Genomic DNA, 288,358 nt, shown 5'->3' with positions numbered 1-288,358 from the left:
AGTATCAATCATTTTAAAAGTGCAGTTGGTTGCAAAAGCTGTAATCCGGGCAAATTGGTCAGTTTTAGGTAACTTTTTACCTAAAAGTATGTCTTTGCTATGTTTTCTCCCCAAGCACAAAGAAAATGTTTTGCTGTGGTCCCTTAAGTAGTCATCACTAAAATATGATTCAGGGAACGTTTGCTGGCTTGCTGTGGTGAGCCAGCCAGTTATATGGGAGTAACTCTTCCTCTGTGGCTGCACATGCCACTACTGTCTCCTTTTTGTGCTGTAGAGCCTCTCTTAAAAATGCTGCTGAGGGCTGTGGGCTAGAGCAGGCAAGAGGTGGGCATGCCTGGGAGCAGGAGACTAGGAGAAAGGGACACGTATACTGGGCATGTCAGTAATCCTGATTGACCACAGCGATAATGTTTCTTAGGGAAACTGGTAAAAACCCAAAACATTGGGTAGTCCTGCTTTAGTCTCACCGTACAGCTGACAGTTCCTAATCATGCTGTTTTGATTAGTGAGTCTGACATTGTCTCTTGTGCAAACTTGCTCTATACCTGGTGAGCTGAGGTGAGGTTCATTGATCTGGGTTCCCTGGATCTTTCTGGGAAGATGGGTATAACATTTACCTTTTCACAGTGACCTTTCAAGGATGATAAAGGGTGACCTTGCAGTGATAACAACCAGCTTCCTCAGCAAACTCAAATCCCATCTGGTCCCACCTGCCCCCTCAGTTCCACATTTCCCCTCACATAGCATGTGTTTTGATGGTGCTGGTGATGGACATGCAAATATCTCAACAGGTATACTAGGAAGTGCAGTCTGAATTAATTGATAGCTAAAGCTTTCATGTCTGCCTGGATGACCCTAAAGAGGTATTGTCTCTGCTTCTGTTGTATGCTTAAAAATGACAGCAGGCAAAAACTTGCAATCAAAAAACCCCCCAGAAACAAAAAAACCTCAAAATTTCCATTGAGGAAATACTTCCAACCAACTGACCAAGGTTGTGGCTGTTCTTAATCTCTGCCCTATCTGATGAAGATGACTTGTGTCACTGCCTGGCTTAATCTGTTCCTGCTGGATTTCTCTTCTGTTCTATATCTGTTCTACTTGTTCCTGCAGTGTGGATGCAATACACGCTTGCTGCTTTCCTTCATCTGAAAGACTATGTTCTAAGAAAACTTTTCCTTTCCTTGAAAATCATCCAGTATGCTTAGCGTGTGCATCTCTTCATTCCTACTGATCTCAAAACTATATAAATTATACTTAGCCCTAGAAGTAGAGTATAAGCCAATGCCAGCCTCTTTGACATGTTATGTTATGGTATGTTTTGCTTCTAAAGAGAAGACATTCTCTTTTTTCAATCAACATTTCTCAGAAGGCAAGGTTCTTTAACAGTCTGTTTTTTCTCTCATCCATACTAGTTAAAAGCAAAATCTTTGTTTTCAAGATGTACTTCTCCAGGAATACATTGGCATAATATTTCATTTTGATTTTCCTATTTTTCTCTTTTCTATGTGTATGTGGTTTAAACAACTGTGTCATTGTACAGAGTAGGAGAGCTGGAGAAGCTATCTGCTTTGTTTCAACTTAAGAATATAGCAAGGCTTGCTGCCATTATTGCGAGCAGGAAGCATTGACTTGAGTAAATCTAGCCTAGTTAGTTTATCATTATACAGACTGTATTTACATATACTTTACTGGTCCCCTAAAATTAATAACTTTCCCCCATCAATTGCTTTGTAATTGAACAACTAAACAGCAGTGATCTATGTCTGCCCTAGAAAGTTTGGAGCTTCTCTTTCTTTTAGTAATTACAATTGAAACCTGTCTGAAGGCATACGTATCTGTATTTTCTGCCTGTTGCCCTCCCTTGGCTCATGTGGGACCCCGTTAGATTCGGTGGAACATGCAGCTGAGTAGAGCATGACAGAGGGAAACCTGGATCCATGAAGAGTTTTACTGCCAAAGCATCTGTACGATTGCTGGGAAGCTGATGGGGGGTAGGAGGTGGTCAGCCTTTACTTAAAGATAACTTTGCTACGTAGGCAGCAACCACAGTCTTAAAAGTCCAAAAACTTTGCAATAAGTCCTGTGGCTTGGGCTACACAAAGCATTGTTCTGTTTAGTTTCACACTTACAAGATCTGGCAGATCTCTTTCAGTTTTGCTTTCTATGCAGCGATGCTTCTGTAGCCTTTGAGAACTAACACGGGAGTTACTGAGGCTGTAACGAGATGTTGGTTAAAAGGAGCTGCTGTTGTGCCAGTATGATTTATAAGGTCTGTAGAAGAGCTGTTAGTTCTGTCTCCTGAGATTATTGGTACTAGCGCACTGTGTAGTCCAAAGACCGAAGTACTAGTGCATAACAAGCCCTGAAAGAGAAATTGTTACAATTAAGTTTCTTGCTTAACATCTTTAGCGTGGACCTCGCTATTTTCTTTTTCCCCAGGCCTTTCAAATCTGCAAGAGAGTGAAGAAAGCTATCCTCAGGACCATGCAAGGGGAAAGGGTGGTTAATATAAGAGGGCATGGGTCTTCTGCACGTTAAATCTGACATGGGGAAAGCATTCAGTCCAAGTAGGAAGCCTTATTTGTAATCCAGGGCAGCCTTTTCCCTCAGTAAAGTCTATAACCAGTCACTTTCCACCCTAGCTTTATAAATGGCACTGCTAAGAAATGCTGGAATGGAATTGGCAATGCTTTTGTTAATAGGAGATGTTTTTAAAAATACCATCCATCTTTTTTATAAAATGTATACTCATTCACATTTGCAAGTATCTCATGATATTCTCTCTGTGTCCTTTTTTGTTTCAGCGCCTTGCTCGTACTGGAATTATAGTTACTACTAGCGAAGCTATACTGCTGCAGCTGGTCGCTGATAAAGAACATCCAAAATTCAAAGAAATCCAAAATCTCATTAAGGCGAGTGCCCCTGAGTCAGGGCTCCTTTCCAAAGTTTAAAGAGGATGTGGACGAAGCGAATCTCATTGTCATCTTTAGGGAGGAAGGAAAGCTGTAAGCGCACATGTACACCTTCTTTTACTCAAAGTTTGGTAGAAGTGTAAAATTAAAAATTGACATACTCGTGCTTGCCTTAGCAAAATTGTCTGGTTATACATCTGGGTGCCAGTATGTTCTGTTTAGTTACAGCTGTCAGAGGCTTTGGGTACCATAGGACCCTTTTGTTGTCAGATTTCCTTATTTATTTAAAAAACAAAAATTAACAGAGGTGCCTGCTAGTCTGTACTATACACTGATTGTAACAGCTCCAAAAAGTGCATATTTCTGTGACACCTCTTGATTGTGCACTTTGTAAAAGCGTTCTGTGACATTCTGTTTTACTTTTGTATTAATACAAAATAATTACGTGTTGGATAAATGTCATGTGATAAGCTTTAATGTTCTATGTAAATGAAGTATTTTAATAGGGCATAAGTTAAAACCGAGTAACATATATGGACTACATGTGTGCTCTTGTTCTCTAGGATAAAATTAATCGCTTTGCTTCGTAGACAAGACACATAGATCAAGCAGCAGCTGATGTTTGATTGCTCTAGGTAGCTGAAGCCTGCATCATGACTTTTGATTATTCTGAATTTGACTTCCCAACCCTATACTTCACTTAAGTGTACACAAACACAAAACTATCATTTAATGAGTTCTTTATAAACAACTGGTGTAAAGTCCTTCAGAATTAGCATATTACCAACACTTTAAATAAATTGGCAATGCTAAGGATGTTAAAGAACAAAAGCTTTTCAGCTTCAAATGCTGAATCTGCTACTGTATTTAGATTTATTTGGGGGTTTTTTACCCCATTTTAGTTAGATTGAATAATTCCATCTGATTTACTCATTTGGCCAAGCGAGCTCTGAAAGAAGCATCAGCTTCTCTGGGTTTTTGCACTTTTTTTGTGGGCTGCAGTTGGGTGGAGTTTGAATGGAATCTGGCCTAAAAGCATTCTTCAGAAAAACAGCATCTTAAATTACTGGTATATATATTTTCTATCTAGAACCAGTCATTTAACACATGATTGTTCACAAAGGCACTTCCTTCATGTTCCAGTGGTTTAAACAATGTACTATAAAGTTTACAGTGTAACAAAGACATTTTTTTTTTTTAAAAGAGTACTAGAAGATGTCATGCTGAACACTGATCTTTTTGGTAGAAAACCAATTAGAGTACATGTATTGTTTTAAATTGCTTATTTTCCCCACAAGATGGCTCTAAAAGAATTGTTTCAGAGAGTTATAACCTTTATATGTTCAAAACAAATAAAAAGTTAACATTTGCTGTCTCTCTTACGCTTGTGATATTTACTGAAGAGCAAATCCTGAAAGCTGTTTGCCATGGACCTTATTCTGTTTTGTGCAGCTGTGGAATTTCTATAGATGTCATGGGAATTTTGTGTAAAGATCAAGGGTGCATAATGTCTAATAATTCTTGTCTTCTGTGTCTACTTACAGTGTTATTTAGTGCTCCAAAATATGAGGAATGAAAATTATGCTTCAAGTTGCAGGCAGGGAGGCGAGTTGAGTTGAAGAACCATTGTCCTATATCACTGACCTACTTTTTACCTTCTTTTCTGGTATATTAATCACGTTGCCTAGCAGTATAAAGTTCACTTATATAAATCAACAGCTGTGTACAAAAATACTATAAATTTCTTATGAAATAATGGTTTTATTGCTTTCTTACCTTTATGTGTTGATGGTACCTAGAGTTAGTAATTGAATGAAAAAATGATAACAGGTTTTTTTACACGTTTATTTTTGGAACAATATCAATTTGCTTAATAACAAATACATGGGTTGTTAAGAGATAATTATATGTTACTAAAAACTTAAAGTTGGAGGACAGATGTCACAAGTTCCTTTGCACACAGTCCTTTCCTAACTAAGGTTTTTACCACAAGGGGAATCATCATCTTGGTAGCAAGATGGCACTAGAGAAGAATCTATAAAATACATTGATATTCTCTGTGATGATGATTTTTTTTTTTGGTATTTGCATAGCCTTCTGTGGTAAGCTAGATTTTTGTCAAGGTCCTTAATTTGTGTTTCTTTTCCATAAGCTTAAAAAATAAGAATGCAGAAATATGCAGTGTTATGCTATAAAACTGAGCTCTTAGGTGTGAATTTAGGGGCAGAATGATTGAAGTCTTTCTCCTTCATTAGACGGGTGTGTTAATCAGCATCACATGGATCATTCAGATGAGATTCTAATAGTGTTTATTTAAAAAGAATAGAAAAAGTGTTGCCATATTTCTCTTAAAGTAAGTTTATTCACAGGAGAGAATTTCCTTTGCTTTTTCATGCTCTAACTCATCTGTATTTTCTGTTCTCTGACAAGCGGGTGTTCCCATGCAGTAGAACAGCAGAACTGAGCCGTGTGGGAAGAGGTCTGCAGGCTGTTGCATTATCTAGTGTAAGTACTGTTTTGCCCTGCAAGGATATGAAATAAATTAGTGAAATAACACGGAAGAGAATTGCTTAGGGGTATACTCAGGTGATTGTGAAGAAGCCTAATTCATCGCTGTCTAAGTGCCAAGCTGTCCTTTATTTGAAGGCTTCGCCACAGCTATGGCTAAGCAACACAACTGCCACCTGCTGTAGGTGGCTTCAGTGTAATTTCTCTTTCCTTGGGGAAGCAGAAAGACAGTCCTTGATAGAGAAGGCTGGTTTATTTTCCTCGGTAGGTGTTCTGCTTCTGTGCAAAGTTGCTGATGTGGTGTTAGCCTCACTGGAGTAGCTGGTGTATAAATTCTACACTATAATAATAGGCATGTGTGTGATTAGTTTTTCTCTGCTAAACTCTTACAAAGATGAGTGCTTTTTTTTTTATTGGGACAGTTTAGGTTTTGAGTTTAAAATATGATCCTGTCTATTCACAGAACCATGGTCCTTTTATTATTTTTCTACTTGTATGATGATTTTGCATGAATTAAAACAAGTAGGGTCTCTAGTGCCCTTTGCAAAACCTGAAAACAGAGAATGACTAAAAAATCAGCTATTGCTAGCCAATATTTTCTATTATGGTCATCACAAATGGCTGGAGAAATGATGCTGTGGGACTGCTCCATCATCATTGCTGCAGTTTCCTGACAGTAGTTCTCAGGTAAATGTGCACTTAAATAAATCATGCTGCTTATTGAGTATGTTTCCTATTAGACATCAGGGTGGTGCCCTCTCCCTCCTGTCCCCCCCCCCCCCCCATATTTATTACATTACCTAAACAATGACATTAATCTTTCAGGAGAGAGGAATTAAGATCAGTCTTCTCTTTTTGATGTGAGCACTCTTGTTTTTAATTTTAGAAGCCTCATAGATATTTTTTTTTCAAGATTTTTTCAATTTTTTCAAGATTTTTGTTGAACTGAAACTCTACTGCTACAGATTTCTTCTCTTATGTAAGAGATGAATGTTCAATGCTTTGTTGCTTTAAAAACTTTGTTTCAGTTAAACATGAAGTAATAGCTGGAGCTGTGGAGCCCTGAAGAAAGGCAAATGATATTAAAGAGGATAAAGGCTTTACTTCAATAAGTAGTGATGCCAACTAGTACTGTTACGTAGTTCCCTTGTTATTCTTCAGAGCATTTTCTACCATATTAAGTGCTATGGCAGTGACAGAAGATGTCAGTGATTTGTAGAATTTGGGGGGTTTTTGACCTCTGGTTAAATTAGAGATAAACTATACTAAATGGGTATAACAGATGTTCTTCAGATAGGCTTAGAACATCTGCTCTGCAAACGGGCTACAGCAGGAAATCCTTGGAAAAAAACGTTCTGTTTTGATTGTCCAGTGCTGGTTTCTTCTTAATAATCTCTGAAACGGAATACTTTCATGAAGCTGTTGTTAGACCTTTCTGTAATCTCAAGAAGTGCTTCTGGTATGGCAGAGGTTACGATTGATAGTATGCTGCTGCTTCTCTTAGGACACAACTGTGTGTGTGTGTGTATATATATATAGTTTATATCTATAAAAAAAGATAAGGTAGAGTGTGGGGTCTGGTCTTTTATTACTCATTTGAGTTGCATAACTTAGTTTTTCATGAGATGAAGGAATATTTGCAAAGGACTGCTGTGAATAGAAGGAATTTATTTAAGTATTAGCATGCTTAGGTCAGCTTAATAGACTTAATAAAACCGCCAGGGTTGGCAGCTCTCCTGCCACTGACAGCATTAGGCTTTGCTTTAATGAAACCCTTTTATCTGCTCAAGAGAGAAGATTGAGCAAACAAATGAAGAGAGCAGTTAATAGAGAATAGATGGTGAAGTGCAAAGGCAAAATGGGAAAGAAAACTTGTTTTCTAATTATTACTGATTTTTCTTTTCTATGGGGGTGTTAAGAAGCTGGAACACTTATTAACATAGAATTACATACCTTAAGTTTGCAAAAACTGAGTAGATCACAGCAGTCCTTGCCTCTGTCTTGCTGTGCACTTTATTCCCTTCCTGGACTTTTTTTTACCTTGTTTTCATTACCTTGTAACTGTCCAAAAAGCAGACTCTGCTAAGCTTTTTGCCTCTGAGTATCACAAAAATTACCAACTGGAGTGGTAAATATTCTGCTATCAAAATAAAAAAGAAGGGGGAGGTGTTGGAGCAAAGACTGAAGATCACCACATGCTCGGCACTGACATCCCTGAGGCAGGTATGAGCTGTTACCTGCGATGTGGTTTCAAGAGCAGCAATATGTACAACTGAGACTTGGACAAACTAAAAGCTTTCTGAAAACAAAGATAGCTCATCATAATTGGAATTATTTTACCTGTCTAGGACATGGATTTTTACAGCTAGAAGATCTTTGTACACCTGAAATGAAGCGAGTTAGAACTAAGTTGGTGCCACTCATCTCGCACCATAGGGAGGGGGCTAGATGGTTAGATTGAGCCAAATCCGTTAGAGGTGGCCTCTTGCTGTGCTACCACAGGGAAGCAGACATTTGCAATTAATCCAAATGAGAATATTTGAACTATTTTTTCAGAAACCACATTTTTCCATAGTTCATAGAAGCTTATTAAAATTAAGTGTAATGCTGCCATTATTTTGAAGTTCCAATATGTACCTGTTTGTGTTATTTGTGTCCCAATAAAACACATTAGACATTCTGGCCTTCAGGTTTTAATCCAGAATTTAAAGATTTCATTGAGTATTTTAGTAATTTCAATGGGATTTGAACCGAGGCATTGCAGACAGGTGCTGCATCCAGATTTCCTCCCAAGTCACAAAGCAGGAAACATTGCTGATGGGAAGAACCAGGGAATAAGCTGTCTAACTGTTCACCAGAGTGTTTAACCAACTCATGGCATCAGTATTTCCACTTTATGTCTCTGGATAACTTAAAGACAAACTTAGAGTCCTTTCAGATGTTATCATTGTGTGTGTGTGTGTATGTATAGTGGCATTGTTTAGTTTTGGTGTATTTGTACTGAGGCACTGAAAATCTTGGAGTGTTTATCATGTGGGCTAACCCTGCTGGGTCTTCCTAGTCAAAATTGTGTTATCCAAGGAATCAAAGAATTACCATGTCATCTGCTTGCAACTTCAAGGCTATTTGAAGACCCTTACAGGAGAAAGACAATCTAAAATTGGGTGAACAATGCTATACAGGAAATTGTTATCACTGAAACATGGTAAGCATAGATTTGTGCTCTTGGTGCCCACTGACTCAATACTGAAGGTGCCATCACTTGCAAATCCCGTGCCCTGAATACCATAAAGTACCCACACTGTTCTATTAGTGTTTAGTAGATGTGTCCGGGCTGGTAAGTATGATTAAGATGAGCAGTTTCACTAAAATCACCAGAAACAACACATCACAGGAGATGTACTACTCATTATCTAATAAGACCGTGCTAACCAGGTAGACTATACTATTATGTTGCTGTATAAAGTTTCCTTATGCAAAAGAGAACCCGTTGTAAAGATTGTAACTTGTATTTCTGCAACTTCCAGTGCAAAGATTAGTATATTAAAAATTCCAAGGGGATTAGTATATTAAAAATTCCAAGGTAAGTAAATAGTTAAACGGATAAAATCTCACTCCCAGGTACTATATGGGAGTTTTACTGTTTAATTCAGTGGGCCAGGCTGTTGGTCTCTGTGCTTGATTGGAAATGAGCGCTTACTGAGCTCTGGCATACCAGCATGGAGCTGAAGCCCAGGACAGGGTTCTGTGCTCTGCTGGGACTGATGCAGCTGGCTCTGATGGTACTGCTAATTCCTCCCTGCTCTGGTTTCTCTGGCAAGTCCTGACACACTCATTAACTGTGAATAATGACGAGGTGGGTTCTGAGTAGCCTGCTGCAAATAGGTATTACATGGAATAAGTTTTAAGTTTTCATACAATTAAAAGGAAATCAGTGTCCTGCCATGTCAAGGAGCTGACAGGTAGTGTCTGCTATTACTAAACTAAGTGGGATGTACTTCAGATACAAGCTGAGAATGAAAAGTATATCTCTAAAGTCAAGGATTTTCCTTCCCCCTGCCCCCTCCTCCCCCTTTGACAATCCCCTTTCCTCTCCCAAAGTAAGAACAGGAAGTTTTGCTTAAAGCACGTCAGGAGAGGAAGAAGAATCTGATTTAATCTGCATCATGGTTGGATTCAGGACATGAATCCATTACATTGCTGTTACCATTGAATAGTATATTATCGTAAACCTGCTCCAGTACAGTGAGCTACTCATGTACGGCATCCATGGGTGGCTGTAACAGGAGGTGACGAGAAGTATCAGTGCCGGGACCATCCAAAGGCTCAGAGCAGGCTTTGCCAGCTCTAGGAGACAGACCTTTGCAATGCACAGTATCAGTCACTAGGGAAAAATTGCAAGAAGCCTGTGAGACCAAAATAGCAGATTTTCTCCTTGGAAGCAGAAGTAGTTGAATACTTAGATGCATATCTCTCTACTGGGGCAACATTAAAGGGAAGAGAGGCTAAAGTCTGCTAAGGAACCACTCTTCCCTCCTCAGTGATAAACATCTCTCACAATTACATGGAGGTCATGCAAAAGGCTGAAACTGAAAAGCTAAAGAAGAGCAGTTTTATTGTTTCAGACAGTTGTTTTATTTTAATGAGTACCCAGGAGGCTACTCAAGCAATCTGCAGGAGGGGTTGAGACCAGCAGTGCATGACAATTCAAAGTCCCACACTAGAGAAATGTTGAAGATTTACCAAGCTCCAGTCTGTAAAATGAGATAGGTTAGACAATTCTCCTGAAAAGCCATGATTTGCAAGGGTGACTGTATTCTATTAGATGCTTGTCCTTAATCATATATCCATGAAACATGATTTCTCCTATAAATAGTGTAATTTCTTTCAGAATGGCATATTTTAGTATTTTTTTTAATTTCTGAATATAAAAATGATGTTCCTATTATCATTAGTTTAAAACAATTGGGTAGCATATAGCAGGTTTACATAGTGGATTTTCTGGTGAGGATAGCTAATGTGGTCTCCTTATAAAAATATATTCTCATATTAGAAAACCTCTGTATTTCATAGTTTGCATATGGTAAGAAGAGTAGCAGTAGCTGTGTTCCATATTATTCATTAACTAAAATCCATGCATTCCCAGTGGAAAACTGACTAACAGAAGCTGAAGTGCTGTGCTGAAGTAATTTCCTCTGTGAAAAACCTGTTCTAAGCATGCAAAGAGTGATGACAAAAAATATGTCTTGTAAAGCATTGCAGTAGAAGCAGTTTAGGGTGTGCAACAAAACAAAACACAGCACCCTGCAGGGGTATGCATTGTAGCAATGAAGGTACAATATTTTGAAAGTGGTTTAAATTAGCCTTTGAAGGTGACTGTTTTTTCTCCACGCATGGTTAGCTCAAGTAGATCATCTATATTTCCATTGCTCATCAATAATTTCCATTATTCAGGAAATAATTTCTGCATCTTTTATAACTTGTGCTCCCGATAAAATTTAGATCGTGTCTTTTAACATCACCAGTCTTGAATAGAAGCTTCAAATTTCCTCAACATGTGCCTTCAGTACACTTTTATACTGGCGTACTGTGGAGAGTCACAAAGATCAGCTGTGATTTGAGACAGACAGATTGCCCAGTCCCTGGGTGCTTGGGTCTGGGCTGTCACAGGCTATCGCAGCTTTACATGATTTACGTACTTCCTGAGAGGCAGGCGGTCCCGCACCAGCGCTGCACAGCTGAGCCCGGGAGCTCTGAGGCAGCTCTAGTCCAGCTGCTGGCACAGAAGCATGTGTGTGACAGATGCCACGTAAAATGGACCAAGCTGTGACATCTGAGCAGGTTCTGAAATGGCACAGCTCATATCCTGCTGACTGAGAAGAGACAGCAGTCGGGCCTCTCTGAATTACCTGCCTATAGAAAAAGATGGTTAGGGACTGAATTTCTGCCTTGTGTTGTTCTAAAAGTTCTTGTCTGTTGTCCCAAGCTAATACACCGGAGACAACTGCTAAACACATTGCTTACATCTTGACATGATGCATTTGAAAAAACATGTCCAGTTCCCAAATAGGATCTGCTGGTAAAGTGGAATTTGGGGGGTCAAGTGAGGCACGGCACCAGATTTTTTTTGTATTGCACTACTTTAAGATGCTTCTTCAAAACTTCAGTGATATACAGAAGAGGAAATTGCTGTCATTTCTGGTCATGTGGAACAAGTATAAACAGTGGAAATTGTTGTAGCCAAAACTTAAAAGTGTGTATCAGCATAGAAATTGTAAGAATTTCTGGTATTATATACTTATTTATTTCACATGTTAAATCTTAAATGGAATTTTGTCATTGAGTGTCGGAAATCCAGGATAGGCAAATACACATCAAATCAAGTAGAACAGGGGCAGTGCAGGATTCAAGGCCAAGTACCAGTGGTGTCTTACAGCCATTAGCAGTATAATGCACTGCTTACATACTTGACTGATTTGTCCGCAGAAAGTAATTGACGTGAAGTGAGAAAAGGTATGAAGTAAAGGTGACTTTACAGGGACATTCACACAAAATAAAGATTCTTAATGAAATTCCACTGTAATATTGTTGGTGCCTGATGTAACCCCCTGCTCCCACAAATAGTTTCTGTGAATGTGTCTCCTCTTGTCTTTGTGTGTATAGGGAACAATAAGAGATTACTCTTTCCTGGAATAAAAACAAACAAACAAAATTTTCAGAGTGCGTGAAAAGGTATTTTAGAAACAAAATGTGAACGTGCACAGAGACTTCTTCCCAGCAGGGTTTTTGCAGGCATTCAGGTAAAGTATGGGACAGCATCCTATTGCTTTACTGCACACCACAAGCTATTTCTGAATACCAATAGAATAAATGCAGTGAAAGATACTTAGGATAGTATTTTCAAATGTGACTTGAGTCCAAATGCGTACTAGTACTTATTGAAAATCTCCACTTTACACATGAGGAAACTCACTTCATTTAGATGCTTTAAAGAAATCAATCAGTTTAAAAAACATGGGATATTTCAAACTATTCAATTTTGGACTGATCCTGTCTAGGTCATTAGTATTATAAGTCTGTTACCAGCATATGCACACAATTAACTGTTTCTGATAATCTTTGCCCTTTCACAAGTGTACGTCTGTATTATTAAAGCAGACTTCATGTCATCTTTTGTTCTGCAACTAAGAGGCAATTAAGATGTCTCCCTGTTGGCCATTTACCTCCCATTGAAACTGCTGGAAATAGCTAGGCTGATACTTAGTTTCTTTGCAGATTGTATTCTGGAGTCCAGATTATGATCCCAGTTTATTTAGGTTAATGAGATTAATTTATTTAGGTTATTTAGGTTAGGAAAAGGGAACCCAGGAAGTTGGTGGACTGGCATGATTTGCTTCCTATCTGCAGCAGTATAGTAAAGGGTCCAGTCTGGCTAGGTTTACCTGTTAAAATGGAGAGCTCAGTCAGTCACAGCTAAGAGGCAGCTTAGAAAGCTGTTCCTTACTGCTTCCCAGTTGTTAGCTGTTATTTTCAAACTGAGAGGCTGATGCCTGGCTGTGTGTTATTTTGGATGCAGTAAAAATTTAGGAGTCTCAGGCACAGGCCAAATATGCAATGTGAACATAATTTTTAAATGGTTGGCTTATTTAAACTATGAAAGGATATATTTACTCTCTAGATGGATATATTTACTCTCCATATCCATATTTACATATATGGATATAGATGGATATATTTATTCTCTAAAGGATATATTTACTCTATATAAGCATCGGGAGATAAATGCTGGGGAAGAAAAAGAGTATAACTCAAGATATAGTTGCTTCCAATAGTAGGGAGCTGGCTAAAATTTAAATGGTGAGCTAAACTGAGTATTTGCCACTTCACGGAGGCCTCCTCACAGTTGCACTGAGATCATTGGTGGGTCAAGACTGTAGCCCTCAGGCAGCACTGTTTCAGACAAAACTGCCAACAAGCTATAAGCCTTTTATGAGAAAAAAATCAGTCCGGGAGCTGAATCCAAGTCCCCTAATAGGCTCAAAATTTATCCTTAAAAAAATATTAAAGTTATAAATAAACTTTTGTTTCTGTATGGATAGATAAGTCATTAATCTGTTTACACAGAAATAATTCTATTATCACTTTTTAAAAATATATGTTTAGGTTGCAGGACAGTATATCCTGCCGGATCCAAGAGCCTGGGAGAGGCGAGGCTGCTCAGCTCCACGTCCTCAGGTCCAACCAGCAGCAAGGCTGGAGACGCGTTCCCAGCAGGCAGACGCACACAGAGCACACGTATACACCACATACGTACCTACCTATACACGTGTCCGGACACACGCATCAAACAGACACCCAGAGCACTCACACGGACACAGGCAGCACCGAGGGCCTCATCCTGCTCCTCTCTCCAGCGGAGCAGGATGGGGGTCCACAAGTGACAAAATACACACACATATGGACGAGGTGAGTCCCTCTGGCAGCCGGCTCAGACACTCAGCCTGACCAGCAGCTGCCCCTCGATCCCAGTCTTCCCAGTTGCTGACATCAGGACATACAACCCCTGAGGCTGCAGCCCCACACCAGCTGCTGCAACAGACTGTTGCACACGCATACACCCATACACGTGCGCACACGCACACGTGCGCACAGAGCTGGCTGGGACTCCCCTCTCACCATAGCCAAACTCCTTGTGTTCTCGCCCCTGGAGACCCCCATGCCCACGTACTCCCGGGCACTTCACCAGCCCAGCACCCCATCCAGCGTGATCCTTGCTGGCACTTGCACACTCACTTGCATACGCACACCCGCTGTGGTCACTGCACCACAGACACGGGGCTCCCACCCACCCCTGACCCCAGCCACTGCACTCAGCCGCCATATGTGCGCACACACACGTCCACACACATGTGTGCACACAAACACACACCACACGTGCGCACATACACACATACACAGAGCTGTCAGTGGCAGAGTGAGGAAGGACTCTGGTGAGCAACTGGGACAGGCTGCGCTGGCTAGGCACAGGGCATGGCTGACAAGTGTACCCACCAGCCAACTACTTACCTGCCACCAGCCCTTTTTGCCCCCTTGCCCCTCATTTTCCGATTCCTGGTCCTCCCTGGATCACCTCAACCTCCAAACCTCCAAACCTTGTTTGGCCCCTCCCCAAACATCCCCTAATAAATCCTGTGGGATCGCATGCTGCTCTTCCCCTGCACCCACACTGTGTCCCCCAGCCCTGGGCAGCAACCCCCCTCAGTCAGAAGCGTGACCTGGGGGTGCTCCTGGTGGCTGCTGGTGGTGGGTTTCACACTGGGCGTGGGCTGGGGCTCTCCTGGGACAGCCCTGGGAGGGCCATGGCAAGGTGGCTCATTCCCCAAGAGCCTTTAATTTGGGTTCCTGCCTGCTGTCCTGCCCATTGGCTCCACGGGGCTTGTGCGATGTGCCTTTGATGGGCTGGTGGCCCTGGGGTGGGCCTGGGAGCAGCCAGGGCAGGGTATTATTTGGGGTCCCCCTCCTGCCATTGTCACTCTGTGCTCCTTGGTGGGTGTGCAGATGAGCTTTATCACATAACCTAACAGAATGAGTTCAGTAATCAGACATTTACATCATACCATACGTAAAGAAAGCAAGTACCAAATGCAAGGAATTTGATGACAAATTGTGTTTTTATCTTCCAACTCACATGCCCTTGAACACCCATGTAGTAGCACAGGCAAATGACTTGCATTGTGATCTCTCAACGTCACTCGTGAGAAAGCAAGTAACAATGGCAAAAGAAGGAGGCAATGCTGTCCTTTTCCCAGGGTGATGAGCTCTAGTAAGTCTACCATTAGTTCCTCTATACTGTCCCATTACTGATTATTAATGATTGAGTCTCTTGGCATCATTTACTATTGTCTGAAAATAAGAGAATGGAAATTAATAACTATTCAACCTGGGTAAAAAATGTCTGCATGACAGGAAATTATAGACTGGAAAAACTGGCAAGGCTGCTAAAAAGCTGAAGCGTATCGTTAAAGTACAATGACATTTGACAAATTCAGTCACATTGGTACCTATAGGCTCATGCAGGAAACAGAAACCAGTTCTGTTCCATTCAATTTTTCTTCTATTTTATAAGTACCTGAGATAAAAGGAGGAGAGAGTTTGCTTGCTGGCTTGGTGCTTGCTTTATAATGAAGACTTTTAATTAATATTTAAATTATGACCTTTAAACTACATTAAACAATGTTATCTTTGAAAGTAAAGCTGTATTTCAACAAGAGTAACAATGAATTATATTGAATACATTCTCTCCCATGACTTTACAATGATACTGTCTCTGGGGTATTTTTTGTAGGGTTATATATCTTTGAATTTTTCATATGTAAATAGAAACATCTTAGATGTAATCATAAAATCAAGGTATCACATTGTGAGGTCTTAGACAAAAGTGTTCATTTCCAGCACAATGTGGCTTCAGTCATATTAAGGCAAGCCAATTAAATTTCAGGTATTCTGCTTTGCAGTGCTTTTTTTTTTTCATATTCCAAAATTACATGTACTCCTGAACACTTCCAGTAAGTACAAGAGTTTCTTTGGGACATCTCATGACAAGCATAGTTTACCACATAGGAAAGTGTAAACTTAATTTATTCTTTCCACTCATTCTTAATGTGCTTGCATACTTGGCATAGGTAAGGCCTGCTTTAGTGCTAAAACTATTTGCTGTGGCAGTCCTGAATTGAAACCTCTGAGTGTTCAAGATTAAATATAAAACTTCTATGCCTTCTATTTTTAAATCCCCCTAGCCACACACACAAGCGCACACATACACGTACCTTAACTGTGGGGTTTTGCCGACATTTCACAGCATTTTATTACTTCTAGAACATCTCAGCAATGGAAGCCAGTGTCCCTCCACAAGTATGCCAACAGCTTATAGATTATTCCTTTAACTTCATAGCTTTTTGCACAAAGACCTCGATGCTGCAAACCCCTGGCATAGTTTGCCCTTAACTTGCATGATTGATGGTCCCATCAGCATTGCTTAGCTTTCAATTACAGTATCTTGAGAGTGATAACAATTATTTCTTAACAACTTAATGATACGGCCTTTAGTACCTTTTACAAACCTCAATGTCTATTATAACTCTTTATGTCTAAATGCACACACATTCTGTTTTCCGTATCCTGTTCAAGTTCACGACATCTTTGTTCTGTTCTAACGTGGCATTACCCTACATGTATCACTATGGCAGCAGACATTCAGGGGACAATTTACAGCTCGGTGCTTCTCAGTGGTTCACCAGTGTGTGCACTTCTAGCCTGCAGCCTCCAAGCTAATGCATCTTTTGTGGTCTTGCAGAGGATGACAGTGTTTTCCACTGACTTTACAGAAGCACAACTGATTGGAAAATGTGACAGCAAGGAAAACGTGAGGCCACATAGTCTGATTTTAACAATAGCTCATTCTGACTCTTTTCACTAGGGAGCAACACAGGGGAGATACTTGTGAGTCAGATGCGTAGCAGCTGGAAGACGTAGATATGCACCAGGCTGCCTGAGGTCTGCTTTGGGGTTACCCTGAAGAAAACATGATCTTTTAAGGGCATTGGATAGCAGAAGCAAACCAAGGAATGCACAGTTGCCCCTATTGCCAGCTTCCACAGCACGCTGTGCTGGAAACTCAGTAGCTAGCCAGAGGGAGTGTGTGACGAGTTAATGCGGGAGAGATGGCTGTTGTGCCCAAGTCGCAGTTTACCAGACCAGTAACCCACGGGGTTACCACTTCACAAAATACAGATAAATACAATAATGGAGAGGGGACTCGTGATCACAATTTGGTTATTTTGCTCATTACTTTGTAAACAGTCACTTAAGCTCACTACCAAACAATTGTGTAACTCTCCAGTTAGTCATTGCAACTCACTTAGAATGACTTCTTGAATTTAAGGGTGATATTTTTTTTTATCAATATATCTGGGGGCATATATTTTATCAATGTGCCTTGGGGATTTCGAAACCAGTCATTAGCAGATGCTCAACAAGTTGTTAAGTAATGTTATGCCTCCAAATTCAGATGGAGTGGTCATGAAAAACAATTTAAGGAACGTTCTTTAATTGTAAGGATTGTACATGCTGTGTCCGTAATGCACAGGGTTTGACGTTAAGATTTATGTTCTCTTCATCAAGAAAATCTAGGCTGCCCACACATCTAAAAAGCAGGTGTTATGTGCTTAAAAATAAGATAACAGAAGTTACTTCCACAAATAGTTGCTGTGATACAGTGAAATCTATATATATACTGGACAATCAGAAAGCCATTCCTCACATACTTACTGAAGTAAAAAAAAACATGCTCAGAACTGCCTAATTAACTGCAGTTGGATTGTGATGCTCAAAGGCTGCAGTTGGTTAATAAAACCACAAGTGCTTTGAAAGTGTCTTGTCAGGATAATCCTTTAACTCCACTCATAGGTTAAGCAGTAACCACGTGAATGGTAGAGCAATCACTGTGGAAACAGATACATGCAGTAGTTTGGAAAATATTAAATGCTGAAAAGGTGAGGAGGTGGAGCAAAGTACTAGACAGTTAAATTGGTCAATGCTTCAGAGTTAAATTTTGATTCAGAAGACAATGCTTTTACAGGATATATTTAACCCTCAGAAGCAGAACCAGCCCAGGCTTACAAAGCATCTGTATTTACACATGAACCAGTGTGATTTCTGGATGTTCTCATTAGGAGCTCAGTTTGGGCATCTTTATAGGTCAGCTATAAGCCAGATTGGGAGCTCTGATGTGAGGTACAGCAATCAAAACACAAGTGTTTTTGATGTAATAGTATGATTTCTGATATTCTATGGTTAAGGACTAGTGGATCCGCAATCAAACAGTGACTACATGTAGAGAAGACCAGTCCTTAAATACTGCCCTGTAATGTTAGAATTTTTTAGTATTTTTCCCCTGAGAAAAGGTGAAGAATCTGGTAGCATATCTTAATTTGAAAAAATAGGATTTCATTAATCTTTGGAGAAAATCTTACTTTTAGATTTTTTAACAGCTCTGTCTATAATCTTGTGCTGATTTGGTCTTCTGCAACTTTTTTTTTTTTTTTAAAAAAAAGATACTCTTTTTCCTATTGTATATTGGAAATAAAAAAAGTCAGAAAAAAATTACTTTTTATTACCTCTATGCTTGGCCTTCACTAGAAAATTGCTGAGGTTCTCTCTGCGAAATTAGTTACAAGGAAATATAGCTGAGAAGCATTTAACTTTTAACCTAGCAGAGAAATACTGGTAGAAAACAACATATTCATTGCTAAGATGAAGTCAGTCTACAGTGTGTTGGTAAACACAGGCTGGAGAAATGTGAAGCACCTTGATTTCTCTCTGTATGTCAGAGACCATAAAACCTTGGTAACAATTTAAAATAAGTATTCTACTTGTGTACCATGACTTATCGACCCTTTAGAGACATCCCCTAAACAAAAAGCTAGCATATAAAAACAAGCTACTCATAAAACTGTCTTGATGATTACTTCCTCCGTGTTTTCAGAACGAGTATCAAAGGTCTCTAAATTAAAGTTTTTCCATTTGAATAGTGCCTGAATTGATACACTGGTGCCAACTATGCTTGGGTTCTTGTGAGAATAATAAAGGTATGTGGGAAACAATCAGATACCACAAATCCTTTAAGGCCCGACATTTTTAATGTGTGTTGTGCAATGTGTATTTATGTTTCTGGTCCTTGTTGAACGAGAGACCTGACTAGCAGTCTACCTTGTGCTGCAGGCGCCTGTCTGCCACGGCTTTGACTTTTGGACATTAGGTCCCAGAGTACCTATCTCCTTTGCAATCACTGCTAAGAGTCAGGCCACCCACACTGCGATAGCAGCCCCTCTTTTAATGTTGTCTAGGAAAAAAAGAAATAAAAGCCTTATCCATACTTTCATGGTGACACATGTGAACCAGACAGAAGCCTAAGAAGGATTTTCTAGCAGAGAGAGGGAAATGGTGCAAAAAGGAGCCTGGGGGATGTTTTCTCCAAGGGTTGCTCAAAGGGGAGTGTTCTACCCATTCCTCTACCAGTTTTGGTAAAAAAGTGATTGAGGTAAAATTTTGTCTGCAAACTTTGCTGCAAAAAATTAACTTTTACATTTAAAGAGGCTTAAGTTATCCTGCAAATTTAGCTAGAGATCCTGTGTACACTTAAATTTTGCATTTGCAGAGCTCCTGTTGGGTGAGAAGCTATTTCACTCAGATATATCTGACTGCATTAAGAGCTTTGTCTTGCCCCTTCTCTGGTATGACTTCTTAACATAGGTTAAGTCAAATACCTGAATGTTTTCAGCAAGAGAGATCTGGGGATCTGTTTAAACCAAAGGCACATCTGACAAAGAGGCAGCGTTATGAGGGACTGATGCAAATCACATGACATTCAACAGCTAAAGAATGGAATCTGTAAATTAGAAGTATATTTTTGCTAATATGAGATAACAGAACATAGAAACATTTGAGCATCAGTTACTGCTGCTTTGTATTATTGATAGTTTTCTAATGGTAACTACCAAAGACTAATTGGCACAAAGTTAACCAAATTTCCCATGGCTTTAGTTTTTCAGTAATTTCTAGTAAACTTGATGCATGTGATTCTAGTAATAGTCTGATACTTCTTTTGTTTCATGATAAATATATCCAGAAGGTGGATTTTTTTTTAGTATTCAGTAACTGGCTATATGTTACACTGAAATAAGAACTGCATTTTTTCAGGGGGGTTTCAAGGGTCTGCTAAGGAATGCAGTTAAAGGAGTGGGAAGTCTTAGGGGTATTTCAGAAGTTTATCTGGAGTTCTGCTACTTTTCAGTTTCTTTCTATCTCCTTTAGAGAGCTATTTGTTCTTCATTTGTAAGACAAGATCCAGTTTAATACCTGCATAATTACTGTAACCTGTCAGACAAAGAGGTTCTCTAATAGAATCTGATAATAAATTTCATTTAAATTGGGAAGTGGAAGATGGGTGCTGCTCTTCAGGAAAAGTAGGTCACCTACCTGTGAGGGCTTCTGGCAAAAGAGTGTGCTGGTGCTTGCAAGAACATAAGAATAAATCCATTTAATCTTGTACAAATCACGAAACTGGTATGAGGAATATTTACCTACTTTCTAAAGAAGGTTCGACATTAAGGCAGATCTTACCATATGCTGTGAATGATCTCTCTTAAGAGTGAAAATGTAACCTCTACCCAAGTTCTGAGAGGAAGAAATCCCTACCAGACTCTTCTACCACACTAAAAAAGAAACAGAAAACCTACAAAATGCCTTCTTTCATTATTCTGTTGGACTGCGTATGAGCAGTATACAGATTTACATTCTCAGTCTTTATTAAGATCTTTCACTTTTGTTGATTTATCAGGAAGAATCAATCACCAGAAAAGACTAGGAAGGCTTCTTAATCCATAGACTTCATACACAGCATCAAAGGTTTGGCGATTTAGTACCCTGAGAATTATATACATCTCTCCTTCCCTCATGAGATGACTCTTTCTACATTTAATTATATTAAATATTGAAAACTGCAAAAAATGTAAGCAAACCCATCTGCTTGATGACAGTATAAAATAAGCTACTTTCCCATCTTAATACATGCCTCAGTATGACCTGCTTCTGCTAAGTTTAAGAAATGTTATTTCCATATCCCCAAGCCCCCTGAACTGGATGATGAAACTTGTATTCCAGCTTCTAAAACTCTCTTTTAATCTTGAATTCAAATCCTTTCCAGGTTCTTTCTGTCACTTTTTAGAAACCTGTAGTTTTTCAGTTTTTCATTTTACATCTTACAAAAGCTTACAAACTTTTCATTTGTAAGCCAAAATGCAATGTACCAGCTATAATATGTAAGACAGTAGCACACTTGCCAATGCACCAGATAATATCCTTGCTTGAAAGTGAAAACAGGAAGGTATGTTAATTTCTTAACAAAAAACCCCCATGTGTTGCCTTTGTGTGCGGTTAAGTGGGGTGAGAAAGTGTTCAGATCGGAAAGTATCTCCTGGCTTATGAGGGGAGGGAAACCTTCAGTTTGAATTCTCTCTTCTGCATGTATACCCTAAAGGCATGGTGGAGCAGTAGGATATTGGTAGTAGCACCCACTGCCCATAGACAGAATATAAACATATTCTGTACAAAGCCAGACCACAGGCCTATCTAGGCAGGTAGGTAGTCACCAACAGTGGCCATAAACAGATGCTTAGGAGGCCAAGAAAAGAATAAGAACAAGGCATGTATTTGTCATACTTTCCCAGTCTTCAACTTTCCTCAGCTTAATGGATTTCCTGAGATGGATGTGATTTTATGCGTTTACTAAAGCTTCAGTAGATTTTCCTCCAAGCATTTGTCCAGATTTCCTTTCACCCTGTATAAATTATAGCACCCAAAAAGTCCTTTTCTTGTTTCCTTCTGTACCAGCAAGAACACCTCCTTGCGTGGTTTTGAACTTTCCTCTTACTGTTTTATTTGCTGCCAGACACTGCCTGATACACTTCTTGTATCAGGAAGGACAGTAAACAGCTGGTCCCTAGACCTACTTTCTAGGTTACCTTGATTTTTGGACAGAAGTCCAGAAGTTGGGGCAGAAAGCTTGTAGATGCTGACAAAAAGGTTCAAAAATTAAAAAATAGCATGAGAGAAAAAATATTTTAAAGGTATCTGGTAAGATTAGAGTTAGGAAGGACAGGATGGGATATGATTTGCTAGTAAAGATGAGAAGTGATGAACAAATTAACATACTTCATCAAAACAGTCCTGTTTTGCCCAGGTAAACATGAGAAATATTTCAAAACTGCTTTGTAATGGTAGCATGAATTCTTAAGAAATGCATGTTTTCGCTTTTTTTTTGCTTTACAGACTGTCATATCTTTAAAAAAAAAAAAAATTGTGTTCTCCTGAAGATGTGCAGTTATTGAGTTGGATTAATATAAGCTGCTTTCCCATTCCGTGCACTGACAAGGAACCACTTGCTAATTATCACAGGCAACCGGTTTGCTCAGATGCATTTAAGAAGCTCATCTTTTCATTTTATACTAATTTCTTGAGAAAGGTAAGAAATTCTTTCCCATAAAAATTATGCAGTTAATGGAGTAGAAATCCTGATTTGCCAGAAAGCCCATGGAATATCAAGCACCTTTTCAAGAATAAGCAGAAGGGGCAGGAACGGGCATCCATGTTGCCTTTTTTTCTTCCTCACTGTGCGTCACTCTCTCCTCATAGGTCTGTAATTGGGAAGATTTATTTTCTGGAGGAAAAGCAAAAATAGCATGACAGATGTGTGCTTCTGTGTATAACATTTTCCAAGAAGAACAGAATTTCAGTCAGCTAGAAACAGCTCCCCACCTCATCTCAAATTTTTTGGCATTTTTTTTTTATTAGTTCCATGAAGTGGAGGAGGTGGCAGAGCTTTTCATGCTGAATCCCACTGTCTTTGGCGCAATTCCCTTTCCTGCATGTCTCTGTTAGGGCTTGAATCCGTATTTCCAAAGGTTCAAGAGAGATACTGCTCCCTAATTCTACATGGCTTAGGGTGGGCTAATCGTAGCCTCTCCACTGGAGTACTAGTAGAGAATACTAGTAGTAGGCATGTAATATAGAGAATACGTCCATTTTCATGCAATCCAAACCAATTTGGCTTTCTGTCTTCTTAAGTACAAACACAACCGAACAAAATTTAAACACTTCGTTCAGCTTTTCCAGGTGAATGCTACACTTCCAGGCTCATCCACCTGGCCTTCAGAGGAATTCTCATCTTTCAAGGACACGCAACACCCCCCCGCGAAACACAACTGCAAACGCAAGCGTCACAGGACCGAAACCAAACCACGGCCCAGAGCATCTGCGAGGGGTGTGGAGTCCTGGGACCAGCAGCGTGGCTGTCCTGGCGCAGGATTTGCAGGGGCACACGCCCCGGTGCGAGGCAGGGCTGACAGCGGCCCGGGGGGGTCCGGCCACCGCGGCTGCCGCGGGGAGCGGCCGGGCGGCCCCAGCCGCTGCCGGGGCGAGGGAGGCCCCGTTGCCGCTGCGGGCACCGCCCGGGGCCGCCTCCCCCGGTCCCGCCTCCTCGGCAGCCTGCGGAGCCGCCGCGGAACCGCCGGCGGAGGGGTTTTATCTCCCGGCCCTTCGCCTCCCCTCTTCGAAACCGCTCTCTTAAAACGCCCCGTAATGCCGCCATCGGCCACGGTGTCAAAGTGAAGATTCAGGAGTCACAGCAGAAGGTAACAATAACCAAATTACAGTGCACCCGTGAGGAGTTTCTTTCCCGCTATTTGGAATAGTGCAGAATATTTTAATAAAATCAACGAACTAGTATAAAATGAATTAATATTAAATAACACCTGGAATATTGCCTATCTTTTTTTGCCTCTGATTATTGTAAAACAGTTGAGCCACGTTTTCTGGAGAACCAAACTGCAGCAAACTCCGTATGACGTTCGGGGTGCAATTTAGAGAATAAAAATACTCTTACTACCACCGCAGTGCTACTTCTCCCGACGGCCGTCACGTCTGTCCAGCCGCGCACTGCCGACAGGTGGTGCTGCGACACTGACGTGCGGATTGTTTCACTTCCTCCCACTTCCTTTTTTGCGCTTTCCTGGGGAATAAGCAAGTTAGGGCCAACCGACTGGATCGCAGCAATATTTTTCCTCAAATTGGAAACTGAAGTTATTCGGCAGAACTTTTAATCGTTTGTAGAATTTAAATGGCTGTGGGCTCCCTCGCCCCCCTCCCTCCCCCCTCCCCCCCCGCATACCAAGGTAATAAAAACACACGAGATTTTTTTTTCCCCCCAATAGAGATCGGATTTGTTTTACACCTTGCAAGCTTTTGCTGGACATAACTTCAGCAATGACTGCGTGATAGGACTTCATTCAGATAGGCTGTGATGACTGCCCAAGCAAAATGTCAAACGCCTTAATCTGCTAAATGCTAGTATTGACTGCTTCGGAAAAAACCCCACTTTTACAGTTCTATATTCTGGAGCTTACAATTCTGAAAAGGTCTTCTAGGAAATGGATAATTATAATTCTTAAGTGAGCTTGAGGTAGGGAGGGACAAAAGACCTCTGAGTGGAGTGAGAAAGGCTTAGATACATACATACGTATTTTTCCTGCATGAATTCAGTGCTCCTGAAAGTGAGAAACTAAAGCAATGGCTTGGATCAGACATGGTGCGGGCAACCACTGTGAAATCCTCCCCATGTAACTCTTTTAACGCACCTCAGTGCTGGCTTGTGGTATCCCTCTTGGTTCCAGTCTGGACCTTTCTTGACTGGAGGCTGCCAACTGTATCACATTGTGCCAAATTACATGGTGGTTTTCAGATATGTGCAAAATGTGCCAAAGAGAGATTTATTTAAAGAAACTAATCAGGTGTTGAGATGTTGTTATAAATAAAATAGCACCATTTATATGCTGAACTGATTTCTAAAGTCTCTTTTGATTCTCAAATCTAAACAATCCAACTCTTGTTAAAATGTTGGGTTAGGGTTTTTTCCAGTTATAAAATAAGAAGGCCACACTGACCAGGCTCAGCTGAGAAAGGGTTGGTTAGTTGGTATGCATAGTAGCAACCCCAAGAATTAAGTTGAGAAGAGCCAAATGTGGAACAACAGATTCAGTAGAACAACCTCTTCCAAAGTTTTAAGGGTTCCCTTCTCGGAGCTTGTTCTGTTCGGCCCACAAAGTGACAGAGTCATTCACGTTCCCATGCAGCCCACATGCTGCTGGATCCCTCAGTAGTACAGATGTGTGGATGTAAGACAGGAAACTTCCAGTTTTAGATTCAGCCACTGCCAGATGAAAAAAAGCCACAGAGCATAAAATCATAACAAAAATATTTTTATCATGGTAACTGCTTACCTCGACTTGTTTCTTGATTCCATTGTTTTGGAACTAGCATTGATGAAAGAGAAAACAAAAGGCCTGGTTACTATGGTAAAAGTGTATTTGAACCCTTAGGGTATGATTTTTGAAAGTGCTTAGTGCTGGCCTTTCTTTGCCTCCTCTGAAATCAACAGGAGGAGAAATAAGTCAATGCTGACAAAGCTATCCATAACATGTTCTATAGTAGAACTTACACCTCATGTGACCCCACATTATTGCTCTTTCTCTCATCTAATTAATACTTTGTTTTAATTCATTTACTCTTCAGATTGGTTAGCCAGGAATATTCAATGGCTAAAGTAACTTTTGATACTTCATCCTTAAAAACACTTGCTGCTTTTAGGGAACGTAGGACAAATGTATGCATTTCAGAAGCTATCCAAGTGTCATGGCAACATACTGACTAATGCAACAAAAATCTGGAGTTCTGTTAAGATAAGCATAAAAAAATGGGTGATTGGTCAGAGCTTGCTAGTCTACAAAATGGTCTAGAAATCTTGCAAATGCAGTAAGGCATTTCTGTGAGGTTGCAAGCGTATCTTGGTTTTAGCCCAACTGGAAGGACCACAGCAACAACCTTTTTTTTGGTTGGCTGATAGTTTATCCTCTCACCAAAACTAAAAGGTAAAGAGGTAAAATAAAACATGTACTTAAATGGTTTGAACATGTGAAATTTAAGTCCACCTTTGTCTTTAAGCTCAGGTCTGGGCTTTTTAAATGGGATCATAAATTTAGAAAGAATGTAATGGCACAATTTTCCCCATTTAAATCTGATCTAAAATTGAAGGCTCAAATTCTGTTCTTGGTTACACCACAGCAAGACTGGCCTAGTAGTAATCAGTGAATTTTCACTAGTATCTTACAGAAGCACTAAACAAATTAAAATTTAGCACACAGATTTATTTTTTTTTTTTTTTGTCCCAAATACTACCATTAAATACATAGAGAATAACAACTCAAAACTGTTCTTTCCTGGTAACTCTACTTTAGAACTAGCCTAATGTCTCTGTAAGCATCTAATTTCTACCTGATGAAAATGCCAAAATCAAGAAGTTTTTACAGAATTCTGGGAAAAGTTACAGAAGAATTAATGTTACCAATGAATTACTATATGCAGTGATACAGTTCTTCAGTGATGAACAAGACAAACACGCATCACCATCGTTGGTCATTACTAGTATTTGACCAACTACCCCATTTAGAGGTGGTTAGAATCAGCAAAGAGCACCAGAACTTCAGACATACTGATCTGAACCTGAAATCTGGGTTGGATCATAATCCTAGATTTGAAAATGGAGGAAATGTGAAGGAGTGTAGATCCTCATCAAAACAGCCTGGTTTAGACTCATCATTGTTCTTTTGCCCATGGATTTCACTGCCAGACACTACTGCCTGATTTTGTTCCAAGCAGATAGTTTAAGAGGGACTTCTGTTGCTTTTGTGTGGTTATTTAATGGAACTGCTCAATACCACAGCTTTGTTAGAAATCTTTTTAGGAATAGTATCCTCTCATTTTCCTCAGTTTTGTAGTCAAACTGTACTTTTCAGTGATGGTAGTGTTTTCCTTTATGTATGAAATGATAATCGCTAAGGTAGATGCAATCAGTTTTTAAACATGGAATTAAATGATTAGCATTAGTTTTAATTAACATTAAGGGGTAAAAACTTTTCCTGCTATAACCCTGCAAGCTTCAGTTGTCATGATGACTACTGCATGTGTAACTTTTTAATACAGAGAAATTTTTGCTGCTGCTTAATACAACTTTCCAAGAGACTTTTTTTTTTTTCTTTTCTGAACCACAGACACCATAAAAGTGAATTCAACACCAACTTGGCTGCTAAAACAGTAATATGGAGCACTGGCATATTTCCCTCTTTCAACATGGAAGATTCTACACAGCAGACAATGGTGACCTAGTTACAAGAGGTACTATAGGAAACAAAAATGAAAATGGAGGAAAGTAATATCACAGGCCACTCTTTCTTACTGTCAGTGGCTCCTCCTGTGAATAATTCAGAAATAAAAGGATTCTTCATCTTGTGACACTAAGATTGTACATCTACGACAATAGAAAGAGCTGGATTAAAATATATTGATGGGATACTAAAGCTAAATTATTTTTGAAAAGCATTTTAGAGTATGCTTTTCCTCCTTTTTCCCTTTCTTACTTTGCTGAGGAACTAGTAGATTCAAGTGTAAATTAACCAGCAGGTGGTAGCAGTGTTTAAGATTTCTGGAACTGGTATATAAATCATGCAAGTTACTAATACATAGACAGAGAAAATATTTCAGAGAGTACAGACCACACAGTCAATGCCTCTGCAAGTTTACCTTCATGGCCAGGTTCTTCCATCTTTATTGATGATGGATGGACATTTACTTGACACCTTTAAGACATTTCAAAGATTATTTCTTGTGCAGGGTAATGGTAAAATAAGACTAATAGGGCTTTTTTTTTTTTTTTGGCAAGAGGTGAAGTATTAGCCTAACGGTTCATCTTCACTGTAGTCCTCATTTCACCACTGTTTCCTCTGCAGCTGCAAAACACAGAAACAGTTTGAAAGAATTCACATCAGAGGGTTTGGTTTTTTTTCATATCCACTTCAATTCTAGTACATTTCAGCTCTATCCTTTTATTCTGTTTGGCTTCCTTTATTGTAGTCATTAAAGTGAGTGGAAAAAAATGCACTCCATGCTATCATCTCTTTGTAATTACTTTTGTTACCTAGGATAAATAATTGCAAACAATATGAGAGCTTTGGATGTTGTAGCACAAACAAAATTTGATTTTAACAGGAGATGTTTTGTGTTAATAAGATAATTCAGGGGCATGATTCATACAGTCTCTGTTAATGGCTAGTTCATTTCTGAAAAATGCCTGAGGCAGATGCCTGTTAATGAAAATGTGCAAGTGTGATATCAACACTGTAGCAAGGTAGCTGTACTTTAATAGGTGACGCTGTTTGAATAAGAAATTTTGATCCATACTAGAGAATCACTAAGAACAGCATAATTATGTTGAAGTTACTGATCCATATAGCCACAGAGTTTCCCAGCTGATAAGTAGAAGAAAAGAAGTATATCTCCCCAGACCTCAGTTTTAAGAGGTTACGATTAATGCATTCAAATTATATTTAAGATCCTTTCAATGACTGCCCACATTAATGTGAATACTAGCAAGAAGACGCTGGCAACAAAATATACTGGGCATTGCACAACATTCAACTTTGTGTTCATATTGGGCCTTGTCTTTTGCATTTAAGGGATATTAATTGCTCTGCTCCATATTAGGCAACCCAAAATCTCACAAAATGGGAAGGAAAAGCATGACTTTTAGACTATAATTATGACAGAAATAGAAAACAACTTACAGTATACTGCAAAATAGTTCCAGTAACTTATTTTTGTAGTCTGTACCCTCTCTAATTGGGGGGGGGGGGGGGGGTGAAAAGAGAGGTAAGCAGTGGGATGCAAGAAGAAAACAGTAGATCTGAGTCACAAGTTAGAAACAGAGAATGCTTTAGTCATAACATAATACCATCCAAATATAGCCACGGTAAACTAATGCAAATGATCAGCAGAGAAATAAAAGGGTATTGAAACAATTTATTTGGCTGAGGTAATTTTGTCTGCTGTGGTGTTCCTAGTGACTTCATTTGTCAGTTAATAAGGTCTATCTGTATGACAAGATGTATTCACTTATTTATACAAATAGACTCTGCTTCAGCTGAATTGATACAGCTGACCTGCACAGACTTTGCGTCCAGAATACTTCATTATAAACTATCTGCAGTTATTCTGGCATTAAAATGAATTCATCATATGATTTTAGGGTGATTCTTTAAATATTCCAGAACAGAATGCACACATAATGTGTATTTAGCATCATAACTATCATAAATCTATGCTGGTATAGCAGCATATTGCAATTCCCAGCCAGGGATGTATAGCTTCTCTCAGTGCCTTAACATGCTACATCTTTTAAGAAACAGAGATCTTGTGTCCTTCTTGGTACTTCAGAGGTAGTTGCAATGTATAAACCTAATACAGCTGCCAAGAGCTGTTCCTCTTGGCAGAGTGAACCACATTTTTGGGAACCCAACTTCCTCTCTTCCATTTACTGCTGGTAATTTATGGAAATTATTTTATTTCTCCAGGTTGTTTTCTTATATATTTCTCTTTGATGAATGCTTTGTAATTAATTGAGCTTTGATTCAATGAACTCCCTAGATATTGTCAATAACATTTTCTGTTTCTTGTGTGAATTTGAGTGTGAGTACTGCTACTAAAATGTCATTTACTGTCTTGCATCTGTTAACAGTATGAAGAATAGATACATGCAGTTGTTTGAAAAAAGAAAAAAGATTATTTTAAATAATCTATTAATATTAAAAAAGATAATTTAAAAAAAAATATAGTGTAGAATTTAGTTAAATATTTGGCTGCACATACAACTGCACAGGGTGTCCTTAAAATTGTAAATGTAGGCAGTTGCTGAACTAAGTAATTAATGAATTACCATGTGTTAACCCTTGCTAACTTGTTAATAATTCAGTGGCAAGTAGACTAGAAAAGCTTTGCTGATTCTCCTCAGTAGCTGGGTGCAATTCAGCAGTTTTCCTCGAAGTTATAGAGATGTGTCAGCACATCATGTCTGACATTAAATGGGTTGAACCACAGCTGTACAGCTTCCAGACCAGACCTGGCTTCTTGGGGCCAGCTTGGGCTACAGGAACTGAGCTCACATCTCCCTGCAGCTGCCTATATAGGTTTGCCTCGAGAACTGGGGTATCTCGTTACAGTCTGCTGTTCACTTTCTTTCTTCTCCCTGTGTTTGCTACAAATTCTTCGCACTGATATTCTCTATAGCAAAGGTTGCCAAGTTAGCATGAATGGGATACCTCAGGTTGTGACCCCATTGTTTCAGACATTCTGGTGCTTGTTCAGAATTTCTGACCTCCTACTACATGTTAGTTTCAGAAAATAAATAATACTTATGGTAACACGTATAAACTCCATCCATGGTCCTGGATTAGGGATAGGGTTAGGCTTGGGAGAGAGACAAAGCCTAGAGATCCCATTGGTTTGGGGCTGTAGAGAGGCTGCCAAAGGAAGGGGTGGGCTGCAAAAAGGTTTCTTCCCTACGACCATTTTCCCCTGGGCCATGGCGTGTGTTAAGGCTAGCCAGGATGTGCTTAAACTGGCGTTGTCCTACTCATTATGGAGAATTATCTGAGTCATGTGTCATTTTATATATGTATTATATGGCTCTCAGCCGCGTGAGCAAATCTATGGCTTGCAGCATGGAGAAGGTTGGACATGCCTACAGTGGGTAAATAAGACATATAAGCGATTTTTAAAGGATAGGTTGAGCACAAACTATCAATGTTAATTATTGTAAAATTAATCACCATTTATGGTTTTTCCACTTCTCAACATATCTATTAATTTGTTCATGATCCACTGAAGGTCTCATCTGAATCCCACTCAATAGGTGGAAAGACTTCTTTTGTCTTTAAATAGAATTGAATGTGGACCTGAAATATTGTTTTGTACACTGGCTTCATGAATATCAAAAGTTTGCTCTTTTGTGTGGAAATCAACTTCATTTCTTCATAAGGAGGGCATAGCCTCATTCTCTGAATTGCTGCTGAAAAAAGTGACTGTAATTTTATCCCACTGTGTGATGAATCACACTTGTTCCCTGTTAATTTCTGAATGTATTTAATCAGCTTTTCCATACCAGTGCACAAACAAACATAGCTTAAATTTGTTTATGGGCTGTATTCTTAACAAGGTCTTAATCCAGTCCTTGGGTGCGCTTTTTCTTGTTTATTACTTGAAAGGTTTGATCATTTGGTGCTTTTTGGTTGTCAGGTTGCAAATTTCTGGAATGACAAGTAGGCTTTGACATGTGGTCTTTCATTTGCTTTTATTTCAGCTATCCTTCTTTCATAATTTATAGATGCCTTTCATATCTATACTTGCTTTATGAAACTCTTTACCTTGCCTGTATTAGACATTTAATGAGTAATGTATTACGTATTTAGTAAGTCATTTTCATATTCACTTTGCAAAAAGAATCATAGTAATGATTAGAACTCTGCAGTACTTGAATATGAAGGTTTATTATCTGTTTTGGTTGTGCCTCATACGTACTCATAAATATGTTACACTGGCAGCCAGTAAGCAACTCCAAGCACTCTTTTTTCAGTCAAGCAGAACATTCTTGTACTTAAGGTAGTGTTGAGAAAACATCTTCCAGAAGGACAGACATCTGCAACAGCTGAGCTCTTAAGTGTTTGGCTAATTCACAATATTTCCATACTTCTGTGAAAATACTTAATCCCTCCCTACATTTTTTACCTGTCAGTAGCCCCCACTGTGAGCATTCCTCTCAGTACCATGTTCTACTGTGACTAAATAAAAATTGGTAATGCTATACTGACATTCCCTATCGATTGAGCATAATAAGGCCATCTTGTTTGAGGTTTTCTTTTAATTTCCTGCCATAGCTTTTTCCTCTTGAAAGGCTGAGTGAACTTTTATCCAGTAGGCATGCCAGGTATTGCTAAACCATTTAGTCTGTATGATAGCTGTCTTACTAAGGTAAAAGTTAGGACTCGCTTGTGGTTTTGAATGTTGGAAAATACTCTTCCATATTTTTTTTAATAATTTTCATCTATGTAAGAGATGATTACCCTCCTGGGTGAAAGGGATATTGAGATGCTAAGAAGCAAGGAAGATAACGTGACCTGCTTATTGTACTGATTAATGGGAAAGGAATCCAAGGACATACAGTAACACAAAGAAATTGCAGCATTTGTCCAACTGACCTGCCTTCTCACCACACATTGATTTTTAGCATAGTCCTAAAAAATATGCTGTGAATAATCAAGTACCTTGTTTCTGTGATGTAGCACCTGGACTTGTTTAAGGAAAGGATGTCACGTTCACAAACATCCTAAGGAAGCTTATCAGATGCTGCAGGTGGTGCAATCAGTCTGTGCATGTCATTTTGCTTTTATAGGATTGACTCGTGGACAAATCAGCCATGAAAAATGATTTCATATATTTCATAATTTAGGGCAGTAGAAGTTACTGAGGAAAACTGAAGCAGTTGAAACACATTTAAAATTAATCTCACAAGTTGTTTATTTATTTTTCAGAGTATAAACTGAGAACTCTGGAAAAGGATCAATCTCCTCTCCAGTAACCACCCACACTGTCCCTCTCCTCTCCAGTAACCACCCACACTGTCCCTCAAGCTCTGTGCTATCATGATCTGTTACTTCACTTCCCTTTGCTAGTGTCACCATCTAAATATCATTTAAATGTGTAAATTGGCAAAACTTTATTCAATAATTTAACTCTGCCATTCTGGATAACCTCTCCAGTTTCCTGGTTAGATTACTTAGAGTGACTGTAACATGAACAGCTAATCAGCTGTAATCAGCTAGCAAGCTTGCCCTGTGGTTGCACATGTCTGCTGCTGTTTATTTTTGCCCTTCAAAAATGCACACACTCTTTTCTCCAATGAAGAATTAAACTGCTAATTACAAAGCAATGGATAACAGTGATGAACAAAGTTCTGAAAGCTAGAAACAAGAACTGAGGAACACAGACTATATTTTGGTTTAGTAATATTTTGGTTTAATCCCAGGTTTTTGTTTTGGTATTGTTTTTTTTCTGACAGACCTTAATTCTAGGGAATGGCTATGCACTTTGTTGCAAGAGCATGGCCTGGGGGGATAACTGTGCTGGAATTTGTGTTTAGAATGAAAATTAGGAAAAGGTATTTGGAAGTATCAATATCAAGATATGTAGCTGGTAAACTATTTAAATATATTATTTTATAAATGCTTTTTATTTACCTAGTTTATGTCTAGGAAAATGATGCACACATGTTCAGAAGTGCTTCCTTCTATTCTTCTCTTTTGGTGGGGGGGGGAGTCAGGTTTGTTCTGCATTACTGTTTCCAGCATATTTTTGTTTCCAACAGTAAATCAATTCCTGCAGCATATGATCTTGGATATTTACCCCAGTGTGCTTAAGCTTTAGGTCAGACTAGAACAGGAAACCACTCTTAATCTTACTTGATAGTAATGATCTGTTCAGCAGAAAAGGTCAAATGCCTACTAGATCTATCACAATCTTTCCTCCTTCAATGAGACATTGCTAGTAACTCAATTAAGGAACCTTGCAGAGTTGACCAAAACTTCCTAAAGTGTTGATTCAACTCTTGTTTAGAAGATCACATGGCACTGAATAATTGTTCTTTCTCTCTGGGGGACCTTGTCCATGACATCTCTGTTTTCAAATCAATCACCTATCTCAGCTGATATATAAGTATACATACATAGATACACACACACACGTATATGCATATAAATATGTATTTACACACACACACACACGTATATGTATATAAATATGTATTTACACACACACACATATGCATATATACACACATGGGTATCTGTATATATGTATATCTACACACAGATATATAAAAATAAATGTAAATACATCTGTATCTGAATACATATGAAACTGCTCTAGCTATAAGAAATAATGAGTTACAAGGGTGATAGACTCATATAACCAAGTAGGACCTTTCAGACAATGACTCCAAATTTGTAAATTTGTTTTCAGATATTGTCCTCTAGTATGCTTACTGTTTCTTCCATTTTGGTGTGAATCTAATTTATTATTTAGCCATTATTAAGATTATGAGGGAAATAACTGGGGAAAAAAAAAACAAAGGCAAACCATATGTGAAACTGTGTTCAAGACAGCTATGTTGGTAGTGTGCTGATAATGACTACTGGCACTTTGGCTTTACCCTGTACTGTTTTCTGCTGGCTCATGCTTCTGGAGTTGCATACAATGTCATGTGCAGCATCATCAAAAGCTTTTTGAGGCAAACCCGATACATGTGATTAGTGCTTTCCTTTGCTCAGGAAGCTATTAACCTGTTATAGGAAGAAAAGAGATTATTTTGACATTATTCGTTTTTTGATGGTGTCTGCAATTTGGCTTGTTCTCATCTTGTTTTATTCAAAGAACTGGCATTAATTTGTTTACTTACTCTTTCCCCTTGGCCCCATGAACACTAAACTCAGGGATGTGTTCATACCTCACAGAATCACAGAATGGTTGATGTTGGAAGGCACCTGTGGTGGTCATCTGGTCCAACCCCCCTGCTCCAGCAAGGCCACCTACAGCCAGTTGCTGAGGACCATGTCTAGACAGTTCTTGAATATCTCTAAGGAGGGAGACTCCACAGCCTCCCTGGGCAACTTATTCCAGTGCTCAGGCAACCTGTTCCAGTGGTCCTTCCCCTATTCCTGTTCTTTTGCAGATGACCATCACTCTTGCTTTCTTCCAGTTCTTATCTGTCATTGCCACTAAACAGGTGAACGTTCCTGACTTTTTCAACTTGAAATCAGAGGGACTAAAGTTGAATTACCTTGAAGGTGACTGTAGTCTAACCTGATTGCACAGAAATGGACTAAGTGGCTGTTACTGTGGCGTAAGATAGTAACAAATAACTGTTGGGAAGGCAATGATTAATTTCTTCTTACCCCAGAAAGATAATGTGGTTATGCTCAGTTGCAAACCTTGTGTTTACCTACTTCAGATCCTTGACATTTACCTTCTTCTTTGCAATTTTTAAGCCTGTTGTAGGAAATATTGACTTGGTAATAATAAACTGAATGAGAATGATGTACTCTTCACCTTGCAAACAAGGACTGTAAGAGATAACACATCTACCTGTTCTTCTCAGTCTTTTTTTTTTTTCCGATTTAGTTTGTGATTGGAAATTGACAAATATGAAAAGTTGAGTTAAATTCATGAAGCTGAGTTAAATTCAGTACATAATTTTAGCTGGAAGAAAACATGTTGGGATCAGATCTAGAATCCCCAAACTGATGTTACTGCTGCTTCCAACATTGCCGCTGTTTTATCTGATGGTTGACTGAGTGCACAGAGGACAACATTCATATCTTTCCCCCTCTTTTAGGTAGAAAATAGGCCTTATCATATATCCTCAGGAAAAGTGTTCTGATCATCAGGCTATAGGATGTTTTGAAACAGGCTGTTTTCTATCTAATTCAATATTCATTAGATCAATTTCAGATATCCCATCATGAATGAATGCCCTAAATGACCTCCATTCTGAACTCTTTACTCAGCTATTATTTATATTAAACATCTGATAAAATGTTCAGTGTCATCAAACTAACTCAGAGAGTGTCATAATACCCTATAGCCCACGAGTGAAGTTCCCTGGGAGGAAAGGCATCCCAAGCCGTGCTTTCCCCCCTCTGTCTCTGCTGGAGAGCACAGATTTGTGCTCAGGGCTCCCTAACCCTGGTGAAGATGCTCTCCTGAAGATCAGGTGTTTTGTGCCATGAGAGGGAAGCACTGGACTTAGTAGAGGTCACAAGATACTAGCGTAAAATAAAAATAACTTGCCCTCTGAATTTTTGTGGTGTGGCATTTAAGGCTTACTCCTTTAAGCATAACATTATAAAAAGTAATTTTAGAACCAAGAGAGTGCTATGAAAACGGATTTCTTTGAAAAGAGACATGAATTGTCCTAGCATTTTTGGTCACTGAAGTCTACTTCGTCAGTTTAAGTGTATGAAATACGCAACACACATACTAGCAGTGCATAATTTAGGATTCTGTCATCTGTGTCTAAATGTCTAGACCAGGTATCCTGTTCAGTTCAGCAGTAGGCCAGCTGTTACAGTTTACCAACTACTATATAAACACTTGGAGCTTGGATAGATTTCAAAAATACTAATGCCATTTGCTTTTCTAGTCTGGAAAATGACCCATTAGCTCTTCATCTACTGTATGTAAACTACAAACTAGACTATTTCAGCTATAAACTTGAAGACGTTTAGTTATTTCTGTAAACTGATTTATTTCAGTATAAAAGCATAATTATCAGACATGTTATAAATAGTAATGGACTTTTTTCCATTAGAAAGCAGCATTACATTGGCAGACTACAGGATTAACAATCAGGATTGTTAACTTCTGTCCCTGGTTCTTTCAATGATTTGTTGTATTATTCCATGTAAATCACTTTCTCATCTTTCCAGATGCATTCCATATCTTTGACTACTTTTCAGGTTATAATACTGATATTTGTAAAACCATTTGATATCTTTGAATAAGCAGTATTGTAAGTAACAAAAGCTCTTTCTAGATATGAGAAAGTTCCGATGCAAATACGAATATAAGTGTATTGGATTCACCTGTCCTATATTAATAATATTGTATTCTTCCATTTTCTTAGATCTGGCACAACAATAATAAAAAACCCCATTAATTACTTTACTTTGAGTAGACAGTCTTGATGACTTCTTCGCTTTGTCTTCAGCTTGTAACTTTTATTGGTGTCAGTGGGAATTCCATATGTAGATCAAAGATTAAGGAGCAAAAGTTGCCTTTTAAAGTACATTACCTGGCAAAGGTGCATACTACTTAGAGTGTTGGGTAGCCCTCCCTGCTCCTTCCACTAGTTCTGGACCTGCTGATATTTGCATTCCATTTATAGGAGTTCAAAATCATTCCAGCTGTAAAAATTAAGAAACACAGCATTGTTTAAGTATCAGTTCTGTCAGGAAGCGTCAGGTGAGTATTGCTTCTTTGCTTATATGCTTTGCAATATAGGAATATAGCACAATATCTTGCTTTTTCAATGATACTAGGTCTTATATAGTGTTACAGAAGGACACACTCTACTTAGCTTGTTTGTATTAAAGACAACATGTGTAAATATTGAGAAAAAAGCATAATAAATAAAAAAGAAATAGTATCAATAAGTAACTTCATAGTGGATAAGATAGACATAATGTCAATGTCCAATTTTTAATATCTATTTACAGATAAATATAGTCCAATTTGCTTGAACTCTGAGAATAATCGCCCCTATAAAGTTCCTTTATATGCTTGCAGAAATATTTTTTTTCAAAGGTAATAAGGTTAACAGCCCTTGTCTTTGAATTACTTCAAAGGGAATTTAGTGCTATCAGTCTTCAAAGTGCTGAGACAAAAACATTTAGTCTCTAATGCAGCCCTGGAGGCCACACAGCTCTGCACTGCCTGAAGAGATTGTTTTCCTGAAATATAGCAGTTTAAATGAGGGAAAGAAATTTGCAACACGATTTTTAAGACTCATCAGAGTGATCACTGTGCTGAAGTAACAGACCCATTTGATTACAAGTGTTGCAAAGCTGCAAGGCTTAAATATATGGTCTGTTGAGCTATGAGGCTGGGCCAACATTCTAGATGAAGGTGACACAATTTATACAAGCAGTAATTTGGTTTATTTTACCTGACCCAGAGTAGAAATGGGGTCTTCATCTCACTACAGAGGTGATGAACTTCCAATCTCAAACTCTCTGTAGAGTCCCAGCATCCTTCAGTCTTCTTATCAGATGAGATCAGCACCTCAGATGTTCCTGTGGCTCTGTGTCTTCTCCTCAGAGGCATGTGGAAAGCACAGCTAGTCAAATTTGACATGTTGATGAAAAACAGAAACTAACATTCTGAATTGTTTTCATTTTTGTTTTTCATCATAAATTTCACTTTTAGCCAGGAAGAAGAGCTGGCAGAACTGGAAAACAGAAGTAGATGATTAATCTGAGTAGTCCCACCAGGAAATCTTGGCAAAATGCAATTAGGTTACAAGGAATGATCAACTTCTTATGTGATTAATTTTAAAACTTCAAAATTGGCCTAGGCAGGAGATGCTATCACAGTTTTTGGAGCTGGTAGGAGCTGAAATTGTTTATGTAGGGAAAGCTACATAAATCTTAGGAAAACTGGAAGAAATTATCCAATGAAATAATTTTTAATATTTTCTTTATAAGAGATAGGAAGCATAACACTAAAGCTGTCATAAGGAGTTCTATGTTCTGTGAAAAGACACTGTCTGTTCAGCAAAGTTTTAGCCTCCAAACTAAGCAGCAGGACTCTTTTTCTGCCTTACCTGCAAATTTCAGCAGACTTAAAAATAGAGCTGTTAGTAACAGAATCTTTACCAGGTAATTAGCTCAGAACATTAACTGAAATGCGGGACAAATTAATTTCCTTTACAATAATTAATTACTGGTATTTGAAAGGTGAAAATATTGTAATGTCATTTTTTGTATTAACAAATTATTTAATTTGTTAATTAAAAGGTCAAAAATGTTTAATTTGTTTTGCACTAACTGATTACTTCCATGTGACAGCTAAATATAGTTTAATGATGAATATAACAACACAATATTTAATTTGTTAATTAATCATAAATGAATTATTTAATTTGTTTTGCTGTAATCAAATATGGATATGTAAGAGCTATTCTGTTCTAATAACGACATCCCATACCAAAGCAAAAATCATTCGAGCTATAGTGTCATTTCAGGCTGACCATAATAATGCTTGTTATAGTGTCAAAGTAGTTATGCACCTGGGATTAAATTAAACCTTAGTGCAAAAGGGACAAACTTCAGTGATTTCAAGGGAATTATTCCTGCATATCTTGGGTCAACTTCTACTGTCCTTTGCTCATTATGCAATACCTGTTAAATCCCTGTAACACCCATCTTGCTTCCTTCCTTGTTTTTGCTGAAAGCACTTTGGCCTGGTATATTGAATTATGAGACTAAAAGTATTTTGGTATTTAAAATACTTTATTGAATTGGTTTGACAGATGTGAAAGCTCACTTCACCAATCTGTTGGATAGATATAAGAAATATTATTGCCCTGTATTCTTCATTGGTATCTAGTCTCTGTGATGTTCCCACCTCCTATCAGAATATCTGAATGTCATATACTGAACCTGAGTCTTGCAATGCCTTGGCAATAGATACCCAGATAACTTCATATTAAATACAGGACAATTTAGATAGATGGATAGTGATACCTCTGAAACTGTAGTCTCTCTGACTGTGTAATACTTCCATTCTATTTTGTGCATTTGATTCTTTATTCTTTATCTGTAGGTACCATAAAAGAATTATGGTACCTAAGACACAAGATAGTCTTCTAGGTTTCTAGAGTTAAGGTTCCTTGACTATAAAAGTATGCAGGAACTACCTTCATTAATTGCTTTGTGCCATAAAAACATCAAAACAAACTACAATACTAGATAAAGGCCTTTATTTTGGAAAATAATCAAAGAAGTCTTTTCCAAATATTTGTCTCAGCCTAAGGAAGGTAAGTATAAGGGAAAAAAAAAAAAAAAACCCAAAGATTTGGCCCCAGAGTTACACCTGCCAGACAGCTTTATGAGCATGTGAACCACACATAAAAACTTATGTGAGAGAGAGCCTGCAGGAGGCTCAGTCCTGTACATGAATTTGCTCTGTTGGACCCATGCAGGATCCCACTGATACCATCAGGACTCAGGGAGGCATAAAGCCAACCAGCTCTGCATAGATTTATTTGCAAGGATCAGAGTCTTAGATGGTGAACATGTGAATTTTGTTGAATGGTTCATTAATTTTTAACAGCTTTGGGGGAAACACAATGAATGACAAAACTATTAGTTTCACAGCTCATAGATCATAACTCACAGAGAAGGAGAGAGCTAGCAGGCCAGGGTACTGCAATTCCCCACTAAGGGCTCCCATCATCAGGAGCACAAACTTCCTGTTACATAGTGGGGAGGCATCTGGCTGCATTTGGCAGCAGACATCAATTATTTCGGAAGTTTAGTTTGCTACAGTGTAAGGGTGTAGGTTTTTCAAGAATGATTCACAGGAATGCTAAGGGTTTCTTTTGCCAGTATTTTATCAATGTTGGGATATATCCTTAACTATTGAAAACTTATCCATAGATTTAAGTGGATTTGAGCATTTAAAAGGGAATGATCTTGAGAGCGGGTGATCTTTTCCTCTAACTACAATGGTTTTGAATTGGAAGGTGCAGTATTGATCGCTGTACTTTTCAATTATCGGGCTCATTTCAAATGCTTCAGGTTTTAATTGTTTCTCCTAATGGTGCCAAAATAAAGGCAAAGGTAACCAACACTACAAAAGTAGAATGCTCTTTTCTTCTATACCCAGGAAAATTGTCATTGCCTACTGGCAGGCTCCCTCAATAGCTGGAGGAAAGAACAGCAAACCCTTTTTTTCCCTAGGAGATATTTCCAGCAGTAGCACACCTGGAAAGCTTTGACCTACACTGCAACCCCTGCTAGACAGGGCAAGACTTCCAGGACCGTGGCAGAGAAGGTGGTGCATAAAATGGTTGTTCAGAAAGGAGATTCAATAAATGGGATTATCTTTAATGGGATCACTCAGTAGGGGACCAAACTGTGAATTAATACTCTTATGAGAAAGAAAAAAAAGACTCCAAATTAACAACAGGTTGATGTAACAGGGCTAAGGGGAGTAGAAATTAAGTTCATAAGTGGTCTGAGATATTTGCCTTTCTGGAGTTAAAAGTTTAATGGAGGCAATTGACTGAAGTTTGCCTTTAACTCTTTAAATATTATATGTAATATGAAGAAGTGGGTTTCTTTAAGCTTAAAGAATACTTTTTACTAAATATGCTTAATATGCAAGACTTGGTAAAACGTGTATTCTTGCTGATTTGCCCAAACCTAGAACTGGCGTAAAACTTGAAATTTTTGTTTCATCTGAAACTTCTGAAGTACCGTAGTTTTGTTCTGATGCTGAGCAAAGTTGAAAAATTGAACTTTCAGAATGCTAATCCCAGAAAAAGTGTCAGAAGTTTTCAGTTCATTAAAGGATTATACATTTCCTGATGGACTTCCTATTTAAATAAAAATGTGTAACATCTCCAAATGTTTTTGTTTGGCTTGCTGAACTGCCTTTCCTCCTTTATAGAGATTCAATGGACAAATGTTTCTCGATTCTTCAGGTACCTGGCAGATGATACCTCCTAGGTGAGGCCCATGATAAGGCTTGGTAGGAGGGAAGGATGCACTGCACTGCAGGAGAGGAAATCTTCAATGGATCTGGGCTCAGAAAAAAGAATAGTACCTTGAATTACATGTTTTATGGGGCAGGGGGCTAAGAAAATGTTGAACTTATTAAGTTCAACAAACAAAACGATTCTGATGATAGATTAAATATTTTATATCAGTTCCATTGATAAAGAAGAATTTTTAAGCCTAAATGATATATCTTTTCAAATAGGATTTTGTTTAGGTGGAAAATGTTGACCAGTTACATTTTAATTTTTTAATAAATCTTCATATTAAACTATCTGTTGCTGGATACTGCTGTTACATTTAATGCCATTTCTTTTGACAAGCAGTAGAGACTCTTGAGTATGAATTAGGTTCATTAAAAGAATGTGTTCAGAAACTGCTGTCCCTAACACACTAATTTTAACGCATCCAACATCTGCATTACATTAGATTTAATTCATACAGAATAATTCCAGTCATTTACAGTAAGTATTGAAAGCAATTTAAAACATATGTCTCATAAACTGTCTGCCATAATCTATGTACATTCATTGCCACAGCACAGATGCTTATGCCCAGGATGCTAAAGAACAGGTTTAAACATATTTTTGCATTTACTGAAAATCTTTAAAATTTTCTGTCAGTTCTTGACTTGTGTGTATCATACACAACTATCAGCCAGAGCCTTTCTTTTTACAGTCCCTAAATAGGTTTTTTGTGATTTTGAGAGTAGGCATGAACTGATTTTTCTTGTGATAAGCTGCCACGATGACATGCCACTAGCTGAGCTGGACACATTCACTCAGCTAAATTTACAAGAACAGGAAAAATTTGTTTATGGGTGAATCCATCCTTTCATGGGTTTGTCATGCATTCCAATAGCCATGACAGATACTTTATAGTTCTGTATATATATGTCTATTCCTATGACATTTGTCTGTGGTAATTCTACAGAATGTGTCATATAAAATATAATGACTGTCTCTGATTGCATCTTAGAATATACACCTTGTGTCTTTGCTAGCACATAGGACGTGCTATCTGCCTTCACCTGGTATAATTTTTAATCTAATAAAACTCATTAAAAACTCTGTTTTAATTGTGAGAAATAGGATACTTCCCATGTTTGTAGTAAAAGCTACTATCACAAAGTATTCACTGTGACTGTGACTGCCTTTTTTTTTTAGGAAAAAGAAATCTGAGGAAAGACACTGGATATAAACTAATTTAAAAAGTAGAAGTAGAGGGATGATGCATGGGATATGATGATCTTTATTCACTTTCTGGTACTAAGTTGTTTTAATCCTTTACTTAAATGGGCAGTGGAAAACCTGATCTCAGTACTCAAGTCTGTAAAAGAACACGACACAATTATGTTCTTGAAGACTTTGTCCTGGAAATGCAAGAAAAAGAGCTGAATTATTGAAAAAAGCAATTTAATTTCTTAGGGCTTCAGGGAGCATGCACACACAAACGTATGTGTGTACGTGCATATTTATATATATGCATACATACACATATATTTTTATGCATACATATGTATATAAATATAAAGATAACTACAGACTTGAACAGTGGGCCAGCTCCCACTGAGGTGTTTTGACTTCCAGTTGCATCAGATAGGGATTCTCCAGCTGCATCTGGGTAACAACCATGGGACTTAATTTTATTTCCACAAAGTGGTAATAAGGTTAATCTGCAGCAGTTTTAGAGGTACAAGGGAACTTATGGTGCGACAAACCTCACACTGTTTTAATCAGTAAGTCTACTTCTTCTCCTAAGCTACAACAGGACATCCACTCTGAGATCTCCAGACCTTCTCTTTCAATGTTTGTACTTGCCCACTTTTCATGAAGTGATTTTAAACGTATGAGGTAAACAAAATAACTGTGTGGAAATAATATTTTTTTATACCTTGTATGCACATTCAACATAGGTTAGGGTTCCAATGTATTAGCAAACCTTAAATAAAGTAAAAGTAAACTTTGTCCAATGGCATTTTCTTACGAAGTGTTACAAGGAGGCTACACATCCAGCAATCCTTGTCCCTCTGATTGAACTTCTTGGGTAAAATTTTGGCACCACTGCAATCAGCTGCGGTTTTGCTATTCTATCCACTGGGACAGGATACCCCCTCCTGTTTCTCACCACCTAGTAAAATTAAAATAGAGGAAACATTAGCTCTATGACTTTCACAATGTCAGTGTCAGAAACATTGTTTGTTTTCTATAATTTTTAGCTGCAGATAAGATGCTATCTCTTAGATGCCGCTGATAGACCATTAATAATAAGTTATTTGATAACTAATTTGCTAATTAGTTGTATTCCTGAAAAAAAAAAAAAATTGTTTCCTTTCATTACAGTGAAGAGAGGATGGGAGTCACAGACATTTAATGCCCACATGTCTGAAAAAGCCACATGCAAGTTCATGACCATCTTCCTGACCTTTCAGAAACATCTATCCAAAACCTACAAGAAACCTACCAGGAAACAGGAATCTTAGTCAGTAGTCCCTAAGGTAGTTAAGCATTGGTTGCTAAAGTAAAGAGCTCTTTGTCGCCCGAACACTTCCTTTGATTTAACTTGGAAAGGTTGCTGGAAAATTGTTTGAGTTGGCCTTTTCCCATCCAGTGATTTCTGTGTAGTCCAAATCTAAGTAAACATGTAATCACAACAGCATAGAATTATGTTAAAATCTGACTCTAGTATAGTAAAGGATTTAGTGTCTTTGTCCAGTGACGGAGTAAAGTGACCAGAAATATTTTTTGGCATAATGCTAATTGGCACTTTAATTTTCAAATGTGTTATTATGTAGCTTAGCTTGTTAAAGCTGGATAAAGGTAAAAGGGAAAACAAAATCAAAATTGGCTTTCTTCTGAGCCTTTCTGGCTCAGAAAAATATAAATAATTTAATTGGATTAATCATTGACTTCACGGCTCATGTGTGGCTTTCACACGTATTTGGGGGTTAATAGAATAAACGGACTATTTTTCTTCTATGAAACATCCTTATTGTTCAGCATTGTTTGATATGGAAAAAACTAATTTCATTTTTCCCTGCCTTACTGTCAGAATATTCTAGACTAGAACTATTGAGCTCAGTATGAGGAAAAATTTTCTGTAGGCAATAACTCCTCTGTGTGCTCAGAGATTAGACCGGACAACCTGAGCTAGAAATATCACTGTCGAGAATTGCCTTCAGTAAGGGTAAACACAATAATTTCTGAGGATTCCTGCTCAATAGCCTTGGCTTTTCACAGTTGAGAGATATTTGAGGGGGGCAAAGAAGAGAAGACAAGTCATTTATGGCCCATTAGAAGGAGTGCTGGTTCATTCAGGTTCTCAGAATCTGATTCTCGCAAAAAAGGACAAATCAGAGTAGAACACTGTATTGAATAATTTGCAGGACAAACGACTATGAGGAATACAGTAAAATAAAATTTCAAAGGAAATGCACAGTGGAATTGGTGTAATTTGTGGTGTACTGCTGTACTAGCAAATACAGAAAATCTAATTCTCCATGAAATGCTGACATTCAGCATTGAATTTCCTAAGAATCTAATCAATATATTATGAAGTAACCTACAAAATTACTGTCTATTAAGTTGAAACAAGTGAGTTTATTTCAACCTTGGTGATGATTCATTACATTTCACTCAGAAGAATAGCTCCCCCCCCCCCCAATTCAATTTTTTCTTTCACTGCCAGACAGATTATATATTAAATTCTGTAGAAATCTGACTTTTTTATTAGCTTGCTTTTGGCCCCACTTACAGTGGGAGTGAGATGCAGTATGTTACCTGATTGAATTCCTGTTACACATCATAAAGGATACTTAGATGGCAGTTTGTTGTCTCTCCTCTCCTCTCCTCTCCTCTCCTCTCCTCTCCTCTCCTCTCCTCTCCTCTCCTCTCCTCTCCTCTCCTCTCCTCTCCTCTCCTCTCCTCTCCTCTCCTCTCCTCTCCTCTCCTCTCCTCTCCTCTCCCTCTCCTCTCCTCTCCTCTCCCTCTCCTCTCCTCTCCTCTCTCCTCTCCTCTCCTCTCCTCTTCTCTCCTCTCCTCTCCTCCCCTCCCCTCCCCTCCCCTCTCTCCTCTCCTCCCCTCCTCCTCCTCCCTCCCTCCCCTCCTCCCTCTCCTCTCCTCTCCTCTCCTCTCCTCTCCTCTCCTCTCCTCTCCTCTCCTCTCCTCTCCTCTCCTCTCCTCTCCTCTCCTCTCCTCTCCTCTCCTCTCCTCTCTTCTCCTCTCCTCTCCTCTCCTCTCCTCTCTCCCTTCATTTTTCTGCCTCTCTTTCTTTTCTCTCTCTTTCTTTCTATCAAAACTTGCAATGAATTTCTGAAGTACTAGAAAGCTGATAATGAATGCACAGAGATTTGAATCATCAGTCAGTTCCAAGAAAAATACTGGAACAAGTAATCATTGTACTGCAACACAGCGTTATCTAAATTCTCCTTTCCAATTTCTAAGAACAATTTTATCTTTTAAAATAAACATGTTTAAATACTCTAATGGGCTACAGAGACCATGTAAGTCTATATAAATTTGTCTTTTGCACATATATTTTCACAAATATCCAGTGTTATATCACAAATACATAGATGCAGTTCTTCAGCTGAGCAAGGAATACATGAAGGTCAGGATATCTCATATTTCTCTTCACTCCTTTTTATTGAAAATTATTTCCAGTCTTCAGGTTCCATCTTGATTTGCCAGTGTCAAAGATCTTATGGCTTGGAGAAATCACCAAGGTGACCTATTTATGGACGAATAATATGCAAATAGTAAAAGTCAGAATAACAGGGAACGTGAGCAGAATTTGATGCAGAATACTTGAATTCTGAGACTTCATATAACAATATTTCTATCTTTATTTGGGAATGATAATGAAATTTCTTATCTTTTTTTACTTCACAGTTTTACTTCACAAAGGCAAAAATATTTCTGAATCCACTCCCATTTACTGCCATGAGAGGTTTCTTTTGCCATTGATTTCCATGAGCTTGAGTTGAGATCAAGATGAATAGTACTTCGAAGCATTTGTTAATTGGGAAAAAAAAAAAGTATCTGATGATTTTTTGTTTGCTCATCTCCTTAAAAGGCTGATAGGGGGCTTTCTACAGGGGTTTGAGTGTCTCTGATTTTTGTAATTTTCACTTTGCAATGTTCAGGTAAGCTTTTCTGCAGTCTCTTTGTCACAAAACGTGTGACTGACACTGATACAGCAGCCCACTCATATCTACAGATAACTGAAAAGCTGACAGCCTGTTAAGACAGATTTCTTATAAAGGAACTATGTAAAAGTCTTAATCCTGCTTCCTATAGAGGTCAGTGAGAGTTTTGCATTTGACTTTGTGGAAGCCAAATTGGTCCCCGGTTGAACAGAAAACAATCACTCACTGTATAGTGAGAATTTATATCCTGCAAAAAAGAGTGTCTATTATTAAAAGGGACTGACATAGGGGACACTGGACAATTTTAGTAGCCTACAGATCATTACATTTAGTACGCAGGTTTTTTTCCTTTTATGCGAGAAAAACTCACAGTGACTTCAGTAAGAGTTTTTCTTACTTAAGGAGTACAGGATTGGGTACTTAGTTGAGAACTAAAGCAGCATTAATGACTTCCATATGTCATTGCATAAACCTCACTCATGTGTTTTTGATTGAATGGATTATAAAACAGAAAACAAAAATATTCTGTGTAACTTTCTGTGAGAAGCAGAAATGCTTTAAAGATCACGGATGAGAACAATTGAGTTTTAGTTAGATGTGCAGTAATTGTTTGAACCCTGGAAATCACTTCTACAAAACAGTCTCTTGTTCTTTTTGTTCAGTCTATCTGTCTTACATACTATTTCCATTCTCTTGTCTTCACCTTTTTTATTTCCAAAAGCCCTGTGGGGATATTATGTCAGCACTTCTTGACCTCATGTGGTGAAGTTGTCAATGTTGAATTAAGTATTTTTTTAATATAACCATACCAATCCCGTGCACAGATCTTCCATGCAATGTCCTTGATTGTACAGTGAGGTGAAAATGCATAGGGTAACACTGTAACTGAACTAAAGTAAGAATGTGGAAGCTAGCAAAATAATATGAATTTGTTGCATAATGATTGACTCAACATATGAATAGTGTTCACCTCTTAGTTTTATGCAGAAATACTTAAGCACAGACACAATCCCCTGCCCTAGCATACAGGATTGCAAGGAGAGCAAGACCAAAAACGAAAACAGAAATAAAACCCTTTGCCACTGAATCTGTAAATAATATTAGCAGCATCCTTAGGTATTGAAAATAATTAATCTTTTTTTTTGTTCTAAAGATCATACCAAAATATCACATAACCCAGTCCTGTAAGGACAGCTGTCCAAAGTGGACTCTACTTTCAGCTCAGGATCTGGGATTTGCAATTATTTGTATTTTCTAACTCAGTTTTACCCCCATGGCCATTATTTGGCTTCCTCTGCCAGATAGCTGTAAGCAGACAGCATGAAAACAGCTGCTATTTTTGCATTTACTGTATTCAAGCTTTAGCTTGTAATTTACCTGGATGTGAACCATGTAGAATAGTGTAAGCCTTAGATCATGGTACAAGGAGTTGATCTTTTTCTTCATATTTATTTAATGAACTGTGCTGTTTTCTTCTCTTACTGATGAAGTGAGGAAGAAAACATGAATATGGTAGTCTTTTAATGAACTGAGTGGTCATACCAGACTAGCAGTTTTCAAGCAAACTTGCTGTGGCTGGAGATTCAGGTCAGTAGGTCAGGAATTAGAGAAAAAAAGTTGACACTGACCAACAGGGCTGTAAAATTGAGAGGCACGTGTTGAAACAGACATATGTAAAACCAGCAAATAATGCAAGCTGAAATGAAATAAAAGGATCAAGGCACTGGAAACATCTCCAGGCCTCTTCCTGTGGATTACTACATTTTTAAGGGCTTTACTGAGCGCATTGTCAACTCTTGAGGAAGGAAGACGAGTCAATAGAAAGAAATGAATAAGCAGTCATCATTTCATACATGCAAAATGTAGTTTTCCCACTGTCTACGATCTAAATATTTTCCCCAGTAGTTCACGTATCTCTTTCCCTGCAAAGTAAAGTTAGAGCTTCCTCCATTGTACATTTCCAGGCCTTTGACCCCCTCCACTGTTTGAAGCAGTTTCTCTCTTATCTCTCCTCATTCTTTGAGTGGTGCCTGGTGTCTCCCCTCAGTGGGCTCGTTCTCTGCAGTATTGCCTGCATGGGGCACTCTGGAGCACTGTCGTTTGAAGCTAGCAGAGAGAAAGGAGGGAATTAGTGGAAAACAGGTTGTGGAGAAGGAATGAGTAGGTGGTTATTATCTCAGAGCATTTCCCATTTCTCACCATTCCTCTGAAATCCTGATGGAGCTTTCCAGCTGAATGATATGGCCACTGAAGTATTACTCATCTAATCCTAAACTGTTTATGTGTCATTGATGAGGAATTCCGCTTCTCCATTTTGATTTTAAAGAAATTGTTTGATCAATGTAAGCAAACAACTGAACAATGCCCCACTTCTTTACTCTCAGAGGTTGCTAAAATTTCTGTCTCCCCTGTTTTGGATTGCTAACAGAGGAGCTGATTGCTAATACAGGTAAGAGATTGTTTATCAGGATGTAGGCAATGCCTCCTGGGTGGTAGCCATATTAATGGTTATGTTTTAGCTATGTAAGCAATAGTTTGAATTGTATTTTGCTTGATTTTAGACAGATAGGACCTCACAGAATAAATTAGAAACAGTAAACTGTTATATAAACTTGATAGAAGAAAGAATCTTTTTAGAGTGAGAACAATCAATCACTGGAACAACCTCTCCAGGGACATGGTGGCGTCCCCATCACTGGAGATTTTCAAGATGTGATTGGACAGAATGCTGGATAATCTCATCTAGGTTCCTTTTCCCACAAAAGGTTAGACCAGATGATCTTTTGAGGTCCCTTCCAACCTGAGCTGTTCTACGATTCTATCATTCTATGATTAAATTGAAAATAGCAAAGAAGCCACATGAAGGATGTAGCTCAGTAAAAGGAATCTCTGTCCTTAAAAAGTTTTTGTCTTAATGGTAACAGTAAGTTTTCAAGGCATTTAAAATTAGAGGAGGGGGGTCATCTTGGACATCTCTCTTCATTGCCCTGCACACTTGGTACATCTAAAGTTCCCAGCAAAACAGACCAGGAGCTTGTGTCCCAGCCAGAAGCAGGAAGTCCTTACAGTCCCTAGAGGTACACTATTCTTGCTGGCTTTCTAGACAAGTTTTTGATGTCTAGGTAGGCATCCAAATTAAATGCAAACCCTCTGAGTCTTACTGGAATTTAGTAGTGTTTCCTCCACCTAAAAGTAGTAGTAGTTGCTCACTATACAAATAGCTGAAAAAATGTGTATACTCATCCTCTCTACAATGATGTAATTAGAAAATTAAAGGGAAACATTGTATACAATTTATTTCCTGGGGTACACTGCAGGGAAGTTTTAGATACATAGTATGTTACTGTATTATTAGTGACAAATTACTGTGAGGCTTTTTTCAGTATGTAGATAAAATGATAACACAAGATCAACTAAAAAGTGGATAACTTGGATCAACATTTAAATAAAAATTACTCTCCAACCACCATCCCCCAAACCCTCAGCATTTGTTTTTCATTTATAAACTTTGGTGGCAGAACATTGATCACATTGTGTCAAAGGCTTAAAGAAATATCACTTTGAGAAGAAGGATTTAGTTAAAGAATGTACTTTGTTAACAGAGATGGTAGCAATAATGTATGGAGTGTAACATATACAGACGACATGGCTTCCAGCTGTTTGGCTTCAAGGTTATTATGTGCACTGTGAAAGAATAAACGAATCTTTCGATAATGCAGCAAAACATTTTGGAGTCCATCAGTTACTCTTTCTGAAGACATAAGGAAAGTTTCCTTTCACTATTAATTATGAGGTACATTATAACCTCTACTGGGTAGATCCTAAAAAATTAGAATTTTGAGAGTGAACGTAGAAGTTAGTTCAAGAAAATCCATTACCTTTTCCTAGATATAAACATATTCTCTGTCTTAAAATTATTAGCTTTCCAGAAGGAAATACAATTTCAAGTCAGTAGTACAGTTAATATTATTTCAGAGTCTTCTATTCTGATACTGATTTAAATCTAGGCAAGTATAAGTGAAAATTTTGGCAAATTCAGCTTTTAGGGGAAATACATATTTGGGAGAATTGTCTCAGGTCAGCGTGTACTAAAAAGGTGGCTGTATTTTTCCAATTTCTGCCCTTCTGAGTTTTTTCCTTTTTTATGCCAGATATTCTCCAAACTGCATTTGAGGGAAGTTCTTTAAGGCAGCTTTGTCTTTTTTACAATACTTTTGAGGGATCACATTTTCAATGGGAAAGCATTTCTGCTTCTTGAGCTATTTCTTGTACATGTGTCTAAACTCTTGACAATATAACCTGAATCCGTATTTACACCTACAAATAAGTATGGATGTCCAGAAAAAGAACAGAAACTGAAAATGGGGGTAAATGCAACATAACATTTGACTTCTAATGCTTGGGTTGAAGAAGACCTTGTTCTGGTGTCACCATATCCCACTGGCTACAATTTTCTTCTTAATGAGAAACTAGAAAGTTGAGTTTTAAATCAAATATAAGGACCTTCTGAAGTCAGTTATTCCTTAAGACGCAGCATTTAATGAACAACACTGAGATGTAAATATGAAATGTACAAATTGTGCAACGTGTTGAAAGAGCTTGGAATTGACTGAACAAGACCTGATACGCTTAGGCAGATAGGAATCCTATTTGTGAACCTGCATTAAAAGGCTGTTATTTTGGCCATAAACACAAGTACAATTTACAAACAAGAACTTCTCTCGTTAACGTCCTGATACTTTTGCCAAGAAATTTTAGAATTGTAAGATAACGGAAAATAAGAGACATGATTTAAGAGGTTAAGTATCTCTTCAGTCTGCTCTGTGGGCTCCGGCCTGAGATATGAAGGTGGCTGCCAACCCACCAAAATATAACAAAAGTTAAGCAATGAAATGAATTACAGTCTTTCTCCTAGGTGTTTCATTTCAGCAAATGGCCTGTGTGTTGGAACAAGATACAAACACAGTAATTATGCCTGTATATAATGCAGGGCTATATGTGTATATATATATGCCTTATTATACAATAAAGTGAACTTTTTGTTAAGCCATTATTTTTTTCCATCTTTCCATCCAGATTTCACTTAGAGGAAAAATGACAGGATTTAGCTCTCTTATTGTCATTTCAGGAAAACGTTTGTGTTGGGAGAATGGCCGCTGGGTAATTTGGGTTTACCCAGTGAGCCAGAGCATAGACAATAACTGCTTTCGTTTCTTTGTGTTATTCCGTCCAGCTCACTGGTATTTCTGCTTTCATCTTACAGCACTACACTTGACCCCATCCTCCTATCTGAGGTGAAGCTATTCACCACTACTATCTTCTTTTCATCACTACCATCATTTTTCATCCTGTCTTGCTGTTAATAGTGTTCTTGGCTGGCGTTCTGCGTTAGTCTTCACTGTTACACTATCAAAAGTTATTTTCTCAGTCCATGTAATTTAGTCTATGATTTATCTGTTTATTTGCATTGCTTTTGTAAGAAAAAAAAAGTGCATTGATTGTCCTGATTCTGAGTCTGGAACAGCATGGGCGGAGACCCAAGCTTCTCAGTAGCTGCTTTAAAGATAAATAACAAAAAAAGAAGACAATAAAAGTCCATAAAAGCTCATAGGTTTGTTCATATGGGTCTAGTTATGAGATTGGGGTCCAAAAGTTATGTCACGTTTGCATGTCCTTACAGAGGATCTGTAAATAGCTTCCCTTTAGCCAGGTGCTCCTTTTTTATTTTGGTTACTTGTGTAAGTCGCTTCACTACCACAACACATGTGGGGGTTCCAAAGGCATAATTATATTTCAGAACTGGGCACACTTGTACAAAGTGCTAAAATGACTTGTCAAGGACCGCAGAGGAAGTTTGGGGCAGAAAAAGAATGGAATTTGCTTTTCCCATAACCTTGCCCAGTCCTTGAACCACTGGAACATCCTTCTGTTTCACTGTTACTGTCAACACTGTGACTCATAAGTTATCCAATCTGCAGTCAGGCTTGGAAGCTTTAGTTATTAGAGCTGGGTAATTTGTAAAAGAAGAGAAACTTGAAGTATTCAAATAAACTTGCAAAAAAGGGGGCTTTGGTCAACCGTGAACACCATTTGTATTCACAATGCATTGCTAATTATGCAGCTGAACCTCCTTAGAATTAATTTATTCTGAGAAAGAAAGGTAAATGGTGGATATTTTTCATACATAACTTTTCTATAACATACAACATCCAGCAATGTGTGCTCAGTTACAGAAAACTGGGCTCAGAAAAATAGAAGAATTGCACATCTAGGATAAAACATAAAATCAGTGGGAAAAAACATCACTGATATTACCAAGGGCATGATTTCACTTTCAAATTTTTAACTCTGAGTGGACCATTTCACCCATTTTTCATGGGTAAAAATGGATAAACAGTTTTAGATATTAAGAAATATGAAAAGATTGTGTTCCTCTGTAAGGAATTCTGAGGAAAAAAACCAAAATGACAATGTTTAATAAATAATTACATAAAGACTGATTTGCCCCTCTAAGGAATTAACTTCTTTCTGTCTTTTTAGCTAGATAAATGCAAATTAAACCATTAAATTTAGTTTATGCTGAAGAAATCTCTCCTGATCTTCATGAGTTAAGAGCTTCTGCTGTGAACAGAAGGATGTTTGTCATATATTTCAAAGCTATTTAACATTGTTTTCTTAAAAGAATAATTTTCTTAAAAAAATATTTTATATGTCTTAAAGTTGCTGTATTTTAATTGGTTTTTTTGCTCATCACTAAATCTTACCTCGCTCATTGGCACTTTTCTTCTCCCTGGAAAACTTTGACATACAATTTATTTATTGTAGTTTCACAGTTGTTTCTGCTTCATCTGTCACTAAGTTCTCCTTACACAAGTGCAGAAGTATGCAACAATGAAAAATAATGGCAGGAAAACACTTAAACAAACATTTCCAAGGCTGCAAAAGAGTTTGGTCTGGCATGAGAGAAAAGAATGAAGGTTCAGGTCATGGGGGTAAAATGGGTTCCTTATTTTCTTCTAAACTGTTTTCCCCTCCTCTCAGTGATACCATAAAACAAAAGCTACCAGTAACATAAAACATTAAGCCACTGCTTCAGTGAATTTATGTAGACCTGTATTCCAGGAACTGCTGCAACTAAGAGAGAAGCCACTCTTACTTTGTGAGGCCAAACTTCATCAAATTTTTAAGGAATAATACAACTAAGGTAACAAGTAATAAAAATAATTCTGCAATTTTCAGTTTACTAAAATGCAACTTGGGCCTCTGGCCAAGACAGATCTGTTAGATTTTGCTTTTGAAGTGTCTACAAGTGATAGTCATTTATCACATCCCCACTGAAAGCTCTCAGGTCTGAGAGGAAAAAAATTGCTACTCCACTGAGTGTGAAGACAGATGAGACTGCCTTAGCAGTTCGGTGCTTTGGGGGAAAAATCAAGGTCACTCACTTTAATCAGCTGTAGGAAATAGTTTGGGCGTTGATTTCAGCTGCAGGTTGCATGCTTGCAGCTAGTGCAGGCGTCACCTGGCACGCAGGTGAAATGAGTTTCTGTCTGCACTTATCTCCTCTTCCACTTCTTTCTAGTACAAAGCCAAACAAAGTATCTTAAAACTGCTTAACCTCATCTGCTTGAATAGAAAGAAACAGAAGTATTAAAAGTTAGAAAGATTTGAAAAACTGTTTTAGAAGCAACATCTCATGCTTATCATTTAATGTCTTTTATTTCAGCTCAGAAACGAACTGTACTTTTGTGAATGGGCTTAGGTACATGTTAGCAAGTCAAAAATGGATGAAAAAGCGATTTATGAACAAATCTGGACTGAAAGTTCACAGGCACACCTCTGTTGCAACATCTCCTAAGACAGCACTTCAGCAGTGCATGGATCCCCTTAGTTCTGAGAGATGGTTCTGCATAGGGCTCTGCTGCCTTCCACATTCTCCTGACTCACCAGAAAGCTCCCAGTTATTGCCTTCCTCTCTTTCCTCTTTAAGAAAAAGATAATGAGCTTCCCATGGTAAGATACGCAAGTGTGGAGGACAAGGCAAAGTGGTATGTGGATGACTGAGGAGGTGAAAAGCGAAGTGAAATAGCCTTTTAATATTTTAAACAATAGATATATATAAAGATTCATTTGTCATCAGCCAAAAGCAAACTATATTGATTTTTTGTGATTTTTAGCACTGTTCCTGTTTTTACATGGTTCCTCTTTGTGCAAAAGCCTGTTCTAAAAAGAAATTTGGGTCCAAAAATTGGCACAAATATCTAGGCAGCTAGACACCCAGAGACATACAGCACTGACTCCAGTGGGACGTGTGTGCATAAATACTGTTGTAGAGCTGAGCTGTAGTACTTAGCACTGGAATGGTTAAGGACATATTGGGGATGTCTTGCAGTTGAAGCTGCCTAAATATGTTTGAATTATTAGTGGGTTAGCACTGAAAGCGGGAGAGGCTACTTAAGCATTTCTTACCCTGTTCAAGTTGTTTATCAAGTTCAGCCAAAGTTAAATGTTATGTTCAATGCACTTCAAGTTTTATAGGTGGTATGGGGATAAATACATGAAGGGCTGTGCTACTTCTGCTTGTATTCAGCAAATGCTAACCTTCTTTTGCTCATTATCTAAAGCTGGTCTCCATGGGCCTCAACTATTTGGGACACATACATTTAGCAACACCCTTATGTTAATATAGCTCTCCTGAGATCACAGCTGGGACACAGAGTTTCTGTAGCTGCTTGTGATTAGACTAAGACTTTTCTCTTTCCAGCTTTTACTTCTAATGTCACTGTAGAATCACAGAACCTGGTTTTGCAACTTTTGCCCACTTAAATTCTGGATACATCTCAGGGAGATGATGGTTTATTGATATTATTTATTTATTTTTAATTTGTCCTGCTGTCATTGAAAGGGTTTTTATTGTAAAGACTTTTAAACCACTGTTATTCCTGAAGGAATAACAAAGCAATATGTTCACATCCACCTTCTCTTGTTCTCTTATTGTGAAAAAGGAAAGTATGTTCATCATTGCATTCATACCAGAGGGTACCATTTGCTTAAAGCTGCCATCTAAGTTGCTCATACAACAGCTTCTTAACCTGCTTCAGCTGAAATCTGCTGTGTTACTGTAAACTAAGTACTGGATGCTGTAAACTAAGTACTGGATGTGCCCTGAATCCACTTATTTTAACTGAAAAAAAGGATAAGGCATACCAGATGAGTATCTCTACCACCAGTTCCAAAGGGATGTGCTGCCTGAGGGAGTCTGCAGTGGGGGACTGTAATTTCCTGCATTGACATGGCTAGATTTCAAAAAGGGTGCCCAATGCCTGAAAGTAGGCTCCTAGGCTAGTACAGATACAACTGGGAGTCTTGAAAACCTCAGATTCCTTTCACAGGAGAGAGTCTACCCCAAGTTTTGTTTCTTGACTTGCTGTGTCTAGGTTTTGACTTTTCTGCATCCAACATGCATAGTTGTATATATATGCACAGTCTTTCAAACCGGTGGTATTTCTCTGCTGCTGTAAGTGGTGCACTATTTTCTCTCTTCCATATGACAGGAGGTTGTTCTACTGTTCTTTGATTCGTTTTGCAGCATTCATCATGGCTGCCCCAAAAAGGCAAAGCCCTTATCTTGTGCCTGCTTTAGTGCAGCCAGTTTTCTGTCTCCTTGTTAGACAGGGTACACCTATACATCTGCAAAGGTGTATAGATGTTGTGTACTGAGTGAAGAGACATACTGAGTGTTTTCACGTGGGGGTCATCTGTACATCCTGGCAGAGGACAAATCAGGAGAGGTCTAAGGCTATCAGGAAGTTCTCTGGTGCTAAGTGAATCGATGATGTTTCCTATTTAGTAAAGAAGAAAATCTGCAATTAATATTGTTTAAACGTATTTATTGCTTGCAAGGATTTTTCTTAGGTGAAGCTTTTAGTTTCATGCTGTTTAGTGCCGTCCTTGCTAAGATCCTCCAAAAATTAGTTGATCCACATTCTTCTGGTTTTGCTTTTCTGGAAAAATCTGGAGAAATGCAGTGAAGTTTTGATGTCTCTTGTATCGTGAAAGACTATCAGAACATCGTGTGAAACATGAAGGAAATTAACTACACATCTGTAACATCTGTTTCATTACCTTTTCAAATTTACATGTGTGTTGGAAGAACAAGCAATTCAGATACTGCTTATTTCTGTAGTGTCCCTGACTTCAGGGCTGTGAGTGGGGGGATAGCAGTGATGTTATCAACCTCCAACAATTCTATGAAAAAAAAATTACCAAAATACATAAATAATGAGGCAATGTTTTTTTGTCTCCACTCTCCTTTCACTATAAACTTTAGAACTAGTTAGACCATCTGTGGTTTGACAACCAGACATTAATTTATTAATTATGTCACAAAAGTGCTGTGGTCATACCTTCTGTCCCTGAAATTCAGCTCAGTGGGAGGGGAGAGAGACACTGAAATGGCGTCAATGAAACACACGAATGCTAGAGTAAAACCAGCTGTTCGGGGTGCAGTGCTCTTTGCACGGAGAGCAGTCTGACATACTGCACCCATACGATACATACTGGATCAATTCCCCCATTGTTGCATTAGATGCATAAACAACTGAAGACAGGCTGAGCTGCTCTCCAGCTCCTCTCCTCCTTCTCTTTTTATCACCCAGTGTGAGCATTCATGCAGACAGTTTTACTTATGTAGAGTTAGTCCTGTTTTGCAGGATAAAGCTCTTAGCATGTCACAGCCTCCTAATGGGTGATACTTTGCAGTGAGGGAATTTGGTCAAAATTCCATTCTGTCTTCCTCCCTCCTTTCCCTTCCCCCTTGTCTGTCTTTAACTTTATAATAGACATACCTGAAAAAAACTGTGAAATAATTGCTGAAAACTTGCTTACTCTTAAGGTTTAGCATAGTCATTGCAAGCGTGTCATGTATATAGAGATTTAGTTTTTAATATATTGCATATATTTTATAACTTTTGCATGATGTTGATATTTCCTATGTAATGGATGGCCACATGTGGTGCATATGCACTATGATGGCACTATGCTGAGGGCTTATTGACACTTGGATATGTAGCTGGTAGCTGATACTTCAAGAAATAAACACAGATACTCTTCATCCTACCCATTCTTCTATTTACTGGCACTGCAAATATGCAAATAGTCATAAGTATTAAATGACTAATTAAATGACATTAAAGGACTAAATGACTAAACTGGTGTAGAACGTATTTCTCTGGAGAAGTACATGATGGTTTTCAAAATTCACTGCAAAAATTATCGTTAAAAAGGAGTGGCAATTTCATGTAAGACAGGGCTAGTCTCACAGCTGAGCTTTCTAGGTGTTGAATTTATTAATGATTTTTATTGATTTTGCATTGGACTGCTTTTTAAATTAAATTTTAATTGTTATTTTTATTTCCTTCTGTCTTCAGTATCAGTGAGCACTTTCTCAGCTGGCTTACTGCTGAGCAGGGCTCTAAGGAGGGACCTGGACACAGTGACAGCAGCCAGAGCTGATAGTTGCTCCTGCCACTTCATATGGTGGTCACAGCCTGCGATGAAGGATTCAAGGAGATGCAGAGAAAGCTCTGTATCTGTAACAGATCAAAAGACAAATCTTGAACACATAGTAGTGCTACCAGTTCACATGATTCTTATTGTTAATGCTGCAGCATTTGTTCGTTTTTCCTAAAATCCTAGCTACTGAATACTTGTGATTTAATGAAAATTTTGACTCAGAATATAAATGTCTAACCCTCATTTTAACTCCATATCTTCTCTCCAATCTCCTAAAATTCACTCCTAGATTTGAAACTCTATAAGGTGTAAGAAAAGTAATTTAAAAGCAATTTTTTCAAATCCAGGTATTAGCTGACAGTAAAATATTAACTATATTGAAGGTCGTATCTTTAGACCCTTCTCAAGAATGTTTTCTATCACAGGGGTCTTAGATTTTAAATATATTATAGCACTGAAAAATTATGTTTGTGTTGCACATGTGTGGTTAATCTAGTTGATGTTTAGACCATGAAAGAAAGAAGGACACAAATCAGTGGGGGTTGTAAATGATATAGTGTATGTCAGTACTATTAGTTCAGCTTTTTAAAACTGGTAGAAGATTAGGTGAACAACAGTCTATCATAATGACATTTTCTATCATTAACAGAGAGCTGAGAATTTTAACAAGTGCAAGTTTACTCAATTTAATTTATTAAGTTTAATAAATTCCTTTAAAATTGTCATAATTGTCATGATTTGATACAGATTGGGAAAACAATTGGAGTTCCTCCAGCCTCAGAGTTTGCATAATTGTTGTACTCCATACCGAGTTTCACTCCATAGGTAGTTTCACTAAAATCACAGGCTTTAGAGGACTTTTTTCCTATCAAGCTCTTAATTTCTTCACTATTCAAGCTGCAGATGCAGAACTTCAGAACTCCAAAAGGTATAGTGACAGTGAATTTGCAAAAAAATGTAAGGGCTTCAGTACAACCTAAAAGCATCAAGTCAATCTTTGATAATTTAGAAATACATTGACTTGAGTTTGGTTTTAGACTCTGCCAATTTCAAAGGAATATATTTCTATTAGATGTGACTTATCTTTGTTTACTTTCTATTCAGTCTCTCTTTTCATTTTGTGCATAGTTCATTTGTGGTTTTCTATCAGATCAGAGAAGCTCTCTAATGTCTAGAATTTACAGACTGTGCACCTGGTCATTGCAGAGCAAGTCTTGAAAGTGGTTAAAAAACTGCAAAACATAAGGCTTGGTTTTGCTTCTGTATGCTTTCTTGGGGGGGAGGTGGGACACACACCGAGGAATGAGGAATGAAGGGCTTTTGCCAAGTTCAGAACAATTGGTTGAATTTGATTGTTGAATGCTAAATTACTAATTGTTGAATGCTAATTACTGTAGGACTTGACTTAATTGCCACATCCTGGAATAACTCTTGAGTATACAGTAGAATAAAGATTTTCAATCTTATGGTTTGTTAGTTGAGGGTTTTTTGGTTGTTTTTTTTCTTCTTGTCTTCTTTTCTTTTTGGCAGAGTTCACCTTGATAAATTCTCTTGTCTCCTTACAACTAAGAACAAAAATATTTCAGAAGTGAACACTGAACTCCTTCGCCTAGCCAGTGTCTTGCAAAGGAGCTAATAAAGTAGTCCACTATTTCCTTCCAGTTTTTCAGCTGGTGTCTGGCAAGTCTGTAATCCAGTAATAACCTAAAAATCCCAGTGAAATGAGAGGTCAGTACCTAGAAAAGGATAGAACTCGGCTGCCACTTCTTAAATGACCCTGTAGGCTCCAGAACATCTGGGAAATGCCAAAATAAAGGGTTCTGCCATCCCCCAAAATACTCGTTAAGTGTGGGGCTTGGGAAGATTAAAACAGTAAAAGCCACGGGACATAGAAAGAATACGCCTGATTCCTTTTCTTTTTCTTCCTTTCTTTCTTTGTGTGTCTTCCTTTCTCTCTGTCTGTCTGTCCCTGTAGTAGAAATGTAGTAATGTGATCAGAAAACCTAAGTAAATAGTACTTCAAAAAGATTTTAGTTCTACGGTTGAGTGAAGATTTAGTAAAGAGGCTACGATATTTTGTGTTATGAGTTCACCCCATTAGCATCATGTAACGCTGTGGAATCTGCAATAAACCAGCATTCTAATCCATAAGATAAATATTTTTTAGTTCTGTAAGCAATATTGTGAATGAGAACATGTGGCTAAAACAAGTGGCGATAGACTCTTTTTTTCACCAGGACATATCAGCATGAAATATGTGTTCTGTCATTTATAACAATGAAGGGATTTATTATTAAAGAGTTGTTTATCCATGCACATTACAATTTTATATAAAAATCACAAAAAGTTGGCTTAAAAGAACAAATAACATTTGCAAACACTATGCAGCTGTTAATGTCAGTTTATCATTGTGATTTTGTTTTGTTCATTACGTGGCAGCTGGAGATTTGCTCTCCGTGGGCTTTGCACAGTTCAACAAAAGTCTTTCTTGTGATTTCAAAGGCTCTATTCCTGTTCTTAAAAAGAGCTTGACATCTTTCAGGCCATAGTCCAATTTGCTAATACCAAACTATTCTGTATGGATATATATTTCAGGTATGTTTTCAGGCGAGGTATTATATATATATATATGAGTGTTTATATATAATGCTAAAGATGGAGATTCTTATCCATTTTTGGTTCTGATTTGCTGTGGACTCTTAAAAATCTGTCTCCCTTATCAATCACCATTTCAGAGTTCGGCCTTTATTTTAATGATTCATTAGAATGGTATAGTAAAGCAGTGGGATCAACTAATTATATGGCTAAGCAACTTCATTTGTATTTCATACTTGGTTCTTCCTTACAGATTTGAACTGTAACTAACTGACTGAAACTCACAAAAAATTTAAATGTTTCTATTTCTTTCAGAAAAGATCTAGTATGGTGGAATGACTACGTGTAATCTCAGTTCCTTTCAAAACTGGAGAAATAATAATGTGGTGAAGGTTTTAGCTAGCTATAATAGAAAATGACAATGAAACAACTGATTTTATTCTCCAGATTTCTTTGACAAGAGTCTGTGAATGTGCTTGCGTGTATATGCAAAGTAAACACTATCATTTTTAGAAGTTAATTGCAAATGAGAGAGGGTTTTTTTTTACTCTTCACATTTAGAAATTTCAGGTTATATTAACATTTTTCTTTCTTATTTTGCCTTGAGGGCAGGAAGAACTGGAGTGAGATGTTTCACAGTTTGTTTTTTTCCAGACAGAAAAAAACATGTAATCTGAAGGTGCTCATTTAAGTGTAACTTATAATTTCAGTGGAGAAAAGAGTGAATTTCCCATTTAGTTATTAAGTAAGGATTGTTTTCTTCAGAGGGACTCAAAAGCTGGTGGGGTCAGTTGTTTGCATGAAAATAAAGGTTACGCGTCTTTGAAAACCTCACACTGAGTATGTGTAAGTCTGCCTGAATTGTTTTGAGAAAAGTTCTGGTATAAACTGGTTAGCATTTTCACAGAATTAAAGCAACCCAGGGGAAAGAAGAGGCTTTTCTCTTGTGTAATCCTAGATCATGTTCTCTGTCTTCTTGACCTTTGTTCATTCAGCCTATCAGGGCCCAAACTCTTACATACTATAATAATTTGCAGCATTTTCCATCTCTTCTATTTTGAGTTGTTGTTTCATTTTGTCAAGTTCAGCTGTAAGTCCTGGAGAGAGTTTTAGAGATGACCTTTATATTTAAACTGCTATAAGGAATACCTCCCCAAGGAATTACACACATACATTTCAGTCTAACACTGTTGTTTGAGACAGTCTTCATCAACTTAGGGACATGGTATAGTGGTGGTCTTCGTAGTGTTAGGTTTACGGTTGGACTCGATGATCTTAAAGGTCTTTTCCAACCTATATGATTCTGTGATTCTGTGAACTTCTACAATTTCTATCTGTGCCACTATTAACTTTTGAAGTGACTTGGCTTATTTGTTTGACTACTAGTGAGTGAATTAACATGGTAATGACCTAATTTAGTAATAAACATTTGGATACTGTGACATACAACAGCAAGACTGTCTTAAAGCCAAAAAAAGGTTCCTTGAAATAAAGATTATAATGTCAAAAGCAGTTAGGTTTCCAAGATGTACTTCTAATTATCATTGTTACTGGAAATCTAGGGAATAAAATAATAGATATACTATTTTATATAGCAGAATGAAAATAGACCTAAAATATTAATGTCCTTCAACTTTCAAGAGTACAGAATAAAAACTTGATTTGTTAGATTTAATTCATTTTTTTCAAAAATCATTAAACAGTTCAACCTTAATTTGTCTTCCAGCTTTAACAGTGTGAGAAAACTAGCTTATCTTTTTATCTGATTGTTATTCTTCTTTTTTAAGAAATAATCTACTTTTCTACTTGAGACACAAAGTTTGTATGAGGACAAGCATAACTTCTGTTCCAGATGGACTTTTATTCCAAGTATGTGACTACAATGATGTAAAGCACATAGGAATACATAATTTGGATTAACATTTACAGATCCTTTTTAACAATACACATATCTTATATTTCCATACTCCACATTTTTCAGATGTTTACATGCATTATTCAGTATTTCTTCAATAAGGCAATGGAGGGAACAATCAGTTTCTTCATTGAACACCATTTCATCTGGAATTCCCAGTATACATTTTTTTAACATTGTGTTAGAGTGTGTTGTAACAGATGGCTCTAAAAATACTTGAAGAACATATAGTTAGAGTAAAACTGTTCTTCAAAGAATACACAAATACTATATTTTGCTGGGCAAAGCAAATCAATTTACTATTTTAAAAATATGTACATACTAACATTCATGACAATGATTAATCAAGTTTACATAAGAGTTTTAGTGTAACTATAGAAGATCAGTCATGTTTATCTATCTCGTGCTAATAGCATTCCTTAGTATTTCAGTTCTTTTATGTCCCTGTCTTGAAGTCTTTATTCTTGTAAACTTCTCACTCATTCTGGTTTGTATTCATGAGCAAAAGATTAGCAATGAACCAGAATAAATACACTCAAGTTCTGTCCCCCTTTTGCTGATTGTTTTTTTTTTTTTTAAATTGCTATTCAGTTTTAGTTCTTCTTGAGACTCTGATGAACTGCAACAGTTTTGAGATTATATTTCTCGTTTCTTTTTGAAGGAGAAGGGACTTAACATCTTATTCTACTGTTTATGAAATACCATTATATTCTGAAATGAGGTATCTCACCTTATATATGTGTTTATATATTATATTTTGGCTTTACAGTCAAGAGGTCTCCCACTATATTGCCAGATGTCTGTGTGCTCTGGAAGATCCAAGCCCTGTACATGCTTGGCTCTGCAACCCTAATGATGTTCTTAGTGACATGATAGTGTATATGCACAATTTTAAATTTTGTGATACTGAAATGTAATGCTGAAAAAATGCTCATGCTTTATTATTCTACTTGCTTGTTGATAGGCTCACATAAACTAGACAGACAAAAAAGCCAATAAGCTATTTTCACTGTTTCTTTCATGATGCATCTAATAAATCTCAAACTATTCATCAATGTAAACAATAATTTTTAAATCAGTCTTTTAACAGATCTGCAAAAAACTTCATCAGATGTATACAGCCTTTCTTGAATTTAATAGGACAATGCTAAAAAAATGATGTTGCTATCAAAGACACTGTACCCATAATAACAGGGGATTTCAAAGGAATACTGCTGCTTCTATCTCTGATTCAGTGGAGTACATTATATAGTATTGCAGATTTATACCTAACAGTTCTTAAATCTTTTAACTAGGTTCATTGTAACTTGAGTAATTTCCAGTGTCACTGAAATGAAGCAAAGAGTATCCAGTAAGTACTCAGTACCAATTTTAGAAAATGTCCTCAGGAAGTGACTATTAATAATATTTTTGTTCTTACAACTCTTAGCTATTAGTATGTGGTATCAAATAATTTCCTATGGATTAAAAGTTTTAAATGTAAATGCACTTGCTTGTTACCTGGCTCCTACAAGTCCATCTTGTAATTTACATTTTAAAAATCCCCTTTTGTTGTGAAAGAAACTGTAAATTGTGGTATCATTAATACATATACAAGTTATGTGAAATTCATTGTCTTCAGAAGTATTTCTTTATCAAGGAAAAATGACTTTGTAAATAACTAGGTAAGCACTGTACTAGTAGTCAAACAAACAGATGGAAATAAAAATATGTTTCTAATAACCATGTCTTCACAGTGTGGTTAAAGCAAGACACAAAACATTGTAAACAATTTTTTAATCTGCCAAAACATGAGTTTGGAGTGATGCTTTTCTTTTATAACAGATGATCCCGCAAACATCCAAAGCAGCAATACAAATTTGCTACTCATATTTGCTTTGCATATTAGAGATGCCATCAACTACAACTGGAAAGGAAAAAAAAAAAGACCAACCAGCAAAACGGAGAACCACAAATAGCCTTCATTACCCCAGATTTTGGTATTTAAATGAAGAAAGGAATAATTTTAAACAGCTTGGTTTTAAAATGTATTTAAAAAGCATTTATTATTGATTCTAAATTTGGCTAAAACTTGAAGATCTTTTGCATTTTAGAACAAAAATACTTTAGTTTACCTTGAAATTAAATTTAATAGTATTTTGTGCCAGAAGATCCAAAACCACTTTAAAAGCACAGGAATATGAAACATTGTGCGGCTTTCCAGATAGGTAGGGCAGCAGCTGTCCGTGGCAATAGTAGCACAGGGTGGGGAACTCAAATAAATATGCCTTGCCTTCAACTGGCTCTAGTGTCCATGTTGTCTATCCCCTACACCAGGAGCTCAGTATGAGCTCCCCCAGGTGTAAGCAGTATAAGCAACCCCAGGGCCCAGTTTAATTTATTAGTGTGCTCTCTGCACCAGCTGCACCGTATCGCTGAATAAATGGATGAGGATGAGAAAGACATGGTGGCCACAGCAAGGAGAAGGGAGGAAAAAAACCCAAGAAGTGGCAGATGCCCATAATCGGCTATAGAACGTTGCTTATTTTCTCAGATTACAAAAACAGCTGGAAAACAGTGCTGTAAGGCTGCTTGCATTTATCCTTGTTTTGCATATAAGGGAGATCTGAATGCTATCACTTGGGAAGTACTGAGTGTGCAAACTATTTGATTCGATAGATAGGCAGACTGCTATTTCAAAGGACCATAAGCATAGTGATCATAAGCATATCCTCTGAGGGTGTAATTCCTGAGTACATTAACAAATTTTCATATTTCTTTTTAATTTCAGTTATTCAAAGTGTAATAACAAATAAACAGGGTATATGAGCCTTGGACATTTAATATTAGCATATAGTTTAAATATATTTAAAAATTACAAATTTAAACATTGTTTGTGGTCTATTTATGCTGCCAAATGCAATAAAAACTTTCAGCAGTGCTTTATACAAGACAAAAATCACAGTAGGAAGTTGATTCTGTCTGAAAATTATTTATTATTTCTTATTCTTCATTTTTACTCCTGATTTTCAAAATCTGCAGTTACAAATAAATCAGTTGCTCACAGTAGGGAAGTGTTGCTTGCCAATGTTTTCTGAATTCCTTTTAATAGCATATTTCTGCACATATGTATTTTCAAATGATTGGGATTTCAGCTGTGTGAAAATTGGCACACTTGTGGAAAAAAAGAAAAAAAAATTCAAAGTGTTTTGTTTTGGTATATAGAATGAATGTAAAAGAACTGCTGAAATGGTGCATTATGGTTCTAGTCTCCTAGTAACCTAGAGGCAATATGTATGTTAAAATCACATGGGAATTAGACTATGGAGATCTAATATAAAGTAACAGATAAAAAATACACAGGAGAGAACTTAAATGTTCCTCATTTGTACCCACAAAAGGCACAGTGGAGTCTCAGATAAATCCATGATTCTATATCCTAACAGACCAGCTAACTAAATAATTGAAAGTATTTTCATCTCTTTGCTTATACATTCTCCTGCATATACATGAGAATTCATATCAAAGAATCTATACCAAAGTAAATGCATTTCAAAGTAAAATGAAATGACTCATGAAAGTGAATCTTCTCATCAAATGTAAATACTGTAACATAATAAAGGAAATAAAAATTTCCATGAATTTCTTTACAAGGCTACTTGGGATGGGACACAATTTCCAAAGAGTTCTACCACCTTTCCTCGTAATACAATATAATACAGTTTTCACTGCAAATTTGAGTGAACTCCTGTCTGCTTTGCTCAAGCAGAGCTGTGAAATAGCCAAAGGCACAGCTACTAGCTCCAAAATAAGGTGGCCAGTTTTTACCCTGCAGGCTGAATCTACAGATTCAGTGCCTGCAGCACACTTGGTGTTGTGGTCTATCCATGGAGCCTGCAGACCAGGGCAGGACATTTACGGGGGCCAGGGGAATTGCTGGGTTGTACTGCAAGCTCTTATCTGCTCCTTCAAATTTTTCTGAGCTATGTGATTATATTTCTACATGTCCTTATTGCCTTTATATATGAAATTGTCTCTCTTTGAAGAAAAACTGCTTTTTGCTATGCCAGCTTGTCCACAGCAGGCTTGAGCACTATCATGCACTATGAAGTGCCCAAGTGTAGACACTGAGGCTTTGTCTGTATTGCTAAATAAAATAAACCAGGGCCCATATTCTGGCTCCACAGCCAAGTAGCAAAGCCTGGATAGAGTCCACATATCTAAACTTTCTTTTTCCTGTCCACAGCTAGATCTCCTAAAAGAGGACAGTCACACTGGAGTCTTCCTAATCAGAATAGTTCCTGGAGTTTGCTATCCCCCAAATTATGCTTGGGAAAGGACAAGCTGTCCTCAGCCAAAACAGCACCAGGGAGCATCCTAATGGCAAAGCAGAGCAGGCAGGCACAGGAGAGAGTTCACACTATCTCTATATTAGCACACAGACCCATCTTTTTGCCTTTGGGGTTCTTACAAGTTTGCGAGATCCTGGTACAGGACTCACTCAAGGCTGGCCCCTACTGAAATTGAAACCTTGTGGAAAAGGTAGGACCTGCTAATTTACTCCTCTCTTGCAATGCGTTGTTGTAGTGCTGCTTGGACCTTATTCTGAAAGATCATCTTGTTAGAAAGAAAAGTCATTTGTGCCTACTGAAATGCAGAAATATAATGGAAGAGAATAAATTCTTTTCCAGTGGTAAAGCAGATTGACTTATTTCTACACCTTATAATTCAGTTCCAGAAGGAGTGATCTAGTTACTAATTCATGGTAGGAATGGTTTCCCAGGTAAGGATGATCAAACAGGCCTCAATTCTGTTCCTTTAGCAGGTCTGTAACTTTAAATTTGTAGATTATTTCATTAATGTCAATGGGACTGTTCACATTTTTAAAGTTATGAAGATACAAGGCACTATCTTCAGTAGATGCTTAAGCTCTACCCCCTCCCCATCTTTTGATAGTTTTCAGTCATACTTTGATAACAGGTGCATATTTGCATTAATGCTTCTTGAGACAGTATGTCTAGATAGTCACTCTCATACAAAAAAGAATATTCTTTCCTTCCTGCTTGCTAATTTTTGTTTCATATTCAAGATACATTAGCCTGCTCTTCAATTAAAAACATAGCATGCGGTCTGGAAGTCATGAGCAAAACCCACAAAATATCAGAAAAATTATAGAGTGAGTACTGTAGAGATACTTTTGTAGAAATGGGAGGCATCTGTAAATATTTCTGGAAGAGAATGAAAACACAACATGTGACAGAGAACTTATATGGGACAACATTCTGAGCGGGTCTATTAAGAAATACCTCTCTTCAACAAGAGACATGCTATTGCCATGAACTGGTTTATAAGAATTTATAATTAATAGCCATTTATAATTGTTGTAGTTTTTGGTGCTGATTTCTTTCAAATATAAGTTTTGGAAAGCACTGGCTTTCCTTTTCAATCCAAAATCATTGGTTTAGATAGCATTGAAAGGATTTTTGCTTTTCTTCTCATTTTGCGCATTGAAATCTTCTTCCAAACAATACGTAGTGTAGGTGTTTCTTTTCCTCATCTTGAGGACCGCTTAACAGTTTGGGATGTTAAAAATATCTCTAGGCACATTTTTAGCCTGGTTTCCTGAGGAAACAAGGCTTAGGCAGTCATGCTGTCTGTGTGTCTGTTTCTCTCTCGCTAGTACCCTGGAGTCCCTTGGACAGTTTCAACAAAATTTGACAAAGACATCGAGTTTTCAAAGATATTAAGCTCTTTCAACCAGCCTGCACTAAATATTGCCCAGGGGCCTCATTCAGGCTCCAGAGCTGTTTGTTTGATCCATCAAAGTTGAGTTGTTCTGTTTAGGCTCACGCAGCAGCCAAGAAACGGCAACCAGCCGGGCAGTCAACTCATGGAGAGCTGCCGGTCAGTCGGCATGGCTGTGATTTTTACCAAGCCACAGTGAGTGCTGTTTCTTGCTGGGCTGTCAGGCCATGAAAAGATAGATAGGGGCCTGAGGGGTTGCGGGCAGGCTCATGCAGGAGTAAGGATATGGCTGTGTAGGACTGCAGGGCACTGGCAATCAACCATTCTATAAAATAAACATTTAAAAAAAATCAAGAACAAAACCTCTACAGCTTTATTTTTCTCTTGTCACAAAACTACTTAAATGATGAAACAAAACACAGAGTTCAACGCTCACTTGCTAGCATCCAAATAACAGTTCTCGAAACTATGTGCACAATACATCTGCTAGGCAATATCTAAAAGCTACAGGAACAGATACATCCAAAACATATGTGAGCATGTGTGTGCGTGTAGATACATATGCATACTTGCATATGAATGCACTAATCCTGGAACCTTCATAATCTGGTGTCCATATAGTCCATATAAAGTCCATATATAGTCCATATAAAGAACCTCAAATTCTGTGCTCTTGTTATTTCCAGTGAATTTTGACAACAGGACACTCATTTGTTAATTCACTCCTAGATGGTGGAGCGGAGTATTTGACCACTAAGATTAGGGTCAAGCCCACCAATTTTACTGTAAAGCTTACTGATTTGGTTTGTATAAATAAGATTTTTGGATAAACTATGTTGTTTGTCACCAGCAGGGCTCGTATTACTTAATTACATTGTGAGCTGCAAATAAGCTTCACAAGGGCAATGGTGTCACAGAAACATTCTAGTAGTTCTAGTAAGCAGCTTTGTTTCAGAAAAAAAATCAGAAACTATTTCACAAATTTCTTTCATTGCCAAAAATCTATCTTAAAATGTGTTAACCATTTGCCTTTACTCTTTACCGTGAACTCCTGTCTGTCTTTGTTTAAGAACTAAGTGATTGGAGCCAAATGTTTAAGGCAACAATTTAATATTTTTGTTTCATTTCATGAAAAGTCCATATTAAAAATGAAGAAAAAATTGAAGGGAAGAAAAAATGAAAAAGCATTCAGAGGGCACAGCAGAGTGGACAGCAAATGTCCTGTAAGTAATGCCAGCAGGCAGGAAATAATATATATTAAATTCAAAGCAGCCATTCGTGTCTTCAGTCTCTCCAAGAATGCTAGTACAAATCCAGCTGGCACCTCAGGTAGGTTCTCCAGCCACATCTGCCTGACGCATTTGGCTATGTCTGTTGCTTTTTTTTTTCTTAAGGAAAGGTCTAAATGCTAAGAAAAGTATAATTCATTTATTTCAGGATTTCAAGGAACAGATAATCCACCACGTGGCAACATTTCTCCTCATCAGCTTTTTCCTGCTGTTGTATGCTGAGCAGGAACAACTGAACAGCTATGACTGCCATGCTTCATACTAGTTAGAGAGGCATGGCTGTATTTCCATCATGTGTTTGCACCGTGGTTTTCCTTATCTAGCAAGATGTCCAGTTATTAGCTTGAAGAAATGCTAACTTCTTGCTGTTGCACCTAAAAAGCCCTGAAGCAAAGATAGTACTACATCAGCAAGCAAATAGGTGACCATATAAAGTACTAGCTGGTTAGCATTGAATTTGTCCAAAATGTTTTAATAAGATACTAGAAATCATTTTACATCACTAATTATTTGGCCAGATCCCTCCTTCATTTAATTCTGTTGACTTTTGTCTTAAAATCAGGAAGGATTTGGCTAACTCTGGCTAGAAATGGTCTGTAGCCTCAAAATGCAAATCTAAATTTTCAGATGCCTCTAACTTGGAAGTGGGGTCTTGTTACAAGCTGTCTTACTTTGTAACAGCAGGACAACATGGGATTATGGAATTTAAATACTTTGTATTTTGGCTATATGTTTTTCAGCTCATGAAACTACAAGCTATTTGTCTACTAGCAATAAACACCTTTTGTGTATCTGCCTGCATGCAGTCACCCTGGAAAATTCTATATAAATTCCCAGTTCGGTTTGAGTTACAAGTGTCTATGTGAAACCTCAAAATGACAATATTCTATTGCACAAAAAAGAAACATTAGAAATAAAGATGTGCATTATTCAGTCTATTTCTTTGTGTCTGCACAGCATCAGGCAAACAACTAGCTCTCAATAAACCATTAGAAATAACAAATAAGCACAAGAGAGTGCAAATGAAATAATCCCAAAGAATTAAGGCCAAATAATTACAGCTTTTTAGATACATTGACTATAAAGTAGTGTTTTCCTTGAGGTAACTTGAGGTTAACCATATGGCATACTGACCTAATCTTCAGAAGTACAAGAATGGCTTTTGATGAAGCATGGCATTGCTATCTACATCTGTGACACAGGAGAACAAATTATGTAGCTCTGTAGATAATTTGGTAGTCTTTATTAATAATTCTAGTTATGCAAGTTAATGTTATGGCAAACATTCAAGTATAATGTTTTAAGATATAAACTGATCAGTGATGGAGCCAGAAAATCAAGTCCCCTATGTAGAACAGTGACTCATTGCATGAATCATTTATGTCTAAAAGCAGAACTGGTCCTATTGTGTTTTGCGTTGTGTCAATATTTCCATGGTAAATCATAGTTTTCAGAGCTAATATCCATGGAAAATGGATTTTTTATTAAAACTGGTACGCAAAACACCAGGCCAACAGCACAAACGTTAATTACTGTAAGTAATAGGTGTTTTCCTATGCAAAAGCAATTTGGGTCATTTGTATAGAAGTTCAAGACAAATTTGATTTTCAAATGAATATTTGAACCATATTTCAATTTTGTGAACTTGAGAGGAAAAAAATCTGTATATTTGAATGTATCTCATTATTTAGCTTTTATATTTTTGTTCGTTCTTTCTACCATCTTTTCTCCCAATCTTTTCTACTTTGTACCACAGACATGTTTGTTTCAGGATTTGTTTAGCTACAGATGTAAACCCAGTGGACTTCTGAGGGCCTGATTCTTTAGTCAAAAGTCAGCAGACTTTTAGCTCCCTGTGTGTTCCTTGTAATTGGATTTATACTTATGGTTGATTTCCTAAACGCTTCATAACAGGTATAATGGAAATCTGGGCTACAAGTATAAATGTGTTTAGTCCACAGTTTTTAATCATAATCAGAGAAAAATCTTTCTCAGTAATGACAGTACATGAATAGCCCTAGATTTGCCAGACAGACAGTTGGAACCCAGGTTTCATTGGTTTCACATTGGCATGTGACTGGGATAACTAAAAATTCAGGTTTGGCAAACTCCTACTCCTTAGCAAAATTATAGAGATGGAGGTGGAGGAGATTTTTCTGTCCAGTTTCAGAGATAGATAAACTGGACATTTCTATGTAAGCCAGTTACCCATGTATTAAACATCAGTAATACATCTGCATAATTTGAAGATTTTCCACCATGAAAATGATTTTTTTTCTTAACCCCTTTTCTCCAGATTTCAGTGGCTTTGGGCTATTGTATGCATGCATTTCACTACTAGGCACCTACCCTGAAATAAGTAGGGGCTGCCTGACACAGTTTAGTGAAGGTAGGGGGAATTTAATAAATGTTGAAAAAGATTAATAGTAGTAGGGTATCATTATGCATTCTGAGTCCTGTGAAACTTCTTTATTATAGTACAGTCTATCCTGTGAATATTTGAAATGTTCTGGTCTAATTCAATGGGGGTTTGCCTCTGGGGTTCTATTTTGATTCTTTTTCTTTTTGGCATGATGCAAAACAACTAGGTCAAGTTTATGCAAAAAAAAATCTACCTTATACAAATTTTTGCTAAGATGAACTTTCACCTCTGAAGATATTACGGGTTTTAGACACTTTTTGCTTTCTCAGATACGCTGTTTCATTCTTACACAGTCTGCTTGTTGTAGCCTTCACCTGTCCCAAAACTTTAGAAGCAGTGTTGTTTTGCCAAAATGAAGAATTATCTTTTCATCCATGACTATATCTATTGCTAGGTTAAAGAAAATTACCACCTTACAATTATGACAATAACTATTGAAATTAATAACACCACTCAAATTATCATTAAAATGTGTTTGAGACAGCAAATCTAAACTCTAATAAGTATTAAATAAAGCAGCAAATAAGAAACATGACGCTGCTTAATAAATACTGAGGAATAATAATAATAATAATAGCAACAACAACAACAAACTGGTATTCTAACACTTCCTATACACTATGAGAAAGTCAGGTCCAGAGTTAGAATAAAAGTACAGAAATCTAAGAGCAGTCAGCAGGGTTTAATTTTGCAGTCCTCAGATAAAACCCACACATAAAAGAAAAAGAACTTGCTTGGGACTAGATGTTTCAGTGTTTCCAAGTAATTAAAATAAGACTGAAAAGAATCCAAGAAGTATGATCTGTAATCTGACATTTTTCTCTGACTCTAATGTCATCTTGGAGTGCTGAGAATGGGGACAATCATTCTTTTCTTATTATTATCTGATTTCTCAGCATGAAATGATGCGACATTTTTTCTTTTCTTTTTAACATGGACATTTATAGTTGAGGTCTGCCTAGATCCTCTTCTTTGTGCCATCTGGCATAGCTTGACTTTCTTTTCAAGCTCTTCTCATCCCTTCTTTCAAGAAGTCTTACAAATTTCTTCCAATGAGGTCAATACTAAAACATTCACTGTCTTCAATATTAAGAGCTTTAAAAAAAAAAAATTGAAGTTTTGGTAAATTAAAAGAACAACTCAGAATGACTATGTAACTGTGGTGACTTCACCTTTGTCATCACCTGTTACCCATGCAGTCATCTTCTATCACTTGTCTCATGATAGTTCCTTCTTTTGCAAAGAGATGTGCAAAATCCCATGGAAAATAATGAGGTTTAAAGGTATGTGGTACAGCTTTTTTATGTAGGGTGCAGAGACTCTGTTCCTGGTTCGTAATCTTCAGCACAGACTAGGGAATGATGACAGTTACAGCTTCTTTCAGCTAAGAATCAGATCCAGTGTGGATGACCAGATATTTTCCTTGTACATCCATACTTGTGTAAAGAACAGGATGAGAATTCCATAACTGCAAATTAGGAATTATATATTTACTGTACTTAATACTTAAAAATAATCTGATTACTTATTTGCTAAATGAATATATTATTGAGTGGCTGTTTGAGTGAGGGATGGGAAAGATTACTAACCTAAGTTTACTCTGACCATTTTATAGTACACGTGTATCTTACAAGTATTCGCAGGGAGGTTAGAGGGCCCTCAATTCAGAACCATTACTAGTAAAGCTTTCTTCTGGAAATTGCTGGTGCAATTTTGATCACCCAGATAATTAAGACCAAGAATTGCAAAGGACTTCGATTCGGATATTCAGAATCACCTGCATCCCCCATGAATTGGCAGCCAATTATGAAAACTTTTATGCATCCAGCTACAACTGGGTGCAATTAGCAGTTGAGGTGCAAACAGTTTGTGGTGCAAATATGTACTAATTTTTCCACAAGCAATTGAATCCACATTTTTAAAAACTATTTCTGTTCCTTAGAAGAGAATTCCATTACCTCTGGAACCAATACGTATGATAGTAGGATAGTCTAAAATTTACCATACTTTATTAATTTGAAGTTGTAGATTTTTCCAAACTTTCCTTTTTCCCTGTACTTTTTTGAAAGTTATTATGAAATAAACTAGCTTCAGCAACAAAAAAAAGGGAAATATAGAAAGAAAACAACTACCAACTAATCACCACTGAATAATTGTTTTTAAAGTGTCAAGAAAAATATTATTTTTACTACTACAAGGTATTCACATCTAAAATTAAGAAAGAAGATTAAGCATTTTTTCTAAAATTGCCTTTTTCTGCAAAAAGTTAACATGTTGAACTCATACTGCCACTTCTTTTTTTTGTGGGAGAAATCTCGTCTTTCTGGATTTTTGTTTTTCTTTTCCTATTCTAGCCTAAATGTAATAGCATGAGTTCAGGTTTTAACCTGAAAGTACTCAGGGGAGAAGGTGGGAGAAATCATCATCCTTCCACTTCTTGGAGTGAAAGATTACTGACAACAGTACACCAGCCTTCACAAAACATGCAGGAGAAACAGATGGGAGTAAAGATCATAGTCTTGTTTTCTTCTCCATATGAGTCAGAAGAGCAATTCCTTGCGTGGGTGGTATGTACTTCATTTGAAAGGATGTGACATTTCCATTTTGCCCTTGCAGCCCAGGAGACAAGAGAGGTACATAAGTCACAAATCTTCTGACTCCAAGCAAGGAGGAGGTGGTCAGGATGAAGGGGAACAGTTAAAGGTCTTCTTGGGTTTCCTGTGGTATACTCACTGTGGATACTATGAGAAAATATTTCACACCTGCTATAGTCTTTACTTTTCCAAAAGGAGAAAATTTTCTCTGAAGTATTAGTCAGTGTCCCGTGGCTACATTATCTCTGGCACAGATTATCTAAGTGCATCTGCAGGAGGAGGTTGCTCTGTAACCTTTTAGCAAAGGTCTCACAAGAGACACTGGGAGCTCCCTCCAACACTTTACTGTCTCATTCGATTATTTCATCCTCGAAGCTGCCAAGTGGAACTTTAGCTAATGCCTACAGATAATTTAGCTATAATACTTTGCCCACTGCACTCCATGGCAAGGCAAGCCTGCATAAGCTTTCAGTATGCTTGCAATGTAGTAGGATTTCTTTGGAATAACTGTTTATTTTGGAAGCTTGTTGCCATTAATAGGAAACACTTTCCTACCCTCAAAGGTATGCATGATTCTTGCCATCCCTAGGTGTTGCATTCAGAACTCTGTCTGGAGTTAGCAAGTGACTCCATAGTCAAAATTAGAAGTGTTTTATACCATATTCATAAAGACCTGAGTTTTCTTAAGTGAAGATTAACAAAGCTATTATGGATGCCAAAGAGTGGCAGCTGCCTACTCGGGTGGAAACTAGGTATTCAATAACAGGAGTCCCTGTGATGCAGCTTGCTGTGCATAAAAGGATGTAGGTGAAAAAGGATTTATAATGTCAGCATAACAGGCTCTTGAATCAGGTGAGATAAATGAAAGAGTAAGTACCTACTGCTTGTATACCTCAAGGGAAGGTCCGTTATATAAACATACATCTATTAAAGTTATTTAATAAAATAGATATTAAAATAAATTATAAAAAATAGTAAATATTAAAAAAACAGATAATAAAAGATATTTAGTAATATCTCCACCCTTGGAGATATCCAAAGCCTGTCTGGACACAGCCCTGAGAAACCTGCTCCAGCTGCCCCTACTTTGAGCAGAGGGGTTGGACTAGCTCATATCCACAGGTCCCTTCCAGCCTCAACCACTCTGTGATTCTGCACATCTATGTGATAAATTTGCAAAGCCCAGTGGACTATTAGTTTACTTGGATGTCTTTCCTTCCTCACCCATATTCCAACTGCTAATTAATGTCATTTGGGATGCTTGCAAAAGAAAACAAATTAAACTGTTTAATTCTAGCTTTTTCCCATTTTTTAAAGTTCTAACTCCAGATGAAAACAACTTGGAAATTGTTGTTCTCTCAAAGAAGTTAAAATGCGCCTTTTTTTTTTTTTTTACCTTTTTATGTAATTTTCTTTCATTTCAATAAGATAATAATTTTATTAGTTGTAATTCGAATATCTCCTCTGTATGCCATGCCTTCACATACAGAACTCAGTAGCAGAATGAGCTGATTTGTGGTTCATAGTAAGCAGTATTTGCCCTTGAGCTACTCAGAGTTGTACTTATATCCTTGTCAATCTAGAAATAGGGGATGAAAAATGATAACTCCTTTTCATCCTTGAAGCATCAGTACTAAAAGCCCAACACTAAAAGCTCCTGAGACATGAGATTTTATAGTTGTGGTTTTTCTGGATGAAAAATATAGTGAAAGTCATTCTGGCTTTTTAATAACTATCTAATTTTGAGCCCAGTGGAGCTGGTTTCATAGTAGTTAAAGTGCCGGTGGTTACAAATTCAATACAGAAACTGTACACTAAATTAAATTGAACTTCACACTCAATTGCAGTAAGTTTTTGGTATATTATTGTTCCAGAAATTTGTTTTTCCTTGTTTGTTCTGATCCAAATGGCATGCAGGCTCCTCTTTAAAGATTATTGTTTCAAGTTGTGGGTTTGGGGGTTTGCATGTTTGTACTTAGCTTATTAAAAGCATTGCATTGTGGAAAGATACTGATATAATATTGTAGGCAATGGGGCTGGATAAGCTATCTTAGAAAAGGAGCCAAATGGCCAGTTTCATAAGTGTATCATCTGGGGTTTTTTTTACATTTTAGTTGTTGCTGTTTTGGTGGGGTTTTAAAAATTACTTTATTTTATTTAGTTCATGCAGATCTTTTGCCTTTCAAGGGTTAAACCAGATACCACACAGACTTTTATTGACTAAGGAGTCTCCCCCACCCTGCTTCCATTAGAAGCCTTTGAACTCAATTCATGCGTGCAATCCTCCTTCCATTACAAAGTAATATCAAGATCTCTGCAAAGACTGTGGCCTGTTTAATGTCTTATTTGTCACCTAGTTAAATCCTACTGTTTGACATTTAGAATTATCTTTAATAGCTTTATCACTTTCCTAGGATCTTCGTCCCCATTCAGCATAGCCTTTGTATAATCTTTGCTAAAATAGTATGCCTAAAAACAAGCAACATGTATGTTATATAGATTTTAAAACTGTAAAAGGCTATATAAACATCAAGTCCATGGAGATTCAGTTATGTGATTTCAACTGTAAAGAAAAGAAAATAGATGCTATACACTAAACTTAAGCTACCTTAATCATAAACAGAAAAGATTTTAAAAAGGGAGAAACTAGTTGTTGCTGTTACTATTACTACAATCAACTTCAAGATCACTTCCCCCAGTTATCCTCTTTTTAAAATGGAATTTAAAAAAGAGCTGGGCAGGTTACTTCTAATGAAGAATTTATGCAGTTACTTTTCTTAATATATACATTCTTTAGTAAAAATACTATTCCCTAATATTTCATTATCAGTATGAATTAAGTGAATATTTGCCATTACAGTGCAGATTGTAGAGTAGTTGCATTAATCTGATATTCAAACTAAACTTCTTTCTTTGAGATTAGTCATTTAAATTACACAATGTTTTACTCTGCAATCTAGATCATTATATCTCTTAGGCTCAAACTTCACTATTTAGATGTAGAGTCAACTTTTTTTTTGTCAATTTATTTTTCAGAAGCATTTGGCACACAAATCCATGAATAATTTCTTCAGGGAGCAAGGCTGAATGAAGATTTACCCTTCTCTTCCCCTAGCCTCCAAATGGTGCTTTTGCTTCTGTGCCCCAGCATACCAAATCCTTGGTTGATCCTCTGCCATTCTTTGTGGGATAATGTTGAAAATAAAGTAAATGAAATTATCTGTGTTTAAAGTGCAACAGGTAAACTTGAAAGACTCATCCATTAGCAAGTATTAAAACAGTGGTGGTGAGGGACTTAGCATCAGGGACATTCTGTCTTGGTGTTGTTTTGACTAGGAAAAGCTCTCTACCTAGGTGTTGTAAGTAGTGACAATGCAACATACAGAGATGGTGGTAAAGCATTCACTGTGATACAGTGACTCAGTCTAAAATGCAATGGAGAATTACTTTTTCCAGTGTTTACAGAAACGGGAAGAGAACAAAAGAAGCCAGAGAAGAGAACAAAAGTATACATCATATACATCCAATTGATTGTTCTGACATGGATAAGGAAACCCATGTCAATAAAGCTTGTTGTGACTTCTGTGGGTGCACTATCTGCAATCAGCATGACAAAAATGCCTTCTGAATTGCACATATTGCCCCCTGAATCATAGTAAGATGCTGACTTACACCAAAATAACTAGAAAAAGCACAATGCATGTCTGTGGTTGGCTGTTTTCAAATAACCCTGTCATTTCTTTGCCTAGCAGAAAACTCCTGTTGGCTAACTTCCCTACCAAGGTAGGGTGTTGTCCTGGTTTCGGCTGGGTTAGAGTTAATTTTCTTCCTAGTAGCTGGTATAGTGCTGTGTTTTGGATTTAGCATGAGAATAATGTGATAACACACTGATGTTTTAGTTGTTGCTAAGCAGTGTTTATACTAAGTCAAGGAGTTTTCAGCTTCCCATCTCTGCCAGCAAGGAGGTGCACAAGAACCTGGGAGGGAGCATAGCCAGGACAGCTGACCCAAACTGGCCAAAGGGCTATTCCATACCATATGACGTCATGGTCAGTATATAAACTGGGGGGGAGTTGGCTGGGGGGCAGGCACCGCTGCTCAGGGACTGCCTGGGCATTGGTCAGTGGGTGGTGAGCTGCATTACTTGTTTGGTTTTTTCCTGGGTTTTGTTTCTCTCTCTGTCTCACTGTTTTCCTTTTAATTACTGTAATTCCTTTTAATTACTGTAATTCCTTTTAATTAAAAAATAAATATTATTATTATTATTACTATTATTAATTATATTTCAATTATTCAACTGTTCTTATTTCAACCCATGAGTTTTCTTACTTTTGCTCTTCAGATTCTCTCCCCCATCCCACTGGGTGGGTAGGGTGAGCAAGCGGCTGTGTGGTGCTTAGTCGCCAGCTGGGGTTAAACCATGACAATACTTTTTGGCGCCCAATGTTGGGCACAAAGGGTTTGAGATAATAACAGATTAACCAGAGCTTATTAAGGAATTTATGTCTGCTAACAGTTGCCAGTCACACTATTTATTCATCTGTTCTCAGTATTAGTTTATCTGATCCACACCATGCTTTTTTTTTGCTGTACATGTTGAAGATTGGTGTTGTTTTTTGCAGTTTGCTGTGCTCTGCGGTGATTAGTGGTGCTTTGCCTGGGAGATTTGTTATTAAAACACTGGCCTTGAGCTTAATCTGGTATCTGAGTTTTGTACTGAAGTCATTACGGTACTTCGGGTACCACCTCATGGAGACAATTAGCAATTAAACCTCTTCCTCTGAGAGGTTTTTTTATGGAGGAAGTACAGAATGGCACCTTCACTGCCTTCTTCTGTGATGTTTCGTCCTTCATTATTACCATAACTATTCAGTATCTTGAACATCCTTGAGTAGTTAAGATACTTCTATTGGCATTTCTTGGGAATATTGTTTTGGTTTTGTCTAAAGTTAATAAGCAATTAAGAATATAATCCAGGGATCTGCCCCAAGGCTGGATAGTTATGAGTGGCAGGGTGTGTGGGATAGCATGGGCAAATACCTAGGAAAGTGGGCACCTCCAGTGTTTTGGAACTTCACCCCTGAACAAGTGCAGAATCCTGAAAAACTAGTAAAGTATTTGGAAAAAGTATCTTGTCTTTTGTATGTCTGGCAACTCCAAAGAGAAACAAATCACTGCAACATGCTGGGGCCTGGCCCATGCCTACTGAGCCCTGTTCAACACTATTCAGAACCCAACACAATTCAGAAGGTCTCTGGATCTGATGACAAAATGACAGGCACTGCGGCTATTCCAACCCTGGTGACAGGCACTGAGGCTACTCCAACCTCAGCAGCAGGCACTGCGGATACTGCAACCCCCCCAACAGGTACTGCAGCTGAACCAGAGAACCAACCCGTGCTGGTATCAGTCGCCCCTAGACACAAGAAGAAATACTCAAGAAAATCAGCTCATTTAGTAAGGGATGAAGATGAACCAGGGCTATCAGGAGAATAGGAGGAGGAAGAGGCAGAACCCATAAATGATATGGTAACCACCTGATCCCTATCCCTGAGTGAGCTGCAAGATATGCAAAAAGATTTCAGTCATTGTCTAGGTGAGCACTTTGTCACCTGGCTGCTCCGATGCTGCAATAACAGGGCCAGTAGCCTGGAATTAGAGGGTAGGGAATCCAAACAGCTGGGATCCCTTTCTAGGGAAAGGGGTGTTGACAAAGCAATTGGAAAAGGGACACAAGTCCTCAGCCTCTTGAGGCGGCTCCTGTCAGGCATGAAGGAAAGGTATCTCTTCAAGGAAGATGTTATATGTCACCGAGGCAAGTGGACCACCATGGAGAGAGGCATCCACTACCTGAGGGAATTAGCCATGCTGGAGGTGACTTATGATGACCTGAACAACGAGCAGTTATCCAAAGATCCAGATGAAGTCAGGTGCAACCCATGTGGCGGAAGTTTGTACAGACCACACCGTTGTCACATGCAAACTCATTGGCAGTAATGACCTGGAAAGATGGAGAGGAGCCAACGGTGGATGAATTGGCTGGCCAACTCCGACAGTACGAAGAAAGTCTCTCTTCCTCCCTACAGGCATGTGTCTCAGCTGTGGAGAAACTGCCAGACGTGCTAGCCAAGAAACTGTCCTGGGGGTTCCAGCAATTCAAAGAGGATATGTCCTACTCCCCACCTGTATGAACCAGTATCTCAGCCATTAGGAGTAAGTGTCCCTGTGCTCGAGAGAGAGGATATAGAGGGTACACAAGACAGGTCACCCTGTGGTTTTACCTGCATGACCATGGAGAGGACATGAGGAGGTGGGATGGAAAATCTATCTCGACCTTAGAGGCACAGGTATGTGAGTTGCAAGGAAAAACAATCACAAAAGGGTGTTCTTCCAGGAAAATTGCTGCTCCCGGTTCCAGTTCCCCAGACAGATTAGAAGGGCTGATTTTACTTCTGATCTTGATCTTAATAAAGGGACTTTTGACTCACATTTCCAAGAAGTGAGTAACGACTCCTATGACCAGGACTAGAGGGGCCCTTCCTCCAGCCAGCTGGAGGAAAGGGACAAGAAGGTTTACTGGACTGTGTGGATTCGATGGGCTGGCACATCAGACCCACAGGAGTATAAGGCTCTAGCAGACACTGGTGTACAGTGTACCCCACAGACAGAGACACAGCGTACCCTCATGCCATCAAGCTATACAGAGGCAGAACCCATCTGCATTTCTGGAGTGACAGCGGATCCCAACAGCTAACTGTATTGGAGGCCGGAGTGAGCCTAACTGGGAATGAGTGGCAAAAGCACCCCATTGTGACTGGCCCAGAGGCTCCGTGCATCCTTGGCACAAACTACCTCAGGAAAGGGTATTTCAAGGACCCAAAAGCGTACCAGTGGGCTTTTGATATAGCTGCCTTGGAGATGGAGGAAATTAAACAGCTGTCTACCTTGCCTGGTCTCTCAGAGGACCCTTCTGTTGTGGGGTTGCTGAGGGTTGAAGAACAACAGGCGCTGATCACTACCACAACGGTGCACCTGCGGCACTGTCGCATCAACTGAGACTCCCTGATTCCCATCCATAAGCTGATTCATTAACTGGAGAACCAAGGAGTGATAAGCAAGACTCACTCACCCTTTAACAGTCCCATATGGCCAGTGCGAAAGTCCAATGGAGAGTGAAGACTAACAGTAGACTATCGTGGCCTGAATGAAGTCACGCCGCCGCTGAGTGCTGCCGTGCCGGACATGCTGGAACTTCAATACAAACTGGAGTCAAAGGCAGCCAAATGGTATGCTACAGTTGATATCGCTAATGCACTTTTCTCAATCCCTTTGGCAGCAGAGTGCAAGCCACAGTTTGCTTTCACTTCGAGGGGTGTCCAGTACACCAGGAATTGACTGCTCCAGGGGTGGAAACGCAGCCCTACCATTTGCCATGGACTGATCCAGATGGCACTGGAACAGGGTGGGGCTCTGGAACACCTGCAATACACTGATGACATCACTGTATGGGGCAACACAGCAGAAGAAGTTTTTGAGAAAGGGAAGAAAATAGTCCAAATCCTCCTGAAAGCCGGTTTTGCCATAAAACAAAGTAAGGTCAAGGGACCTGCACAGGAGATCCAGCTTTTAGGAATAAAATGGCAAGATGGACGTCGTCAGGTCCCACTGGATGTGATTAACAAAATAACAGCCACGTCTCCACCAACTAGCAAAAAGGAAATACAAGCTTTCTTAGGCATTGTGGGTTTTTGCAGAATGCATATTCCAAATTACAGTCCAATTGTAAGCCCTCTCTATCAAGTGACCCAGAAGAAGAATGATTTTCAAATGGGGCCCTGAGCAACGACAAGCCTTTGAACAAATTAAACGGGAGATAGTTCATGCAGTAGCCCTTGGGCCAGTCCGGGCAGGGCAAGATGTAAAAAATGTGCTCTACACCGCATCCCAGGAGAATGGCCCTACCTGGAGCCTATGGCAGAAAGCACCAGGGAAGACTCGAGGTCAGCCCCTAGGGTTTTGGAGTTGGGGATATAGAGGATCCGAGGCCCGCTATACTCCAACTAAAAAAGAGACATTGGCAGCATATGAAGGGGTCCGAGCTGCTTTGGAAGTGGTTGGTACTGAAGCACAGCTCCTCCTGGCACCCTGGCTGCTGGTGCTGGGTTGGATGTTCAAAGGGAGGGTCCCCTCTACAAATCATGAAACTGATGCTACATGGAGTAAGTGGGTCACACTGATCACACAACGGGCTTGGATAGGAAACCCCAATTGCCCAGGAATCTTGGAAGTGATCATGGACTGGCCAGAAGTCAAAGATTTCGGAACATCACCAGAGGAGGAGGTGACGCGTGCTGAAGAGGCCCCACTGTATAATGAACTACCAGAAAATGAGAAGCAATATGTCCTGTTCACTGATGGATCCTGTCGTCTTGTGGGAAAGCATCGGAGGTGGAAGGCTGCTGTATGGAGTCCTATACAACAAGTGGTAGAAACTGCTGAAGGAGAAGGTGAATTGAGTCAGTTTGCAGACGTGAAGGCCATCCAGCTGGCTTTAGACATTGCTGAACGAGAAAAATGGCCAGTGCTCTATCGCTATACTGACTCATGGATGGTGGCAAATGCCCTGTGTGGGTGGTTGCAGCAATGGAAGCAGAGCAACTGGCAGCGCAGAGGCAAACCCATCTGGGCTGCAGCACTGTGGCAAGATATTGCTGCCTTGGTAGAGAACCTGGTTGTAAAAGTACGTCACGTAGATGCTCACGTACCCGAGTTGGGCCACTGAAGAACATCAAAACAACCAGCAGGTGTATCAGGCTGCTAAGACTGAAGTGCCTCAGGTAGATCTGGACTGGCAACATAAGGGTGAATTATTTATAGCTTGGTGGGCCCATGACACCTCAGGCCATCAAGGAAGAGATGCAACATATAGATGGGCTCATGATCGAGGGGTGGACTTGACGATGGACGCTATTGCACAGGTTATCCATGAATGTGAAACATGTGCTGCAATCAAACAAGCCAAACCGTTAAAGCCTCTATGGTATGGAGGACAATGGCTGAAATATACATATGGGGAGGCCTGACAGATTGATTATATCATACTCCCACAAACCCACCAGGGCAAGCGCTATGTGGTTACAAAGGTGGAGGCAGCCACCAGATGGCTGGAAACATATCCCATGTCCCATGCCACCTCCTGGGAACACTATCCTGGGTCTTGAAAAGCAATGGTGACATGGCACCCCAGAAAGAACTGAGTCAAACAATGGGACTCATTTCCAAAACAACCTCATAGACACCTGGGCAAAAGAGCATGGCATTGAGTGGCTATATCACATCCCTTGTCATGCACCAGCCTCTGGGAAAATTGAACGATACAATGGACTGTTAAAGACTATGCTGAGAATGGGTGGTGGGACGTTCAAACATTGAGATACACATTTAGCAAAGGCCACCTGGTTAGTAAACTCTAGGGGATCTGCCAATCGAGCTGGCCCTGCCCAATCAAAACTTTTACATATTGTAGGGGGGGGATAAAGTTCACATAGTGCACATAAAAAACATGCTAGGGAAGACAGCCTGGGCTACTCCTGCCTCAGGCAAAGGCAAACCCATTCGTGGGATAGCTTTTGCTCAAGGACCTGGGTGCACTTGGTGGGTAATGTGGAAGGATAGGGAAGTCTGATGTGTACCTCAAGAGAATTTGATTTTGGGTAAGAATAGCCAATGACTCAAACTGTATGATACTAATTACTATGTAATACTGTACATCAGTACTACTATAGTTGTTATATGCCATATCAATGGTATTACAGTAAGAAGCACCCAGATTAATGAAGAATGAACTTTGATGAAACCAAACAAAATGCAGCAGTGATGGAACCGGAATTGACTTCAGCATGCAACAATCCAACACCACACACCATCCCTCCTGCCCTGAAAGACTGTTACGACAGATGGAACCCAAATGGAATATGCTGAGAACAGCCCAGATGGACTAAATGAACCTGACAGACATTTTAGATGGATAGCCCATAGACCAAGGGAATGATACCATGTATATACAATAAAAGACAAGAAAAGCGGTGGTGATTAATTGAAATGCATTGGAAAGTATGGGACCTGGGCATGACGTAGCTGGTACAGAATACAGGGTGGATGCTGTCTTGGTTTTGGCTGGGATGGATAGAGTTAATTTTCTTCCTAGTAGCTGGTATAGTGCTGTGTTTTGGATTTAGCATGGAATAATGTGATAACACACTGATGTTTTAGTTGTTGCTAAGCAGTGTTTATACTAAGTCAAGGAGTTTTCAGCTTCCCATCTCTGCCAGCAAGGAGGTGCACAAGAACCTGGGAGGGAGCATAGCCAGGACAGCTGACCCAAACTGGCCAAAGGGCTATTCCATACCATATGACGTCATGGTCAGTATATAAACTGGGGGGGAGTTGGCTGGGGGGCAGGGACCACGGCTTGGGGACTGGCTGGGCATTGGTCAGTGGGTGGTGAGCAGTTGCATCACTTGTTTTTTTCCTGTGGGTTTTGTTTCTCTCTTGCTCTCTGTCATTGTTCTCCTTTTCATTACAATTTATTTATTATTATCATTATCATTATCATCATTATAATTATCATTGTTATATTTCAGTTATTAAACTCTTCTTATCTCAACCCATTAGTTTTCTTACTTCTACCTTTCTGATTCTCTCCCCCATGCTACTGGGGGTGTAGGGTGAGAAAGTGTCTGTGTAGTGCTTAATTGCCAGCTGGGGCTTAACCGTGACAACTGTAAACACTGATATCCATGAAAACAAGTTTCCTCAACCTCACATTTTCCCCAAACTCTGAGATTTGTGGCACAGTCCTCTGCCACCCATCCTGGTATAGAGATTTGTCATTTTATTTGAGCTTTTGCTGACAGCAGTGTCTGACCTTAAAAACAAAGTCAGTTCCTAGGATAGCCACTGGAAACTAAGCCCAGTCATCAAGTCATGAGGGTAGCCATACTGATGGTGATAGACTCAGCATCACAGACATGTATAGGGTGAGACCCCACCACTACCATGCAAGAAGAGAACACAAACAATCAGGGCCGTAGGTGACAATTTTGTGGCAAATACTACATAAACACCTAGTTATATGCTCCAGCTAATTAATTCAAAATACACCTATTCCAGATCCGGTTTATATTATCCAGTGATCAAGTATCAAGTGCAAATACCTGATATCTGAGATCATCAGATCTTGTCAGGGGTGGGAGGGAGTACGCTATAAGAAGCAAGTTTGCTTGCATAGGGGGGGTGAATTGTGCTTAAGTAAGTAATGCATTTTCCATATCTTAGCCTCAATGTTTAAATCAATTTTCAGCAAACTTTTTAAAATTTATGAAGAAAATAAATGAAGAAAATTACATTAAATGGCCAGCTAAGCTGTGGCTGGCTTCAGCATTGTAGAAGTCTGGGTATGACTGCAAATACTCTGGAGAATCTATTTTTGGTGGTTCTGTGGTGTGGAAGCTGGACATGTTTCTTTGCTTTGAATCAAACACTATATATGGAGCTTAAGAGCGGTAAAAGAATAGAAATTGAAATCTTCAAAGTGCCTGAGAACTGATCAAAAAGCTAAAGGAGAAAAGAGCATTATAAACTGAGAAACAAAAGATGAATTAACACATTCTCTCCATTAGAACTAAGAATGCTGCAATTGTGTTGGGGTTCAATCCAGGACATGTGGTGTTAGTTACAGAGAAGTATCCATAGTATGTAGCAAAGAAGCAAATGTAGCTGCTGCTGCTCAGCGTTTTTCAAAGTGGGATTTCTATTCCCGCTCACTATGCAACACAGTAGGGAAAGTACCACAAAAAATGTAGAGAAGTTGTTCCTAGGGAACTGCCTTTGGGCAAGGTGACACAACTGATTGTACAAGCGTATACATTTATTACTGGAAAGGTATTGAAAGAGTACATTTACTACTCAGAACTCATGTTAATCTCTGACAAACACATACCCGGTGCAATCAAATTTCTATTCTATTCTATATGGAATACCAGAAACTATATGGAAATATGTTGTTTCCTATATAGATAACTACAAAACACAACTTGTAAAATAACAAAGCCATGCAGCACAATCTACTCAATTGCCTTCACTGCCTCTGCCTTAAAACATGAGTTTGAGAGACTTAACAAACTCTGCTTTAAATTGTGTTTGGCTCAGAAAAAGGGAAGCGCATTGTAAAGTTGAGATTTTTTTTTTTTTTAAAGAAAAACTCCCTGCTGCAGTTCCCTTCTGAAAAAAAATTAAATTCCAGCCTGAGACCACTACATGATTGCAGCTGTAGTGGTACGAGCTGGGTGGCAAGGCAGCTTACGGCAGACCTGGGCTGAGTGCCCCATACCTTGAGCTCCGTCCAGATGCACAACAGAGCCAGGGCATGTCCTGGGAACTGCAGTCCTTAAAGCTTCCAGTGGAAATGCAACCTACCAGTGAGACCTTTGCATTCTCGTCTGCATTGGAGTAAAACTACAGTAACCTCCTAGTGACTCATATGTGTCTACCTCATTGTCACAGAACTAGGAAATCTGCCTAAAATTTCCCAGTGTTGGGAATTTTTTGATGAAAGGTACACCAACCCTGTATCAAATGAAGAGTAATCAAACCCAAGCAATGCTTTATGTAGCCTTTTTCTTAAACAGATGATAAACTGCCATCTCTGAAGTGATGCTGACAACTTCAGTCCAGCATGGCACCAATTTACCATTACATTTAGCATGAGTCCAAACCAAACTGAGCAAAAAGGGACTAACAGCAGCTCTCCTCAACCTGGTGGGGACATGTGATTTCATCAGATACACTCACTCTTGAGTTAATCCAAGCCCTGCTCTGTTATCACAAGTGTTCAGCCACCCTTCTTGACTGCATGTCTGGTTGCCTTCTTCCCATCAGCTCAGTAACCAGAATAATGAAATACCTTTGGTTTACAGTGTATGGGTAGGTATAGGACTCCCCTGTGGGGCTTTCTGTTAATTCCTGTTGTCTTCCTGGAAGCAACTTGGTTTATCATGGTCTGCTGTGACACAGCCTGCCAGGAGACGGCAGCAGACTTATGCTCCTAATTACCCTTCCAGCCCTAGGGAGAGCTGGCATTTTGGTTGTAAGAAGAATTTTATGAACCACAAAAGGAATTTGCCATCTGTAATACCAGTTAAGCACAACACTGCAAGCATTCTACTTTGTTAAGTTAGTGGGCAGTGTTAGGTATAATGTAAGAGCAAGCAATTATGAGTAGCTAGAAATGGAGACCTTATTGCAGAGCTCTGGCCCTGTATGTTAGATTTACTCATTTAGAAAGCGTATGTCAAATCATCACAAATATTTTCCATGCCCCTGTTCAGACCATCTGCATATAGTGTATGTATATAATAATTCTGTTTTCTGAAAACTTACTAATAAATTATATGTATAAAATATCAGTAAAATGATGATAGTTTTTAAAAAAGAATTTTTAAAGCACGTGCTTTTGTCTGTTTCTGGCATGGATTTTACCCATCTCTAACCTTTAATCTCTTTAATATCTCAGACTTTCCTACTAAAAATGCCCTACAAATCTCACACAATTCAGTCTTTCCCTACTTTTAAGTCCTTCTACTCCCCCCTATTCCAAAGCAATGTGACTTCTCAGATTTTCTTGCCTTTCTACATCACCCTCTTTTAATGGTACACTATTGCTAAATAGCAAACCTCAGTCTGCTTTCAAAATCTATTTCTGCTTTCCTGTTAAAGACAGTTTTGTTGACTGTAGAGACAAGCCAAGCCATAAACAAGCTTCCCCTGAAGCACTGTACTTATGTCTAATACTTTTATGGCTATTACACATATCCAACACAAGGCCACTCTGCTATCTATAACTTCGAATGAGAGAGACTTAGAGCATAGGACCCAGGCTTATTTCTGCGTGAGAAAACTCTCAAATATTTGCGGATTATCATAAACACAAACTGCTCCATATTATTTGCAAAACTGCCAGTGTGTCAAGCCTGCCCGGTTACCTGGCTCACCAACTTTGCATACCTTCAGTCAGATTATCCACTTTCTGCTGAAATCTCCCCCTTCTTCAGCCATCAGTGTAAAGTGCTTAGAAAATCATTTCAGTATAGGTTGTCTGATGTCCCACATGTCTCTTAATTGTTAGTTCTCTTCATACAAAGTATTTCAGTCAAACAAGTATTAGAAAAAGCTGTACTATTTTTAAACATTTGCAGATGGAGAAGGGAACGGCTGATTGTTTCTTTTTCCTTTAAAAGTGCCTTAATTAATTTCCATAGAGGCAGGACACAGAATTGTTTCTTTTTCCTTTAAAAGTGCCTTAATTAATTTCCATAGAGGCAGGACACAGAATCATGTTTTCATTCCAATTCATGACCTGAACAAGCAGTATTCTTGTAAGATTTTTTTTTCCAACATCTACTGTCTGACAATATTAATAACAATCAATGAAATCATTAAGTGATGACTTCTTTTGCAAATAGTTCTTAAAATTTCTGTGATGAAGAGGTAAATTTGCTCTGAACAGTTTGGTCTGTTTCTTTTCCCCAGTCTGTGTGAGACTGTGAGATGCACAAGTGATTGTGATGATTCTTGAAGCACTTTTAGTTCCAATAGAGAGGGTTATAGAATTGACATGGCATGGCCATATCATATTTTACTGACAGAATGGATGGGTACATTTTTTTGGGGGAAAAAAAAGGCTTTCCTATGAAAAAGGAAAATACAAAAAAATTAATCAAATTTTCTCTAGCTGTGTGCTCCCAGGATTTAGAAAATAGGAAAGGCAATCCATTCCCAGATTTTTTGTAGACCTGGGATTTTTCCCTAGAGACTTGTTGGAAGCCATTCTTTCAGCCAATCACTGACAGAAACCAAAAAAATTCTATATTTTTAAGATGGTATAGGATAAAACTCTGGTTTTGCAAAAAGAGAAAAATAAGATTCTAATGTATTCATAGTCTCAGAGTACAAATTGAGTTTTGTAATTAAATGAAAACAGTAAAGGAGCTGTGGGAGGAATTCTGGATGTGTGTGCAGAAAAAAGAGCAGAATCCAGAAAACACGCATATTTGTAGACAACAGGTTAATGAAGAAGTAACTCAATGAAGACAAGTTTGCTCCAAATCACAGAATCTAGCAATAACTTATAAAATAAACAAAACGACAACTCTTTGAAAACCTCTGAAAAACTTGCCCTCTTGAATTTTTTAGATTAAAAGGATTAATCAGAGTGATCTACTCAGTGATTCAGCAGAGAAATCTCATCTTTTTTTGCCTGCAGTTGCAAACTGATGTTGATTCTAATTAAGCAAGGTTCATAAAGCCAAAACTAAAGTAGTTTTCAGAGTTTCAGTATCTGCAATAGTTGGCCTTTAAACACCTTTCTAAAGTTTAACATCATTCTAAAGATGTTTCTAAAACATCTTTCACACATCCAATGTGACTTAGAAAAACCCAGCTATTGACCTCTATCAATATATCAGGAACTGATGACAGGAAGGGATACATGCAGGAAAACAAAATGAGTGCAAACCATGCAAATTTGTTATGAGTAAACAGACTGGAAATTAGATTTCTAAGAATTCAAGGAATAAGATTTTGGAGGAACTTTCCTAGAGGGATAAAAAGGGACGAGTTAATTTTAAGTGGAAGTTTACATGTTTATGGAAGAGAGCACATAAGAAGATTATTTGCAGTAAAAAGGGACTAGACTTAATATTCCAAGAGGATCTTTCTAGTTTTACATTCTTACACCACATTAGAGAAAACTGCAAGTTAATGGGGTGCATGATTTTTATTATGCCATTGCTTAAGCTCCACACATGAAAAAGTGTTAGGTATTTAACCCAAGAGGGTCTGAGTTTGTTTTCGAAAGGGATAGTACTCAGCACATTACACAGTTGGAACTACTGTCTAAAATGTTGAAAAGTATTGAAATGAAATGCCCATTTTCAAGAAATTACTAATTAGGAACATATATCCCACTCTTTTAGGTAAGTAAGTCGCTACTAGAAAATAGGATTTATTTTCTTAAATAATCTGGGTTGCTTTTTAAATCTATACTCATTTGTTCCTGTAAGTGTATGATCAGAGAAACATTCTTTTTCAAAAAATTATTTTATGAAAAGCTCAACAGAAAATGATAGATCTCTTCTTGAAGTATTTCTAGGATTTACTTTCTGGGTTTTATGATTCAGCATATGACTTGATGTGAGGTACCAGCTTCTTTTTATACATCTAAGAAATTGGATAGTTCTGAAATCTCATCGTTATCTATCTTGCCACAGTACAAGTTGGTACCTACGAATGAGAAGCACTATAGATCTGTAAAATATTAAGCAATTTTACTATTTCTATGTTTATTCAATTCATCAAAACAACATATCAAAGTTTGTTACTGCTTTAATGTTGCCAGTTACTATCTGTTATTTTTTAGGGGTTTTTTTAATTGTCAGTTTAAGCAAATTATTGGTTTTGCTGACAATACTTCATAAGTTGCGGCTCAGCAGACATTTACCACATTTATATGCTTAAATAGCACAGCTTGTGATTCTTAACTGAATGTATGGTTAGGCAAGGTATGCTTTCTAAAAAGGAAGCTGTGGAAAAACACAAGCAATTAAGCCAGGTTGCAACCTTGCATAAACCCTTAATTGAGAATAGCCACAATGAGGGAGCAAATAAATAGTGTATCAATATTGAGCTCTTTTTTTCCTGTGAAAAGATCTATTTCTGCTTGTGAGTTTCACTGTGTTCCTTCCCTCCCCAGTACATCTGAAGGCAAGCAGTGGAGGCCCCAAGGAACACTTTCTCCTGGTTTCATGGCGTAGTTCTATCTCCTACGAACAACAGCTGGCAATTAATCACAAAAATCCTGGTCGTATCCAGACACATTTATATTCCAGGTGTCCTTCTGCAAATTTAGGCTGTGAATGAGATTATGTCTGCCTTTTTTATGTTGCTTGCTCTGTTGGCTTTACAGCACAGTACCCCCAAGTGGCCTGTTTAAGTCAGAATTCAAACACAATAGTTCACTGATGGTTTTTTAATGAACAAAGCTGAAACTGAACTAAGATTACAAAAATAGGGAGAGTAGCAGGGAGCACTTCAAAGAATCCTGTGTAAACAAAACTGCAGCTCAGCGACCACGTCAGAGGAAATTAATGTTTTACTTAAAATCATGCAGAAGACAATCACCCAAATTTTTACTTTGCAATGCCTTTCAGTGGCCTGTGGGTCCTGGCTTGTGGTTTTGCTCAAAGTGTCTGTAAAGTGGTAACGTTAATCTTTGGAAGTCATTTTTTCCTCCCTTCATGGAGGTTTTCCATGATCATGAGCCAAGAAGGACTGGGTAGAGCTCAAACTTGTTATCACATGGCATATAAAACAGAAGGGCAAAGAGTAGACTGATGGCATTGACACTGAGAGGATGGCAGGAAGGAGGGGCAAGGGGAGAGGGAGCTTCACTAGGACTTTTCTTTTAACTGGCAGTTCCTCCTGAAGTTTATTCATGAACTAAAATGTAGTACATTTTGTACTGGCAACTTCAGGTAGTCAGTCAGCCTGTTGAAGTAAAAATTCTTGGACAGATGTCATCGAGTGTGTTGATTGAAACCATGTTGTTTTAAAGAGATGCAGGGCCATATTCTGCAGGGAGCTGAGTGCTTAATAGCTCCACTGAATTTACTAGGAGGTAAAGTCATACTGGTATCAGTCAGGGAGCGTGCAGTACCTTCTTCAACGTGTAGCCAAAGTCAGAGGTACTGGCTCCATAATTGGCTGGGGACTGCCGAGGATGCTGAAAACACTTCTTGCTATAACCTTTACTCACAGCCTAGTGAGAGTTAGTCTGGAGCTGAATGCTGAGGCAGAGGGCGAGGGAACATTTGTTATGAGGTCTGCCTGGCTTACGTACGATGATAAGGACATCTGCATCCGATTTGTTCCTACCATTGGCATAATCACTACATAAAAGCTACTAGATACTGCAGTCATTCTGTCTTTTGCTGCAGTATGGTAGGATATCATGCCCTGAACTGAGGTTTCTGGGATATAACCCTCTCTGAACAGTGTCAGTCAATTCAGCTGACAGAAGGGCAAGATGATAATGTGATAGCAAACAAAGAGTTTCATGTAACATGATACCTTTAGGATTTTTCCTCTTGGTTTAAAATACACAATATAACTACTGTGTGTGATTAGGATTTAGTGTCAAAGGCAAATTTTATATCATTGAACACAAGGGTTGAATAACACTGCCTATTAAAATAACCAAGTTAAAATAAACCACATATTGTCAGAGTCCACATGGTGGTTTACGCAAGAACTGATATGCTGGGTTAATATTGCTGTTTCAAAGCTGATGCCAAAAATGGCTGGATGAAATTATAGAAGCAGCAGTTAGAAGTTACCAGCAATTTACGTTTTAGATTCTGTTTCTTTTTCACCAAATAATTATTTCATTAAATAAAAAGAAAAGAAATTGTGAGCTGAAAATAAAATGGAAGACCTAGGATTTGATACACTATTATACACAACTCTGAGTGCTCAGGAGTCTTCCATTAAGGACCACATTCAAGAAACTCTGTCCAGCTTCCCCATCGTGGCAGCCCACCCACAGCCAAGGCAGCATGGCTTGCACGGGCTCCTGCCAGCAGAACTAGTGAATATGCATCTTCATTTTTAGAAAGGTACACTAGTCTCATTACTCTCTGACAATGATCATAATAATGATAACAAAATGTCATATGGCAGATTAAAGAGCAAAATATTGAAAACTGTATGGGGAAGCTATAATCTACCCTCTCCATTTCTTTTATTACTAATGGCGTTATCAGTTAGATGCTGCCAACACACACAGGAAAATAAGTTCTCTGCCCCAAAGGACTTACAGTCCAAGGACCTGATCCTGCATACTGCTGTATATGACTGTACACAGGCATATATGTGCTAGCATATATTTTCTGTTTGCCTGTTGACTAAGATGCTTAAAATTGCAGTTTATTCAAGAAAAGCTCCCACCTATATCAAAGGTAATTCTGATAGAATAATTGAGGTGTGCATTTTTTGAGTGCTAGCTAGTACTCGTATCTATTTTAAAAATCCATATAAACTGACTGGCAAGTATATTGATGTATATCAGATTGTAGGTTTGTACATCTGTCTAATAAAACAAGCATTTCCAAGTAGTCTTACAAGTACTTATTTCAACTATTTAGATAATGTAGTTTGTCTTAGTTCTAAGTCACTTGGTTTTGCTGGTTTGTTAACTTCCTGAATTTAGATTTCATTATATGATGTGTAGAGTTTTCTAGTGTTACCTCCCTGCCACTGGATACTTTTCCTTCTGGAGTCCTATCAAAAAAAGGGATTAACCTTATAGCCACTCAGTTGTTGGCTATTCATCTTCACCTCGTTATTCCAAACTGTGGGGATTACACAATTTTGATTATGTTATTTGTTTGGCATTTTTTTCTTATTGCTGTATGGGCTAACCAGGCCTGCATAAAAGATATTTATTCATCAGAACTGAAAAAGTATAGCATTTCAGCATTTTTAAATCATTCCCATTCCTGTCATTTTTGTACAATTTCAGACAAGTCCAGCGTAGTTCTGTAAGTGGAATTTGGCTTAAATAATGTTATTCCTTCCTCAATACTCTGTTACACAGGTATGTATGAGACTGGCAGAATATTTTCTTGCATTTTGTAAAGAAAATCTAAAACTAAATGTTAGCTGGTACAGCAGTCAAACCTTACATTTCTGAATAAGGGTTTTGAGGTTGAAGATTCAGAGTTTCTGCAAACCATAAAAACTTGCTTATCACAATTTGAGACTGAATGCTGTGTATTCTGTCCTTTAAACAAAAACTCATTAAGAGAAGAGTAGTTGTGTAGAAGCAATATTTTCTCACTTTGTAGTTTTTGTTCATGGACAATCAGACACGGTTGTGTTCTTTAAGGAAAGCTTAATAAGCATTTCATATGAGGTAGGAGTGTAAAAGCAGAGAAAAGTAGCTCTGTCATACAAGAAACTTGAGTATTCCATAATGATTTTCTTTCAAGATGTCCTGCTTAAACAACATAGTCCTAAAATACATAACTGTCTTCATTCTTCTTGGTTTTCATACTTAGATGAAAGAAAGCCCTGCGAATAATCTTGGTCTTTCAATAAACTTTTTTATCTTTTTTTTTCTGTAAGTTTTCCACCTATGGAACATTGCCTGCATTTGTTCTTATAATGACCTTTCTTTTGCTGAAATCCTCAGTCACGCATTAATCACTCCTTATCTGGACTATTGCTATTCCCTCTTTATAGTTTTTATAAATCCTTATTATCTCAACTTCAGGGGGACTGAATTATCATAGCTAGACAGTTCTGTCTATCCAGTAAATATCACTATATCAGATTCATCTTCCAGACCATTCCCTAGCTTTCTACTTAGAGTGACCTTCTAATCAACCTCAAAATGCTGTCTTTCAAAATGTTTCATAAATTATTCTAATTCACTGTATTAACTTGTCGTCCAACTCCACCTAACTTTGTTCTTCCATCTTCATGTCTTCTCTGTCTCTGCTCCATAATTTGAGCTGATTACTAAGGTCTCATTCGAGCCAAATGAGATTCCCCATCTTTGCAGTATCTCTGTGACCGAGTAATTTTAAATCTCACATTACATTTTTTAGCATAGGTTGCTTGATTTTGTGCAAATCCTTGTATGATATTGCTTTATACAGAATTGTATTTCAGAATTTGCCGATATGAGACTGCAGAATAAAATAAGAAGATAATCCTGTGTAATTCAGTAGTTTCTTTAATTTCATACCGCATGACTTAAGCTGACATATGTGATTTCAGTATAGATTTTGTTTACATGAGTCTCCCCAAAATGATCCATAATACTTGTTCTTTTTAATCTCCAAAATTGAAAAGGGAGCGTACATTAAAAATACATATATAAAAATATAAAGTCTATAGCTGCACGATGAATTTGAAGGTTTTCAATTTTATAAACCAAAGCATTTTAAATGTATTTCCTGCATTTATTTTCTGAGCCTTAGGCACAAAACTAAAAGATGATTTGAGCAAACAATATTTTTTTAAATTTTTGCAAGAATGTTTAAAAATCTTTAAGATATGAAACAAATTTGATGAAAATTCTCTGGTATGAAGCATGATATATGTTGTGAGAAATGCTTTAATGAAGGAGAAGCAAATTCAAAGAAATAAATTAAATAATAATTCTTAATCCCAATGCTAAAATCTGCATTAGCTTTTTCTAATACAGAGGGTTTTGTGACTAATTCCCCTCCAAGATGAGCAAATGACCACTTCTGTGTTCATAAAAGCAACAAAACTTTGTAAGGCTATGAGAATGTGACATTTTAGTACAGCGCAAAAGAACAGACTTAGAACTGTCAAAAACACCTCATACTGATGGCAAGCCTTACATTTATCCCAGTACCCACTTTTAGGCGATCTTACACTGGGAAGCTCCCTTTCTAATAAATGGAAAGAGATATCTCTGCTTTGAATCATCCTTTGAAGGATTTCATTTCATTCTTTCTACTGGCCACATTTTGAATGCTATATAAAAAAATACAAAAATTCAAGTATAGTTATTTTGTTTGATGAATTCTCATCTGTGTCACAATGAGGCTAATTTAAAACGTGTGAGCTCTGCTTTCTTTCATTTTGTAAAATGTTGACTTGCAAACTGAAGTAGGAAGTAATTGCACTACTGCAGGCACTTCCCACAGTTTTACTGCCCTGGTTATACATAGTTTTACAGGAGAATCCTTCCTTTTACCAGAATAATTGAAGGGATTCTTTTTTTTTAAACTTGGGTTATGAATTACTGTATGATTTAACTTGAAGAGCTGCTCTGTAAGGTCTAATTTAAAGTAATAAGGATGCTACAATCCAGGAAACGGTACTTATGAAACACCCTGACTTTTCAATGAGGTACAAAACATCACGTGGTATATGAAAGTTGCCAGTAGAAAAGTAATAAACAGAAACAGAAAACAGGGACAAGGTCAAGTCTGGAATATTTCAGAGTCTTAGCAAATGACAGATGAGTGTGATAAAGGCATGAAGGAATAGATTCCTGGAAACTTGTTTTATAATTAGAATATGAGTCCTGAGTATCTGGTGGACACTCTTCAACTACAGCTAGGTTGACAGCTTAAATAACTTTGTGTATTCTTTTCATAAAATGGGAAGGTCACCACAATGTTCTCATGTTCAAATCGCAACATGGCATACTGAGAGTAGTTGGCTGTTCACCATTTCTTTTGTAATTCATACTCTCCTGACTAGAAGGCAGAAAATTGGACACGAAGTATCTCAACAAAAGGAAAAAATTATTAAAAATCAGAATTATGTAATTTCTCCAGAGGTTGCACTGTATACACTTAAATTACAAGCCAGTGCAGAGGCTTGGGTGATCACATTTTGCACCATTTAAGCACATCTTCTGTCAGATTTAGAAAGGATTTAAATAAGGTTCTATGAATGCAGGTTAATTTAATCTGTAATTACCAGTTCATAATTTTAGAACTACCAACATGGAAACATGCCAGTGTTTTCCATAAAACAATCTGATTTAGAAACTTATTATTTTTTCCCTCTCTTTCAGTACAAAACTACCACGATTTCTAGATAAAGCCATGTGATGTGAAGAAACATACCCAAACATGGAAACAAAGAGAATTTTTTAATAATGAAGATAGAGAAAAAAAGATAAATTGGAAAACTAATTAATAGAAAGGATAAGATTTTCTGATATACCTAAAAAACAGCTTGAAAGAGACTTGTGAATGTGATGACAGTACAACTCAGGGAAAGGCTCAGGAACCATTAGCTTAATGAAGTTTATTAACTATTGCTTAGTTGCTGAGCTATGTCTGTAAGCTTTCCACCTACCATGAAATAATCAATTTTATGAGCACTCCTTCAGTGCAGAGTTAAACACATTGGTTTCCTTGGACTGTTTCAGCTTGGACCCCCCAAGGAAGCCAATCTTAGAGGCAGCAACAGTGAGGACCTCCAGGGACAACTACATGAGGTATTACTAAATGGTATGCTACAACAGACATGAGCAAGCTCTTCCCAGAGCCTAAGCCAACAAGAGCCATTTAACTGCCATTAGAATATCACAGAGCCCAAGCTAGTAAACCCTGCTGTGAAGCACTGTATATTATTTTAGGAATTATGCCATGCTAATGTGGCATGGCTTGTATTAGTTGAGAGTGCAAAAGAACAAGATTATTTGGTAGCTAAAACACGTGTAAACGCAGTCATAATTACGGCAAAGAGTTTAGGTTGCTCAGGCAGCTTAGTTGTGTATCTCTAAAATAAATATTATCTGCAAGTATAGCCAGAGCCCCATCTAAGAACAAGATAGGTTACTGCCTCATTTCCATACAGAAGTCACGATATCTGCTACCTAAGTGATTTAGAATTAACCTAAGTAAATCCTAAGTTTTTTAATGGTAGGCTACAAAATTCCATTGGTTTTTAACTATTGTTAGACATGATGTTGGAAATTTGAGGGAAATGAGACTGCAGAAAAGTTTACCTGATATTTCTCTCTCTTTTGAAATAATTGAGATCCCCCCAAAATTACTATAAATGCTACTTTCTAAAATTATGTTTTAAATTGATTCACAAATAATGGATATATATCTTAGAAAATATATTCTATACTCAGAGACATTGCTATGAGTTTTTAAAAACTCTTCAGAGGATAATATTACTTGCTGTGGAGGCTTCCCATATGTAGATGCAAGGCCACTGGACCTGAGATACTGGCAGATGCAGATCTGCAAAACCAGATTGCTGAGGAGTACCTCATTCTGTACTTACAAATAAATGGGTACCAGTACAGACAAAGATTTTCAGACAGTGGCTTTATTTTTTAAACTGCTTGGTACTAAAACATTTACTGTGTTTAGTAGTTCTCCGGTGCAACAGCAAGATGTAGGTAGGTATTTACATTATGTGCTAACACTGCCTTCTATAGGAAAGGAAGAAGATGTGTGCAAAAATACAAAAGACAAGTAAAATTATGTGAGAATCTGATTCGTCACCTGCAATTCAGTTACAGACTGTCATTTTGGTCTGGCCTGGGCCTTTGTAAGGCCGAGATAGATTAGTCAAAAACAGGAACAGAGAGAGATTTCTACAATATCCATAAATAATATTTTGCAAAATATTTAGGATAAACTGTCATAGTTTCCTGCATATGCCATAAATGAAGGGAAAATCAAACAAAATAATCTGGTTTTGCAGTCTGAGTAAAAACTGACAAGCCCCAAAGCTAAGCAGACAGAAATTCGTACATTGACTGGGGGTAGGTGGGAGCCATACCCAAAGCAAATCTACAGTCCACACCTACAGTAAATCTACAGTCCCAAGGGCTTCCCCAAAAGCCCATAAATCTCATTTTCCAAAGGTAAGTTTGCTAGAAAACAGACATTATTTTGCACTCCATTTTTCAAGATGTGGTATATCTAACATAGCACCAATGTATAATGCCCAGACCAATGAGAGTGACTTCAGGTACTGAATTTTGGGGTTAGGTGTAAAATCACTCATCCCAATCCAACAGGAAAACTATCTCAGAGTAGCAAAGTGCCTTTAGAAAAATCATGTGGAGTCATTCATACTTTGTGCTATCAAATTATATTTTGGCATCAACCAAATACAGCTGTCATATTTAATAGAAAACTGGATGTGGTGAGCCTGTAATATTTAAAACGGATGCCAGAGGAAATGAGGAATTGCAGAAGTACAAAGAAACAAAAAAGGCCGAACAGAATAATCAATATAGTATAGTATCTGAAGGTCTTTCCCATACAGAAAAAGATACTGTATATCTTACAGGGGAAGTCAACAGTAATAGCTTGTAGTGGAGTCCCCAAAATTTGGCAGACAGAAACTGAGGAGAGGTGGGTCCTATGATCCCAGCAACCTGCAGAAACAAAGAGAAGCGGCAATGGGAACCTGCCAATTTATACAAGAACATCTTAAATAACAGTGATAGCAGGTTAGGAGTAATGCCTCTACCAAAGCAAAGAGATCCCTTAAAGATCTGTAGCAAAAGGTGTGTCTGTGCCTGAGGGGAAATCCACAGGTCCAAGCCACCGAGACACATCACAGACACATCAAAAGTATCTGATATGCTTTATGCGCTACTCTGCATTCAAACACCTTTCCTTAACTACACATAATATGCCATATTATTTGTGTTTAGCAGAGTCTGAAAGTCCATGACATTAGCACGATATTACCAACAGAGCTGTGTCCATAATAGTCTTCATAAACAGTTGGTAAATGCTGCTGCTCAGAGTAGCTTTCCTGCAACTATCAGCAATGTTGTGCCTCATAAAAATCTAACTTAAAAAATTCAATTGTGCTTCTACTGGGTTTTGGTATTCCTCTGTCTTGGACTGTCCGGACTGAATTGGTTTGTTCTGCTTCTGCACTCATCTTCCCTGACAGCTGGGGAACCACAATATGTGCTCATGTTTTTTCCTCGTGAGATGCGGCTATTCCCAGAATGAGAGCTTCTTTATTAAGAAATTTTGTCTTGCTTCCCAGTTACCAGTTGTCTTCTCAGTTGTTCCCACTCTGCATGGCTCTTTTATGAAATGCAACCAGCTTATAAATACTGCAGTAATGACGTTTCACTTGTTGCATTCATGATAAGCATTGATGCTGCATGTTCCCCTTGATGATAGTGTGGAAACTTTTCCTAAAAAAAAACCCCAAAACCTTCACAAAATCCTTAGAGGACAAATAGATCACTATTAAAGACCAAGTAAACTTTTGCAGGCATAACATAGCAAATTAATGTGTTTTTATGTAAGGTTTTTATTATATCTATAAACACAAAGATTTTTGGAATATACTGACCACACTGTCACTTTTTTAGATTATGTTTAAGTTTGTGAAACAGGTTTACTTCATTTCCTCAGGAGTAACTGAATAGTTGAGAACATGAGCATTAACTTTTGAGTGTTTTTGCTTTTCATATGTCACTTGACCTTGTTGCTCCTCTGCAGCTGGGTGAACATCAATCCTGCAATTTGGGGAAAAAAAATTTGAAGACCTACCAAGGGACTGAATTTCTTAGGAAAATAAAATTCAGGGCTTTTAAAAAGAGGGAACAGATAATCATGATTCAATTGTTTTTTGTTCAGGATTGTGCAGGCTTTACCTAAAGCATCATATGTAAAAATAAAATACAGCTACTGTCACATTTAATTAAATTTGAAGATAATTTCTCTAGCCAGACTTGCACAAAAAGGAAACATATGTATATATTGTCCAGCTCAAAAACAATATGGCCACTTCTTCGTCTGGTTAATTTAATTGCTTTCCTGCCAGGGATTGTGGGAAGTCTCTCTCTTTCCTGAATGAGTGTCCCACGCCATTCAAAATACACCAAATGTTTTGAATTTACTGATCTGTAAATGTCTGTCCGACCCACAGCTATTGACACTAAAGAGTTACATGTGCTGTCTCCTTCATGGCAGGCTCATGCTGCAGTCTGTTTAAAGTTTGTGTTCCGTGAGCGTCCGCTGAGGGCTGTTTGTAATAGCCTCCTCATGCATGTTCATGCTGTTAGACACCAGGCTATCCCTCACACCGAGCTGAAGTAAAGAACCATAAGTGCGGCTAGCGCTAATTTGTTTTTAAATCTATACATCTCACAGAAAGTCCCAGATCTGGTTTTGTACCTAAAGCATGAAGAGGGTAAGAGTTCTTCTTAAGAGCTGAGATTGGGTATAACATGGGTCAGGATTTTTAGACATCTCTGAAAAGCTGACAAAGGAGCAGCTAATTGGAGCATGATGCAGCACTGTGAAGCAGGCTGATGCACAGAAAGACAACAGAAGATGATGAGAAAGGCACAAAGACGGAGGAGGGCATGTGAAGGACCATGTGCCAGGTTCGTCACATACCCCAGCACAGGGGTGGGGCTCAGCATTCTCCACTTCATTCTTGTGGCACTCTAGAACAGATAGCTGGTAGGTAAGTAAGGCTTGCCATTCTTCTGGGAAGGTCCCTGAAGTCACCTTTCACAAGGATTTCTAGTAGCTTGAACTTGGCTTGGGTTCATCCTGTTGCAAGGGAAATGGGACTGCAAGGTGGCTGGGCTAGGAGCTTCGGGATCTTCAGGGGCACTCCGGGACCTGAAGACCCAAATGCAATGTAAATGTAAACAGCTTCAATCTGATGCTTCTGAAAGAGAGATGTCCATGGAGGAATGCACCTCCTGCAGATAAGGTGAAGCTTAATCAGTCAATATTTGTACTATTGAAAATGTACAAAGCAATAAAATCATCATGAAGATAACATACAGGACAAGTAAACTAAAAGATTCTTGTTACCTTCACTGGACTTGGTCCCATAAATAAACCCATTTGCTGTTGTTGCAAGCTAGCCCTTTCTGAACTTTAGGCTGACAGATACCTACTTGCTTGAAAGTCTTGAGGCTTATTACAGAGCTGTGTACTCTTCACATTTCCCCAGCATGCTCTGTGCTGTGTTGCAACTCTAAACAATTAGTTTACAATTTCTTTACCCCAAGCATATGCCAAATCCCATTCTTATTTATGACATGGCGTGATTCAGCACAATGAAATCAGCTGATAGACCAGGACTCATCGTATGAGTTTTCTAAGAGAAGCCTAAGCAAAAAGTGAAGATTTATTAAGAAGGAAATCGTTTGTGGTTTAGCATGGCGTCTAGCATTGCAAGTGATAATTCTATTTCATTTCGAGTAAAGCAGAAATAAGATGTTTAGCATATAGTAAATGCTCAAATGGACGTATTATGCTATGCTGGTGTTTATTTTGTTCATGTCAGAAAAATTAGATTAGCTTGTCTGGTAAATCATACTTAACAATAAAGCTACAGAATGACTGTCATTAATCATTTCCATGTTATACACACATCTTGTAAAAAGTTTATATATGCTTGAAATTAACCTTGCATGTCTTGTTTTGGTTTCATAGCAGCATGTTTTACGTGTTTTTTTCATTTCCAAATGGAGAAAAAAACAAGAGGTTGTTTTGCAGCAGGGCTGCTCTTTCTTTTTTTTTTTTTTTAACATCTCTTCATACTCTTATGGTCTGCTTGGCTGCTAAGAATGACAAATCCCTGTTTTTTGGCAAGTACGAAAAAGAGCACAACCCTGTTGAACAACTTCATACAAATGTCTGTACATATAAGGATCTTTTCAGTATACATATCAAGTGGTTTTGCGGTTCATGCTATCTCTTCACCACAGCCTCACTTTTCCAGTGCAATACATACAAGAGTTTTCCTTCCTATTCTGACCCCCTTACAGCTGCCTATGAATAATAAGGACAAGGGAGCTGAGGAAGATATAGGGGTGAGGACAGGACCAGGGACAGGACATGAACTGGGAGGGGAAAATGGCTGCGAGGGAATGATTTCTTGGTTAAAAGAAACTGTGGGAGATAAACCAGTCCTGTAGGGCAATAATGTGGAGGAGGGGAAAGGCTGCTGTAATGGCGAGAGCCAGAAGGAAGTTGGAAGAACTCAGGAGCTGACAAGAGAGTACTGACATCTGTCTAGGCAGTGCTTAAAAGGTTAAAATGTCAATAGTTGGCTGCATCTTAACCATTCTGGGAGATGCTTGTGTTTTGCTGAGACTGTGGTCAGAAGAACCCAAAGATGAAGAAAAAAAGATGAAGATGTTACATCAGGGACAGTACTTGTGGTGGCATCTTCAAAGATCAGTAACTATTTCACCGAAGTAACTATGCAGCAAATGATCCCACCTACGAAGTGTGACTTTGCTACAACTGGAGAATGAATTCAGGAGGTAAAGTCTGCAACAGGGAGGCAGCCCTACTTCTAGAGTTACATCCCAGTGCAGTCTGAAAGGCAGAATGGCTAGTGACCTTCCTTAGTTTTAGGGCAGAAAAATGCACTTCTGTCTATATCTTGGTACAATAAAAATGGAAGGCGAGTCAGTGGAAGAACCATAACTAACTGCTACTATTAGAGTTGCAAGCTTTGAACAATTAAGATCCAAAGTAAACATTCAAATCATTAAGGCTTTAGGATGGGCTTAACTGTCCTCAGCGTGTTTCTGTGTCAGTAGGAAACAGAGTATTGCCCCGTGCACCAATATGTATTTAAGAGGAAGATGGTGTATGGGGTGAAGCAGTGCTTGTGAGAGTGTGTTCTGCAGTGCGCAGGTGCTGAAGCTGGCTTAGCAAATATTGAAAGTAATGGCTGTGTCCTGCACAGCCATGCTTACTGTGAGCTCAGCCTCCTCTGCAGTGTGCTCCCTGGGGTGACAACTCTGAAAAAAGGGGTGCCATCAATGCAGTTCTGGCTCGGGTGAAAAAGGCAGATGTTGGGCTGCTCAGCCTTGTAGACAGCAGCTGTGTTTTGGGTTATGACTATTTGCTGAACAGGGTAGAGGAAGTCGGCAGCCTTGCAATGTGTGAAGGAACAGTTTGTCTAACATGTAGCTTGTTTTTCATGGACGTGATGTAGTGGGAGCATTTTCCTTATTCCCAATGGAAGTGAAGGAGCCGTCAGCAGACTAGCAGCTGCAGAGCTTAATTACTATTAGACTCAATCTCAAATGAGGTCATAATAATAAATATCATAAACATTGTAAAGTACATTTGATGGTCTCCTTCAACATCTGTAGTTTGCTTAGTATTTGTGGCAGCCATCACTTCATGGAACAAAAAAAGATAAATATTTTTGCTAATAAAAACGGGTCTAGATTTTCTCTGTTTCTATCTTTCCCCTTCTCTATTCATACATTAACTCTCTTAATCTTTTTTGAAGTAATCTGCTATTCAGATCCTTTTTGCTAAGGCCCAGTTTCCTGCTAAGAAATTCTTATAGAGGGAGAGTGAGTAAGAGACCACGATACAAGGCAGACACTGTTTTGCAGTAGAATTTCTTAGATTCTGGCATAAATATTTCTCTGCAGTAAATGTATGTTTTCCATCAGACTTTGCTCTACCATGTGGCCTAATCTTCTTGATATTTTGCCCAACATATTATGAGCTCAAGCTACTATTTCTTTCCTTTGTACAAGCCAGTAATATAAATGCTAGAGCAAATGGTATAAACCCCAATGGAAAACACATATCTATTTCATTGGGGTTATTAGTTGCCAATGGGAATAAACAGATTTTTGTCTTTGAAGAGCTCATTAGCTTCTAAGAAAAAAAAAGCAATACAAAAAACCTTTCTAACCTTGTAAATCTCTTGGGACCCAAAAACAAAATTTCATTTAGTATTTTTGGGAGCGTCTGCTGACCTTGGCTTCAACAAACCTTGTGAGCTGTACTTTAGCCCACACAGCTTTAGATGCTCACAGTTAACTTAGAAGATATCTATTACTGGTTGTGTCCAAACTGAAAAAGGGTGTTGGTTTAGAAAACAACTGCCTGAGCTTCCATGATGAACACCTCTATTAGACCATCCCTATTGCTAGCTTTTCCCTACTATTTGAATACTTACCTTTTCCTCAAGGTTCACCAAGGGAGTATCTTTCTTGGGCAGTGTAAGGCACCCATCAATATTCCCTGAAAATCCTATCCCCACACAGAAGTGCAGTGTATGCAGGAGGTGCATATCCCCCGCTACCTGTCTCACTCTCTGTTCCCATTTAAAAAAAAAAAAAAGGAAACTAGCAGGATATATTGGGTCAAATATTGTGATTCTTACTTGATCTAAATTGCTATCAATGTTGAAAGGAGGATTGTTCAAGAAAATACCAGGAAGTCTACTGTTTTTGTTTTCCCAGAAGGTAGTCACATCCTGCTGGTGGTCTTGTCTCCAGACTGAATCTCTAGAGGGAATTCTAAAGAACCACTTTTAATCATATGTACTTCAGAATACAAATCATTTTACAAACTGGAAAAAGGAGCCTGTGGATAAACAGCACATGTCAGAAAAAGGTGGGAAAATTATTTTTTAATGGGGATCAATTTTACTGATTTCGTATCACTTAAAGTAATGGTTTTATTATGAAGAATACTATGTAGAAAGAATCAAGTAGTTAAACTTAAATTGAATTATTTTCATCCAGAATGTATGCATGTGAGCTTGGAAATGCTGGCAAATTAATTAAAATTTCCAGACTTGTAAATACAAATCCATGAATAAACTTTGTAAAATTTAATAAATAAATTTAATTGTACTGCTCAATCTAATAAATCACATTTTCAAATGGATTTTAAAAGCCATCAAGGGTGACTGACAATGTACTTGAATCTAAATTCAACTTTCATAGTCTAGGCTAAGTAGTAATTACAGTACCTGAGTTGTTCACAGTTATATATATAAATGACTTAATCAGTCTAAGGGAATAGTACCAAAATATTAATAACGAGTTGTAAACTCTTAAATAATATTTTTTTTCTGTATCGGTAGAACTGGTCAGTGAATATAACTTCAGGTTTTATTGAGATATGAAACGGCTATAGGTAGCATGACTATTAGTGCTCCAAGAATGAAGCCACGGTAACTTCAGGATTCAGATTTCTATCACTACTATCTCTATGTTGTCTGTCTTCTGGCTGCCTTACACTCCCACACACTTGACTCTCTCCTTAAAAATAATTGTTAACATTAAAATTTCTATTACTGAAGATCATGAACAGGGTCCTTCTTTCACTTCACCTACTATTCATGAGTTTGTTTGAATTTCATGCCCAGCCCTTCTCCTAGTACTGGGCTGGGAGTAAAAGCGTTGGATGCTTTTTATATATGTAGTCTCATCCTCACTGTAAAAATGACCTGTAGCTGGCAATATGTCAGCAGCTGTTTCTTTTTTAATGTGATGCCATTGGCTGTTATTGAGAGGATCTCAGTAGAGAGCACTAGAGGAACAAGATCACTTTCATGAATTGTAGAGAAAAAACATGAGGAAGAATTTGCCTACCATGTTTGAACCACATTTTCTTCAGTAATGCTGATATTTTTTCCTGTCCCTTTCAGGATAGTGACATGATTGTTCAGATTTAGTGACGCAGCTCACTGTCAACTCTGGGTCATCATGAAGCAGAACCCTTGATTCTTTTATGTGTTTGCACAATGAATAGTAATAGTCAAAGATACTGTTTGTAGACCAAGCAACCTTATCTCTCAACTTCCACCTATGTTAAAGAAAGTGTTTACCCTTCAGAAAAATATTCAGCATTTTGTAGTATGCCTCTCTATGTAAATAAAGTAACTCTACATTTTAAACATCTTAATAAATTACAAGAAATATAATCATAAATTAGTATTCACATGCAACCCCTTATCAAGGCTATTTGCTTCTGAACAAATACAGTGGTTTCATGTGTACCATAGTCGCAGAATTTACATCTTTGTACAGAGCCAAAAACAGAATCAGAAGATCTTGTACAGAAATTTGAATCCAATGATGTAGTTTCTTTAGTCATGTAAACAAAAAGAGCATAAAGGTGGTGGCACTATGCAGTGAAGACGGAGTTGAAAGAGAGGACCATAGAGGCATAAACCAAAATTAAATTAGTATTCTACCTTTCCAGAACAATGCTAAAATTGAATTGAAGGGCCAAGGCAGGATAGCTACAAGGCATGAGAGTATGAAACTAGAAATTATTATATTAAAGATGGAAACAGAATTTCACTAATTTACTGTCCCCAGGTCAGGGGAACTTCATAATCTTCACTGCAGAATCCTGCAAAGCCCTCCCCAATGGTATAGTAGGGCTCAGAGGAAGGTCTTTAATATAGAGTGAAAATCTAACCTGATGTTTTGTGTGCATGTGATTCATGTGCTACAGGTTTGTGAATTATAAAACAAGTTTTCCTTTCTAAACGGGAGGCTAACCTTTTGGAAGCAGGAAAAAAAAAAGGCATAAAGCTCATTCGATTATTAATCATAGGAATGTGATGGGATACTGTTGTGATTGCAGCAGATGCTATCCCAAGCTTTACTAAGTAAAGTTGTTTCCAGCAGAGATCAAGAAATACTATTGCTTTTCTACTATGCAGAGTGAGATCCCACCTGCAAGGAAGATGGATGCAAAGTGAAGTTTCACAAGAGAATAATAAATAAGAATTCTGTTTTGTCAGAATTCTTCCAAATGAGAAGGCCTTATAGATACATCAACTATTAAGGCCAATAATGGTAATGACACAAAAGCAAATAGATATAAATCATCAGTACTTATAAGCTAAATATTTCTAACCATCAGTGGTGCTATAGACAACTTTCCAACAGGAATAGTGATGGGAAAATAGACTACTGAAATGAGTGATGGTTCTTAATCCATTTGTGGATAAGATTACTTGGCATGCTGAGCAGATGGCAGGATTCAATGCTGCATTAGGACCCTCCTAGTCCTGTGCTTTTCAGGGTGTAGAGACCTGTTCTTGCCTGTTATAAACAGTGTAGTCAGTAAATTTGTATTTCCTCCTTGCAAATAATCTTGTAAAGTTTCTTCCTCGTAGTACGAGATACTTCAAAAAGATGAGAAATAATTTCTAGTCTGAAAGTCTCTGTGTAAAAATATATAATCTAAAAGAGAAAAATCAGTAAGGTTGAGTGAGGAATTTTCACCAGAATCTTGCTGAGTTGATGATATCTTAGTGTCTGAAGGAAGAACCACAGGTAGACTTCCAGGGATGTGCAATGACACCTGTAATCAGCTTAGTTTTTTGAAAGTGTGCGTTAAAGAAGGACAAAATGTGAAAGGTACCAGTTTTGGAGGTATAGAAATCTCAATCAGGGGACTTGTACTAGCATATCCCTAAAAACTGTATATTTAAGGATATCTTAAGGTGCTTGCATCTTTCCTGGCCCTGTGTCATGGTTTAACCCCAGTAGGCAGTATGTGACGCACTATTTTTGTATCAAAAATAGTGTGGCCAGCAGGACTAGGGAAGTGATCTTGCCCCTGTACTCGGCACTGGTGAGGCCGCACCTCGAATACTGTGTTCAGGTTTGGGCCCCCTACTACAAGAGAGACATTGAGGTGCTGGAGCATGTCCAGAGAAGGGCAACGAAGCTGGTGAAGGGTCTAGAGCACAAGTCTGATGAGGAGCGGCTGAGGGAACTGGGATGGCTTAGTCTGGAGAAAAGGAGGCTGAGGGGAGACCTTATCGCTCTCTACAACTACCCGAAAGGAGGTTGTAGAGAGGTGGGGGTCGGTCTCTTCTCCCAGGTAACAAGTGATAGGACGAGAGGAAATGGCTTCAAGTTGCGCGAGGGGGCAAAGGGTTATCAAGCATTGGAACAGGCTGCCCAGGGAAGTGGTTGAGTTGCCATCCCTGGGAGTATTTAAAAGACGTTTGGATGAGGTGCTTGTGGACATGGTATAGTGGTGGTCTTGGTAGTGTTAGGTTTACGGTTGGACTCGATGATCTTAAAGGTCTTTTCCAACCTATACGATTCTGTGATTCTGTGATTCTGTGATATCCCTTTGGTCAGTTGGGGTCAGTTGTCCTAGCTGTGCCCCCCAAAAAATTCTTGCACGCCCCCAGCCTACCTGCTGGCAGGGCAGTGTGAGGAGCAGGAAAGGCCTTGACACTGCATAAGCACTGTTCAGCAATAACTAAAGCATTGGTGTGTTATCAACACTGGTTTCATCACAAATCCAAAACATAGCACCATACTATGAAGAAAATTAACTCTACTCCAGCCAAAACCAGTACAGTCTGTCCGTAATTTCTGTAACACTTGCAGTATTTATTAAAAAGAGTTTTCTTTTAAGACATAGCTGTCAAAGTGTAAACAAAGACGAGTGCTGCCATTTTGGGCATGGAAACCCAGTTTGGAATGGTTTCCAGCTTAAAAAAAAAAAGAAAAAAATAGAAGCAGCAGATGCCTCACATTTCTCTGTCACATTCTGAGGCTCCAGCCCTGCAGGCAGACCCCACGGGCAATTCCTGTTGAAGTCTGAAGTACTTTTATAATCCATGCGTGAATTGCTTATATATAAGCCTAATCAGCTTTTATAGCATGGTAAGAAATTCTCACCTTCTTTGTGGAATGAAGAATTAATTTCTTCAGTCATGTGCATTTTCACTGAGTTTATATAAGCTTGACAACATGATCCAACAGAAGGTTGTAGATTCTGTAGATATTCTGTAGGTTCTGCAATTATTGCACTGTGACATCTTTTTTGCACATGGTAGAAGTAATGTACCTCAGTTGCACTCTTACAACAACAAAATTAAAATTTGAACACATTCATGTCCAACTGGGTCACCTTCTCCTGCTTATTAGGCTGACTGTGTCAACATTCATCAAACATAGGTTGCATTACAATCTCTGCCACTTTTTGAGCATCTGCTGCCTATTTTCTTGCTGGGCTTCTCCAGCAATTCTGATGCCAAGCCCAAACTGCTAAGCCCAATGGAGTCTATTAATTCTGGTTCCTCTCCACACACACTATCTCATTTAATATTAAGGTGTTTGGTTCGCTGGAAGTAGTGGTCCAGTGGTTTAATACAACATTATAGTTTCAGGCACAGTTTTTGAACGTTAACATTCACTTTAATGTTAGACACAGACACCACTTGTTAACCAGTGGTACATTGTACCACTGGTACACTAACTTCACTACCCCAATCGCATACTTTACCGACATTATTAACCATAAGATATCTTCAGCCTTTCTGATCACCATCAAATATTCATAGCATTTTGCTGTTAATTTATGGTGCCATTTTTAGAACTACTTACAACTCTGTTTGCATGGGATATACCATGGGTGAAATTCTGGCCAAATGAAATGACTGATGAACGTCCCTTGCTCCAGTAGGTTACTGAAGGTATTTATTTTAGAGTTTTTCAATTCCCTATTTAAATAAATAGCAATATTTATTTTAAATTAAATATTTAAATAATGTCATTTAGCTGAGTAAAATACTTCTACTTGAGCTGATCAAGCGTGAAGAAACTTACTGCTCTGGACAATTGTAGTACCCATGTGAATACCAAATCCTCAGAACAACTTCAAAAATTCATAGTTTCTGTAAGTAGCAATGAAAGGAATAACTAAGGTCGTTACGGACCCTGCATATTTACTGTGTCTTTCTCTGGAACTTGCTTTTGATACAGGACTGGAGGTAGCAACAATGCAGTATACAGAGTCCATATTATATATAAACCCCAGTTAGAAATCACCCTAATACATTATGATTAAGGATTTCCTTGTTATAGTCTGGACCATTTGCTGATCCAGACTGGCTATAAATAGCTCTGAAGAAGATCTGTTTTGCTGCTTATTAAGTCATTGTTGAACCAATGTGCTCACAGCTATAGGTGCAATGCTGTCTAATAATCCTTTTCAAGACTTAGCATAGCAATGTCCTAAAGCATCACAAGAGATAACGAGAGTGTCAGTGACAAAGATGCTGGTAAAGACTGTGTTTTATGCCACGACTGTTCAAGAAAAAATATATGAGCTTTCTTTTCCATGACATCTGTAACATCTCAGTCAGTGACTAGTTCCAAGTAATTGTCTACTCTTGGGGTTGGTTGAGTGTTTCATGATGAGGAATTTTTGTTATACTTGGATAAACTCACTAAAACTCAGACTTGACTTTTGGCTTGCAAAGAAAAAGGCTGGCTTCAGAAAGGACAAATGTTTTTTTGGCTTGAGTTTTGGTCAACAGTATCTCTTGGTGAGACTCTAGAAGCACTGGGGGAGTTTCAAACTGATAAATAAGCCAAACACACAAGTTGCTTTTGATCAATGAAATTACTGGGAGAAAGCAAGATACCACTTCATTTGTAGTTAAAACTGGGGAAAACTTGCTTTAGTTCTCATTTCTTTGTGCACTGACAAATTCCCTAATTACCAATTTGCTATCAAACATTCCTTCTATGACAGCACATGTAGTCAGAGCAAAAAAATCTAAATCCTTGTTTTTCTCATGCTTTACGTTTTGTGGCACAATACTGTGCTGATCTTTAATGCTTGTTTGCCACCTCACAATAAATGAGAATAAAGAGTGTAAAATCTAGCCATTGATGCTAATTAACAAAAGGGGTTATAACCATAGTCCAACATGTCAGAGATAAATCAAACTTGGAGTATGTATGTATTTATTTATTTATAGGCTAAGAATAATATTCTGGGTTTTCTACTCCTGTTTTCAAGACAATTTGTGATGGTGATAAAATAGGAGTGTTTATATCTATTACTCACCTTTCATTGTAATTTACTAGGTACAAATCCAGTAGTCATCTTGTCTCTTTTGTTCAGGGCATGTATACAGGTAAGTTCACAGGGAATGAAAAATGAGCAGAATAACCCTTGTAAAAACTCGTCAGAAAAGCTAATGGCATTGTCCTACCTCCTGTTAGGGGAGGTTGTAACTGAGGACTCTGTCCCAGATCTTTCAGCTGTGAGGATTACAGAGACTGTTAGCAAGACTTTCTCAGAAAGCAAACTTCTGCAATGTTCAGTTTTCACTTCATTTCTGGATGTAATACAAAGTTTGGGTTTGTATTTGGTTTTTGGTTTTGTTTTAAAACTTCTATCTCCTTAATTTCATTGGTTCCTATGTGACTAAATGACAGCTGCTCTCAGAAGAGGGCTACCACGGCAGATGAAAATGTTTTCAGTAATCAAGCTAAGGCTGACTGCTTATTCATGAGAAATTGGAAGCAAAGCCTTTTTGAATGAAGGGTTTTTCATAGCTAAAAATCCCAGATGTGGTTATTGTACTCTTTTGTGAAGATGCTCATCAGTGTATGTGAAATCCTTACAAAATTTCTGTTTTTCACAACAGGAACTCCAATTCGACTATGCTAAACTGTAATCATTACTAGAATAATCCTGGCAGAACTGATAAAGATAAGTGATATATTTCTTGCCCTCTGATCCCCAATGTGCCTCGTTTGGCTTACAAATGATCAATGTCCTGTCTTTCCTGTGCCTATAGTGAGACCAAAGGCCCTAGTCCTTTGACATAAATTTTCAAGTATAATACTCGGGCACTCTCCAGTCTTTTCCATATGGGATTAGACAGGCCTGCCTGCATGCAGTCCTACTGCTGCATAAGCAGGTTTGCCACTTAAGCATACTTTCCAGCATCTGTCTTTGTTGTTGTATATATCCCCTTTTGGAGCAAATCCTGTTGTTCCAGTGCATTTTACTTGACTTTCATTTATTTGACATCTTCTAGTATTAGGTCTGCTTTCCTCAGTCGTTATTAGAGTTTTTATCTTCTTTACTATAATGAGTGTTTGTTTTTCTTCCTGTTCCCTTATTCAGTCTTCATACTGTCCAGGGAGCCCTCTTCTCTTTGCCAAAGAAGATACATCTCCACCTGACTCCTCTTCCTTACAGCCTTCTGTTTCAATTTCTTGCCTGATATTCCTCTGATTTTTCCTCCCTGGGAACCTTAAGTCATCCTCATTAATTTTAATTATCCAACACATTCATCAGTTGAGGAAGGGGAACCCAGACACTGTGTTTGTGTGCAGGTGTATCCACATGCAGTATGGACACTCCTTTTACTGACAAGCCTGTGGGTTTGTCCATATGCTTGGGCAGTATTCCCAAATTCCTGAATGAACCAGAGGAACACAGAGCAGGACTCTGCACCTGGTAACCTCCCAAGCACTGCATTTCAAGCCTATGACCTAGGCTGTCTTTGGTGTCCCTGTCTATGAGTCCAGTAAGACATGGATCCTCTCAACCTATTACAAATTCCCCTACACGCTCAAAGGTAAAGATCCCACTTCTTCCTCTCGACTGAATAGTAGGATGCTATTTTACTTTGTGTGTGTGTGTGTGTGTATCTTTCTGGTCCAGATGACTTTCACAATCACTCACTAAAACCTACTGAAAGTATTGTATTTGGGGGTGTGCCTGGGGGGAAATATTCATGATCTCAGTGGATTTTCAATTGTTCCTGGTATCCTTGTTTTTGTTGAACATGATCTAAGGCAAGATTCAAATATATGTCCAGAACAAAACTGGACGTTGAGTTCACTCTAACTTTCATGGCACAAATTCAAAAACTTGTTATGATTGAAGGGGAAAAATGGCAATTCACACAGATATCTTTATGTGCAATTAAGCCATACCTCACGATTGTTCCTGGCACCCCACAGCTGGAATCCTCAGTTAATACTCAGAAAAATACAAACTTCTTGGTATGCCTCTCCTCAGACTGTGAACAAACACATTATGTTCACTGCTGATTCTATATTGTTGTTGATTAAATGAAAACTGAATCTTTCTAATCAGTTCACATCACCTAAAGTTGAAAAATGTCAGCATTTATTGTTACCAAACAAAAAGCAAAACCACTGCATAAAGCAAAACACCTTTGGTATGAGAAATTGAGATAATAAATCTGGAAGGGAAAATAACTTAATTTCTGATTTAAGAACTCATTTGAAACAAATAACATGTTAAAAAAAAAAAAAGCAAAAGCCCAAACCCATGTTTCTCCTACATAGATTGATTTTGAAAAGACACCAGCAAGTGCCAGAATTCACATATATATTGATGTATGAAAGTGGCTGATCTAGGAGCACATTCTAACCCATCCTGGTCACTTGCTGTTGTAAAATTTTAATTTAAGACAACTGTGGTGAAATATAATGCAATATTAGTTCCCAGGTGGTAACAGTGAATGAAAAGAATGATACCCTCATGGGAAGGGATAGAGAAAGATCTTCCAGAACAGAAATGCAATTAATTGGCCACTGAGATAAAATATATGGTCTACCTGACTGTAGTTGACCCACTGTAAATAAATAAATAAATAAATAAATAGCTCTGAGGCCATCAGATACCCTCGTAGTCTTAGTAGATGTCCAAGTATGTAGAAATATGAAACTACGATGTGGGCATAAAAATAATCTTGTTCATAATCTTGATCTCAGCCTTTTTTTTGTTGTTGTTTATTTTGTTTAGTAAAACAAAAGGATGATGATGAGGAGAAGGTTTATAACTACCTTTACAGAGCTTGAGAACCTGACCTCTCCAGCAAATGTCTCACTTCCCTCCAGAGAGTGGCTCGTGAAAATATGCTTGCACTGTGTTAGCACATTTATTCTCTGTTCTTGATTGCATAACCCTGAGGTTGGGAAAACCAGAATAATAGTTGCCAATTAAATTCAGTTTGGGTTCCTTTCACATGAGCATCATGTAGTATTTCCAAAAAAGGTAATGCTAGTAGTAACCACAGTGTTTTTGGAGGCAGACATTTGGTGAGATCATTGTATTTGCTTTCAGTTAGATTAGATTAGGTTCTAGAGATCATTATAGAAACAGGTGAGTATTTTTTTTGGTAGTAAATTTTGTGCTGTCTGTGGAACTACTATGCTCTGCTTGTTTATTTAAAAATTGTAGTCTACAGTCTCATATATTTAGAAGTTCTTTCTGTTTGTTTGTTGGCTATTAAATTGAGAGAGAGGTTTACTAAAAAGATTCTACCTACCATTTCTACAAGCAATTGAAACTGAAGGCCATTTGGAAAAACCAGGTCTTATAGCTGTCACAGGTTAATAAAATGCCCATGTGGATACGCATAACTCTTTGGCTTATGACTACAGAATCTGGTAAGGAGAATAACAAATCACCATAATGTTTCCTAATCCTGAATCTGAAAGATATGAGAAATCATAGGGAGGCAGAGAACACCCTATAAAATACACCTTGAGGAAGTTTATATACAGTTTATTCCAGCTAATACCTGGAATATACCTCACTCAGAGGTACTAGGAATCCCTTGTTACCATTCTTAATCTCACTCTAACAGCAAAATTAGGGAAATCAAAGAGTGCTCTGTGTGCCAAATGCCGTGCCCCCCGCCCCCCCTGTTTTCACTAGTCTTTTGAATATAGCAAAATCTATCATATTTCTATGCGTCTTTGCTTTTGCATAACATTTATTCTAGAAGAAGAAATGGTATATTGTCCTGGAATACAATGTACTGATACTGACTTACATCACTTAGTCATTTTGGAATGCATTTCCTGTGAAATAACACAAGATAAGTATGTTACATAGTTAGCTCTTATGCTTACAAAAGATTTAAAGTCATGGGAGTTTTCTTGTCTGGGATCAGGACCAAACTCTATGTCAACAAATTTCCATAAGGGTTGCTGGATGCCTTCTTGTAAGTCCTAAATAGTTGTGCTTTTTTAAAGGCAAGGAAACAAAATATTTTTAAGCACTTATTCTTCAAATGTGCTGTTGATGAAGAAAACCATGAGGAAACACTGAAAAGAAAGTGAACTGTGGTGAAAGAGCCTCCTGTTGAACAGAATCGTTCATCAAGTCTAACAGTAGCAGAAAGTAAATGAAAACGTGACCTGAATCAGCAGCTGAAAAAAAGAGTAAAGTTAAGCCCGTTAGAAATGCTTCTGTCAGATTTTTGGCATAGTTTTGCCCTTATATTATATGTCTAAAATACTGTAGGTATGTTCTCAAAATAATAATAATAATAAAACTGTAGTAGACATTAAAGCAATTCTTCTTGAAGAAGCAATAGAAGTTTAATAGAAACCATCTGTTAAGATGCTTGGACTCAAGAGGCCATTGTTTTAGCTGGTTATTTTGATCTTTTTCCGTGATATTTTTAACAACAAATTCTTTGCAAAAATACCCTACTTAAATAATTTCTAAATTAGAATGTCTGTATTTTCCCATTTTAAGGGGGAAAAGATTCAATCACGCTGTACTTTTATTTACTTTATAACAGCTTATATGCTCTCTTATTCATGGCAATAAGCTCCTCCTGGAACCATTTGCTACCTTGTATTTAATGAAGTCTTACACTAAAGCTTTCTTGTAAGCATAGCATAGGAAGTTGAAGCATGTCACTAATATCTTGTAATAGTCAGCTTTTCTTCCCCCAGCTTTTTTAAACACTGAGCTGTACCTTCTGCTCCGTAAGATGTATATGGGAGGGAGATACAGCCAGAAGTCGCTAATGAGATAAACTCTGTCTCTGCAATGATTAATAAGTAAAACGTTTTTATTAAAGCAAAAGCACTAATAAAGAAACTCTTGTTTTTTCTCTCACCACACACATATTAACTTTGTACTTTTCTTTTGGAAGCCATCTCTGTGCATAGCACTGCAGTGTGCTATGTGTACAGTCCTCTAAAATAGGCCTTAACTAGTAGGTTTCAGTTCTGCTAGCAACACAGTTACAGTGGCTAGAACATTTAGCACAGGTAAAATGTCAGAATATTTTCTTGCTCAACACAGGTTTTGCACTGTGGCCATTTCACACAAGGGAATTTCGTGCTGCCTTGACTACTAGCAATGCCAGGACACACTAATGCAAAGCAGACGCTGCGAGGTCGTGGCAGCACAGCTGTATGGAGGTAGCAAATTGAACAGCGGATAAGAAGGTAGACTTACCTACTGAGGAACGAGCAGATGAAGTGAACTGAGATAATTTAATTTAAGGGCCTAATTGAGAAATGGAGTTGAATTCTTAATCATCTTAAAGCACATGAGTAGAAATTGTAACTTCTTCAGAACTTGTATGCTTTGTCTGGTTGTACCCTAAAAGCAATGGGTGTTTTGCCTAACACAGGATTGGGCTTTTCACTGCATTTCTTGTACAACAGCATGTTCTCTGTCCACATTTAGGTTTGAAAATAGGAAAGAAATTTTATTCCTTATCTTGTAACATTATTCATGCTCTTGCATCCCTAACAGACCTACCATTTAAAGATACTGCTGTTAAAAGCAGACTCGAATTTGATAACAAAAATAATGTTCAAAGCAAAAACTAATGTTTTACAGATCATCAGTAACCTAGATGTTATGCTTGGGATGACATACAAGATATGTATGCCATTTCAAGTGCATGTTAATTTATCACAATTCTGTGTAGCGTTATGGAAATTATGCATGCCAGCCACCATAACAGGGTTCGACTCTAGGTTTCTGCTGAATCAATAAGCCGAAAAGAGATTAAGTCCTTCTTATTAATAGTGCTACAGCTCGAGCTGGCTGCCTCCGAAGCGGGACCTCAAACAAAGAAATCCCGGAGCAATTATACCCTTACAATCCAAGTTTCCCACCCCTCACGCGATAGTTTGGACCAATAGTAATATTAAGGTCTGGGGTCTTCTTGCTTTTTTATTGGTTTGATTTGTTTGCTGTTTTGTTACTAAGTGGTTGCTAAGTGGTCATCTTCTTATACAATATCATATCCTCTTGGGTCAGTTTCAGACGATTCTGTAGTTAGCTATTTGGTATGTTGTAATATGGTTGTTACAGTTCATATGCCACAATCTATAGGCTTTGTCTACTCTAGCTACTCATGTTTAAGCTGCTAGCTTTGTCTACTCTAGCTATTATTAATGTTTACACTGCTAGCTCCAAGTTTCGACTAACTTTGTCTACAACAGTAGGTAGATTGCAAATTCTTGTAAAGTTCACTTGGTTGAGTAAATATGTAGCTGCAGAGCTCCCTCTAGCAGAGTTTAGTTATTCCCAGTCATTTTATCCAGTGCGTCCTCTGAAGTGGTTCTACAACTGCAACTTTGCTCTTTGTTTGCTTAAAATAAACTGCTTCATATACATCCTTTTTCAGAAGTTAAGGCTAGATATTCTGGGAATCAAACTTACTTTGAAAGAGATCTAGACAATTCAGAAATATTATTTTCATCACAGACCTAAGAGAGGAGGAAAAAACATCTTTCTCTTGAAGAGATATGAAAAGATACCTGAAAAAGTGCTTTGAAATTTGCAGTCACCTGTACCCTCTTGTGAACATGTCAAACGTGCTTAAAAAAGACAATGACAACTACATTACCACCAAAAAACCCAGATCATTCTTTTTCACTGTGTATAAAATTGGGAGTGGTTCTAAGAAGTTTGTAAGTGGTGAATTGGGAAGGTACATTGACTAAAGAAAAGCGAGTTCAGTCTTTCTATAAAAGTTGTTTTTATAGAAAATAGATTTAATTGAACTTTCATTTTTTACTAAGTTGAAAATGCATTAATCTCATGATGAAACTCGACTGCAACACTCTTTAATTGATAGCATTTGCTTTCTTAATAATTTTTTTTAACTTGTGTTCATTATACATATCCCCTTTATGATTTGTATTGATTAAAATATATGTGATATGATGCAGCATGTTTTCTTACAATCACCATTTGCTTGCTGTTTTACTTTATGTACTACAGAAATACATTTATTTTTCTTAATTAAATAAATCAAATACATTTCTAACAAAATCTTCTATTGAGGTGTAGGAAGAAATCAAGCAAAAAATAAAAGGGTCATAAGTTATCGTGACAACTTTCAACCAATGTCACCTGAAGCTTTGAGGAACCGAAACTGAGCAGTCTCATTAATATATGACTGTCTCCACTGAACTATTAAAACACACAACTTATATTTGAATACTCAGTAAAATAGAAAGGAGGTTTTTTTCAAGATCAAGCCCCAAGAACCCTAAAACTTTAATATCTACTGCTGATCTACTATGACTGGCATATTCATTTGTCTAAAAACAATGACAGCATTTGTTTTTCTTAAACAATATAAACTATTGATGGATATTAGGAAAACAAGTGATGTAACGTACTGATAGATGCTAGGGATTTTAAATTAATCATTTGAAAGATGGAACTGAGATTAATTTTGTTTGGATGGGTGTTTCTCTTTTAATAGAAGCTCTGCTTTAGAAGAGAGAGTGCAAAAGTTTGACATAATGCCTTAAATGCCTTAAAATAGTATGCCTTTTGCAAAGCTCTGTAGGTTACTAAAGCAGGAGCAAAACTTCAGCAGGCTTCAAGCTGAGAGCTGGTATGTCAGAGAGCCACTGCAGGAACCTTGCAGTATTCATAACCACTAAAGGGAAAAGGATGTTCTCTCTCTCTTCTTCTCCCCACCCCCCCCACCCCGCCCTTTTTAGTTGTCTCCTCATTCATTCATCGGTTTTGCTTGTATTTATGAATCACACTTCTTAACAGAAGAGACACTTGATTTTGCATACTTGCAAGTATTTAAGAAGGGAAGAAGAGTAAGTAGAGAAAAATTATGATGTGTTAATATGGGTAGGATGACACTCCACTGCCAGCTAGATCTGAACTGCACATTCATGCTGGTTCAACAAATGCAGCTGATCTCCTGTGTACCAAGGAGTGAACAGTTTACTACCATATGTTTTGCAGTGCCTGAAAGGGGAGGAAGATTTTGACCTCTAAGGACATTTTTTTGAATGAGGCAGTGGTCCTTCTCACTAGCTTCTTCATAGGCCAAAAGGGAGAAGAGGAGGAACAATTTGCTCATTTGGTGCATTTCCACCACTCAGATGGCCATTTCATAAGTCAGGAGGGACAGTCAGAGGAAGAGCTTGCTTATTTGGCCAATTTCCACATAATTTCCTGCAATCAAACCATATCCTTGTTTGCTTTCACTGTGTCTTCATCTCTTTTTTCTCTAGAAGCCATACTAAAGGAGAATATAAAATATATTCCTCCTAGCATGTAAAAACACGTATGTTTCTTAAAGGACTCTAACCTTCATGACCTCAGGTCAAAAAGGAATCAAAATTTATCTACCTTTACATAAATGTCAAGTGGAAAACAGATAATATCAATTATGCTTTTACACAGACTGTGAAATATCAGTGATAGTTACCATGGTGCGTATGTACTATAAACAACCATATTTACCTTCCTTGCCAGCACTAAGCCAAGCTAAGCTAAGCTTCCTTGCCAGCACTAAGCTAAGCCTGAATGCAGGTTTCTGGATTCAGGTTTCTTCTGAGCAACCAATGGTTTAAAGCTGAATTTAAGATTTTTATTAAATGGTAAGAGTCCTACCTGTGTAGGTTTTTGCCTTCACAACCCCCACAGCTGTAGCTGAAGTCATAAGAGGCCATTTGTGCTGGAACACCTGGCTACAAAGAATGAAGTTATTTAACCAGGCAAGACACCCCACTCTTCCCTTTAATCTGTAATAACTTGAATTTATTAACTCGCAGGTTGTATTATAAAACTTCCATCTCCCCACCCAGGTTTCTTCATTGCTTTGCAAAAATTATTTCTTTGGCTCCTTTTAACATTTGAGAAACTTTTCCAGAAGAGATGTCTTTATTTCCAAAGATCAAAGGAAGTCTTTCTCCTAATACCTGCAGACTGATGAATGAGGGGATAAGTAATGTGCAAAGAAATCTTGCTATGTTATGAAGGAAACTGGAGGTGCTGCTTTGGCACCAATGTGCAGATACCAAACACAGGTTTCTTGAAGCAAAAAAACTCCAACATACTCTGATCTGTGTTCTGCAAATACTTACCTTTCCTAGGTAATTGCAAGATGAAAAAGTATATTCCATTTTTTAAAAAAGAGCACAAGCCAGATAGGCATAATACTTACATTTAGAATACGATATTCTCCCTTTAAAGCCATCTTCTGAGTATATTTATGAACAACTTAGTTTGTACAACAGGTTAAGCCAGTTTCAAGTCAGATTTAATTCACACTTGCACAAAGGTCCTGCATTCTTTGCTCAGCAGCTATAATTCTGTCTGATTTTATTACTACATGTCTCTGCTTCTAAGGATAAAATATGTAATTGAGTTCAGGTTCTATTGCACCATTATTTTGGTGTGAGAAGCTTGAAAAGTCTAACTGGGATGCTTAAAAAACACTATGTTATCTGTAATCCCAAGACCTTATTAGTTCTTACTCCATAAACAGAAACCCCTTATTCTGATTTCAAACACAAATGGAAGTCCAAAACATCTCTAGAGGCATTACAGGCTGGACTAAGGCTTTCAGAACTCTAATTTTTGCTCTTACTTACTGAGAAGTGGTAAGGCTTCAGCAAGAACCCGTGTTGGGTAATTGCATTTCCAGAAAGATGTGGGCCTGTTTGAGAGTCCAGAAGAAAGCAACAGTGCCCATCAGAGGTCTAGAACACATGAATCTGAAAACATGACCAGTGGGAAAATACTGAAAAAATGTGTTGGGTCTAGAGCACAAAGACCCCAAAAAACAGTGATAAATGTTTGGTAGGCTGCTGTTAAAAAGAGAAAGGGAAACAAATTTTCTTCCTATCTAGAGCTAGCAAAGTAACAGGTTGAAAGTGGAACAAAAAAAATTAGATCAGACCTAAGGAAAAATAGGCTTTCTAACAGTTATGATAGTTTAACGCTAGAATTGATATCAACTGCAGAGCAGGGATTTTTCACCACTGAGGTTTTCAATCTCCTGATTGATTTGATGAACAACTGTTCAGACGGGACACTGGCATTACAAATGTTTCTTGGGCAGGAAGGTGGATAAAGGGCCTGCTCAACCATATGTTTCAGAATTATATGATGTGGAGAGGTGAGGGGAAGGGAAGCTCTCTGGTGTGCTTACCCTATTGCTCCCTACCATCATGATGAATAGCTGTGTAATTGGGTTTACTTGAGGTCAGCTTCCTTAGGAAAGAAAAAGGGAAACACATCTAAGCCTTTCTTTGAGCATCTTCCCACATTTTTACACTTCCTTCAATGTGTGAGCTACTGGAAAATAAACTAATAGACAGAATTGACTGTATTGGTTGCAAGGCTTCATTCTTCTTGTAGGCATGTTCAAAAGCTCTGGCTGGTAAGAAGACTTATGGAAGGTAAACAGAGTGAGGAAACACTGTATAGAAACCAGGTCTGTGTGAGTCGGAATTGTGATTGCTATAGGGGTGACTTTATTTCCACTTCATGGATGCAACCCTCACAAAAATTCTTCCATGGAGGAAGAACTGGACACCTTCATGGAGAGACATCCCTGGTGAGGGGAAAGTGGGACTCTAAATTTTGGGATGATAGTATTTCACTGAAAAAATGTGTGGCTGGATAGCTTAAAAAGTTGTTGGTTGTCCTGGTTTTGGCTGGGTTTCATTCTGGGTTTTGTTCCCCTCTTGCTCTCATTTTCTTTTTTACCACAATTTTTTCTTTTCCAATTATTAAACTGTTCTTATCTCAACCCATGAGCTTTCTTACTTTTGCTCTTCCGATTCTCTCCCCCATCCCACCGTGGGGGAGGGTGTGCAAGCGGCTGTGTGGTGCTTACTTGCCAACTGGGGCTAAACCACAACATTGGTGATATGCAGCTGAGAATCCAAACCAAGACCTAAATCAGTACTGCTCAAAGTGAGCAGCAGTGAAATGAACACCAGAAATACATGACAGTACCTTCTGTCATTAGACATTATCTCTGAAAAACTGTCACACTGACACCGGCTTTGTCAAGTCAGCCACCCCTACTGAGATGCTTCTAGAGCCTGGTCCTCTCCTTTTCTTCACATCAAAATTAAGGTAAAAGATGGGAGGGGGAAAGTGCAGATAATCTTACTTGTTTAGGAAATGACTGAATGTATAACAACTTGGATTAACATTATCTTCTTTACATAACATAAATATCAAAATAACTGGGTCTTGTATCTAGGACACCAGCTTAGGAAGTGAGGGATCATAGAATCATAGAATCATAGATGTGACTTTAAACTCAGCTTTTACTACTTTCTCCTTGTATAGCTTTCAACAGATGACTGAATTGTGTCTAGGGTCTTTGTTTCACCAAAAATGAAGATAAAAATATGCTTTCTTATCTTTCAGGCATGTGAGTAGGCTAGAAGTACTGAAAACCGTAAAAGGCTGCGGAAAACCGTAAAAGTAGGACCTTTAAAAGTTAGGGTTAGGTACCATATAACTGGATTTGTAATAAGCCATTACTTCGATGTCCTATGGGAAATATTTCTATTGACAGGAAAACTCCTCCATGTATTTCTTATTATCAGAACAACTGCTAGCCTTTTCTTGGCAGGATAGCCATTCCTTCTGTTTTTTTAGTGATATGTTTATACTACCTGTCCCAGGTGTCATACAGTCATACTTACTTTGAATACATAAAAATCTCTTTCCTTCATATTGCCCATGGAACAGGCTTATACTGCTATCTAGGCATGGAGGTAAAATCCTTGCTCTACAAGCTCTTACACTGGCAGAAAAAGCAGGAGCAATCATGGACACCAGATTTACATCAGCTGGTTTAGAAAAAGTATTTATAAATAATCGCAAGGTTTTCTGACAATACATCGTAGTTTGCATTTTACTGGACAACAGAGCTTTTTGGGTAGTAACAATACACAACACTTTTAATCTTCAGGGTGCTCTGCAAGCAGGAACTAATGTCTCCTCTATAATGGAGATCTTTGAGCTCTCTGTTGACTGACACTTCCTGGCTTTGGCCAGGAACATGATCATCGTTGTGCAGCTTGTCAATTTATTTCTACTGCCTGACCTCACTTAAGTACACCAACTTTTGCGCTTTTATTCTTATCTGCCTCAGCATAATGGGAGGGAGAGGGAGGCGGAGACTAAGAATTGAGCAGCAAAACTGAGAACATCTCATATGACACCAGTATTTCTTTTTCCACCTCAATTCAAGCAAAAGACTACTAGAGACTAGCTTGGAAACCCTTTAGCCATGTGTCCTTGGCTTTTTGCCTGTTTAACAGAGGTCTTGCACGACCTGTGTTTTATGTGCTGTCACCTTCATTTCTCTATATTTTAGCTGGTCTCCTGGTGCCACTGTTTGCCATTGGCTTGCCTTCAAAGCGAGTGCCTGTGGACAGTACTCATATGGTATGTAACATACCGTATGCTTTGACAACTCATGTGGTCTTAATGGGTTTCCCAGTTACAGAGGCTAAAAGAGCAAGGCAGCCTGTTCTGCAGGCTACCACACAGCAGTTCTTATGAATAAATCCTTTAGATAGGAAAAAATAAATCATTTCTACAATGTTTGTATTTTATCTGGTAGATATAATGAAGTCTTTCTCTCCTGCGGCAGGGGAAAGTGCAAATAGGATATCCGCAATGTCATTTAAATGAATAATGACTTGGAGACTAGTTAACTTCATTTCTATAAGGCTTCATGATATCTTCTGTACTTGCAGCTAGGTGACATGTTGAAGAAGGATGTCTAGAAATCAGTGATTATCTTTGTTCAGCTATCCTTTTGCATGCTTTCTTTAAATCTATAAGGAAAGAAAGGTGTGTTTTCAGAAAGCAAGGTTATTTATATGCCTCACCTTACAAAACAGCAAGGAAACAAAGCTTGCTGCATGGACCACTTCCTTTGATTTACTTACAGCTTTTGAAGTGGTATCTCATTATTTTTTCTTTATCCTCTCTTATTTTCCTCGACTTTGTTATCTTGATCAACTTTCAATCACTTCTACACTGGCTTCTCCTGATCCTGGATCCATTCTCCTGCCTCTTGTCTTTTCTGTGTGAGTTAATAGTATAATATATATAGTTATATAATAAAAATAGTAATGCATCTATACTGGTAAACGCAAGACCATACATCAATTTAACTGCCAGAATCTCTAAAATTCATTCAGTTTTTTAAACTGTTCTTGGAGCCATATTTCATGTTATACAAGATTTGCCTGCATTCCCTTTCATATTTCTCACTTACATATTACCATTCGCATTCCTGTATTCTTCATTTTTATCTTCAAGTTTATATGCTTTCAAGTTATACTGATTCCTTGACAAAAAAAATAGGCTTTTTGGCTTTTTTCTGAAGCTAAAATGGTGTAAATACATTACCATGGTAATACCACTCAGCCATCTAAACTGTGTATCTAAGTAATGGAAAGATATTTTTAACTCACTGTATAATTCTTAACATAATGGCTCCATTTCTCTGCATAAAATCAGAATAAATTCTGAAACAGATTGGTTGCCTAGTAGGGTTGGGATAACTATGGCTTATAGAATCTTTTAAACTTACTAGTTTAAACATAGCAGACATCTACCTAGCATTCACTAATAATCTAATGTAGCTGTCAATTATTCTGGTTTGATCATAAATGCCATAGGGTTTTGTACCCAATCACAGATGTTTGTAGTTCCTACCAAATGCTTTCCTTTGTTCTACAGCTTGTATTCCTGGCTGCTGTCCCCACAGCCTTTTAATGTGGGGACATGTGGGTAGGGAGTGATGAAGTAGCCTAGTCAAGTTCCCTGAATTCATTTCTGATATACATTAGAAGAGGTTAGAATTTTTAAAAATACAAATGCTACAGTCATAACTTGGATAATTTTCCAAGAGGAAGCAGAACTCTAATTTTCCACCATTTTTGATGAAGCAAAATTTCTTTGATCTTCTAACCTGCTCTTACAGATTTGCAGAGGAGTCAGTTTCACTATCTTTATTTCAGAAAAATACTTCCCACCACTATGAGAATTCATGTCCATCAAGCTACTTTAAGGATATTTTCTGTTATTGCTTTTTTCCCAGTAGTTAATGTTTCCATGTTCTCATATACATTGACCAATTATAGTACAGTTGTAAACAGTATTTTTATTTTGAAGACATGACTATTTTAAGACAAGCTTATTGTATTATTTTAAAATGTAATTGTCAAGAAGAACCATGCAGTGTTTATTAATAATGTGAATGTATTCTCCACAAGTAGTCTGTGCTATAGCATCTCTTCTACACCCTATAATAGCAATAGTGATATACTGGTTTTGATGGTAAATTGTACATGCTTTGAGTACAGGCAGAGTTTTATAAAGATTGGAACAAGATTTCAATAGCATCTATAAAACAACAACTTTAAGCTTATACACATTGACGTCAAAAGGATTACTCTTCTAATTCAGCATGCATATAAACCATGGAAGTGTTGGAAACTTACGAAGATCTGATTCAAAAGGCAATCTCAAAAGTTCTTAAAAACTAGTGTCTTTATCTGCTTTACCTTTTGAATAATGTTTTGAAATTACAAAAGTATAAAGGGTAGACTAATTAAACTGTTACTGTTTCCAAACATTTTTTATTATGCATGGCATTTTCTATCATTCTTACACCTAATTCTTTAAACCAAGTAATTTCTTACAGAATCAAAGCAAGTACATTTTTACTGACAACGGAAATAATTGTTATCAGAGATTCCCAATGCCACACAAGGCCCTGAATTGTTATTTTTGCCTTTTTGCTGGTTAGAGATAGAGGTTTTTAGATAGAACTCTGCATTTGTTTCAATGTTTACATGTTCGCAATTCTCAGCTATCTCCCGAAATACAAATTAAGCTGTCCTTTGCCATCTTCTTAATTAGGAAGAAACTCAGAAGGATGTTCTCTTCATGCTCTTGAAAATTCAGCAAATACACTTCTTAAGCTGTTTGAATTTGAAAAGAAGCTCAGAATTTTGATGGATTTGCTTTTGTATTGGAAGAAATCAAGCAGGGCTTTGAAATATTTAATGTACAAGAGAAACCTTACTAACTAGGTCACTACCCACAGGCAGAATATTAAAGTTGGGGGAGGGAATGTGTGTTCAGGGTTTTTTTTAAGACCTATTATGTTGTTTCTTGTGTTGGTTTGAATTTCTTTTTATGGTCAAAAGTAAGAGATCCAATTTCTGCCTCAGAGAAGCTTTCTCACAAATTAGCAATTTTTTTTTCTCCAACAGGTGACTTGCAGGTTTCAAATTTGAAGTCTTGTTCTTTTAAGGTGTTCCAAAAATGGGAACTATTTGTTGGTCATTCTGGATTAGCCCTTTCCCCATAATTGATCAAGTGCTTGATATTTGCTTGATAGATGATTTCCAGTTTAGAAGTTTGAGAAAGCTCCTCTTTGTGGGAGACTTTAGCTTGGCAAGTTGTGTGGGACTCAGGTTCACAGAGAGAACTTCGCTGTCTTTTAAGTGTCTTCAACTTGAGCAGAGTACTCTGGTACCTTCTGTTGTACCGACTGAGCTTTCTGTCAATTTGTCAACAATTGCCAAGCATCACTTTTTCTGAGGAAAAAAGTCAGCAAATGAAAAGTATACAATAAAAGAGTTGCGAAAGTCTATTCTGGTTAAAGGGTGATTCTGCCAAACGTTCTATATAAATAATGTGTTGAAAGTGTATTTTTACCCATATGTACCATCCACAAAGATCTTGATCAATTTCACAATGTGACTTTGTGAAGTAGCTTACAAGATAACAACTGTGACTTGGGAGTAAATTTCACCGAATTACCTAAACACAAGAGGATCATAAGTATTGGTGGTGTAGCTTAATAGCACTGAGCTGCTATGAGCTTAGCTTTGCACTTTTAAAGTTTTTGCACTTCAAACCAGTAGAGGTATTAAGCTCACAATAGTTCGACACACATCTTACTCCACAGGTCATCTGATTGTACTACTGAGTTTAGATGTAACTGTGAGATTTGCTCTGAAGCAAGATCTGCTAAAGAGAAGTTGTTTGAAGTGGTCTTAGATACATACATTTTAAATAAACCCTTCATTTTGAGCATGTAAATAACAGTATAGAATTACAGACTAAACATTCAGAGTCCATGAGCTAACAGGCAGTGGAAATTCACTGTTCAGTTCAAGGGATAGGAAACACAGCATTTTCTAAAATGGAAAAAAACTCATTTCATTCATACTTAAGTGGAGAAAATTTGCATCAGTTCACATATATCTTGCAGCTAAAAAAAAATTTAGTTCAATGTGCTTTTAAACCAGTTTATTTATACTGAGATAACATTTGCAAAGCACCCTAGAAACAGGAAGATGTGAGTTTCTGTTTCTAATCTCAATGGTCATACGATACGTGGCCTTAAGGTAGTAAGCACCATTCAAAACAGAATAGATTTTTTCCATTCATCTAGTGTATTTTGTTAAGTTGTAAAAATCTGAAACAAATGTACTCAAAGATTTTTAAAAAATCAATGATATCATCAAGCATATATATATAAAGCATATGCATAAATAATTAACAACTATTTCCCTGTGAAGAGGATTAAAGGTTTGGGGGTTTTTTGGTAACAATTACTTGAGGCAATCTTGTATATATTGTAAAGCTGAGGTAATTTTAAATCACTTTTGTATGTACAAACCTGATAGCTTTTACAGTTAGATGATTAAGTAAAGAGAAAAAATAAACCAAGGAAAGTCCCTTACTGATGGTCGTGTCTGTATTGCTAGAAGCTGACATTTCAAATTCAACAAGTATGATTTGACCATACTTATCTTAATTCCCAGAATTAAATCACTGAAACAGGTTCACTATGAGATGGGGCTAAAATTCTGCCCTTGCTCATGTAAGGTAAGAGAGTAACTGCAGCAGATTTAAATAAAACCATAGTGGTGAAGGGTGTGGGGGTTGAAGAACACTATCCATGTCCTCAAAATATGGCTTGAGATGTCGATGGTATGTCACCAGTGAAGAAATGAAAAAGTCAGCCTGTGGTGGGGCCTGAGAGAGCCCTTGCCCTGCCAGCCCCTAAGGAACTGATGGCACAATTCTGTAAATTGAACATCAGGCAGGACTTAAAGAGAGGAAATTGCCAAATCTCTATTGATTTCAACAAAATTAGGCTGATTTATCTCAATCAGCAAGGACTGATGAGGACACATTCTTTAGCTCATTTTCTGTCATTTTTTTTTTCATGTCAGTGAGATGGTCTGGATCACTGTTATACTTTACAAATCAACACATTCTTTACTTAATGTATTTGTGATTCTGCACGAGTCCCTTAGAATGCCAAAAGGCTTGGACCTTTCAGATAGGAAGCGCAGTTTTAAGAATCTAGTGGAGCAAACTAACTTGTTTCTTTTCATTTTGCTCTATATTGAGTTTGAAGATACTATTTCTTCCAATGTTACGAAGGCATAGTTAATACTATCCCATGTGCAGTATGTTCTGTAAAATAAAAACTATTTTGCAAAGAGTTTTGGTGGCTTTGTGATTAAGAAAATAAAGTCTTTTGTACAGTACATGTGGATACAATATTATTCTCTCTGCAAAATAATTGCAGTATGAAAGCATTGTTTTGTTCTTCTAATTCTTATTCTTTTAGACATAGACTTCTCTGCACTAGTTTCACAGTGACGACAGTTAGCATGTGGTGGGCTACAATACCGTCTACCAGTATTAACCTATGACCAGACTCTTTGTTAAAACTAATGAACACCAGTAGGGGCTCTATTTTATAGTGCACTTTCCCCAAAGTTAAACATAGAGAACTTCCCCCTATATTTTTACTTTAACTATTGAAACGATAAAAAGAAAACATAAAATGAGCTAAAGAAATTTGTTGCAGCCCCACGTTGACTTTAGCTTGCCTCGTATTCGTATGTGGAGACTTATTTGAAATGTTCCTCTTTTTTTGGCTGGTGATAAAGTCAAACATATTAAAGTCTTTCTCAATTGGCTTCTTACAGTCTCTTTACCCCCTGCAGCTTCTGTTGAAAAGGCCAAATTCTGCTTACCTTACTGACAAAAGCAATTCTTTTGTCTTTTTACCAAGATTATACATGTGAATAAGAGAAGCAGAATTTGGTCCAAAGGGACTAACTAACTTCAGCAGATTGAAAACAGTTACAGCAATTCACGGTTTTAAAATGAGCAAATGCACATGCCATGTCTTTTTTCCTTATTCCTGCTGATCGTCCATTTATATCTTTTGGGATGTAACTGTATGCACTGTAAGTAAATATTTTCTCTGTGTATTTTTGCATCTTGTCTATATATTCTGATTTGTTTTCATACAATCAGAATTTGTATCTAGTATTTGCACAGGAGCTTATAAACCACATCTTACAGCATTTCCTCATCAGTTGTAAGGACAGTTATGGCCGTGGAAAGGCTGCAGTATTGGGCCTATTAACTAATTCCACTGTAAATTAGTACGTATGTTGTTATTTACTTGGGAAACAAAGCTTCACTTTAAATGCATTTTTAAGGTAATCTAATTATCAGGCAAATACTAGTTTGCAGCCTCTGGAAAACTCCCCTCTTCCTAAACTGTTAGATGTAAATCTGTCATCTTGTTTTTACTAAGTCGTTCTGATTTTGCTTAGTGTAAGTTGGCTCGGATGCCAAAAAAAAGGACCACTGTGTGGTAACGTTTTTCCTATAAAACCAACTAATCAAACATACTGTTTGGAGGTAGTTGAGAATACATACCCATGCAGCATACGTTTCAAGCAGCTATTGAACAGAGCAGAGAGCAAAGCCCAGCTGCATTTGGCTTCTGTGGAGTTTAAACGTGTTTTTTATTTGGAGCCATAACATGTGATTTTTGTTTGTTTGTTTTGCTTTTCATTTTATACAACTAACTTTTAGAAAGAATTTTTGCAACTTCGTAGCTTACCCTTAACGGCACAGATGGCTTTCCTCTCCACTCTAGATTGCTCTGCTTTCCCCTAAGGCATAGTAGTCACCTTTGACACCACCAACAGTAGGTAAAGCAGCAGAAATTATGATAAGAGATCAGGCTTTTAGAGGGAGTTGTTTACCTGTTGCTTCTGCAGTTTATGCTGACGTTAGATGTGCGTTTAAGGCTTTTGCTCGGCTCCTCATTTAATCACTCCTCTGCTGACAAGGGCTGGGGTGGGAAGTGATGGTTTTCCATAGAGAGCTGCGTAGCGGGGGCAAAAGGAGTTTAGAATCAAATTACACAAAACCAGGCAGAAATGGTCAATCTCTGCTGCTCCCTGAATTTGATGCAAAGGCTGTGCAGAACGCGTTGCTGGCGACAGGGAGGAGAGGAGCCCTTCCTGCTGTCGGGACACATGCGGTGCGTGCCCTGCACGGCCCGTGGAGGCGGGCGGGGTGCGAAGCGCGGCCTCCCGTGGGCCGCGCCCGCGCAAGGTGCCCGCGGCGCGCGACCGGGACCCGGCTGCCCGCGGAGCCGCCCAGGCGCCGGCCCGCGGCGCGGCGGCGGGCTCGGCGGGGGGGGGGGGGGGGAAGGAAAGGGGCCGCGCCGGGTGCCCGCCCGGGCGGGGCGGGGCGGGGCCGGACGGGACGGGCCCGCCGCGTCCCGCCCCGTGGGGGCGAGCGGCGGGCGGGGGCAGCGCGGTCGCTGCCGCCGGGGCGCAGCTGCCCGCCCGCCGCCGGGCGCTGTGTGCGCGCACGGGCCGCGCTCCTGCCTGCCTGCGCCCACACACACACACGCACACACACGCAGACCCCCGCATACCACCGCCGTGCGCTGCACGTCCAGCGCTGCCGGTGCTGCCCGCCCGCCCCGCCGGGACGCGTGCTTCGCGCCCGCCTGCAGTTTCTCCGCGGGCGCCCAGGTGGCTGCGCGCCGCCGCGATCCCCGCCCGGCCCGGCCCGGCCCGGCCCGGCTCGGCTCGGCCCTCCCTGTCCTGCCTGCCGGCGTCCCGCGGGCGCGGAGCCGATGGGGATGGGCGGGAGGATGCGCCTGAGCCGCGTCTGCTGCGTTTTCTACCAGCTGTGCGTGCTGTCAAGCGGTCTCGCCGCAGGTAAGTGCGCGCCTTCCGCGGGACGGGGCCGAGCCTCGGGGCGGCCTCCGTGCCCCGCCGGCTGCCGGTAGCCGGTACCTGCCCATTCTTAAGCGCCTTAACAGCAGCGCCCGTCCCCCGTAACCGATGGGTGATCAGATAATGCATGCCTCCACTGGGAGAGTGCGTTGCAACGCACTCGTCTGTACGAGATACTAATTTTCATACGCAAGCCTGTCATCACAGCAGTGCTATTCCTAGCGTGTGTAGGATGAATGTGTAAATAAAACTGTTTTCTGTCTCAGGCTGGTGGAGATTGTGTGTACTCATATGTTTATAAACATAATGCTGGTATGCTGGGAATTTTGGTTAAATTGTGGTGTGGTGCGTGTAATGCGCAGACATCACTAATTAGTGATTATAATTCAGTTCGATCATAAAGATAATGATGATACAGCATGTGCGTGCATCTGCCACTTGGACGTGCACTCGCAAATGTGCGGCCGTGGGGTGTGTGTGCGTTTGGCTGCACTTTTGAAAACATAGTGGGTCTTGCAAAACATGCTGAGAACAAGGTTGAAATTTTCAGATTTTTTTGTTTTCCCTGCTAAAATAAGAAATTTTTTAATCTGTATCAAAAAGTTGCCACTTTGTCTAAATGATGCAAGGTTTGTGCAGCATTCCGTGCGCGGAGGTGGTGGTCATGAAGAAGAACATCCCTAGCTACTGGTACAAACGCAGCCCAGCTTGAGCTCCAGCTCTCTCTCAGTGTTTACCAGGACCATGGTGTGTCCCAGACCCCTGAGCAGGCACAGAGACATCTAGCGGCTGGCCCGTCTGTGTAAGGACAGGATGAAAGGGCCAAACGGAGCCCACTGTATTTTGGGTGGCATGCTTGGTGGGCTGGGACCCAGAAGGAGGGTGTTGTGGGGGGCATAGGGTAGGTTTCTGGCAGGTGCTGTGTGCTGCTGGGTGCTCCACTCATTTAAAGCATCTGCTGGCCTTCCCACAGGTCTCCATGCTTCAGAAGAAACCGAGGAGTGGGAGATCGTCTTCCCCGCGTTGTGGAGCAGGGGCCAGCAGGAGCCGGCGGGTGGCAGCGGTGGTGGTGGGGGCTGCAGCGCCGACCCCAGCTGTGGGAACCAGAGCAGCACCCTCAGCACCCCTGTCACACCTAGCCCAGTGGCCGGCAGTTCCCGGGAGGTGCGTTCAGTCTCCTCCTCGGTGGAGGGGCAGGCGCAGGCTGTGGGGGAGGCGGCAGAGGAAGAGGACACTGAGGATGAGTATGAATCTCAGGAGTTTTACCACTGGTCCCCCCTGCCCCAGGGGTCTGGTGCTGCCTCTCAGTTGCCACCACCACCATCCCCCCCGCCACCGCCTCCAGCAGAGGACGGAGATGAGGTGCTGCTGAGGATCCCGGCTTTTGCTCGGGAGCTCTATCTGCTGCTCAAGAGGGACAGCCGCTTCCTGGCTCCTGGCTTTGCTGTGGAAGAGCGGCTCGGGGGTGAGGGCAGAAGCCCACCCAGTGCTGCACAGTCACAACCTGAGAGAGCTTGTTACTACAGTGGTGCTGTCCTCCGCTACCCGGGCTCCTTCGCCTCCTTCAGTACCTGTGGTGGATTGGTAAGATGACTGTGCATGCAGGGGTAGCACCAAGGTCTCCATCTAAGTGTCAGCTTCATCTGTCTCTTTTCACTCCCATCCCTTTCCTAAGGTCTTCTTTCTTTCATATCCTCTTGGGTTCTACCTCTGTGCTTATCCTTATTTTTAACCATTTTGCCATTCATACTTTTATTATCCCACTCTTAATTTTTCTCAAATCGTACTTCTGCCTTTATCCTGTAAAGTTTTGATGTTCTTTGTCCCATTTCCAGTTACGCTTTTGTCTCTCAGTCCCAAACCGTTCTTTTTTGGATCTTCTTTTTATTCTTATGCCATTCTTTCTTCAACTTTTCTCATCTCCATCCCTAATTTTATCTTGGTCTGCAGTGTGTGCCTGTAATTAGTTACCTCCATGCTCACTTTCCTTCCTTTTCCCTGTATCATCATCTCCTCCAGTCCATCTGTAATCCATTTGTTCTTCATCCCCATCTTATATTCTAAAGTTATCTTTCTCATCTGTGTTATCTTCCTTATCTTTTGCATCTTAGTTTTCAGACTGTTCTGCCTTTCCTACTTCTAGCAATACTTTGCATCTGTTTTCTCATCTTCATTATTCCTTTTCTTTCATTCCTCTCATCCCTGTGGCCTTTTTTCTCTACCTCACAACTTCCCGCATGTGGTACCTGTAGTTACTTGGATTTGGGCTCCGTATCCTTCTTTCCTTTCAATTACTCTATAGAAGTACACAATGAGTATGTTCTCAGCAGAAATGTTAATACATTCAGACCTTTTGAACGGTTATTACTTCGGTGGCATACCTCCCTTAGTTAAAACAAATTTCACCTGCTATAATTTCTGTTGGGTCAGTCATGATTTTTACTAGATAAAGACCAGAATTAGGCACTGACAACAGCAATGGGATCCAGTGAGCTGTGATCCCAAGATACTTGGGGGTTGATGGAAAGAGTAGAAAGCAGCTGGGATGATGTAAAATACTGGCAGGATTTAAAACAAAAACAATTATTACTACTGTTATTCTCATTTTGGGCCTTTATATAGCATCATAAATGCACACGCCTGCAGCACTTTACAGAATATGGAATACAAACAGTAATGGCGCTGGGGAGAGTTAACATCATGATGATCCTGGGTTTTTTGGGTGGCTAGATGGGTGTAAATCACCACAATCATGTGATAGATGTTTTCTTGTATTTCTTTCCAAATTTGAATGTCTAACTTGCTCCATTGTTGATTCATGAAGATATGCCTGCCTGGTTTTTATTTGCATGGTCATGAAGTGAAACCAGGTAAAATGTGGAAATTTTGACTGCTTATTCATTTGCCTGTTTGGACTTATTCAAAAGTCAAAACCCAAACTGAAAGTGGTGGAGAGGGAACATAGGTGGATTGACACCAAATAAAATATTTGCCTGCACTGCTACAAAGTGAAACCGCCAACTTTCACACAACTCTAAATGGTTGGCATCTGATTATTGACGTTCTGTCAGATTTTCCAAAGCATGGTAGCAGAATTCATTGTGGAGAAAAATACTGAAAGTCAACTGAAGGTGGTTTGAAAGCAATCAGGTAAAGGATTTTTATGTTCTGGAAAAGCATTTGACTTCTGTATTTGACTTCTGGTCTTGTTAGAATTTTACTTCCTTCTACATTGCGTATGGGTAAGATTAGGTTAAAGAAAATCTTTGCAAAGAAATTGGTAGAGATAATTATCACAAATGTCTGCTCAAAAGCGATGTACATCATTGCATATGTGTAATTCCTTTGACTTGATTTATAAATTGAAATTAACTGTTTACATAGACCCCAGTTCCCTAGGAGCCCCATTAGTAATTTTTGATTCAGTCAGACTTTTCCTAGGATACCAGTTTACTTCCAGCCTACTGGCCATCTAAGCATGCATGCGCCTAGATCATGTTCCCCATTCAGAAAGCTGCAGCTGAAATATAAACTATCCTATGTATCTCAAATAAAACTGGAAACTGTTGTTGATCTTGACTGGTGTCATGATCCTCAACTGCATAGTCTTGTTTGCAGTGAAGTAGTTAAGCAGCTGTTCTTCCTGAGAGTGTTGCTGCGTCAGGCACATAGTTAAAAAAAATTGCACAGTGCTATTATGTCAAAGTTGTCATAACAAATCTGAAGTTATTTGTCATTCTTTATTCAGTCATTGCTTGGGCTCTATTACATATGTAAGTTGCTCTGTTTCCAAAAGTCTTGAAAAAACATCATACATACATTGCATATTCCACCCTGTTTCCTCTAGGCCTTGCCCTGCAAAAAGAGCCAAGCAATATTTCAAACTACATTTTCTCTTCTAAGATGTAAAAATCCGTTGAAATGGGAACCTACAAATATTTTATTGTAGTTACCTCAATTAAAATTTATTTTTTCATTTTATATATAAAGAAATTGCAGAGAAAATATGGTATGAATGTCTTAGATACACTCTCATTTCATACACTCTCATTTCAAAGCGCTGCAGACTTTGGGTTAGGATTACGAGGCTGCCTACACTTTAGGAAGCCAACAAGTGGGCTATAAGTCCCTTAATATGCAGCTTAGATTCCACTCAGTAATTTTTCTTTTCAGCGTGAAATACAGCATCTCTGTCTAACAACAAAACTGCCACCATTCTGCTCTTCAGATGGTCGCCTTTTAGTGAATGTCTTTATTCACTGAGGAAAGTGACTGCAGTCTGACAGACAGCAGTGATTTTGCTACACAGGAGGAAGAGTGAAGAAGTGTAAAGGCCAATAGAAAAGGTTTGGCCATCATGTGCAGGGGAGGGTTATACATGGCAGTACAGATGTGTGGCTGATGCTGTAGGGCTAGTTTTGTGAAAAGATACTGGATCTTCAATAAAATGAAAAAAAGGCCATGCATAAAATTGCTGTGCCATCCAAGTTAGGATGTTGGTGTTGGTTCCAACTTCTCAAGGCATGGGGAGACCTGACATGCCAGTGACATTCAGGAAATTGGAAAAATGTCTATGTAGAAGTCTTAACAGCTCCTTTTATAGGCAGAAAGACAGAATAATATTGTTGCAGATGTTAGGCACCTTATCCCCTTGAAGTGGGATTTAGATGCTTTTTGAGTAGTTCACTAGTTGCGGTTGGGTAAAGCGTGTAATGTACAGCACAACATTAAAGCTTCCCCATACTTCTCATTTCACAATTCTTGAGAGCTTCAGTAATGTGTTTTTTCTTGAGCTGTTCGTCAAAAGCCAGTATGGAGGGGTGATAATAATGGGGTTCATAACATACCATGTTAAACATGTGAATATACAAGTGAAAAATGAGAGCTGTACTCACAGATAATTACTGACCAAATTCTGACTGCCAGCATTGGCTTCATTTGGCAACCCATCTTGACAAATGAAGGAAACATAACTCAGTGGATATTTTCTAATCAAACTAAAGACTGGAGATATGTGTGGACTGTCTAGAAACTCCATCACGGGGACCTGGATGTAATCTCAGAGCTCACATGATCAATGTTGACAGCCCTATCCAACTCCTCGGTAAAACGCTGTGGATTCTTACATCCTTTTGTAGCTCAATGGGATTGGCGTTGAGTACATTTTGGGATTCTGCAGTGGTGCTGCGGGAAGATTAATAAGGAGAGGTTTCCAAGAATTCTCCATCTGTATGCTGACTGCCTACTTGTTGTTCATTGTTAGCCAAATACCAGGATGTAAGCAGTCCTGCTGATGCCAGTGAGACTGCTCTTCTGAAAGTGATGAATTGCAGAGCTGGACCATTAATTGTTTAAATGGTCGTTTCTACTGCTTGCTTGTGTTTTGCCATAATATTTGAAATAAGAAAAAAAAGCATGTCAAATGTTGTTGAGGAATTTTATTTGTAACTGGTAATATATATAACTTACAACTGGTAGTTCTTTTAGAGCATGTTGTAGGAGAAGCTTGCTGTGGACTTAGAATTAAGAAATCTGGCTACTGGTTCTTTACCAACAATCTGCTCTGCTGCTAGCATGGAAGTTGAAGTAGTCCCACTGCATTTCCCTGAAGAGAGCTGTAAACATGGCAAATGTGTGCTTTATTCCCTACTCTTTTCATTTCAGAAAGAGAGGCATTTAATGTAATTTTTTTCTCAGCACTGAATTGCTTAGATAGTACTCTATGGCTATGTGGTGACAGGCAGGGGTTTTCCCAATGTTTCTTTTTCTTTTTAACTGAAGCAGTCTGCAATAGAGAACAGCTAGATAGAGAAAGGATTTGAATGTCTTCTTATACCTCAAGCAATGGGATATGTTTAGACTGTTAGGAAGTGCAACCAGGAGCAAATGTATACACAGAGGATGGACAGAAGAATGCAGCTCCACACAGCTATGCTGTTCATCGCAGCACTTAGCAGGTTGTCTAACAGAACATGTGTGGAGATCTGCCTAAACAGACAGCATTGCCAGCTGGGTTAATTTACTGGAGAGAAGCTTTGAAATTAGTCTGTGTGGTTCTATATTTTCACTGACTCTTAGGAATGTGAAATGGTCAATAGCATATTTATAGTTCTCTACATCCCTGAAGGGTCAGTGTCAAATACTATTTGCAATGAAAATTAATGTGCATTTTCCCAGTGACTTGAGTGGGAACAAGTCTTAACACATCTCCAATCCAATCCAGGGAAGAGCGCGCTCTAGAGAAGTGTATGGTGCTTTTATTAGGCCTCATTGCCATTAACAAGCAGGTATTTGAAAATCTGATCAATAGTTTATAGACAAGAAGTCACAGTTTTACTCCAGCTGTTATACATACATTTAAAGAGCACTATCCAAAGCAATGCTGCCAGCATGAGCAAAGCAATGGGTGTCAGTAGATCTGTGTCATGCAGAGATGTGCCAAATATCATTGGACAACAACATTTTAACAAATACTTCTGATGGTAACGTCCTACTTTTACAATAAAACTGAAATAAATTGGGATATGAAAAAAACTATGTGCCTTCTTTGGCTAATGGAATGCTCGTATGGTACTTCAGTAAGATTTGGAAAAAAACCTGAAGCACCCTTACAGGAAATGTATGATTTTTTTATTTCTGACACAAACTGTGTTTTGAAGATTAGTGCTATTAACTAATAGTAAGGGAATGACACAAAATGGATTCAAAATATTTTAGTTTTTTAGGATATTCTAAATTCACATGACTCTTAAATTTAGGACACATAATAGAGCTTCTACAAAACTGGAATTTTTTATTTTGTACCTATCCATCGAGGATAGTCTGACTTTACAGGTTGTCTCAGAACAAGTGGAATGAAATTGTAATCGAACAATAGTAATACAATAAAATTTTTTTTTCTGTATTTCTAAAATTCTGCACACAGTCACTTTTGAGGATAGGATTCAGCCTTTTCTGAGGGTTGATTCTCTTGTTTTGACCTAGAGAATCCTAGAGAAGGATTTTAACCACAGTGTTTCAACATTTTAATATGATGAAACTCCCAAGGAACATAGTTCTTAGTTACACTTCCTAGTGATTCCTGCAATGACAGTAGTGTCTCACATGCAAGTATACTCGAATTTTTGGACAGCTTGGACAGTTTTGGAGGGCTGTACTGAACTGCTACCTTTTGGTTGTACAGCTTCTTTCAGTGGCAGTGCAATACTTAACCTGCTGCAACTCCTCTCCTGGCATAGGGTCAGACTAATTGGGAATGCACAGATTGTTTGCACTGGGTGTGAGTAGTGAGCCTGACATTTGCAGTGCAGTGCCCATGCAAGGTAGGTCCTTGCTTTTGTGGGACTCTCAGAGCCGGTGGTCAGGAGCAACTCCTGGGCTTCATGAATTGCCCTGAGAAGCTGTGCTATGACAGGTTGTAAGCTCCTGGTGTAAGGCTCTGAGACTTCTTAATAGACTTCTTGCTTCGATCAAGCTGGAGGGCTACTATGCCATTACACATCCTGGTCCATACAAGTACCAACATACAAGCCTGACATGGGTTAAATACCAAGCCTGTTGTCAGCCAAAAATAGTACCCCTGCCTCCCCACTTCAGTGATGTTGCCATTACACATTGGTATTGAGTAACTTCCATGCCAGATGCTTTTCCGAAAGAAACTGGAGACAATTAGAGCTTCTTTTGTGGTGAGGGTAAGTATTAGAAAATAGAGATCACCAACAATTTTTCATAAAAGGGGAAAAAAAAAGATTGTTAGCAATATTCATGGTCCATTTGACACATACAGGCTAAAGTTTGACATTGCAGAAGGAGGATTATAAAATTAAATAGGATTATCCTTAAAGGCTGCCAGGATGAAATGAAGTACATACTCCCTCTTTCTATATACCCAGCTTCCTGGGACCGTTAGATGAAAGAGAGGACCAATACAAGCAGTAAAATATGTGTTTAGATCCCCTCTTTTTAAAAACTAGGGCAAACTCAAGACAGAAGGATGTGGGAAATCACAGGTGGGTTTTTTGAAGGCTTTTTCAGTTACCTATTTAGAATGCTAAACTCTTTATTAGTGCACAGTCTGCCTACTGTTGCATTGCGAGTTCGTTAAAGAAATGAAACTTTGCTGAGGGACAGAAATAAATACGTGAAAGAGGGTACTCTGGGAGTATCTGTGAGGCCACAAGTTCACCAAGTTTTGCTTTGCTGACTTTAACTTATACCTTATTTGTGTTTTAAACATCTTTAAGTGGACAGTAGAAAATTTGTCGTCAGTAGAAATAGGTGGGCAAGGTAGGGCATGAGTGGAAATGTCAGCCCTGAACAGAAAGCAGCTTTGCTCTGTTATGAAAGTGGGTTTCTTTGCAGAAAAAACAGAAGCACCCTGGGAGAATAAAGTTGGACAAAAATTTGGGCTTCCCACCTCTGCATAAGGTAGAAGAACCAATGAAATGTGGTGGTGCTCCTAGGAGAATACCCATACTTTCAATGTATGTACTGAATCTGAGCCAGGTTGTTCCTCCTGGATTTACATGGCAGTAGAACATGGGAGAGAGGAGGGCAGCCAGGCTTCTAGGAAGGAACAGGACAAAACAAGTTGTTTACATGAGATTACTTTGGTATGCTTAGGCAGAGACGCATCTTCCTCCAGCATAGGTTTATCTGCTGTTTTTGTTAATCTCCCTGTTATATTAAAATCTCTTCATTGTAATCTCACCTTGAACATCTAATGAAACACAACTGAAAACACAGTAGAGAAGCCAGAGAAAATTAAAATCAATAAAATGACTATGGCCAGCTGGAATAACCAGCGTATATGTACAAGCAAAGCACTATTAACAAACATTGCTTTATCCTGCCTGAACACCAAGTTAATTACAAACAGAACTACTAAATATGGTTCATTTTTATTTTTTCATAAAGAAAAAGAGTACTGGAGATGGTATCCCTTTAAATGTTTGATTAATGTCATTAAGAACCATAAACCAACAAAGATCTATGTAAAGATAAAGGACTAAAAACTCTTTGCTTCTGTTTTCCTTCTTGAGCTCTGATGCTGTAGTCTGTTGCTATTAATCTTTGCCTTTCTGGATGAAACATTTGGCTGGATTTTTGTTTTGTGTAGCTGAGAATTCTTGCTAATTGATAAGGATAAGTCTTTTAAACATAGGAACACTGTGTTAATGTAAAGCTGAAAGGTTTAGAAAATCGGTTTTGATTTAGGCTGAGGCTACATTTCAACTATAATGATCTCTGTTTCCTTTAATATTAAACACTGTGGCATGGTACGCGTGATGTTGGGCCAAGATGCCTCAGACCATGTGGTAATGATTCCTTTCTCCTTCTAAGAGCTATCCTATAATCATGTAATGACTCCATCCTGAGACAGGTTTGATTTGTGATTCCAGTCCTGCTTATAATAGCCTGCTGTTCTCCTGAAGTGCTTAGTTTCTGTACAAATACTGCCTTTGCAATATATTTCTAAGCCATAATTAGAAATGAGAAATATGCTATCTCCAGACTAGCTTTATTTTTAAAAATTGAGACTGTTGTGAATCACTTGAGATCTCTACCCATTGTAATTAATAGGTATAAGATTATCAAGGTTATTTTGCAAGATACAGAAGTGAGATCGTAAATCAGAAAAACTGGATAAATCCGTTAATGAGTAAAGTTTTTGCATTAATTAAATTAGTAAAGTTCTGACCCTTATTTACCCAAATTTGACTCCAAATTTTACTAATTTGAAGGTAACTGCTTTAAAAAGAAAAGACAGAGCACTCAGCCTCTCCCAGCTACAACTGTTAAGGTTAATGAAGTTAGCATTTTCTCCAAGTCTTGTATCCCTGACTTTTGTTCATATCTCATGATATGTGCCAATTGTTTCTTCTATAACAAATGAAACAGGATTTTTAAAAGAAACAAATGTTCTCCATGCTGCAACCCTTGTAATTTTATTTTAAAAGCACTGTTCTTTGTCTTTCATTTTTAAACGATTTCTTGGACCTGCAAGAATGGAGATTCTTTTTGGTAGTTAATGACAAATTGTGACAGGGGAAAAAATAGGTACATCCATAATTTCCAAGATGTAATACGGTAAAAATAGGGGAGCTGGGAAATAGGGAGGAAACAATAGAAAGCATCAGGTGTGAGAATCATTGTGGGGTTGATGGTAGGTGAGGGAATTCAAGGAGAAGTCTGTGAAAACTGATGGTCATGTAGAGGTAGCATGCAAATGATGCACATCTCTCTTTGCTATGTGATAAAGAGAGCTAGCAGGGTAGAAAGGGATGAGTGGAAGCCATTTGGATTTGGGGGAGAATGAGGTATTTGCAGAAGTTCTTCTGTAGAGCATGTGCCTTTCCTTGGTTTACTCAGGTCTCTCACTGATGACTTTAGGGACATAGCATGAGGGTTGGTTGGTTACTCCTTGTTTAGCAGAAGCAGCAATGTAATGGAAATAGTGTGAAATACGCTGAGCACATGCATGTGTGTGTTACATTGCATATCCAGATGGTAGTTGGTCAAACTTCTATAAACCAATAGCCCAAAATATCTATGTTAGATTTAAAATCAGATGTACATCTGTTGTGCATTAGCAGTTCACTTAACCTTTTGTTGTTAACCTGTCATTGCCTGGACAATCTGGTCTTCTTGGTTATTTCTATTAGTTATAATAATGGAATAAATAAGCAAAGAAGTATTATTTGGAAGGGAAAGAATGAAGAAGATTTCTAGTGTTAATTGTAGAACAATGTGTTTAGAATGATAAATCAAAAGATTAGTTGCTAATAATACATGCATCTGCACGTAAGTGAATAGAAGTAAAATTTTTTGGAAGCCTGTGCTGTGAATGTTTTTCTTGGGTCCACCGGTACTTCAGTCAGAATTATTTTCTGAATGAGTTTTGCATCCAAAAATGTAGAAATGTGCCCAAAACTGACTTGTGAAGTGATTTAGTTTCTGTGTGATTATCCTCCAACAATTGCATATGCTTGTTTTATGATCTCAGCTGTGCTACCTTAAGTTCTCATTAGATGTCAGAAGTTTAACTGGGTCAAGTCAGGTCAAGCTTATTTAGATAGCAGTATGTTAAGGAAAATACAGATATTTCTGCAGGTGATGTTAATTCAGCTAGGGACAACTTTTTATGATTCAGTACAGAGTAAATGTCCTGTTATATCCCTCTGGGCTTAAGGGGATGTTGGCTGGGAGAAGTGCCCAAGTAATGGCTAGAGCCGTTATAGTAATGCCATCTTTTATATAAAATGTTAAACTGTGCTTCAGATGTGCTTAAACTTCTCAGTGCTCTTTTTGTCAGTGAGAACACTGATTAGCCTGGTGCTTTGATTATAACTTTGAAAACTCAGGTGTAACCCTGCTTCAAGGCTTCTTGTATGAAGTGCTTTGCTTTTCTTGTGAAGATGGGAGACAGGAAAAAAAAGGAACGTGATAAAGGACAAAAAAAAGCTGAATGCCTATTATTATGGGATACAGCAGCGGGTGAAGGCTGAGTTCTTATTCTTGGTATGTGCAGGGAACATAAAGCCAGGGTTGTACACATAGCCTCAGCACTTAATATTTAATTGTGGTCTTGCTTATTTTGCTTTTTAGAATTCTCTCTAGGCATAAAGCTGTCTGGACCTATGCTTCTGTTGTAAGCTCTGCATGAAACTCTTCTAACCTAGGTGATTTTTTAAATCTTCTGAGAATTTACAAGCTTGTTGCAAGTTAGGGGACGGGAAGTTGCTTAGGTGATTCTATGCCTAGATAGATCCTCAATCTCTTTTGTCCTTCTATGACATAAATGGACCTCACGCCAAATATTTATTAAGTAACATACGAGGGGACTGAGGGAGTTAAAAGTTGAAGAGGGTTTATAGACTAAAATGGATACAATTATGCATATAAAAAACTTAGTTTTCCAATTTCTGGCTGATAGTCCTAGCATGTTTCCCTTTTTCTGTCTGATCACCTGTTTCTTCTGTAGTAACCTATCTAAGGAAGCATAATAACAAAGATTTCTTCTGTGTCCCTTTGGGGTTTTTTTGCTTCTAATACTAAATTATTTGCATTGGAAATAATGGAAGGAAATAATTTTTTCCTTTCTTATTTCATTTTGGGTGATAGATCTTTTGCTTGTTTTATGCAAACAAATTTGCTTAAAAGTGACCAGCCAGACTGATGCTACTTGGTTCAAGATGCTAATACCAGAACTCCATTCTGCTCACCATATGTATTCTTATGCACATAAAATCAAGCTCTCTAGCTTTTAAAAAAAGGAAAGAAGCCTTCTTCCAAAATCTATTTTTTTTCCTTTTAGTTAAAATAATAGTTCTTGAAAAATAATTAGGTACTGTTCCTTCTTTCATGAGGGTAGCAGAACTTTAGTTTCTATGTGCAACAAAAGGTAAATTAATATTTTTTTCCCCAGAAAGGGGAAGGAGAATCTAAGCTTAGAAATTAAAGGAAAAAACTATGCATTGTTTGGAAAAAAATTTAGATATGAATTTCAGTTAGCAGTGGAGTCATAGAATTATATGACTTCTATATATATTTAACTTTTTTAAGCAATGTGAATCTAAAATTATAATAAATGGTGAGTCTTATTTATTTATCTTAAAGCCACGAGTTCTGGATTCATGTAATTCTAGATAAAGATATAAAAAGCCTAAGCATAACTTTATTTTATAGAAGGGCTGCCTTGATTTGTTGAATTATAGTTCTGTGCCCATAAATATAATTTATTTTCCTCTCTTGAATTGCTGTTTTCCACAGTTAGTAGTTTTGGCAAATTGTAGATTTGAACGAGACTGAGTTTCATGGAGTGTTGCCTTGAATTAAATAGTCTTTGAATGCAGTTCAGCCCCTCTCTCAGAAGAAAACCAAAATAATGGAGTCATGGATAGATATTTCAATAAGGATTAGCAGAGATTAAATTTCTCTATGGGCAATCATGGGCGGGTTTTGGAGCTGTGCTACATCCCTCTGTGGCTACAATGAAAGCACATGGGTTTGAACAATGGTAGCTCATTGATATGCACTATTTGAGTGTTCTACACGGATGAATCAATTTAAACTTGGATCCCTTGTATTAGTCTTTTTGGTACTAGTCTAGGTGTTTTATCTAATGTAGGTTACATAGATAGTTGCTGGTATTTTCCATTTAAATCTCCTGCATGGGACTCAGCATAGAATGCTTTGTGCTCATCCTTTTTGTACTATTACATTTTTGCCTGCATAAAATAGCATTTCAGGTTCTGATAGGATTAAATCCAGGCTTGCACTAAAGAAATGGGGTTAATGCGGTTTCATTAGCTAAAGGTACAGCAGTTTGATTCATAGTCCAAAAGACTGGTTTTTAGTCTTACCACAAGAACTGCTGAAGTTACTCATATTACACCAAAATGCTCTAAAGAAACACATCTTTACAAGCACCGAGTCTTTAATTGCAAGGATTTTTTCCATAAGTGATATGTTTCCATAGGTGTTGCTTTTTCTAGGACTAGTCATGTTTAGCTATGCAAAGGGACTTTCTTATACAGTATTAATTATTACTGAAATGTTGTTATTTAATAAATGATCTGGACTATCACTAAACCAGTTCATTATAAAGAATTTTTAACTTAAGTTTTATGGAATAGAGTTTTTTAAATCCTGGCTTACTTTAGAGAAGCTGTTGTATTTATTCTGGAAAGGGGACATGGTTGGGGTTGTGAATTTTTTTTTTTTTAATAGTAAATCAGTGGTGGTGTTCCATTTAATATAGCATGTAAATGATAAGCAAAACCAAGTGATTGTTAAGATCATGCATTACTCAGTTATGACAACATGATAGACATAATTTATGGGTTAGGTGGCTGTTTTAAAAATGGATTTTTATGCCAGTTCTGCTTTGAATTGTGCAAGTAAAGGGCTGTATCATGCTTGTTCAAATATAATTGTACCTTGGTTTTCAGTTTGATTGTAGTTTATTTTATTGGTCTATATTAGTCATCTGTGGTTGGTTGAGCATGTTGCTCCAGCATACTTCTTGAAGTGAAATAAAATAAGGCTTTCCAGGACATTTCAGGCAACAGACAAGAAGCATCTTTATTCATTAGTCAGTTGGTGCATGCACCAACAATGGAGTTGAAGTCGTGCAACCACATAAAACATCTGTTTAATGTATGATTGTGTGGGGGACAAATTGAAGATCTTTGTCCATAGGACTTAAGTGTTTGATATCTTTGATTTTTTTCCTTTGGTTTAGAAGCCTTGGCAGTTGATTAATTCTTCCTCTTGTAATGGTAGTTACTTCCTTTAGTTCATCTGGAAACTGTGCTTGAATCACGGTCAGCTCTGATCATTGTGTTTTTGATGAACCAAACTGAAAGCGTGGCCCTTGTGAATTGCTTTACTATTACTGCATCTTCCAGCTTCTTGAAACATAGACCTACATGAAAATGAGAACTCATAAAAATAAAAAAATAATTCTCTAGCTCGCATAAGAACAGATCAAAATATGAAACCTGAAGGCCAAAATGCTGGGAGACCACTGAAAGAACTTCTTTTAAAAAAAAAAAAAAGATTCAGATTGTAGTTGACCATTTAGAGCTGCAAGTACAGAAAGTTTATGTGTTCTTGTAGTAGAATAATAAATTCCATTTTAATTAAATTGATTTCTGATTAATAGAATTTTTTCATGCAAGTGAGGAGGAATAAGCTAGGTGACAAATTCATTACCTTTGCACAGATCTTGCCTTCTAGTTTCCTTCTCTTTACTAGCTCTAGCTCCATTTATTATTATTTTTAAAATAAATTAATTTTGTAGCATAAGGATAATAGGCAATGAATTTTTCTACACACTATAAAATCAGAATCTTGATTGTAGAACATAACTTTATATTTACTATCACAGCACTACCATTGATCTAAATTGATATGAAATCAGATCTGGATCTGCTTAGGGTTTAGGCAGAAAGGGTGGAATACTGTATCTTGCTTTATTGAGCATATATTGACCAGAGTAGATTAGGAGTTTTGAGGGTTGCATCCATGAAATGAGTTTTCCATAACAACAACCTCATTTGTCTTCCCTTTTAACATTCTAAAATTGAGAAAGTCTCTTCTGATCTTAACTATAATGTGGTTACCCTCTTACTGTAATATCAGGGCTTGATCATAGTTGACATAAACACAGTGGTTTTGAAAGAGACATAGGATGGTCTTTAGTGTCATTATTATTAAAAAATTATAAATACTTAATGTTAGGCAAGGTTTCTGAGCAAAAGTTACCTATTTTATTAACTCAGCTTATGCCATTAAAATAAATAGACAACATTTGAGGCTTTCTAGCCCTTCCTCAGAGCTTCTGTTTCTTCTGTAATAAAAGCAATACTACTTCAGAGATAAGAATAATTCCAGAATCTAACAATTTAACTTTCTGAGATAAAGAGTAGGAGCTACTGAGTGAAGGAAGAAATGATCAGAGAGACACCAGTAATTTATTACATGGTGGGTTAGCAGAATAGGTGATGTTTTCTTTTGTGACATAGTCATGATTGCTGTAAAATCTGTATTGTTTTAGGCATCTAAGGTTGTATCATATTTGTTTTCTTAAGGATTTCAGAGTGTGCCTTGTGTGCAGTTATGGATATTCTGCACATTTAATAGCTGAACCACTGACGAAGTCTGGCTTGTCAATAGCTGTCTTGATTCTTACTGATATTAGTCAATCCTTGGATAGTTACCTGGAGCAATACAGTTTACAATACAGTTTTTTAGTTTAAGTTAGTTTAAAACCCAATTTTTTTCAGTGTGTCTTTAACCCAGTGTGTCTTGAAAATAGGTTTTAAATTGACTGTCACATACGTAATGTAAAATTTGACTTCCCATTTCAACAATGGCTTGTGGCACTTGGATCAGAAATGCTAATTTAATTTTAAAATTTTATAAAATAAAGTCACCTGTGCTAAGAGTAGTAGGCTTTCTGTACCTCATAAACTTACAGAGTGCTGCATAAGGAAAAGAAATAGGAACATTTCTGGTAAGCCTGTGGTAAGTCTGCATTTCTTAGTTTATAGTTTCTAAGTATAAATCTTTAGGTGTTAATAATTTTGAATTTATGAATTTAAAGATTTATCTGTGGAATACTTTTCTTGAGTGAACATGAAACTGTGTATGTGAAAGAAAATGGAATTTCATGTACTGCAAACTCAAAGTCCAGATCATCTCTGTATCTCATAATTTCTCTCTCTTCCCTCTCCTTTTTCTCCCCCTTTGTTTAAAGGATGTAGAGACTAAATACTTGATAGATTAATAGATACATAACTGTGGAGAATGTGTATTTGGAATCTGGGTAGCTGCAATTTAGTAAAAAAATATGTTTATTTACACAGTAATTTTAGCTGTGTAACATGGTAACAGGAAAAAAGATACATTTAGAGTATTTATGCTTCTGTCAAACATTTTTCATGTATATACATTTTCATGCAACTGCAATTGTTTGTGTTGTAGATGTTGCAATTGAAAGCTAGGCTTTAAATTGTGGTTTATGTCAAAATTTTAAAATCTAGCCACTAGTTTTGAATGTCTCAGATTATTAGTATTCAGCATATACATTTACACTCCCCAGACTGAATGCTAGTTAAGAATACATGAGCATAAATGTCTTGGCCAAATTTATATTGCAAGTCAGTGACAGAACAAGATTAGAATTCACAACTTAAAATAAAGACAGAGAAAAAGTGAAAAATAGAATTGGACTAAAATTTAGAGATCAGGACAGTATCAACTTAGTACAACATCACAGCCAAATACATGTCCCCTTTGTGAAAAGCGATGTTGATGTAGGCAGTGGCATAGGTCAGCTGTTATTACCAGAAAAAAAAAAAAATTCCAGCAGAGCAGAGTTGTAGGGATTATTGAACCTAAACTGAGGAAGTACCAAACGAGCTGTTATATCTTTTAGAAATTGTATACAAAGAAATGTTCTATTATTCATGCCGGATTGCAGCATTGTTGATCTTCTTTTTAATACCTTGCACAAAGATATTTGAGTAAATTCTCTTTCTTTCCGAATGTACATTACACTTCAGTAGGATTATGTAAATTTTTCATTATGCTTTTTCTCTTTATTTGCATACATCCCTTTGTTGTATTCCATGCCTCACCTACTGCCTACAAGGACCACCAGGTCCATTTTAGCAGATCTGCTTGCCATCTATCCATCTGTCCATCTATCCGACTGTCCATTCATCCATCCGTCCATCCATTCATCCACCCAATGGGAAGTACGTTCTAGTGGAGGGGGTGAATCTATCCCAGGGGTTGGACTTGGCATTCATGCTTGCTGAATTTCATGAGATTCCTGCTGATAACTATTCGTAAATATATATTTATACATATATTTTATATGTGTAGGTTGGATGGCACTAAAATTACGTCACGTGAATGATTGGTATCTCAATGAGACCCACATTTCCATCGTTCTGTGGCTTCAGTAAAGATGCTGGGGCTCTTGTTGGCTATCCCTGTTCTTTATGTTTTTATCTGGCTCATAGGTGACATTCTTTGTCCAGTCATATCTCTTCGACCCCCAAAATTTTAAATTATCTGAGGGTTACTAGTATCTATAGTGCAAATCATTAGGTAACAGAATTATCTTCATGTGACACATTGGGAATAAGTTATCTGCAGTTAGACACAGTTGGTTTGCTTGCCATCTATTTTTTAGAAAAATAGACTATACAACAGGAATGGTACATTTAGCTTTAGGACTTTGTAATTCGTATTTGTTACATTTCTGTTCGAAGTGTTTGAAAATAGCACTTAGAATTGCCTTATGATAGTAGTTTTCAATGAATTATTATTAAAGATACTTCAGTTACCTCAAACTGGAACAGATTAGACTTGTCGCTGTGGAGAGAAAGAACAGCATACACACATCTAGTTCATGGGACAGTCTGTGTAGGGTAGTGATTGTTTATAAAGGTTTCTGTAGTTGTTCCAGAAAGAGTCATCTTAAGAACTATAGGGTTTTGCTTAGTACCAGTGTCCTATTTACCTCCTTTTAACATTCGATATTTTGAAATTTGAGTTATGGTGCACTAGTGATTTTGAAATTTTTTATGTATGTTTAAATTATGCTGTGCCTTCTCAGTGCAAGACTTAAAAGGGTTTGGGATGAGTTCTGCATTTTAAAGAATTGAGCCTCTTCCAGTGTTTTGACACAACTAATTTGAGTAAAGCAAGCCACAATTAAACTATACTTCTGGGTAACTGCTGCCAAAAAAAAGAGTGTTCAGTGGAGTCCATTTACAATGTGCTGTTGAAGCAATAAATCTGTGAAAAGAATAACATATGTTTAATTTCAGTAAACTTCTTCTTAAAGTTTGTTTTTTTTAAAAAAGGAGAATCTATGAAAGCTTATACATGATGTTGTAATGAACCTGCTGGCACGTTACTTAGGAGAAACAACTGTCACCACCGTATATAGCTAGTAACATGTTGTATGCCTCACAATACAGGAAAGTAAGTAGCCTCAAAGACTAACAGACAAAACTATTTAGATCTAGGAAATTGAGACAAAAAAGGTATTTTTGTAAAAACAGAATGTCAGATATAACGATGACCTTAAAATAACAAACTGGAAATAACAAATGGTAGGAATTCTGTTATTCCTAATGATCCTGTTATGTGTTTGCCTGTTGTTCTGTGCTTTCCCACTTCTTAAAGACCTCATTCTCCATGTGAAGCTGGCTGCCTTTCAATTCAAGATGTACCTTTGGTGTAACTTGGTATGATCGTTCTGAAGTCCCACTTTCACAAATTTAGCTGGCAGAGTGAGAGACGGGGTTCCAGTGAATTTTGCCTGGTTTTCAGTGTCACTTTTGTTCATATTAATGTGGAGAGAAGGCAGCGTTTTAGATGATAAAGAGCATATTCTTTTTGATGATTTAGTATTTTGAAAGGAGAAAACCCTCTTGTTGGAAAGCTCCTGGCCACTTCTAGCTATGAAGAGCCTAGCTTGGATTTTGTATATGAACAGGAGGTAAGATTGGAAGCAACACCTGGGGAGTTGACTTTGCTTTAGTGGTAAATTCAGAGCTGGGAGGCACAGGAGAATTAAACAGACCAAAGGCTGGTGTAAGTGGCATCTAGTGTGACTTACTACTTTTATACTACATTTATGGATTTGTTTTATAGACTGATGACTTAGCTGGCAGTGACAGGAGGAGGAAAAGATTGTGTATTTGCTGTTCACAGGATCATTATGAACCATCGGGCACGATGTGGGTGTGAAAGATGCATCTAACTGGTGAAGGACATCTAGTGGGGGTACAGAAATACAGAAACTTCACTCATTTCACAAAGTTGCAGTTAAAAGGTAGCTGAAATATGGCTTTCAGTATTGTTTACTGATGTTCAGAGAGGGGAATTCAGTTGTTGCTACAAGGATAATTATATTAGTAAAGCCTATGTCATCAAGCAACCATCAAAGTCTGGTGTGTTTATCATCACACAGCAGAGACTGTGATACAATATGATTACCTTTTATAAAAACACTGGAGTCAATATCAAGGAGCCTGGAAAGCTGGCCAAGGAGGAAAACAATGTGGACCTGGGATCAGATGGGTCTAAAATAATGGCCAGGAATAAATTAAGGTTAGAAAATTGGAAAGATTTCCGACTATTAGAAGACAAACATCTGAAACAAATTTCAAATAGGAATAGTAAAATAATAGAGCAGCATTTCTACTGAAACTACTTTAATTAACAGTAACAGCAAGGAAATACGTTAAAAGGAAATCTAGGCTGATAAAGGATCTGTGTTACAAGGGTAAGTGTAAGAAAGCCTCTATTTTATGAAGTCTTGAATACGTAGGGGGCTGGACTTGATCTGTGGATCTAACACATCTAAAATACAAACGCAATTTGCATTCTCTGTTCTAGACTCTTTCTTATCCTTTATTCATTTTTCAATACTACAGGACTTAAGCAGCGCGAATTAAGATAGTATAATGAGAATAATGAAATAATGCATGCTGCATGTGACATAAAGAGAAAATTGGATTTGATTCAGCAAGTTGAGTTTAGCTGAGTGTTTTTAATATTCCAGTGAAATTTATAACCAAACCTACAATTTCACAAGTGATGTATAATTCTCTTGGTTTGATTTCCTGGCTAAAGTAAAAAGATTGAATGGCTTTTTATGACTTTGAGACAGTAATAAAAAAGCTGAGAATCCATTGTGCTAGGTAAGTCACTAGAGGAATCAGCCAGTTGTTCTCTCGTCTGGTGCTTCTTTCAAGACAATGTCATTTGTTCAGAAAATTATGCATGGCCTGTGTTAATACCAAGTGCTCCAGTCAGCACTGGAGAAGTCCAGATGATTCACTTGGTAGCAAGTGGTCTTTTCCTGCGGAGGTTTTCTCTCTTTCATGGAATACACAGCTTTTTTGTGTATTGGGGTGTGTTTTCTTTTGTTACAGGTGCTTCTTAAGTTTGGGGATTTTTGATACTTTAAGCAACAGCTTAATCAGCCAGAACCGGGGCAAGAGCTTCTTGGGCAGGGGAAAGGAAAGGGAGTTTGAACACATAATTTCCGCATTTGACAACTGGTTTATCAGTTCTACTAAATTCTTCTGGAGAGCAAAGGGCAAGTGTACAGTAGTAGCAAATGCACTGACTTTTCTGGAAATAGTGGCACAAGCAGAACAAGTGGACTTCATGAGTGACGTGACAGTATTGTTGCCAGCTGATAGTTCTAATAAGAAGAATAGAGAATAGTTGGCATGTGAAGAGGTGGTCGCTTGAACCTGATGACCAGCCTGTTACATTGCACAGAAAGCTTGGCACCTGGAGGGACTTGTGTCAGGTTCATGAATTTCACTGCTGATGGCAGTAAGTGAGCATCTGATTTTAAAACACCACCATGAGTTTAGGAAGCACATTTTGTGCTTTTGTCTAAAAAAAGGCACTTAAATGAGAGAGATTAGAATTGATAAATTTTATGTATTTTATTTGCAATTTCATTTTGTGTATGTTGAATGCCTGTTTACTAGTGAGTAGCATAGTGAGTGCTGCTGAGTAATAACATAATTATTTTCCTGCATCTATGTGGATTTTTCAGAGAGTGAGGAGTGTGTATTTATGTGTGTGTATAGTCATTGTAAACACTATAAAATGGCAAGAGAAGCAAGGGTATTAACTACTTCAGCATTTTAATGTTATTCTTCAAAAATTACAGATTTTTAAACAGTATCTCCTTAAGATGGTGATCATGAAAGATGGATGTGCTGTGCTGGAAACTAGGGAATTTGTACTTGCTCTGCAATTTGTGTTAGTCTTTAGCAAAAAAGGGTTTTGTACCCTTGTGTTCACCTTTGTGTACCAAGTCATAGCACACCCTTTTAGGTAATATCTTGATTAAAAATAATCTTAACCATGTAGGCTAAAGCTCATTTGGTATAAAGTCCATGAAATATAAATATATCTTAATTACACATTTATTATGATGATCATGTATTGTATCATGGGGAATACATCAGCTTTTCATCTTTGGCACGGATTGTTGTGGATTTAGAAAACTCCGTGAGACAGAAGAAAGCAAAAGAGATGAGAACTTTTATGGTAAACCCAGATAGCAGGGGACATATGATAAAAGTGACAATGCTGAAACAAAAAACAGATGTGAAACATGGATAAGGACATTGTAACATTGTAGTGATACAGATGGGTTTTTGACATAGACCCTTGTTGATCTATGTGCCTTTAGAGCTTTTTCCTTCCTTTATTTAAAGCTGGAATTAATTGAAACACTTTAAAGCTTATTAATGAGAAGTTTACCTGTAAGTATTGAAAAGCTTTTTTGAAATGCTTGGGAAATAACAGTTTGAACTACCTACGCTTATGTTAATTTTATAATATCTGGTTTTGTTGTTTTATCACCTTATGATAGGTGTGCAAAATGCATCCTCTACCTTTGAAGACATTGTATTGCAGCTATGCAGACAGGTTACGCTTGAGGGTAAATTATCTCAGATATGAAATGAGAATTTCCCAAAGTGCCCTACAAAACCTCTGACTTTCGAGTCTTTATCTGGGAGGTGTGAGTACTGATCATTATAAGCTGTGGACTTCATAGCCTAATGATACAAATTATACTGAAGCATTTTTCTCTAACTTCCAATAAAATGTAAGTCCATCACAAAGAATACATTAAACAAAACTGAGACATTTCTGTGGATACCTTTTGCATAAATTAAAAATACATCACAAATGTGAAAAGCTAGCCATGTAACTTTGGGTATTTATACTCTGTAAATGGCCAATGTGTAAATAAGCCTATGTAGAATTTTTTTTGTCTTTCATAGAAGTGCAGTCAGCAGTTGAGAGATATACGTTCTAATCTCAGAGGTTTAGCATCTAATCTCAGATTTTTATCTAGGGAAAAGAAATGTGAGCTTCTCATTCAACAGATTGGCACTATTTGGGACAATTTGGGTGAGTAGGTTTTTGCAGAGCTGTGGGATTCTTGCAGAGGATACAGCCTATCACCAACTTCCCAGTTGAAACTCAAATACCTTTTCTTAGCTTAGCTGTATTTCAGCAAAATGCCATTGGAAGAACCCAAGTCTTTCAACAAGATAGGTTGCACATCACTGAGAACTGAATAACTACAACTGAGAACCTGAAACTATCATGGGAAGCTTGTAGGCAGTGAGCTTGGACCATGGCCACGAAACAGTATGTTCCTGGTAAGATGTTCTTATCACCAAGTCAATTTGCTGCTTCTCCACCACTCTTCAGTAAGTAGGAAACTGAAAGGTATGGAACCCTGTACAGGCCAGATAAAAGGTTTTCTTTTCTAGGTCTGGCAGGAAGAGCTTTGTCTACAATGAGATGCATTTTGTTTTTGCTTGAAAAGCTATTCTATCTAAGTAAAGTTTTTAAAAAAAGTTAATGTAGCATTCATGTTGGAGAGCTAAAAAAATAGAATGTCAGTTTGAGCAAAAGGTAATGTTGCTGTTGGAACTTTATTTTGGCAGTGCTGCAATACTTGCTATCCTGGATTTTTTTTTTTAAGTTATGACTTAACTGCACATATAATAAAATATACATGGTTTCCAATGGAGCTGATTTAACTTTGAGCTGAAACTTTTAATTTATAAGCATAATTCAGAAAGAATAGGGAAAAATTGAAGTAGGTTTAATAGATTTCCAAGGCATTTTTATAAAAAACAAAAAGGGGTTGAGGAATTAATTCTACCTGTATCTTGTTGCAATTCACCATGTATAATGTGATACGTCTTAAAATGGTATTATTGAATGTTCCCTGGTAATCTTCAGATTGTACAGCTATACTGAATTGATTTTATAATCAAGTGATAGTTATGTGTTTCCAGCTGGGTTTCATAAATATGAAATGTTTTATGTATGTGACCATTAATAGATATTCTTAAGGTATTAAAAAAAACCCTAGAGAAGTGGCTACTAAATTGCTAACATGTTACCATTTTAGAGAATGTCTGATAAAATTACAGGTGATGTAATTTACATCCTCCAGACTAAAATGTACCTTGACTATCTGTTTTCTTGTAATAGCAGTTGAAGCATTAGGAAATTCTACCTTGCACAGAGGCAAGAAGCCAACAAGTAGCTGAATGGCAGTGCCTTATGTAAAGAAATGATTTCTTGTGCTTCACATCACCTGCAAGAAATATGGGCAGTCCAGCTGGCCATAAGGGGAGAGGCACACTTTGACAGTGGAGGCAGGCAAGAAGAAGTATTGCTGGTAAGAGTGTAGGAGGTTTTAGGAGTGGAGGTTTTATTTTGAGTAGGTCTGGTTGTGGTGCACGTTGGTAAGAAAGGCATTTGTGGAGTGGGATTGAAGAACTGAGATGTGCAAAGGGACTTCAGACTGCAAGATATAAGTTAATGTTCAGTTTAATAGAGAAAATGTAGCTGTATCAAAGCAGCCTTTCGTGAGCTCCTAGAGAATGTCTGCAAACCTGAATGAAAATCAATAGGTATTTCACAGTCCTAGCAGTGTCACACTTGTGACCTTATATCATGTTGCCTCAACTGCCTTGTTTCCAAGGTGTATTAAATTTGTCACAGCTCTCAAGTGGTATTTAGGAGGCTGTCAACCTTTTACAGATTGTGAGATTGCTAAAATTTGACAACATTGAATCATTTCCAAAGCTACGGATCTGTTGGCTTCTTTGAGTTCTAGTCTGCTGAAGGACAGCACTGGACTTAACCAACAATGTCTGTAAGCACTTGCAGTGCAGGGATCACAAGAATGGTGTTTCTATGTTACTCATTATAAAGTGGAAAAAAAAGGATGCTTTTTAAAAGTCTGTAAGTCATGGAAAGTTAAATAACCCCTGTCCACCCTTCAATATGTTAGGATCTTAATAGATCCTTTTCCATATTTTTCTTACCATAATTTTTATTAATGGTCTTGATATATTTTTGAGATCTCATTCACTGTGGTTGGAAAAAGAAAGCTAACTAGTTTTACTTTTGTATCTTGTCGGCCTTTTTCATACTCCAGAACTTGAATCCTTCCTGCACGGCAAATAACTCTTTAATAGTGCTTTTTGACTTGTAATCTTGTAAATGAGCAAATGAGAGGAGGAGGAATTGTTCTGTTTATTTCCACTACGGTTAAAGTTTATGCATACCATAAAGCTACTAGTACCAGTTCCCTCCTGGAGTTTGCTGTAGGCTGTGAGCATACAAACGACATGTTTGCTCTGTTCTTATGTTCTTTCTTGTCAACTGTTATGCATTGTCAATGAGAGGATACTGTACAGGGTGGACCTTTGTTCTGACCCAGTCCAGTTGTTCATATGTACTTAACATACATGTGATTGTGTTCTTAATATTGTCAATCGGCAATTTTATCAGTGGTGCAGGTGATCAGCCAGCCTGGCAAAACAGGGTGACGACAACTTTGCTAGATGGAAAATTTCCTTGAGAAACAGGTCATCAAGATTTGAGAAGGGGAGAGTCAGAAAAATGATGCAATTTACATATTTTTGTTGAAAGATTTCCCTCTAAAAGATCTCTTGAGAAATGAAAATATTTCAAATGTGGTCTCCAAACAGTAAAGGCACAAATGCTAAAATCTATTTTAGGTGCTTTCATTCAGTAAAGCTAACATCTGAAATAACTGGTAACATCTTGCAATAGATCTCAAATTTATGTTACAAAAAAATTTATTGCACACACAACCTTATTAAAATATTTTTATTGTGGAGGTAGTCAATGATTGTTTGTGGTCACTTCTTAAGTAGACTTTACTTTGTTTAGTTATCATCCTGCACTGTGAAGACAGTTTAAAAATCATAGTAAATATTAGAATATTGGCAATTTAAGCAGTACTTGTACCAAATACAGCAGTAATTTCTAATAATGTGTTTATAGAGGGAGACTTAGGTCTAAAAGAGGAAATATTTTATTTCTGGCTAGAAAACACGAAATTTGGAATCTGGAGGAAATGCCAAACATCTTAGTGTTTGGCTGGCAGTGAATTAATGGGCAAATGGAAGTTTGAGAGGTAACAACCACAGACCCTCTGGGTGGACCTGATATCCTAGTTTCTTTATCCATGGGTCTCCTTTCCTTCATTTTCTTTTCAGCAAATCAGATTCCTTTGGATTTGTGTCCTTTCTGTGATCAGCTTACACTTCACTCTCCACTGTCAGCTTGAGAGATTCTTGCTCAGTCAAGTAAGGTTATGTGAATAGTAGCACCTGTTGAAATGTGTCAGAATACACAAACCCATCTCAATTTTGCATGCTTCACTATTCTACTTAATTTGTTTCTAACAAAAATGAAGAAATCCTTTTGCATGTGCAACATCAGCTTGTTTTGATAAAAGTAGTCATCATCTTAAACACCATGAGAGCAGCATCCTATAGAGAATGATTTTCCTAAAGGTTCAGGGTAGTGTGTATATTAAACCAGACTGGAAGCAGAGGAGTTTGGAAGAGTTTACATGGAAAACCTTTCATTTTTATACTGCAGATGACATTAATATTTTGGTGCTGGTAGTTATTATATGCTTATTAAACTATATGTATGTTTTCTGCATCTGATAGGGATGCATTTTTCCTATGACAGTATTGCTACTTGCCTTGGGCAGTATGTTGGGAGTGTGAAGAAGTACAGTTTCGTACAGTCTGTCCTTGCACGTTGTGTGCATCTGCTTCACAAGACAGCGGAGAGTAGACTGTAGGGAAAATTTTTATTGGGGTCATGACATGGCAACTCTATGTCCATTTATTACTGAAATCTAGTTTAAAATGCCTGTGAATGCATGAAGAGACAAAAGAGTAGTGAGCAAACAGGAAAGGTGTAACACGCTGGGAGTTTACTTCAGGTGAAATTTTGAATCTACTGCTCCTTTAGGGGAACACAGCATTATTAGGTACACCTGTGTCCATGCAAGCATGCAGCTGGTAGTAATAACCTGCAAGACAGGGACAGGCATGTAACTCTGTACAGGTGGTCTCTGTGGGATGACACCAGGGACTGCCCTGGGCTGACCACAGCGGGTTCCAGTGGGCTCCAACGGACCTGCTGCAGGGCACAGTTGAGCCCCTCAGCCAAGGTGGCAATGCCCCTGGGAAAAGGAAAGGGTAAAACAACAGTGTGAGGAGTGAGGAAAAAAAGTGAGAGAAACATCCCTGCAGACACCAAGGGTAGAGGAGGAGGAAGAGGTGGTGCTCCAGGCGCTGGAGCAGATATCCCCACTGTAGATCCTCCATGGTGTCCTCCCAGGCCGGAGCAGGTGGACATGCCCTGAAGGACACTGCAGGCCATGGAGAGCCTATGCTGGAGCAGGCTTATCCTAAAGGACTGCAGCCTGTGGAGAGGGAGGAAGGGTAAAGTGTGAGGATGAGGGAGCAGCAGAGAGAAACTGTTATGTGCTGACCGTACCCCCTGTTCCCCACCCACCCTGTGCCGCTCGGGGTGCAGGGGGAAGGTGGTGTTTTCATTTGTCTTTGTTTCTCACTATCCAAATCTGTTTTAATTGGCAACAAATTAAATTAATTTTCTGCAAGTCAAGTTTTATTTGCCCATGATGGTAACAGCTAAATGATCTCCCTGTCCTTATCTTGACCCGTGAGGCTTTTTTTAAAAAAAAGCTTATTTTCTCCCCCTGTCCTGTTGGGGAGGGGAGTAGGAGAGCGGCTGGGTGGGTGTCTGGCAGCTGGCCAAGGTCAATCCACCACAGTGGTCAATTGTTTAGTGAATGAAATACTTCGCTTTGACATGTCAAGCCGCAGGATTAGAAACTGCTACTACATAAGCGACTAATGATAAATTGTAGACCACTGATACTCACCGTTTGGAACTGGCAAACTACTTTGTTTAAAAAAGCCTTAATGCTCTGACATTTTTTTGAAGTCTGTGTTATGTCGTCTGCATTTATTATTGCATTTCAGTGAATCTCTGTGATGAAAACAACACAACGTATTGACAAAATGCTATTTCATAACTGTCTTGTGGTACGTAAAGTCTCCTTTTTGACACAGTGTTATCTGTGCCCCATCTGTTCTCTGGGATATTAAAATGGGAATGACTTAATCTCTGATGGTAGTACATGCTTGTGGATATTCTTCTGTCATCCCGGTTTTTGGTGATAATGATAGCAAGGGAAATACATTTTCTTCTTTTCTTCTTTCTCAGTTCCTGGTCTTAGGAAAGCATATTCATTTTTCTTACATTCCTTTGCTGCATTATTTGTATAAATTCTGCATGAAACAATATTACGTTCAAAATCTGCATTGTTTCAACTTTGAATGATAACAAGCTGCCACTCTGAATTGGTGTGCAAGGAAGAGTATATAAGAGTTCAAAGAAATCTTTCCCAGTCTTGAAATTTCCTGGCTTATACCCAGTATCTGGTAACTATATGCATAGGTGGTCTTCAGAAATCTACTTCACTTTTACATTTGTATAACTTCTCATAGTAATATACCTTTATCAGAAACAGTAGACTTACTTCATGTTTTCATAGGATACATGACAGAATATCAAATCCTTATATATGCTCCAAATAGGAAAAAATAAATTGCTGTCCTTTTAGGAAAGAAATGCTGGGCAGAAAATATTAGCATGAGTGTTCTAACGTAGATGTTAGAAATAAGATGGCATAGCAGTTTCTGTTATAATGTCTTTTATCAGATGCAATTGCCCAGAATATTCAGATATTTTTCATTCTTCATCTCTCATCTATGATATTTCCTATTGGATGTAAGAAAAAAAAAACAGCTTTCATATTTCAGAATAATTCTGATCTGCCTACTTTTTGTGAATATTGGCATATTTCAGATGTGAACTATTTTTATTTTACATAAGACAAAAGGTTATTTTTCATTCATTTCATTTTCATAGTGTTTCCACATGTCTTTTTTGTGTTTGTTTCTTTTAAGAAAGTGAAAAGTCTTGATATAATGTGAATGTATGTTGTGGAAAGCTTTCATTATGAGGGCAAGTGTCCACTTTAAAATACATATGTTGGGTGTGAGTCCATTTCAGAGTGTCCATACTTAGTCCCATGTAATGCTTACATGCTCATTTGATGAAGTCTGCCCTTAAGGTCTCTACTGCATAAAGTAAATAAAATGCAGAGCAAGTACCCAGTTCATCCTTACTTAGGAGGTCTGAAGAATTTTTTGCCAAATGACGTTGTCCTGGGCTTGAACTCTACTGAGAGGTATGTGTGCTACATTTAAGTTTTTTGTTTTATTTCAGGTAAGAAACTTGAAAATGCAGGGATACATGAATGCAGGGGGAAGAACGGCATGTTATGTTACTTTTGTGTGAGATAAGTCCACCATCCTGGTAGCCTTTTCAATTGCAGCTGTTAAGAGTGGTAGCTTTTCAGATGAAACTGGTGGGAAATGGATCATTTCCTCGAAACTCACTTACAATTCTACCCCAGATGCATATTATTTTTTTAAAATTTTTTTAATCTTTGTTCTGCTGTGCATTTTCATGACATGGAGGTTTTGCCATTTGAACTGTCTGAAGCCTGTATTTGTCCCTGGCATCCAATATCTGAAAACACGTTGAAACTGTGGTGCTTTAATGCATGGCTTTGATTTTCTCTGCTTTCTGTGTTTAGTTTTATGGTAGAAGATCTTCTGAACTCCACTTCCAATGATTATGAAAAAATAAGGGCATGGTTGGCAAGGATACAGCTTCATCTTCCCTTTTCTACCTGTGAAATGGTCCAAGTGATGGAGAAATAGTCACCTTTTTTTCAAAAGCAGTCAAAATGATCACCGAGATTAGTTGGTTATCCAGATTTGTCTGAAAATTACCCATTTGAATACATATAACTGAGGTTAATTTTATTCAGTAAACTTTACATCAGTGTTCAGTTCTTTAACTTCTGACTCAGGAGACTGGCAATAATTTTCGGCGCTCTCTACCAATGGATTAACCTTCAGTTTATGCAAGGATCTGAAAGAAAACATAAAATGTCAGTGGTCCTAGCACAGCTTCTCAATATGTCTAGTTGGCAATCTGAAGAACAGCATCTTAAAGCCCTGGTTTCATTTTGCAGCAAAGAAAATGAAGACAGAAGAAATGTGGCAAATGTGCTATGATTCAGTCTTTGTTCAAGGTGGACTAAGGCTTTGGTTTTTTGTAGGTGGACAGGGGAAACCTGCAGCACTACCTGATAGGCTGCTGTTCCTGTTGTATATCCAGAGTTTATCAGCATCTTTCATAGGCTACATAATGATTGAAAAAAACCAAAAAATCTATGCCTGAGTGAAATTCAACATTAGACATAAATTTAATGAAAAATAGGTTATGCATTTTACTAGTATTTGAGAACTATGCTTTTAAATAAATTTTCATTTAACATAATTTATAGATTATATTTAAAAAGTTAATTGTTATGTGATGGTAACATTATTCAGGATATGTAGGAGTGGTGTCTGGTAGGTGAACGGAAAGTACCTAGCAGTACATAAGTAGCTAATCTTCTAAATGTGTAACATTAAAGGCCACGATGGAGATAAACTGACCTAAAAATTAAGTGCAAAAAGGAAAAGGAATGGCCAAACAAACCCAGCTACTCTTACGTTTCTCTACATTGTTAATGATGACCTTTCAACCTCTGTTCAGCATTCTGCAGCTAGTGTAGCTGGTTGAAAAATTAAATACATGTATTCACATTTATTTAATGTGATTGTGCAGAGCAATTGTTGGGTTTTTGGGTTTGGGTGGTGGGTGTTGGGTTTTTTTATTTTTAAAGTAATGCCCACTTATGTTTGAAGGAAATGGTATTTTGTACCACCTATAAAATTTAAATTTGTTTTCTTGCTTGGATCGGAATTTCTTTTTGATGATTTATCCATACGTCAGGCAGGATATCCAATGTGATAATGGCATCTACATAATTCCAGAAGAAACAAAATTATTTTCCATTTCTCTCCATTCATACTACATGGAAACAGACAAGAAGAGCTCTTTGCTTCTCTTAGCCAGATGTACCACATTGTTTTCTTTCTGTAGCAAAACTGTTTAATAGGTTTTTAAGTTTAGAGAATGAGGAAGTTAACTGTCAGTTTTGCGGATGACATTTTCTAGGAGGACAAAAAACCACAAAACCTTGCTCTCTCCAGCTTTACTCTTGATAGGAACTTGTGTGTGTTGGCAGCTTAACAATTTGAGCTGAGTTAGATTTGTATGGTATTTATATAAATACATTTTATAGTATTCTTTTTAACTTTGGCCACACTTTTGTGGTATTAGATATGCATCTGGTGTGTTAGCTTTTTATGTATGTTTGTGTGTATAAATATGTTGGGGTGTATAAATGTTTGTGTGTATAAATATGTTGGGGCGGGGGGTAGCTAACCAGCTAAATGGCTGTATTAGAATGTTTTTTGATTTTAGCTGCTGGCAACCAAGGAGGGATTGATGCCTTTTTTTATACCTTTTTTTTTTAAAAATTTGAAAAAGTGTAAAAGGAGTGTCACAAGATGTCTTTTCCACCTTCATAGTTGTTCAGGATGTATTCTTATGCCCTAAATTATTGCTGTTATTTCATTAAATATAGTTATCTAAAAATGTGACAATACACTGAGTAATAAAACTAGCGTATAGACTTTTCTGTACATGCTGTACGTATTTAAATGACCCCATGGGTCTCCCAAAGCAAACTTTTAACATTCCAGATCTTTTACCGTGCATCTGCTACTGGCATGCAGCCACCCACCCACACAGATTTAGTTGAAATAAATGAAATTTATTCTGGTGCACTTAAGTAGAAAGGCTTGTAAAATATAAAGGTAGTCACCTTGCTGGTAAGGTTACTAAAACAAAGGGTTTTCTTAAATGGAGTTTTGTGGGTTTTTTTCTTCTGCGGGACTATGCACAATTTAATACTTTCTTAAATTCTTATCTTACGTGTTCCTTTTGTTTTCCTTTGCAGATGGGGTTTATACAGATTAATGAGGACTTCATATTTATTGAGCCACTCAATCGCACTTTGGCTGTGACAGGTCATGCACACAGGGTGTACAGACGAAAAAGGTCCATAGAGGAGAAAATTACTGAAAAGCCAGCTTCTCAGAATCAGTACTGTGGTGTTGTTACAGGTAATATACAAATCTCACTGAAAAGATCTAATGTAGAAAAAATTTTTAAGATAAGTAGGTAGTAGTTAAAAACAATCCCCAACAAAAGCATATCTGATTATTCTTGTAGCAGTAACTTGTAGTGGACTTTGAGGTGGTACGCTGAGGCTGCCGTTCACTTGTTGGAAGAGGGAACTGTCCATTGAGGAATAGACACTGCTTCTTAATGTCCAATTATATTTGAAAATAGAAATCTTCGGGTCATTTTTTTACTTCTACTTAATAATTACAACTTATTTCTTGTTCTTCTCTGTCTTCATAGTTGCTTAATTACTTACTATGTGTAGTGCTGGGACTTAATTTTCCGTTTTAAAACATTAGCACAGTTCATCCCAGTTTTGGTTAGTAATAAGTCTTGAACTTCCAAATGGGTCTGACACTGTATTGAAATGATTTTTATAACAGTGTTCTTGTTCTGTGATTGACATTTAGAAGAACTGTGTGAAACAATCCTAATGCATCTTCCTCAATGGTAGGTAGAAGAAGTTATTGAAGTACAAGGTTTTCAACAAAAATTTGTCACATAGTGATGACTTAATAGTTTTCAATGGAGAGGGGAAAAATGGCTTTTGTGAAAGATGACATTCTGTTGTTCCTGCTTCATCATCAGCTCCTCTTCTTCAAAGGCTAGAGGACATCTCAGTCTTCTGACCTCAGCATTAGCTGAGGGTGTTTTTAATGTTGTTGTGAGAAATTATTTTTTTCCCAGGAAATAAACCAGAATGACTGCACATTTATAGGCATTTTTTTCATGTCTCCTAACGTAGTATAAGTGAGATACTGACAAAGTGGAAAGAAATAGTAGAGGTGCACTGACATGGCTAGGGAGCTGGATTATATGACATTTGGCCTGAGGCAGAAGGAACTGGGTTATTTCAAACAGGTAAAGAAAGGTAAAGGAAGGATGCGGCTGCAATCTTCCGGTGCCTATGAGGCTGCAGAGAGAAGATGAAGCCAGACTTTCCTTAGAGGTGTGCTATAACAGAATGAAAGACAACACTTGTAACTTGCAATCAAGGAAATTTCAGTTGGGCATAAGGAAAAAAAAATCTCAGCAAGAATGCTTAGCACTGGAAGAGGTTGCTAGAGAGGCTATGGAGTCTGCATCCTCAGACATTTACAAAACATAGCTGGAAATGGCTCTAAGAGAGCTGATCTTAGTTTGATGCTTGCCCTGACTGGAGCAGGAGTTTGGCCTAGCTGACCTCCGGAGATCCCTTTCAGCCTAAAGTTTTCTGTGGCTATGTGGTTCTTCCTGAACATTTATACTGCTCTGTCCATTTTATATGGTGACAGAATAAATGTGACAGTTTTTTTTTCCATTTTGGAAGCAATCTTTTTATAATTAGGCATCCATCCACAGGTTGAAATCAAAGATGAATTAGCAAAGCAAGGCTCTTTTTGTAGTTATTAAGAGGGACTAAGTGAATGACATGCAACTTACTCCAGGAGGCTCTATATTTCTCTTCTAGGCATTGTATTACATTGCCACTGCTTATCTAAAACTGAAATTTTGTATATTAGCACAGGTTGTTCATCTAAAGTAAAGGTGGTTATTCTTCCTTATTAGCGATAAGTGAGTTAGAGCACGCATGCCTGCATGTGTTTGGGAGTGAGGAAAAGAGAGAAAATGAAAAGTATGCATGATGTGTGCACTGGGAAAGGGGAGCGGGGCATCTGATAAATAGCAAACCATGATGTGTATGAAAATGAGTAAAAATGCAAACTATTCTTTAAGGACATTATTTTTCTGTCATGTTCATTACCAGTTATCCTTTCACTTTCTCTTATGCCCTAAAATGGGAAAGTCAGCTTATTCTGTTCTAAGAATCTTATGCCCAAGGCTCTGACTTGGTGCAAATAGTCTGTCAACAGAGATTCAAATACTTGCTTGAAATAAGTTTCATTATCTCTACTACCAGCCTGAAATTTCAAAATAACTCAAGCTGTGCATAACTGATTAGCATCTGCTGGCATAACCTTATTTCCAGGGGCGTATAAATATCTGCAGTTTCTAACTGACACTGTTGTACTAGCAAGACCAGTCCCTCACTCTGCTGCTACAGGTTATTTTACTAAGCGGGGCTGCAGTAAGTTACACGCGTCAAAGCTCTGTCTATGCTAGGAGCAATTTGCTGGTGTGACATGCAGTTAGCTAATATCACCAAAGCATTCATGGTACGGGCACAGCCTTAAAGGTGGGTTGGAGCAACAAAAATAAGCCTTTACAGCAATATTTGAGAATTTTAAGTCGAATCCTAAACTAAGTAAATCAATGAAACAAAGATAAAACAGATGACTATATGGGGCTCTCTGATACTCTCAAGTTATGCACAGCTGCGTTTGGTAGAGTTGTAGCTGTGTGACACAGAGGAACTATTATCTTGGCAATATGGGAACTTCGCAGCAATATGGACCTATCTTACAACAGGATCTCTTGCTTCTACAGTACTCGTGTGTCAGAATAGGTGCTCTGGGACAGGTTTTTATGCTGCTGGTTTTGAGCCAAATTGATCTCAAAGACTGGCTACCTATCAAAAAAATGCGTATTGCCAGTGATGAATTGTAATTATTAGAAGGAATGAAAGTCTGTGCTGGAGGTGTTGAAGGATCACTATTGGAAATAATAGCTTTTCATGCAGAACTAGAAAAGGCAATCAAAGAAGGTATTGTTTGTTGTCCATTACTGTTGTGGGCTGGATTGAAATATGCTACACAACCAAACTTGTTTGGAGAGAACAAATAACTTGTTTTTGTGAATGGAGTGGATTTTTCTTATTAATTAGGGAAGGGAGAGAATCGTAGCAACAAAGCAGATGCTTTCCGGATTTGTGAGAGTGTGCATGTGTGTCCTTTTGTTGAACGTGCGTGGGATTTATTTACATATGTGAGCCAGTTGCACATACACAGACCTCACACTCCACACCCTTCTTTAGCACATGGCCCATGAAACCAGTTTGAAAGCAACCAGTTCACAAGTGTGTTACAGAGAAAACGTGAGAGAAGCAGTTGCTATTAGAGCAAAGGGCCACATTGGAAAGCTAAGCTCTTTTCCTTCTACCTGATCTGAAGCACTTGTTCCAGGCTGAAGTTGTTTGTACAGTGAACCTAACTCAGGGTAAAGGCATGGGGCACTTTGGAGGCGAAGAAAAATTATCTTCTCAAATGGTCATTCCTTTTTGCACAGACTAGTGAGCAAGGGCTCTTATCCAGGATACAGTAGATCTGAATTTTGAATCCCTTCTGTATTTGGGAGACTGGAAGCCTCATCTTTTACTTCTCTGTTCTGACGATAAACAATATACTGTTCTGAGTTATGAGCAGATTGTGCTTCTCCTCTTAGAGTGATGCCATTTTGCAGGAAAAAGCCTGCTAATTTCACTGGATCAAAAGCAGAAGTTTGACTTTATGGGATGTAGACTGGGCAATCGGCTGAGAGAGCTGTGTTGGTTCTTGCTCTACAGCCAGTTTCCGGGTGATAATATGAAATAAAATGCATAAACAATCTTAGTCATAGGTCTAGATCTATGAGATTGCACTAGATGGAGACTGGTGCTGCTTGAGGTATAGGTTTCCATTCCTTGGGTCAGAAACAAGTTGTCACTCTGCATTAAGACATTTAAATCCCTATCCAAACTATAGTGGACGTATAGCTCCCTAGGCTCCTGAATATTCCCTACCTAGCCTGCAAGTTTCATGTGGCTAGAGTACCCGGTTTCTTTTCCCTGGGAAAAGAAAGCCTGGAGAGTGATGGTGATTGCTCTGTAGTCTGGGCCTCATGTGGTTGTACTCAGGGAATGCTCTTGTGCCTGAGGACATGTAAGTGTCCAGGAGTCCTATAGTCATAGCCTGTTCTTAATGTTGGCTCAGGTACTTTATGCAACCTGTGGTTATAGTAGCTGGATTTTCAGCTCTTTTAGTTTTTTTGGGGGGATTTTTATTATGTTGTTAACACTTCTTGTTATTTTCTCTTAATTGCCTATTGAATGTCAAATGTACTTGCTGCAGTATTTCTAGCCTTCTTGCTGGAATACTGGAATATTTCTAGCTTTCCTTTCAGTCAATTGAGTTTAAGTAATAAATTGATATGGAATCTTCATATTTTCTATAGTTGCACAAAACACAGAAGTCTTATTGCACTCCTGTAGCATTTATTTTTTATTTTGCCAATGTAATTCAATTTTTAAGATGAACTTATGCATCTTTAATCCCAAGAAGCAGCTTTTTCAGTTAATCTGATTTTTATCTTGCTAGCATGTGCATTATTGATGTAGGTATGTTTTTTTGCAGGAGTTATCTCTTACATTACTGTACCTTTAATAATGAGCAAGTCTTTGTAATTTTTACTTATTTATGAGTATGTAAAGAAACGAGTGTTTTTGCCTAAAGCCTGTTTTGCCTGTTATCTGGCAGTAATCATGGCAGTTGTTTGAATACCACTGGTACCAAAATTACTAATTCCATTTATTTAAAGGTGTTAGGGAAGAGCTAAAGTTTTCAGATACATGAGATCTCATGTGATGGGGAATTCTGCCAACAGTTTGGAAAAGGTTGGCTGGCCAAGAAGAGGTTGTCCTTTGGTTTGTTAACCTGGCAGATATCTGAGGCAAATGATGGGCAACTGCCCCTTGCAGCCAGCTTGTCTACAGAGCTGTGCAGTCTTTTCATCCACCACAATCCTGAAAGCCAGAGGTTTCAACAGTTTATGGGACTGCAGTGACCTTAGTGTTTAGCACAATGCTGTATTTTATTGTGGGCTGCTTACTGTCAATTCTGAATAAAAATGCACCGCTAGCTAAAACTTTTAGAGAGGTATTTTAGCAGACTTCTCTGAACAGCCATGCTAATATTAAATTTAAAGTTTTCAACCACTAGCTGCTGTTTTTTACAAAGAAGTGAACAATGAATAAACTGTGTTGCTGGAAACTGCACTGGAATCAATCACTGCTCCTAGGAGGAAGGCGGAAGGCTCATGAACCAGATGGCTCATGAGAGATCTTTTTTAACCCAAATGAGTTTACTATTTAAACTTAGATCTATAGCCTACTCTTGCAGCATTAGATGCTTGTATGGTAAGTCATAGTTGTATAGCTTATAGGGTGTGGGGGTTTTGGCACAAATACTGACACTGAAGTTTCATTAAAAATTATTCTCAAAAGAGTGACGAAAACACACATAATGTTTTATAAACTAGGCTGTAGATCCAAAGTTAGCAAACACAACTAAAGCTGGAGGCTAGCTGTATGTATAAGGCTAAGCAAGTGTCTGAAGGATCAAAATGACAGAGGTTAAAATTAATTTTAGATAGCTTACGAATTTATAAGTTGTTTCTACTTCTAGGCAAACACCAAATATTTATTTCTGGAGAATATATACTTTTTTACTTCTAGTAGATTTGTATGCTTATCAGTGTTAGTAAAGTCTTACGTTGTTGTACAGGAATCAGTAAACCCTTCTAAAATGTAGCGGGATGGACTACATCATTCATATATATAATCTTTAACAAATGACTACAGAAGAAGATAGACAACTTTTTTTAAGCATAGATACTTTATACTTTTTACATTGAAAAGTAATATCTACATTATATTTACATTAAATCTATATTACACATACATTTATATTAAATCATGGATCCTTCTTCCACTGGTATCTTATATTTTAAAGTTAATTTAGGAGTTCAGTGACTTTTAAGGCATATTTTTAGCACTTTCCTGAAGAGTGACTTATTTTTTGGAGAGTAGTCATGTGTTATAAAATGAACTGCAGGAACTTTCCTATTAGAGATGAGACTGATTAATTGCAAAACATTTCCTCAAAATTTCTGAATATTTGATTGTTTCCAGAACATGTGTTTATAATTGTCATCTCAAGCATCACTTTTGTTGTAAACAGAGAGCCCAATACTCCATTGTGGAAGCTGGAAAAAATTTCACTCGGTTTCAGTGACTTCAGTGAGATCAGTCCCAGAAGTTTTATGTCCTCTCAATGGGATCTAACAGAATTTGGCTATTACAACAGGGAGTTTTATTTTATATTTTGTTTTAAATTAAATTATTTTAAATATCATTGCTAACTGCTGTATGCATATCTGACCACCTTCTGGCTTGAAGTGTTTCTGTGTAATTAGTTTTTCTTTTTCCATATGTACTGTAGTAGTAATGGGGATTTTGTCATGTTTTTGGAGGAGAAACTTAAAATAACAAAAGCAGCAACCTCTAGCTTACAATAAATGTAATATGTTTTCGATTTGGAGCTTTCTTTGGATGGGGCTCTGAGCAACCTGATCTAGTTAAAGATGTCCCTGCTCTTGCAGGGGGGTTGGACTACATGATCTGTAAAGGTCCCCTCCAATCCAAAGCATTCTATGATTCTATGATTCTGTAGGTTTAGAAGTCTGTTTCCAGGGTTTGGTTTTGTCGTTTTACTTTAGCTGCTTATAGTGTCAGCATTACTGACTTTCAAGTCATGTTAGTAAAACTTCAGTTTTTTGTTTCCGACAAACCTATATCCTACATACTGTTCTCTGTCATTCATCTGAAATACTCTCTCATCTTTGCAAATCACTGAATTGTTCCATGTATTTTCTTAATATTGAATTTGTGGCAAATCTGTATTTGTCATCTTTTATGCTAAGATACAGTTACATCAAGATGTTTTCTCTGTGATTTATGAAGATGGGCAGATAACAGTTCTGCAGTATCAGTGAGACTATTTTTCTGTCAAACCTAACATGAATTTAGTTTTCTCCCACAAACCAAACTAGGAGGGACATACTCTTTTATAAATATGTTAGGTGAAAGGATGCAAAGAATCTGACTGCTTTTATTTGAGCAGCTGGATAAGATTCCTGTTTTCTTGGTGTGAAAGAACATTTATATGTAGTACAGGCCTTCAGTCTGGGCCTTTCCATTTGCAGTGCTAAGTATGTATTAGAATTCATAGCTGTTACATTCCACATAATCAGTTATACCATAATCACAGGTAGCAAATCCTAAAAGTACTGTAGGTGTAGTTTGAAGGATGAGCTTGTCAAGCAATGTTTTATGTTACAGATAAAAGAAAATCCAAGAATCAAAAAGTATCAGAAAGTGGAAGAGGAAAACGATACTCTTACAAATTACCTCAGGAGTACAATATAGAAACTGTTGTAGTTGCGGATCCAGCTATGGTTTCGTATCATGGAACAGATGCTGCCAGAAGATTTATTCTAACCATCTTAAACATGGTAGGAAATTTAAAATTGATTTTGGCATTTTGCCAACAATGCATGCACCACGGGCTGATTTCATTGCTCCTTTTAATTATTCTGACTGAGCACCTGTAAGGGACAGTCAATACATGACCATGAGCAGGCTATCAAGACGTACTTCGTGTGTTTTGCAGCATAAAACCATGGTGCTGCAGACTTGTCTGTACTGTCTGGTCTTATATCTTCAGCAATGAAGCCAGAAAGTGAGAGCTGAACAAGATGATTTTTTTGGTTAGAGGCCCATGATGTTGTTGGGAAGGCTGGCTAATTGGATGATTTCTCATGATCTGTGCTTCTTATGAAGAGATGACATTGTCATGGAGAAGGATTGTGTGATCATTAGTGGCTGAAAAAAAACAAAGGGTAATGCACTCAGACAGTTACATCCCCTCCCAGCTCTATCTGGAGCTGCAGTGCGCTCATTTGGTGCATAAAGCAGTGAAAACTAGCATCTGTAATGTACAAGGAAAGATTGTTCTAAAGAAGCAGCATAAGCTGAAGAATAAATAAAAACTTTAACTATTCTGAATGATAGGAAGAGTTATTGCCATGTCCTGGCTCAGACCACTCAGATCCTGGATATAACTGAATAGAAATTTTCATGTGAATAGTATTATATGCGTGTGTAAGTATTTGGAGAAACAGGCTACAGTTTACAAAGTGGTTATGGCCACTGGGGGGAAAAGGTCTTTTTGTGCTCCCAGAATGAACACTGCCTAAGCTCTGTTTTCCCTTCAGAAGACCAACACAATACATTAGTTTAATGTTCTGTTCAAATTATGGAAAATTAAAGCAGTCACAGTAGAAAATGAGAAATTTTTGAGGTTCTTTGAGGTTCTGTTATTTTAGTCTACACTGTGTTGAGTGCAGTACAAGCACATATTTTTATTTACTGTTTTTTATCTTAGGTTTTTAACCTTTTCCAGCACAAGAGCCTTGGACTACAAGTAAATCTTCGGGTTACTAAGCTTGTCCTCCTTCATGAGACTCCAGTAAGTATATATTATCTTTGTCTTAGGCTGTAGAGGGTAATGCTACTTAGCTTGTTGCTCCAAAAAGTCTTGCAATATTCACCGACTTTAATGGCTGACAAATTTTCTCAGTTAGCTTTTGTGCATTATTTGGTTATTTACACTACTGGGCAGCCCCAGTAAAGATTAAGCTTCTCCTACTTTATGTGCTGCAAATACTGAGATTTTTCTGTGCTTGCAGTTGGAAGTCAATCAAACAAAGGTTCCTTGTGGAAATCAGCTAGCGCTTAAGAAAATCTGCTTGTGCTTTGCTTTTTGTGCATTCGTATAGCTCAATACAAAAATCATCTCCTTTAAACCCAGTGGACAGTAGAAGGAGAACTGATGTACTTTGTCAGGCAATCTCTACACAAGCAAAAGATGCCATGATACAGCACTATTCTTTCATTGCACCTTTCAAGCATCATCTCAAATCCTGTTTTTCTTTCTTTCTGAAGAAAGACGAGTTGCCTGGTATCTTGATTAAGACTTTATATTAACCTGTGGTTTGTATATCATATTTCAGGACAATGTCAACTTGATTTCTTCTTGTTTGTACAAAATATTATGGAAATCCTTTCATACTTTAGTTAGTTGATAAGAAAAAGGAATTCCCTTATCCATGTTTCTAATTTTGAACTATTATATTTTTCCAGCAAATAAGAAAGTATTTCTTTCTTCAGTGTCCTCTCAGCAGGTGGAGAAGTCTCATTTCATGTTCAAATTCTGGATCTTCACATCATTAATCTTTTCTTCACCATGGATAGTGGTGAAAAATCATCAAACAAATAAGACAAGAGTTCAGGTGAACAGATCCACTGTATGCCTCTCAGTGCACTGTCTTCACCTGTATCTTTAACATGAGAAAAAGATGGTCTCTGCTCCTGAAGTTCAAGTCATTCTGCTGTGAATACATTATGTTGTAAAAAGGAGAATATTTTTGCTAACTCAGTCAAAAAATGGTCTTAATTCTATTTACAGAATCATAATTTTAATAAAATGAATTGTTTTTTATTTGCAGGCAGATATGTATATTGGACATCACGGGGAAAAAATGCTGGAAAGCTTTTGTAAATGGCAACATGAAGAATTTGGCAAGAAGAATGATATACACTTAGAAATGTCAACAAACTGGGGAGAAGACATGTCTTCAGTTGATGCAGCCATATTGATCACAAGGTAAAATACTGAAAGATGAGCATTAAAAAATAGGCAGTGGCCTTATGTGAACATAGATCAAAGGAACGGATAGATGACCAACACAGTTAGGATTTAGTTTTGCAATGAGGAAGAGTGCAACTTGAGGCTTCTTTCCAGAACTCAAAGGCGGTGGTAAAGTGGTGGTAATGATGGTTCAGAAAGCAGTAATTCCCAGATGGTAAACGTGTGAAATGACCAACAGGTCACTCTCTTGTTTCTTCTTTGACTATATAGCTAAGGCCATAGGTTGGATGCCTCTCTCCATGTGCCTTCGTTTCAAAAGAGGCAGCACACACAGACCGGTAGATGCTTTCATTCAAAACACAAAAGCATATTTAGACCATTCAGAGCTGGATCAGCATGACACTAGGCACATTACCGAGTTATGCTTCCCTCTAATGCATCTGGAACTAGTCTGTTTGTTTCATTGTGTGCTGAAGATACATCATGTACACCATATATGCTCTCCAGCCACAGGGGTGTGATCCCAGATCTGTGGTTCCTTACAACTCTGAAGTATCAGGCATTTCACACATTCAGAAGCCAATATGCCTCCAGCTTACCTCTTTCCTCCCAAGCAGATGCTGTCATGGTTTAGGCTGTAAGCGGTGCACAGGGGAATGCATCTTGATCTTCAGACAGTGTACAGCCATTATCCAAAGAAAAGGACAGAATGATGGTTCAACTGGTCTAGAGTTGGGCTTAGTCCCATTTTTGAGGTGGACCTGGGGCTGGATGACCTTCAGAGTTCCCTTCGAAAGAAAATTCCTGGGATTGGATATATTGGAATCCTAAAACCACGTGTAATCTTTAAACTTATGTGTAGCCTTATACCATTTATTCAGGGCAATCTCACTAGGAGCTATATGCATTTTTTTTTAAATTAGTTTACATTCTGATTGCTCCAATATCTATAATAAATCTATAACTGAAATATCAATTTTCTGAAGCAGAAAAATGCTTCCCTAAATTTCCTTGTTTTAGAGAGCCAGTCACATACTGGAAGCAGGAAATGAAAATTGTCTGTGGTGGCCGCTTTGTTGCTACTTTTTCTGTTTAATCCCTTACCTTTTCTTAGAAAAGCCCACACCCTTCTCATCTTGCCCTGTGCCACCCTCCTCTATTTGTTGTGTTTGTCTGTTCTATGGATTGTTGGGGCTTTATGGGGGCAGATTAGTTTTTGTTACACATTTATGCATTAGCTAAGCAGTAGTCCTTCACCCAGGCTCCTCTGAACGACCATGGAAGACATGATAAATAATGTTCTCTGTGAGAAATATCCATTAGCTCATCAGAAAACATACTTGGGATGACAGACTGGAAATAAATTTTTCAGATTAAGACCCAAGACTGATTGTAATAGCAGTGAGTGTGTCGGTGGGGAAAGAGTCTAGATGAGAAGGAAAGGTATGCATAGTAGGAAAGAGTGAACTTGGGCCAAGGCATAAAGGATGGCTGAGTATCACACATGACATTGGGTTGATGAGCATAGCTAAAGGGGAACAGACCTTCTTACATCTAGTTGTACTTTGTGATTGTCCAAGGATAATCGAGCGATTGCATACTGCTTGGTTGCTAGAAACATGGGGTTGTTGAGTGACCTCTTGCCTGTCCCCTGGCTTTCTTATTTGAGACAGCAGAGACAGCAGTATCTGCAGCAGCAGCAGCTTGAGGGAGCATCGAACCCTTCAAGTCTGCGTCTGCCAGGAGAGTGAGTCTAAGGGCTGCGTTCTTCAGTTTGTGAGGTGTTATCTCACAAATTGTAAAATACTATGAAATAAAGCATGTAACACCTCTTCCCTCTCATTTTTTCATCTTCACCTTAACCAGCCTTTATGGGAAGAGGCAGAAGAGTTCTGAATTGATGCAAGTGAAGTGTTAGTTAAGCAGTCAAGAGGCAGTGGTCTGGAGATGTCTTTAGCAGCCAGTGCGTTTGGCCAGAGAGCTTTTTGAATTTCATGCAGCATTTCTAAATGGTAAAAAAGCTTTTGGAAAGTCTCATCATATGTTAAGATGTGCTTTGTAATAATGATATTCTGATTTGCATTGCCTACAATTTTTACCTGTCAGTTTTAATATGTTTTTTGGAGTAAATCTGTGATCAGGGTTCAGGAAATTGAAGTAGAGAGCAGGGAAGAGATTGGTTGGATGTCAGATAGTAAGTCAGTGTTCGAGCCAGAAATTAAAGATCTGTTCTTCTGACATTTTTATTTTTTCGTGGTGTTATTCTCTGGACTATACTGCCTTCCATCTCAGAGCTGCTTTAGCTGCTAATAAATCATACCAGTGCGGTTTGCTGACTGTGGGAATGTTTTGCTAATCCAGGCTCCCTCTGCACATCATCAGGTTTATGGTATAGCTAACCCCATGTGTGGCTCCACTTGTGTTTTTGTTAATTCAGTGTCTCATTCTGTTTTGCAAACACAAAACAAGCTCCTTTGTCACAACTTCCAAACAGCTTTGGACAGCAGACCTGCTTTATTGAGAGAAATAATTCTGTTTAGACAGATGAACACCAACTGCTTGGTATTTTTCAAGTAAATATGTAAAGTTTTGGTTATCTAACACATTCTGTGGCAGACCTCCTAAAACTTATCCACACCTCCTTTGTTGTCTTGCATGATAATAGAACAGCAAGAGTGCTTTGAAAAAGCTTTCCTGTGCTTTCACATGCCAGTTGGGTCTAGTAACCAAAAGAGTTAGAAATGAAGTATTGAGTATTCTGCAGAGCTAATTTTTAATGCCTAACTACAAAGAGCATGATGTGTATGTAACAGAGATTGTTATTCAACAGTCAAAGAGCTGTCATAGCCTTTTCATGAAAAAGGTACTTTTCAAGACTTGTTTTTGCATTTGTTACACAAAGCGGAAAGCAAAAACGGCTTCTCCCCACAACTTTCTCTGGTGCCCACATAGGCTGTAATGTTACACATGAATGTGCTACCAATTTGTTAATTTCACTTTACTGTAGTCCTATTTCAGCCTGTGAGTTTTTGTTTAGTTTCCCTTTAAATTGGCTTATTCTGATGAAGTAATGTCATGTTTAAAATGTGGTGCCATAAAGTAACAGGAAGACAGAAAGAAAAAGTTTGAATAGTGTATTTAGAAAAGATCCCCAGGGAGGTTAGGTATAAGGAGATTGTGAGAATTAAGACAGAAATTGTTGTACTATCTGATTCACAGTTATAAATTAGCGCTACTACTTTGGAGATATACATATCAGGAAGCACTTTTCTTTGAGGAAAAAATACACCACAGCACATCAGCATCCTCCTTGCCTTTTAAGTCACAGAGTGCAAGTACACAGAGATAAACCCCAATTTGGTGGCTGCTGAGATGATATTACTAGTTGCTACCTGCATAGGTTGTCTGAGCTGAATGAGGTAACTGAAAGTAAGGCAGGAAAAGGCCCGTGGCATTCACAGTTACTCTATGATGATACTTAAGTTCCTATATTGCCCCTATTGCAAACAAGGTAATGAAAGCTTTGAAGTGTATGAAAAAAAAAAAGGATACGAGAATGAGGCAGAATCTACCTTTACTTAAAAATTATGCATCATGCTGCTTTTCCAGTGCATAGGTCAATCTGTGTCACAGTGGTTTTTAGAAAAACATGTAAATATGAAAATAATTTAAAAAAACCTCAAGTTCTCTATTCTCCTTCTCAGAATTGCCATTTTCACATGTGCTTGTGATAGAAAGTAGATCTTTGATGCTCCTAATATTCAGCAGATAGACAGTTATATTCCATGTTCACAGTGTACATCAGCTGTTTATTCATATTGATCTGCAGTATCTGAAATCTCTTTGCTCTGGGTGATATATAATTGAAACAGTGCTGCGAGCCATTTTCACTGTAAGAAGGTGCCTCATTCTATAAAAATAGACAATAGCATAAACAACACTTAGATTTGCTAAATATTATTTCATTTCCAATCATTCCAACCCTCCAGAACTCTCCACAAAGCCTGGACACAAATTTCTTAAGTGTTGCTATCACCTTCCAACGCACCTCCCAACATTTTCATGACTTTGCTTTTTGCTGTCTTTCTGATGATAATGGTTTGAACCCAAAATACCTCCTCAAGAAAGTCAGAGGTGGAAGACTGTGAATGACTCCTACACAAGAACTAATGTTACAGGGTCACCCAAAAAGGTTGCAGTGTTTGGCAGTCCAAAATTGTTGAAATGTAAAGGGATAGAGTATTGGGTTATTAAGCTGCTACTGCTGTCTTTAAACCTCTAGTGAAATTCAGCTCTGGAGAAATTAGTTCTTGCAAGTGCACGGTGAGAGATGAAATTATTCTTAATTTTGTCTTCATAGTGGTATTTTTTCATCACTGTAGTTTCAATACTGCCAACACTCCTGATATTTTTTGCAAAGTTTTACAGTGTTTGCTGTTTTCCTTTTGACATCGACAGCAAACATCAAGGGAGTTCATGAGAATCTCAAATGTCCTTACTATTCATGATTTACTAATAGGATCGTAGATGCGGAAGGAAGCATGGAAATGTGAAAAGAGCATACTTTAGAATCAAAGGTGTCTTTTTTAAAAAAGCCAAAATCTCCTGTATTTATCGCATTAATTTTAAGACATGTATTTTTAGCTTGTGTTATTTTAAAAATCCCAGTAATTTTAAGTCATCACATGCTGTGTGTTTTGTTTTTGTTTCTTTCTTCTCTAAGTTCAAGGTGTTTGAGTCTGTGAAGTGGTAATGCTTGTAATAATACATGTGATAAAAATCTGCATGAATTCACCTGTTTCTGTCAGCTTGTTCTTTCAAGCTTTAGTGCTCAGGCTACGTATGTTCTGTTCTCTCATACAGATCTGTTACGTAGCATTACATGGACCTAAACTGAATTTTAATTCTCTGATTATCTAGTGCAAGTCCCTAACATTAAATTCAGTCAGTTATTTTACATTTTATTTTTCTGGTGAATAAGAAAGGTAGACAGTCTTGAGACAAAGATTTAAAAGAAAGGAAGATTAACTGTGTTCTGAAGTAGACCATTGCCACAGTTATTTACTTTCAGAATGGACAGTTGTGTCTTATTTCTAATTTTTGTTACTTCAGCTTTCAACCATGGATCTCTGTGTACCCTTTGCTGCTAAAGAGCTGTTAAAAAGCTCCTCCCAATGTAAATACTTGTAGGCAGTGCTCAAGTCACAACTCATCTTTCTCTTAGATTAATTTAGAGAGGTTTTTAAGCCTGTTTCCCAGACATGTAATCATTCTCTTAGCTCTTTCCAGACCTTTTCCCATTTTCCAAATTGTTTTTTGAAGCATAAGTGCCAAAATTAGACACAGTAGTGTGTGAACGGCTGTACTGGTGCCACGTCTGATATTTTCCTGCATTTTATCCAAGGATACTGTTCACTCCTACTGCCTGTTTTCAACTGCTCACCTCTTTTCATTGTTGTTGTCATGCTGTTGCCATATGTGATCAAGTTTTGGGGGTCCAGTTTTGGCTACATTAAAATAAAAGTTATTCAGATGAGTCATCTTTAAAAATTGATTTGTCTTCATTCCTATGAGTATTGTACCAGATCTCATTTAATTTTCAAACTTTACCAGTAGTGCTCTCTTATTTTCTTCCAGATCATTGTTTAATGCTAACGCTGACTCCAGGTTCTGTTGGACTCCACTGAAAAACACCTTCCTTGGCTTCCTAACATTTCTATATCTGTTTTGAGATGTTAGCTACACATTTGATTCAGTTATGAGTTCGCTTATCACACTTCTGAGCTGTTATTTTTTCGTTTGGCTGAAACATGAACTTTAGAAGAAGGCCTATGTAAATTATCCTTTTTAATCTCAGTTCAACTTTACAGAGCCCAAGTGATCTGTTAACTATTTAAAATATTTAAATATAGTATTTCCTGATTTGCTAAAATACACTGTCCAGTGCATACTGGTGCATTTGAGGTTTCCCCTCAAAATACTAAACAGTTTCTGAAATAGCATCTATGATAGTAACGTTGTCCATTTGTTTAAATTCCCAACTGAACAGTAAATGTGTAATTTATCTTGCGGTTCATTAACTCCAAAATTGATTTTAATTTAGTTTTTTTTAAGTGCATTTATTACTTGCTATGTATGTGCTTAGTTTGTATGTGCTATGTATGTGCTTAGTTATGTGGGAATAATTTCAGAATGTCCTATTACGTGAAGAGACAAGAACATCTGCAGTGTTGTCATTATTCACTTAGCACAATGCAAACGAAGGCATTTGCAATGTGATGATAATGTTATTTGCCACAGGGGCCATTAATTGCAACTATTCTTTATAAAAGCCTTATGATTTGAGAAAACTTGTTGCTTGGGTAATACACCTCAAATATATCTTAAAAACTTGTAAGTACTAGAATCAATGACAAGAGCAGGAGTTAGACTGCAGTTTCAAGCCTACACTACTTTTTTCAAAATTATGAACATTAGAGAAGTTAGAAATTGAAAGTAGGGTGAAAACCAGAATGAAGATTTGGTAGACTGGTAAAATCTATTATCTGTCCTCTTCTGTTTTGTCTTCTCCAATCTAGTGTGTGGAAGGAAATTATAAGCAGGCTTGGACAAGAAATAGGTCTTTTGACTAGTATGCCTAAAATAAGTGTTAAATTTATCCAAAAGGACAAATTGGTGCAAACTATTCATAAAAAATAAGTCTGGATTCTTCTTTAGTCTTCCTCTGCTGTTCTTGATGTCTTCTATTGTACAGCCCATCTACACATCAGGATTTATTTTAACAAAGAGAATGTCATGAGATATGTTATATTTAGAAATTGGATAGTCTTTGTTTGCTGTGAAGGCCCTTCATAATACTATATGTAGTCGATTAAAAATGCACTAACTAAATATAATTTTCTGAAACAATGGATTAGTGGTTACCCATTCTTGCTTAGAATTATTTTCCAGGGTTAGCCAACTCATTCAAGCTCAGAAATCAGTCCTAAATCTCATGAAAGCTCCTCTTTTCTCTCACTGGAATAAGGACCTGCTTTCCTTTCCATGTGCATGCAAAGTAACCACTTAGAGTAATGGAAGTTGTGTGCTGGATACTGGTTAGAAGGGGACTTCAGTGTGCTTCAACCAGTTTCTTGCTTTCAGTGTCAGACTCAGTTACTAATGTGCGCCACAAAAGCTTCTATATGCATTAATGGTAATGCTAATATCTTTGCCCTATTTTGCTAAGAGAAGGGAGGAAAAAAACAAAGGCAAATAATCCCAGTGGCTTTCCTGAGGGCTTTGTAGTGTGCTTTATTGCTCTATTTTATACCTCCTCTTACTTGGAAGAGTTGGTATCCTCTCCTTTGTTTTGTGTAGCTTCAGTATGCCAATTCCATATATATATAAACTGTAGAGGGGGGGGTGTGTGTGTGTGTATATGTGTGTATGTTATATACACACATAGGAACGTAGTTATAACATGATGGAATATTTAAGTTACCGTGTGGGAATTAGAGAATGATTTCTGTGAGAGTCATTGGTAGGTCTAGCTAGAGCTGTAAATCTTTACTAAGGAGCCTAGTCTCAAACGTAACTAATGCATTCATATTCTTGGAAATTAAAGGACGTATTACATTCTTTGAATGTAAATCAGGAACTAAGAATGGTTTATTGTACTTCCCTCTTGCCAAATCATAGCAGTACCATTTCCCCCAGTCCCATAATGAAACTCTGGATGCATAGCATAACCATAGTCAGAGTCAGCCAAGAGGGAAAAACAAAACAAAAACAGCTCAGTAAGTGTATGAGAACAAAGCTATTACATAAGCAGAAGCCTCTTGGATATTGGCAGTTTTAAAATGTCAGATGGTATTCTTGTACATTTGAAGGTATGCTCTCTTTTTTTTTTTTACTTGTTACATCAGTTAATATTTATGGTAGTTGTATGAGTGTGCGTGGAAGACAATCTATGTCCTTAGATTGTCTTTACACATGTTCTCTTGCTTCACCACAAGTCCCATATTTCTAATCGTTCTGTCATGTTGCTTAACAAGACAATAAGTCCCTTGTGTCACATAGCACAAAACAAAGAATTGTGTTACAACCCAGTGCATTAATGCAATTTGTTGCAGCCTTGAAAATATAAAAGAACTTCCTTCTGTGTCTCATTATAGTTTCTTGTTCACCACCTTTGGCTCAATTTCCAAGGCTCTTCTAAGTGGATTCCCAGAGTTTCTTTATCAGTTTATTCGCAAGATTTGTTTCTAGTACTGTTGTTTTGCTTTTCTACTCTGTAATTATCTGGCAATGGTGACTAGAGAATCAAAAGCTATATAACCCCATGTCTCTGGCTGTGTGTCCTTTAACAAGTGTCAGAAATTTGCCAGCCTCTTGAGATTGCTTTTGGGTCTAAATCACTCTGTGGGAATAGTCTGTGGGAAACAAACAAACAAGCAAAAAGCTCTTAGAGTAGTTATATTTGTAAAAATGGTAAGTATCACTAGTTTACTCTCTCATCTCAAGCACCAAACAAATCCTGCATCTTGTTCCTGGAAAATGAGTGTTTCTATATGCGTGTATCTTTATCTGTTTCAATCTATGTGTGTATCTATGTAGCTTCATAGACAGAGTATAGAAGTGAAATCTTTCTGGCCCATATGGTCCCTCTCTCAAAATAGAGACCATTACCCTGCGATACAGCTAAAGAACAGGAACATCTTTATTTGAGCACCTGTCGGAATGAAGTTCAAGTAACTAGGTTGTATTTTGCTTAGATGCTATATGTGGGGGTTTTTTTGTTTTTCATTCCCTCTTGGTTCCCTCTCCCCTTCCCCAGTTCATTCATACCTCAGCAGCCCTATTTTTACTTAAAATAAAAAATTAGCATGAGTTATAAACAATCCAGTAAAAAGAAGCTTTTCCTTTGCTCTTTTGATACCTTTGTTATGTGTCTCTGAGAACAGGTAAAATGGGAGTGAAATTAAAATGAATCCCAAGCAGATGTTGTTTAACACAGAGATGAAATATTTATTCCACTTCATGCAACTGAGCAGTCTTATTTATAGAGCTATGGCTGGACTAAAATCTGGGTTGGAGATAGGATAGGCTTCTCCCAGTGAGTTAATTTGTAAGTCTTCCACTACTGGAATGGGATGCCCTAGCAGAAATGCTTCTTCAGAATGTATTCGTATTAGTCATTTTAACTATTGACTTTTTAGCACAAAAACTTTCTGACTCTATCTCTGATCTAAATGCTGGATTACAATGCTGCTTTTGGACCTGATATTAAGCACTGAAGATATTTTCATTTCAGATGAAAGAAAGACTAACTTTAGACTTGTTACATTTCAAGATACTTATGTGGGTAAGTATCTTGAAATGTAACAACCCGGAAATTAGGTACACAACACCATTTCAATATATGGTACATGTTTTGTCACCTGACTACTCCTAAATCTGTTCTGAGAATAAACTGAAGTTTGTGTTCTGGGTAATCCTGGCCTTTGCTTCCCCATGCTCTTTGTTGAGATAATGGTGTTCTGTATTTATTCATTGAGCCATACAAAATATTTGTAAATAGGTCACACAGTCGTTACCAGACTGACAGCTTGGCTTGCTTAACATTTTTCTTTTCCCCCCCAATTCTAGGAAGGATTTCTGTGTACATAAAGACGAACCATGTGATACTGTTGGTAAGTAAACAAATGTAAGAGACTGTGTGTATAAACCACTTCATAAAATAAGTGTTACATAAAAAGAGATGTGAAGCTAAAAGATGGCAACAGCATCAGTGACGGATAGCTGTAACTAGCTAAAATGCAAAATACATCTCAAATGCCAATACTACCTTGTTAGATTTGTGTATGCTTCTAGCAAAATAATATGTTTAAGTACAATATTTCTATCTCATTCATAGAGCAAACTTTTAAAACTTTTTTCTTTTTAATCTCACTGACAGTTTAATACCAAATTGTTTTCATATTCTTAATTCAGAATATGAAGCTAAACAAATGTGTTTATGATTCTTTTTTTATGCAGTGGATTTATCTTTGGTGGGCATGTCTATGATGTTTAAAAGAAGTTTCCATAAGAATATAATGTAATATAGTAAAGTGACACAGTGTTTATGAACTATCTAACTTCAGAAGTGTACAGGATGTGAACTGTTGTGCAAGGCATCTACTGACACTTTTAATTAAAGTGAGTGCTAGCTGCACGGAGTTTTGCTATCAACAGTCATTAATTTAGTTCACACCCTTTTGGGAAGACAGTTTTTCAGTGTAAAGGTCGGGTGGAAAAGGTAGCAAAAGGTAGCAATTGCTCTGTTCAGTTGTAGTTCTGGGTAAAAACATGCCATGACACTAAATGAAGGATGTCACGGCATGTTTTTTTCCTAAAGTTTCTTTTGGCTAATAGAAGTCTTCAGCAGTTCTGTAGGTAAATACAATTTACAATTACAAAATACAATTCTGAATACTTGTTTCAGTAAGATTAGGATAATAGTAATGGACTATTAACTATTGTCATGCTTGTGCTCCCTTTTAGGTACAGAAGAGGTAGAATTTTTTTTTTTTCTGTTCAATTTCAGTGGCAAAGGTTTGAGGAGAATTCTCATGTAAACTGTATTACCTCACTTCTTGCTAGTCTTTTTTATTTTACTGCTGTATTATCCCAAGTCTACGTGACCGTGTCTGTGGGGTAGATATCAATAAAGAATCCTTCTAAATGAAGAATAGAATGTTTCTCACAGCAGTTAGTGGTTAAGAATTCGTAGCGTTCTTCCAGTAATCGGTATCTTGGTCTTAAGTGAATTTTGTATGAGTGTTTGGTGCTTAGAGGCATTTGTTTTTGTCTTGTAAATGGAAAAACATTTCCTTCCAGCTGAAGGAGGAAGCAATGTGACAAGAAGTCTTCAGCATCTTGTGCTGATGTAAGCTGAAGATCAAATCTGAAGTGCTTCTAGTATGTCTAAATCAGGATAGGCTGCTGTCTGGATTTCACAGATGAAGTGAATGTGTTCAAGGATTTTCCTTGAAAAATGTTTTCTCTTTGGTTGAACCTTGGAGGTAGTAGAATGACTATTTATCTCTGAATTTGTTTATGGAATTGTAAATGAGATAAGATTGAACTGACTCAAGTATCAGTCATTCACATTTCTATAATGAAGAAGCTTGGATGAAACTTGAAAATTAGGCAGTGCATGAATCATAAGTGCACAGGAAGTTAAGAGCTTGCAGTCTTAATATAGTAATAAGCAAAATGAAGTAGAGACCCTGGCTTTCTAATTTGGCATTTTGTGGAATGGCTGTTGTGGACTTTCCCACTGTGCATATTGTTGTTTAGAATTTTCTTCAGGAATTGAAACATAGTCCATATGTGTAGTTCTTTCCATATAGGTACAATTGTGCATCAAAAGCTAAGGTAATTAATTTCCTGTTGTTCCATCAGTTATTATATGAATGTAATCATTAGGTTTCCAGGTTAATATAGCGCCTTTCCATAAATTCAGTGTATCATTTCTTCCATGCACATTTACAGTACTTTGGGTCCATGCTCACTCTTAAAAATATAATGTATTTCTGAAGCTCTTATCCACCATCATCTGTGAGCAGATCTAAGGAAGAGTGTTCAGAAAACTAGGGAGAACTTGGTGCATTCCTCTTGAAGATAATTTTTAAATTGTCTTACTGGCATGGATGTGTTAGGTCAATATTTTTAGGATTGCAGGTTTATATGCAAAATTGTTGAAAGTACATGTAGGTGGATGGTGGTTTCATTTTGGCATCTTTTATTTTTTATTTCCCTAGGAAAACCCAAATGGTGATTTCTAGTCTTAGATTAGATCATGAGTAAAAGTTCGTTGAAAGGTAAAGAAGAGCAGTTTGATCTTACTATAGATCTTCATGCAACTTGTTTATAGGCGAAAGGAGACAGCACATTCCAGCTATGTTTAACATGCTGTAAATTACAGAATTTGTCAAAGCAAGCAGATGAGAAATGCTAATGCAGTGTCAACTCTACAATTCCCAACTATCCAGAGCTTGACCCTCCTTCCTCCAAAAAAACCCCAGAAGAATACACCACAATACAGACTTTTGTCTACCATCAAGAGAGGAATAAGGCAATTCTCTATGAAATGTTAACATAACTGTACGTGTATGTGAGGCTGTCAAGGTGATCTTTGTAGCACATTACACAATCCACAAATGGAAGTCATGAGAAAGGAACATTTACAGGACAGACCTCATTATTGGAAAGGGTTGTCATGTTGGATCATAGCTCTTCCCACTTAAGTACCCACTTAAGCCAGGTGGACTAAGTGCCAGTATTCTGTTATATAGACTTTTTCATGTATTTAGGTGGCAAAGAATACATTTCTCTGTGCTTCTGGTCTTGTTCTACTCAAAGTACAGAGCTTATGCACTCTTCAAGGAGTACTTTTTCATTGTCTCTTAAAATAACAGAGTGATTTATATGAAGATTTAATGGTTTAAAGGTAACATTAACCAAGAACTCTGTAAACCAGAAAAAAATGTTTACTCAAAATCAAAAACATGTGTCAAAGCTCCCTAGAAATATATAATAACTTCATTCTTGATTTTGAAACAAAATACATGGTGCCAATCTGCCAAATATTCCTGCACAAAAGCATTTAAGGTGGACAAATATAAGACTTTTTTTTTTTTCATAATGATAGAAGACAGGTTTTGGAATGTTTGTCAGATTTTTACATTCTTAATCAGGAAAAAAAGTTCTGGCTATCTTGGTGATCAAGCACAAAATGTATTAACACTTCATATTTGATAGTTGTGAAAAGTAGGCAGAAATAGAAGAATTAGTTCTGGAATTTTATTTGATTTGAAGTTTAGAAAGTAGAATATCTTTATTTTATGCTTTTCAGCGTTATATTAAGTATTATACTATTGCTAGAAGTGTTTGGAAAGCTCTGCTGTAGCCAGGGGAGTTGTGGGGCTACTTTCTTACTTCACACTGTAAATCCAGAGTAACTCAAATGAATGCCTTCCTTGACTAATTTAACATTTCTTTAAAACAAAAAGCTAGACTCTCATGTGGTATCAGTCAGCTCAGGTCAAATGATTTCAGCTAAGCTATTCTGATTTCATAATTGTCAGTTGTCACAGCCTCTGTCAAATTCCTTCTGGGTGGAGACCCAGAAGGCAATTGTTTTAGGCTCAAAATTGACCAGACCCAAGTGTTCTTGAGCTTCCTTTGGTTGGCTGGCTGCAGCACTCCTTTATTTTTTATTTTTTTTCCCCCTGTGCGGTTCTGCTCTGCTCCATCTTCTCTTCCTGCACAGAATTGACATCCTGTTGCTCCACCACTGGTTGTCACAGCTCTTCTGTCGCTTAAAGAGAGGTTTCAGACCTTGCTTTACTGTACAATACATACTATGATTAAAACAGAGGGCATGTCTGGGGCTGCAAGAATATGAAGATGTTTATATACAAATGAAATTTATTTTAGCTAATGAAAAAATTGATTTAAACCTCTAATTGTCCAATATTCCTTTCCTCCAGTAGACAACTGTTCTTTGGGATCGTGGCATTTCTGTCCTCCAAACAGGTTTTCTTAGTTTAGTCAGAGAGGCCTATCTTTTAAATTTGTGGTGATTTGGAGTGTTTTTATTGTTCTCGTGCTGTAGACGGGTAAAATTGTGAGTGTAGATGTCTCAGTGAATTTCTGAAAAATCTAAGAATAGTTTAGTTGTCAACTTTCAGAAAATTAAGTCTGTACTAAAAGAATCAGCACGAAATGTGAACTGGGGGCTAGTACATGCTGTACGCCTCTTGTGCGTGCATCTTCTGGTATTATTATGTTTAAGTAACTGAAAGGAGCAATGATTCATAGGGCAACTTGTTAGTGGATTATTGCCCAAACCTTAGTAACAGCAGATGGAAATCAACAGGTAATTTCTCACTCCCTTCAAGGATTAGGCTAAGAAATAAATATAGGAAAACTATTTATTTAAGCAAGTGTATGCATATTTGAATTTCCCTTCCTTTGTCTGCGTTTCCACTGCAGCAATTAGGATTTTGAGTCTGTGAGACATACTTCTTTTGGATTACATTTGTTGTTTGCTGCTAGCTAATGTCTTCTGTGGAAGCACTATAATAGAGAGTTCTTAGTGTGAAATGTTACAGGCACGGGCAGATTGTAAAGTGATGCTCGTCTTGTGTTGGCATCAGTTTGGAGCCTCGTTAATCTGCAGGAACTGAGGGCATGACTGTTTCTAAGGGAGGCTGTGTCCTTTCTGGGACTGCCCTGCTTGGAGGCTGCTCACTGCCTTGGTTTAGCATCCCTCTGCCTCCTTTTCCGGCCTTTCCTTGTGCCAGCAAAATGACTCAGCAAGTCTTAGCACAAACATTCAGTTGTGTTTAGTGGAAATTGTGATTGTTTACGTAACTAGCTGTAAAATTTTGTTTGTAGCTTCCATGCAGCTCACTATTTGCATCAAAGCTGTAGGTTTAGATTGATGGATAGGTTCTAGCAGGGTGCTTGAGAGCTTCTGATGCCCTGGAAATGCTCAGGGATGCATAGTGGTGTTCTCACAGCAGTATCATCTCAAAATGGTTTTCAAAAGGCGTGGGAAGGAGCATAATTGCTACAGTGGGAAATACTGGCAGGCTGAATGACCCGCACAAGACCAATGAATTAGCAAGTGAGAGAATCAGGAAGGGAACCCAGCATGTTCTTCCTCTCCATTCAGCCTATTACATTGTCTGCATTTCTAGTGCCTATGGTGTGGCTTTTAAGAAAATCTAAAATCTAGGTATGCTGTCATATCACTGTAAGTTGTAAAGCTCCAAGTAAATTTATCCTTAGAGAACATCAGGAATTTGAAAATAATTTACAGACAAAAAAATCTTCTATTCTACTATTTCAAAGCTGTTGCTTTAGTAGTATTATCCTATAGTGAATATTAATTGCAGTTCCTGCTGGTAGTTTTTTTTCTAAGTCTTCATTGAAGATAGACCATTCTGGATATTGGACAATAAGCACCTGAATCCTTGTATTATCCCTTGTCTTAAGTTATCTGATTCTTCAGGTAATATCTTCTCTCATCCCTTGTCAAAAGTCTGCAGGTGTACAACACGTGCTCTGTAAAATGTTGTGACCATAGTTAATGTTTTGAAAGATTTATGATAGCTAGTAAAATATTCTAGTAACACTGATTGCAACAAAATGGAAAACAAAAAAGTAGTATTTCCAGATTCAGTTACCGTAAACCTTTTACTGCACTCAGTCAAAAAAATATGCCTCTGTCAAAGGAAGGCCAGGAATTTTCTTGGCATGTATAAATTGAGTTCCATTTGACCTAATATGTCAGAATTGTGAGTCATTTCAAAGATAGCTTTTGCCTTAAATAGAGTGACCTCAGCTGATTGTTTCAATATTATCTTCTTACTGCAGCAAGGTGAGGCTTCTTTTTTTAAAATACATCTCTGGCTAACACACCTATATTGTTCTGCACAAATTTGTTTCCTTTAAAGCTGGTACCATTTGCTTACACTCTTAGTCCTGGCTGAAATTTTCAAGTAATATGATATTTCAGAAATAGTAAATGGAGCTTTTCCAATGCTTTATGAAAGACAGGGTTTCCAGCATTTCACGGATCTTAGAGGAGTGTAAGTGCAATGTTCTGATTATGGTCTCCTGGAGATAAGGTAATTAAATGATGTTCTCAAACAATATTTTGTATCTTGTGATATCACAAAAGAGCAGGGTTTCCTTAAAATAATAAAATTACTGTTTTTAAAACCTGATACTGCACCATTTGATCTTGTACCTTCAGATACCATTTTCAGTTAAAACATCAGCTATAAGAACATTGTTTCCCAAAAATGTGCTTCGATCTAAACTGTTTACTACGAAGCATTTTCCAACAAAATGCTGACATTGCAATCTCTAAACAGAACTCCCTTAAAAACTCTTGTCAGATTGGTTTAGGGGGATGGTACAAATATAGTATATTATCAGTTTCTAAATTTGGTAACAGCTAGTGTTGCACAGATAAAAACAATAGCGGAAAACTGAGGCGCCATCAGGTCTTCATTTTGTTGCAAAGGATCTCAATAGCGCGGATACAAATAATGACCGGTAAGGAATCAGACAAACATCTACACAATAAAGAGCACAAAACAAAATGAAGTGAAAGAACACATCTTCCATCCAACTTAGCAAAAGGCCAAAGATAGATTTATTTACTTTTATTTTATAACGTGAAAGCTGTAGATCTTTAATACAAAGGACTTGGCCTTTTCCTCCAAAACTTGTCCCCAGGGACAAAGGTTTAGTCCAGCCCTATGCATACAGGCATAGGACAGAAATAGGGAATTGGGCAGGCTGTCATTGTCCAGTGGAGGTTCATGCTGGAAATACTGAAGCTGAATGCTTAGGGCCTATTAGCAATGAACAAGCAGCCAGAGAAGTTGCACAGAACACGGGCAGCAGCACTGCACAAGTAAAATTAAGACGTCTGTTTCTCTGTGCTTCCTCATCTGTATCCAGCTGGTGTTCCTCTTGTTTCCCAGAAAATTGCTCTGTTGCAGTCTTGCGTAGCTGCCCTTAGCCTAACTAGCTCGGGGAGTGGTAACAGTTTGCTGAGAAGCAGGGTGAACTCCCTCATGCTGAGCCGAATGCCGCTGTATGGCCACTGTGGCTGAACTCCTGCGGGCACTCCATGTTGCCAATTTAAAGCTAGTTCAAGTACCTGTGTGCTGCAGAACAGGAGCCCTTGCGAAAGCCCTGTAGGCCGGGTTAGTCTTTCTGCCTCTCTGACCTGTCATGTGGCTGGGTTCTGGCCTGCTGCTAGACAGGTCGGGATTACTGGACCCTGCGCTGGGTGTCTGCAGAGGATGGGAAAGGAGGGAAGAGGTGCTGCCACTGTGTTTTCAGCGGGCATATTAGGTTTAACTGGGATAAAGAAGCAAGGGGAAGTCCGTCCCTCCTCTTCCAGGCCCTCTTCCAGAACTGGATCCTGCAGCATGTGTCTTGTTTTTCTAGACATACTAACAAGGGCCTCTGTTGTTTATATTCACTAGAAAGGGGGTTTTGTTTGTTTCTTCTCTTTTGTTGAGGCACAATTGTGGAAGAAATGCACTTAAGGCAGTTACAAATCAATACTGTAGGTTGTTCCTTTGCTGACACTTGCAGGGGGCAAGGGAGATTTCTGATCTGTCAAGACAAACAGGAAGCCGTAAGCCCTGAAGCCTGTCATTTACGGTATGTCCTAACATTGACATGCATTTTTGGGAACAGGTTTCTCCATAAGACAGATAAGGCTGAAAGTGGGGGGTGGGCCAGAACGACTTCTGCAAAGGATGGAGTATAGAACCTATGTATAGGTCCTGACCTATACATAGCAGAGCGGGTGGGGGTGGGGAGTTGGTAGTCCTGTCAGTCTTGCGGAGGGAAATGTAGGAGGCGTGCTCAGAGAATGAAATCAGTGGAGGTTAGAAAGATGAGTTTTGTAAGGGGTGTGCATACATCTGGTTTTTGAAACATTTTAGCATTGCACACAGTCAGGTTGTATATTGGTGAAAAGTGTTACAGGTAAAGAAGTACTATTTGAGGTTACCATTTTAAAATTCTCTTTAAAATACTCTGAAGTTGCCCGTACCCGGAGGTGTACACCTATCCCTCCAGCTGACCGCTGTGACCAGCATTTTTTTCTGATATTCGTCACCAATGTAATTAAATTTGTTTCTTTTGTTGTGACTGTTACTCTCCCCGGTGCCATGGGGAATTCAGAGTGGGAGCACAAGCAGTTGAACAAAGAGACTGGATGAGGAGAAGCAACCACAGCAGGTTTCTCCCGGTGAAGGCATAGGTGCAGTCTGTTAAACTTTCTAGGTCAAAAATATTCTCTGATATATGTCCAAGCTTGCTGGTACCCAAAACTTGCAAAAGCAGTAAGAGCATTGTAAGCTTGGAGTTTTTGCCATGTGAGTTGGTTTACACCAAAACACAAAATCTGTCCTGAACAGAAGGTACTGTAAACATATCCTATGTAAAGGAAAGATAATTTTTGTCAGTAAGATGGCTGACACTCGGAGAACTGGGTTCAACACTTAACCTGCAAAAGACTTCCTCTGGAGATTTCCGATGTGTAACATAATTTAAGCCATTCGTATAACTTTTACGATACATATTTTACAGCAAGATCAAGATAATAAATTCACTGACCTATATATAAAGGACCACCTCATACAGTGAGAGCAGGAGCATCTTTTAAGTGCTTTTGTGGAAAAGTGAGCCATAGAGATCTCACTCAGTTTCACTTCATGAACTTTCATTTTTGTTAAAAGTACTGTAGCTCCGATGTGTATCCAGTAGCTGCAACTGCCTGAGTAACTACGGTGTTCACATGTGGCTTCTGAACGTTGATTTCTCCTGTGACATTGCTAGGATATTTTATTTAGTGTAATTTGTATGTAGAAGTGTAGAAATGCAAAAGTTCCCTAGGAAGTGATAGCCATATGATAGTACAGTATGTCTGGTATACGAATACCTTTAATACACAGGATTTTTTTAAATCATCAGGGAAAATTTGACTTCTGCAGTCTACAGAATAAAACCTGCTTTTGTCGGTGAGTTACACGTCCGTAAGTACAGCAAAGTAGAACCTAATTAGATGTGAATTCCAATAAATGTAAAAAAACCAAACCAAAATAAATAAATAGAATTCAGTCTACCTCGTGTCAGAAAATGTCACATGAATTATGCATGCTCAGTGCAGTTTCTCAGGAAAGCAGAACATCGGACTACAGTACACGTGCTCAGTCATCAAATCCAGACGCCTGCTATTGCAAGCCTCAACTTTGTTCCTCTTCTAGATATATTAAATTCAGTTTTAGAAATTATTAAGATTCTTGATTCCAGCAAAACTCTTAAGATGCAATCCTGTCTTACCTTGCCTCTTGTTTTACTGAGTTGGACTAAATGGCAACACTCCAGTGAGACCAGAGAGCTACATTTTCACATTAAGACAGCCGAACCTTTATTTTCAAGCTGTGTTGTAACTGAGACACAAAATATCTAGGTTACAGCACATTAGATTGTTTTATTTTCCAGAGTTTTATTTTAAGTGTTTAGAGCTTTATTAATCTGAACAGTAGTAGGGTAACACAGGATAAATCTTTCCGAATGGACTCTTGATGTCAATTTCATAATCACTGAGCTTACTTTTAATTACTGACCACTTACCATACTTAAAAACCAAGTCTTTTCTTCCTTAAACAATTGATCAAGGACATACTGCTTCAGGCAATTCCTTCCTTTTCTTTCTTTTATTTTATTTTACTTTGAAATAGTTAGCCAATGCATTTAGAGAGCTGGAAGTGAAGGGAAAAAAAAATCTTTTCTGTTTTGATTTCAGATTATACTACAGAAGCCACTTACTGCTTTCTTACTAAGTATGTGTTAGTAATCTGTCTTAGGAAATAGTAGGGCCTTTGAATGTGTTTAGGAAGATGAAAAGGTTAATTTTAATGTTTCCATCCAGCTTCAGAAGTTTATAATGAAATCTCTAAGTAAATTTTAGATAGAGCCGATAAGATCTATGACACCTGGATTGAAATTCCATTAGCCTGTGGATGTTCTGGTTCAAGGCATAATAATTTTTGAGAATGAAACAGTCTAACACATTACTCATTTGATGTGCAGGATAATTTTGTGTATTTGTTGATAGTGTTGGTATTTATTGTTGCCTTTAGTAGTATTTATTTGTATAATAGTTATAAATTAAAAATAAATACAGGATAGTTAAGATAGTATTAAAGGTGCAATCATTCTTCAGTTACTAAAGAAATCAACTTTTTCAGATATTGTGGTTATCTTAAAATATCTCTGAGGTTAGTGATTATTTGTTCTTCTGTTATAATAATACCTATTACATCCATTCAGACCCATGTCTAATTCTTGTTACACATTCCAGTTCAGATACATTCAGTTGTGCTCTTTAGGTGACATGTGATGCTTGTTCTTAACATACATTTAAATCCCAGCAGAGTCAACTACATGCTCAGTTGCTGAATTTTGTTCTTGACCTCAGTAAGTGGTTCTGTAATATGCCGCAATACCATCCATAGTTCTTCGTAATTTAATGTGTAACCATATCCCTTCTGTGAAAATGTAATATAATGTTGACATTTTCTACAGATTATACTACTTCATCTCTAGGTAAATTTTCATATTTATTTTGTATTGTTTTTTGTATTTAGTCACAATTTACCTGAGGTATTTAAAATTCTCTTAAAGGGATTTAAAATGTAGAGAAACTTACTGTAGATGAAGAATTTTAACATTACGCTGAATAGCATTTAGAATATTTGTGCTTGGAGTGGGAACTTCAATTTCTTTCACAGGCAAATCTCCTGTGTCCATCAGAAAAAAGGCATTCCCAAGTAAGGACAAAAGAATCTGTAATATTATACAGTGCATATTTGCTTTGTGTTAAAGAAAACAAAAGGAAATTGCAAGCTAATGATCACAATAATTTGTGTTTGTCTTGTGAATAGTGTGTACTTTCTAACTTCATGTATGAATCCTTCAGCTATGCATGCCAGATTCAAAAGTGAAAAATCAGTGACACATCAGAGCAATACTGCCATGGTATGCAAGAGATGCTCATATCAAGGCTAGGGAAGGATGGTGAGACAGAAAGCAGAGGATACTGGTGGGCAATGGCTTAACTAAGCTCAGGCCTCTGCTGGCAAAAATTCTTTCACCAGCAGAAAATTTACAGTTTTAGCTAATCAGACGGCAGGAGATAAATGAATGAGTGATTTAGTGACTGTCTCACAGCATTGAACAGTGAATTGTGTCCTGTGTCATTTTATTCCTCCAAAGTGTTGAAAAACTGAATCAGGCCCAAGCAGCTGTGAGCTCTTAAAAATATCTTTCATTGTCTTCTGGATTTTACAACTTCAGTACTTATCTTTCATAGGTTGTTTTTATGTGAAAAACATTCAGATGAAATCTTGTGTACATTCATAATAAAATTTTGTGGGTTGGCAACTGTAAATAATCATGCATCAATGATCAGTTACTCTCTATATATGCTATAATACTGATATATACTCTGTATTAGTTTGTATAAATAATTGCTCTTCATTTTTTTTATTAAGCATACAATTACATTTTAAAAATGAAAAATAAAATTTGGTGTCAAACTTTACAAATTAAAGACATGCAAAATATATGGCTGTAAAGTAAGGTATACCTGTTCTCTAGCTAGCCAGCCATTTCTCTAATATTAGATTATTGTGTTTAGCTCTTGGTAGATATACTTGTGCATAGGATTTTCATCCCTTCAAAAGAAAAGTTTGCAAAGTTATATTTGAAAACAGTAGTCAGCCTTCTATAGTATTTTGCACTGAAAAATTCCACTGTTTTATATTGGAATTTTTTTCAAAATAAGAGAGACCAGGTAGCCCCTTGTGACTAATGCATCAGTGTCTGTATTCCATAGCTATATAATGGAAAAAACCCATCAGTGTAATGGAATTAGATAGACCATGTAACAAATGCATATTTTTCTCTGGATTTTGAAGAATGGGATGGGTAGGCAGTGATACATGGGTCCTTTAACTGAGGAGGAAACAAAAGGAGCTCCATATTTGTGGAGAGAACTGCAGATGATCCATACAGCTGCATCTAACTGTTGTCAAAATACAAGGAAGAGTGCTCTGCAAATACGAGCAGGAAGGAACAGAGGGACAGGGCCAAGGCTCACTCTTCATTTAAATGCGTTTGGGCAGATTTTCTGTTTGAATCCATCTCATAGCTCCCTTTTGTGACACTTAAGTGGCAACAAGTTCTTTTGTATTTCTGTTTTGAGTCTGTACTGAAGGTTTTATGTTCTCAAGATGATGGTACCCTACCCTGAATAAACCACAAGTTTCTCATCAAGTAAGTGATGACAAACTTCGAAACTTTGGCCACAGAGCAAGAGATTATTCTGAAAAACAAACAAAGAAACAAAAAGCAGACTAATACCTCTTTCAATCCCCTTACCTGCCCCTTGTCTCACACAAAAGAGAATGCAGATTACACCATGCTTTAAAAAAAGGAAAAAAAATTCCTAAATATTTTATTTCAGTGGAGTCTCAACAACAGTAAAGTAATCACTTTCATATAACTTTCAGCTTTATTATCTCTTGAAAACATGAGAAGTGTTTCACAGGAATCACCCAGATTGCAGAAAACGAGCAAATGTATTACTGTGCTGAAGCACTGTTTGTCAAGCATTTGCACATGTATAATAAAATAATACATGCACAAGTATAATAAAATAAATTACAAAAGAAAGCAAGACAGTCTTGTTTTCCTCATATTTTGTTGTAGAACTAAAAACAGACCTAAAGAAGGTGTGTTAGAGTGACAATGATAGGGCCTCGTGAGTGATTTCGCATTGATTTGTTGCACAGAGGCTGGTACCAAGACAAGGGGAAGAAGGCACCAGAAATTAAATTATAGGAAAATCAGCTTAAGGGGGTATCAAGGCTGGAATCTTTGTAAGACCAGGAAAAGGATTGGTGATATATTATGAGTAGATCAAATCAGTAAGGGGAGTCGATGTTACACAAGGCTTGGAAGCATATTCAAAAAAAAAAATGATTTGATGGAATGAGACAAGAGGTGAATTCAAAGGCGTTGCAGTGTGCATAGATGTACAGAACATGGGGGCAACTTTAGCAGCTGCACATATTATGAATGTGAGAATTGAAACCCAGATGTCAGGAAGGCAGGAAGAGAGATAAGCACCTGGGTGAATATTTTCACTATTTAGATGGAGTGACATAATTCCTGATTACCTCTGGTATATATTTTACTCTGCGATGCTAATATATTTTGACCCAAGTGTTCAGAGTTGTAGGCTTATAGTATTTTAAAACATCTTAAAGTGAAGTCACACTTCACAGCAGTGGAAGGAGTTCTGACAACTAATTGGACCATCTTATGTTGCAGCATAACATCAATTAATCCCATTAAGAAATGGGGAGAGTCAGATTTTCTCAGAAGCAGAATAAGAGACAAGAGACGGTTTTAAAAATATAGCATTTGCGTTAAAATAGTGCAAGAAGTATTTTCTGCTTTTTAATGACAAATTACAGAAACTGTAGTCATCTTGAAATGACATACATGCTTAAGTTTTAAGGTCAGCACAGTTTTTTTAAGCTTACAGAAGTTATGTAAAATTTCAGTTTAGAAATGGAGACTACCTCAAAACTGATCTTGAAAACTAGGGGAACTTTTAAAGTACCTATACTGTACATAGCTCCCCTGGAAGTCTAAAGCCTACCCTTCCATCAGCATTTTCATAAACATGCTGTTCTGTGCACTGTGCTTCCTGTTTCCTTGGGCCAGGGCCCTTGACATTAAAAGATGAGGCTTTTTTTTATATACTTTAAAATAAAATATTGGGGGTTTTTAATGTATTCCAGACATATAAAATATTTTTAAATCAACCAAGCCTTTCTGTGTGTTATTTTTATAAAAGTATGTTAAAATAGTGCCTATGTTAAAAAAAAAAAAGGAATTTAAACAATTGGCAGTGGCAAGACAGTATACAATAGCAAAGCTGTAACAAATTATTAGAAAAGGTCATCTTCATAAAACGAGGTCAGTTTGTGTTTCTTAATGCTAGCGAGTATTCAAATTGCAATTTCTTGTACTACTCTGGTACTCTTGGCAAACTAAAATTTCACTTGCCTTTTTGGCAAAGGTACCTCCCTTTGAATTCAGTCTAGAGTCTGTGATTCCTACTTTTCCTTTTAAAGTCATATTGTAGCAGAAGCCTCAGTTTGCAAGCCTCTAAAAAGTTTTGCACAAAGTATTTATACTGGGCTAGAAAAGTAACTTGTTCCTCTCTTTCTGTGAAGGATAACTGTTTTTAAATACTTGTCACAGTAAATCTATGCTATCTATTCCTTACAGATTTTTGAATGGACAAGTATCAGATATGAGTCATCCAATATTCATCAGGCTGTTTAATGGTCTAAGATATTTGTTCCCATACCTGAGGTGTTTTATTTCTCAAAAAATGTTCTAGAAGGAAATATGTAGGCCTGATAATAATTTTCCTGTTACCCATTTTTACAATTGAACATTTATTTTTAAATGCATCTGAAGAATAATTTTTCTCTTTAACTAACTTCACAGAGAATTTCCCACTTTCAAGAATGCCTTCCATCTCTCAGGCTTTTGTGTGGCACTGTTAAACACAGGTAGCCACTTCATATCCCAGATCTTCATAGTGGTCCTACTTGCTTTCTGACAGGTTCAAGAGCTACCACTTGCTACCACACGAGGTTAGTTTCCAGCAGCTGAACAGAACTTGACTCAGACTGAAAACAATTGGGAAGAAAATGTGTTTTGGAAAAGGCTAATTCGGTATGGATGATGTATAGATCAGTATTACTTTTGCGTCCATCCTTTGAAAGAATATCCTCTGTGGGGGGCAACGAAATGCAAGAGTATCAGAATCCAATAGTCTCTGACCAGGCTCTATTAGATATTCCACGAGGAAGGTTTAATGTTTAAAACAAAATTTAGTTATCTGAAGATACTTGATGTTACATGGGATTTTGATTTAGCAGAGTGATATGGCAATGTCCTGAAATCACAGTGCAAACACAGTATAGCCGTTGCAATATACAATTGGATCACAGTACAAATCTGATTCCTGTTACTGGCCTTTATATGCTCACTGTCACGATGCTGTGCGTCTGTAGGTGCCAGGAAGGAATATGTGAGTTAAAGTCAGCTCAATCCCATTGCTCTGTTCAAAGTTCATTTTGTCAGTTGTTCAGTTTTTATGCTCTCTGTTGGGCTGAGCCACGTATGCACTTACCCCTTGCTGGGCTGGCTAATTCAAGAAGCCATTCACACTCTTTTGATTAACTCAGGGAAAAACATTTACACAAGCAGTTAATCCACTGAACTGATACAGGCATTTATCTAAAACAAACCCTCTAGTTCCTTTGCTGTTGAGGTAAGTTCAGCTTTCTTTGCAACAGCTGTGGTCAGTCACTCCCTACATTCTTCCCTCAGCTTCATAAGCACATCGCCCTTACCCATCTCATCTGACCCTTCCTCTGTTTCAGGGGTTTATTGACCAGACACAAAAAAGTAAACTTTTTTTTTAAATAAGCAAGTTTATTTAAGTAAAGCAGGTGTGGAAAATAAAAATGAAAGATGGGCTAAATAAGGATCAAAAGAGCAGAAAAAAAGAAAAGTGTATATGTATGTACACAGAAATGTGGAGACTATTAGTCAAAGGAATGGACACAGCCTTCGTACCAGGTGCACCCATACCACCTTGTAATACTTTTTACAACTGTAGGTGCCAACAGGGAGTGGTGGTGTATCTGGTCACAAAGGTAAATAAGTAAAAGGAAAATGTATGATTGGGTTTACATATTTTCTAGTCATTGTGATGATCCATTAATAGCAGTCTTTCCTTAGCTTCTAGGTTAGGGTTCATTCTATCAAAGAAAAGCAGAATTCAAGCTCTGCTTTTTTCCATCTAGCGTAATGTTTTAAAAGGTGTTTCTTCCTAATGGTCTTTTTTATGCTGTATATGTATATAAGAAAGTAATGGACAATAATACAAACTTTTATTTGTAAAGAGTAAATTCTCATTCCTGTTTCGCTACAGCTAATCCCAAGATCAGAAGTGCCATATGCTTAGATATCATGAGGACTGGAAATGGCTAGTTCACACAAATAGCTTTCCCTTTCATTTTTGCCCCAGGAAAAAATATGATCCCCAGAAAGGGTTGATAGAGAAAGCTGCAAGTGTAGCCTGAAAGGCTGCAAAACAACATTGTCCCATTGCCCACCTGTAAAGGAAATGTAATTTTAGAACAAGATGGAAAACACAGAAAGCAAGTTTGAGTTGTTAAAAATACTTCCGGTGGCATACCACAGTGTTCACTGTCATCATCTCCCTGTCTTGTCTGTAGAGTAATAAGGGTTTTGTCAACATACAGAAACAGAGTTTTATGGTAGGAAATGGGCACCAACTCTTAATCTGAGGCATGTGATACTAATTTGAAGTAAACCGTGTATCTCTTATGTCTGTCCAATGCATCAGTGAAAAGCATATCCTCAAAATGAATTTATTTATGCATGTATATGGTGAGAGCTGTTCTGAAATGGCTGGCGCTCAGCTTGAAACCTGTTTCTGGCTTTTTAAGTAACAAGCTTCTGCTTTACTTTGGAAAGCCCCATTCAGTTTTGTTGCCAAAGAAGTAAGGTGTCTCCTTTTCAAAGTCACATCTTATTTGTTTGTATACAGCAGAGTTCCATGAAGCTTTCATAAAGCACTCTTATAATTTACCTATGCAATTTAAGGACTGAAAGTCTTTATTGTGTACATCCTAAAAAATGACTTTTCTACTTCTGTCCAAAAGTTAAACCTGTAAATGTAGATCAAGATTATTAATAATCTTCTATGCCATGTAAAACAAACATCTAGAAAAATAGTTTCTGCAAATCATGCCATGAGGAAGTTAGAGTAATGGATCAAACTGACCTTTTGACTATAACCACTTTTGTCAGAAAGACTGTAGTAGAACAAGAGAAGGTAAGGTATGCAGAGGGCTATAAGATGTCAAAAAGCTGTGGTTGGGTTCTGCTTGAGGAGTCACTAAATGTGCTAGAGCTTCTCGGTTTGTCATTGAGATAGCTGACGGACATCTAGGAAGGCATAGATGGCTTTGAATAGATGATTAGAGCTTCCGTTTGAGCTAGAATACCCCCTATGCAGTTTTCATAAAAAGAGAAAAACGTACTGTTGTACACAATTACACTCTGGAGGTATTTGCCATCGCATGTTATGGACCCAAACTCTGTAGCAGGTTAAGAAGGAATAGCCAAATTCAGAGAATAAATGCTTTGGTGGCTGTTAAAGATGGCAATATGGAGGCAGCCTTAAGCTCAGGAGATCCCTACAACACTTGTCAGCAAAGGCCGGGAGTGGATAGTGGGGAAAATTCACTTACTGTCTCATTTGTGCATTATCTCTGTGTTTTCTGTTGACCACTGTTGAGGACAGAACATTAGTTCCAGTAGACCTCTGGACCATGTAATATGTTAGTTATGCATCTTGAGAGAAATGTTTTCCATGTGGGCTGTGTTTCAGAATAAAATTATTATCTTCCAGCAGTTCTGCCATCCCTATAATAACGTATGAGGCATCTGTGGACTGTTCATAAGGTGCAAGAACTAAGGACCTAAAACTTTACAATCACACATTCAGAATTTGTTCATGCATGTATGGCATACGTTGATATGCCCTCCCCATTTTTAGACTTTTTCCCCACTCCAAGGATTAAAGTGCAGCAGTTTGTTTAAAGGGAGAAGAGTAAGCTTAGTAGTCTGTTCTGAAACATAAAATCACATACTTATTAGATATTGATAAACTATTTTCCTGGAAGTGTTAGTTTTTCGAAGATGTACATAAATCACAAACTGACAAAACAGGTGAATAAAATTTGAGTTACATTTGCGTAAAATGCAGCAGAAGTTGATTTGGTTTTATCTCATTGTTTTTTCTAATGTCTTGCACCAGTGTGTATGTGCATTTGCATATACACACACGTATAGGTATAGTTACCATCACTGTTGATATCCCTCACTTCAAAAAGAAAAAAAAAATTATTTCTAGGCTTTTCTGTTTGCATTTGAGATTCCTGTTTGTTAACTGTGTTGTTTTGATTGCTGCCGTGTTTAAGGGCTGCTGCTAAGACTCTTTTTTTCCTGGAAATTGTCAGTGTCTAGGACTCTTTTCAGAGCAGCTTGTGCTGATTAGACTTTCAAGTGTCAGCTCTGTGGAAAGCTTTTTTGTCCTGCTTCTTAAGGAAAGCATCTGGGCTACTAAAAAACCATCATTTGTTAGATTAGTAATCGAGTCCATTAAGCACTATCATTTATGCTCAGGCCCATTGATTTGCCAGTTTGAATTTAAAATATGTTCTAAACTTATGTTTGAATCAAAAGCCAGATGGGCATTAAATTATGTTTCTATTGCAGTGGCTAACTCAGTTTGTGCATTATCAATAATTCAAACTAAGGTCATGCTATCGAGAGTGTATCACTGCATGGCACCTTCTGAAGGCTAAAGATTTTCTTGGAAATTTTGTGGTTCTAATTGTAATGAGTTTTTCTGCATGTTTTCTATCCATTTCAGGCTTACTTCTATTTCATCAACATTTTATACTATTGTTTATGAAGCTTGGTGTAGAAACTTTAGAAGAAAATTCCATACATAAATACTAAATACTACTTTTATTCATAGTATGTGCTTAAGCAACATCAGTTGTATGTATACTAATTTAATAAAAACAGATCCATTGTTCATAAAGTTCATGAACAGTTTCAGTATTCTTGAAATGATATCTAATGTGCATTCTGTAGTAATAGTGTGCTTCATTATTTTACCTAGACGACAAGGAATGCAGTAGGCACTGGGAATATGTTCTGTTTTACTGTTCTTTGTCTTGGTCAAATTTGACAATTTTTGCTGATGGATAGACAGCACAACAAGGAGTATACTGTCCCTAGATTCCTGAGAATATAACATACTCCTTCATTTAAAAATGCTTTAAAATGGAAATGGTGGGTTTTTTATTTAACTGTGCCATACAAGCATATGCTCTTTTCAGTTCTTTCAGCTTGTGTTTTCAAGGGTTGGGAACAGAACGTATGTATTTGGTTTTTATGTAATTTTTATTTCATATGGACTGGAAATTCAGGTAGACTCTGCTCTTGGTCAGTGGTAGAAGGGACATCTGGATGATCCCCTATCCCTCTTCCATGGAGTCAAAGAATATGTTACAGGAACTTTGTTCTGTGATTTTTATGGTCATATTGCCTTATAATCTGGGAAAAAAAGATCTGTTGGGCAGAACATGACTGTTCTCCAAACAGAAAAGCTGTGAAATAGCTCAGGAATGTGTAGAGGTGATATCCAGGTGATATCAATGGATTAAACTGGTGGTATGTGGAAGGGTCTCCTTCTCTTTCAACAGCACCTAAAATTAACAACTAGATTTTTGAGCAAGTATGAGGGAAGGGATTCAGAATAAGCACATGGCTAATGGCATGACAAACCAAGTTCGAATGTGTTGTGAAACCAAGGAAGTTCAGAAGAAAAGAAATTAAAATGTGCTATGTAATTAATTTGTGTGATTAAGACTTTCAGAATATGAACTCCATTTCATTGGATCACTATAAAGGGAAAAATAACCATTCTCTAGCCTATTAGAATGCAATATTACAAATGCAGACATATTTGAGTCATACTTGCATGTTGTATGGTCACTGTAAAAAAGAGCAATGTTCGTATGTTTGACTGCATATTTCTTAATGTGTTTTTCTTTTTTCTACTGTGGAATTTTTGTTCCTGCCGGCAATGCTGACAGTATGCTTTTAATATAGGTAGTGGATTTATGTTATGGGCAGCAGGCCATGAATGAGTAGGTAAAGCTGACAAATTTGTTTGGATACTTTAGTTGATAACTTGTTTTGTGTAACATCCCTGTGAGCTGAACCACGGCTTTTCAACAGAGAAGTTGTAAATGTGTGCCTACTTTGAAAAAATAAATAGTTTGATGATATGATGAGGATATTCATGAAGAAACCAGAAAATTTTAAAGGAAATTTATTGTACTATGTAGAATGAAATACCTGTCTCTACGGATAGCAGCAGTAGTAGTAGTAATAAACCACTGCTATGAATTTGGCAAAAGATGTACTTTTCTGAAGCAGCATGTATTTCATTTGGTTTGATACGAAAATGTAGTCCCTTACATGGTTCTTCTAGGGCAAAACGGTAAAGCTTTACCTTCTTAATTGATATTGCATGTATTTTCTTCTGAATTAACTTGAGAAATAGTTATCTACAGAGTGAGGTAATTTTAATATTTTACATTTGGCATGTATTCATTTAGTGCTTTTTTGTTTCAAAACATGTCTTTCTTTATAGATAAATAACAGGACCCTCTCTTAGATAAATAAGAGGATCCTTCCTTAAATTGTCAGTGAGATGATGTTACTTCTTTCTAGCCAACGCTTTTCAGATACTAAGTGTTTTAATTTGAAGCTGTGTTTTGAGACTGTGGGGTTCACTAGGAATACCTTAATCATAACAAGGGAGCAATTGTTCGTTGTTTTTTTTTTCTTGTGGATTTAACCTTGGAGCAGTTCCAGCTGTGTTAATAAGCCACAGGAAGCTGCAATGAACATACATATATTTAAAGAAGAAATTCCTTCTCTTACCTAATGCAGAGACAACTAAGCAAGAGCAGCTGCTTACTGAAGTCAGTTTCTTTTTCTCTACATATGAAATTAATAACCAAGGACAAGACATGAAACTAGTTCACGGCTAGTAGTTGTCTGATTTACATCCAGTAGCTGCTGTTGGATGTGGCTTCCACATGTGAACTTGACTTTGTTTAATAGGAGAAAAGTCATAATGCATTAATTGTATTTGATGCTTTTGGACATTTCTAGAATCAGAAATCTAATTTAATCTAAATGAAATGCAGGTCTTATGTTTCATATGTTACACTTAAAAAGGTCAAACATTATCAATTCCCTTCAAAGAATGCCAAGTCTAAAGATGGCATTGGTGGTATATATTGAGTATTGTTGAAAATGTGTACTACTGCTGACTGCTTCTTCTGCAGAATAGGTATGAAACTTGAAGTGTGCGTAGTTCTTTGGGAATAAATTATGCTTTTGGGGCAGGCAGGATAGTAGACAGCAACTGGTAGTACTCATGTTGTTGTATGGAAAGATACTGCTAATCTAGTTGAACCTGCCATTTTAGAGGCCAAAAGAAGGTTAGGGGACTTCTTTTCCCTACAAAAAACTAGAGAGCATCAGGCAGTTTTCAGTTAGTACTCAGCATGAACAGGCAGAGGGAGGTTTGGGTATTCTCTTTCTGTAGATCCCAGCAAGTAAGTTTTACCCAGCTGAGGACAGCTGTCATCAGTAAGTGTTGTGGTTTAACCCCAGCCGGCAACTAAGCACCACACAGCCTCTTGCTTCCTTCCCCCCAGCGGAATGCGGGGAGAGAACCAGAAGGGTAAAAGTGAGAAAACTTGTGGGTTGAGATAAAAACAGTTCACTAATTGAAATATAGTAATAATAATAATAATAATAATAGGAGGAGGAGGAGGAGGAGGAGGAGTAATATAATTGGAATGAGAAGGAAAATAACAAAGAGAGAGAAGTAAAACCCAAGAAAGACAAGTGATGCAAAGAAAAACAATTGCTCACCACCAACTGACCGATGACCCAACAGTCCCCAGGCAGTAGGCCCCCGCCAACATCCCCCCTAGTTTTATTGCTGAGCATGACATCATATGGTATGGAATATCCCTTTGGTCAATTGGGGTCAGCTGTCCTGGCTGTGTCCCCTCCCAACTTCTTGTGCACCCCCAGCCTACTTGCTGGTGGGGTGGAGTGAGAAGCAGAAAAGGCCTTGACTCTGTGTAAGCACTGCTCAGCAAGAACTAAAACATCCCTGTATTATCAACACTGTTTCAAGCACAAATCCAAAACATAGCCCCTTACCAGCTACCGTGAAGAAAATTAACTCTATCCCAGCCAAAACCAGCACAGTAAGGAAAGTATTTCTGCACATTTTGCATTATAGTAATAGGAATGCCCACAACACTTCAAAATGCAGCACTGGATTTTGTCTATGGCAAGAGTAATTTTTCTATTTCGTTTTAGCACTTTGTAAATTCATTGGTGTTGGCTGATGTCAGAGCCCTGATGTCTACTTCTTCTGGTATTGTTACCAGCTCTACTATGTAGAGCTACAGTATTAAAAGCAGCTCTATCTTTTTCAGTTTGGTCATCAAATCTTGAAAGAAAATACATGTAATTGTGTAAATACAAGGTACAAAATGGTTTTAGAAATATTTTTCTTTTTATTTCAGCCACTGGAGCATGACATTTGAAATAAAACATTACATGTCAAAGTGTTTCTTACTTCTCTTATTTTCATAGAGTTACTATAAATGATACCCACATTTAGCATGAGGTGTCATTTGAAGGACTTCAGGTTTTTTGCTTTGAACATGTTTTGCCTTTTTTTGTATCTCAAATGACTTTTACCCCTGCTCCATTTTTTCTTCCTTCTTTGGAAAGAAATAGTAAAAGTTGAAATATTCTGCCTTCTTCAAATCTAATTTGTGACTGTTTTGTTCAGTCCTGAACAGCATTTTTTGTCACATGAGTTCTGTGTCCAAAAACTTTCAGCCAGCTCTGTTGAGAGCAGCACTGCCAGACTAGCAATGGGTTTACTACTTGAATTTCATGTTGTGGATGAGGCATTGTGCTCACAGACTGACAAATACTTGGATAGTAAGAAGAATTACTTTTATCTTGTTAACTTCGAATGCTAATTATGACTAAATTTCAAACACTCTCAAACATTTCAAACTTGACCTTTACATGCAAACATCCAGCAAACATGCTGATCCAAAGGGCACCATTCCGTTGAAAGGATGTTCCTGGGAAGAAGGCCAAACACTTGAAACAGCATTTTGATTGCTTACTCTGAAATTTCAGACAACGAGTGACGACAATAGGTCCCCGCTAAAAGTATTTGTGGTCTGAAAAAAATTACTATTACCCAAATTAAGCTACATGTTCCTCAAGCTTTTACAATTACAGACATTCTACTTTTTAGAAGCTGAACTTGAACTCAGAAGCCTACCATCCAGGCTTCTATTTTGTGAAAACTTAGGTCTTATATAGTAGAGGCATTATAGCCTCTACAACAGATGTGTTTGTCAGGCTGCAGTCTCCTGCGAATTCTTCCAGTTCTGTGACACCTGACTCTTTTACACATTTTTAAAATCACTAACATGCTGAACACTGTTATCAGTACTTAACAGTGATAATGTAGGGACACAGCTCTGTGCTTTGCATTCTGTTCTTCTGAGTCTGTCAGAGGAAATACCTGTTCAGATTTGTGCCCTATTGTTGGAGACATCTATTTTCATTTACAGTAGTGTCGCTATTCATATGTGCGTTCTATCACATCTCATTAAGGGACCTAGCAACGCTTTTAAAGAATACATTTTCTGCACATTGCAGTCTATGTAATCAGGTAATATTACTGTCAGGTACGATTACCACTGCTTGCAATTTCTTTGCTATCTTTTATCCAATTTTGTGCTAAAATCAGTTGTTGTAGTTTATGAGTAAATAAACCTTTGTCAGGTATCTGTTTATGTATTTGGATGTCTCTGACCACAATAAGGTTTCAGACCCATTTGGAGTCAATAATGCCGTAATACATACCGTCAGTAATAACAAAAATTAATTGAATGTGGTGGTTATGTTTCCTAGGTATAGCATATCTGAGTGGAATGTGCAGTGAAAAACGAAAATGTATAATTGCAGAAGACAATGGTCTGAATCTCGCTTTTACCATTGCCCATGAAATGGGTCACAAGTAAGTATGTGGATAACAAACCCTAGTGTTTGTTTGCATGTAATATTACTATGATTTTATTAATTTGATTGTGTACTTCATTTTGTCCTTTTTCCTTTTAGGAAGGCTTTGAAATTTGATGAAAAATTTGGAAAACAATGTTTTTTTAATTTATAATAGTAGTGACATGTATTGGTATATAGTATGTAAATTAAGAAAATGTTTACAACTTGGACTAATACAGGAATCTTTATAGCTACACAATAACTAGGTTAGCTGGAAGAACTGACATTGTCTAGAGGAAAAGTAGGTGCCCCAAGATGTTTTTTCTTTTGGGACTGTGGTATTGTGTGTCAGATCCAGCTCTGACTATTGTTGCCAGCAAACATTTTAATGAGATCATGAGTTGGAGGAGCCCTTATTTGATTTCACTTTCTCAGGATAGATCCCATTAAAGTGTATAATGATCATCAGTCATCTCAACATGAATATTGTGTTTTTCTCCCCTTAATAGAAAAGGACGACAAAGTGAAGGTAAAGGTAACTATCCTTCACAATTGGATTGGATGTTTTTACTCATTCCATGAGGAATACTTTGAAGCAAAAGTGAAGCATTCTCATTTTGCAATAATCAAATTTGTTAGTGAAAGTTGTATTCAATTCTTGGCTTCAGTACTTGTTAAATAAAAATAAATAGGAGAGTCCTTATTTTACAAACAAAATAAAATAAAATAAAATAAAAGGGAGGTGCATATTCATCTGTCATTTTTACCTGTAGTGTCTGCTCCAGGTATCTGTGCGTGCATTTTTAGAAAAGCAGCTTCAGAGTGACAACAGAGAGGGATCCTTTGTTAAATCCTTTGAATCTCTAAACATTGAGGTTAGGTAACTTAGGACAAACACTTTGAATTGAAAGTGATTTGACTTAAATTTTGTTAAAGCTGTCTGCGAATGGAGGTCATAGCATCTAATGTTGAAACACACAGTTGATTACAAGGAAGAATTTGAACTTAAAATATTTCCATTTAAAATTTTTCCTGCATGCAAAATAAGCGAATACAGAGCAATTATATAAGTTGGAGGGAAAGAGGGACATGAGTAGGAGATGCTGCATGAAATTGATCTTTTCTGCTTTTTTGTTTTTTTGAGTTTTCGTAACTGCAGAAAGCAACTCCAGGTTAATATAAGCCAGCCTGTTTGAGTGGTAGTTATGATAAAGGAAAGACTTCAACAGAAAAACTTGTTTGTGTTTTGTAGCCACATGCTGTCCTTTTTCTTTTTTTCACTGTAGTGTTTGCTAATATTAGAATGGGGGGTGGGTAGAGGAAGACTTATTTTCTGTACCCTTGTTGTTCTGACAGTAAACCTAGGATGAGGGGAAACAAACAGTAACTGAATTTGCAGTTCTGCAGATAAGTTCACTGATGGAGTAAATTAGCAACTTGTTTGCGGCAGGCATGATCATACCAGATAATTTAAAGAAATATAAGTACTGCTTTATGCCCTGAACAATAAAAATATGTTTAGAGAATAAAAAGCTTGGCAGCAGAATTACTGCATTTGAAAAAAGAGGCATCTTGATCAAAATGAAATGTAACACCTTATGCTTCCTGAGAAATGGTGATGTACAAAATCCAAGATGCACAAAACAGGAAGCAGGTACAAAATTTTTGCAAAGTTATAGGCGATGTGTTGGTTCTGCACTAGCAAATTTGAGAATGTGGGATACTGATCTTATAAAGAAGGTTTTGTCTTGCAGCAGACAAGTCCGACCTATCTTTGACATTCTAAGGCCTACTGGATGCCAAACAGAGTCTGGAACAAGTTAGACAGGGAAGCTTACTGTTGCTGCCTAGCAGTTCTCCCAAGACTGCTGCACAGGCCAGGCTCTATAACCCTTGTTGCGTTCAGTCCTCAACTTGAAATATTGTCATGGCTTTGCATTGCTGTGGGACTGAGAAAGAGAAAGGATTTAGCATGATCTTCCTACAGGGACATAAAAAACTAAATTGCTGATATATGAATCCTGGGAAAAAATGTTAAAGGTTACAGTATGAAATTTCGGAACTTTCAAATCCCTCCATATTAATTAAAATAAATGTGGAAAAACATATAATTATGATACCCCAGCCATCATATTCTAACAGTAATAATGGCATTTGGATGTCCTTAGAGACACTCTCACATTCTCTGCAGGTACTGTAACAGACATTTAAAAACAATGCAAATAAAGAATAAACCAAATCTGGTTTCAGAGTAAAGGACAGGATGTTATTTGAACCACACATTTCTTCACGAAATTCAACCTTATGAAGGCTAGTAACAAGCCACGTAGAAATTAGGAAGACTACCACAAAAGTGAAAGAGTAGGTAGCCAGAGATATATAAACAGCTGCCACAAAAAATAAGGGGCAACCTTCAGTGCAAAACATGCAGAGGCATTTAGCTTGATCCCTGCTTCATTATGGAGCCAGAGTCCTTAGCTATTACAATCTAAGAGAGAGTGGTCTTTCCCCAAAGAGAGTAAGGTGATATTCGTGAGACATTTGTTTTCTCTGCATGACTGTCTCTGTCTGCTGGCCTCACCCTGGCAATTGTGAAGAGCACCCTAGAAGTAATTGACCCTCTGTGGAGAGACAATATTTGAAGACAAACATTTGAATGAAGGTCCCATTGAAAAGGACCTCAAGAGATTCAAATGTAACTAGAGTATTTCTCACAGAGGTTTGTCCTGCTTGTTCTTAACTGTCTCAGAAATGGAGATTAAATGATCACCATCTAGACCAGGCATAAGTCTTTTCCTCTTTCAGCACATCATGTTTTCTAGAAAATTTTCACAAACTCTTTCTGAATCTTGAAGTCACTTAATGATTACCTTCTTTTTTTGCCTATTATCTTTAACCATTATAGTTGCTCTTGTTGTTATGAAGAGAGTCATATTCAGCAGCATAGGAGAAGCGGAAACTTTCTCAAAGACTCTGCCTCTCAAAGTACAAAGAAAAAAGCCCTTAATTTTTTTGTCTTCTGTACAGCAAATAATAAACTTGCCCATAAATTATCATTCAAATAGACTCAAAATGTATGCAATATAGATTGTAGTTTTTCACTGATCAGCCTGAGAACATAAAGAAACAAATGCATTCACAACTGCTATGATTTTGATGAGTATAGAAGCACCTTTGAAAAAGATAACAGTTCGCTTTTGGAGGACTTGCTTTTATATACCAAACGCCATGCTGTTATCTATATATTTGAAATTCATTTGTCTCTGATAAAATCTTATGATCATGTGCAAACTCAGAACAATTCTGCAGACCTCTAATGTCACTGACATCAATCGCATAATTATGGGTTTAGGACACTTTGGGGGAATGGGGTATACGCCCTGTGATGAAATCTAGGTTTGCTTGCACAGGAACACAGTCGAAGAATTACAGTTAATTGTATTGAATACTTCTGATACATGGATGTTTATTAAGAGTTGTGTTGTGATTTCCTTCCAATTAAAACAAAAATATTCTCAATGAAATATAATGGCAAACTAAACCTTACATTGCGATACGAAGTGTCTGCGTTCTAGCCATGTATATCTGAAAGCAGATGATATTTTAATGACATTCAGAATTAATGTTGTAAGTCAACAACTGATTTTTGCTCCATCTTGAAATATTAGGAGCCAGTATGTGTAATGAGAGATTAAAAACTGTAACACATTAATGGATTTGGTTTTAATAATAAAATCCTATTTATTAAAATAAATTTAATGAACAATTATGTAATTATATAATGAAGTCATATTACAGAGTAAAAACTAACAACAATGAATTAAAAGATATTGTCTCCATGTGGAGAACAGAGAGAAGACAGAGAATGCTATTATTTCAGTTATCAAGTAACACTTATATCTCCATTTTACTTACATGATTGCTGTCTGTGGGATATGACTCCTTCTTAAGCATGGAGAAATAAAGGATAGGTGTAAACTGCAGTATCTCAAAATACATTAATTAACAATTATTATGTGCTCTAAGTTTACTTCAAAAGTTGTTTTAAATAGTTGAAAGAGTTACTGGTAGAATTTCTCAGGATCAATTTTATACACATCCGCATTCTTTTTCTGGTAAGCATTTTGTGAAATATGAAATGTACCTATTTTTAAAATTCAGGGTATTCTACCAGGTATTTTGTAGTTCCAAACAGTAAGTCTGTGGAATTTTTCAATCACCTACTTAATAACTTATAAGCAAACAAAATCTATTTTTTGTGACAATAGTAAATTGTGTGAAATCCAGTCGAACTTGAAGAGAGTTTTAAATGGGAGATTAAGAAATGCTAATGGAGCATCAGTTATTCCATGCATTTTTGTTATCACAGTCCAAAATATGATGACAGAACACAATAAAATCAACAAGAATAGTAAAAGCAACTGTGTACCAATCCTTGTGAATGAGTTACTAATGTGGAGTAGGAAATCTCATTAAAGTAACTACAAAAAGAGCTATCTTGATATTTATAAGGTTAAAGTAGAATTATACAATTGAATTTGTGTTTAACAAGGAATAAGATTGGCACATGGAAAGCAAAGGTATTAATTAGGTTTGATAGAAGACCTTACATCTTGAAAATCATGTAATCACAAGTATAATGAGAAACTTCAGGAGCAGTAGTGGTCGCTTCCACTGATAAAACTGTGCACATTAGGTTTCATATTAGTAAGGATCACTAAACTAAGGCATTCGACACTTTGTCTCAGATGTTAAGTCAAAGTATTTGTTTAGCATTTATTTTGATCCCTTATCATTCAGCTGTGAGAGAAAGAATGAAGCCTTACTTGATACCTTGGGTGGATATGCAAAGAGGCCACCCACTGTTTACATTTTAATGACTTTTTCTACCTTGAGGAAGAAGCATAGAGAGGTTTTACAGGATAGTGGCGCTGTTTTTCTCTTTCCAAAATCTGTGGGGTATACCAAGAATTTTGAGTCTCCTGCCTCTTAGTCCAGCAACTTTCTCAAAGGTTACATTCACCCGGAGAGGGGTTTGGGGATTCACTGGGAAAAAATAGAAGAAGAAAGCTCTCTGTCTACTTGGTCAGTGATAGCAGCCTTTCTTACGAACGATGAAAGAGTCCCTCCCCTTGTATGTGACTTCCCCTTTTCTGGGACAGACTACAAAGGCAGAATTTGTAATTCCTACTAACTCATGATAAGCATAGCTTTTTATTTTGTTTCCCAAACAGGGAAACGTATCTATATTGGGCCTGTAATTGTCAGTATCTGTATGAACAGAATACACTTTTCATTCCTGAAAACAGAATTTAGATGAACAATCCATGATTTGAATCACACTGCTGAAATTACCTGCTTCCACAGGACCTTTCTCTTCTTACATGAGATAGTTGACTTCTAGCTATGCAACAGATTGTCCCGTTCTTATTTGGATAATTATTCAATTACATTTATTTTACAGTCCAGAATGTGTCATAAGTATTTTTTTAGAATAAATTAGAACGTAAAAAAGTGACACTTCAATGCTGTTGTACCACAAAGGAAGAATAATACTTTTTATCTGTAGTGCAATTTTCTGCTCTGAGAAGGCAGCCAAATTAATTTTTCTGAATGCTCAGAACATTTTTGTTGATTAAGAAATGAACCATAAATTAAATAATATATGATCTCAGGACAGTGGACCACAGTATGAAATTATGAAGTAAGCAATTGTTGAAGTTGAAAACCTATTTCCTGCAGAAATAAACGCAGGTGTGGTAAGTTGAAGAATAGTTTTGAAACAAAAACTGGTGAAAGTACTAAGGAGCTCATGCTGTAGGAGGTGGTCTTTTGAGATTCCTCAATTGCAGAAATGTTTCAGTGCAAGTACAGTTCCTTTGCAACTGCCTTCATTAGTAGAGTATGTTTCCCAAGTTTGTGCTGCAATCAGTTACTCAGGCTTTTGATTTGAGTGAAAGAGTAAAAATATGAAACTACTAAGTTCAACATGACTATAATATATTTTATTAATGTTTTCAATTATCTTTTTTTTTCCAGCTTCAGGCCTTCTCTTCTAAAATATTACAACTTTTAAGCCTCTGCTTTCATTTTTTTTGGATTTTTTTCACTAATGCTGACTTATAAATTATTTCTTTGTAATGAGCAAGTTAAGAGCCAGCAGGATTTCTGAATTTATTGATCTAGGAGGCTGAGAAATTAATTTCTTGGCACCCATAAAGGCTTTTTCTCTATTTTGGCTTTAAAATACCAACTTTACTGTTGGTTGGGACCTTCTTATTTCAGGTTACGCTTTTCTATCTCCTCTTTCCTTGATGTAAAACTGTTCCTCCCTTTCTGTCTGTAACTCCTATACAGAAAGACATAGGCCTTCTAATTCAAATACATGCTCTTAAAATTTTGGATGGTTTTTACCGTTGTTTGTGTAATTTGTATACCAGCATGAAGGAGACAGGCTAGCAAAATTTTGGAGCCCTGTCATTCCAAGCACCGGAATATTTAAATGTGATAAAATCCCTTCATAGTTATAAGCATAAACAGTAAGTGAACAAATTTCTAGGAAGTATAGACGAATATCAAAATATACCTATCTTTTATATGCTGTGCATAGCATTTCTCTTAAAGTAGATCTGCGTAAGAGAGATACCGTGATGTCATATATTTAGCTAACTCTGATTTGTTGAAAAATTATTGACTTAAAAGATGTTTGCAAAGTGTAGGTTATTTAACCAAGGGTATATTGAGCTGACATGTTAGGATAGTTACTCCATTTACTGATAATTAAGCTAAGCCTTTATTCAGTAATGGCCATAATATCACTCTGCGATCCCTTTCTCTCAGACCTCTTGCTTCCCAGCGTCCTGACTCAGGTTATCTTGGGGTCCTACAATGTCGGGTGTTTCCATGGCAGTGACTACTGAGTAAGAAAGAAGGAACTGCAGAACTGTTGTATCACTGGGGACCGTGCTGGTAACCTGTCCCCAAATAATCTACTCGCTTCCTTCTCTCTCGCATAAATCCCTGATCCGATGGGCTAAAGAAGCAGTGGATAGAAGGTGCAGGGGCAGTGCCTGTCATTGTGGCCTCCTCCCAGCTGCACAGACTCTCTCATTTTCCCCCCATTCCTTCTTCCCTTAATTTTTCTGTCCTTTTTTGGCTAACTGTCCAAAGCTGGGTTTCTCAGTCCAGGTTTAGATATGTAGATACAGATATTAATCTATCTGTAGATATAGAAATATCCATAGATTCAGGTAGTTGGATACAGAAGCAGCCTGACTGTCAGAGATGCTGAGCTTCAACTGTTTTGACTGATTTTCATCATTATTGAGTTTTTTTGTTCAAAATAAGGTTATTGTTGACTGTCAACTGAAGTGCAGACACGGGAACCTAACTTTGAGCAATCCAATTTGAAAAGCACAGCTGCAGTTTACAAAATTGAGCTTTATAATGATTTTAAAAATACATGCACAACAAACTATAAGAAATTATCTTTCCCATACATGTATTTATGTCACTGACAGATTTACAGAGAAAGGGCTATACTTGTCTGCAGTTTGTGGATAGCTGCATAAAACATGGACTTATTTTTGGTATTGTTTTACTATCTGTGGTAACATTTTCTGTCCTGTTTGTTCAAAAATGTTCACTTTATAGGAAATGTTATCTATCAGGCATAGTACTTATTTAATAAAAAACTAGTTGTATTAAATTTGCTCTTACAAGAAAGACACAATGCTCCCCCTTTTCTTTGTTACTTAGTTTATTGTTTTGATAAAAGGTACTAGGGGGTTTTCACTTTGTATTGCATTGCAGCATTACATATTCTTTATTTCAAACATGAGAATCGTGTTTATATGAGAATCACCCCGGTAATTTCATCACAAATGCTGCCCTTTTTTCTGTTAGATTAGGAAAAGAATCCATAAGATAACTGTTCAAAACTATTGCAGTAACGACGCGACAGTGTGCTGACTGATCTTTAAAGCCTTTTTTTAAATCTCTCTCTCTTTTTAACTTACTTTAATGAAGTTCAAAGTATCAGTTGGATGTTCAACCATACAAGCAGGACATTTAATAACCCTCCAATGACAGTAAATATAAGGTAATGTCAAAAAATAGCACTGTCCCAAAAAAGCAGTCACCTTGGATTCTGTCATTCAGTTTTCATGCTTTGGCAGGTAAGTTCTTTCAAAATCAATAGTTTCTGGTCTTCCTGCATGCATATCAAAGTAGACATCTGTGTTCCACAGTCATGAAGTTATGCTGATTTCAGTCAGCCTGGGATCTCCTTGGGCAGATGTGTACACCATGCCAAACTTCCCAGTGGTCTGGAAATTGTCCAACAAAACACATTTGCCATTAGAGATGACAGAAGAGGATGCAGTTTATTACAAACTTTGCATTTCCATTTACCCTTACTCTCAAAATTGATATGGTGATTTGAAACCATGAAAAAAAAATGGTTTTGCTTAGTCCAATTCTAAGAACAGACAGAGGCTCAAGAAAGATCGTACTTTATGCAAACACATCACAACAATGCCTAGCAGAAATCAAGCCTCACTAGCCTTTTGCTGGTAGCTAGACAGCTGAAGAAAGAAACAGCACAGGAAGAAGTGAAGCACTGAGACAGGGAAGTAGCACTGCATCAGCATTTTTAGTAAGTTAAAAAGATATGGTACTTGAAATGTAGATTAGTCAACTCTTTCTCTAGCAAGGTATCAAGGCTTCCTTTTCTGTCAGACTGTAATGTTCCAGGATGGATTTATAGGTAATTTTCCTTAGAATAGCATTTGTAAACTGAGCAGTTAGTAACCGAACAACAGCCTACAGGATGCATAAGCTTAACTGATAGTCTGATACATTTAAAATAGCTGTGAAACAGTTGGAAAAAGATTGTAATAGTGTCAATGTTTTTTGTTAATAAGACTTCATTTTTTTTGTCTATTCACTGAGTACATGATAGCTCAAAGTCTTTTTCCTGATTACATATTTTGTTCAATTTGAAGACATGTTATATGTCAGTGTTTTTCCTTGGCATAAGATTAGTCATAAACTGTAGACATAATTGTTTATCTTGAAATAGTGCAGTTTGCAGGATGTGGCATGGGTATTGTATTTGCCAGAGTTGAATACTTTTCCTGTATCATATACGCTCTGTAAAAAAATTCAGCAGGGGACCATATGTACCTTCGTGTTATGATGCTAAATAAGTCTGTCACATCAAAGCTTTAAATTATTTATATACTTAAGTCAAAGGACCATGACACCATGCTATGTCCAGATCCAGCTTCTTGAAGCATGCTGGTAGAATTGTTGGAGTGATAGCGAAGAAAGCTGTTTTGCAGAAGTTACCAACTCAGCTGGACAGTAGCATGCGGTATATGTTAATGTCCGTATATTAATATACATGTTGTATTTTTTACAATGTGTAAAAAATCACATGTGTAGCGATCGTTTATAAAAATATGAATTTTGAAAGAAATCAGATGGCACCCTGTTCCTACCACACATCACACGTGTAAACTGGCAGCAGCATTCAGAGGTTTACCTTCTCCTTCACAAAGGGAAAGTTTTTTCAATAATTTTCATTCTGTCATGAGCTTAAACTAGTACTATTATCCTGGATCTGCAGTTTACACTCATCATTCCTCTGCTGCTTATATCTCTTGGGCTGAACTGTTATCTTTTAGGATTTGGGAGTCTATTTATTATACTGAGTATTCAAAAACCTACCCCTGGTTCCTTGAGTACTTGCTACCTAATCCATCTCTTATTTCCTAACCTGTCTCATGTTATTGACTGTAAAATTCTGAACAGCAGTAGTTCCCTGTAATCTTTTTAATTCTAGGGTTTTTTTAATTTACAGATAGACCTGAAGTAATTCTCCACATCTATCTGAACTCTCACAATTAATTGCTCCTATATTAAGTTTTTTATACTGCTTAGTCTTTGTGCCTGCATTGCCTGTTTTTAGTTTAATAGCGTCATTCTTGTTCAGCTGCAGTACCCTGCATGTAAGTGGAACGTGGTGCTGATAATCAGGTCATCATCTGCCGTTTGCAAAGCACAATGAAAATAATGAATAAATAATAAAAAACTTTCCACCTGGAAGAGTGTGGGGTCACTGAGCAAATCCATGATGCCATGAATGTAGGACATGTAGGAGAATTTTGGGGTCCTGTAGTGAGGAGAAATAGAAAATAGCATTTTACAATGCAGATGTAATTCTTCCCAGAAGGTGTGTGCATAGCCTTATTTAACTTATTTAAATATAGCATAATGACTGAGGACCCTTTACTTAGACTTAAAAGAGCTTTCATTTCTTAATACTCGGCTATGATCAAATCAAATCAAATCAAAGTGTGGTATTTGGTACTTTTTCGCTATGTGGGTTGACACTGGAATGCACTTTGTTCCTGCAAGAATATAACCTGTTCCCTTGATGGTAGGAGAGATGCTGTTGTCTATCTTGAATCCATCTGTGCACATATAATTGCATCAGTAGTGTATTGTAAAAGAGTTACTTTTTAATAGAAAAACGGAACTGATATTTATCTCCCACTTTCAGTGGTGTGAGTTGTTAATTCTGACTTCTAAGCACAGAGAAATTAAGGATTTTTCTTTGTACTATTCCTACTGCACATTAAACATCAACAGGGATCATCTTCAAAATTTAGCAGAGGTTGTTCCAACTTTCTGCATGATATCACAAAGAAAAATCTGGCAGTGTTTATTAAACAAGTTTTAGAGGTTTTATTAGATAAAAATATTTTTTCAGTTGACTTGACAACCATGTATAATGTTAGTGGAGTTTATTTGACCAAGGCTCTTTGTCAGAATACTTTTAAACTGAGATTATTAAAATATAGTTTAGTTGCATAGTGTGAGTTGAAATATTGCTAATATTTTAGCTGGGGAATGCATTCCATAGGATGCTTCCTACTTTCATATTATATCTGCCATATATAATCTTTAACCAGAATGGGTGGAGCATTTTTATATATCAGCGAAAAAATAAAGCTTCTGTTCTTAGAACAGAATTTGATTTATTTCCATGTAGATATGGTCTACTACCTGTTAAAGTACAGCACTGTCTTCTTTGTTAATTATGTTTCATCAGACTGTTACAAAGTTATCCTCTTACCCTAAACTCACTTGTCTTCGTCCCACATGCACATGGTGTTGCTTTACTCTTGCATGAGGCTGAATGATCACAGCTGTGGGAGAGAGGAACTTGCTGACAAAGAGGGCAATGTGCCCAATGCTAGCATAATAAATTCTATAGGAAGAGCACAGAACAGCACCTTACACAGACACAGTTTCTGCAGTCCCTTTGCTTTAGTGAAAGGATGTAGTTTTCTCTTTCATGTAGCCAGTACAGCAAGGAAGGCTAGAAAATACCATGGCCACCAATGTGAGCATCAAATATTGTTACAGCCTTGATTGTTAATGAAGAAGCAGATATACATGCTTACATGACTTACTCTCTTGCTGGATAGGAAGATAACAATGACTGTTCAGCTTCTTTCTTTCACCACACACATAATGTGATGTGGTGAACGAAATCAGAAATCATTACTACTGCATACCTACTTTTATGTGAACTTGTAATTGATACTAGGTCAGGTAAAAGTATGCAGTCATTACCATGCTATAGAAGAGGTCAACAGTACATATTGAGGAAAAGATTTCCGAGAATGTTTAAGAGCAGGTTCTGTTGCTACTTTAGCATGCTCCTCACATACTATCTTGCAATTTAAATAGTTGATGTTAACATAATGACCTGTACTTCCCCTTTGGAGCAGCTATTCATTCTCATAGTCGAAGGCTTCAATAGTGTTCTTCACTACTTACTGGATATTTTGTTCTGTGTACTTAATTTGGAGGTGGAAGATTATGGAGCAATGAATCCTATTGGATTAGTGCAGATACTTTAAACTACCTTTGAATGTCAAAGCAGAATAGGAGAAGTGTTACAAAAGTATAGCAGCTGAAGTATTGGAAGACGGTTGGAATTACATGTTTTTATTTGTGCTTAATGTTGCTGATATAGACAGCTGTTACAAGTACAACAGTTTTTACCACTTCTTACCTTAAAAGACAATGTTGTCCTCAGAATTCATATACCGATACACTATAGAGAACACTTCTGTGGTAGTAGATTGGAAAAAAGGGTTACGCTGATGTTTGTCTGTAATGGTGGCTAGTGGAATTGTTTTTTGAAACAGTGAAGACCTTGGTTCAGGTCAGCACACATTTTTCTGGGTGATTTTACAGATTAGTTTGTGGCAAAATCTGACTTCAAGAATTGCTCTTCAGAGTGGATGGGAAACAATAGTAATCAGAAAATAGGGGTTTTTTTAAATTTTTATTTTTAAAAAATGTTTTAAATAACATATAAATGTGTTAATTACCACCCTGCATAAATGGGAGCCATCAATTCTATAATAAATTGTACCAACAAGGTTTTGTGTACTTGTATGTTGTAAATACTTTATTTCAAATCATAGTGTATATATGATAGTGATAAATGAGTACTTTTGCAGTAAGGAAGTATATAGCTTGAAGACCTGTAAGCAAAATCTGTTTCTTGTGGAGTCAGCAAAGTAAAGTGTCATTAGATTTTCTGTGTCTTCTTCCATAGTTCTTATGGATAGAACTCCGGAGATAAGGACATCTTGCATTCCGCATGTGAGGCATGTGAGAAGAATGTAATGAAAGTGCAAAGGCACTTTTGTGTAGTTGTTTTGTCCCATTCACGCAGTTCAGGAAAAGACACAAGCTAAGATGAGAGTCAGAGAGATTTGTTTACCTCGGTTACACTGTTTATAACTAACAAAATTATCTGATTCATTCATTCATGTTCCAGTGCTCCAGACTGTGGGGTGTACACAACACTGTAAGAGACCTAGCTCTCTGTTAGGCAAAATAAAGCCCTATGCAGCATTTAGATTCATTAGTAAACACAAGGTAATGCAGCTTGCAAAACGATATAAAATTTGATCTGGTCATGAGGGCATTTTGGGATAGAGTGGAGAAGAAAAGTGAGCTGGTATTTTTAGTGACAGGTGGCAGGCGTTTTTTGCCCTTTGGCACTGCAGTGTGGTGAAATATGGAGAAGCATGATGTACTCTAGTTTTTCTACAGAAGCGGCAAACTTCTCCCATCTTTGCAGTCTGTAAGCGATTCGACTGCTCTTTGGCTGAAGGAATCAATACAAGGTATAAAGCTTTATTCACTCTAAAGTTTTGCTTTTCTGCAGGGCAGCCTAGGGCTGCCAAATTCCAGCACCACTTTGAATCCAATGCTCTGGAGTGTAGTCCCATGCTCATTTACAAATCTTCAAAAACAGCTGAGAGTGTCATTTATTTCTCTTAATGCCAGGCAAGCGTGTATCCACTTAGCTAATTTTGAAAACTTTATTTTTATTTAAGTCTATCTTCTTCCTCTCTCTTTACTGGTTGTGAATGAGAGTGACAGTGAGTCTTCACTTCAGTTGAAGTAGCAGCTTCAAGCAGATATTTAGGAGAATTTTTCATTGCAGTGCCCTGTGTGAGAACTCACTGGGACGCATATGGATGCTGAATCTTTAAAATCAAAATCCACTGAATTGCTTCATCAGTGTTCTTTCTAACAGTAGACATTGAAAACACATTTAGGTGATTTTTCTTTAGATACAATAATTATACATTAAACTAGTAAGTATTTTACCACTCTATAAAAGTTCAACAAACCAGTTCCATCTGGAATTAAGATAGAATCACTGCCAAAGTATCGAATGATTCGCTGATCTCAAAAAGTAAGTTTCCAGTACTTTTGCTGCCCATTAGCGAGAGGAGTATAGTTCATTAAACCTGCAGTAGTTGTGCAGTTCTGAACACTCAAAAAGTTGTCTGAAGTATATGTTGCACAGCTGATGAGAATGTAATATTTCTCACCAAATGAATGAGGCTTCACTTTCACCTTTCAGTATAGAATTGTCCTCCATACATGGTTCCATGTACTTCTATGAAAGGTATAATGGCAAAAAATCAAAAGGGATTTCCTATGTGTAATATACATTAGTTTTTCATAGCCTCTTGCAAGAGTTTTAACTTATAAACATTTTGAAAACAATTGTTATTTTGTTGTGCTTTGGTTTATTTTTAATAACTTCAAAACTCAGCATGGGGATAAACCACGACAATGACCACCCATCCTGTGCAGATGGTCTCCATATCATGTCTGGGGAGTGGATTAAAGGACAGAATCTTGGGGATGTTTCATGGTCTCGGTGCAGCAGGGAAGATCTGGAAAAATTTCTCAGGTACATCATTCAAGAAAAAATACTCTTCCTGTATGTAGTTTACAAATAGTTGCAATACATATCCTGAAATAACAAATTTTCAGTATTTTTTACCACTTCTGTGGGAGATTTATGTTTGCATAATCCATCAAAATAATTGAAATCATCATCAACTATATAATATTCGACAGATTGATTAAAATTTAACTTTTCAGCAATTATTTTTATTTTTTCATGTGTATGTGATTATACTTATATATATTTATAGATACATTTTATATATATGTAAGTATGTTTAAAATATATTAATATGCTATGTATTGAAGAATGTTGGACAGTGAATGACCTATGAACATTATGTAGATTCTCTGATCTATGTTGTGCCATTCAATATCAAACCATGCAGTATAATTACATTACCTTAATTTTTTAAACACAAATTTACTGTGAGATATTTAATAGAGAATAGTACACCTAGAAACCAAATTAAAACATTTAGTTTAACTCCATATCTCTTAAATGGGATCTGTTCCCTAAAGCTCTGTTCCTTTTTTAAGTTTATAAATATATCTGTTGAGAATTTACTTGCAACAGTTAAGCAGTCCTCAAAAGGTCTGCTTTATGACACTGGGATAGTATAAATTAGATATGTCGGTCTGACACATTTGTACTGAATCTAGACAGAAATCAAAACCATGACTTGGTGCTTTAACAGGTTTAAGTATTTTCAAACATTTTTTCTTCAGTTTTTGAGAAAAGTTAAATTTCTGGCTACCAGCTCAGAAATGTACGTATTTTTAAATGTGAAAACTAATTTTAGATGTGAAAACTAAGCTACGCAACTGCCTATGCATTATAAATTGTCTGTTTCTTTATAATTGTTTAAATGTCTATCCAAACATTAATCAGTTAAGTAAATTTTACACTAAAACATTGTCCAGCACTTTCCTGAAGTTCCTATTATAGCTGATAAATTATATTGTCTTCCTGCAAATGTGCAAGATCAGAATACACCATTAACTAACATCAAGTAAGCCATATTAATTTATATGGAGTAATTTCTCTGAATGGCAGCCCAATGCTGATGAATAAAAAAATCTTAAGAGTCCACATTTTTCTAATGACAAAAGCATGTTTAAGTCGACATGACAATCAGATTCTTTAGGATTGCTCAGCATATGAATCTCTGCATATTGCCAGGTCAAAGGCCAGTAACTGTCTGCTACAGACGAATCCTCAGAGCCTCAATTCTGTGATCATTCCCTCCAAGCTCCCAGGAATGACGTACACTGCAGATGAACAGTGTCAGATTCTTTTTGGACCAACTGCTTTCTTTTGCCAAGAAATGCAGGTAAGGGTGGGTGTATACTTCCAAAAATACACCTACCAACTCATTGTTCTGTGAGAGATATTTTTGTGCATGTATTTGAGGGAAAGAGAATATAGCACGTTTGAAATGTGAAGTTTACACTTTGCTTTCTGAAGTTAATAGGAACATTTTCATTCGTTTATCATGTAAGGCTTGCTTTGGATCTTCAAACATCCTGAGTCATGTTGTATCATATCATACCACTGATACATTCCTTGTACTTTAGAAATAGAAAATGTCATAGTGTGAAGTCACCTTGTTGCAGCAAATGGAATATTTCCAATTTATTCCACTGGGACCAGATTTCGCGTGTAGGTTCTGTTTCATTATGTTTTGGATATTGAACCTCCATATCTGACCTTCAGTAGAGGATGCTGTGCCTGTGCATGCTCCAACGGAGAACAGTGGTGTGAGCTGGGCTCTCTGTACCACTGAATACACCCTGCCTCCCAGCAGGTACCCTGTGAGCCCTGGCAGAGCTGTGCAGTGCTGTGGCAATAGGAGTTCCAGTACTTGAGTTTGCTGACATTGCTTCATGCCATTGCATATATCAATCTTGAAAAGACAGATTAACAAAATTGAAGAGCTCTTCATAGTTTTATGGCCTAATACTAGTAGACATATGATTGAAGAAGCATTTTAAGAATGGTTTTAAGAGGAAAAAATCATCCTTCTTTAACGTCAACAGGACAGGTACTAAACATGCTGGATGCCCTTGAGAAGGTAACCAAGACATGATGGGTAGATGATATTACAAATGTGTAAAGAGCACGGTGTATGGGTTGGTAGAACGGGGGCTAGGAGGAACTGTGAAATAAAATTTCAACAGAGTCAGAGCGGACAGATAGCCTGGAAAGGTCAGGGGTATTTAATATGAAAGCATAATCCTTACTTCTTTAGTTCTTCAGTTCTCTTTATCTTTTCAGCTTGGAGATAGTACTCTTTCTTTAGCAAGTTTCAGTGAAAGTAATCTTTATCCTAAAGATTCTCAAAGGAAACATTGCAATATGTGTATGACTACCGCATGCTGAGAGTGGAATAGCTGAGAAAAAAAAGGAGCTGTAGGTTACTGGTTATTATTTTAACTGTCTTATTGAAAACATTTTCACTCTGAGAGATGAGCAGTAGAGCTCGATGTAACAATTCTACAAATGTTCTTAATTACTTCCAAGTGCTTTTTTCATGAATTGCAATCTGTTTCTTGTTTTTTAGTACTTTGTTTTCAATTAAGAGATGTGATTTTGGTTTCTCATTCTCCAGAAACCTGTTTTGAACAAGAAAATGGTACAGCGTTAGCCCATTATTTCTTCTAGGTCTTCTTTACCAGGTAAAAGAATTTCAAAAGTAATTGAAGAGATAGTCAAACCTGGAGACTTGCTGTTGCATAATACCTTTATATGCTTTTCATTTCTCTGGGCACTTCCCCTCCTTTAATACCCTTGTGTTTAGGTCTAATTCAGGCATTTAAATTCAGGTAGCCACGTGGTCCCGTGCCTGTTGTGTTTCATTCACAGATACAGTGAATATTCTTCTCTCGGGGTCCTGCCTCCAAGGTTTCTTTTGTTTTCATGATTATTTTAGAAATGTTAGGAAGTTAAATTCTGTTAACGCTACCCTGGTAGTGTTCAACTGTTTGCACAGAGAGTGCTTAGGTTCTGGGTGCTGGTACCTAATTGTCCATTTCTAATCATCTTCAATCTTTTTCTCCTCTTCTGGCACTTTGTATGTAAGAGGACACATTTCAGTTAAATCACTTGTACCATCCTTCCTTTTTTCCCCCTTACTGGATCGTTATTTTCTATTAAAATGGTTAGTTTAGCAAAAAATCCTATTAAATATTAGTATTAAGATACCATTAAGATACCATTGTACCCTAAATCCAAAGACATGCCGGCTTGCTTTGAAGAAAGAACCTGGTAATGATGCAAGACAATACTAAAGGCCAGGGGTCTTTTCAACTATTCTTTTTTTCTGACAAACTGCAATTTAATTTTCAGTCTTCTTCGTAAACCAAGTCTGTTCCTTGATAACCTTATGGTCTTAACAGTAAGAAAAAGACAACTAGGTAACAGTTTCTGAGAAGAGAGCAAGGGGGAGAACCTTCTGCAGTTTCACCAAAATCTTCTGCAAAACTGGTAACCATGAACCAGAAATCATATAAGCAAATACTGAACCACAAAATTATTGTATCTTTAAGAGCTTTGGACCTATTAGAAATTACATAGAAATGAATAAAAGACACTAAGGACAGAATTGAGAAAATCAGGGAAGGGCACTGAGGCAGAAGAGAAGTTCTCCAAAGCTCCACTGCCAACCTCTGTAAAGTCACCTTGTTGGTTTTCCTCTGCGTTCTTTTGTCTGGAAGCAAAATTTACACTCCCGCTTTCCCCGCATCAAAAAAATCCAAGAAATTTGATCCTCAGACTGTAGACCTGAAGAGCTAGTTACAGCAAGATAGGGCACTGTATTCACATCTCCTTCTTTTGTTCCCTGCTCTAGGTATTAAATGTAACTGTTAGGGAAGTTTACAGTATCCTATTCAATTAAATAAGATTTCTACAGTGAAGAGGAAACTCAGAACAATGAATAGAGCACAGCCCAAAGGATAAGCAAGCCGTCCAGCTCTTACATGTTTCTCCTATGTATGAATAGAAAGAAAAAAAAGATCTGTTGCAATTTAAATTGGACTAGAACCAAGCTATATAAACTTCCCAGAAATCCTTCATGAGTTCTAGCACATGGACTGTGCAACACCAACATTGTCTAACTGTGAAGTGCTATTAGTAGCTAATGTTATCATCTCCCTCTGAAAGATGAGGATGATAGATGGAAGTTACAAATATGTTGAATTTAACCTACCAAATAATTGCGTTTTACATATTATGAAGGTGATTCAAAGTTCACTGTATTGATTGTGCAGATTATTGTGGCTGCCATTAGAGAAGTCAACATTTACAAGACTTCTAAATTGAATAGGGTATTTCATTAGCTGCACTATTAATTTATTAAAATAAGTACTTTATTATACATTGGCAACCACTGGATTTTCCATGAAATCCAAACTACTTTCTTTTATCTCTGTATACTCTCTTCTACTCTGCCAGTAACTGGCAGGTTACTGTGGTTACAGTTGTCCGCAAGCCAGGACATGAGAGAGAAACATACTCCTTGAAGGTTCATTTAAACTTCAGTAAATCCAACAATTTATAGCCCAGGATTTCTTGGATACATTCTACTTGCTGAACAGTTCATGCACTTCTATGTACCTATGTAAAAGATAAATTATGAACTATGTCAGAGTCTTAAATTTTTTGTGACTGGAAGATAATATGATGACCAGACTTCCATTCAGTCTTCTACGTTAAGCTCAAATGTTCAACATATAACAGCTATTCAACTAAGAAAACAATTGAGTAATGATGGAAAACAATTTTCTTAATGATCTAAAAATAATCTACAAATATCAGTGGTACAATCAATAATGCACTTCTGCTGAGATGTCATTTTCTACAAATTTATTACTGAGCAGCACTTTAGGATAATTTACAGTCACATCACATGGCAGCCTCTGAGAAACACTGCAGATGCCAATGATTTTCCCTTGCTATCAGGAATTTCTCTTTATGATTTAATGGCTAAAGCAAAGGACTGAAGGGGCCATTAAGGGCCTACTCCCATATTTTCCTAAGTGAGCCCCTCCCATTCCTCTTTCATGAATGGTGTCCAGACTTAATTTTTAACTTTTCATCTTTATTTCAAAGACTTTTTTTCTCATACCCTAAGCAAAATTTATAGAGCCTGAGAAAAGTGTGAGTGGATCTCAGAGTACAAGATTTATACCATGTCGCCATGCTTAACTCGTAAGGGAGCCAAGTTTGCTTTCATGCCCATGATGTCTCACACAAGAATCAATTAGACCTTAACATTGTTTCACATAACAGATAGTGAGATCATGGCCCAGAAGTCGTTCTTGATGATTAAATGTGATTGTAGAACTTGACAATTTAATATAATTGTTGAACTACTAAATGTTGGCTTTTAAGATTAAAGTCCAGGATGCGAATGCTATCTAGTCAGTTCCACTAAAACAATTCTTGTCATAACACAGCTGTGATCTTTGCAAAGAAGTAGGAGACTGGTTATATTTCTTGGTGATTTTTAAGGCATTTCAGGGAAAGATCACAATGAAAAGAATGGGAGCCATGGAAATATTATAGCCCTGGTGAAATATCTGTCCTCATCTCCACCACCGCACTTTAAACAATCTTGACTTTGCACAAATACAGTTCTGAAATGCTCTTTTTGTCTCTGGTCTTTCCTCTCAATAGGGCCTTCTTCCCAGATGCTTATATGATTGGAAAAGCATCCCTCTGATGCACACAGACCTGCCTCACTCTTTTCATGCAAAAAAAACCCCCTCAAAAGCTGGAATGACCTCTGTTATTTCTATAGTACATTGTGACTTTCATGTTGTATTTTACTAGCTTTTGCTGTTAAAAACTCACGATTAACACATTCTTTCAGAAAAAAATCCTTTGTGCATGCTTGGCAATACTTTGTTTTCCAGTGTACACATGATGAAATGTTTTACAGATTGTGAATAGTCTAATATCATGAATATAAGTTTATCGTCTGCAATAACTCTTATTTCCCTTGGCTAGTCTAAAAAACTGTAATAGCTTATGATAGATAACTAATAAACCTCTCTGAACCTTAATTTAGCTATCCTGATTTTGACTGAATGAAACTTTTTCCCCAGAGGACTAAATTTCTGGTTTAGAAGCTTGTGCTCTGATTTTGGAGTGACTATAATATTGACATTGGCCTCCAGGTTTCTGTTAGTTTTCAAATCAGTCCTGATCTGCAGCATTGCAGGTTGCTAATGGAAAAACAAGTTGTGCATCATGGTTTTTCCCCAGCCACATGCAGAAATCCCCAAATGTCAAAAGTTAAATGGTAACAGTAATCTCCATTTCTCTTACTTCTGTAACAGAAGTACAATCTGATAACTAAAGAGTCTATTTGTGATTTGACTGAAATCGAAAGCCCAGAAGAAAACCTGACAAGTCATCCTCTGATTTTAGTAATTTCATATCTCCATTTTCTTGGGCTTGGGGAATCTCAAAGTCTAGGATGAAATGTTATAGTAATATTGAATGCTTATAGTAAAAATTGGTGATGAGAAGTGAGTGCTTTTAGAATACAGTTCACTTAAGGCTCAAAGATGTTTCAAGGGGGGGAAATTAGGTTCATGGTTCATAAGGAGGTGATATGCAAGTATTTGCAGAAACATGCAGATGTATACGAAGCATATTAGCAAGTCAAGCATCTTGATTTGATTTACTTGATTTACTTTACACAGCTCAAGCCCGTCTGTGTGTTCAGGCACCCAAATCCTTGTCAGTCTGACTTCATGTCTTCCTAATTTTAGAATAATTGTTTCCGGATTTGTAAGGAACTGTAGGTTTGTTCTCAGCCATTGCGCAATCATATGCAAGTGAAGTTGATTGCAAGATCAAAGTGTTCGGGGAAAAAGAAGGATAACATACTTTAAAATGTGATGGCATATAGGAAAATTTGGCTTTATTTTTTGAGAACCTGGATGGCTTTTCCTCAAATGTCTTCATTGACAAATGAAGATTTAGGGATATGAAAAAAATTATTTTAATTAGGAACATTAAATTAGCATTTATTTTTGTGGAGTTGTTCCAACAGTATAGTCTGTCATTTCATAGTTGGTATGGAAACACTTTGACATGAACGTCTGATACTCTGTCTTGTCTACACTGTCTTCCAAAACTGGCCCAGAAGTCTTCTTGCTAAGTTTAGTTCTTGGCTCTGAAGTTATGTCTTAAAGTGCATGCTTAAAAAAAATTTAAAAGAATAAATTCTCTTTCTCTTGAACAAGAAGAGAAATTACAGCTTGCTATTTGAAAAATGCTTGTTAAAATTATCCAGGAACAGGGTAGGACTTCTGTAGCTATGTTTTAGGACATGCATTAGGCTAACTGTTGTCTTGTTAGTTCAGCTTCAGCACAAAACTGTTACAGGATGAATCTCAGTGAGTCTGACTGCTGCCATCCTGTCTCTTGTTTCTGTGCAGTGCTTCAGACCTCTACAATCCTTGACTTTTTTTGAAAGCTGATGTTACAGACAATTTTACATGTAGGACTCCCACTGGAACTGTCCTGTTCCTTGGTTCAGACACAATCTTTTGTTGAATTATGTTTCCTGTGCTGTAAGACTTTTTTCAAGGTAGCATAAGATTTATCACACATTTTTCATGCATAGTGTAAAAGACACAGAGACTCTTACTGGGTTTACCAATGTAACAAATCACTTCAGTCAGAAAAAGCACGTCTTCTGGCAAGCCTGGTTTCAGAAAAACAGAGGATCTTTATCTTTTATCCTCCCTGCAACCTGTCCCCCTCGCGTGATCCTTCTTTCCCCTCTTTGGGAGTACTATACATATCTGGGGGGAATCAGTCTGCACATGCAATAACATTCAGGCCACAACTGAGCCCCACGTGCCTTCCCTTCACTTCCACCCAGTTTCCCGGTAAGGGGGGAATAAGACAACAAGGAGAATAAAGTCATGCCTGAAAACCATGGGAGAAGGAGGACTTTTTACAGGAAAATAGGGAAAGCTGCCAAGGAAATCTGGGGAAATGTGAGCCAGCGTACTTCAAGGCTATACTTTCTTTTGAAGAAGGCAAAACTATCTTGTTCTGATGCTTAAGAGGGGTGTAATAAGCAGCTTTTCTTTCCATCTCTAAAATTCACTACTGACTAGCACCCCTGTCATCTCCCTTCTCTCCTTCTTCCCAGCAAAAATATTTCATCCTGATTTGTCACGTTACTTTGTGTCGTCTTTGTGGATATCAGGTTTGATTGCTTTTTTGAGATATTTCTAGAGGAATGAACGAATTCTAGAGGAATTAGGAATCATTGGAAGAGCATAAGATAGCAGCAGACATTGGAATGGTATGAACAAGGGGGATCTGGAAGTCCTAGAGAAGCCTCAAAGTTCCTTACAAACACATGTCTACAAAAATTCTGTGAACATAGTTCTATATAGCTGCACGAAGACTCATTAGTCCCTGAATATAGAAATGGACTAATTTTAAAACCTTGGGTTTTGTTGCTAGTGACAGTGCTATTTTTCTCCCTGTCACATAAAATGAATGAGCACTGAATAAAAGGAGAAAAATATGAATTAATTTTAAAAATAGTTCCCAGAAAGCTCACACCTCTTCCAGTCTCTGGGGAAGAGCATGTGTGCAGTGGCCGCTTCACATCATGGGACAATGTTGTTCCTATGTGTTTTGTCAGATCTGCCATATGCAAAGACCGTGACCCCTAGGGTTAGACTTAGAAGGTTCTTGCCCCTCTTTATCAACACACCAGCTTGACTAGTTCCATGCGTTCGTGATTAGTAAAAGTCTAAGCAGAATCTGCCCACTTAGGTTTTTGTGCATATGTAACCTGTCTTTAAACATACTTTAGTACCATCAAACTGGCAACTTTATGACAACATTAGTGGATTGCATGCAGAAATGAATTTTGTGTAAGATAGATTTTGTGCTTACCTGTGTGTTTGGTTTTCAGCATGTCATTTGCACTGGGTTGTGGTGTAAGGTGGAAAGTGAGAAGGAATGCAAAACTAAACTGGATCCACCAATGGATGGAACAGACTGTGACACTGGAAAGGTATGTTTCTGGTGGAAAAGGAATATAAATTATATTAACACCTAACAGTTAAGGAAACAAGCTGAATAGGTCTTTGCACTTGTTTAAGTTAAAAATCATAAAAACCAAACAGAATGTTGAATGTATTATATGTTTTATGTTATATAATGTAGATATGATTAAAAGTACATTTCCCTAAAAACACTGAATTTAAAAAAATGTTAGCCTAAGCCACAGATATTTTAATGTTTACACTGTTCTCAGCTATGATTTAAGATTTAGACATAGTCTTATCAAAGGAATTGATACAGATTTCTGACAAAACTTACCAGGATATGCTTTGGAAAGAAATATTTATAGTGTCAGTGCATGTAAAAGAGTGATAAATGTCATTAAAAGTATGCCATCAAAGACAAATCAAATGGTCACCTGAAGTCAGACTTAAATTAAATGTCCTTCAAGAGCTTTCCTGTTTGAATAATCTCTGTCATCTCTGTATATAACTGTAAATGAAGATAAATAACCTCAAATAGATAACAGAGCAGGAGCATGCATATATCTTGGGATTTTCATGATATTGTGCTGACAGCAGTCTCCCACAGGAGTGATTTGCTCTTTGAATCATATTACATTCACCAGGACTGTCATCATCCCCCTAAAAAAGTAAACAAATCAATCAACTGAGTAAGATATAGTATTCAGATAGTATCATTTTACATGCTAAAGGAAAAACAGGCTTTATTCATTTTTGTATCTCTAATGACATTTGCTGCTATCTTGATTCTGATAAATGCATGTAGTTGATGTTCTGTCTTAAGTCAATACCTGGAAAGTCAGGGACATGCCTTTTGTTTGATATTGCATTCTTTATGTTGAGACTGGCGTGCCCATGGTATGGATTGAGAAAGTAGCACCTCTTATTAAGACTACCCAAAATTTTTCATAGTGAGACCATCACCATTGTGAACTGGGCACCTGAAATTAGTGTGCATTTTCTGTATTAATGTCTGACTTGCAAAAGGTTTTACTAGCAACTCATTGCAGGGGACTCATTCTAACTTTATATTTGTGGGAGAATTATGATATGGTACTGATGTGGGTCCTGGGAAAGTCCAGTGAGAAAAGGAACACTGTTCTCTTTATCGCAGAACTTAGCTAGTAGGGAGTAAATAATTAGTAAGGGTAAGACAAAGTACTGATTCTAATTAGAACGGTTCATTGAACCTTGTGCCAGGCTACAGAGATACCTTCTTCATGTCTAGCAGTAAAAAACTAAGCAGATGTCACTGAAACATCTCAGAGATTAGAACGGATTATTCTTCTTGTTTACTTTATTATCTCTCCAAGATGAGCTTCAGATTACACAAATCTCTGGCTTCATTTTGTTTTACTTATATTGTAGAGATGGAGTATTGTTGTCTTGTGCTCCTCTTAGGATCTTAGGAAGTGATGGAAGTGTCATTTGCATAGCCTATCCAACTTGGTTGTTTTTTAAGTCAAGGATTTATAAGCATCCCTTAGACTCTACATAAGGCAGATGCTGTCTATAGAGAAAAATCCATTTTGCCTATTATATCTGAAGGAATATCTTTAAATAAATATGAGCATTTTTGATCTGAAATATCCAAGGACACTACGAAATTTGTAGTTTCTGATTGCAAATCCAATATTATAATAGAGCCATCCTATGTGAAGACTTTTCAAAGGTGGTATAATTATGCCATTATTGTTATGCCATGATTTAAGAGAGAAAATTGAGATCAATTGGTCATTGAAGACCAGTTTGAAACTGCACATGAAGTCTGAGATCAGCAGACAAGGATTTAGCACAGACACTGCAAGTGATGGAAGTGTATTCTAAAAGTGACAAAGGCCTTTATTGAGTGCATTAGTGACACGTTTTGTTCTGCTCAAAATATGAGACTTCATGAACTTTATCCATTGATAACAGTAATTCACCAATAATTCAGAGTGCAAAGAGAAATGGGTTAAATTACTGATGTTAATGACCTTAAGTGTTCATTGTCTACATGTAGCCTTATTGCTTTGCAACTGCTGAAATTTCATAATACATGGGACAGATACTCAGCTGGTATAAGTTGATAAAGTACTAGTTTCTGCAGAGTTATGAAGATTTATACCAGATATGGACATAGGTTACAGACCATAACTATAGTGATTGGATAGTTTTTGAGTGAGAAATTGCAGTTGTCCTGAGAAATGATATATGCATACAAGATTATTGAGATGATTACTAATATTTAAATAAATGCCAGAAATTCTCTTGACATTCTCAACACTAGCTTGTTGAGGCTTCCATTCTCTCTTTGAATGCAAGTTGTGAATAAAATCTCATTTTCTCTGGTACTTGTAATATATCCTTCTATTGAAGTTATCACTGGATAATCAGTGACAATGCAGTTCCTGCTAGTGTGGGAACTGTAATAGTGAACCAAACAAGTCGTGAGAACAGCCCTGAACACGGTGCTGTGATCAACCGACCAGTTCAGCTGGAGGATGGTCCCTGCAGTGGGTTTGGGCTGGACCCAAAAGTGCTTTCCTGGGCAGTGCCCAGGCTCAAATGAAGGGGACAGCATGGTCTGGGGACCATTTCCAGCAGGCTATTCCAGGAGGCATCCTTTATTGGGAATGAACTTGTGCTCAAGCTTGTGGACAAGAGTTGCACCTGCTCCTTGCCCACTGAGCCAGAGAAAGGTCTCTGGCTGTTGTATTTGCTGGGATAGAAAAAAAACCTATGGGAGACAATAGGAAAACATATATCTGACTCATATGAAAACTATGTATTGAACAAAATGTTTATGTTGTGCTTCCTGTGTGGTTGTGGAGCAGTGAATTGTTTTGCATATGCCTTGATTTATTTACCTAAGAGCTGAATTTTCACCTAGTGGTGTAAGGCTGGAGAGTGTATCAATCGGACCTCTTTTGCGGAGCATATGGAGGGGGAGTGGAGCGCGTGGAGCACTTGTAGCCGTACTTGCAACACTGGAATCAGCAGTCGACAACGCAAATGCCCTGGGTAAAAACAAGTTCAGGTTTCCATTGCTGTTCATCAGAATTTCCGAACAGAATTTAAAACTTATGAGTACAGAAACCCATTAAGATACAGTTGTCCTATACATGAGCAAATCCTTTTTTATGAATACTGAAAAAAACTTAGGAGAACAGGTATTTCAGCGGTTTTTGTTGCATGGTAACACCATTTTCTTTTCTGCTTCTGTCAAAAGCTTAGATCATATTAATGGGAGAATACAACTTTCTTTTTAAGCTTCACCTGAAGAAGTAACAGAAAATTAAATTCATAATTTTTGACTTGCAGAGCATCAGTGTGTGTTCTAGTCTTTCAATTTTTTGCTGGAGAAAATTGAATTCTTATTTGGAGAGCCAAGGAATTGCAGCTTTTACAAAGAGATCTTTCTACCAGTTTCACAGACATTTACATAGAATATCTGGAAACGACATTTAGATTCTGTATCTTGTGAAAATGAAAACCTTGTGCCATTGGGGATAAAGGGATTTTTACCATTGACTTGAATGGAGTTTGTTTCACCATACCTCAGTGGTCAGATAAAAGATGCTTTCCTTTTAATTACTCGGTACCATATCTCTCTTTCGTGGGTGATTTATACACTAAGAGAAAAAGAATAAATAGGCAGAGAAGTGGGAATGGAGTAGAGCTGAGTAATGAAGACAAACGTAGAGAAGACTAGAGTAGACTAGACCAGAGTAGAGTAGAGTAGAGTAGGGTAGGGTAGGGCACAGCAGGGCAGGGCAGGACAGAGTAGGGTAGATGATTTAGGAAAATAATAGAACAAAAGGGGGAAAAGAAGAAAGATGAAAGACAATATAACAGATTTGGGGCAAAAAATGATGACAGGAAAGACAGAGGGATTAAAAAAGAGAAGTTTGCATAAAGAAGTGTGAGGAAAACTTGGATATGGCTATACAAAAGCATGGTAGCTTAACAGAAGCCTTAGATATACAGAATTCTTTCATATTTCCTGCCATCTAAACACTACTTCCAGCTGTATGCCTAAAAGCTGTTTCTAGAATTTAGGGATGTCTTAATTTGGCTTTCATTCATTCATTTTTCCAGGCAAGGTTCCAAATAATTAGCTCCAGTTTCTGCAGTTCACTGTTCTTTTGCATTTGTTCATTAGGACCTGCAAGCACAAATGGAGCAACCAAAAAGAAACAAAGCATATTGTCTGAACTTCGCAACACCACACTTGTAAAAAAGGAGAGGTAGCAAATCTGCAGGTGTTCTTCCTTTCAGTGGCACCTTTGGCTCAGTCCAGCTAGAGAAAAATCACCTGAACTATATCAAAACTGCAGTTTGAGGTTCTCCTTGCTGAACGCTCCTACTAGTCCTAGTGCTTCTTTGGGGCCAAGTGTAAATTATGGTTTAGCACCCATGACTCTTTTGTATGTAGCGTAACCAGTACAAACAGAAGGCAAACATGTTTTGTTCTGACTTTCATTTTTTGTGGGTGATTTCTTAATGTTATGTATCAACAAAAAATCTGCTATTTAAATTGAATTTGTGTATAGCATAACTAAACTGTGCTGTAAGTTTGACAAAACATTACCGACAATAAAGCATGATCTTTATGCCATCTTTTCTAGTTCAGGCCTTGAAGGAGAGTGTCACGGTCCCACAATGCAGTATAGAGTATGTGAAAATCCTTCTTGTCCTGCTGGCATGCCTGCCTTCAGGGACTGGCAGTGCCAGGCTTTCAGTGTCAGATCTTCGTATCAGAAGCATGTACACCAGTGGCAGGCTGTCATCGATGATGGTAAGTATAAACCATCTCCCACGTTCTTATCATCTGCTCATGTGGCTTATAGCTTGTTGGTATTGTTGTTGATTAAGAAAGATATAGTAAAAACTAAAGCAAACAAATGCACAAACCCCAAGCCCAAGAGTTTTGGTAAGTCATTTTTATTTCATAGATGAGATCTGGTGGTATTTTCACATGCTCTGGAATCTTTAGTCTTATATTCCTATTGAATTTGTCCTTAATATGTAATGACTACATCTGAACCGAAATTCAATATCAGTTTGGTTCTATTTAATCAGAAATGTAGTATGAAATGACTTAGAAATACAGCTTTCTAGAGGAATGCTACATCATTAAGCATGTGTTTATCGGTTATGCTTCTACCTACAAAGCCAAAAAGACAGTAAGGATATTGTGAACTTCTATTTTTGAGGAAGGAGAGAGCACTGTTAGTTTAACATTTGAGTATTTCATATGCCAGTGTTTGATTTTGGCAGAAATCCACATGTAATGCATACTGCAAACTTAGATAAGATTTCCGTAAATCCTAAGAACTACTGCATGCAAAGTCGTGGCGTACTGCATGCATGCTTCAGTATAAAAAACTTGCTTACATACCATATCATTAGGAGTGTGCTCAAGTAGAAGTGTAGTAATGTCAAACTTACAGTATCTGCAAAGATAATGTTGGTGTAAAATATCAGCAACTAGAAAACAAAACATTCTACCCAAGCTCTTGTTAGGAATATGAACAGTAGCTGCCATTCCACTGAATTTTCTCTAAATTGTTATGATGTAATTCATTTAATTAAAAAAAAGAAAACAAGAAAACAACAGAAATACTTCAGTTATGAAAACAGTTGATTTGAGAAATTAACAAAATCAAGGCAACTCGTGATAAAGAAGAGCCTGGAATGACACAGGAATACTGTAAGTTTGTGTTACCACATTTTAAGTAGTTCATTATTGCTGTTTATATTTAACTCTTGAAACAAATTATCAGAAACCATTAGAAAGCATAAATTTTAAGATAATTATTTTGCTGAATCCCAAAAAATGTGAATTTATTATCAAGAACTTATTTTAATATATGCCTAGCTAAACAAGGGGTTTTTTTTCTTCTAAGCCTTTTCTCAAGGTGCCAAAGTGAAAACTTGTGAGACTATTTTCATTAGGCTTGTATGTTAACTCATGTTCATAGTAAGGAGAACTCTCTCCAGCTATTTTGTAGGTGCTTATCTAGTGAATTAGTTTTGGTTTGTTTTACTAAATTTCATTTTAGCACCGGAACACATGGTTTATATCCTAAGGGTTCAAAAGGTTTCAGCCTGACTTTGAATAATTCATCTAAAGAAAAATCTTGACACTCTCTCCTGTCCCATGTTAAGGAATATGGATGGTTGCTTTCATCTAACTTTGTTCTGAGAGATCCTGTTGTCTTGAGGTGTCCTTCAGGAGACACAAAAGTGGATAACAGCTAAAGTGTTCCAGTATTACAGAAAAACATTGTTCTCAAATCCTTAATTACTTGCACTCTTAGCCTTTCGTAGACACTAATTGTGCACTTTGTCCAAAATATTTGCTGTATTTGACTGAGGTCTCCTATAGTCTGTTGGAGTTATCCAGTATTGTTGAGTTACTGTCTCTTTGGGTTCAGTGTCCTTAAAATAACGTTTAGGTTGTTAGTCTTGTATTCCTTTAAAAAGTGCTGATACATGCTTAGAGCTCCCAGGGAATTTTGGGATTACTATTGAAGGAGTATCACAGGAATGCAGAGGGCATAAATGCAGGCAGAGACTCACGCTTCTCAGCTGGAGATGGCTTGTGTCTGACTGGCTTCACATGTTGGCAAAAGAGATCACATCTGTTTGCACCATTCCCCTAGAGATACCCAGAGGCTGTGTCAATTTTAGTAAATTAAATCTGCCCAGACCACTCTCTGATGTGTATGTCAGCTGGCACAGAAGTCCTGTGTCTGTACTTTTCAACTCGTTTGCACTCTAGAAAGGATGGTGACATCCAAACTGCTTTTTGGAAATGGTCCTTTGCAGGTGGCAATTTCCAGTCTAGACCGAGCTAGTGCTAGTTAGCACAGGCAAAAAAATGTGGCATAGACTGTTTTACAGTTCAGCTGTATAGACAGTAGAATTCCAGTGCCCATGAATGTTTCCTGGAACTGTTTAATTTACTAATAAAAATGCACTCCAGGAATCTAGAAGTCAGTATGAAGTCAGAGTGGCATAGATTGTGTCCAAGTGAAATCAGTTTCAAGTTCAGGAGTGACATTATCCTTTCACAAATCTGCAACAGATTTAGAAAGAAGTTCTGAGTTAGTACACTTGTGAATAAAGATATTAAAAAATCATGTAATTTTGTAGTCAGTTGACCACTGAGAGGATACTTAGTTTATTCTATTTGGTATTACTTTGGCAGTGGTGAAGCAAACTTCATTATTTATAAATTATGACCATTAGGAATACATGGGTATGTAGCACATTATTACATTTTTATTCTCTTTCAAAATTGGAAATGATTTTCAGAATGCTTTAAAAATGTAGTAGAAAATCTCCTTGGTAAAGATGTTAGAAAGAATGTGTTCAGTTTTTTGTCTTTTTTTTTTTAATGTGGACTTTGTAAATCCATATATTTTTCTTCCCAGGGTGTTTCAGTTAGTTAATTTTTTTCTCTTTGACCTGCATAGTTAGAAAATCTGGAAAGTGTTAAGTTTCATTTTTCACCAATATTTGTGATCTGCCAAAAATATAGTAGAATGAAAGTATAGATTACAAGCAAAATATTCTGACAGCTGTAATGTGCGTATTCTTAATTGCAACAATGAACATGACATGAGTACTATGTAGGGCAGGTTTATAGCACCAGTATGCTCTAGCAGGAAAAAGAACTTGAGTTTTTCAAACAGATGAGAAAAGGGTCAAAATCTTCTTGTTTTCACTGTATCTAAGATAACTTGTTATGCTAACATAGATTCATGCCACACAGATAAGCAAATATCAGTTTTAAAAATAATGTTAATAATAATTCTGTATTTGTTAAGTGACCTTTTACTAATTTGGTGGTTTTTTCCATCAATTGCTACTACAGAAAAGCCATGTGCCTTATTCTGTTCCCCGGCTGGAAAGGATCAACCCGTTCTTCTAACAGAAAAGGTGATGGATGGGACTTCTTGTGGCCAGCATGGGTTAGATGTCTGTGCAGATGGTAGATGCCAGGTATGAATTACTGGTTTCGAATCTGGATACACAGGCACACATATGCACTTGCATACATTTCTTACGCATATGTGTTATTTCTCTGATAGCATGTTGCAATATGCATGACCAAGATTGAATGGCTCTTTTTGTATCATACTAAAATATTTTAAGCTAATTTCACTCAGTGGAACACAGTATGTGAAGGAGCTGAAGTGTTAGCTTGGGGAATGTGTATCTGTGATGATAAGGATGCTTATAACAAGCTGCTACAGAGTGGACAATGAGTATTACTGATTTCATCTTCTAAGGGAAGCCTCAGCTTTCACCAGGTTGGGAAATTTTGCCATGGCATGTACATATGTATGTCTAATTCTGCCTTTTTCAACAGTACAAAAGTTTACATCTAAACAAACCAAGACCAAAGGAGCAGAATAACAGATAATTAAAGCTGCATGCTTATGCTATTAATGATCCTCAGAATTCTCAGAATTAATCCTCATAGAAGTCCTTCTGTCGCTTTTAGAGTGCCTCATATGGAAACTCTTCTATATAAAAATCCCACAGGGCTGGTTTTTTTCTTTGTCCGCTTTATATTGCATACATTGAATTCAGTAGAAAAAACAAACTTTAACACAGAAGCAGCATTGCTAGATGCTGTAATAACTTCAACAAATTAACTTATAGATGCATGCTTGCATGTGTATATGCATACAAATGCATATATGTACCTATAGTTATCCTTTCTCCAGTGACCGAGTGCGTGCAACGAGAATACTCCTAAATATTTTGCTGTCACCATGTAACAATTACAGGTTTAATCACAAAGATGATATATAGCCCATTTTTCCTGAAAAACCGTTGTTTGTTTTATCATTCACTTTTCACAACTGACTAATGAAGACCAAAATAAAGCCTTAAACCAAACCCACCTGACTAAGACTGAGTTGGCTTCTTGGCATATCAAAGGTCAGATGGATCGGTGCTAATCAGATTTGAAAGTCTAATTTGTAAGGTCTTCCACATTTTACCCTGTCTTCTTACACAACCCATTAGGAAGAACTTTGGGGACTACAGCTGTAGAGTTAGGTATTTATATCTTGTAGATGTGCCATTTTGGATACACAGCTCTTTGAATGCTTATGCTGTAATCAGTATTTTGAAATCTGTACTGCTTTTTTAGGTAGAAGAAATCTAATAAAAATTCTGTGCATAAAGTGAAGTAACAATCTTAATGTGCTTGGAAATGAGTGGCTCCTTGGTAGACCGTGGTTTCTGTTCTTAAAGGAATCCTTTGTTTCCTCTTTAACCTAGATTTATCTTCATTATTTATCAAACTGTCTTGACGTTTAATTGGTTTTATCAGATGCATTTATACAGTGCACAAGATTACCCTGTGATGACTTCTCTAGACTTTAAAAGGCTTTTATTTCATATCAGGCCAGCATGTGATATTAACTGTATTCCTATTGTCAAGGTACCACTGATGTTTATAGGTAGAAATGTGTCTAACATAGTAATGTGGAGGTGCTTGAGTAAACTTAATTTGTTTTAAACTGAATGCTTTTTAGCAAGACACAAATACAATTTACATTTACATATTCCAGACATCCTATTCAGAATAAGACATTAGGTTGACATTAGACAGCATTTTACTTTACCATTATGGGTGTGGCAAAGAACCTCCCATATTTTGAGTAGAAAGCAGTAGAGTTGCACACATTGCAGTCGCTGAGCAGGAGGCCCTGTGGGGTGTGTGTTGCAGAGTGGCTCAGAAGTGCCGGAGGTCCTGGGGGCAGGTGGGAATGCGGTGGTGTTCCTCTTGGGGAGCAGCTGGTAGAGTTAGCCAACCATATAGGAAGAGTGAATGCGACAATCTACATAAAATCAGGGAAAAAATTAGTATGGAAGGGATCTCTGCACATGAACTAGTGCAGCGCTCATTCTGAGCGGGCCTAGATCATGTTGGTTAGGGCGTCTTGCAAAAGCTTGAGATGCCCACTACTAAAGGCAGCTTTATGAAATACACAGCCTGTGTCTCAATAGCTTTATTTTCTTCTCCTACAGAAATTTGGCTGTGATGGCATATTAGGGTCTCTGGCTCGTGAAGATCATTGTGGTGTATGCAATGGTAATGGAAAGTCATGCAAAGTTATTAAAGGTGATTTTAACCATACCAGAGGAGCAGGTAAGTCTGTTTATTTCAAATACTCAGGAAACCAGTAGCAGTTTGATTACTTTGACCATTGGGAACTTTAAAAAGTTATACTTCTTGAAATTATGTAGTTCCTCACAAGAACTTCAGATCTACTTTTTTTAAGACAATAAGACATTTAAGATAAGAATGCATGAGTATTTTTAAATGTAATAGTTGCAAAATTATTGCAAATTCTTTCAATTATAAAATTAAGGCATTATCTAATTTATCTCCCATTAAGACACACATTATTTCATAGAGGAGCCTGATTTTTAAAAAATCTGTGAAATAACATTTATATTTTAGTAAATAAACTGTAAATTCTTATAGTGTTTAGATTCATTTAGTGTTCTTCAAAATGAATGTCCAAATTATGATCTGTTACCTAGAGTAATATCATTAAACCAAGCCAGACAGTGGGAGAACATAAAGCCGAATGTGTGAAGTCTCATATCTTTTCATTATTCATTGTTTTATGCTAATAATAACATATCATAAAAAGCAAATAGATTTTCTGATGCAGAATGAACATGAGATTTTCAAACACTGCTGTGATCTGTTCTTTTAATGAGAGTAATTGACTGGCTCCAGCACAATAGTGTTGACAGAGTAGAGGATTGAAATCCTAATAAAGTGCGCCATGCACCATGTATATACCTTGCCTTCAAGAAAAGTCTTTTCTCTGAAACAGAGTTTGGCCAATTGTTTTCAGCATTTGTTTGCCATTACACTTTCAGTTTCTTGAAAATGTGCAGAATTTCAAGACAGTAAGTAAATCACATCAAAAAATACTGTAATTAGAAGCAGACAGTATATCTTTGAAAAATCAAGGACTTCAATGCATTATAGACTGAAGTATAGTACTTTAAAAAAAAAAGCTAGGCATAGTCTTCAGATGTTTATGTCTGGCCCTCTCTTGAGCTGAAGGTAATGCAGAGCAGGGATCCCAGACCATGGATGTGTCTGGAGGACTACAAGATTAAAAACTACAAAGAAGGTGGCTGCTAATACAAATTACAGTATGTCAGCTCTCTTTTGTAGCTAATGTGAATATCTGCAAACTTTCAGGTTTATTTAGGGTTCTGTGTCAATCCACAATATTGTGGTATTGCCCTCTAAACAACTGTGTAAGTTATTTTCCTCCTCAGGAGGCTGGACTGTCAGGAGTACTTAGAAAGTGTTATTAGCTCTTAAGGAAATTAAAGATAAATAATGCTGCTTTGCAGCAATTTCATTTTCATGTTTCAGAATTATCGAAAAGATGTTGTAAATGCTCAGTATTTTGCTACAGAACATTACGTAGCTACACAGAATAAAAACTTGGTTTACTGTCCACTTTTTGAAGTTCACCCGGATAATCTAAAAGATGTTTTTATTTATTTATAACATTCCTGCTTTCACAATGTTTTTCACCTGCATTGCCTTTTCACCCCTTTTTACTTAAAGCAAATTGTTCAACAGCATGTCTTAGTCCCACACTCTAAGGAAGCAATTGTAATGTAAAGCAAATAACGAATAGGTAGACTTCAAAACTAAAGCCATTCATAACGAGGTTTGAATGTGTTAAAGCAAGAAGAGGGAGATGGAGCACAAAATATTAAAAAAAACCCCAACCAAACAAAAACCAAAAACCAAACAGTGGGAGGATGTGCTATATCATTTGTCTCTATGCACTGAGTGAAGTTGGAATTCTTTTATGGTCATCTGGTGGTGATGATGACACTAAACTACTTGGCCAGAGACAACTTCATCTGCTCCAGCCCCAGCCTGCCCAGCCTCACTAGTTCTTGTTATGTTTTACTTTGCTATACTCTTTTAATTGTATATCATGGTATATATATTACACATAATGCAGAGTTTCGTGCTTGTTTCAACATTTTGTGAGAACCCTCAAACCAATGCTATATAAATTATAACTTCTTACATTTAAAAAGTGAAACGGGAGAAGAAATGAAAAAACGTACAAGATATACTTTTCTATGCTTTTCTATTTATCTCAGAACATCTGGTCTCATGTCTAGGTTATGTGGAAGCTTTAGTGATACCTGCAGGAGCAAGGAGAATCAAAGTTGTGGAAGAAAAACCAGCTCACAGTTATTTAGGTAAATGTCATATGTTTTAGTGTTCATGTCCTGTTTTGGTCAGCAATGAAGACTGCTAGCTAAACATGCTTTTGTGATTAAACAAAACTCTGAGTGGAAAAAAGAAAAATTGTGAAAAGTACTTCTAAAGCAATTTTGCAGAAATAACAACATTAAAGAATGGTTGTAGGACCATTCTTCGTATAGGTTTTATTTTGAACTTTTGTCTCATCTCATTTTGTTTAGAGAATGTTTCAGAGAATTTATTTAGATTATTGAAGAAAAGTTTTGCATACTTTATCTTCAACATTTTCAATTTTTCATATGGAAAGCGCTAAAGAAAATACTTCACGCTGAAACTAGTGATAAGAGTTTTATGCTGAAACATGGAATAATTTGTGCTCAGACAACAAAAAAACCACACTGACCAATATACAGCAAATCACCAACAAATCAAACAAAAGTTCTAAAATTAGACTGAGAAAGCAGAAAAGTATTTCTTTGCATTATTTTGAATTGTCTGAATGTTTTAATGGACAAAATTAATCACAATTAATTTTATTTTTCTTCTTTTTTTTTTTTTTTTTTAGTTTTTCCATTTGTGTGAAATTGTCTTTCATTGAAAAAAAAGTTTTCCTCTTTTAATGAGTTCTAAAGCTGTTGTGTAGGAGAGTATAATTTATACTATTATTGTTACAGGGTTTCAGTGAATATATGAAATATCATAATTGGTGCTGTTCCGTGCACTGCTTAAGTTTAAATTGATAGAGGCTTAGTGTGAGAAATAGGACAGTGAAATGAAAAATTCCCTGGTTTGATCACTGTTCTTCGTTCTGCTCATAAGTAATATCTACATTTTAAGAAACTTTTTACCTGAGTGTTCTCAGTACTTCAATTGAGAGAATGTTGAAGATGGTGAATCTTAATTATGACAGCTTAAGTTATCAATGGGTGACTTGGTTTATCATGGGGTCTGCACCTGCCCTGTTAAGATATCACAGGAGATTTAGAGATCTGGATTATTTCATTGTTCCCCAGTGGACCATAGAGATGGGTATGTAAAAGTGTCAAATCGATAACTGAAGTTTCATTGACATATTTTCTAAATTTTCCAAGTTTTTTTTCCCTCTGTGTCTACTGTGTTAACATATGTGGACAACAGAAATACTCTTATTTTTTATTTTTAAAACAATGCAAAAATAAATAAATGTTGGAATTGTATTTAGGGAAATTAATTCCTTTTTCATGAGTAATAAACTGATTCATCCCTTGTCTTACAAACAGGAAAAAGACTGTAATGCTTTTTAAACCCATGAAATAATGTGGTCATGCTGCTTATTTTTGAAAGATACTAATTAGCAGATAATCAGCTCTTAATTGCTTGTCATTTTAATTTTACTTTTCTTAATTTCACTAATGTCAGTCTCAATGGGATCAGCCAGTATTTAATTGCAATATTTTTTGTTAAGCCTTTATGGGGAAGCAGGAACAGGTCTGCTACAGTATTTTGAATTAAAACTTGTGTTGTTGCACCTTTTTTTCTTTTTTTACTAGCGGAAGGTATTTAAACTTTCTTCACTTATAGGAGATTTATTCTGAAAGCATAAAAGTCTGAAATGAAAAGGAGTAACATTTTGAATAGGAACATTTTTTAATAGGAGTAACATTGAAAGTTTTGGGGAGAAGGCATAGATCTTTCATTTTAGAAATAATATTCTTCAAAATACTATGCTTAAAAATGTGAAATGTAACACAGATTAAATTCTTCCATGTTGCTGATTTGTTTTCTATCTTTACAGTTCTGCATGCTCATTTTATGTTGCGTAATACTTTGCTCTCTGCATTTCTGTACTTGAAATGAGCCAATACAGGCCAACACTATTTCTATTTTGCTAATTGTCATATACACATTTTAGGATTAAGTTTTTTAAATAATATAGCTCTTCATATAATTAATAATTGTCTAATTAAGAGAGAGCTGTAAACACAATTTTATCCAGTGTACACTAAGAGCTGTGGCTTACAAAGCAGAAGCTAATTCAAACTGAGGGAAGATTTGATCCCTGTTGTACAGCACAGATCAAATACAGAGCTAGTCAAAATGAAACGCCCTTCTCTGGATTTACTTTGTGGTCAGAAAGCAGAGTCACTATGATCTGGAAGCTGCGATGATGTTGCTGAAGTGATTAGTAAAAATACAGCCCACATCAGTAGCATCATTGGGTGATTATGCTAGTGAAGCAAATCTTCAGAAGAGTTCTTCCTGAACACCTCAGATACCCTCTTTATCTGAGGTATATGAACATATGCCACAGTAACAGGGGCTCTGGCATCCTAGGGGAAAAGATAAGGTATAACTTGGAACTGCATTTACTGAATTGATGGATCTGTTGAGGCCTGTCCTGTTTCTTCTCCTCCATGGGGAGATAGGAGCAGTGATATAGCCAAACATGAAGTATTCCTCCCTATTGAAGTTATATGAGAAAATGCATGAGATTGTGATTCTTCTTTCATCAGTAGAGTGTTCAGGAATAGGAATTATTTGTAGCAGTATAGAGGGGGAAGAAGTGTTTATTTAATTTGAGAATATTTCCTAAAGCATATACTTATTAATTTTGGAATTAGAATTCATTATTTTAAGAAAGAATTTTGAGATTTATTTTTAAAAATAAACTAGCAGTGATAACCTTGCCTGTTTATAACCATGTTGACATAAGACTTGGTTCATTGTCAGTTACTTTAAAAAAATTTTTGTAAGAACAGCTATAAAAAGCTTGTTTCAAGCATTATCTAGATTCCTGTGGTCTGAGATAATGCCTTTTCTGACGCTAAATTTTCATTTACATCTGGCAGATGTTAAAAGTTTTTTCAAAAAAAGTTCTTAATGTAGGATACAAAAAGGAAGTTTACAGTATTTCTGTATAAGACATAAGGCTCTTATACAGAACACTATGCTTTGAGATTAGAGAGCTCATTCATGTGACACCTGTCTAATGGCATGACAGGTCCAGGCCCCATAATGAATTAATAAGATTGGTTAATGGTATAAAACTATACAAATGATTTACAATCTAAAAGCTGAAATTTTTCTGTGCTAATTGGAAATGAGAGAAATTATTTGTGTTCAGCTGAACTAAAGAAGCAGATTAGCTGTATCAGTATTCTCAAATATGTGATCAAGCTGGTTCAGGGATATAGACCCTTTGGACCTGCAATATAACGCTGCATGACATTGTAATTGCCGATTCTCTTATAGGTATCAAGTCTATAGGCGTGCTATGTTCTTGTCTGATTTCCTTTATGAAATAAGTTTCCTAGTAAAAAAAAGCATGTTGTACCATATTTTGCGGAAGGAGGGTGTGGGAAAGCATATGGGGTATGACAAATAATACAAAATTTTGAATCCCTCATTTCTGACAGTGCTAATAGTTTTAAAATACCTTGGACCAAATCCTTAGACTGTGTAATTTCTAATTTCAAGGGAAGCCATTTGAGGACCTGGTCCCATAGCAGAGACCAGAGTCCACTGAGACTAAACATGTTTTCCTTTCACATATAGAGGACCATAGGAGATGGTTAATAAGTAACACCTTTTGAAACCATTTTACATCAAGATGAAACAAATACCCTCTATATGAAAAAATGGATTGACTTCACAGAGCTATCTTTGAAAAGCAGCGGTGAACAGATTGAGAGCTTATGGGTAAAAATTAGGGGCCAACCCAACAAAGGAAACTGGGGTGGGTGTTTATTACAGGCTGCCCAATCAAGGGGAGCCCATTGACAAAGCATGCTTACTTCAACTACAGGAAGTATCGTGCTTGCAGGCTGTAATCCTGCTTGGGGACTTCAATAACTCGACATCTTCTGGAAAAACAGCACAGCAAGCTGTAAGCAGTCCAGGAGACTCTTGGAGTGCATCAAGGATAATTTCTTAATCCAGACGATAGACAGCCCAACCAGAGAAACAGCGTTACTGGACCTTGTTGGTTGCGTACCAACACAGATGAACTATTTAGAGAGGTCAAGATTGGTGGCAGCCTCTGCTGCAGTGATCATGCTCTGGTGGAACTCATGATCTTGAGGGATGTGGGCCAGGTGAAGACTAAAGCCAGGACCCTGAATGTTAGGAGAGCAAACTTTCAGTTGTTTAAGGAATTAGTGGATGGGAAACTGCCCTCAGGGATAAAGGAGCAGAACAGAGCTGGCAGCTCTTTAATGACATTTTTCCTAGATCACAAGAGCTCTCAATTCCCACATGTAAGAAATCAGGCAAGGAAGGCAGGAGATGAGCATGGCTGAGTAAGGACTTCCTGGTCAAACTAAAGTGTAAGAAAAATGCATAGACAGTGGAACCAGGGACACGTATCCTGGGAAGAATATAGGGACACTGCCCAGATGTGTAGGGATGGGATCAGGAAAGCTAGGGCACAGTTGGAGCTGAATTTGGCAAGGAATGCAAAGAGTAGGAAGGGCTTCTACAGCTACATTAGTCAGAAAAGGAAGATTAAAGAAAATGTACACACACACACACACTCCCAATAAATAAGACAGGAGAACTAATGACAGTGAACATGGAGAAGGCTGAGGTACTCAACAATTTTTTGCCTCAGTTTCAATGGTAAACACTCTTCCCACATCTCTCAAGTCCCTGAACGTCAAGGCAGGGACTGATGGAATGAAGTGCCTCCCATCGTAGATCAGGTTTGAGACCACCTGAGGAACCTGCACGTACACAAGTCCATGGGACTCAATGAGATGCATCCAAGGGTCCTGAGGGAAATGGCTGATGTAGTTGCCAAGCTACTCTCAAGCGTATTTGAAAAGTCATGGCAGTCAGGTGAAGTCCCCAGTGACTGGAGAAGAGGGAATATTTCACCATTTTTAAAAAGGGTAATGAGGACCCTGGGAACTAGCGACCAGTCAGCCTTATATCAGTGCCCGGTAAGATCATGCAACAGATCCTCCTGGAAGTTATATCGAAACATATGATTAGAAACATCAAATATGGCTTCACCAAGGGCAAATTGTGCCTAACTAATCTAGTGGCCTTCTACGATGTAGTGAGTGCATCAGTGGACAAGGGAAGAACAACTGCTGTCATCTACCTTGACTTCTGTAAAGCCTTTAGTATGGTCCCCCACGACATTCTTGCTGCTGAATCTCAGAGAGATGGGTTTGATGGATGGACTGTTAGATGGATATCGAATTGGCTGGATGGCCGCATCCAAAGAGTTACTGTCAATGGCTCTGTCAATGGCTTGATGTCCAAGTGGAAACCGTAACAAGTGGTGTCCTTCAAGGCCCATACTGGGACCAATACTATTTAGTATCTTCATCAACAACATAATGGGATTGAGTGCACCCTCAGCAAGTTTGTGGTTGACATCAAGCTGAGTGGTGCAGTTGATTTGCTTGAGGGAAGGGATGACAACCAGAGGGACCTTGACAGGCTCAAGGAGTGAGGGCCTATGTGAACCTCAAGAAGTTAAACAAGGACAAATGCAAGGTCCCACACCTGGGCTGGGGCAGTCCTTGATATCCATACAAACTGGGTGGTGAGTTGATTGAGAGCAGCCTTGTGGAGAAAGACTTCGGGATACTGTTGAATGAAAAATTGTACATGAGGCAGAAGTGTGCACTTGCAGCCCAGAAACCCAGTAGTATCCTGGGCTGCATTAAAATAAGTGTGGCCATCAGGTCAAGGGATGTGATTCTCACCATTTACTCCACTCTCCTGAGACCCCAGCTGGAGTACTGCATCCAGCTCTGGGGTCCCCAGCACAAGAAAGACATGGACCTGTTGGAGTGGGTCCAAAGGAGGGCCACAAAAATGATCAGAGGGCTGGAGCACTTCTTCTATGAGAAAGGCAGAGAGAATTGGAGTTGTTCATCCTGGAGAAGAGAAGGCTCCGGGGAGACCTTATTGTGGCCTTTCAGTATGTAAAGGGCCTTTCAGTAAGTAAAGTATAAGAAAGATGGAGAAAGACTTTTTTCCATGGTCTGTAGTGACAGGACAAGGGGCAATGGTTTCAAATGGAAAGAGGGTAGATTTTGATTGGATATAAGGAAGAAATTTTTTACGATGAGAGTGGTGAGACACTGGAACAGGTTGCCCAAGAAATTGTGGATGCATCATCCCTGGAAGTGTCCAAGGTCAGGTTGGACGGCACTTTGCGCAACCTGATCTAGTGAAAGACGACTTTGCCCATCGCAGGGGGTTTGAACTAGACGATCTTTAAATGTCCCTTCCAACCCAAACCGTTCTATGATTCTATGAAATATGCATTCTTTAGCATTTGTGATTATATTGTGAAAATAGCATTCTGTAGCATATGTACACCCTTAATTAAATATTCCCATGCAATTGTATCTGATAGCAAGAGAACATGTTGTAGTTCCGTGAAATAAAAGTGATAAAGAAAGCACAAATAGGTCATCAAAACTATGATTGAAAACATATAACTTAGAAAATAGGCCGATAAATCAGGAATCAATATTTGAGTTAAAATTAATTTTATGTGTGAGCATCGCAGCACAGTAAGCAGAAGTAGTGCTTACTAATTTTAAGTGTAGTCTAGCACTTACTTTTAAGCATAGTCTTAAAAGTCCTTGATTTTCATTAGATAACATATATGCTTTTAGGTGAGGTACTTGTAAATTGGTGCCTTTATTACAATTTAGCATGGAATGATTGGTACAACCTAGAAGAATTAAGCTGGGCAGCCTGATTATTCCTTTCTATTTTCAAGAGTTATTGTGAGAAAATACAAACAGTATTTTTTTTTATATTAATTACATTTGTTGTCCTATCATGTCAAAACATACATGTTGCTTTCCCTGTTATCATCTTCTCATTATAGTAGCAGTAATGACCTTAACACAAGGATTTTCTGGATGCTAATGACCAATTGGGGTTAATTAGCTGAGATGATGCTGAAATACTATCAATGGCTTCTAGCAATATGTAGACCTCTGAATGTGGCACATAATTTGATAGTTACTGCTTATAAAACAGAATAGCACCTGTGAGCTTTTGTTGCTCATTCACTGGTGTTATTCACACATGAATGCAAGAGAGATGTTTACAATCTTATCTGTTATTAAAAAAAAACCCACTTCACAGTTAGTAAATATTGATCATGCATAACAATACTTATCAGTGAATGGCAGAAGTACGATTTTCTAAATACAACAGAAATGTGTATGCAAAATAGTTCAGCAAGGACAGTGAAATTCATATCTGTGAGTTTCTCCATATTAGATTTTTCCACTCTAATCTGGGCTTATTAGTAATAACTGTTAAGTGCCTTAACTATAGCCCTGATTGATTGGTTTTAAAATAAATATTTAATTGCTGGAATATGTCATAAATATTTTTCTGGAATTTAGGAAGAAAATATTCTGTTGCTAACATTTGACAAGCATGATACCACTTGATAGCATTTCTTTTTGGTTTCTCTTCTCTTACTTTAGTTTCCTTAACATCAAAACAGCGATTAGGAAAAGACTGAAGCAGCAGCAACTAAAGGAAAGTTTGCTGCAGATGATAATATCAAGTCTCATCTTTAGTTACTTCGGAGAAAACAGCAAGGAATAATCAACCTTAAAGAATAAAGACCTTGTAGAATAAAGGCAATGTTCAACAGAAGTTTCTTCTTATAGTAAGAGATACTATCTATTGAATGATAATGTGTCCTGTATGGTACTACAAACTGAAAACTTAGTTGCTTTCAGCATCTTTAAGTATCTTCCTGTTTAATGAAAAGTTGGAGAAAATACTTTCAATAGAAAGCTAAAATAATTTAAATAGTTTAAACAGAAACAATACTCTTTATGCCAAATTATATGTGACTCTAGATGATTTGTAGTGGCACCATATATGTAAGCTCAAGACAGAATGTTGTCCCTTGTGGGATGTAAGTTGAAATTTTCAAAAAATTACTCATATCTCAAGTCTTAATGTTCTTAAGATGGCTTGAAGGGAACACATGATAACCTGAATGGAAGTGAAACAATTGCTTCCTTGACAAAATATATAATTGAATTTCAGATATTTTTTGTATTTGTGAATTTTCTTGAGAAAAATAGGAGTCAGTCAAAATGACATTGTTTTGGTACTTTTCTGGAGACCATGACTAAATTTTGCACACAACGAAAGGCAAAATTCACAATTAAGATGTCAACTTCCCTCTTATTTTGGTACAAATGCCTTTTTTCTTAACCTCTCCATAAAGTGTGGCAATTTCAACTTCAGCAAAAATTTCAAAGTTAATACAGCAGTGCTGTTTTGCAGTAGTGTTTTAGAGTTTTCCATAGAAAACAATAGAAGGATTAGTAAGCACAGATTTACCAAGTGGAGGACCAGGACCAGGGCACTGTTGCTCCCCACTGAGCACTGGGAGGTGCAATAGCTGAACTGTGAAATGTTGCATCTCTATGCCTGTGTAGCCTCTTGCACCTCATTAAAATTGGAAGAGTGTATATCCCTGGTACAGTAATTAAAAAATACATTGCAGTCATCGCCATCACTTAATTGTCATTGTGATGATGGCTATATTATGCTCTGCACTTGTAATTAGCTCCCTTGTTTTAGCACTGAAATTTGGTTCTTGGTTACAGTTGCACTAGGTCTTCCCAGTCTGAGTTTTCTTTGTTTGTCTTTTTAGTTGTAGATGTATTGCTCGGTTTGTTTTATAGCCTGAGAGAGGATGCACTTGTGTGCTGAATTTTCTTCTGGCATTGCATTACTTTGTACAGTAAATCCTCCTTTATCAAAAGCTAAGCAGAGTGGGAGTACGTGTGTGGAATAAAACTCAGTGAACTTGCTTACAATATGGGGTGTGACAGTCAAGAACAGAAGCTGGACTGCCTGAATCCAAGCCTAAATTTTAGGCTTGAGGATACCCTTTCTTACTTTGTCTAACCCCAGTGGCTCAAGTGAGGAATCTGAAAGCAGAAAATGCAAGATCAGGCATATTGCTGTGTTCTAGGGCTGGGATTCTAGTCCCCTGCACATGCGTGCATGCTGTGGCACACATCTTAATTTTAAAGACAAGACAAAACAATGCAAAGTCTGCTGCTCTCCAGGGAGAGGATGCTGCTCCATCTGAGCAGCATGACCCGACTGGACCTCGGCACTTTCAAGTACATTTGTTTCACGTCTCCACTGGGAAGAGGATTGACCTCTACAGTTTATACACTAAATAGAACTTAATTACCATTAATAATAGAATGTTTAAACCTAAAATACCAATGTTTAATCTTGTAAAATCACTGGTTATTTTTAGTACAGGGCTGTTCTACAGCATTAATGGATTTTATAGTCTTAACATTTATTACACAGTGCTGCAGTGGTACACATCAGTGGTGTCTTATGCAATTGTATTTCTGCCAGTCCATAGACCTGTTGCCATTGTTTCCCGTAGAAACAAAACATAACAGTATAAATAGGAATAGGAGAGAAGATGATTACAGGAGTGACTCACATTAACTTACAACTTTAAAAAAGAAATTTTGGACAAGTCTTAAACGGTTGAGGTTCTCTTACAACAGTCTGATGCCAAACATGCAATTTCAATGAAGAGGAATGTGTAAAACTTCTTGTCCAGAAGGTGACTTCAAGTATATTCTACTTCACATGATTATTTCAGACCTGATCTGAACAAAATAAAATAAAATAAAGTAAAATAAAATAAGATTACAAGTCCTTTACAGAAGAATCTATTGTTTACTATAGAAAACTAGTATAAAATCCTGTGTTCTCAATGTATGAAATATATCTTACCTGACTTGATGACGCTTTTGAATATAAATTAGGCAACAGATGAATGATTCAGCCAAAAAGAACAAGCTTTTCCTATTTGTTAGAAACATCAAATTATGTGGTGAAAATGTATAAAATAAATGCTTAGGTAGGATGACAGTAGTATTGTCACATTCTAAGGTGGAGAAAAAGGCAAATGTAGTTATTAGAGGAGAAACAATTCTGAACTAGAATTTTTTTTAAGTTTTACCCTAATTCCACAAATCTTGAAGAGTGTCTTGTGAAAATTCTGTTTCCTATGTGTTTATGGGTTATAGAAATGACGACTCTAGGAGAAGAGAGTGGTTGCCTTTGCCTTAAATTAATTCAGTGATCAAATTGTGAATTATGCTGGAGCCTGTCAGTCTCTTTAGGCATTAAAACACTGATGTTAACTTAAAGTAATGTTGAACACACATGGTTTTGCCAAGCATTCCTTCCAGAAAGTGTTTCTGAAGCATGTTCCAATTGAAGTTAATGTATAGTAGGATCCATAAATATCTTTCTTTGCAAAGAGAGTTATGTGATTTCACCTACTTGTTAAATTATCCAAACAGGAAGTGAAAGGAGGCCCAAATCACTACTGAACAGACGCCTTTTATATTGGTCTTTTTTCGTATACTTTGCAGCTCTTCGAGATGCTGGAAAACAGTCAATCAATAGTGACTGGAAGATAGAGCATTCAGGAACATTCAATATTGCTGGGACCACTGTCCATTATGTTCGGAGAGGTCTCTGGGAGAAAATATCAGCCAAAGGTCCCACAACATCACCTTTACATTTACTGGTATGGCAGTACGGATTGGGGTCTTTTACCTGATTCATATCATATAGTGTGGTAACTAATATTTTTTTCCAGGCTCCTGAAGATAATGAGATCTATGTAAGATATATCTGCTTTTATATATACATACACCTGCTTATATATATAGATCTGTTAGCCCACTTCTAAAAAAATGCATTTAAATCCAAGAATAATCTTTATGTTGTTGAGGCAAGATGGAAGGTCTCAGCATTCCTACAAACATCATAAAAAGTTGATGTTTTGCTCTAAGAAGAGAGATTCAAATTAATATCACGTGGTTTTTATCCTGGCTGACTATAGCACAGCATTGCCATTTCAGGACTGAAATCACCAAGTTCTCCACAAAGAAGTAGAGTTTTGATGCATTTCAGTGTAGGGGAGGAAATGTTGATAGCCACCAGAAAGAAAGAGGGAGAGATGATGAGGAAGTACTTCAAATGCAAAAATTGCCTGGTGTAGCTAAAATAGTTTTAAATCTGATGCATCTAGGAAAGACCTCCTCTAGTTCAGAGCACTGAAATCACAGGACATAATCATCCTCCAGATTTCTGGTGAATTTTGTTTGCTTATTTCACATGGAGGGCTTTTCGACCTTTATGTTAATTAAAATAATTTTTCCCATTGTTTTTATTTGGATACTCTCAATTTCTTCTACAAAACCCATCAGGAGGATTGAATAGCTGTAGAGCATTAAGTCATTCTGTCATGCTTTTCAAGATGATCTCCTCACAGCTTGGAGTTTGTCTTCTACAGTTTGTCTTCTTTGTTTTCCTTCTCTGTATCTTGCAGGTGCTGCTCTTCCATGACCAGAGCTATGGTCTACACTATGAGTACACAATCCCACTGGATCCTCTTCCTGAGAATCAGAGCTCTAAAGTACCGGAGCCTCTTTTCATGTGGACTCATTCCGGCTGGGAGGACTGTGATGCTGTATGTGGAGGAGGTAAAATAAAAGAAACATGTACAAACACACACATACCCATATATATTAAAAATGTATATGTATATACAATATGTATGTACATACACAATACATATATGTGTGTATACAGTATGCATATATATGTATATACACTGTGTGTGTGTGTATATATATCTTTCAATGAAAACAGGTGGTGTATTAATATTTAAGACTCTGATGGTCAGTGTTGTATATCTAATAATAATATCCTCATTGAGGCTTGTATGATTCCATACAATGGTGGACATATTTCAGTCTCATGCTTCCTGATTATATTAAAAGAATAGTGATAACTCTAGGAAAATATTCAAACTAATTAAAGTAAGTAGAAAAAGATAGTGAGGTAGTGAAGGAACAAAATCTAGATTAACAAAGCAAATTCAGGACACAGTTTCCAAAAAGATACAAGTGCAAGAGCTAGAATAAGAATAGAAAGTTCATATGCCTTCCATTCTGTATTTGGAACTATTGAAGATAAATGATCTGTAAAAGACATTGCAACTACAGAAAAGCTGAACCCCAATCTCAGATCAAATATGTACATGAGTAACATTAGTAACATGAGTTGAGGATGATCCAGAAACATATGGAACAAATATTACAACAGCAGATATTAGCATGCTGATGTGATATTTTTCCTATGTTTATGTTTATAAACCATAAAAAATGTGAATTTGGAAGAACAAAACACAGATATGAAAACAAATATTGGAACATGAACAGTACTGCTGTAACAAAATCCTTTAAAATTGCTGTTTAGAAGCGGGTTATTCAAATAGGTAATTACATTGAAAAAACACTTCAGAGTGTTTTTAATGAATGCAGCCTATAGAGATCTGTTCATACATTGTGCAATTAGTCAGACCTACACTGTGAATACTGTATTGATTTTTGATACCTGTCTTTCCTGCTTACAACCTTGACAGTCACAGTTGTTCTGATCAGCAGTTCTGAAAACTGCTGTGCACCTTGTTATTGCGTAAGAAGGCCTGGAAACGCTTTGCTTTATCATAACAGCAGCATAAGGAACACAGTGTTCTAGCTCCTTTGACTCTGTGAACAGTCCTGGTGTCATGACAGATTACTGTAGTTTCCATAAACATGCTCTTTGTGGTTTGGTAAGAAAGCTTCTTCCCTGAAGGTATTTTGTACGTGGTGCTAGTAGCATCCTCTGTTTCTTAATAGTGCATTCCTATTCACTTGGAGTATTCATACTTTTTACAGTTTCCTGAAGTATTTTTAGACTAATTTTAATGCTAGCACAATCTCTCATTATTGCCCCAAATATTTCTAGGGTTACCTATCATCTGGAGAAGTCTAAAATGCAGTATGTCAGTAATTTATTCTACATTAATGCTTAAATAAATATTTAAGTGTTTTACTGTAATGTTTATTTATCATATTTTTCTGTTGTAACTGGCCTTCATTTTTTGTTATTGTCTAAAATAGTTGAGTTAATACAAAGTTCCATAAAAGGTATTTTTATTGCAAGTATTCTGCAATACAAGTGAAAGACTTTTCTTACTTTTTTACATTTTAACTATTCTTTTAGTTCTTGGCTTAAATATGAAGCAATAAAGAAATTAAAATGCTGCAATTTGTACGTTGTGTAAATATTTGTGTTTCAATTTTTAACATCAATATTTTGATGAATCTGATTAAAGAATATAACAATTATTGGTAGTTTTGCTTAAATGTTTAAAGTGTATGTCAGGATGAAACTATTGATGAAGCCATGTGGTTTTATGCATGTTTATATATGTAACTGGTCTGCGACCTCCTGTGTTGCAGAAAAGCTTCCTTTGGGTGGAGAGAATATGACTACACAGATGTATATGTAAATACAGAAAAAATTGTCAAACATTTCAAATGCTGTATATGATAGATTAGTTGCATGTGCTCTCCCGTACACGAGCACCGTGTAAAATGTTAGCTGTGGTCACACACATAATGCGCATTTATAACTTAACTGCTCCGTCCGCAGGCACATTTCTGACCGCTGGTGGACATTGCATGCTTAAGTCTGCCCCGCTCCTGCACGCACCCTGTTGTCGGTAAACTTCCAGATAGAAACACAGTGTTAAAACTTAACCATAGGAACAAATGGTTATGAACCTATTTTCTACTAATTGAAGTCTTTAATTCAAGGATTGCTAGTTTTCTAAAAATTAGGCTCCAGTCTAATTACAAGTTACTGCTTGCAGTAGCTATTACGTTAAATTCTGATTTCTAATGCTTCCAGCTTTGAGAGACACCAGGCTCCAACACACCCATCAGGGCAAGGTTTCTGAACAGAACGTGCACTAGGTCTCTGTAGGCAGTACCCAACTTCCTAAATGATTACCCTACAGATCAGGTCAGTTATGTGGCCTCTTTAGTTCATGGGGAATAGTGCATGCTCCTTACTGAAGGTTGCATGTGCTGATTCCCTTTAGCTGAGTGCCAGCCACACCTGCCAGTATACTGCTAAACCAGGCAGAACTACTAAGCTTGAGCAATATGGAGAAGCAGGACCTGTCATTTCTTTCCTTATTTTCTGTATTAAAGAACAAACATAATTTCTATGTAATTTTTCTGCAAGCTTTTCTCAGTGCTGGGGTCTCAGTGGTTGAGAAAGAAACAATTATTCCAGTAAGACTAAGGTTTTGGCCTATGACTAGTTACAGGAATAAAGCAGCAAAACTGTTGACAGCACAGATGTTGGATTAGAAAATCACATTGTTCTCTACAAAGTTTAATAACTGTCCTGGGCTCCCTGCTAGCTTTTATTTTCTTTTGAGATTTTACACTTGTACAGGTTTTACAGTTCTTTTAGCCAAACTGTACATGAAATACTTGTATCTGATAAAGATACCTTTGTCCTTACTTTTTTAACAAAGTTGCATATTCCTGGCTTCCCCACATACCTACCTTTTTTTTTTTACTAGGTGAAAGAAAGACAACAGTCTCTTGCACAAAGATTATGAACAAGAATATCAGTCTTGTGGACAGCAAGAAGTGCAAATATTTAACAAAACCTGAACCACAGATCCGCAAGTGCAATGAGCAGCCATGTCAGACCAGGTAACAGTGATTTGGTTAAATTAAACTGCTATATCTAGATGTAAAAATCTTAAGAGCTAAGAGAGATGACTGCCTCTGGCAATGAATATGCAGTAAATACATATATCCAAAAGGTTATAATGCAAAATATAGGGAAAATGGAAACACTGGCTGTTGTTTCTCCTGAGTTTTAATGAAAGGGAGCCCTTAAACACATGCCTAAATCAGATCTTATTCAATAAAGCAGCTCATTACTTTCCTCAGGAAGAGTTCTCACAGACTGATGTGTGCTATGAAATTGAAATTTAAATGCTGTTTATATATAAAGATATTTATATATAAAGATGCATTTATATATAAAGATGCATGGGATTTAATCCCATGCTTTTAATTAATGGTATATTTTAGTGCTTTGTTCAATCAGGGCTTCACTCCTTTAAAAGCTCTCAGTAAGCTCTGGGTGCACGAGGTAGTAAATAAATAATTAAATAAAAATCTGTTATTCAGGTTTTCTACATTGATGCAACTTGAAGTATAAAGAGCCTTCCCCCACTCCTCTCCTCCGTCTCCTCCATCCCTGTCTATGTATATCACTAGGCAGTACTGGACTCTGATGGTGGAAAGGTGGAAGAAGCAGGAGGAGCTTTTTTTCTTTTAATTTCCCTCCACGAGGCAGCTGCTGCAGCATGCGGCCTGTGCCCTGCAAAGCTCACCCTATTTGCTATCCCTGGCAGCCTGCTTCTTCCACTGGCTGTCCAGGCTGGCACAATGACCCATTTCAGAGTTTGCCATCCTGCTTCCAAATGGCAGCTAAGAATTATGACTAAGTTCCCAAGTATTGTGTGGACTTGGGTAAAGTATCTGCCACCTTTCAAGAGAGGGGAGAGCAGCTGGCAATAGTTGGCTAGCATCCCCAGGAGTAAGCACGGGGTAGATCTACTGCAGTCATCTGAAAGAGAGGTAGATGGTATTTTTAAAGAAAACAATGCAAAGTAAATAAAATGCAAATATTGTTGAAGAAAGCATGTAAAATGAACCAGAAGACATAGCTTTATTGCAAAGGATGAAATACTGAAATTGATAAAATGCAAGTTATGATACATTTTAAGTAAGACCAAACCACTGAGGTTTGGACTTCCCCAGACTAGGGCATTACACTTTAGAGGAATTATTTGTGTTTCATTATATGCATACTTGAGCAGATCTTTACTGTATTTTATTAACATCACCATACACTTAATGGATGGAAATGGAAGAGTCTCATCTTTTTCTGAGGCATTGTCAACTATATATTTTCAATGTTCTGTACTTTTTCCAGCTCATTAAATGAAATATTTTAAATGTTGCTAATTGCTACTCAGAGATGCTGTGCTGAGAAATGTAGAAAGATATAATGATCCTTAACCTATATATCCAGTTTTTAATACAGTGTTAGTGATTCTTACAAAACAAATATTGTTATCTTTCAACAGAAATGTAACTAAAGCATACACTTGCATAACTAGTTGTTTGTTATTGGCACTTGAAGAAGTATCTTAAACTCCATTGCATTATCTTGACAGGCTGTGATTTGTAAATTGAGTCTCTGGACTCATAATAAAAAAACCTTACTTAAATGTTTTATTTTCTTACAAGAAATGTGTGACGGAAGGTTGGAGCAGATTTGTCAAATCTCAGTTTCCTAAAAACTCTCCCTTGCAATCTAAGACTCCTGGGATACACTTGTGTACTGCATCAGTGGCAGAACTGTTTGATTTTTCAGGGCACATGGCCATAGTCTGGAGCTGCAGAACATTTAGGGAAAATTATGTTCTAGAACGATTGCTCTCCAGGTATGTGGGCCCTGCCAAACTGGATCAGCCTTCCTTGCTGCTGGGATTTAAACCACGCAACCTGAGTTAGGCCTGACCCTGAAGAACATGAAGAAGGCTGAGCTTTTATACTTCCTCCAGAGCAACGAGCCTTTCACACAGGAGTGATTCTGTCTTGCAACTAAGTATTTTCAAAGAATGCTGGGCTTTACATGCATGGCATGCACTTGACGTATAGACAGTCATATACATAGAGAATAACAGACAGGCTGATCAGTGATCTGTCATCTTTAAAATGTGTGTGTATGTCGGAGCTTTTCTAATTGGAATTATAATGAGAGGAGAGTACTCTGAAAACATAGGGACAGTGGGCTGGGGAATGAAATTATATGAACATTAACACCTTATTTAATGTAAAATATGTTAGATTAATAAGTAACACATTAACAAAGTGAAGTTAAAAGGAGGCAGAAAATATGCAAGTATGTCTTGGGTGTGTGTACTGGTAAGCAAGAGAGTAAGATGTTGTAATGGTACCTTTCCCTTCCTGATTTCTTGTTACTGCATTGCCTCTATTTCTATGTAGATGGATGATGACGGAATGGACTCCATGTTCAAGGACATGTGGAAAAGGGACCCAAAACAGACAAGTAGCCTGCACACAACAGCTCAGAAATGGGACCCTGATCAGAGCTAGGGAGAGGGATTGCCTTGGGCCAAAGCCCGCTTCTGCACAGCGCTGTGAAGGCCAGGACTGCATGACTGTGTGGGAGGCAGGAGTCTGGTCCGAGGTGCTGCATTTATTTATACAAATAGTCCATAGTGATTATTTAAGCCTTACTATTTTCTGGGAATATGACTTTTTCAGTGGCAAGTGGCACAGCTCAGCCTAATGATTTTCACGCAATGATTTGGCAAAAGGATCAGGGACTAGGAAAACTAGCCATGTAGAACTACTACATTTTACCTAGTTAATGTCCTGGAACAGTTTCTTTTGGCCAGTTTTCAAGCACATATAATCAAGCATGTCCTGACTGTAGTAGTGGGTAACTAGGGGTAAATGAAATTAAGGCCATCATTTATCAGCTATCAGACCTTGGGTTCAGAGTGGTAACATGTCTGACATACTTTTGTATCAAGGATGTTGATCAGCAGATGATTGCTGCCATTCTGCTTCAGAGAGGCTATAAGGGGAGCTACTTGACATTTCCTTCCCTTCCTCTCTCTTCTTACCTCCTTTTCCAAGAACAGCACAAGCAGTGGGCAAAAGGGCTTGTAAATAACACAATTTCACATACATTGCATCCTGAAGCATTGCTGTAGAATATAATTATTATTCAAAAAGCTTTATTAATTTAAGATCTTTTAATGTGCATGTCCATTTGGCTTTCTTCTTCTTCTAAAAAGCTATACTACTTCTAAAAGTAATTGACTGTGGTGGAAGAAGGGTGTTGTTATCACTGCCATCTGGACAAGCTGAAGGGGTTACTTGCAGTGTCTCTCTCCATTGGAAGAGCAAGGCAATTCTGATTGCCTCCCATACCAGAAGCTGTGCTGTGGGTCCCTCTGGGTTCAAAATACAAATAGCAGCTTCTGAATGTGGGTGCAGTCCCTTCTTTGGGCTCTTCTGCTCAGCAGCACCCCCTGATCCCAAGGAAGGAAGAGCTAAGACATAGGGAATGTTTTCAAAGATGAAAAGCAGATGCTAAGGTAGAGATAAGAGAAGTAAATAGCAGAAGTTCCTGATTTGGTACACTGAGGTTTATAATGCAAGGGCTGGCTGTGAGAAGAATGGTGTTCACTTACAGAGGTGCAAGAAAGAAACCCAGATTGTTTAGTTGGTTTGTTTTACTTGAGAGATGAGAAGTAAGTATGTTTTTGTTGGAAGCAATAAATATATTTTGAAGAGTGAGGTGTTTCCCATGGCCATTCCTACTATCACCGTTATACTGGAAGCTAGCCATTGCTGCTTCCTGCAGTTATAATCAACTTGGCAAAGGAGAGTTTTGATCTGCAAGCAGTGGGATGATCAAAAGCAATGATAATGTTTTGAGAAGGAAATGGCATAATTTTTGGCAGTGTAAGTGGGAATGATGGAAAAAAACATAGATTAAGACCTTCTGTGCAACTCAAAGAGAGTTTTCACATGCTGTATATATGACTTCAAATTTTCAAATTCAGTCTAGATTCTTGCATAGTTTTAGAATATTGACTTTTCCGTTTTAACTTTTTTCCCTCCAAAAAAAGGTCTATTAGACACTAGTAGAGTTTTTCTGAAGTTGCTTCATATCTTATTCTTATGAACATTATTTAGATTTTGTTTCATTACATTTCCTTTCCTTCGTAGAACAAAGATTGCCTAATAATTTCAGTACAACATTTTGCATTCACTTCATCATAACTTTTCAGATGTTTCCTTATCCAAAAGCCTAGTTTTTCCTGCAGCAAATAATTTTTGATCTAATTAAATATTTTTAGCTGAAAATGCAACCATTATCATTCTGCCCCATAAGGAATTTTTGTTCATTTGTTAGTTTTTAACAAACCCAGTGTCTATGCAATTGAAGATTGGAAGTCACAAAATTACTGAAGTCTTGAAATATTTATGTTAGCCTGGCAGAGGTAATTAGAAATAGATAACATGGGGTGACTGTGACTTTTGTAGAAACCTGAAAAACATCTTTTTTCAACAGTGCTCTGTAAAGTGTGGTAAGGGAGTACGGCATCGGACTGTGAGGTGCACCAATCCCCGCAAGAAATGTGTTTTGTCCACAAGACCTAAAGAAGCAGAGGACTGTGAGGACTATTCCAAATGCTATGTCTGGAGAATGGGAGACTGGTCTAAGGTGAGGCATCCTTGATACTAGTGTTCCACAGCATAATACATTTTGCAAGCTGAGTTCTTTGTAAGAATTGCTTTTATCAGAAGTGTAGGAGTCTCCCAGCTGAGGGAACAAGGCTACAAAAAAAAAAAACAAACCCAAAACATGTAGTCACACTGAGACAACAGTATAAATAAAATTAGAAATATGAAGAAAGCGTGAGGTGAATCTTCAGTATCATTCAAATGTGATATAAATTTCCTGTTGTCAGTAGGCAGGCAAACAACTCAGAAACTGAAGTGCACTGGACAGAGTCAGGCATTTCTGTTTGAGAAGACACCTATCAGGATTATTCCATTTTCAGACCTGTTTGAGAATAGTAATGACATTTTATTACATGAAGTAGCATTTGTCTTGAAGTAGTCTTGGCTTATTTTTAGTTTGACTTATTTTCTCACCTGCTTCTGGCTTGATATGTTACTGAGACAAGGTGTCATATGCATGGGGTACTGTGTTTGGCTCACAGCAAGAGCTTTCTGATTGTCCCTGGATTGCAGAGTAGAGGCTATCAATTGGCTCTGCATTACACACACTTCTGTGAGATGCTCTATTGTATTTCTTTGCCCCTTCCACCTCCATTATAGGCTGCCAGGGACCTAATGTTCATTGTTCTCTGTCCTGATTCTGTCATGCATTTCTCATGGTGATATGGGATCTTTTTCAAGGATTTCTTAACAGAATGGTTCTGAGAAGATAACTTAATTTCCATTACTAAACATTTAGAATACTTCGCTTTGGCCATCCTACTGGATGTCCCCCCTGCCCCTTTTCCCAAGCAGGGCCACTTATATGTTATCCACATTTTTTGCCACTTATATGTTATCCAATTGTAAACAATTATAATTCTTTTCCTTCACTGCAGCTCACTCCAGCCTCACAGTTTGCACATTTCATTAATTTGTGTTTGCACATTTTATTAATTTGTGTTTCCAATAAGTTACACCCTCCAGCCTTGTAAGGAATCACCTTTAGCCTATTAAATTTCCACATAGACCATTTAATGTCTGGGAAGCATCTATTACTGTCTATTCTGAACACTTGACGTAGCTGTCGGTACATTATTTCCTTGGCTTATGGGTTTTGATTTCAGTGAGGTACATAAGCATAGGCCAAACTGTAACAGAAAATATTGATTAGATCTGTGATTGAGTGTGTTATTGGACTGGGACCTTGAACATCTGATACACTTTAGAATATCAACACATGCTGAAATACTGAAATTGAACCTTAAAAGTCAAGGTTTTCTCTTGCCATATCACAGACCACACTTTAGCAGAGAGATTGTAATGTTGTTTTTTTTCTTGCTTCTGTTCATAACTTTGCACACAACACTTCTACTTTCAGTGCCTAACATTATTGCACCAGTTTTTAACTTGCTTGTATGGAGAAGTATTTAATGTATTTTTAGTTGTCTTTCATGTGATGTAACAGCTGGAAACAAGGACTAAAGCCAGCAGTGTATGACTAGCCAGCCTTCCAAGAATTAGCTGCAAGTACTCTGTGGGCAACTAGTGTTTCATAGAATTCTGCTTGGGAGCTCCCATTTTATGACGATGGGGTACGAATTGTCACTATCATATTACTATTTATTCCCTTTTCTTTACTTTTTTCACGTTTAAAGGATAAAGGATAGTGTCAAATGATTTTTTTTTTAGTGGTGATCATTTAAAATATTTGGAAATATTTTGGAACAGCCTCACAAAAACTAGAAGATAACCCCCCTACCTTAGCTACTTCAAAAGCACAAAGTGGTATAACCATTAATTTTTTAAACAACAGAAGGAACTAACCTTCAGTAGCAGGGTTGCTTTTGCAAGAAGATGTGTTTGGCAATAAAGTTAGTATTTGCATTTCCATACCACAGAACTGCAGTAAAAACCTGCAATCATTTAGCACTAGCACCAGCAGGGAGTAGACTATGGAGAAATGACCATCTGCTTTCTTAGTTGAAGCAGTCATTCAAATCAGGGTTGTTGAGGCTATGTGGGGATGCTCAGACAGTTACACTGTGTTCCTAGTGCCCTCTGGAAAAAAGAAGAACTTTATTCTCTAATTCAGTACTTTTCACAAACGTCCATGTCATAGATGAATGTACAAGAACTTGCTTCTTCCTGTTTAAAATTTACTGACATCTTGTATGTTCTGCTTTCCTCCTACAGTGAAAGCTGTAACGCTGTCACCTAAAGTGTACTTTAAACTTCAAAATTAGGAGATGAGGAAATATTTTATATGGAATTGACAAAACCTTTTGAACATACAGCCTGACTGTGACTTACGCAGCTGAGATTTTCCAAGATTTATACCAAAAAATAGGTACTTTAATTTCTCTACAGAGACATGAGTTCAATTTAAATTATACTTGGATTTCCTTTTTTTTTTCCCTGTTACTATTCTGTTCCATTGGTAGAGTACATAGCAACATGAAGTCATGGCATACATCTTAATGTACGCCATGGGGGAAATGGGGAATACAAGTCTGCAATGGGGGAAACAAACGGAAAGCTCAGATAAATGTTAATCTTTGCTCACTGTTTGTTTCTAACTCAGAGGTTCAGTACAGCCTTCTGTGTTCACTATTTTTACTCTTTAGGGTTGTTCTTGACATTGACAGAAGGCTGTTCCTTTGAGCAGAGCCAAGTTCCCCCAAGCTAATGCCAAGACTTGGCTTGAAAAATTTAAATTACACTTCTTACACATTGAAACGAGGCTTAATGTGATCCTTACTGGCTTTGCTGCTCCCCTTGATCTCCTAAGGCATAATTTTAAATGAAGCTTAAATTGCACTATTACTGAAAAGATAACACTATTAATAATCATAGTAGAGCTGTAATAGAGTTAATTTGTTTTAGAGGTACAGTCACACAGAGATCAAATAATTCTTCTGCTCAATGTTTTAACAATAATACCAAGATCAAAGAAAATTTGACCAAAATTGCAAGCTCCAGTAGGTCAATTAACACATCAATCCTTCTAAAACTCTGACTTAATTTAAAAGTATGCTGTATAACCTGGCCTGTGTGCAGCATTAAATTCCATAATAGCTCTTAAGTCAGCAAGGTGGCTCGATATGCTAACATCAGTTGGGCTGTTCTTAACATCAGTTGGGCCCTGTGCATGCCCTCATGAGGAAAATGAGTATGATGAGAAAGTAAAGAATAAAGGCTCAAACTGAGCTTCTGGAGCCAGCACCTAGCAACATTACCAATTACATTGTCTTTTCCCAGTGAATGCCATCCTTGGAATACCATACTTAACAATGCAAAAGTTACCTTCAGATGAGGAAAGCTCATAGCTAGTATAGCACCAGTTAGAGTAAGGTGTAGCTCAGTCTTACTAGCTGCCCATTGCCACCCATTTCAAGGCTATATGAGGACAGGGTCACGCTCAGAGGAATTCATCATCTAAAGATAAACATGTAGGCAGGGGAGAGTTGAAATGCATATGAACTGCATGTTTACACATCTACCTGGCTTACTAGAGAAGTTCACATCATTATAGAAGTTATTCTCCAAAAAAAGACTTGAATGTCAACAGCATAGCATGCTCGAAGGGCAGGTCTAGGGTACTTCATGTAGGAAGCTATGTTTGTTTGTTTTTGGGGGGGGTTTATTTGCTATTATCTAGAATCTTCAGAACATTGGTGGAATAAATGAAGCATGAGAGGCAGGATGAATTTTGGAAGGGAGAATAATTTGGAGAGTGGGTTTTGAAAATACTTATTAAAAGCTTAGGGTTGATATGATATTATATCAGAAACTTTTGGAGAGATTCAGCAGGGGATAATAGGATCAAAACACTGGGCAACGGAGTAGAATTTAGGAACAGCCGTTTGTAAGATGAAGAAATTTGAAGTATATGCGTATAGGAGACCAGAAAAGATAATATGGTATAAGTTCTAAAAAGACATTTGGCTATGGAAGCTGGAAAGAGGATGCATTTAGTAGAAATTAAAGAACCAGCAGGAGCAGAATTTCTAAATTGTATCTATGTGTTAGATCAGAGATGCAGAAAAGTCAAATAACAACATCTGGGATAATGGTCCCAGTGATTGGGATGGAGTTCACTTTGTCTAAAGCCTGAAGAAGCAAAAATGGAGAACAATGGTTAATCTGTTAAATTTTTTCCAGTGAGTCTGAAAGAACATCTGAAGCAACTGCTTGGTTTTCACACCAATGAGTCCCAGAATTAGTGGCCTATTCCAAATTATTTATTTAAGCCAGTACATGCAGTGCTGTCTAGAAAGTGTGTGTGTGTGTGCGTGTGCATCGGTGGGGAAGTCAAGTCTCCAGCTGTTGGGGTGAGACAGAGTGAACCCAACAGGTCAGAGAGAGATCTCCCAACTGAGTGGTACAGAAAGCAGCTGTGAGTGATGAGGATTGCTTCTCTTCTGTCCCAATCAAAGAACATGTGAAAATGGAGACAGGAGAAAAAAGAAAATTCTTTTTTCGCCAACTATTCAACAACATGGGACATTCAACCTTTAAACTGTGCGCTTAAATAACCCCTAAATGTCCATTGCAAATAGACTCAACTGATTTCGTCTCCTTCAATTAAAAAAAATACAATTTAGATAATATTAATGTTACAGCTTTACTGACAAGGTAATTAACCTTGGTTTTATTCTTTGGATCCCCATCCAAAATTGTTAGCTCTTTTGGATTCCAGGAACAGAACAGTGCTGGCCATGAGTCAAAATATGACACTATTAATAGATTTATGGACAAAGAAATTATGTGACTTTTGTGAAATAATAGAAGTCAAAATAATACTGGCATCATGTTAGCAACTTTTATATTGACTTAATTATACAGTTAGTTTCCAGCAAATGAGGTATGTCTTTGTTTCAGAATTTAAGTATGAGCAAATCATATGGAACATGTCAATATAATGAAACGAGAGTGGAGAGTTTTTTGTACGTTTCTAACCGATCCTGTAATATTAACAACATTTGTTTCAGGTAAAGGATTTTTTTATAGATCAATGTACTGTAGCATTTTGCCTGAAATAAATGTAATGTCATGTTAGTTTCTAGAAAAACAGAACATGATCATCCTGAATAACAGGCAAAAGCACTGATAAAACCGGAAAGGATTTTAAAAGTAGACATTACCCATTTTGCACACACACAGTATCACACATAAACGGGAAATTCTGGTATCTTTATCACACTTAGATCTACTGGGACATCTTTGCTGATTTTCTGCTACAAGCCTCTTTAGGCTAAGCAAATTTTTGGGGAATGCCAAACTGGAATCAAAAGGTAATTATGGGCAGATGTTGTGTTGTCTCTTGAATTGCATTATCTGTAAGTGGAGTTATATTAGAAAAAAATTAAGTTGTGGTACATCAATAGTTCCCATCAGGATTGAGCCTTGCTAGGCCCCATAGAAAAACAAAGCCAGAGCAAACAAGAACAGAAGAAGCTTACAGTTCCTGCTGAAAGATGCTTGCAGTCTTATCTGACAAGTGACATGGTAGGGGGAGAACTATATAATCAAACAGATAATGAAAAGGAAAAGAAAGAAAAACACATTTTAAATCTACCTGATAACAGCTACTCTTTTTTTTCCTATGCATCCTAGGAGAGGGTCTCAAGCAGAAGGTACAGCCTTTATACATTTGTTTTGAACATTCACTTCAAGAAATAAACAAGTGGGTGCCCATAATGACCTTCTCATGGAGTACAAGAGATGGTATAATGCAAAAAGAAGGGGAACAGATGAAAAAAAACCAACCCTCCTAGCTAGAAGAGGATGCCTGGAAGATGGCAGCATGTAACAGAGGCAAATACAGCCCCATGCTTAAGCAGGTCTCTACAGCCACAGTCTTGTTGCACTGATGTACAGCATGCTGCAGGGTGCCATCTGAAAGAGTGGTATGGGGAAGGAGGAGATTCACTTACACAGCCACTGTTGTTGCCTGCCTGAGAAAGAAAAGGGTAACATCGATGAGTTCGGCAATTATATGAAATTGCTTTGGGCTGTGCTGATTTTAAAGACTGATTTTCAGGAAGGCATGCTGAGGTGCATGCTAGAGACACAAATCAGTAGTGAAAAGGTTGACTTCTAAGTCACCTTCATAAACATTAACAGTTAGAGAAAGTCTAGGAAATTCTGAAAGAAGAGGAGATCTGAAATATACCTGAACAAGCTGGGTTTTTCTTACTCCCTGGTAGTAGAAGTAAAATGACAAAAATGCTGCTAAAATAGATAATTGAGAACTTTATAAATAAATGGCATTTTCTTCCATGTATGCACAGCAATATTTCAGAACTAAATATTGTTAGTATTAGTATGCAGTCATAGACTTTGAACCTTTGGGCAGCTTTACAAATTTTCTGGGTGCTCCTTCTGGCCATATTCTCTGTGGTTCTACCTACAGCCTGAAACCATAGCTATAAGCGAAGCAGTCTGGCTGCTATTTGCCTTACCGGTGTTTGGCACGCCTTAAAATTGACCGGTATGATTGACTGGACTCTGGCTTACTAGTGTGAGAAAGATGTGTCTATATCATCAAAGCAGACTTTTATTTCTAGTGAAGCAGAAATTGCTGTGTCAGTTGGCATGAATTTTAAAAAACTTTTCACTATATGATGTAGCCCATTTTATCTTAAGTTGAATAGACTGTAGGTATCCATGCTGTACACATGATCTCTATTTTGCTGTTTTCTATTGTTGATGACTAACTGTCCCTTTAGATTCTCTAATTACCTTCTGTACTGGCAGCTTGTCTAGCCGTTTATTGAATTGCCAGATTTGGCAATCTGGCATTGCTCAAAAGGATAGATAGCTGCGATAGATATTTTAGTGGTATACTGGATTCAGAGATCCAGGGCATCCACTGAGCTTTGTGATCTGACACAAATTACTGTGTTCAAAGAAATTACTCCTCCTACAGCCTCACTGAAAAGTGACAGTGTGGGTGTTTAGCAGCCTGAAAAGTGCTGATATTGTCTGTTAGCATTAATGGCCCTTTTAAACTATGATGAACAGAGTCAGTAATCTGGAGTCCAAAAACTGCATATATCAGATTTCCAAAATGCTAATTTATAACAATTTTTTTGTCATTTTAAAAACCATCTTTGACTATACACAATGAGGTAAAAAATTTGAATGTCTAGAATGGTAAGAATATTTTTCAAGCATTCTTTAACATTAAAAATTAATTGCTCCAGCTCCCAAAAATTAAGCTGAAATGTTTTCATGAGAAGTGGATTGGTCAAACAAGATACTGTCAACTGGATAAGTTCTTGGAATGGCTTTTTTTTGGACCAACTAGGTGAAAGGCTCATTGAAATTTTCCTGAGTAATACGAAGGTATGGCTTCAGGGAGAAAGTTTGGTTAAACTGTTAAGCGTCATGGCATTTACTGAATGTCTTCACAAAGAGAAAACCATATATGTACATTTGTGTTGCAACATTAAACTTTGATACTGAATCTTATTTTTAAAAAGGAGATGGGGATTACCTTCAAGGGAAAAAAATTGTATTAGAAATTAGAAAACAAGAATTGGTAAAAAAACCCACCTTAGCTATAATCACTAGAGCTAGGAGTACAAGTAGTATGCTTTTGAATAACTGTTAAGTGTTTCTACTAAAGAGAAGATAGCAGAAACCCACTTGCTTGTGCTGAGGCTTGCTCAGTGCTGTCTTTCAACGTTTGGCCGTTGTGATCTCTTGGACCAAACAAGGCCAGGAGAAGGAGACAAGTTCACACTTAGCAGGAGATGTGCCACGCAGCTACAAAGGCAGAATTCACAGAGGATAGCAGTAACAGCTTTCCATCACCTCCTTTGCCGCTGCCGCTGTCTTCCAAGCCATTCTAGTGCAGTCTAGATCAGGCCAAATACCAATTCCCAGACTTTTCTGGTTGTGGGCCTTATAGTGCCAGGCCAGGCATTACTGCTGCGGGGGACTTACATATGCACACATATGCATATAAACATGGATTTAAATAAAGGAAAACATTCTTGGGAATTGCTGAATAGAAGCAGTGTCCTATATCCAGGACTTCCCAGAAATGCCTACCAATTTTTGTTGAGGGCTGCTGGGATCTTTGAACAATTAGTCTTCTGGAAGGCTGATGCATCATTCAGCAGGTAGATAAACGGTACTTCACCAGTGAAATCTTTACTCTAACATTCTACTACACAACCATTACAATGCGGAACTTTATAGCCCAACTAGCAGGATGTGTATCCTAGAGTACTCTTCTGAATGAGGAAGAGTAGTAACACTGAGCATCCCTTCAGTGTTGACAAGGGACATTGACATCCCTTGTGCTGACACTAATTCTTGCTCAATCAGGCTCGATCTAAAAAGACTATTCTCAACAAAATTTTATAAGATAGGGACTACACTGACCATCAGAATTTCAGTGTCCCAAGGAGCTATGCTGAATTTATGTGCAAAAAATACCATCACATAACACCACAAGTAAGTAAGTAAGAAAGGAGCTAATGGAATTAGAAGTAACATTGGACAGCAAAGAGGGGAAGAAGACAAACAAGAGCAGCAACTTCTGTTTTACCTTCTCAGAATTTCACCTAACTGAAATGAATATGTTGTGTATGTACACCCACTCTACATAAGGATCTCCAGTCTCTTCACAGTAACTGATTATGTACCTGAGTCTACATCGTAAGACTATCTCAGTATACAAACTGGAAAACACTGCCATTCGTCTGACTTTTCATGATTGGTCCCACAGTTTGGAGGAGAACACCAGTCCCCTGACATTTTGAACCACATACTTTTTTTATCTTTTCAGCATAGGCTTTTGCTGCATGTTCATTACTCTAATTTCTGTCTTAATGTTCTTTCTTGCTTTTGCTTAGTGATACACATTGGGCAAATCATTTCGTCGGTCTGTTCATTATAATACTTAGATTTTTTCTCTGATAGCAGACAAGTCATTCCAAAGCTGTCAATGTGTGCAGGAAAATTCAATTACTCAGTCCAGTGTTGAGACTCCATCCAGTAGGTGTTCTTTTGCCTGGTGTATCTCCATCTCTAAGATCACCTCTCTCTCTTTCCAAATGTTTTCCTCCGCATCTCTGACTGTATCATCTGCCAACGGTAACTCATTTAGCCAGTTCACTTCGGTTCTGTTAGAATTTATGTAATCCTTCTGCTCTTGTGTGATCCAACTGATTTTTGTGTGTTGGGAAGCTTTTTTCTTTCATGCATTTTTTTATCCTGTCTTTCATGCAGTTAATGTGGATAATACTGCTTCAGGTGTTCATTCTTGCGATAAACTTGATCTTCTATGAAGTCCTAATTTTGTCACAAAAGTATTTATTGTGGTTTATTTTTTGTTATTTTGTTTTCATCTGTGTGATTCTCACTTTTTACTGTTTTCTAATAGCTGGTAACTAGTTACTAGCTGAAAATACTTTAAAAATATAATTAATAACGAATTCTTGAAAATCTCTTTTGAAATAATTATTTCAAATTAAAGTCTGTGATTTCTGACTGGCAAGACAGAATCTGAATAGCTACTTAACTTTATTCATTTATCAGTTTTAAAGAATTACAGGCAATATTACATATTTTTAAATACCGTAAGAAAGATTTACTTTTCTGCTTTATCTGTGCTGTTTCAGGCTGTTGTTCATAGATTTATGTTTAATCTCCAGAGTTTCCTCATCTAATCTTGCCACAAATACTTTCAATAAAGTTGACATAAAACAGTCACCCAAAAGAAATTATCATTCTTTGGTAAGTTTATCAAAGGATCACAACAACTCAGGTCAGCATTGTCTATCTGCTGGCTCTCTGATAGCTCCATCAGGACAGTCATGCTTTTGGGTGACTTCATCACACATAATGTAAGTGTTACATTTCAGTATGGTTTTCCTACTAATAAAGCAGTTAGAATCATTTTCTGGAAATCCATTTTCTTCCAATAAAGAATGTGTTTAGACATTTTGAAGAGAAAATTAACCAATGGAAGTTTTATTGATAGTTGTAAGTTATTTTTCTACTTAATTTTCTCTGTTTCTCTTTTAAGGTTTTTATTTCAAAAGTAATGACCCGTATGTGGGATCATGGTAATTCAGCTAAAAAAAAAGTCCTTAGGGTTCAGTTTCCTCATAAATTCTCAATTTGTAGTGGGGGTTTTTTTTAATATCTTTTATATCCATTTAGCTGAGTTACTTGCTATCACTTCAGATCTTCAAGATTTAAAATATGGTAGTAAAGGAAGTAAAGCCACTGTTAGGAATGAGCTCTTTCTTTTACTTTTAATACTACTGGAAAAACTTGAGAGTGCTACATAGCATGATGCTATTTAAAGGCAAATACTTAATTTTATGTGGTACAAAACAGCTTTTTGACATACGTTTCTTTGATTTCTGAAAAGTAAATAGATAAAACAGTAGAAATTTTGAAGAGAAAGGAGTTTCTTGGAGGTTTTTTTTCCCCTCCTATGACATTTCCTTTATGTCCTTAATTGGCTCTTTGAATTGTCTTTTCATTAGAAATGCCATAATCCTTTAATTACATTTTTGTGCCAATAAGCTGTGGTTTTCCCTGGACAGTTTTCTACAGAGCAGCAGGCCAGCATTGTGATATATGCTAACATTAAATTATATACTCAAAGGCTAATATTTCAAATTAATTTTAAGACTTCATTTTCATCAGTCCAGAATGACATGCTCTGACTAGTTTCATCGGAAAGATAAAGGTAATTATGAGGTCGTCAAATCTAAATGCTTCCAGATTCTTGTTGCGTGTTTGGTAGTTTTAATAAATGGAAAGTAATCTGCTGCCAAAATACCATGCAGTGATATCTCAGATATGAAAGTGTGAGATATAATAATGTCTTATTTATCACTAAGCACTAATGGCAGTAATATATACAGTATGCCATATAAAAGATTTTTTACAAAGTGTTGGCAGTATAATATTGAGTCTAATCCACTAAGTGTGAATCCTCTTACAGAGTTATGAGTTGCATCTGTACAACCAGTTTTATCACATGGCTCTAACAAATAATTGTCTCCTTCCGGTTTCTTTGCTGACATACTTTAAAAGTAACATACAGCCTTAGGCAAACCTTTATTATCTTTAGAATTGATAAAATATCCATAAAGACATTGAAAACAAGACATAGTTCTGTAAAAGTGCTGTTGACTTGAGTTGTTTGTTTCCTTGGAAGGAGGGTAAAGATCATAAAGAAATGGTGCTCATACAGTTTGTTTTCACTTCCCACATCTCAGAATATCACAACCATCACAGATCTATTTTATCAAAAAATTAAGCTGAATATTTGGTTTTAGCTTTGTGTCTGTATTGCCTTTAGAAACCATGAAGGATAAAAAAAATTTACAGAACTGGGAAAATAAAAGCTAAGGCTTCACATCACTGAGAAGCATGGAAATAATTTTATGGTTGCCCTATAGATCTATAAATTGCAATGGTCTTCAGTCAATTTAGAGAGTATATCACATTTAAGCTTAAGCAGGGATACACATTTTGCCAGGCACCTTTACCTGAAAAAAGAGATAATAATGTAGTGGTGAAACAGTTGACTTTAGTTTTGGACCAATTGCCTAACTCTTTTTTTTAATAGAAAAGTCAAGCTTGCCCTGCAATTTTAAAAATGTTCACTGAAGATATATTTGTATATTATCAATAAATCTGAACATCTCTGCTTTTTACTGTAGAATACTGCAGCTATGTAGAATGCTGATGTGTAATTAATCATTTGTCAGCATTCACCAGCTTATTTTTTGTAAAATCCACAAGTGTTCTGATGTCAAATACTATTTAACAATGTGTCTGAGGTCCTAAATAAGAATAAAAAACTGATTTTTCGGTTGGAGGTATGCTTAAAATCATCTTAAAACTCGAATGTGTTTTTGTATTAAATATAGATCTATGGAAAGTATAAATACAAAATGGAAAATTATGTGAAAGGAAAGTACATCTGGAGCATACAGAGAAACATCGCTTCCTGTATCTATTACAGTGTTAGTATTGGAGCTTTTGTCCATGCTTTGACATAGATCATTAATGATGAGAGAAAATTGCTGATAACTTCCTTGATTTTGGGGGGGAAATGAGAGGCTGTAATACAGTCTCTTATGGATCAGGACTCCAGGTTGTCATAGATGGAATTTTTGCAGCTTAATGCTGAAGTTTAATCTTCACTTTCAAGTTTTCAGGAACTTTTATCTTAGTATTTTTTTGGAAAATAATACAATCATCTGATGTCTGTTTGTGGAGGAAAGGAAAATCTTAATGATAAAGCCTTTTAAGTCAGTATAAAGCTGGTGGAAGAACCCACCAGAAAAAAATACCCTTCCCTTCTGCTCTTTTTCTGGTTCCAGAGGGATCCAAATCTATCCTCTGTGCCACGTTAGAAAACTCTTTAGTCTTGCAAGAAATTTTCCCTTCAAAATTCAAGGGTCTTCTACCCATTCCTTGCATAGTCCTCTAAGAAGTATATTGCAGCATCAGCCTTTCCTGAGCTTGAGGACATTCTTGTCCCACCGGTACTTCTCTAAGCAAGCTTTCTAAATGAACTAGTAAGTCCAGCTGTCCTAACAAAACAAACTAGTTTCATTGGGACAATCAAGATTTTTAAATCATGAAGTGGGTGACTGTGTTTCATTACTTCATCCAAGAAAGAAATTGGGGAACTGAACCTGGGTTTCAAATATGGACAAAGAATTTGCTACTTCTGAGCTGAGACCAGCGAGTCTGTTGAGATTGAAGCCTATCAAACCCCGCTATTGATTCAGAGTAAATGAGTAATGATATTCTCAAGTACAGATTTTTATATACTGTCCTAGAAAAAATTATTTGTTTTTTGTTTTCATTAATAGTCATATTACACCAACTTCTACGTGGTTTTCCTCAACCAAATTTTACTTGTAAACTTTCAGTTGCTTCCTGTCTTATTACCAAAGGCAATTTCGCATCGTCCACCAAACAACTGCATTGTTCTGCATGGGAAGCTAACACGGATTTAAAAAAAAAAAAAAAAAAAGAAAGAGAAAAGAAAGGTCCAGATTCTTGAGATGAGGTGATGAGGGTTTCCTCCATAGGAACCCTGTGTCTAGCCCAACTTATCAAAGGTGAGCTGGGGCTCTGTCTATCTTACTTTAAAATCTTATCTCTTTTGAACAGTTATCCAGTACTAATTATTACTGCAGAAAGAAGAGCTAGAAAGAAAAATGGGGGGGGGCAGGGAAAGAAGAAAAAAAAAGGAGAAAAGAAAAATAAAATAAATAAGGACAACTCAAACTTGCTAAACTTAGGAGAGACCAACAGCAGAATTTTTTCAGCTAAACTTAGCACAAGTTCTGAATTTTAAATTTGGCATTCACATACCGAGGTGTTGGGTGTGTCAGAAATGAGAGAGGCAGTAAGACCTTCCTGGAAATGATGCATGGGAGAACTCAGACTCCATCTTATGTTTGGATCCATTAGTCCCTCTTTTTGTATTAGTTACACTATTCACAAATGCCTTTATAAAAAAATTAAAAAAGTTCTTAAATAAACTGCAGGTTATTTGCTTTATTTAGTAAGCTTTAAGAATATTGCTAAACTCAGTATAAAGTCTTTGTTGAAGACAAATGCACCACTTTATCTACTACCTGCCTTCAAAGGCAAACTTCATAAAAATACAGGATATATGAAAAGATTGCAAGCACATCAGCAAATATGAATCCTGTTGCTAAAGTCTGATTGCTTGCTATCCTTGTTTCACACTCACTTTATGAAAAGCTTGAAACCGCTTAAATGCTGGAACTGATGAACCTATACATAAATGATTAGGAATGCTCTGCTAATAATTTCCAGTAGAAATCATCACTGAGTTTCCTTATGAGTACATCGCTCTCCACTTTGAATGCTACTTAGACTTGTAAAAACCTTTTATTGAACAATCCATTTATTCTTGAAAATAGATTGTCCAAGTCAATTCTGTTAATATTGTCACAGATTGGATTTTTCATTGTGGATTGTATCAGCCTCTGCAGTGATTGCCTGTTGTCTTGGCAGAAAGATGCATTTTGACCGTTACTGTCTGCCAGTGACAATTTTTCCCTTAATTTAGGAATTCCTACTTCTTATGAAGGCCAGCTGGAAGCAGCTAAAGCATTACAGCACCTTCCTTAGCTGTTGGCCTTGGGAATATGTATTCTCTCCAGAATATATATCTTTGGCAGGGAACAGAAAGAAGGAATCTTGGGTAACGGGTGTGCATGCCAAGTGTAAGGATTGTTATATTTAACGCCTAGGTTTCTGTCCTTGAAATTATGTCTAAAAGAAGTTCAAAAGTAGGACAAAATTCAAACAGGGTGGGTCGATTTTATTTGAAAGAAAGAAAAACTTGCAAAAAAAAATAGCTGTTAACTATATTTATCCAGGAATTTTTTGTAATCTTTAACAGGAATGTTTTACATGTCTTGCTGCTTGAACGGTTTTACAGTACCTTTAGGACTGTGTCCAAAATGCATAGATTAACAGCCACATAAAAAAACCTCTGGCTGCGTATTAGAACATTTAGCCTAAACCTACAAACGCAGTTGTCCTATGGGAATTTTTGCTAATCAGTTACATGGCCTTAAAGCATAGGTCATCTGAACAGTCAAAAGTAAAATGTGATTAACCACCACAAAAATAAAGTGTAGCATGTGCCAGAGAGACATGAGGGAGGTGGAGGGGGTGGGAAGAAGAGCTATAGAAAAGTATTCTTCATTCACTAGTAATAAAAGCTGTGGGTTGAAATTAATCTGAGATCTGCTGAATTGATGCACGTTGCTACAGATTGGTTTGGAGTGGGCATTTTCTGTAAATTTTATATACGTAAGCTCTATATTAATATATATATTTATAGATAAAATCATGGAAAATACAAGCAGTTTTGACAGATAGATTGCTTTCTGATTAAATTCACTGCTTAATATGTAAAAGTGAAAGTATTTTTGTTTGCTGTAAGTTGAAACTTTGTTATGGTTTTAAACATTGAAATTCCAGAAGTATACAGAAGCTATGCAGCTCTAGCTACATGCCACAAGTGCTACCTAAAATGTGACAGCTGCACATCTAGTGAGAGGTATTTGCCTCAGGTTGAATATTTTCAGTGAGAGAAATCCAGAAGTGAGGCAAGCTTAGGAGACAGTTTTGGAAGAGTCTGCTTCAGCTAGAATGCACACATGCATACGCAGTAAAATGAGTATCAAAATGAGGGTCAGAGCTGTTGCTCTGAGTTGCATCTAGCTGGTTTGCAGAAGTCGAGGTGTCTCCTAGTGAAATTGGACCAAGTCCGTACCTTTACAGAGTGAAAAAGAAAAATATTATGGATGCCTTTCATCCTCCAATATTCAGTGGCTACTCTCAGTTATGCCAGCAGCTGGCTGGTGTGTATGCAGCACAAATTCAGGTTTAAGACCACTTCATGGAGACAAACAGAAATCTTACTGTTTGTGTAGCTAGCAAATGCACTGCTAAATGCCATACCTGAAGTGAGTTGTCCTTATTTCATACTATTTCATACTACTTTCAATGTGAGATAATATAGATACGGTAAAAAGATATTTTTTTTTCTGGCTTCCAATCAGTAGGATTCTTAATTCTGAAGTCAGACACTGATGATGATGATGATGTGTGAACAGGGACGAGCACAGCTTGACTATCAGATCCCTAGTTGATTTTAAAACACTAGTGGTTTGGAAAAACCTCTCTTTAGTTGTAAACTGATCAGGCTGGCTTTGAAAGTTTCAGATTGCAAATCAGTGTGGTAGCCCTGCCTCTGCACAGTTTTCCCCAAACATCTTACAAGATTTAATAATAAGTTCTCAGTTTTATAAAATAAGAAGAAAGACAAAGTTAAAAACTAGTAAATTTCTGTGAAAAGAAAACAGAAGGCAAATTTCTTATTTTGTTTCCTGCTTTGCCACGTATTTCCTATATGGACTGAGACATTTTATTTTATCATCCTTTAGTGTCAATTTCTTCCTCTAAAGTGGTGATGTTAATAAGTAGGTCATGCAAGACTAAAGTTAATTGTTTGCAAGATGTATGCATCTTTGGATAGAAAACTACATTGTAATGCTTCATAGTGGTCTTTGAAATACCTCACAAAGGCCAGTGGCAGCTCAGTCATTAAAGGGATGTTAATTCACCAATTAAGATTTTAATGCCAAAATCTTTCCAAATTCTGCATAGAAACTCGGGGCCTAAACACTCATTAGCTGAGTCTGCCTGTTGCATATTGTCTCAGTTACAGTCATGAGAAGCTTTCAGATCAGAGCTCATTTGATATAAAGATGATATGACTTCTGCCAGACTGCTCTCCACAAAGGCACCTGCATACATGAATTGTTATGCATTATCAATTAGTAGATAAACCATTGGAGCCCATTTTGTCAGCAGAAGTCTAGTGTTTTCAAATCCCATTCTCCCCTCCATTACTCCAGATGGCTAGGTTGCACCTACTCGTTTTAGGATAACCAAAGGTTAAGGGCAGATAAATTATTTTTAGGAGATCTTATGTACCAGATCCACCTACTTGTCCTGTAGGTGATAAAAGAAGATACATACATACTACAAGATCACACATAGTCTAGCTTTGGTTAATAAACATGCAAGTGTTTTACTAAAGGGAAAAAAATACAATACTGTATGCAAAATTACTCTAAATTAAGATCATTGTGATAATCTTTAAAGATTGTCTTCATCTTTCCTTCATTCTCAGGTTTTGGGGGTTTTTGTGTTGTTGGGTTTGTTTTTTTTTTTAGTTTTGCTATTCCATTGCCTCACTTGCTATTCCATTAAAATATTCCAAAGAGAAACCTCTCTGAAATTATGGAGAGAGGAATCCAAGAAGTGGCTGGAATTTTGGCAAGATTAAGAGCGATGTTCTGGCTGCTATTGGTGATTAAATTTGGGTATGTATATGTGTTTACATACATGTTTGCCATGTACATAATGTTGGCCATTATAGGAAGTCATATTATTTTTAGCTGCACAGGGAAAAGGCAGAGAATTCAGGAAAAGGAATTCTGTTGAGAGGCCTTTTCTCATGCAATTTAAAAGCAGTATACTAAATTCAAAGTTGATGACAGACTTCTACTTTGAAAAGACTTCGGTACTAGCTGGATTCCCTCCTGTAAACAGCATATTTGTTCATATGTTAAGCTGTGGTTGCTATTGAATAGAAAATTATGTATTCATAATTGAAAGTCTTTGCATGCCTTGGCTCATGCAAGCTGTATCTGATTAACTTTGCAAGAAATTATAGTTCTTTATTGACTTCATGGAGTTTCTCCTGATATACATCACTGAAAACAGTAGCAAAATCAAGTCCACTTGCTGCCTTTATGCCAGTGTTTGATTTCATGTGGTTACAAGTTGAAGTGTGCTTTGGACCTTGTTCAGTCCCTTGTGAAAACACTCTTCAAGTGTATATCCTAGTCTCTTGTACCTCTCTTGGAGTCTCATGAGTCCAAAAGACAGGAGTCTCACTTCTCTTGATGTACATCTTTGGGTGGAAGCCCTCTACTTCCCATTTGGCATGTGAAAATCTTTCCTCCAAGTACCAGTGTTTAAAATGTCACTCAAAAACACATAGATAACAAAACTAAAGGGTAAAAACCCCTTTAGTGTTTCCTACACTAAAAATTTATTCTTTCTTTTCAGAAAACTATACATCTCCATCTTGAGACAGGACGGTTGGGAAACCTCTTTTGTTATAGCGCCCTCTCCTTGTCTTTTTCTCTCATTTCAATATTTTTTCAGCTGCTTCTTGAAGCCTCCCGAGGAAATGTGTTCTGAATATTTATGCAATTAAGGTTTTTTAGAAGAAAAATAATTTCAGGATTTTGTGGATGGTAGTGGCATCAATTTTCAGCCAGTGCTCATATCATTAATTGCAAGAAATTGATTTAATATTTGAAGATATCCTCTATAGTAAACTTATTGGAAACTTAATGAAATTTGTGGGTACTTGAGCCAAAATTATTAGCAGGTAGGAGCAAATTGCAATATATAATTCTTTGAATGAATTTTTAGTTAAAGCAATAGAACATATGTCAATGGGCAGAAAAATAATTCATGCCCTGTGAAATTTTGTTCACAAAAAGTCAGCAAAGGGGAAAGCATGTATTTTGTTGGTTTGCAATAGGTTTTGTATGCATCTGTAGGGCACTGCCCAAGTTTTCATTCTAACATATTATGTTACTGTGATAGAAGTAGAATGTTACCGTTGTTACAGTGCTCAGCTGTTTTATTTTGTCACCCCATTCTCTGTGGCAACAAGATGGGAAGGTTGATTAAAGGCCACGCAGCGTGTCTCAGGTTGTGTGTTTCATTTGTGGGACACACATGAAAACATGCCAATATGATGCAAAGACAGGAGGCATACACTCTGCTCAGTAGAAAAAGCACTTTGTACTGGCAGGAGTAATGGCTTAATTAAAAATGCTTCTCTCTGTCAGTGTCTGTGAGCATTTTCTTTTGTTCCATCACTTTCACCTCTAGTAAGAGTAAATTAGGCTACAGATACAGGGGAACAGCCCTTGCTCCCTTCAGGCACATTGCTGCGTTTCAGTTTCATCACAGGCTTCACAAAATGGACCTTGATAGCAACAGGATGCTGGAATCAGTCCTTCAATAAATATTGCCAATTTATTTGTGCTTTTTAAATTGATTTTCATTTAGCTAACAGAATGGAAGGCAGAAGTCTTGGAATGCTGACAACTGAAGGAGCAGCCACTGACTTTGCCTGGACTGGCATTTGACCTTCATGTTTACAGGCAAAAATACCTTCCAAATGAATGTGTGTCTTCTGTGTGTTCCAGTGCTCCATCACCTGTGGCAAAGGGATGCAGTCCCGAGTCATCCAGTGCATGCACAAGATCACAGGAAGGCACGGCAATGAATGCTTTTCCTCAGAAAAGCCTGCAGCCTACAGACCCTGTCATCTCCACCCCTGCAATGAGAAAATTAATGTTAACACAATAACATCACCCAGGTTAGGTAAGTAGTCAAAATGACATGTTCCCACTGGAAATCTCTTTTTAGTTCTTTCTCTCCATAGAGTAATGACGATCTCAGTTTAAAAAGAGAGAGCTAGGACTCAGGAGATGTAAATTCTATGCAGAGACTCATCTCTCTGCCTCACTTTTCCAATGTGTATCAGAGACTGTATCTCAGAATGGTGAAGGGTTTTGCTATCCCAGGAAGGACCATATTATGGAACTGTATGATATTATGGACACAACACATCCAAGATGAAAAATGTTTCTTTTAGAGACATTATAAACATATTATGTATGTTTACATATATTTGTCCACTCAATTTTATCAAACATTTCTAAAGTAAGAAAATACCTTGTTTTCTCTTAAAAGCTCTGCAAACTACGTTCTCATGATATTTGTGAGATCAAGGAGGCCCTTATTTGTTCCTCAAATACAAATAGCTCTTTCCACTTGTCTTTAGTTCAGATGTCTACAATCTATGCCTGATGGATTAGAACGTGTGAAGGAAAATTACTAACACGAAGAGATTTGCTGTTTCTGGAGGAACTTAGGTGTCTGTTGGTCTTAGAGAAATTATGTTACTGCATAACCACAGAACTGTTAATTCTGTTAATTGTTATTTCTTAGTGGGTTGTTGATGATGGTCTTACCATTAGCTCCCCAAATTGTTCATCTGCTTCTTGAGCATGACTGGGGAGTATTCAAAGGCTTGCTGTAAGACGGCATACCCTTTCCAGATGATTTTCCAGACCCCTTGTTAAGATAAACCTTCCTGTCAAATAGATTACTCCTGCATGGAAAGCAAGTCTAACATTTCAGGCTGTATGTAATCCTTCCTTTAAGTCAGTGAAGGGTATTTCTCTTTGAAGTTTTTAACCCTGGAACATTTCTGTGTAGTAGTCATTGTTTCAGTTTGCTGGATGAGATGGCAGCTGTTGCTTATGGCCCTCTCCTCTGCTATTTCACCATTGTAAAATTGGCCTTCGTACTTTTATCTTTCTTTGTTCTACTGATCTCTCAGAAGCAAGAGGCCATCACTCCATCACTGACGCTCTCCCTCTGGTGAGGTATAAGCAGCTTTGTGTCACAGAGTAAAGTGAATCACAGAAGTTTCACAGAAAAAATACAGCATCAGATTCATTAAAATTTGACTGAATGTGAAGTGCACAAAAAAAGATTGGGCTATGTTGTCCTCATAGAATGGATTACGTAGCACTGATGTTAGTAATCTACAGCAGAAGTCAGAATCTGGTTTGGTAGAGACATTAATATCTCCAAAATACATAATGCAATGCTTCTCTTGAATATATTGATCATTTCAGCCTTCAGTTCCATTTCTATTATGCAGTATAGATCCTCTGGATTTGGGGGGAGGGCTAGTGGAAGCTGATGTAGATTGCACCATCTCTACTCTTTTATAAATATGCTCTCAGTTTCTTTTTCCCTTCTATTAAAAAAGGAGAGTAACTCAAATCTTCTGTGAGATTGACTTTTTTTTCAATTCAGTGTTTCTGATGATTTTTGGATGATGTCTGTTTCTTGTGCCCTATTTTTCACTGTTTTCCCATATTAATTCCATGTATGTGCTACAGCTTGAATAACTGAGTGTGCAAATTTGGTACCAGGGTCCATGATAAGCACTGTAAGAGGTTTTCATAAGCGAAACAGGTGGGTTGATTAACAGATGGCTTCACAAGAAAAAAGACAACACACATGCAAATATGCCTGTTTTGTACAAAAGACGTACAACAGAAGTCAGGCTTCTGCATCTGAATGTTTATGACTGCTAGAAAGAACCTCACAGTTATAACAACTGTGGGAGGAGGTAGAGTAAACCAAACAGCGGCTTTTCAGGCTAGTGTGATGTCCTTGTCATTTTAGAAGGTTTGTGAGGAAGAATTTGGTAGTCAGGGATTCCCCCAGTTAGAAAGCAGCAACAGACTACTAATAGAGCAACCTGAATAACTGGGTGAAGATAAGACATAGAAGATGTGAAGGTAAGGATTAATAGCCTGACTTTGACATGGAGGAGGGAAGACCCATTGGAGTGATTAAAAAAAGGGTGATGCAGTCAGACCAGTGTATTGGAAGACAATTTAAAAAAAAAAAAAAACAACATTTTGAATGTACTTGGAGAGGAGAGGTAAGGTAAGAAATGTACAGAAATAAATGTACCGAAAGGTAAGAAATGTACAGCATTTGTGCATTTGAGAAACACAAAATGTGATAATTGGGCCTGGACAAGTATATTTGCAAAGATATCAACTGTCACTGATTCCATAGTGTAAGTTTGATTTTTCTAGATAAAATGGATTTGCATTACAAAATGTACTATGGGACTTGCTGTCTTCAGACCTTGTAAGAGTGCCTCATAGTGTGGCATCTGGAGCGTTCAAGCTAGCAAGACAATATGTTTCTGTTCCTTTGAACAAAGAAGCCAGGCAAAACTAAAGGTCTAGTATATTAGTTCACTTACAAAGAAAGAGGATGTAAGACATCATATGGTTTTGTCCAATTTCCATTCATTGACAACATGGCACAAAGTCTTGATTTCTTGAGCAAAAGCTGATCAGAAAACCAGCAGCAGTCTCCATGCTCTATTTCCTACATTTCCCTACCTGCCTCTGATAAAAAAAAAATCCCCTTATAGGTGTCACTGAGAACCCCATTCCAGTGTTAATCAAGCTGAGGCTTCCTGTTTTTCCAGTGGTAACTTCCATCTCGGACTGAGGGCACTTTCCACTGGAGCTGCTACGTTGTGCGGCTTTGCTGGAACTGGCTCTGCAGCCCCCATGTAGCCCTGGCCCCAGCCCCAGCCCACCTCTGTATAGGGCAGAAAGATGGGCTTCACTCTCTCATGAGGAGACAGCTGCATGACATTAAACCAATTAGTTTCAATGCAACTTAATCCAATTTATAAATTAAGCTGGCCTTAAAAAATTTTAATGTTGAAAAATGTTGACAGCAGGAGGATTTTTTTTTACTTTCTTTTGTTGAATGTCTACAAAAGATTCTCCTTTCCCTTCCCCAGATAGACTTCTGGTGTCCTTGTCACCTTTGCTACCTGATTCTCCACTAATAAATGTAACAGTAATGTATATTTGATTTTTTTGTTGTTGTTGTTTCACAGCTGCTTTAACATTCAAGTGCCTGGGAGACCAGTGGCCTGTGTACTGCAGGGTGATAAGAGAGAAGAACCTCTGTCAAGACATGAGGTGGTATCAGCGGTGCTGTGAGACGTGCAGGGACTTTTATGCGCAAAAAATGCAACAAAAGAGTTGACCTCTGTCAGGCTGGCTGGCTCTCAGCTCTTTGCAATCTTATTATTTATAAACACACACACACACGTACACACACACACACACGCACGCTTCTTCAGACCAAATATTATCAGATCACATATAATTTAATCAAATTAATTTATTTTTGCCTGCCATACATCCTTAATTGTTGAGGTTAGACAGCCAACTTGTTTTATCCTCTGACGTTTTCATAATTAATTTTTATATGAACAATTTTGGATACATTTATCAGAATTTTTAAAAAATAGTAACTAGTATTTTAAATGTTTATTTTCAGTAGGGTCATCTCTCTGTTGCCAAAAAAAAGGTCATGTTATCTTGAATTTATTTTAATTTAGCTGAATAGTTTTGTTGTATATGGAAATAAAGCCCTTTTTAATTTTATTACATTTTTGGCATTCAGAGTCAGAATGATCTTGTGTATTTTGCAACAGATGTTGAGGTGAGTAAGCTAACATTATTGAACAGCTTATTACAGAATGTATTGTGAAATTAGTTCATTTGATTTAGAAACATACTGAAGGGGATAATCTACTGTAACTTATAACGTATTATAAACAAGAAAATTAAAATAGCTAAGTAGGGATTTTGATCATTCTCATGGACACGTACTTGAACACAAGTATTGAATCAATGAAACACTGTAGAGATTTACACTGAATCACTGTTGCACTGTTTGAGGTAGTGTAGAGAAATGCAGTCCTAGAACTTGTACCATCCCATGAATCCACGTCTGTACTCTTTTAACATGTCACTTGATTTTGAACGTTTTGAAACAAAAAACCCATGCCCCTCTATACCTTTGTGTGTCCTCTTGCAGATTTACAAATGGAAGAGTCCTTCCTCCTGCCACTTGTATGAATTAATCTGTTAAACATTTTCAGTTCTCTGTTGATGATTTAGAAAATAGCTTTGTAATACTACTTTAATCTTTGTTTTATGAAAAAGTCTTTATAGAAATGAAATGTTTTACAGTTTTGTGAAACGTTATGAAACAGCTAAAATTTTCCTTATGAGAAAATATTGTACATGATTCACATGATTTTTACATTTTCAATAAAAAGTAAACCTTCTTTTGTTATTTGCATTTTTCATATTTTGGGCATCTGTGTCTGGTAGCTGAATCCATCAAGCCCTGCATCGCAGCAGGTACAGCTACCATAGTCCCTACGACAAATACCTCCCGCCTCTTGACTTAGGCACCATTCTGCAGCTGCAGGCAGACTTATGCCACTCTGGGAGCCTTAATATATGGAAGGTTGGGTGTAACGGAGTAATATTCAGTGGAGGAGAAGTTATTTATCTCAGGTGAGTTCCCTAACCACTGAACTAGGCAAGAGGAGAGGGGTAGGTGCCTTGACAGAGGGTGGTGGTCAGACAAAATGGAGGTGCCTCCATTTTGTGATGCAAGCCCTTAGACATGCTCTGAAAACATGTAGGAGAGCAAACCCTGGAGGCAAGACAGCCAGAGAAATGACTCTGAAAGGCATGATATTTTCTACTCAAAGCAAAAAGGGAATGCATCTTTATTTGAGTGATTGTTCCTTTTAATTCTCTGCAAAGAGTCTACTGTATAGATGTGATAGAGATATCCACACGATTTAATAAACTGGGGCCCCCAATCAGGACTGTCATTCTGTCCAGGAAGAATACTTAGCCACAGTCTTAACTCCCATTGAAATCAACGTATGTGCTTTCAAATAGCTGTACTGTCAAAATCTTTGGTTTGGCATCTTACTGCTGTGCATTCAAAAACTGCAACTTTAATGATGTGCTAATGTACAATTTTAAATTAAGTATCTTCTGGTTTTAAAAAGTAAAGAAGGAAAGAAAATAACTCTGACATCATGGAATGTGATATTATATTTTGTATAATTAAAAAGTTTCAAGAAAATTCAATTCCTCTTGGGCATGACTCCTCAATGTCACAGACCCACATTTGAAAGTCTAATAGAATTATTGTAGTTGGCAGGCAAAAGAAACAATCATTATTTTAAATTTTCTTCACACTTACTTAGTACCCAGTCGTGCTAATATTCCCGCACTCACTTGAATCACAACAACTAAAAATCAGGCAAAAGGAAAGATGCCTCCCAAATAGGGGTCAGAGGTCTTTTACCAGCCGCTGATATCGTCCGTGCAATTTTGAATGTTTATGCTCTGCTGTTTCTGAATATTCCACTAACAAGAATGTCGGCTTTATCTCAAAGTGGAAAAGTACATTTTAACTCTGCCTTAATCCGTTTAAAACAGATGAGTGACCTGTGCTGAAATCATCCTCCCATCACCCTTATACAACATCATAAAAGAAAAGACTTCTGGATGGGAACCAGGGATGGAAAGTTGCACAGTAAAAAGATGTTCTTTTTAAATGTAATGAGTGAATTCAGGATGTTATAATGCTGATAGCTCTGGCTCTGATTCCTTCGGCATCTGTAGTACAAAACTATTAATTAGAGGTGTGTGAATCATTTTGAAGCAGTTTTCTGTCTACATAGCAAAAATGCCTCTTCCTTCTCAGCATGAATTTGAAAGCAAGGTAATTTTACTGCTTCAATACACTCTATCATCATTCAGAGAAGCAGCACAGACTAAAATACCTGTTTTGTTAGAAAATGATAACATTTTGAGAACGTGCCCAGCCTGTGGCCCGAGTCCCAGCATGCTGGGTGGGTGTGCGTGCGTGTGCCTGCCCTGTAGAGCTCTGCCACAGCCCAGGGTGACAGCAGGCAGCCCTTTCCAGCTGTGTTCAGGGAAGCAATAGCCTTCTGCACTCATAGACATTCCCACCCGAGTTTACTTGTTTTTTGGATTTGGTCTTTTTCAGCAACAATCCCTCTGCATTAATACGTTTTCCATCCAGCCTGATGGATAAGTAAAATTTCAATTAATGCATGTCAAATCAGTTAAGTTCAGCTGATAAGTAAAGGTGAAATTCACTGCAGCTCACGAGGGCTAGAGTAGGCCTCTCTGCTAATTAAATCCTACTTAGATTCTATTTTGTTGTATTAAGTGGGATTTAAGTGGTGCACAGGGTTTGTGCTTGGCTGGTGTGTAGTGGGCTTACTTCTTCCCAGATACATGCTGGCTAGCTAAAGCAGTGACCAAAAGTTACAGTAGTTACCATTTCTCGTACCTTTCTTAAAGAAAAGGAACACCTGACTTTTAGCTGTGTTGCCATTTATTCTGGAGGGAATTTGCTGCTTTGTTCTGGAGGATGTGGTTTAGGTTTTGTGTTGTTTGGGGTTTTTTTAATTCAGTTTTCATTGTCATCTTTAATGACAGAGAAGCAGCCATTTGCTTATTCTAAAAATATATTCAAAATGGAAAGCTTGCCTGCTTGAGGAGACGAATGGAGGCCCTAAAGCCTAGCAGGTCAATTGTAAACAGAAAATTAAGAGTGCTCAGAAAGAATTTGAAGAGGTCTTTAGGAAAGATACTCAAACTAATAGTAAAAGGGACTTGACATGCATCAAAAGCAGGAAGCCAACTAGGGAGTCAGTGGGACCATGTGATAACACCAATGTGAAAGGAACACTCGAGAATGATAGAGCTATGAAAGGGAAGTTCAGTGAATTATTTGCATTGGCCTTTCCAGCTGAAATGTTGCAGGGGTTCTTGTACCTTGCACATTCCTTATAGCAGAGTGTCAGAGAAGCTGGATCAAGTTGAAGGAAATATATGAGAATGTAAGACCAAATAGGTATGTTAGATGCCAACAGGTATCTAGGGTGGCAGTCACCTGAGATTCCTGGAAGAACACAATTGGGAGATTATAGAACCGCTTGCCATGGTGCATAAGCTGCTGTAAGCGGTTTCAAACAGCCACTCTGCCAGAGGACTGGCAGACTGCAGTGTAATTCCTGCCTGTGGAAAAGGGGATCTTTAGGGGATCCTTTGAACTGCAGACTAGGGAGTCTTGAGTTCCTTTTCTGGTGCCGTAATAGCCAATAAAAAACAGTAAGATCCCTGAGCACCTGGATAAGCATGGGCTGTTGGGAGAGTCAGCATGGCTTCAGTTGTGTCCTGAGCAAAGAGGATCTGGTGGACACAGAAGTCTCCGACGAGGTTCCATGTTACAGGATATTCAAGAAACTACATTCACACAGGAATACAGGAGCAATCTTTATGGCTTGAAAGCTGGCTAAAGGATTGGACACAAAATGGTCATCTTTCAGTCAGCAGTATGGCTCCCCAAGGAATGATGCTGCGTTTAGTTTTTTCAACATTTTCGTTAATGGCATGAGGAAGAGAGTAGAAACTGAGATCTCCAGCTCTGCAGGTGACATTAAGCTCTTCTGGTTAACCAACTGTTGCCTCACTTGTTGGCAACTCACAAAACTGAGTGATTAGGCAAGATGTTAGACAATAAACTTTGATGTGGGTGAATGTAAGGTAGTATAGCTATGGAAAATAGCCTAAACAATTCCTACGAGATACTGAACTTGCAACTGGCAGTCACAGATGTGGAGAAAAATCATAGTGTCATCGGTTACTGTAGTCTGAAGTTATTAGCTCTATGAGAATAGTAGGAAAAAAAGCCAAAAACTGATGGATGTTGTCAGAAGAGAGGGCATCGTTTTTCCCATTTTTGGAACTGTGGTGTACCCACAGCTTGAGCATTGCATTTATTTATGGTTGCTCTGTTCTTGTGAACAATGTAGTGGAATTACAGTGTAACACATTAAAAAAGGCAAATAAATGAGCAAAGGCATAGACCAGATG

The 288,358-nt window shown here is 37.5% G+C and overlaps 2 protein-coding genes across 2 annotated transcripts in view; both read left to right on the top strand.

The window, feature by feature from the left end:
* Positions 1-4,568, top strand: part of ISOC1 (isochorismatase domain containing 1) — a 17,109-nt gene extending 12,541 nt beyond the window's left edge. The window contains exon 5 of the mRNA XM_072858956.1: positions 2,805-4,568. Coding sequence (XP_072715057.1) covers positions 2,805-2,951 — 147 coding nt within the window. The 3' untranslated portion in view covers positions 2,952-4,568. The remainder of the gene's footprint in view (positions 1-2,804) is intronic.
* A 127,176-nt stretch (positions 4,569-131,744) lies between these two features.
* ADAMTS19 (ADAM metallopeptidase with thrombospondin type 1 motif 19) lies at positions 131,745-283,613 on the top strand. The gene is made up of 23 exons (XM_072859462.1): positions 131,745-131,829; positions 132,821-133,431; positions 163,298-163,463; positions 170,558-170,730; positions 171,663-171,746; positions 172,786-172,943; positions 182,559-182,602; positions 206,313-206,418; positions 220,567-220,707; positions 221,887-222,037; positions 229,664-229,765; positions 232,651-232,781; positions 234,389-234,558; positions 237,646-237,773; positions 239,820-239,940; positions 241,971-242,051; positions 252,465-252,622; positions 253,430-253,583; positions 256,529-256,664; positions 259,041-259,245; positions 261,148-261,300; positions 280,151-280,328; positions 283,462-283,613. The coding sequence occupies exons 1-23, from the start codon at positions 131,745-131,747 to the stop codon at positions 283,611-283,613; spliced, it is 3,588 nt and encodes a 1,195-aa protein (XP_072715563.1).
* The last annotated feature ends 4,745 nt before the right edge of the window (positions 283,614-288,358 follow it).

The sequence above is a fragment of the Ciconia boyciana genome, chromosome 4, assembly GCF_034638445.1.
Source record: "Ciconia boyciana chromosome 4, ASM3463844v1, whole genome shotgun sequence".
Classification (NCBI taxonomy): Eukaryota; Metazoa; Chordata; class Aves; order Ciconiiformes; family Ciconiidae; genus Ciconia; species Ciconia boyciana.
The sequence above is the reverse complement of the archived record's forward strand: the minus strand, read 5'-3'. Positions and strand labels throughout refer to the sequence as shown.

What these genes read in the sequence shown, in the direction of transcription:
- ADAMTS19 (XM_072859462.1), top strand. Translation starts at nt 131,745, where the DNA reads ATGGGGATGGGCGGGAGGATGCGCCTGAGCCGCGTCTGCTGCGTTTTC. An exon ending in TCTTTTGCCAAGAAATGCAG is followed by an intron (nt 222,038 to 229,663) that starts GTAAGGGTGGGT and finishes TTTGGTTTTCAG; the next exon opens with CATGTCATTTGCACTGGGTT. An exon ending in GCAGGCTGTCATCGATGATG is followed by an intron (nt 234,559 to 237,645) that starts GTAAGTATAAAC and finishes TTGCTACTACAG; the next exon opens with AAAAGCCATGTGCCTTATTC.